Here is a 288,358-nt window from a genome sequence, read left to right on the forward strand (position 1 = left end):
TGGTGACAAAATCGTCTGAAATCAGGCTCAGATGCAAATTGCTTGTTTACTGTCTTTTCATTGTCGCCGACAACATCCTTCACGTCATCCACGTCATCCTGACCCGGATCTACTGGTGTATATGTTGTCGATAATGTAGCTGGCAGTAGCTCGGGATCGGCAGGTCTCGAGAAACATCTACACAAGGAACTCATTATTGAACTGTGCTTGGACCAGGCGCACAATCCAATGATGTTTGATGTCTCTTGTGATTGTTCTAATGAATTGAACCGGTACATACTGCTATATTGTGTCATTAGTGTCTATAATTTTAGATTATTTTTGGTGAAAAAAAAAATGAATTTTCAACTTTTTTCCTATCAAAAACGTAATTTTTACAGCAAATAACTAGTAAAGAATAAAATTCCATTTAGCTTTCGATAGAATTCAAAACTTATTTTTAATTTTGTCTGATTTTTTTTTCGCTTCAAATGGTTTTTTTTTTCCATTCAATTTAATTAATTCTCGACTTCTTATGTAAAAAAAAAAAAAATTCTGCGTGAAGTCAGGAAAATTCAAGAAATCATTGATAGTTTTTGAATGGTAAAAAAAAAAAAAGTTGGTTAAAAAAAAAAAAAGGAGATAAAACATTAAAAATTCAATAGATCGTAATCAGTTGATATGAAATGAAAAAAAAAAAAAAAAAATGAAATTTCATATTAAAAAAAAAGGCATAAAGCAATTTAAAGATACATATTATTGTGATATTTGAAAAAGAGCAAAGCGAAGGATAGTGCTTTCCTTTTAACATCACGTAACGTAAGTTAACGTAAGTATTTAGTACATGAAATGATTGAAACCCCAAAAAAAAGCTGATAGTGCTTTCCTTTTAACATCACGTAACGTAAGTTAACGTAAGTATTTAGTACATGAAATGATTGAAACCCCAAAAAAAAGCTGATAGTGCTTTCCTTTTAACATCACGTAACGTAAGTTAACGTAAGTATTTAGTACATGAAATGATTGAAACCCCAAAAAAAAGCTGATAGTGCTTTCCTTTTAACATCACGTAACGTAAGTTAACGTAAGTATTTGGTACATGAAATGATTAAAACCCCAAAAAAAAAAAAAAAAAAAGCGCTGAGGAAATATACGAAAAATATTTCAGAGTTACTTTTCAACAACAATACTTCAACTAATAATTGAAGTTTGCGAGATTTTAAAAATGAAAGAAAGAAAGTGAAAAGCACATATTCTCAAGAGGGAATAATTTTTTTGACTAACTAAAATTATTCGACAAGTATAAACGCTTGAATATTTAGCTTTTTTTTTTTTATCCTTTTTTGGTATATGTAAAAAAAACAAAAAAAAAAAAAAAAAGAGAAATATTCCTCCATTGTCCAACAATGGACGGTCATTCAGTTAACTAATCCCTAAATGAATTACTTTTTATTAAATTAAATTAATTCTAAATTAATCTAAAGTTCTATCTAATATTGAAATATAATTTTATAGAACATATAGTTTCATTTTTTTCTTTTTTAAATAGCTTAATAATAGGGAAGAAAGGGGTGAGAAGAAGTTATACATTCACGTATTTATGCTATATTTGCATAATTTTGTTTCAGTCAAGAAATTATCCCATAATTTCTTGCACAATTTCAACGTATTCGTTCGTTTTGTTTTTTTTTTTTTTCTTATTCTAATTTTTTCATATTTGTTATTTTTATGCGTAACAATATTTATATTTTGTTAAAATGAATAAAAGAAATGGAAGTATTCATCCCTCAGAATGTTATATTTTTATAAAATCTTCTTATGTTTCACAATGTGCAAATTATTTTTTATAAAGTGAAAAATTAAGAGAATCAAATCAATCCAAAAAAAAAAAAAAAAATTAAGTCAATAAATTCTTACTTTATTTCTGATATATCAACTGATTATGATCATATGTCAACTGATTATTCGTATCATTTACAGTTAATCACTTATGAATTTAATTGTAAAAGATACATTGGAATTTAATCTACGTGAATAGATAGAAATAATGAAAAGATTCATAGAAACGTAACATTTATTTCTGAATGACGTACATATGAAATAAAACGTGAAAACATTTTAAATATTTGTGAATATTTAAATAAGTGTAAATTATTGAAACTATGAGATGAATTTATTTATTTTGGAATATGAAAGAAAAATTTCTTCGCAAATGTCTTTCTTTTTTTTTTTTTTTTTTTTTTGTTAACACTAAAATTTGTCATTCAGAATCCTTGGGCAATGTTACAAGATGTCAATGAAAGTTGAAAAAAAATAAAAAAAATGGAAATGTATCAGTTGCTGTAGAATAAATTTTACAAATACATAAAGTTTTGTTTTTTTCTTATAGATCGATACTTTCTTATTTTTCATCTATTATTAATCAATTTATTTCGATGAATCAAATTCAATTTTTGATTTAAAATAATTTTTTTTTTTTAAACAAACTGCAAAAAAAAAAAACAATTCAACAATTATTTGTTTTCAAAAAAAATTCAAAAAAAACAATTATTTGTTTGTTTGCTTGTTTTTTTTTTTTTTGCTCAGTTAGCTAATTGGCTCTTATTGAAAAATAAATTAAAGATTAAACTCAACTTGATCACCATCCATGTGCATAATTTTTCGAAAATTTAAATTCCATTTCAGAAGTATTCAAACATACACACACACATACACATACACACACACACACACACACACATACACATACACACAAACACACACACACATACATATATACAATTTACTAATTAACAAAAAAAGCATTAAACTAATCGCTTCCGGACAGTACGAACAATATTTGATAATACAACAATTATTTCTGATTGTATTTGATGATAAAAAATAAATTTTGACTGAACTCTGTCCGACAATTTTCTCAAAGATTACAAAAAACAAAAAAACTTACTTTTAAAATATAGGTAACTACTCAATCAACCAGTAGTAAACATTTACAAGTGCTATTGCAATACTAAACTTTATTTTTCTCTTTTTCCTTCAAATAAAATGCTAATTTGTATTCTTAAGCATTATACATCTTTCATACTAATATTATTAATTAAACTGAGGATAAAATAACAAAAATCATTCTGCCAAAATAAATTCTCATTAAGCACTATGATTTTTAACTTTACTCTAAAGATAGTATCCGGTTTTTTTTTTCCTAGTTCAAAAAACAAATGATCCAAATAGCCGAAAACGGAACAGTTCTGGAAAGAAAAAACAAAAGATCCGGAAAGAAAACTAAGAATGAATCTGGAAAATTGACCAGGAATTCCGAAGAATTGCACAGTGTCCAATTCAAATGGAAACAAATCTATCATTTTGGTATTCGTCGTTTTGCTGTGTGACAGGATATACTACTTCTCTGTTCTCTTCTCCGTTTCTGCGTGATGGCATTTGTTAGGTTCCGGTAGATTTTTATAGTGAATGTATTTGTTTTTTTTTTTTTTTTTTTCCGGAAATGTATCACTTCTTTTAAGTGTTTGAATTTTTTCGAGAACAGTTTTTTCCATGTTTCTTTGCATATACAAAAATTATACTTTAAACTGTTTTTCAGTTTTCTTTTTTGATGCATAAAGTATATATGCTTGTTACCCAGTATTTTGTCATGAAAATTAGTGTGAAACATGGCAATTTTATTTAAAATGTATTTTCAAATAAATGCAGCGTTTTTTCTTTTTCTTTTTTTTTTTTAGAAGAAGGAAAGAACGAAAGCAGAGAGGAAGAAATCGAAATAACTGGGCCAATTAATTGAGAGAATTATTTGCAATAGTAAAGAAGCAGTTTAATAATATTTGAACTTAGGCGGTATTGTTTCAATGTGGGATGGAAGACTATAAATATTTATTTAAAGTGGTGCTTGTTGGTAATGCTGGCGTTGGTAAAACGTGTCTTGTACGTAAATTCACGCAGGTCGCGTTTTTTTTTTATTCCTTGTTTTTTCTTGTGTTTTTATTTAGAGTATTGAATTACGAACAACTTTGGACTGTTTTTTCCAAATAGTGACAAGATTTGACAGTTACATGTCTTTTATTTTTATTCATGCATATGATGTTACCTCGAAATTCTAATTTCTGATAACCATTTTTTATGAGAGGTTTTGACGCTGTAAAAATTGTTTGAAAAGTGGAATAACAGAAATAATGTTCACAAGCTTTAGGTTTGAAACTTGAGCTTTGTCATTTATGTGTTTTATATCAGCCATACTAATTGTTTACTACCTTGCTTTGTTGTAGGGCATTTTTCCACCTGGGCAGAGTGCTACAATCGGTGTTGATTTTATGATTAAAACTGTTAAAGTTGATGATGACAAAATAAAGGTATATTTGTTTAAAACAAAGGTCTATTTGTTTTTTCACTGATATTTCATCAGTTTATAAATCTGTAACCTCTACACAGGAATCACGAATCGATTTCCTTGTTGTATGAAGTGTTTTTGGATTGTTTTGTTAACTCCCATTACATGAAATTTCTATCCTTATGCACAGTATTATTTATAAATTTCAAATAATAATACATATTGTTATAGCTCCAAATATGGGATACAGCTGGACAAGAACGTTTCCGTTCAATTACTCAAAGTTATTACCGGTCTGCACATGCCATAGTGCTAGTTTATGATGTAGCTTGCCAACCAAGTTTTGATTGCTTACCAGAATGGCTTGGTGAAATCGAGCAATATGCCAATCGACGAGTGCTAAAAATACTAGTAGGTTAGTAATAAGTGAAATTGAACTGACTAGCTTTCTAAATTTAAACTAATAACTATTATAATTGTTTACTTTGTTATTTAACCGATTATTCATTATATTTGGAATTTAGTAACTGAATGCAATGTTAAAAAATGGAAAAACTGCTTTGACGTTTACACTGATGATCTTTCAGGGAATAAAATAGATAAAGAAGATGAACGTGAGGTACCGGAAAGGATAGGAAAGAATTTTGCAGATGCTAATGCTTTTGATTATTTCCTCGAAACTTCAGCGCTTGATGCAACCAACGTTGATACTTTATTTCATGAAGTTGCCACTCGATTAACAAATGATATGAAGAAAAATGATGGAAGGTATAGAGATTCCCAGAATAAATTATTGCTGGTTGACTGTTTGTAGTGTTGAAAGTTCAGTTTTTGACTATATGCCTTCTCCTGTTTGCGATTTTTGGTACACTTAGCTAGGCAAATAATATCGAATCGTTTGGCTGCTGGATCAGCATGCAATTTGTTTAATGAAGAAAGGAAAATAGAAAAGCTTTTAAATTAATTCTGTTGTAAAAATTTATGAGGCTCCTGGAAATTTATACTTGATTACTTGGTATACCATTTAACTAATGATGGCGCAGGTGTTATCAGATATATTTTAACAGTGTCATCCTGAAAAGCCACTGTATCATTCCATTTAATTTACAAACATATGAATGTTTGGAGAAAATTATTGGTAGAAATTTTTTTTGTTCGCACTTATAATTCATTTTAATGTGCACTAATGTTTGTTGTGTGGAATTGGGATTGGAATTTGATTATTTTATTTGCTTCCACCAATTTTTGCTTTATTCGGACTGTGTCTTAGACAATCAAATTTTGAACTTCATATTTCAGATACTTAGATTTGAAAAATGGAAAGGATTCCGGATCGATAAGTTTGTTGGGCCGAGTTACCATGCAGGCAAACTCTTGCTGTTCAAGAAATTGATGCCTGTGATGAACGGATTTTTTCCAACTGGACATATATTGGTGGTATCTGGATACCGTTTGTGTAGTTCATTTTATTGGTGCTGTTATTTTAAACAGCCGTTTTCGGCAGTGTGTATTTTTTAGTATTCGAACTAAAAAAAAACGAAGGAACAGCAAATAGAGAAAAAAAACTACATCAGGTTTGATACCGAATGTGCAGGTTATCTTGAAAATGAAATTACAGCTATAATTGTTGTTAAAAGTAATAATCAAAAAAAAAATTAGCATTATAGGGTACAGTCTTGATACTTCTTCTGTAGAGCAAATTATTTGTGAATATTAATGTCTTTCTTATAAGATAGCCGTATATAATCAATTTCAAATGGTAATGTCTATAAATATATAATCTATAAAATATAGGTCATATTTTGGAAAGGTTTTCACATATAACATTTGTAGATTGGAATGATTTTGTTTAAGTAAGCCATTGCTATCTGATAAAGGAAAAATCCTGGGAAAATTGACATGTTTGGGAGATAAATTTTAATTTTACAAGAGATTTTTATTTGTATTCGGAATTATTCCATAAAACCTTAAAATTTGGCTCGGAAGTCTATAGTTGACGTAACAAAATGTAACAATAATTAATAATAACCAATGATAGTAATAACAATTAATAAATAATTAATAATGTTATTAAATGATATTAGTAGTAACAGCAATAATAAGAGCAATAATAATAATAACTATCATTATTGTTATAAATAATGATAATGAATAATAATTAGTAGTAATATTAATAAAGTCATCTTCATTGGCATCGTCTCTGTTCTTCCCATCTCTGCAATTAACTATCTGTTTAGAAAATGCTAGCTGTCAGGACTTTGATCTTAGAGCAGAGCAGATTTTTTTTTCTTTTAATCCGAATTTAATAATGCAACGATCCACATAGAGGTGCTTATGTTACTACCATACTTCAGTGGAACTGTACAGTTGTAATTTTACTTTTAGTTAAAATTTTTGTCGGGATTAAATTAATCGCATTATACTGATCACGATACTTATTTTGCTACATATCTTTGTATAAAGAGTAAATTTAGGTTCTTCTACATACATAATAATTTTACATATAGTGTTCACTTATAAATACTTTGTAAATTATATTTTATGTGGATGTTGTAGAAACTTTGCTTTTCCCATCTTTCTGTCTGCCTACGTGTTTTTCGTCTCGTGACTTTTCCGAATTTCCTAATTTCTAGTCTTATTTATATTATATATATTTATTTATATACAAGTAATCTTCTTTTTTTTTGAGATGTATCTATCACTTTCAGCTTTTTTTGTTACATATTATATTTACTCTGCTGATATATTATTACATATTGAAATAAGAAAACGGTTATTTCAAGAAAATGAAATTGAATTTCAATGAATATCAAATTATTTTAAGAATATACATTCTGAAAAATACTGTAACACTGATTTCATAGCTGAAATAAATTTCGTCAAGTTCCACTGACCTTTTTTTGACTGCAAAGTTTTTTGTTGCTAAAAATTCAAAGTTTAACTAAGAAATAAGAATTCGGTCAGTGATCGACAATTTGTAATTTCGTTGGTTTAATTCCGAATTTTTCATATTGCTTCTAATGTCACTTTTCTACTCTTGCTGTATATTGGACAATAATAATTCCTTGTCATTTCATCAATTTTGTTTTATCATTAATTGTTCTTCATTGCTTTTTAAATCAATATCATTTGTCCAAGATTTTGGAGTTACATTTCCATCCATTTTGGTCTTGTACAGGACATTCTAGAGTAAAAGGAGGTTTCCTTTTTTTTGTTAATGGGAGCGGGCAGAATAATTTGAAAAGAATTAGCGTAATAAATTATATAGCTTACGAAAATATCGGCAGTCTCATGTTTTTTGATTTTCTGCAATTTTTTTCAAACAGATTGAAATGGAGTTATATGCTTATGAAAGTAGTAATTTATTGATCGACTAATTTATTGAAACTTCGTCTTTCCAATTGTTTGCTGATTTTTTTCACAAAAATGATGCTTTTGTGGTACGAATATAAATAGCAGCAATTTGCTAAATAATGTATATTACTAATGCTATTGCTTTTTCATGCAAATTATATCTGTGTAAGAAAAGTTCCATAAATTAATTTTTGTTTGTCTTTAATAATTGTTTAAGATCCATCATCCCTTTAAGTTGCATACAACGCTTTATAATTTTACACTTCCCGACAAAAGGGTTACAACTGATATGCATATCCTGAAGACGTTATTTCTTGTGATGATATAACGGAACTGTGCTATGTCACTCTTAAAACGTATAGTTCGATCAAATCCATTTTACAAAATTCTTTGGACCGGATTGATTGGTTCGGATATTTGAGGTGATTTGCCTTTTTCTTATTAGTATTATCAAATTTGCCTTTCTAATTCCTGCGTTCATTCATGTATTAATCATTTTATAATTGCCCAAGTTTGAGGTGCCGAGAAGAGTTGAGGATGTACAAGCAACTTTGTTGCTATCAGAAACTAATTGGATGTTAATAGTATAGGGTTGGACGGTCAAATGATCTAAATGAATAAATTCTGAGCCACTGTTATCTATCCCTCATCAGTATATGTTTTTTTTAACAAGATTTCAAATTCTGAGAAATTCGGAAACATTTCAAATAACACTTTAAGAAAAGCAAATGGCATGCAAAGTGATCCCTTAAGATTTGAGAGATTTTTTTACTGGCGCTTCTAGGCCACTTGTAGGTTTTTCGAGAATGATTTTAACTTATTAGCAGTGTGATAGATGCGTGGAATCACTTTATAATTATCGAGTGAATAAGGACAATACGTATACTTGTGTTCCTCAAAATGGTCATCTCATCTCATCTAAGCAATCATTACTCCAGCACCCATGTGGCTGAGCTTATCTACTTGTCTAGAAATTTTCAACTGTTAATAAAGATTATGTGCATTGTTTAAATATGCTAAAAATCACTCTTTTGTATCAAACTAAATTTGCTTGCAATGTTGAAATGTTGTAAAGGTTTTCTAAGCTAATAGTCATTCTTTAAGAAGCTACAATATTAGAACCCATCTCTTACTATATAAAGAGTAAAGAGCTAATAGCTCTTTCCTGAATGTAATTATGTGCTTATTTCAAAATCCTGTCCACAGTATAAGGATTTTATCAGCAAGTTGCAGTTCGATTGCTCTCTCACGCTCATTTAATTCAATTCATTTAAATGATTTACTTCATCTATTTATTATTCATCTTCTTCATAGATATTCTACCAAACTATCATTTTATTATTGCTATCAAATAAAATCGTTACAATAGACCTTTCCACTCAATGCATTCAACTGCAATAATAAACAAGAAAAGCTATTGAAACATATGAAAGTCTAACTCGATTCCATCTACTAGTGTTAGACTAATTTCACAACTATATTAGTATTTTTATTCTAAACTTTTATTCTACAACTAACACATTACGGAGAACAACAAATTATTGGCATGTGTCCGGTGCATTTGTCATGTGGTCACAAGCTTTGATTGCTTCATTAAAGAAAGTAGTCGCTGGACATTGCTTCACATACGCATTGTTATTTGAGCATTGAATAAACAGATGGCAATCGGTAGGATGCGGGAACAAACCGTCAGGTTCTGGACATTCCTGACCTGAAATGGATCTCAATACCCTAGCGGTCTGTTCATTCACTGTATGATTGATAACATTTTTGAGACAAAAAGGACAAATTACAGGTAAGAAAAAATATATACGTGTGGATTCCAAATGATTTAACTGTCACATATTTCCAATGCATTTGTAAACATTAAATTTGAACATAGCTTCAAATATATGTCTTCATCAGAAGCATACAAAAGGCTTCTTAGTTTTCATATTTCAAACTATTTTATATTTTAAATAGAATGCATAAGGAATAAAACAAGTGAACCAGGATTTTTGTTCTGCGAATAACCAACCTTCAGTTACATCAGTATCATACGTTGTCTCTTCAGTTTCGGAAGTTTCTGCAATGTTTAGTTCCGGTAATAGATAATTTTTTTGGGGAAAAAAAGGACAAATTATGGGTAGAAAGAAAAATATAAATATATGGAGATTCCAAATGACTTACCTGTCACATATTTCAAGTGTGTTGTTAAGTTTTAGCAAGCATTAAATTTAAATTTAGCCTTCAAATATAAATTAGAAGCATCAAAATGCTTCTTAAGTTTTGTCATCAAACCACTTCATATTTTAAATAGAATGCATAAGAAATAAATAAGTAGCGATCCAGCATTTTTATTCTTTGAATAACTAACCAACCTTCAGTTTCATCAGTATCATATGCTTCAGTTTCGGAAGTTTCTGCAATGTTTAGTTCCGTGATAGGTAATTTTTTTGGGGAAAAAAAGGACAAATTATGGTAGAAAGAAAAATATAAATGTATGGGAATTCTAAATGACTTACCTGTTACACATTTCAAGTATATTTATTAAGTCTTAGCAAGCATTAAATTTAAATTTAGCTTTCAAATGTTATTAAAAGCATCAAAATGCTTCGTCATCACACAATTTCATATTTTAAATAGAATGCATAAGGAATAAAACAAGTGATTCAGCATTTTTATTCTTCGAACAATTAACCAACCTTCAGTTTCATCAGTATCATATGCTTCAGTTTCTGTAATGCTTGGTTCTTCCGTCGTTATTTCAGGGTTTTCTGACTATAAATGTTTGATAAGTTTAGAACTCATTGGATAAGAAACGTTACATCGGTAAAACAATTTAACGATTGTAAAATAATCAATTTAAAATTTAAAAATATATACGAGTAATGGTAGATCTTACAATCAGTTAGTTAACATTCTCAGATAAAAATGATATCAGTCCTATCTTCGGTTTTCCCTAATCATCTTACTGGATGTTTATTTTCATCGATCTGTAAATTGACTTATTCGCTTCCTACTAATTATTTCTGCAATTTCATCCAGAATTTAGTTCAACATTTTTTAGAAGAGAAAAAGAAATTTTAATTATGTTCTACAGTGAAATTTCTTTGAAATATATTTCTCTCTATCCTACCTCGCCTTCAAGCTCACTGCTGATAGCATTTAACAATGGATAAGGGCCTTTGCCACAGCTTTTACCCGTGAAATCATCGAAATCAAGAGCCCATATGAAGGCACCACCATATCCTTTCTCTTTAAGCCATTTCATCTGGAAATATGTAACTTTGTTTCAAATGTACAGCATAACCTGATTTTGATTCTGAAATTGATTATTAGAACGAAATAGTCACACAGGCAAAAATTGTGAAATTATTTTGAAAGATATCTTCGCAGCTATACTTTTTAGATTATTCCTCCCTTGCTCTCAACAAACTATCCATAAATAGAATGACAACAATGTTAGGCGCAAAAGTTACGACAATAAGAGAAATAAATGATTACTTTAATTCTGATAGTTTCCTCGTTATCATAACCATACCATTGGTCTCCTTTTACCATGTATGCCCCGACACCTTCTTGATGAACCGTTTCCTTGCCACCTTCTTTCAGATATTTGCATATCTTAAAATAGCGCTTTTAATGTTTGTCAAAGATCGAGTTTGAAAATAATTAAGAAAAGTATTTGGAAATAATTTAATATTTTGTATTAAACCTCCCAGTAAGATGCAGTACCACCAGCAGGATTTGTTTTCGATGCTGACGACGGACGACTAGCCGCTGCTCCAATCGCTGTTTCCGAAGGATTATCTAATGTCCATCCCTGAGCGTACATCGGAATTCCAATGATAATTTTCTCTTTCGGCATACCCTTACTTGCCCAATAGTCCGCAGCAAATTCCTGGAGCAATGGTGAATTCATTTTCATACAAACGGGTAATAAGAAATTATATATAAGAAATTTTTTATAAAGATAAGAAAGATAAGAAATTTTTATGCACTTCACAAACTAACAGTATTAAATATGCCAATTCCGGAAACTTCTCCCTTTGTTGGATGCAATTTTCCGTGTAAATCGACGTTCTTCTCCCAACTACCGTGTAAATCGTATGACATTAGAAATAGGAGATCGAAATTTCTGCAAAGTTTAATGCTGAAGAAATATTCACATTTTTAGTACTCTAATTTTTATTATATCGCTAAATAAATGAAAGTCTGACATGAAAAATCGGCAAAGAGAGAAAGAAAAGTTTACTTTCCGAGAGACTCCACATTGTAACTTCCGTCAATAGTTCCCTTCCCGGCTGATACAGCAGCGGTTAAAAGTAATCGTTGCTTACCAGATGTTTTGGCTTCTTCCACAAACGCTGTTTTCATTGCCTGGAAATTTTATTTTCTTCTTTTTTTCCAGTAAAATCAACACACAACAACGAATGGAAATGAAATTTTCCCTTTGTGAACTGAAATTTGATATCAATGTCTGATTACAATGATAAATTGCTAAGAGATTGCGCTTACCTCAACAAGTTTAGCGTGTTCCTCAGCTACACCGACTGGATATTCCCAATCCAAATCGAATCCATCAAAATTATTCTTACGGAGAAATGCTATAGCTGATTTAATAAAACGTTCCGTTTTTTGCGCCGACTTCGCTATTCCCTTAATATATTGTCTATCACTAAATTTATATGGGTATTTTGGAAAAAAAACAATAGGACGTCCCGAGAGTGCCAACGAGAGCAGATGTCAACAAACTATTTCTGAAATTTTGTCGATATGTTTGACGAATGCTATCCTTTTGAAGAAAACAGAAACTAACAGTGAAAATTACTGATCCAAAGTTGTAGCCACCATAGGAAAGAAGGACTTTCAGTCCTGGGTTAGTCTCTCTCAGTTTCGTCACAGCTGAGTACATTCCTTTCGACCATTCAGTATCTTCATCGTTCCATTCAAAAGGTCTAAGAGAGGGAGAAGAAAAAGAAGAATCACAGAAATGGTATTTGGTGGGACAATTGCGCACTCATTGGAAAACAATATTGAGCAATAGCTCAAATTACTGAAGCACACATATAAACACTGCCGGAGTAACTGATAAAATTTTGAAAAAATTTTAGTTTCAGTTTGAGCAAAATATGAAAATGGCATTCATATTTACTATCACAAATATCATTTGCAACTTACTTTGAATCACCTAATTCATCGACTTTAGCAAATGCGTAAAGAATGTGGGTACATAGTCCATTTGGAATATTTCCAGGCAAGAATTTACCTTCTCCTTTAAAATGAAATGCATGTTAGATTGACAGATAGATATTATAATTAATATTGTGATAATAAGATTTACTTTGCTTAATTTCATTTATATAGTTTCGATTTGCATATTAGTTTGCATTGATGAAGGAAGGCACATATAGAAATGGATTTAAAAAATCCGTAATGAAAAGAATTTGCGCTCATGTTAGGAGTTGAATTACTAATTATAAATTGTTTCTTCTCATTTTATCATAGCCATTACAATCAATGGCTTCGAATTTTTATTCGAAAAACTGCGCATTTGTTTAGAAACTCTTTTTCTTGAAATTATTTAATCTCTCTAATAAAAATGAAATTATTTAAAGCATCACTGAACCATCTCGATACTGAGCCCAGTTAGTGTAGTAACATCCACGAACATAACCTGCAATAGGCTACAACTTAGAAGTATATTCAAAACTATGCCATTGCTAATTTTGTTCTATTTATTAAGCACTTTGTAATTTTTCAATAAAATGTAATATTTTATTTTACGTTTGAACTTCTTAAGTTCTTCGTGAATATTTATGATCTTCAATTTAGCCTTTTCATTTGCCAAATGTATGACAGTGTGTACAGTTTTGGATTGAATAACATATAAAGAAGTTATTATTATTATATTGATTAGAATGCGGTGTGATTAAAGAGTTTTTTTAATTGCTATACCTATTATAATATTAATCTGAGACTTCATTGTGTCTTTAGAAATGATATTTCTCCTCTGTTCACGTTACTAACGTGTCATTCTATTTAATAACTTACCGTGTATAACAGTAATTGTATTACTGAGTATAATGAAAAATAATATTAGCGTAGTCCGATTCATATCACTTTGCGAAAGCTGTTGTCCACTTCTGTATTTCAATATTTATTGCTATGAATAATTGATATTTATTTATATTAGTAGCATAATTTGTAAATATGAAGTAAATATATGTGTCATGAAGGAATTATTTTAGTGAATATTTGCATCGATAATTAATTAAAATTTAAATTATATTATTTTCTTTGGAATTAAGCAGTAAGGGATTATTGTATTGGGAGAATTACTACTGATGATTATCGGTACACACGGAAAACTAAAGAAAAAATTCACTGAGAAAAACGATGATGAAAATTTCCAACATGTTGATATCATTATGTCAAATGGCCAATTTCGTTCATTTTTATATGTTAATCACTGAAATATAAACATGGAAGTTAAAATCGTAATAAATTAGTTCAGATATACATGACATCGAGAGTTACATTGAAGTTAGGTAAACAAATTACTGTAAAAGATATCGGAAGCTTGACTTTGATAAAAATATTTATAGATGGAAAATGTTTGCACAGCTTGCAAACAGAACCAAAAAGCAACAAAATAAAATAAAAACAAATATTAGATTGTAACAGTTGAGCCAAAACAGAAATTAGCAATTTATTGGATACGATACTAGGACAAAATTAACAATTTGCTGGATAAACTGTCAGATATTTACACAACTTTGTAAACAGATAAAATCAAAATGCACAAAATATAAAAGCAAATTGAATGAAAAACAATCAGAAAAATAGGGAACTAGAATCAAAAAGAAGGATTTTTTTCAGAATTTCTCAAAAGGTGCATCAAATGAGGGGTATTTTTGATAGTTGGACTCCCCCACTAAAACTAAACAGAGTGATAATTCTGAAGTAATTCATTATAAAGTATACATGTTTCGTAATATACTGGTGTTTTGTGAAATGATAGTAGTATTTGTGGCATAAAAATGAAATGGTGATATTGAAAAAGTTGAAATGATGAAAATTTCCTTAATAGTCGAAGCTTCTTAATAAGTAAACGAGATGAAGGTTTTGAAAATTAAGGAGGCGAGAATGAGTTAAGTAATTTTAATTTGAAAATTTTAAAAAGAAAGCGAGATGAGAGTTAACTGAATTTCAGCAAAGCAAAAACCTTGAGAAAGGTTTTTAAAATTTTGCTGTTATTTGCAATATATTTAAATTGTATTACTTTAATGAACGTAAGGCTTTTCTTTCTCCCTTTTTTCTCTTTCCAGCTTTTTTATTCAAATATATTTACAAGAATTTCTCGTGAGATGTTAAGAATTTATCGGATCAGCACATATCATAAACTAGTAAATCAGGATCAAAGTTTTTGTATTTCAAAATGATCCTGTAAAAGCAAATTTAGGATTTCTTTTCTTACTCTCCTATTTCCTTGTGAAACAAAGTAGATTTCCTTTCTTGATAGTTCAGATCGTTGACTTCTTTGTCTTTGATACTGGTAGTTTCTCGAATTTGTACTGGTTCCGTTCTGTGTACGTGTACTGTGGGAGTCTTCGTGAAATACTTTATTATTCAAACCTCAAAGTTGGGTAATAAAACCACAAATTAACATTAAAAATTATACAACAGCACAATAATGAATTGATACATAACACACAAATACAAATTATAAACCATTTAAAAATATAAGCAAGCTAGACACCTCGCAACCGAGTCATACCAAACAAAGAACTGTAATGAATGGCTTTGTAAGGGAGAAAATTGAAAGGGATTTATGGTGTTAAGGTTACGAAGTGGATTAAAACAATAGCCTTTGTTCATTAGGTTATAGCTTCGCCATTGTGGTGACCTGTACCCATAGACTAAATAAAAGTTATTGATTCTGCAGGTAGGCAGTGACCTGTACCGGTAGACGAAATAAACAAATTGTTGATTCTGCATTGATGGCAAAAACCGAAAAAATATTTATTACACACTAAATGTACAGAATATTTCTAATGAATTCCTTTGTTATTTCCCATTTTTTGAAACAATGAATCCTTTATTTAAACCTCAAATAGTAAATGCACATTTGTCTTCATTGTAAATGTTAATCTGCTAAATCAAGTTCACTTTCAACATCTTTAAAAATCTTCTGTGAGAAGTTAATAAAAAAAAAAAACGATTGGCTTTCTCAACCTACTACTATTTAATCGTACCATTCATTCCTCCGATGTTTCGATTATTCGACTGTATATTTTGTGTCGATTCACATTTTAAAAGAAAATAAACGATATTTGCGTCAATCTTACTCGCGGAAATAAGCAGTGGGTTCAATTCAAATTCCACAAATTTAAAGTAAGTCTAGTGAACTTAACTAACCTAAATCATCTACTCTTCTGACCAAAACGACATTTCATTTTCACAACAGGCCAATGGTCTCTGAATACCTTTTACTGTTATCTTGTGTTGGTGTTTGGGATTCACTAAGTGAACAAGCAGTGTGGATTCTCGCATGTTGCCCAGTTTGTTTGTAAAAATTCACAAAAAAGTAAAGCCAACTTGTTTGCTTGGTACAAATTTCTGAACTTTAAGAATTAGCAATAACATTTCAGTCGTCTTTTTACAAAAACACTATATACAAAATAGTTATCTGAAAATGTAAAAACAAAAAGACTGTACTGATTAATTCAGATCTATCCCACTTACTTCTTTTTATCAAGATATAAATCTTAAACCATAAGCTAACAACTAATGTATAGTAATGAGAACTGTTATTCGTAAGAACAATAGAAATTTGCATCGAACACGGATTGCTTTTCTGTTTTTAGGAACTTACCATTAACCACCGGAAACAATTAGTTGTGAAAAAAAATATATATATTTTAACTACCTCTGATTATATCGTTATCATTTGTACTAAAAAAAGTGGAAAAATGTTAATTCCATTAAAAATCCCCTGTGATTTATCAGGCTAATGTAGCAGAAATAAGCGCAAAAATTAGCATTTTTTAAAAATTTTTCAGCAAGAAAAAAAAATTTGATCAATATTTATGTTTATTTCACTGTGAAATACATTGAATCAATGTTTATTACGTCTTTTGTACTTCGAATTATAATCAATGAAATTGCATAACTCATTGATTTAGCGGACTGCTTATATTCCACTATATTTTCCAGTATCAATATTTTAAACTTGGGAAAGGGAATGAAGTTTACTAAAAGCACTTCATTCAAATTTGGGATGAAGTATTACGGTATGTTAAATTAATGTTTAAAGATTTCGAATAATTGTTTTTAAAGATCCTTTGATAATCCAACTATTATAGCACCTGTAATAGTAATTACTATAGCTACGGATAAAATTTTCAAATTGCGTGTACCACAAATTTCCTTGAAATAGATGACACTCCAAAGAGCTCCAATGACACCTGGTACCATACTGTTGATAGGGAATGATATCGACTGAGCAATGTAATTGTTTGCAATGAACCTAAAATTTGTCAAACATTATTTTATTTGCTGCTTTATGAATATTAAATTAAATGGCAAAAGATTTCTTTGAATTCACCGACTTTTGACATAAATGTGAATGTCACCTTGAAGAGTTAAGACATACTCGCATTTTCATTTACTCAAATAACTTAAATGTAACATTACCATGAAGTTTGTGCAATAGCCCACATAATACCCGAAGTAAAGGCAGGTAAGATAATTTGATGATTGACTACTGGTCTATTAAGCTTGATAATGGCGTATCCCACCAGAATAATTGTACCAGTAACGAAAATGCCAGTGAAATGAGCAAAAACGTATGGTAATGCTTCCGATGGTGCCCCTGCGAACTGCAATGACAAAAATTAGATATTAAATGATACAATAAGACTACTGCTAAATTAAGTTTTCGAAGTATCAGCAATAAATTAGGTATTAAATTATTATTATTTTTTTTTTTTTTTTGATAACAGTGATGAATTTAATTTTTTTTTTAATCAAAAAAAAAAGAAAGAATGACCTGGTCAGGATGTTCTTGAACATAAATGACAGGAACAAATGTCAGCCCGTAGAATAGACCTGCAAACAGCGACAGTGCTATACCGCTGAAATTATTGCTTTGTTTACTTCAAAATTTCCAATTATTACTTTTACAAAAGTATTTCTTTTTGTTACACCAGCATTGGATCACTATTATCTAAGAATTATTTTTGTGACACAAAAGCCTAAGTCAGTTCATTTCATCGAAATATGATAATAATAATAATAATAACTTATGCCTATCAAAATATGAAGATCATAGGATGTTGCTATCATATATCATCATTATGATTATGCCAGATAAATCAAATGACACATCATCTGATGAAGATAATTTGATAATTAATCTTTTATCAATGAATAATACAATGTTCGTAATATTAGCGAAGAGTAGCATAGTAAACACAGTAACAGTTTTGATAAATTTAAAAAAGAAAATAACATACAACATTCGTTTTCTCATTGAATCTCCTTTCTCTTTTTCATCATTGCTAAATAATTTCGTTTCTTCATAACCGTTCTTTCGTGATTTTAATGGTAAAGCAGGCGATTCCACTTCTATAACCAATTCATTTTTTTGTTCACCGTCAATTTCCTTAGAATCATCAGACTTCATAGTTGGTTTTATGAGTGCAAATAGCACTCCACTGAAAATGTTTTTTATTTTTTTTTTTTATGCAACAAAAAAAAAGTTAAAAATTTCTAAAAAAATAAAAGTTGAATTTTCTGATGAGATATTAAAAAAAAAAAATCAATGTTTGAAATTTTTGAATGCAAAAATTCAGAAGGAATTATAAGAAAGCAATTTACCCGAAAAGAATAAGTAACAAGCCAACATAATTCAAAGTGATACTATTTGGAATATTTTCTTTTAGGCCAAATAAGCCAAAACGACTACTTGCCCAACCCATCAAACAGCTAGCAATACCCCATATTAATATTGCCATACCCATACCAATCAATTCGAAAATTATTATTGCCATTGCATTTCCTGAAATTAAAATCATTGAATTTTAAATAAGTCTTAAAAAAATATAAAAGTTAATTTTCCTAGAAAAAATTCTGCAATTAATATAAAACCTTAGGAGAATTCCAAAAATTTGTATCAATATTTTCGACATTCTCATGAAATTTGCGGAACGCATATGAATTTTACCATATTAAAAATTCTTGAAAATTTTAGGAACTTTGAATTTTTACACTTTCTATTATTCTATTAAAAATCTATTAACAATATTGATACTTAAATATTGGCTAGCTTACCAATTGCCCAAAGTATACCACCAAGCATCGCAAGCGGATAAAATTGCGGGAAACCTTCATAGGCGTTAATTATCATGCCAACCAGGAATATTGCCGCACACATTATCCATTGTGAAAAGAAACCTGAAATTATTTCATGTACAAATATATTTATTCATTATTCATAATATAATACAAATAATGAATTATATGAAATCATTATTTTAAGTTAAATGTAGTTACTATAAATATTGCTATTTCTTAAAATATACTTTCAAAAAATCTTCCTTTGGTAAAATTTAAATTAAATTCAACTCAGTTTTTTACAGAGATATCATCGGTTTATTGAAAGAGTTTTTTATCGATCTTTTTTATGTTCCTTTCAGTTATGCTATGATTTGCAGTATTTTTCTTACAATCTCATAAAGAGGAAACGATTTTTATTTCCAGTTTATCATCTTTTAACTGTTTTAGCAATCGTTACATTTGATGCTTTAGTTCAATTAAATTTTAAATTAAAATTTTTAAATTTATTCTATAAGAAAAAGAAAAAAACTGACCATCACCAGGATTAAATCGTTTAATGGGTACAAATAAAGATCCAAACAAACAAGTTGAAACACCACAAGCAGCTAATCCTGTGAGTGTATTGCTTAGCGACATTATGATCTAGAATGATGAATATAATTTTAGAATTAAATTTAAAATATACGTAAAGTCAGAAAAAAAAATAATAATGAATGAATATATTTAAAAAGAATGGTACTTTTAAACCTAGCATTTACAATATTTTAATATTTTTGAAATGAGATAAGACAGAATTAAAATTGAATTGCATTCTACGAATTTTAATGGAACACAGTTTGCATCCAAAATTCAAATTATTATTGCATATTAGGTAGCTGATAGTTTGTTAATTAAATTAAATTTGAATTAAATTGAATTAAACTTTTTTGAATTTTTTGAAATTTGAATTAAATTGAATTAAATTTTTTAAATTAAATTTGAATTAAAATTGATAAGCAGTATGAATTAAATTTCTAGCACATATAAAAAATGAAAGTCATACAATTATATAAGATGAAAAGATTTTGAACATGAAATGAAATAAAATTCATAAAAGATTCTCAAGTTATCAATTGAAACTTTGCTCCCAATAAATAAACACTTTTTTTTTTTGGTTAGAATTTTTTGTAAAATTTAAAACGGAATATTACTGCATCATTTCTTCACTAATTTAAATGGAAAAAAAAAAATTCAGTCCTAACGTATTCATTTTCCAATGAAATTATTGACATCTATTTTCTTTAAATGATAAACAGTGTTCGTTTGAAAGCGAAATAAAAGCAATAAGTTAATTTTATACTTTTAAAAAAGCAAAGCTTTTTTTTTTTTATGATCTAGAATAATTTAATTTGATTGGTCTTTTCATCATTAGAAACTGTTGAATGCTGTGACAATAAACCTGGTACAAATAATGTTCAATGATAACAAAAAAAAAAAAAACTAGTCATACTTCATCGAGGAAGAAAATTTTGAAGTTTATTACCACTATCTTATCGTTATCAATTTTGTGTGATAAGAAAAAGTAACTGTCTATTGAAAGCTTAGTCTAATTAAAGTCATTCTAGCTTTGTCAACATCTTTCTTCAGCTCATAACCCATTTATAACTTTAAAAAAATGTTAAACACAAATAAAATTCAATATGCAAAAAAAATTATAAGTTTGATAGAATTATTTAGATAGGGTATATTTTACAAAGAAAACAATCTTATCTCAGTTATCACATCTATTTTCTCTTTATAGTACATTTACATATAACTTCTTAGATAAAGAATATTCAGCTATTGTTAACTTTTTCTGCGATACTGAAAGTGATCTTTGAAATCATGATCTTTTAAGGTTTCAAATCATGATCTTTCAAGATTTGAGAACAATAAATCTTGATTTTGTTCAGAATAAGTTCATATTTTAGCAATAGATTTTGCTGAAAAACTTTATTATTGGTAATTTTGCAAGAATTATTAAACTAGGATGAATATGAAATTGCCTTTTATCAAAATGAGTAAATTAATGTTAAATGATTTTTCATATAGAAATGATAAGTTGAATGTTGAGAAAAATGAAGGTCAAAGCCATTTAATTATAATCGAACATTCTCTCTCATATAAGAGTGAGCAAAAATAGAGACAAATTAAACTTCAAGCAAAGCATTTAGCAGCACATATACTAAACTTAAACTGTCTCCAATTACCACAGAGATAAAGAAAACACAAAAGAACAAATAAAATAAAAAAAAAGAAAAATTAACGAAGAGTTATTTAGTATTAGTATGAGAGATGTGAGAGAATAAAATTTATCATCGAAATCTTTGATCTAATTGAAAATGACATTTGGAAAGCTTAAAAATTGCTGAAATAGTCACATAGGGAGTTAGTTGCCATAATATGAATGCAAGAAATTAATGATCAATAATGATACGATATCGAAAATGAATTGAAGAAATTTTATAGTTAATATTATTACTACCAATTTCCTAAGCAATTTTACAAATATTTTGGTTTAAAAAAACAAAAAAAAAAACAAAAAAATGCAGAATTTAAATAAGCAGTAATAACTTAGCATTTTTAAGTATCTTTTAGCATCACTAAATAATGAATCAATTTTCTTTTTCTCAAAATAAAACTGATTAGTTTTACGATAATCATCATGGATAATGTGTAATGCTATATTTTCTATCATTCTGTAAATGTTTGATATGTGATGATTGATGATTAAACAAACCAAATATTCATAAGCTGTGTAAATCGAAATGAAACTATGACTTATCATGACCGTCCGCTCAAGAAGTGCAATTTTTAGTAAAAAAAAAAAAATTTTGTTGTAATGAATACAAAAAACCTTGAATGATACTTCTACAAATCCTTTCGATATTTTTTAAGCATTGATGATAGTCGATTTCACTTCTGAGAAAATCCTAAATTATGTTGGGTAAGTTGATTAGTGAAAAAAAAAAAAAAAGACCAACAGGGCCTTTATTCATTATTCTTTATTTTTTGTGCATTGTTTGTTATAGTATGATGTCAAACACAGCTTGAAAATTTCGACAAAAATTTATTGGATTTCACCCATTTTGATGAAATATTATTGCTACAAATAATCAGCGCTAATAAATGATAATGCTTGAAATGGAAATAATAATTTTTTCCAATGTATGAAAGCAATTCATGAACCAATTTATCGTTGAGAAATTTATCGTTCAATTTATCTTAATAAAATAACGAATTGTAGCATACGGACAAAATGGTATAAGAATAGTTTAGAATGGAATGAGAAAAAAAAAAAAAAAACAACCATAAACTCCACGTATTTCAAACAAAACATATTGAATGTCACTGTTTAAGCTTTTTAGTTTTGAGTTTATTCGAACATTTAATCAATTGAAAAAATTTACTGACATGACCAGAGACCACTACTTATAATCGTCATTAAACAACGACCAAAGACCATTACTTTTCGCAATGGAAAGAAAGAACACGGAGATAAAGCTTCCACTTGAACATTCTTCTATCAGTTAATGGCAGTAAAGGAATTTGGTTTCAATAGATATTTGCTAAGACATTTATTGAACAATTATTTTTGTATGATTACAAAAAAAAAAAAAAAAAACCGTTAGGACTAAAAAAAAAAAAAAAAGAAATTTGCTTCAAAATAATAAAAATGACAAACGGCTGAGAAACGAATGAAAAAATATGCATATAAATATACTGAATAACAATCAAATATACCTTTTTTTAAACATATCCAACAGGAAATACGAAAGACAATCGATCAGTCCATTCCAATCCTTTGGCTCTTTCCAACTGAAAAAATATTTCCCAGGCAATGAGAGCTAATACCCATACTGATGCACCAATTATTGAATAGAGCACATCTAAAATGAGAAAATAATAAACTGAAGTAATCAGGCTCTAAAATTACTACTGGAAATATTTAATGGATAATATTCCCTAATTTTTTTCAACCATCCCTTTCATCTTTCTTATTTTCTCTGTTTAAAAAATATTACTTATTTAAATCCTGGATATATTCAACCTATAGTATTTGATGTGACATGTGAATAATCTTTGTGCATCCACAAATTAGGTATTCCAGTATATCACTTATTGTTAACACTTATGGCTTAACTAATTATCTTTTTCTAATTAGAATTTATTAATTAAATGGAAAACTTACATTTTTTGATTGTTTTTTGCACTTGTGAAGGTTTATCAAAAAATGCAGACTCGAAAAACCACACAGCATTAACAATCCAAACTAGTGGCAACAAAGCAAAACCGATATAAAAATAACGCTTACAAAGTATTACCTTCTCCGGATCAGACATTTTTCGCAAATCCATCTTCAACAAATCCTGGAAAACATCTTTTTTTTCTTTGCTACACCTAATAAAGTTTTTGGAAAATGGCTCACACAATACAAGTCTCATACACCTAGCTGCACTACCTAATTACACTCTAAAACGATTGATTCAGTCAAAGAAAAAAAAAAAAAAAAAATCCATCGAGACAAACGTTAGGAAGTCGCAGCATAAAGGTCAGTGAAATCTTTATCTACATTTTATAACAAAGAGACTTCCAAAGTTGAGCTTATTTCCCCTAAATTCTTTTAATCCGTAAAAAAATACTATCGAAGTTGAAAGCAAAAGATAGATAAAATGTTCGAACGATTTAAATACATTTTCAAAGTAAACTAGATTACAATAAATTGCAAAAACAATTAACATATGACATGTATTACAGTTGCAGTAATGTATAAAGGCTCTTAATTAATTAATCAACATTCTTAAACATGACTTACATATTCAAAGGAATGGTGATCTGCTCAGAAAACTTGGATGACGCAAAGTATAGTAACATTTCCAATCAATTTCAATCAACTATAAATTAATGATAAAGCCATGATACTAAATAAAAGTTATCCAGAGATAATAGGCTCTTTCTATCACTAATTGATGGTACATATTACTCGTAAATTTTTCGTAATCGCAGTCATGAATCACCAGTAGCACTTATTTTATCCAACAATTTATTTTCCGCATCCAAATCTACTAATGACGTATATCGTGACCAATACGATGTATTAGAATTCTTTGGATTGCCTACAGCTGACACTTTCTTCGTACCATCATGGATTATCTCTCGTAACAGTCTAAAAATTCATTTGCATTAAAAAAAAATCCCTCTCTTATCTGCCAACTCTATCATTTTAAAGTAAACAATTTCAATTATAATATTTCATTGCAATGCAATAAAAATTCTCGCTTATAGAAGGTTTAGTATACATTTACACTTTTTTTAACAAATGTTAAATATCACTAAAGATTTTTGTTACGAAAGAAATTCACCTTTGGAGTTTTTGCAAGCAAGAAAGAGGTTTGACTTCTAGTAATACAGTGAACATCTTATTTTATTAATAAATCAACTAAAAGAGCCAGGTGTCGTTCGACAAAAACACAACATAAATAAATAAATATTTATATATTCTTTGGAAAGCAGTGGTGTAGGCGCAGATAATATCAATGCACTGCAGTCTCCGTCCTTCTCAAAGACTCAAATGACAAGTGAAAAAGGGAGACATTTATTTTTTCCCGTTCATTTTTCGCATAATTCAAATTAAGAAAGAGCACTTATTCCTATTTTTTATTTAGCGATTTAAATTATGATTAAACACATTACCGATTTCGTTTCAGCATTTTCTGATAATACTCTTTACCACCTTTGCTATGTGCCAACGAAACCCGAGCAGCATCGGCATCGGCCGATTGATCGGTAGCATGCCTAAAAAATTTGGTACATTTCACTATGGGTGAACAAAAATAGGATCTAAGAAGCGTTTAAATGCTTATTTGAATAGACCTAAGTGTCACAGTGCCTAGCTCCATTGAAAAGTGAATAAATTCGAATCAGGTTAATATAAGGAAATTGGAACTTGGAAAAGATGAAGTGATAATGGCTGCTTCATAAACTCACCAATCAAGTTTGGCATTCTGTATACTGCCCCAGCATGCCGGAATATTTAGAATTAAGGACAATCCACAAAACCACAGTACACTGCTAGTAAAATAATAATGTACTATGATTTGAGATAACATAAAGGCAATACTTGTATAACAAAGCCAGTAAAATACAAATAACGCCGTTCTTTTTATAGCTTCATGTGCAGTCAAATCACGCAGTACCAGGAATCTTAAGGCCTGAAAAATTATAAAGCTATCGGTGAAATGAACAAACAAAAATTAATAACCATTATAAAAAATTATCATGAATTTACCAAATAAAACCTGTCTGTTCCCAATTCCCAAGCTTTAGTTGCTTCAAAAAGATAACGATGAAGATAGCTAATTACAAACAAAATACACCAACATCGTCGCTAAGAAGGAATGTCTCAATTATCTGTCGACCAACATTTGATTCCCAAATGACGCATGCTTGCTCACCCATGAACAACATTGGTTCCAGTTTTTTCTTGCAGTAATCATAAGCTTCATTGAACGTTTGGAATTGTGTATAAAATGGTAAAGCTGTCCGGGCTCCCCACGGACTGTTAAGGGCTCCGTGTGTTACTGAATCCAAATACACTGAAAATATTTGTTCATTTCGAAATCATAAGACAACAATAGTTGATTATACTATTAGATTATAATGAAGTAGGATAGGAGACGCTGTCTTCAAGCCTTCTTCATTCCAACTGTAAAGCATTATTTCCAGTACTCTTAACACTGGAAAAATAAGTTAAAAGCATAAAAATCATTCCAAAGCATCACTTAAAAAAATAGAATGTAAAGCACTAAAATGAAGCTTATTACTCAAAGATTTTCGATAATTCAAAGAAGGGAATTATCGAAAATTGACTGATTTTTATATATTAATATTAGATCATAACTTACTTTCTGAGGTTGAACAGTAAAAAGTGATTCGTTTTCTTTTTTGTACTCGGTTACCTGACATTAAGAAGTTTTCATATTCCTACAATATTTAATTCTTTATTGTGACATCAATCACTACAGTGAATATTTCTCATTAAATGAGTAAAATATATATATATATTTCATTCAAGGAAACTAAAGCCGAATAACTCTCACGCAATTAGTAGTGCGGCTAATAAGAACAGTAATCGACAGTAAATAGAGCCGCTAATAAATATTTCGTCAAAAGAATCACGTAAAATCAAAAGATAATGACGAAGAACAGAACAGTCAGTAAAATAAAATTTCAACAATCATGTAAAATACTTTAGATTTGAAAATGAATTATGGAAGTCGTCATAACTAAATTTAATTCAAATCTTTAACCGCTTACTGAATCAACAATTTGCTGAAGATGACTGGGTAATACATTAGACACATCATATCGTTTCTCAAAGTATTCTTTCAAATATGGTCCATTGGCTAACAAATATATGGACGGAACTGATAACACCGCTGAAGCAATTACACCAGTACGTATACGTCGTGCCCACTGCCTATTTATCTTCCATAAGAACTCTGTACTCATCGACTGAAATAGGAACCGTGTTCGAATTCACATATGCGAGAATTTCATTATCTCTAATTTACTATTTCAAAAATTCAAACCATGGACACAATGAAATGTAAATTATTGTAAAAATAGCTAATCAAAAGCCATTACAAACACACATAATTTTTTAGAAAAAATAATTTTTAAATTGATAAACAGTGGCATCAGTGCTTAATAATCATTTATATTTTATTAGCTTTTTATTTTGTACCCTAGCAAAGACTACAAAAACCGCAGAAGAGACAACTGTCTTAAATAACAAACTAACAACCAATAATAAGAAAACACTAAAAACTTCTTAAGTGGAAGTATATTCATGAATATACAAAAAAATAAATGAACACAGATATAGGATAAAGTGTTTATTCATACAGACGACGTTAACGAAAGAGGAGTAAGATGAACAAGAATCCATGTTGCTTGAAACGATACTGTCGCAATGAATACCTGAACCAGTACAAATTAAATGAGAATAATAAGGAAGAGTCATTGAAGTGCCGGAAAGGCAGTTCAAAATCTAACAAACATTAATTCCATTTGCAGAAACTGAAGTTATAATCTTCAAGATGTTATTAATTTCGCTAACCTTTCATCACCAATTGAAGGAGAAAAAATCGTTTGTAGATTAAATCTACTTATGCGAATTATTGGTAGTAGAATTATTTTTCTGAGACTGTTCTGCAGCTAATTTTTGAATAGCTTTCAATCGTTTCGAATAGGGCCATGAATCACCAACACTGTCACCATTTGCTGCAATAAATTCCGATTCCAAATCACCTAGAGCATTACGTATCCTTAAATTTGTTGCAGCTGATGAATTCAGGTACTGACGCGCACCCTCCACATATTCCGGAGAACTGAAACTGGAACGAAGTTTTCAAGGACTCAACGATAATTTAAAAATTTAAGCACTGGACTTGATTTATCTAATTTGAAGCATAATATAAAAAACCCAACATGCAGTGAAATTTTTTTTTTTTTTTGGATGTGTTTTCTTCGCTGAACTACCTTTTCGTTGCTGTGAGTATAACAACCTTTCGGAATCTGTGATGCAGTAAATGAAAATATGAAATGAGATTAATCACTTTAAATAGACTTGTCAATTTTGATCAATTGTTGTGTGTAAAAAGGAATAAAAAAAAAATTACTCAGCACAAGCATTATAGTCTAGCATCATTTCACTCTGTGAAAAGAAGTTTCTCATGGCATTCTGGAAAATAACGGCTGCCAACGGCATCAATACAGCCAAAGAACCATAAGAAACGATGCGACCATAACGCATTAAACACATGAAAGATAAACACACAACACTTGACAATAAAATCCACATGGAAACGGGTACCAAAATAAATTGGCGACTGAAAATGTGATCTGTGAGATCAGGTTTAATTATTTTGTTTATATAATTCAAAATAAAATTTCAAGGATTATTGAAAGTTTTGAAAGTTAACATGCTAAACTATGAAATATTAAACATTCTGACTTAGAAACACAAAATATTATCAGGAAGAGAACATAAATGCTGAATGACACGGAATTATTTATACTAATGATTTAATACCTATTAGCCCTGAGTAATTCACGTCGGATAAGAAAGCGACGAGCTGCTTCTGATAGAAAATAATCATCAAATATATGCTTTCCAATGTCCGTTGTAGTATCCAAAAATTTCCTTTTGCTGTAAATTGGAGCAATTAAAAATTCGAAAATATAAAGTCTTGAAATTTCCACATGGAAGAGGAAAAGTGGTAGATTGGACCATTATGAAACACAAAAGTTTTACAAAAAAGTATAACTTTTACAAAATAAGCCCCTTTATATATAATAACTTTAAACCTTGGTAGTCTGCTGATCTTTGTCTTATATTATAATCTGAAAGGGTTACATAATACAAAAAAGTTTCTCACATCATTTAGATTTAACAAAGAAAAGCTTTCATAGATTAAATATCAAAGAAAAGTTGTTATAGATTAAGGACAAACCCTAAAAGGAAACCGTTCGTTTTGACATTAACTATCTGTTTCATTTTGGGTAATTCGGACAAATTTTTTGCTACAGCACGCAAAGGCAATAATAGTTCGAAACCATTTCTAAAATAAAAACCTCCACGCCATTCTGGATCCAATGAATCGGTCACGGCAATATTGGTCTACAGAAAAATTAAGATTATTCTTATATAATTCTATCAATATGCATTCGGAAGTGATTGAATACATACTACTGACTTCGGAACTTATTTTTTCATATTAGGTACGGCATTAACTAAAATAACTGAATTATTGAATCATTACCTTTTCAGCTCACTGACCAGAAAGTCGGCAAAATCTAACAGGAATAGGGTTAAATTGTTGACATTTGGAGTTGAAAATAAGATAACTCACATGTCCACTGTTATGACTTAAATAAAAAAAATAATAAGTTGCTTACATTAACTTTCATTAACAAATTTTTCAATTTATCCAATTCACTTTCTACCATATCCACAATCTCGTCAGAGACATTGTAAACGATAGTTCTTTTTCCAAAGTCAATCCTTAATTTAAGGTTATCAACAGGAAGCAAGAAAAATAAATCAATTTTGCCTACAAATTTTTTCTTACAGAAGAAAATAATATTAGGGACAAATAATTTGACCTATTCCAAATCCAAGTTTCATAACGACTTTTATAAATAGTCATTCCAAGAGTGAAAAATCGACATAATATTAATCCTAAAGCTAATAAAGGACGTCTTAAATCATTCTATGCTATTAATACTCTTCGAGTAGTATAGAATAAAACAATATATATAAGGCCTATAAAATAGCACAAAAATTTTTTGTGCATAAAATTGAACTATATATTAAACTAAAGATATCAAAAATAGATATTTCGCTAAACGATATTTAGACTATCAAAATTGCCAAAGCTGTACTAGCATTAGTTTTAAACTTACAAGCCATTATGAAATGCAAGCAAAGCAGTAGGATATGTGCCCATACCAATAATAGCAGCCATTTGCAATGCTCTCTTCTCCCATTTCGACATCAATTTGACCTGAAATTAATCGAAAAATGAATTATGGTTCTCACCAACACAACAAAAACAAGCCAAACCTCTTCATATCTCCTTTCTATTTACTCATTATATTTCGAACCAAGCATTCAGAAAAGCTATCATCGTGATGAACTATTAATGGACCAAGTGGATACTGAAAGCAATGATATTATCACAGTTAGAGAGGATTGGCATTATAGTTAGTGGATTAAGTGGTATGTGGTGTAGCTATGGAGTAATGATATTTGCTACGTAAACGTGTGGATATAGTCATTATGAAATGCAAGCAAAGCAGTAGGATATGTGTCCATAGTGAGAATGGTAGCCTCAGCTACGAAATATAGGTTTTATTTCGTATATAATTCTCTCACACTGTTAATGTTTAATGGTTGATTCATAGAAACTTTATTATCATGAGCGATATCGAACGAGACGATATTTCATTGCAACATCAATTTGAGTTTTGTGAAGATATCATCAAAAAATTGGAGGATGGGAAGCAAAGTACGAAGGATTTGCAGGTAAAGTGACAGATTTAAGTTGAATCTGATATCATAGGTGAGATAGGCCTGATTTACTTTTGTTAGCCTAAGTGAAGCAGTAGGATTATATGCAAAACTGTGATAGTATTTACTTTTCCTTTTCGTTGAGGTCTTTGATAACATGGATAATTTTTGCAGGACCAGTTAAAACAGTGTGAGGAGAAATTAAAACTTTTGACAAAGGAAGTATCGGCTCGTTCGTTATTCAGTAGTAACGAAAGTGTTGACGAATTGTCGACTAGATCGTTGAATTATTTATTCTTACCTTATTATTTGGCTACCGTAACACAAAATCTTATTGTTGAACCGGAAGAGCGGCTTTCATCTTTGGACCGCGCTAAGGTTAGCCTTTTCTTTTAAACAGGAATGTGTAAGTTTTCTAAATCCGAAACAATGTTTAGATCAAGGGAAATGATAAACTTCTTATGCATTTAGATTTTCGATTGTACTGATGTAAGTACCAAGTGAAAGGATGTTAGGTTTCGAGTTCCACATTTTATTGCCTTTTCTAAATATTTAAAGGTTTTCTTTCGATGTTTAAGCGTCTTACGTATATGCTACCACTGAAAAAGTGGAAATGTTGGATGTCACTAAGTTATATTTAGATTATTTAAAAACATACTGTTTGTTTAAACAAGGCAAATTTTCAGATTTATTTGCGAGACTTTTTGAAAAGGTTGAGATCATACAGTATTATTGACTTTGATTTGTGGGGATTAAACGGAGACAATGGAGAAAAAGAAAAAGGAGAATCGAAGCATGATATTGATCTCTCTAAACAAAGGGAATTAAAATTGCGGCGATTCCAACAGGAAAAAGAGTTGGAAGAACTGGTGAAAAGTTTGGAGTCCGAATTATATACAAATACAGATGATGACGGATTGATGGTTAGTTTAATATAAGAGGTTCTCTAGTATTAATGAATTTGTTTCATGTACCGACTCAGGTCTGTAATTTATTGACGCATGAAAAAATATTAGGTAAAGGGAGAGGAAGTATGTCAACATTAACCGAATCGTTTACCTGTTCAAATGGGAAGTCATCGATGCAGAGCTGGAATTAGTTCGGAATATTACTGGAAATTAATTCGGAAAAGTTTGGATAGCATTTTTAGAAATAATGGTAAGAGGATGTTGGGACGGACTGTTTATCTTAATTTCATGTTCAGTAATTTGCGTCAATTTTTTATTTGTTGCACTTATAGCTTTTCTCCTTTTTTTTTGCTCTTTTAGCGCGAATTGATTCTAAATCGTTTGCACCTTGCTGCAATGAAAAGTATAGATGAAATGGGACAAATCGATCAAGAAAGGCCAATGGTGGAACACATGTTGAAAATCCAAGCAGGACAAGCTGAAATTTTACCAAAACAGCCAAGTATGTTTTCCTTTTTTTTTTATTTTTGCTTTTGAGTTCAAGTAAATGTAGGAGTCATTATAATTAGTTGTTAATGTTAAATGGGATATTTCATGCTTGCTACTTCACACAATGATACTGTTTGAGATACAGTCTTTTCCCAATTTATTGCATTATATCTCAAAATGCTAACTGAAATAGATCTTTCCTGTCAATGTTAGTAATAGAGTATTGAACCAGTGAAAAAAGGAAACATTTTAAATAATAATCATATCCATCAAATAACTGTTTTATTTATAATGGACTTGCAGTGAACCGGTTTACACCAACTCCATACATAATAACTCGGGATGAAGTGCAAAAGAAAGTTTTTGGTCTGGGATATCCAAGTATACCGACGATGACCGTAAACGAGTGGTATGATGACATGGTGAAAAATGGGAGGTATTGTATTATGTTCTCTACTCTGTCCCTCTAGTTTCGACTTTCAGAAATACGGCAAATCAAAGAAAGTACTACATTAAATTTGTAGTGTAGTTTGAAATAATCTTAAACTAGAATGCGAAGTTTTCCAGATTCAGTGCAATAAATCCAAGTTCATCTGAAAACAGCTCTAACTCAAATGCTGTGGATGAAGAAACAAGGGAAGAGCAGGAACGAGCTCGTCTCCAAAGATGGGATGAATATAAAGATCGTAAGTGGTATTACTTTTTAGTAAGTATGATAAACTTTTGCAGTTTATCCTACTGTTATCATGTGACGTTAGATCTCATTTGATGCTTTATTATATCGCAGTGATTTACATTCTAGGCACAACTACATGTGATGTTCGAACACCTAGTAAAAAAATCACATTAAAGAAGTGGAATTGATACAGTTTTATCAAAGTTTGTTTCAGATCATCGTCGTGGTTGGGGAAATATGCATAATAAGGGCTGAAAAGGATTTCTTAATTCGATGTTAAACTTGAATGCAGTTATAATGCTTCATTAATAAATTGGATTTCTTTGTGGGATTTGCAGTGAACTTTGGTTTGTAGTGAACCTCTTTGCTCATATTTTTAGATTGCCACTTTGTAGTATTTCCTTATTTTAGATTGTTCCTTATACAGCGTTCCTAATATTGTAGTCTGCAATGGTTTGTCTCAACTTTTGTTTATCGAAATTCTTGAAGAAGTAAAACTGTTTGCTTTATGCGCCATTTTAGTCCAATTTCATCTTCTTAAACACCATAATTTTGGATGTTTGCATGTAAGCTTTATTGAATGAAAAATCTTTTTCTTCTTATATATTCGTCATGTTATTTTTTTCCCCATTATCTTGTAAGGAAAATATTAATATTCTCCAAATGTTAATTCTATTTATTTCTTGAATTTGATCCCTTAATAAATTTTCATGACATTGTATTTCTGTGGTGCTATGTATAAAAAGATTTTAAAAATTGAAGGATGTGTTATATTTTTAAAGCGATTGCTTATATAATGCAATTCATTACTTCTCATTTTATTGTTACTGTTCTCCGTTCGCATTATTCATAATTATTTGGTGCAAGCGCCGCCTGTTTGAATTAAAGCTATGTTTCAGACGTCGCGGGATCTCTTTTTTCTTTTTTTTAGGCTGAATGTTGATTACAAGTAACGGAGCTCGTATAAATTAGTTAAATTAAAACATTGGATTAATCATTATATTATTTCGTATGTTAATGATGGTAGTTTTTATTGGATCTCGTAACAAGATATAATGACGTTTGCATTCATTGGTTTTCTACCATTTTTCAGTATAGAATATTTTTGTTTCGTAATGAAGCGTGTACATTTCTCCGTTTTTTATTTATTTATTTATTATTTTTTTTTTTTTTTGAAGATGTGAATTTCGTCGTTTATTGACGCTATTCCGCATGAGAATTCAGTATTTCAGGATATGTATCGTGTGAATAAAAGTTACGATGAATCATCGAGTGATGATGAGGGCCCCTCCTTACCCAAGGAACAGAGATTGGATGGTACTGGTTACAAAACAAAAGATTGTAAAGCTGGAAGGTAAATTTATATCAACTCAAATATCGGAGATGGTTTATAACAAAAAGTCTTAAAGTTTTTTGGGAAAACTAGATCACACAAATATTTTTAGCAAAGCCGCGCAAATGTGGACAGATTTATTAGTTGAACAAAGTCTTTCTGAAACGTTTTCTGATAAAGTTGGAGTATATCGAGGTGAAAATGACATGGTGAAGCGCGGTGTTGAAAGTTACATTCTTCCTGATCTGCGTTGCACAAGTAGTGATCAAAAAATACGATATCAGACGGTAGTGACACTTTTGTAATTTCTTTTGTTTTTGTGGTTTCTCATCAATTTCAAACTGCATTACTCATAACTGGAAAAGGAGAATTTGTTGCAAATGTGTAAAATATAGCTGAGTTGAATAGAAAGAGTTAAATTACTATGCTGAAATGTGTTTGGACTAAGTGAAGTATTCGGAAATTTATCTAGATGCCATTTACATAAGATGGGGAAGAAAAGATTGTACTTGATTCTATCTAGGGACCATAAATATTTCAGGAAATTTTCAAAATGTTTCATTTATAATATCATTATGAATGCTCTTTTGTAGAACCGTGAAATTTCACCAAATCCAAATAACAATGAACCGTTTGATTTCATCGCTGATGAAGAAAAAATCGAAAAGTTTTCAGACAAGGTGCGAATATTTTGTTCTAAGCTCTTTTTGTCAACATTTTCAGTTACAATGTTAATGAAAAGCGTAAATAGGTGTCTTAAATGAAAATAAACTAAAAGTTTTTCCAGTACGAAAAATGTCCACGTGCATATGGTGGCGATTATGACAGACAAAGACCAATAAGTTTCACTGGTCAGGAAAAAAACAATAGAGAATCATGGAAGCATTCTGCTTCCACATCAAGAAGTACCTCACGCGGTATTGGAAAACGGAGACGAAATAACTACGATCCAAATAGAAGTTTGTTTTCTTTATTATTATGAATGAAATTCACGTAAAATTGACACTGCTAGCTACCACTCGTTGAATGATATGTAGTAATAAATCTCATTAAATTGTGCTACTTGAACTAAGTCAACGAACAGGTTTTATATTTGTTATAGAAATTGTAATGAGCTAATATGCAAATTAGATACGCTTTAAAAGCTATAGTTTCTTTTAAACTTGATTTCAGGGAACGGCAATAGAATCACCAAGAACGTCGGAATCATAAATAATGCTTTGAAGCATCAGAAAGGCGAGCGAAATCCAAGTTTGCTGTCGAGTACTGATTACTCATTGGAGACACTGTTGACGACAGAATTCCCGGAAAATATTAGTATTAGCGAACTGGCTGAACGTATTGTAAGAGCATTAGGTGAACGGAATGAAAAGTTCTTGCGGAGGCTAGTATTTTGAAATTTTTGTATGAGAAATTATATATTTTAATTTTAATCCGGAACATAGTTCTGGTTATTTAGGACATCGAAGGAGCAAAAGGAAAGTAATTAGACCTTGCTGGAATTCCGTGACAAGCAGTCCTTTTTTCTTCATTTTTGCAAACACGTGAAGCTATGAAATAGCTGTAAATAATGGTTCAAGAGATTAGTTTGCCTATTTATTCTTTAACTGAGTTCTGATTTTGTTATGTGAGATTTATTTTTCTTTTTAATTTTTATGGATTTCATATACATTTAGCTTTTTGTTTGCTTTTTTAAAGTTGATCTCTGATTGGAAATTATTACAGCGTAATAATTGAAATAGGAGAAGAGAAAGCCCTGGAATTGTTTGAAGCAACGCGTGGAATAGAAGCATCTGGTGGTATGTTGATTGCTGACGGTACACGTCGACGCACTCCCGGTGGTGTCTTCATGACTTTGTTTAAGACAGATCCCGATATTCAGCCTCTACTGAAGGTCGAATCTTGACTTTATTTTCCTATTCTTTTTTTTATTATAGTGTATGGTAATTTAATGTATTTCATATCTAATTATAGAATAATTCCATATCTAATTGTAGGAATTTGGTAAGTAAGATATTGTGCTTCTTTTGTAATGAAATTAATTTCCTTTCTTGCTGAAACAAGCAAATAATTGGTACTGTAATGTTGATCGTATTCTGATAAACTGAACGAAACATATTACTAGAACTGGCTTGCTGATTTATCAATCAAAATTTCATGTAAAACTAGAAATTCGTTCGATCAAAACTTAGTTTTTATTTTCTATTTTTTGTATTGCAGGAAGTTGCACTGAATATGTAAGTTGAAATTTTTTACTTTTTAGAAAAAAGTATGTAATCTGCAGAAGACTGCTACTCGAGAAATAAGAATTGCAAAGCGACGAGGGGAGAGGGAAGCAGCAAAAGCATTTGATATTACGCCTGAAAAGGTAATTTATGTTGGAATTACAAAATTATCTTCAAGAAAGAAATGAAATACATCATTAAGAAATTGAGACGGGTTTTAAATATTGTAGTAAGATTACCATATTTTCAAAACACTTTTGCAAATAATGCAGTTGCTAGTTCTACGACGATTTGTGGCACTTATTTATTTTAAGGTCGAGATGCTAAAAAAATTATCGACAGCATCAGAAGTGTTACTTGAAAAATCAGTAAGTGAAAGAAAATCTCCTCCGATATAATGAATGATATCTAAAATCTTCGTTTTTTTTTTTCAGTAAAAGCAGTTGCCATTGTATTTCTGTATTTTACATATAGTTTTAATTATTTTAATGTTTTTCATTTTATTATTGCCACTTATTTAAGCCTATATGAGTATTGCTTGACACTGTGCATATTTCCGTCCTCACATTATGCTAAGAGAAAGAGAGAAATCACTTTAGTTTTGTGAAATTTCCATTTGGCGTTTTCAGAAATGAATGCTTTCTAAGAACCAAGTTAGCTTTCATAATTTCTCATTTCGATATGTGTACGAGCTATTATTAAGAACAAAATTTATTTTGCGGTTGTTTGTAGAAGTCGAGATATATTTTGAAATTTCGATGTGGATTGTATAAAATCTACTTGGATTTTAATAGCTAATTGATATGAGCAAAAATTTGCATCATTTAAAAATCAAGTATATTCATTGAAACGGAGAGTAACGATATGATAATGTGACCTTATTAGGTGGCATAGTAGTGTAAAAAAGAATTGTCATTTCTTGCTGGATTTAGAAAATGATGCAAATTAAGCTGCACAATTGCTAGTTCTTTGCTTCGACCAAGTGGTATTCACATTATTAGCTTCAATTCTTTATAAATTGGAGATTTTGTCCTTCACGATTCCAGTTGTTTAGTGCTTTCTTATTTGTCATTTTACTCTCGTTTTGTTTAAACTTTAATAGTGTTTAAAGTTATTCATTTTCCTAAAATTTATGCAAGAATTAAATATGTTGCAGTTTGAGAATTATTTCACATTTTTGTGCAGTGAAAGATAAACAAGTGGGAACAATTCAGTTGTGAAGATCAGGGTAAGGGTGAAAATGATGCGGGCATTTTATAAATTAGATTATTAATCGATTTATAAGACAGTACCATTCAAAATGCTGTTGCTTTCCACATCTCTTATGATCTGTATTACACGATTTCAATGATTGTTCATGATTTTGGTGAAAGGTTATCACGATTTCTAATTTTAGATTTTTCAAAGACATGAGTTTTACAAGCGATTGTGATAGAAATGATTATTTCAACAACTGCTGGACATCGAGTGATAGTGAACATTCTTTTCCAAAGGTGTCAAGTGAAGACTCTTTAGATCAAATAGATGGTAAAATGGATTTTAATAATGACATTGAGCTAAATGTTACCGGTGATACGAGATATGACCATAAGAAGAAGTCAATGTCTAGATCAGATTTTGAATTAGATTCTGCACCCAGCATTAACTCTACTGATTCCATAACCAGTTCAGTAACCTGTGACCAAGGTGGCGGTAAACTACAATTTAATAGCAAACTGGAATATGCAAGTAATGAAGAAGTTCCTAATTTGGTGGATGACGATTTTATGGGTGATGAAAAAATTTCTGATAATGATGAGTCTGTGGATGAATTATCGGATGAAGTGGATGACGAGTTTATAATGAAGCAACTTGAAAAATTGATTATTCGTCGAAATAAGAAAGACAATGAAGCTCGTTTGAGGTTATTTTGCTAAATTACATATATTATAAAACTTTTCAAGAATTAATTGCAAAAAGAATTAAAAAGAAAACATTTAAAAAAATTTTTTTATTGCTATTTATACAGCTAGCATACTTTACAAATAAAATATTTTGATTTTAGATATTAGTTTCAGTTACTGAGAACACTCAAAAGCAAACATAAGTAGTGTAATATTAATGAAATATTACAGTTCAGGCTCGTTTTATTTTTATTCCAATGTTTTTTTTTTTTTTTTTTTTAAATCTAAAACAATTATGTAATAAAAAAAAAAAAAAAACTGAAAATATTTATGTATGTTGCATCTGCACAATTTAATTAGTCTCGTGTAAAAACATTATGATAATTCCCGAAAATTTTTTCGCTAATAATTTGTTTAATTACACTTTTACTATTTATGCTCAATTTAGTCATATTTTAATTCAAATATTAATACGTAATGAACACAATGGTTGAGAAATTGGTATGATCTGGGATCGGGCAATCACGAATAATGATTTTTTCTCCATCTTATTTGTTAAGCGAAAGATATTTCTTGATAATCATAGCACTTTTGTCTTTTAAAAATCTTTCTGCACATTTAACTTTATTGCGAAGTAAGACTAAATACTAGATCTATTCATTTAATTATCTAATTATATTCAAATTTTCGCTGCAGATGGTTGACATTTTTACGTGAACAGAAAGAAGCGGAAGAAGAAGAAAAACAGTTTCAGGCATATTGGAAAAGAAGACATCAAGAAGACAAGGATTTATGGAGAGATAAAGTAAAATTTTCATCCTAATTTAAGCTATAAAACTCAGCCCATAATTTTCAACTTAATTTTCATATTCATACAATATTTAGTAATTATTAGACAATGAAAATATTCACATTTTTGCTAATTAACCTTTAAATATCACCAATCATAACTATGCGTTTTGTTTTCTCGATTTAGTATGGACATTTCCGGAAACAAATATCTCACTGTCCTATCCTGGAATAACACTCATTTCATTGTCAAATTATCAGCATACTAAATCTTATCAGTATTTATTTATACGACTACAATTTAAACTCATTTTTTTTTTTTAATTTGAATTTGATTTATCAAATTGATCAAGTATGCTATTTAATAGTATTATAAAACTTTTGATAATCAGCAAACTTTTAAGTATTTTATATGATTGCATTTCTTTTTTCCCTTTTTTTTTCTGTTCAAAAAGTTAATTTCTTTTGGAAAAAAAAAGTGTTACATGCGAGGAAAAAAAATTGCACATAAAAATGATTCTCCGAACACTTCATTACATTACTTTTTCATTTTACTTCACAACACTTCAATTGAAAATTAATACAAATAATTTGAGCAGAAATTTTCCAAAAAAAAAAGAAAGGAAAAAATTTTAACATCATGAAAAACGATCAGTTTTTTCAACATGAAATGCAATAAATTGTCACGTAAGAAAAGGAAAAAATTGTTTCATTATTTTTTTTTTTTTTTTTTTTTTGAAAGATGTAAAAAGTACGTTAATATAAATTTTTTTGTAGAGTATTTGAATTCTTCCTAAGAATGATTGATAGTTTGTCGTTTTTTTCCCCATTCTCTTATATAATTTAATTAAATTAATCCTAAAAAAAGCGTTCTAAAAAAAAAAAATTGATATTTCTACTTTGCTACCATACTCCTTGCACACAATTACCGTACTGATTTGACAAAACAGTATTAGTCAGTTAAAGTTTAGCATTACCCATTGATAGAGTAGAGTGTAAGAATCCAATTTTCTTATAAAATTTCATTTGTCTTAAATATTTCCATATTTGTGTAAGTTTTCTTGAATTCTGTAGCGAGATATGGTAGTATATCATTTATTTCATCGTAATTTCTTGAACTGTGAATACGGTAGTTTCTTGAGCATTTATAAAAGCAAAAAGATAGTTTTGACAAATGAACTAGCAGCAATATTCTTATATTGAAATATTTTTTACTGAAATACTTTATTTCTAGGATTTTGCAAATGCAATTTATAAAATGTGCCGAGCTGGCTACAAGGGAAAACGTGGCCATTTTGATGTACCCGAGCAAACTCTACAACAAATGAATGCCCTCTACATGCAGATTACTGTAGGCGATTACGGTAGTTTTTTTTTTTTCAGAATTACTGAATTACGTGAAAAATTCGATTTTAAAACAATGAAAAAAGAAGTTTCTAATTGTAATGTGACAACTGAAAATAATTGTGATGATGTACAGTAGTGAAAATGTAAAAATTTTAAATTAAACAAGTGAACTGCTTCGAGATGTTTCTTTTTCTTTCACAGAAATCATTTAATTTAATTTTTGTATGAATTCAAAGTGGTATTTTTTTTTTCTCATCAAAATTGCAAGACGATATGATGTAAATGAAGTAGTTTTGTAAGAGTGAAAACATAACTCAAAATTAGTTTGATAAATTTGTCATTATGCAAAATGGCATCACATATCCTTACAATCATCAAACTTGATTATCCGATTTGTCAACTAGGATGTTCAACTAATAGTTTATATGTCATATATATTTTCAGATGGAAACAAACATTTAAAATGTGCAAATGAATGGAAAAAACTTCGTGGTGATTATTTTTAAAATTAATTCTTTTCAAATTAATAAATATTTCAGATGAAGATGGCTTTTCTTTTATTTTTCATCCACTTTACACATTCATTTCATCGTTTTAGCAAAGATATCATGTCATTTTACTATCATTCATCTTTCTTATTTCACTACAAAAATATTTATAGATAAATGACAAAGAATAGTTGATCAAAGATAATATGATTACTATTCTTTTTCTCTGATCTTAACAGTTGCTTTAATTCAATCAATTCTTTTTTTTTTTTTTTCTTTTTTCGTTTCTAATTTTTTCTTCCTAATCCATCAGTTATTTATTATCATTAGGGATGATATTTTCTAAGCAGTAAGAAGTTTGTCCACAATGCAAATTATGACATTCAGTTAAAAAAAAATAAACATCAGGAATATCAAATTCTATCAGAGAAAAACTTTTTTTGAATTAAAAAAAAAAAAACTTTGATTCAATTTATCTAATTACTTTATTGGTAATTTGATATAAAAATTCAAATAATTTACTTCATATTTACTCATTTTTTTTTTTTTTTTTTTTTTGCATCTAAATATACTTTATAGGCAAAACAAAAATTGACTGTCAGAGAGAATTTATAAAAGTAACCAATCGGACAATTACTATGTATGGATGGAATCCACCGGATGGTTGGCTATAGAAGTATGAAAATGATAAATATTGTAATTTTTAAGAAAATTATTGTTTCTTTTAGATGATAATCTGAAATAAACGCCAAATATTTGATGCTTGATATTCAATAATATCATTTGTGCTTTTTTTTTTTAATAAAAGGCGTTAATTTCAACAAGAAATTTAGGCTCTGAAACATTCAAATTACTGATACAAACGATATATGATAGATATTTTATTCTATGAATAATTAATATTAAGTAAATATTATGTTAATATTTGTTGCTACTACTACTGCTATCGTATTTTATTTTGTTTAAATTATGTTATAAAATTCAATTCATTCATTTTTTTTTCATTAAATTTGAAAATGAAAATCAGGTGGAAATTATCGTTGTAGCAGCAATGATTTGAATGAAATTAGAAAAGAAATTTTCCTCCTCTTTTTCTACTCTAAAACTTAAATAATTTGAATTAATAGATGAACGATATAAATTATAAAAAATATTAAATTGGAAGGCAAAAGTTGAATTTCGTATAAAATGACGATTATTATTGAATAGAACAAAGAAAGAAATTAATAATGAAGAAAGCAAAAAAAAAATGAAATTGAAAATTATGCTACTAATTAATATTATTATAGTTTTTTTTTCTCCTTCTTCTCTTTTTTTTCCTTTTAATTTCTTGCATTTTTTTTTTTTATTTTATCATACACTTTCAAATAAATTAGTTCAGATTTAGTCGATAACAGTTTTTTTTTTTTTTTCAAAATAATAGATAAGAAATTTAATGTTTAAACAAAAATTAATAAAATTTTGCTTATCTTCTGAAAACTTGTTTTCAGAAGATAATTAATATTAACCAATAACTTATCATTCGTCATCAGTTATTGTAAATATTTTCAATTATAGTTTATTTTTAATGGTTTAAAATGATTTAATACTTAACATAAAATCAGAAATATACACAAGGTATGCAAGGTCATTTACATATCAAAATCCTGTAACGTTAGTTAATTGACCTAAAAATCATGCAAAATCGGTTACTTATGTTCTGATTTTTTAAAAAGATTTCAAAAAGATAACAGTAAATTAATTTTTTTTTTTTTTTTCATTAATGGAAAGATAAAGTGATAAGTGTATGTGTTATATTTTATAATTTATTCATTTTTTTATATAAAAGATTTAAAAGTTGTAAATGAAATCGATTGAATAAGTGATAGCAGAATGTAGCGAATGATAAGAATAGTAAGAAATATTATCAATTCATATATGACAAACATATTATTCATATCATTAATTAAAATCTGATTTTATAACTAATATCACAGCTTTTATTATTTTTTTAAAAATAACACTTATCATTTTAACTTTTTTTTTTTTCTGAATATTTTGTTTGTTCTTAAAATTTGAGCTTTCATTTATCAATTTCTTATTGATTCAAATTATTTCACGAGAAATACCAATGCAATAGCATTTGATAATTTAGCTAGGTAAAATTCATTTCATTTTTACTTATTGTCATATTGATTGTGCCAAATATACTTAACTTAACTTATAGCTTATTGATTACTTATGACAGGTATACTTTGCGCTATACAAAATGTTTTCCTTAATTTTATAACTTTTTTAATAAGTATTTAAAAAAGATAGTATTTCAGTTTAGTTAAATGATTACACCACATTATTAGTTAGTGAATTTTGTTCATTTCAAGAAAAGCGCAAAAGTCGCTTATCATTAATATAATTTATTCATTAAAAATTTTTGTGCTTATAGTTTTTTTTTTTTTTTTTTTCATTTCTTTCTTTTTGATAAAAAATTGTATATAATCTAAATTTCAAAAAGACATTATTTTTGTTATTTTTTTAAAAGAAATGTATAAGTTTTTAGATTAAAAGAGGAACATTTCATAATTATTAAATAATTGCAACTTTTTTTTCTTTTCATGCAAAGCTTTTTATTTAAAATTTAACTTTTGAAATGGTAAAGTTTATCATTTCATACTAAAAAAAAATCCCTGTAATTTATTGTATTAAAACAAATCGTATCATAATAATTAGGAATATATTTAAATGGTTTAAAAAGATAGATAAATAATAATTATTTTGAAAGTAATTTAGTGAAAGAAATTGGTAATGTATTAATTTTTATAAATCGAGAAAATTTGATAAAAAAAAAAATGCTTAAAAATAACAAAAAGTTATCTGTATTATAATTTAAAAAGTTCAATATTACAAAGTAAGATAGGAAGAAATGAGTGCCATTGAAAAAGTGTCACATTATTTTTAAAAATAAGTGAAGTATATACCAAAATCAATCATTTAAAACGTATCATTTTGTGCTGAAAATGGCAATTATTTTAAATTCATATATTTGTAAAAATTCTAATTTCATTTCAATTTCATATAATTTACAAATTTTATTTTCTTAATTCATTAGATATATTAAAATGAAATGTATTAATTATTGTGATAAATCAATATAATATAGAGAAATAATTATGCATTAAATCGTTCAAAATATATGTAAAATGTTTGAATTTTTCGTTATTCTCATAGATAAATGTAGCAGGTGGTAATTAATTTGTTTTCCTAAAAAAAATTTCGACAATTTCATAAAATATTTCTTCAATTGAAATTATACTTTTTTCTTATTAGAATAATAATAATAATAATAATGCGTTATAATATTTAAACTATAATAGTTGATAAAATTAATAAAAAGTGAAAAATTTGTTTTGTTTTGTTCAAAATGCTAAAAAACAAATCCATTCGATTGCTAATTTGTAGAGCTGTAAAAATTTTCAAATAAATTTTCAAAAATTTTGCTAACTTTTAATTACTGTCAATTAAATTGGTAAATTGATCAAAGTAAATTATCAAACAACTGATAATGATAATTTGATTGGATAAGCTGTGTAATTTGAAAATTACATTAACGAAATGAGTTACACTAAATGTTTTAATAGTTTTATCATTTTTTTTTTTTTTTTTTTGTTGTAAATTAATTTATGAAATGAATTTAGTTAGAAATTTTGGGAACATTTTTCTTGGAGTTACATTCTATAATTGTTCATTTGATAGCATTTTTGCAAAAAATTAATTAAAAATTTCAAAGCAAATTTTTAACTAAAATTTAAAAAAAAAGTCTTGAAGAACAAAAAAAAAAAAAAAAAAAAGATTTATAAGCTTTTTTCATTTCCTTCTACCAAAAAAAAAAAAAAAGGAATTTTCAATTAAACTTCTACGACAGATAGAAATCATTTCTCTTCATAAAATAGCTTAAATTTAAATATAGAAAATATTTTTTCTAGAACAGAAATTGGTAAGTAATTGCTTACATTTCACTTATTTGCATGTAATCTTCATTTTTTTGTAAATGTAAGCTGTGATTTTATTTCAATTTTCAATTAATTATTTTTGAATTTTAATCTTAATTAGACTTAATAAGCACTCCAAGAATGTTTACCAATTAAGCTGTTATTATTAATTTTAATAAAAATTTTTTAACAATAAACATTTCTTTCAGACATTTTCCGCCTTTTTTTTTCTTTCCTTCATTTGCATATTTCAAAATCAAATAAATTTCAAAATGTATTCATAAGCTAATTTGTGTAATTTTATTTCACTTTCATATTATCTTATTCCAAGATTTTATATGCATCAGAATTTATAGTTATCTATGTTTGATTACTATCTTCGCTTTTTAATTTTAACTTATCATTTTTTTCATTGCTTATCACTGATAAGACAAATGGTCATTTTTCTTCTCTGCTAACATTATTCAATATACTATTACCATATTCTAATGTATTAGCTGTTTTTTTTTTTTTTTTTTTTTGTTTTTTTAATAAAAATTACATAATCAATTCACAATCACTGATAATAGGCTCAAAAATTGTTATTAACATTTTCCAAATAATATTCCTCAAAAGAGAAAAGGAAAATTTTCATCGGATAATTAAATAATTACTATTGATAAGAAAAAAAAAAAAAAAAAAAGGCCAGTTAAAAGTATGGAAGTATCACTTGTTAACAAACAATTTCATAAATTAATTGACTATTGCACAAAACGATAGATAAAAATTGCACTGATTTCATTGGTACTTCATTGGAAACAAAACCTATTAATGATATGATAACATTGATAATAATAGCAATCATGAGACAAAACTAATCATTTGTTATCTTATCTATCTGATCTTTTTTGATTTGCCATAAAATGAATCTTAAGATTAGTTGAATTTATCAAATAAATTTAGCATTTCGTTCGAATTTACAAGCCAAAAAATTTTAAAATGGATGTCTTATTTGAATGAAAAAAAGAAAAACAACAAGGAGAAACATTTTTAATAATCTTTTCTAAATGTCGCACATTGCTACTATTATCAATAGAAAATACATTGTACAACCAAAATCATGATAATAATTATTGTGATAATGCACTGATGATAATGATGACAAATAAACTTCAAATCATATATTTAGCAAAAAAAAACAAAAAAACAAAAAACAAAAAACAAAAACAAAAGGAAGCAAAAGAACTTTAATTTCTAATTGTATCGCTAGCAATGATTTAATTATTTCATTGTGACAGCAACAAAAAAACAAAAAAAAAAAAAAATTATAATGAAATAATGAAAAACAAAGTACTGAAAGATCAAAGATTAACAGTGACAAATGGAATATTTCATGTAAACAAATGAATGAAAAAAAAAAAAACATTTTCACAATGAAAAGAAAGAAGCCTAAAATTAATTGAAATATATTTGCCAAATTTCTACTAAGCTAAACAGTAAACTATGCAGTGAAATGGAAAAGTCTGGTTATGCTTATTAAGCCATTCATTAAATTCGAATAAAATAACAAAATTGAAATTAAAATTTAATTCATTTCAGATTTAAAACATTGTAATTAACATTGATATCACATTTTAGTATGATTCGAATCTTATCAAATTAATCAAATAAATATTTTGCAAACGAAAAAAAAAAAAAAGTAGGAAACAAATTTATCAATAAAAATATATTGATAATTTGAGAAATTTTTTAAAAAAAAAAAATCTCTGATTTCTAGTAATAAATTTTACAAATTGTAATTATCATTTGATTTATTTTAAATTCATTAATGTTTGAAAAATTGTAAAATTCACCAGTCGTTTCCAAAAAAAATATATATATATATATATCTAACACCAAAATATTATATATATATAACAAGTACATATGGAAAGAATACAAATGAAATAAAAATTTTTTTTTCCAATATCACGCGGATACATTTAAGAATGGAATTAGCTCAATAGGAAAATTTTAAAAAATTTTTCACAATTTAATTTCATTAGCTGAGCTAATACCAATGAATCCTTGAAATTTTGGAATATTTCAAAAATGAAATGACGCAAAAAGAAATAAAGATATACCATATACTATTACTACTACACCAGGTAATAAGTAAATAATAATTAAAAAAAAAAGAAAAGAAAAGAAACTAAGGCCTAATCTGAGCATCAAAAAGAAGAATACTAGGTGAATTTAACTAGACCAAACAAAAAAAAAAGAAGAAAAAAGAAACCAAAACAATTTTGAAAATTTTCAAAAATATAAATATGCTTTTGAATTTAGCAATAGTGAGACTTTTTTTTTTTTTGATAGAACAATAAATAAACCAAAATTGAAAATTTTACAACATTTAAATTTTTAGAATTAAAAAATTAAATGAGTAAGTCGAAATTCAAATATATTTACCAGCATTTTAATAGAATAAACAAAATTTTTAATGATAAATTGAAGAGGAATGAAGATGACTGATAAGAAAGAACATTTTATACAGCACCGTGAAAGTTTTCTAAGAAATTAAAATAATAATAATAATAATAATATTTGTTATCAAGCATGCTGAAAAATAATTATAAATATTTGCCTTATCAGTCATGCTGATAAGATAATCAGTTATTAGTACCAGTAATATTGATTGATATCTATCGTTCAAGAATCAGAAAAAGATGAAAATTTAAAGTAGAAAAGTAAAAAATCACAAAATTTCTCATAATTATTTGAGATGTGTGTGTGTGTGTGTTTTATTGTTTAACATTTACTATTGCACATAAATTTTTAAAAATTCCTTGTAAAAATCATCGGTGAAAAATTCCGAATGAAAAATTGAATTAGCAGGAATGGACGATAGTTGACCATGACGATGATGTCGATTGAATGATCGTTTTGAATGAAGACGTCGCTGCTTTCGTCGCAAAGGAAATCGCAACGGTTGTGATAAGATTCTTAGATAATTGATCGATGTAACCTGTAAAGTTGCTTGATCAAACAATTTATCACTACCATCTCCATCCAATCGTTTTCGTAAGCCAGCCAGAAAGTTACACATCACATTGCCTAAAAAATATTTTAAAAAAATTTTTAAATTAAAATTTTTTTAACCTTTTTTTTTTTTTTTGAACATTTAAAATCTTTTCATAAATTATGACACACACACAAAAAAAAAAAAAAAAAAAAGGATGAAATCATATAAAATTTTAAAAAATAATCAAATTTTACCATATTCAGAAGCATGTCGAATAGAGAAATCAAGTTTCTTTTCTAAAAGACGTTCAAATTTTTCACGTACGTTATTATTATCATTACATAATGGTATACCGGATCCTGAAATATTTTTCATTAAAAAATGATTTACAATGCGAAATATTATTAATTATTAGATATAATTATAAATGAATAAATTTAAATCATATCTTTTACTATCGTTTTTTTATATTTATTCAATTTTAATTTATTATCATTTTTTTTTTTTTTTTTTTTTTGCTCTTTTTTTTCTCAAACAATTCAAAATTTTGTCCGAAAAAATCTTAGCAAATTTTTTAAAATTTAAATTGTTTCGTACTATTTTTATGTGCAAACCAGTCTTGGACAACAAACAAAAAACGCTTTATAAAAGTGATCCATCGATGTCATTAAAAGAATCTGTTCTTCTTCTTTTTTTTTTTTTTTTTTTTTTTCTTTTTCTTGTCGTTTAAAATGATGAAAAAGAGATTTATAGTATGATTATATAGACCATTCAATAGTGAAAGAATCGAGAACCGATAGTTTATTGAGAATTGTCAAATGATATTACCGCCCTTTGGTGACAGATGAATGGAGCAAATGACAAAAGATAGTTTGTAATGAGACTATTTTCAGGAAGTGAAAAGAATTTATGAGGAAGAGAATGAGAAAGGATTTGAAAAAAAAAAAAAAAAAAATATGAAATGAAAAATGAACAAAAAAAAGAAAAAGGAAAATTGAATGAAATATGATTGAAAATTTGTTTAATAATGACGAAAATTAAAGTAAAAGAAATTTAGAAATTCATATGATTGCTATATTCTTTTTTTTTTTTTATCAATCAATCAATCAATAAATCAATCAATTGATAATGAACTATTATTAGAGAGTTTATTAATAGTAGAGGAAAAAGAAAATATAGCAAAATTTACCTTGTAATTGCTCTTTAAGAGTAATTATTTTAGACTGCGAATCATCATCGTTAGTTGACCTTTGAATAACTGAAAAATATCTTATCATTAGATAATTAAAATATGATAAGAAATAAATTACACTATTTTTTAATAATTAATCAGAAAAAGAAAATAAAATATTTGCTTAACTTACTATTAAAATCTACTCCTGAAGTATAATCATTCATTTTATGTTCAATTTGTCTTGGTAGCACTTCAGACATTAACCATACAAATAAACATAAATTGGTAGGACCAACTGAAATATTTATTTCAAATTTTTTTGAAGTGTAATTTGAAGTAATGTAAATTACAAATAATCACAAATAACAATAACAACAACAACAACAACATCCCTCCTACAATAGCAATATTAATGTTTCAAAGTTTTTAATAAATAAACTTAATATAATATTAATTAAAGATAAAGCTCACAAAACTAATTTAGATAAGTTAAAATTCAATCAACAAGTTTTTACACTTTAAACTTTGAATAAACAAAATGCACAAAAAGTAATTCTGAATAAAATTTTCCTTTCAAAAAAAAAAAAAAAAGAAAGAAATCCTACTAATATAAAAGCAAAATAATTTTTCATCTATCACTCAACCACTAACTCACTGTAGTTCCAATTTAAAGCGCATTTGTCGTCTAAATCAAATGACGCATTATCGATCATATCCTTCTTATAAATTGGATACATAATAGCATCTGCGCGTTTACTATGACCCAATCCTAATGAATGACCAATTTCATGAATGAATACATTAGGAAATGAAGTACCATCACCTCGATTATCACTAATCCATTTTTCTGCATCATCTGAAATTATCATTTTATCATTTGTAAATTTTAACTTCTTTCTATTCTCTGATAAACTAATCATTAATTATGGATTATTTAATTGATAAGAAGAAAACATACATCAATTATACATCTTAATGAATCATAACAATTTGTAAGAAAACTCAAAATAATAAGTACATACATCAACGAAAGAATAGTTAAAAGTAAAAGTAATGCTTTTTTTTTTTTGATCGATTATTTGACATAAAATAAAACTAACAAATAATAATAATAATAATAAAAGAGCAAAAGAAAAAAGAAAAGAAAAAAATTTCTTTTTCTTGAAATAAACTAATTATATAATTGTTTAAATTTCAAAATTTAAAATTTTGAAATTTTAGATATGCTCCCTGTTTACCAATTTTACAGCAATATAAGTAAATGATGCAAATAAAATTGTTGTTTTCTAGTAGTGTGGCTTATAAATCTTCTATTTATGTTTGCATTAGCTCGAAAATGATTCGCACAAACATCCTTTCTAGAAGAATTATTAGATAGTATGCATCCTGTTACAAATCATTTGTGACATTTATGTACATTTAATGTTGTGACAAATTACCGCATTTTGAAATTAATTAAACAATTTTGCTACAAACTAAAATGTATATTGCAAACTTAAAATTGATAACTTAAAATTACCACAAAGTTTAATAGTAAATTAATTTAATAACAATAAAAATATAAAACTATTACATGAATAACTATCAATTATTCTTTATTGCATATATTCTGCGACATTATTAATAAATTTTCAAATAAAATTGCTCAACTCAATTTTACTATAAATTAATTTTTTTTTTTTGAAATTGTTATCAAAAAAAAAAATTGTATACTTTTTTGTTTGTGCAAAAAATTATTAAATATACTTGAATAAAATTATCAAAAATGAGTGATAAAAATTTATTAAAATTATTTTGAAAAAAGGAAAAATTTTAAATGCTAACCAAGATGTATGTCACCATTTAAATGACCATCTTCCTGATATGTTGGATAAAATGTATGAGCTAAAATATTGGTATGATTACCGGTACCGTCAAATTTATATGCATCACCATGATCACCTTCTGCCCAAAGGATCACAATATCAGCATCATCCTCATATAAAGCTTCCTCAAATTGAAGTTTTACGGATGGCATTGAATTAATAATTGTTTGAGTGGACCACATTGTAAATGATTTCCGGATTACTGATCTAAAAATTAATACAATTATCATATCATATCAGTTCGAATTAATAACTACTTGAATGCATCACATTATAAATCATTTCCGGATTACTGATCTAAGAATTAAAACATCAAATCATATCAGTTCGAATTAATAACTATTTGAGTACATCACATTGTAAATGATTTCCGGATTACTGATCTAAGAATTAAAACATTTATCATATTTTATCAGTTTCCTCTTATTTTCTTTTTTTTTTTTTAACTTTACTTTATAACTATTGTTAAATCAATTTATTAATATTACAACTATTAGTTATGCTCAAATATCTTTCCCGCATTTTCTACTTTAACATTCTACATTATATTACAAAATTTATTCATTTTAGAATAAAATCCTTTATTCATATCTATTAATATCAAATAAAAGAGAGAGAGAGAGAGAGGGTGAAAGGGAGAGAGAGAAAGAGAATGATTATGCATAAAATTATTTCTTTTATGAATTTTTTCACTTAGAAGAATGAGCGACGTATTATCGTAATCTATTATAATCGTTGTGTAAAGCGTATTTTTTCTTTTCTTTTTTTTTTTTTTTCAAAAAGTTATTTATGCAATTGCATAAGCGATAAAAAAAAAAAAAAAGATCTAAAGAAGCTTATCAGTGTGTGAATATTGATGATAGCTTTTATTGAATTGATGTCTATGATGGAGAAAGATTAGATTAATCGGTATATCATTTAAATTAAATATTATTTTTGGTTTAACATATGTTATAATAGATTTTCTGTTTGATAAAAATTAATTCTGCATGATATCTATTAATTTAATAATAATAATAATATCATATAAAAATTCAAATTCATACTAATCAGGCAAATAATGAATATACATGTATCATTTGTTTACTATAACATTTTATATTGCAAATAAAATTAAAGTTGATAATTTTGATTTATTTTTAGAAAAAAAAAGAAAAAAAAAACGATTTTGAAATATGCATAATTTGCTGATTTTTATCAAAATTTTATTAAAATTTAATTTGTTTAAAATCAGCATTAAAATAATCACATTAGACTATTTTAATTAATAAGTAATAACCTCAAACTGATTACTACTTAATACTTATAAAAAATTTCACCAATACAGTATGAAATGACACTGTATCAGTGAAAATAATTTTGTGATTACAAAGAAATTTTGTAATGTACGATATTATATTCTGATAATATATGCTAAAACTTTTTAAATGTTTCATTTTTGGTTAATTAATTATGATTTAGCATTCATTCCTCTTTTTACTTCTTAATTACTCAATTTGAGTTAATCATCATTACTTACTCGATATTTATTTATAATTTTTTTTTGCAAACTTAATCAAAAATTTTTAAAAATCTGTAGAGGTACTACTACTACTACTATTACTAATAATAATATTATCATTATTTTTCTTTTTTTTTTTTTTTTTTAAAATATCCCTTATGAGAAATTCCACTGACCACATATTATTTCGATGAGGTAATAGTGTCGAGGTCATACACATAATACAGCTCTTAATTTAAAATTAATTCAAATATTTGGCCTAATTTTCTAATTTTCGACTATTTAGAGTGTATATGTTTCATTGACCTAAATTAATACCAATAAAATGGTGGGAAAAAGTTGAATTTTTATTTCTGTCATTAACATTTTGAGGGATTGAATTTAAGGAAACAGAAAAAAGGAGTATGTATCAGAAAAAAACTGGTTTTATCTTTTTTTTTTTTTTTGAAAAGATAAAAAAAAAACGAGACTTTTTTTTTTAATGAAATTGATAAGTAAATCGTGTCAGGGTCTTTTCAAGCTCAAATTATCATTCATTTAAAAAAAAAAAAAAAAAGAACGACAAATGAAAAAATAGAAGAAATTTCTATGAATTATAATATGATTTCAATTAAAACAATGACCCTAGTAGATCATTTCAGCACCTCTGTTGACATCTTTTATTTAAAAAAAAAAAAAAAAAAAAAAAAAAAAAACAAAAAAACAAATCAATAATTTAATTTTTTAAATAAATGAAAATTTTTTTTTTTTTGCAATAACTCTTAAAGTACAATTAATAAAATGTAAATACCTGATTTCAGAACGAGGCATATCACGTGTGTACTTACTGATGAACCATTTTAATTTGAGTACATTGTCCGATGTCATCTTATCCCATCGTGATGTTTGAGCTGTAGCTAAAATTAAATTACAAAAAATTTACAAAAAAAAAAAAAAAAAAAAAAAAAAAAAACGAAAATTATTCATTACTCATGAATAATTTGAAATATTTATTAATTTTCTTTTTCTAAAAATTAATATATTTATTAGCAAAATATGATTAATAATGTGGTACACTTTTTTGTCCCTCTAACAAATAAATTTTACTCATTTAAAAAAAAAAAATTAATTAATTAACCCATAGAAAATATTATTATATGTTATATTTTCGTTGAAAAATGTTATAATTTAAACTAATCATTAATGATTATCATTTAGCAACATTCTAATCACATTTTCTAAATAATAATCTAAATGATATTAGATTTTATAAATAATATTTGTAATCATAATTGCTGTTAATTGCTTCATTTAATTTAACAAATTGATATTTTATTAGAAATTTGTAGGACTTCTTATCATATCCTGATAATTTTCTAAATCGTTATCATTTCATGACTAAAACCATGATATATGATTACATGTAGTAGTGTAAGTGATGAAAAATTATCAAAATAATTTGTACAAATTACCAAAACGTTTCCTTCTTTTGATAATTGGTATTGTTCTATAATTCCATTGCATATTAGTTAAATCATTATCGTTATCATCATTATCAATATCATCAATATTATCATTGTTAATATGATTATTATTGCTAGTAACATAAGCTAATGTATTCATATAATTAGTGGAATGATAATTTGATAACACTGGTATCAATTGCTGATCGTTGACAATATCAACTGCCATGTGCAAATCGTCATCATGCAACATTAACTGAAATATTTTTTCTTTACTTTATTTTCAAGATTTCATACATTAATTGATATTTAAATAATTTTAAGTAAATTATTTATTTTCACTAAATATTAAACGTTAACATTTACTTTTCACTTTTGTTTATTGTTATTGTAATTAATTTTCCCTCTGAATTGTTTATAAGTGTTGAAATTTTGCAATTATTTATTATTATTATTATTTCTTTTTTCTTTTTGAAAATAATAATGAATAATTCTCGAATATTTTATAATTAACAACAATCATTCAAAATGAACCAACTAAACATTTTAAATTATTGATTACAATCACATTTAACTGTACATTTCAACAAATAAATTAATTTTTATAAGCTCGTTTTTTTTTTTTTTTTTTCTTTTTTTTTAAAAAAATTTTGCTTGCAAATCTATTCATGCATAAATTAATGTATAAATTAATGAGAAAATTCCTTCAGTTCTAATTTGTTTAATGTGTAAAAAAATATTTCTTACACATAAATGAAAACAAAACAAAAAAAAAAAAAAAAAAAAAAAAAAAAAAACAAAACAAAAAAAAAAAAACAAAAAAATAAGCCAGTGAATAATATTTTAAATTTTGGATGTGTCCAATAGATCACCTTGATGGAATTTGAGAATCGTTTGGTGGTAATAAATTTGTGAGGAAAATACCAATTTGAAACCACATTTGCGGCGTTTTTGCGTTAAATTTTCTAAAAATTCAGAAGACCTTCAAAATTGCATACCCATTCCTTGAACATACAATTTCTCCAGTTCATCATTTTAAAATACTATTATCCAATAAAAGCATATAAATATTTCCTTTTTTTAAATAAAAAAATACTTATACTAGAATTAAACAAAATATATAAAATTATTATTAATATTTGAATTCAATTATAATTCCATATAAAAGTAATTGAAATACATGAATGATATATGTATTGGTAATGTTTTTCAATGTACTATAAAAAGAAAAAAAAAAGAAAAAAAAAATGAAAAATCCAAATTTAAATGTAAGTCAGTCACTCATTCATTATTTTTAGCATAAATTAATAAATATATGATGAATTAATTGATAAAATCATAATAAAATATCTATAAAAAAAAGGCGAAAATTATTATTTTTTTTTTTCTGAAGGTTATCTATTTGCTCGTTTCATATTTAAACAATTCATCATCAATATTTCATTTATTTAAGCAATTAATGAGATAATTAATTAGTATTTGAAATAGTACCCTACTGATCAAAATATAATTTAGCATTCTATGCTAATAGCGATTGTTTAAATTATTGCTATTAAATATAATCATATTCTAAAAATCAAGAATTAGTAAATGATAAGCTATTTAAAGCTCTTTATGCACTTATTTCAGTTATGAAATTATCATATTGCTAGGTCAAAGGTCGTAGGAAAAAACATTCGTAGATTTGCAGAAATGATGAATTAGTTGAAATTGTTTGATGGCAAAGTATTCAGATGTGAAAAATATGAATTTAACTTAATTAGGCAAAAAAAAAAAACTAAAGTGGAAAGTGGAAAATAGTTGAATATATATAATTTATGTTTGACTAATTTCAAATTTCAACAACTAAAATTTTTTCTTTTTCTTTTATTATAAATTTCAACTTATTGTGCACATTAGAAAAACGATGCATAATTTAAAATTGATAATAGTTTAAATAAGACTAATGAATAACATTTATCAATGAATTGCTAGTTATAATATCATCTATGAAAAAGACTCTAAATGTAAATTAATTATTTAGCATTTCAATTCAATTTCAATACTGCAAGTGAATAATCAATAAATTGAATTAAAATGATAAAAAATTTAATTTTTTTTTTTTTTTTTCGAATCCATTTTATATTATACACTTAAAATATTGAACAAATATTTTCATTTTTTTTTTTTTTTAGAATAAATTTTTAAATATTTTCTTTTTTTCTTTTGCTTTTTTGCTTTTTTTTTTTTTTTTTTTTTAAAGCATAATACTAAAACTTTTTGAAAATTGGTTATAATAGAGAAAATTTCAACGATTGTCAATTCTGTCGTAATAATTAGTGGTAGCACATTACCGGTTTAATTTTTATGTGCGGTATAGTTCTTAGTCTGATTTTTGCGCCATGCATTCAGTCAATCTATTGCTCTTAACAAATCTTTTTTTTTTTTGGACAGAAATAATAATATAACCATGCAATTAACTATTTGTGAAATTGATGATAAGACGAGAATTCATTTGAAATTTGCAAATGAAATGTCGTTGATTGAATGAAATGATATATTCTTGATGACACATACAAACATACACACACACACACACACACACACACACACACACACACACACACACACACACATACATACATACATATACAAATAGATATAGACATACAAGTAAGCTTTACTTGACATGATTTATAGCATTTTATTTTCTCCTACAGATGGTTTAATTAATAATTGTCTCACCAATTGTTGAGATATAGCAGAAAAAAAAAAAAAAAAAAAAAAAAACGAAAAACAAAAATGAAGAGAGAAATAACTTCCAGATGCTTAAAGTTTATCAATTTTAATAAAATAGCATAATTAATATGATATATGATAAAAGTTGATTATAATTATGATAATAGAATTTAAATTAAGTTTTAATATATTCAAATAATAATATTAAATTTAATTTGTATCATTTGAATCCCTGCTACCTGCTATACCTCTATTCAATTTTCATAATGCAATATAATTGATAAGACATATAAGAAAAGTTGATTATAATTATATTATAAATTAAAATTGTATTATTTAAAATAGTATTATTAAATCTAATTTGTATCATTTTAATTTGCTATATTTCTGTAAATATGCTAAAAAAAAAAATTTTTACTCATTTTTACTCATACTGATATACATCAAATTTCTGATTGATTTCCATGAAATTTGAGAAATTAAAAAATTTAACAAATCAAAAACATTTGCAAGAAGAAAAGCTGCTTAGTCTTATTTCTTGTTACCAAACAATTATCATTGTTTAGCTATTTTTTCTTATCATTACTATTACCTGAACTGATGATATGCTTATATTAATTGAATAAAATGCTATTTGATGTATTTTTGTTATCAGTGATTATGATAATATTACTAAATTAACGAATGATTACTGTTCATACATTCAAAACTTCAAAAATATTAGCAAAAAATTGACAAAAATCATGAAGAAAAATCATAAAAATGCAACTTAATCCTATATCACTTATTTTTTTTTTCATGATTTTATAATTGGATTCAAAAAAAAGAAAATTTCTTGCTCAAAATTATAATTCAAAATCAAAATAATCATCTTCTTTCTTTATCTATTACACACATTATCTTGTTATCAGTGATAAAAATCAATGTTTAAGTTAAACTATCAACTTATAACTTATCAGTTAATTGTTTTGTTTTGTCTTATTTTACCTACACTTTTAAATGTCATCATTTTAACTAGTGATATTCCATTTAACACAAAAGAACGATATATTTCATAAATTATTCCATAAATTTTTTTTTTTTTTTTTTTTTTTTTTGCATTCACTTTCTTTCTCTTTTTTTTTTCCTTTACATTTCCGATTAAAATAAAAGAATATAAATTTGTTGAGTGCAACTGAAAACAAGATTTCGTCAAAATTTTTTTTTTTTTTCTTTTCAAATTGAATAAACGAATGATAATGAAATGATATGATAATCTCTGTTTAAAATGATTTGATTAGAAAAAAAAATATTTTTTAAGATGTTTAAAATGATTAGAAAAAAAAAAAGAAAAAAACAATTTCTTGTTTTTTTTTTTTTTGACAACTCTAATCAATTCGAGTAATTCAACTAGATCTACAATTAATAATTAATGTTTAGTTCGTTTTTTTTTTTTTTTTCCTTAATTACAATAAATCATCATTGATTGGTGAATACAATGATTCTCGTACTATTAATAGAACTATTCTTGAACTTTTCTTTTCTCTTTTTTTTTTTTTAACTTTTTTTTCCTATCAATGATTTTTGTTCTTACAACAAAACAAAAACACAAACACATATTTTTTGTTTGTTTGTTTGTTTGCTTTTTTCAGCAATGATTTTTTTGATAATTTTATTAATCAATAATATAAAAAATTATTAAATTAGCAACTTTTTTTTTCTTTTTTTTTTTTTTGTTTGCAATTTTGAAACAAAAAAAAAAAAAAAAAAATTAGAATAAATAATAAAATGAAATGATATGATATGATAAGATAATAAATACATTGAGCATAAAAAATGTCACATCTGAATAAATTGTGCAAATTAATATGTTGGAAAAATGAGAAAAAATTAATGGAAAAAGATGAACTGACAAAAAAGACATTTGTACGAGAAACCAAACTTTATTACACAATGGTTTTGTTTGGCAGCGCAATGAAACAAAATGAATAAATCTAAAAAAAAAAAAATCCAACAAAAAAAAAAAAAGAATTTACTGTTTTTTTTTTTTTTTTGTATCAAATTATTACCAATCATATATTTTCATTAATAAATTTTTTTTTTTTTTTTTTAAAGTAAAATTAAATTTTGCATATGTTGGAAGAAAAAAAAAATAAATAAATAAAATGAGATGAGTGTGACGTACAATAAAATCTCGAGGACAGTAATTAATTATATTTCTTCATTTCTTAAAAAAAAAAATTTTTTTTATGTTATCAAAGTTTAAAAAAATAATCATTTTAAAAATAGTATTTTTTTTTAAATTCAAAAAAAAAAAAGTCATAAGACAACTTGAAAAGAAGGAAAAAAAAAACTATAAAATTTGCAAATTACAAAAAAAAAAAAGAAAGAAAGAAAAAGATTCTAACCGTAGTAGGCTTCGATATTGGATGCGATTTTGCGGTAGTAGCCAAGAAGAGTATAAATACAAGAGTGTATAAATGCAGATGATTGTAGTAATGTTGGCAGTAGTAACAGTAGCAATAATAATCATTTAATGCTTTAAAGTTATTTGGCCATAATTTAATTTCTGGCCAATAAAATTTGAGGCGTATTATGTGCGATACAGTAAAAATCCAACGATAATACAAAGAGATGCACAAAGTGGTTTGACTATCAGTATGGGATCGATAAAGAATTTGTCCCATTTCCATTAATACTTTAAGCATTAGGTATCAACGATAGATTAATATTTATATGGATTGGAATTAAAATTTCTTTCTTCTCTTTCTCTTTCTCGAATTTTCGAGAGATTCAGATAAAGTGAATTTTTCAATTTTATATATCTTTTTTTTTTTTAAATTTATTTATTTATTATTAAAAATAGACAGTTTTTGCTTGTTTTCCTTTCGCTCCTGCTTTTCACTTATCAGTAGCAAAAGCTTAAGGATAGCGATAAAAATTGAGATAAGATGAAGATAATTGTATTACTGCTGCCTTCGAGGTGCTTTTGGGATTAAAATGACCGTGGCGCTGTTGGTACTGGCGGTTGTATTAGGAAAGTTACCCCGCATTTTCTGTACAGGGAGCTCTCCGGTCTCCAGCACTCTGTAGTGACGACTTGACAAACTTCATCTCACACCCCCCCCCCGTCTTCCCTCCCGGCCCCTCCCCAAGTAAAACATCATGTCAAACCCCGACCCTATCTATCCTTCCTTCCTTGTGCCGCCTACTTTTTCACCATCTCCGCCTCGATACCCTTAGAAGGACGATTGAATATAGTAATAAAGACTGACCACGCCTTCAATCAAAAATTTTTCCAACGAGGAAAAAGACTCATTTTTCCATTCTTCATTGATAATTGTCTAACATTCACAGTAAACGAAGTATTATTGTCTTCCTTAGACAGTAACTAAAATTTACAAAAATATTTTATTAAAAGTTATCGCACATTGATAAATGATAACAATGCTTAAATAGGATGAAAAGAAGAATGAATTGGTAAATAATCAATTTATCATTCAGTAATTATTCAATGAATTTTGAATATTTTCATCATTTTTTCATGGATTTTGAAATACAATAACCATTTAATTAATTGATTAATTAATATGCTAATCAGCTACTACTTATATCGTTTAAAAGTGATACTAATTAAATGTGAGATTGTTTAAGAGCTAAATTTGCTTTAATATAATATTCAGTAACTGTGGCATCACTTAAAAGTATTGATATTTATTTGAATTTTGAAAAAAATTCACTGGAAATATTCTATGTGCAATTAAATTATGAGCTTTAAAAGGATAAAATTTGCTTCGACATTGATAAAAGAAATAATCTTTCACTATTGAAAATTATCACTAATCATTATTATCATAATTGTCAATCAACAAGTAAGATGTCACCCGTACTGTGACACTAAGGTATGATTAGCAAGCATATTAGAGTAAATTTAAATTAAGAGATAAATAAGGAAACTTTAAGAAATGAAGAATATTTCAAAGAATTCTGTAGACGATACGTAAAATTGTGACATTAATTTCGATAATGATGGTACAAAGTTCATCATGAAAATACATTTTAGACGGCGGAAATTTTCAATAAAAGCGCATTTATGTCAATAGAGAATAGGAAGAGAAGTAAGAAGCACTGAAAATGAAAAAAGGATTACAAATTCTTTCTTTCCGGTTAAGTACTTTTCAGGAATTTTGAGAAAGCGAAGCAGAAAAATGAGAGTAATTAGGTTAGAAGAGAAAAGAAAGTATGCATTTTCTTCAATTTATTATATATCATTGTTTCTTTTTGGAATGGTAGATTTGAACTTAATCGTTAAACATATAATTTGAAAAAGCTTGAAGTTTTAATAAAACTTAATGAGTGTAAAGAAAAATGAAAAGTTAAATTCAATTTCAAAGTTCAAAATATACATTTTATCTTCTGTAGAACCTAAATTATCGTTAAGTCAATGCTTTCTTCAAATTCTGATTGCAGCTACTATCAATTGAACGATTTCATTTCATCATATGATAATAATTTTCAAGAAATTAGAACAACACTTAATAATTTTTTAAAATTTCAATCTTATTTCTTATTTATTTGAAAGAAAAAATATACTTAGTCCTATATACAATCACTAACATTTATTCGTCTAAAAGTTAGAAAGAATAGAAAATTTAAATTTTCTTAAAAACAGTCATAAATAATTTTAATGTAATAGGATAACTTTAAAAAAAAAAAAAGAGAGAGAGAGGAAAATTAGAAAATAGACAATGTTTAAATAGACAGCTCTTAATTACTTTTTTCTTTTTTTTTTTTATTATTTTTACTCTAACTGATAACTGATAAGTTAGCAGTATATATACTTTATTATTTTTACTCTAACTGATAACTGATAAGTTAGCAGTATCATTTCATAGCATAAAGTTACAACTGAAAGTAGAACACACTTTATGCATAAAATTTTAATTTGTTATTTTCCGAAATCCTTTTTACGACTTTTTTCTTTTTTTTTTTTCATGAAAACTACACCAAATCTATCGATTAGACATTGATTCGGTAAAAAGAAAAAAGAAAAAGTTGGAATAAAAGTAGCATTTTTAAATAAAAATGAATCACTCTCAGATGGTTCTTGGAATTTTGAAAGAATTCAGCGCTTATGTATGTACATTTGCGCTTCAATAATCAAATATTATTGAAACATTTAATCATAATTGGTTATTGCTATATGCAACAAATTTATGATACTTAAAAAATTAATTAGATTAATTTTTGAAGAATATAAAATGAATTTAAGAATTCAATTCTGAATGTGAGGGTGGAGAGGCGTAGCGCAGTGGGAGGATGCTAGGTTCACATCACAGAGGTCGTTGGATCGAAACCACCCGTTGCTGCTACGGGTTAAACTTAAAATCAATGTCGGCTTTAAAATATAATTTGCTCTAAAATAAGTGCTGCCTTTCTAAGCAAAAAAAAAAAACTTAAATGTACCAAAAGTAAAAGTCACTTAGGCCATTTATTTGTAAAATTATTGTAAATTTCCTGTGCTTTACAATTTTAAAAATTTCAATCTATAAAATATCCTAATATTCTATCAGTCCAACAATTTATTAAATCTGTTTCAAATGAAAAGAAGATAAGATTTAAGCATTTAAAGTGGATTATGGATCATTTGACTGCAATTTTAGTAACACTTCAAAAATATTTAATTCTTTTTGATAGACAAATCAATTACTAAAATAAAAAATAAAAAAAAAAAAACGCTTAACTATTTATTTCATTGTGTTATTTAATTTAATGAAAACTCAAGGACTACAAGAAAGTCTCTTTCTAATAGGCGGATGAATTTTAAATTTTATGACATTGAATTTTAAAATTATGACATTGTTTTTTTTTCTTTTTTGTTTAATGTTGATGGTAATTTATCCAATTTAATTCAGTCAATTTAAATTTAAATCGTTTATTTCTTTCTAACTGCTCTATTCAAGAAAATGTTTTCATAAAATTTGACGTGTTCCAACGGACGATATAAATGAATAAGAACAAGTGTGTAACTTGTTATTAATCATTTTGTGTAACATTGTGCTGTAGACAGTTCGCTTACGATATCTGATATTACCATTTCATAAATTGTTTAAATTAAAACCACGAGGTTTCAAAAAAAAAAAAAAGAAAAAAATTCATGAGCCAAATTCTAGGAAATGCTAATTAGCTAATTATACTAGCAGAAATGTTTTATTAATGATTTGTCATAATTAGTAACTTTTTATGTCCTATTCAATTTTCACAATTAACAAAATAAAATGTGATGAAACTTAAATTTTAAAAAATGTCTAAATGTGTTTTTTTTTTTTTTTCATTTTTTTTTTTGCACTTATTTTTACTAAATAGAAAAAAATGACAGTAAAAGTGATGAAAAACTTGACAAAATTGATAAAATGAAAAAAAAAAATATAGTTTTGAATATTGAATATATGAAAAGATAATACATCCGTTAGTGTTATTTTAAATAATTTTAAAATAATTAAAGAAAGTACTTTATAAAAAAATTTTTTTTTTTTTTTTTTTGTTTTTGATTAAAAGAACCATTGAATGAGAAATTAATATAAAGAAAATTTAAGTTAAACATATGTTTTAATTGTATCAAACGCATTAATTTCGTAGAAATTTATTCAGTAATTTTTTGAGATAAATTATCACACATTAATCATAAAATTAACGAGAAATGCTTTCTTAATCTTATTTCAATTTTATTTTATATAGCAAACATATAATTTCAATTTAACTTGAAAATGAATTACAAGAATTATTTGAAATCTTCTGCTACTTTTTTTTTTTTTCAACTATCAAAATTTTTGATTTTTCTCGATAATAAAACTTTGAATGCAAGAATAATGAAGGAAACACTTATCAGATTGATGTTATCACTATATTTCATAACAGTGATGCGAATTTGTATAACTTCTAGCTTACTTACTGATAATATGCAAATGCAACTGATCAGTACTTATTAGATGCTTTTAGACAAATTAAATCTAATCAAACTAACATTTTTTTCTCAAAATTTCAACTTTTTATTCCAAAAAAAAAAAAAATTTCACTTCTAAAATTACATATCATTCTTGCATAATTTAGCATAATAATAATTTGCATAATTTAGTCAGAATAACTATTTTAGGATATAAATAATATTGCATAAATATATGTATCATAGAATTATTGCCAATATGTAATTCATTTAATAGAGAAATTTGAGAAAAGAATTTAAAATTCAATAAAAAAAGCAAAAAAACCATGAAGAATTTCGGAAAAAAAGTGATGTAATTTTATCAGTTTCATTCAAATATCCAATTAACGAATATAAATTATGAAAAAGGAGGTGAACACTTAAATAGCCATCAAATAGTTAATAATTGTATGAGAGAGAGAGAGAGAGAGGAAGAAATAGATTAGAAATATTTTTTCTTTTTTTAGATAGATTAAAAATAGATGATCAGCTTAGATAAATCTGAATAGCTATGTTTACTCGATGATGACAATTGCATTAACATCAATATAATACTGCAGAAGGATGTTCATGTCATCAGATATGAATTTAGAATCAATTGTTACAATAAAAAAAAAGAAAGAGAAAATGTTCAAATAATCAGTTATAATCTAAGCTGCAAATAAGAGTAATCAAAATAGTATAACATTTCAGATATATCTAAAAAGAAAGAAAAAAAAAAAACTCCGTGAAGGAGGAAAGAGATATAACAAAATTAATAAAAGCAAAAAAAAAAAAAAAAAAGATCAAAGAAAAAAACAAAGATTTGAAATAGGATCAAAAAGATAAAACAAAAAGAAAAAAAAGTTTAATTTCACCTTCCAATTCATTAAAGTTCGTATTCTGAAGCATATACTACAGTAATGCATAATGTATTGATAGTATTTTAATAATTAGTTTGGTTATTTGGATAATAATTTTAACACAATCAACTATCACTGTAATTAATAATTCACAGCTTATCATTCCTTGTATAAGCTCGCTGATAATGATTGTTTTAATGATGAATTCATACAAAAACAAAAATTATTGGAAATTAATATGAAAACGAATGAACGACTCCAAATGAAATAAATGCAAAAACCGATACAAATTGTAAATCGTATCAGCCAAATGATATGTGAATTAGTGTTGTCGAAAATAAACGACATTGAAAAACGAGGACTGCTAATTTCGCTTGTCATTATTTCTAATCAAACATAATTAAAATCACAAAAATACTACCACCATCTATGACTATTTATGCCAGTTGAAAATATGAAATGAGTTCCTGATCGAATAAGTGAAGACTGCAAAGCTTCGCATTTAAAATTTTGTACCAAAACACAATCCTACTGCTAAAATCCAATGCCTGCAACCAAAGCATATAATACGATATTTTTTCAGTGATTTTGCTACTAACAAATTAATGAGAATTGTTTATTTTTTTGTTTTTTGTAATGAACAAACATAGTTACAGCCACTTTATGTATATTTATGAGCATTTACAAGCAATTACTATTTTTTTTTGTGTGTGTGTAATAAAAACTTCTAATGAAGCAAGAATACTAAATAAAGAATGAGAAGAAAAACAATATATGCAAATTATGGAACTGATAGTCCTACTAACACAGTGGATTATAGACCCACAGCAGGAATTAAACAACGAACTAAAAAAAAAAAAAAATCAAACATAACCTTTCAAACAAGTTTTAAAACTCCATGATTCAAGCCAAATTAAGATTCATTATAAATAAATTCAAGAACTTTTATGCAGATGAAGTAGTCGTTTATCATAATTCATCCCAAAATAGTTGGCAATGTGAAGCTTCATAAAAAAAAAAATTCATTTCCGTTAAGGAAAGATGCAAAATTTTGTTAGCTCAAGATCAAAATCCGAAATTCTAAAAAAAAAAAAAAAAAAACGACTACTCTCTATCCTATTCGCTGATAATGTAAAGCTTTACAGCCGTAGGAAAATCACATAGATAATAAAAGGCTTTTAGGAATTCAGCTTATTAATCCGTTCTTCCAATCTAGCGATATCTGCGCCAAGCTTCTCTAAAGCAGCGTGCGTTTGCTGACGAAAATCAAATAACATCATTTCTTCTCTTTCCATCGTTTTGGCTAATTGTGAACGGATGCCCGTCAATTGACTCAATTTTTTACTGAAGTGTTCTGCTGAAAATTTATTAAGTCTTAATAAAACTAAAAAAAGCAAAAAGAAAAAACACTTACGTGTTTTTGTATAACGACGTATAACGACTAGACCCAAATATTCAAAATTGAATATTTGGGTGAATATTGACTCTATAAGTTCTTTTCTTCTTTATTTACTAAAAATACTTCTCATACACTCCGTTCCATAGTTGAGTACAGTGATTATGGGATTGATTATCACATAGTGTTAACATAATGATCGTAGAAAAATGATTTCGTTGCAATGATTAAAATTTTTTTTTTAATATTAATAACTGGAACCATTAGGAATAGAGAACTAAAAAGTAGCACCTCCCAAGCTTGCTTAAACTTTTGGAATATTGTCAGAAGAACTCTGATTTCCCAATTTCTATTCCAAAACTGTAACAAAAGATTGAATTTCGCAAAGAAATCATCTATATTTACAAAAATTAAACACTCAGTAACGAGACAAAAATTTTAAAATTTTCATAAAAACTGTGTACCTTGTTCATGAAGTTTTCTTAAATCATACATTCTTTTAACTGCGGAGGATAAGCCAGTGCAAGCTACATCCCATCGACTCATCATCTCATATAGTTTATCAACTTTATCCTCAAACTCTGAATCACATTTCTCCTTTTTTTTTTCTTCCACCTGCAATTTGCAGAACATTTGTATTAAATAAAATGGACGAAATAAAATAAATGCATTAAGACTACTTATTTCGAAATGATCAATCTATCAAACAGTCGATTATGATGGGCATAGCTTAAGCAGTCAAAATTCATTTTATTTGATTGCATTGTGCTATGAATATGTTTTGATTACAATGTTCTAAAATGCATCACTAAAAAAAAAAAACAGTAAAAAAGAAAAATCAAGAAAAAAACTATGATGGATAACAATATAAACATAAAGTAGTACTTGTTGAAGCTTAGAAAGAAGCTGCGTAATGCGTGAATGAAGACCATCAACATGAGCAGGATGTAATAATTGTACACGCATACGTAAATCTTCAATAGCTTCAGCAATTGGGATTTTGCAAATTTTCATGGATTCGTCATAACCAACACCATCAATCATCTGCTCCAAACGGTTGATTCGATTCTCCAAAACCGCTAGACGTCCGCTCATAATACTATTTTCAGCAGAACGAGTTGCACTTTCTGTTTTGTCATCTCTGTAAATTCTCCGTCAAAAAGCGAACTGTCACTGAATTATCTCTTTCTGTATTATAGATTTTTTTTTCAATTTTTGTAGCTTAGGTGTTTTATTGAAACTTCATTTATATTTCCAAAAAAAAAAAAAAAATCTAGAAATGGAGACCATTTAAATCCTGATGCTCCCCTCAAATATATCTGATGTGTAATGCAAAAAAAATTCGAGTTTTAAAAGCAGTTATTACAATATTATGCAAGAAGTTGTGAAATAATAGTGAGAATTAGCAGTGATTTTAAACTGCTAGCAATAAAAACACATACTTGAAATTCCGAGTTTTTCAATTTGCCTTAAAACAATCGCTTACTTCTTTTCACTTTGAACGCAAGTTGTAATGTCATCTTTATTCATTTGCAAAGCCTTCAACGTTTCCAGCATAGCAATCAAATCTTCTTCATGGACAACGCATGAGTCCGGTTTCTCAGATACTTTCTGAAAAAGACAAAAAAGAGATTTTACATTTAACCATCATGTCGAATAGGATCGTAATTTAGAAGAACAGAAGTTATTACCATTTTACTAAAAAATGAGTATTTTCATCTGACATGGCTGTTAAAACAACTGAAAGAATTCATAAACAAGAAAAACTAGTGATTATATCAAACCTGTTCTCGCAGAGATTCCGCTAGATCATTTATCTCACAATTTAAGCGAGTAAACTTCTGCTCCAACGTTTCTGTTTCATCTGCATAAGGTCCAATCACTTCAAGTACATACGAACCGCCACCATATCCACATCGTTTTCTGCGTACAATAGAATCCGAGAAATCTACACCGACCAAATTGTTATTGTATATCTTTTTTATAGTGCAGAAAAAAATATTCTTATACAAAGAGATCTGATAAAATATTTTCTACTACTGAAATTCTGTAAAACAACTAATATGAAATAATCAAAAATGATCATACATCTTTATAAAGGTGTTATGCAAGTTTAATGTCAAAAATCAAATAGATAATAGCTGAAAAAAAAAAAAAAAAAATGCGAAATATGCCGAACGCTCACCAACATTTTCTGTGCTCAATAAACGACCTTTGAATCGTTTCATAGCGTTGTCAACGTCGATGTGCACCCGCTCTATTTCTAAAATATAACTAACACCGCTGATAAAAGTAAATTTCGAAAAATTTTTTTCATTCAAATTATACTGATGTACTTCACTCATCCATTCAGATAAGTAAATGAAAAGCAAATGTGTCCGTATTGCAAAAGCGCCTTTGCTAATTAAAAGCAGTATGTGAGGTTAGTGAAAGAAAATTTCGGCTGTAAAATCTCAATCATTATTCTTTTACCGGGATAAATTTTGTTTATAACCTCTCTTTGACACAACGAATTTCATATGATTGATTATCACACTATAAATAGCAAAAGTTCAGAATTACAGAAATTTTCAATAATAAGTGGACAATGGAATAACCTTCCGATTCGTTCATTTCATCTTCAATCATTTGTTGATCATCTTCTGGTAAATCTTCTGTCTCGTAAACATCTTCCTTTCGTAATGACATCTTTTTCAGGTATTATTTGAAAAATATAATCTGAAAAAAAAAGAAACTTTCAGAAGAGTAACTCTTACGCTTTTGCATTCCTCAATTTAAACGCATTTTTAAATAAACTGATCTTTAAATGAGGAAATGCAGAAGTTAACAGATCACGTAGCTACACACGAGTCATACGTCACGCTTAAAGAAACACCTGCTTTCATATATCATCCGTTCTAACTCTTCCAGAACAATCGTCATCTTTCACTAACACCAATCCCTCCCATTGCTTTGCATAACGTCACCTATTGTCCGGCCATGAAATTTAACAGTACTACAATTGCATAGTTTCCGGATGATGTGACAATTTTAGAATTGGGATGAATGATTGGTGGCATTCTAACCGGAACCGGTTGAGTGGAATTTTTCGGGTGAGAATATCTATTCGTATAGTTTTGAAATATTGCAGCAAGTTTGATGAGATATAAAATGAATGTTAAAGTTTGAAATAATGTTACACCATTCTTTCTTTACTTATTTGAAATAGCATTTAATAATGTGAGAGAAAAGGTGAGAAAGAGAGAGAGGAAGTGTTTTATATAGTGAGGAGAAGAGAAAAGAATGAATGACATGTCCACTCTTTTTACTTATTGTAGAGTGACATCTCCGCTCTTTTGACTCGTTGTGAAATGATATGTCAACCCTTCTTACTTATTATAGAGTGACATGTCCACTCTTCTTACTTGTTTGTCAAGTGACATTGTTCAGTTTTTACTCACTGATTCATCAAGCAACACAACGGATAGTTTACTCCTTTATTCCATTATCCTTACAATCTTCTCATCCTTATCATTCATATTTCTCAGATCTTTGTTAACTTTATTCATTATTCTTATCAAATATCTTCCACTTATCATTATATTCATTCATCTTTACATATCTGTTTCATTCTTTTTATCTGTTCATTTACTGTTTTTATATTTCATTAATTTCGCCATTTGTAACCATTGGCTCCAAATTTTAATAAATCTCATTTTACAAATTTCATAATTGAAATCATTAAAATGTCCTACAATAGCTAGAAGTATTCAAACTTATTGTTTCTTCTCTATGCAGTGTGTATATAAATTAATCATCACTGCACTTTTAATGAATTGAAATATATTTTAATGTATGCGTGTGTGTGTGTGTGTGTGTGTATGCCTATGTGAATGTGTGCATCTGTCAATTCAAATGGGTTTTGTCCATGTAAAAAATTAATTCATCTAAAAAAAGAAAAAAAAAACTATGTACAGAAATATAACTACTTAAAAATTAAAATATTTCAATTAATTAAACATGCAATGACCATGTTTAATAATTAATTTAAAGAATTTTTATTTCTAGCCATAGTTTATATATATATATATATTAGAAACCATGGCATTGATCGAATCGTGAAGAAAAATGAATGTACACACTGTGATTTATATAGAGTACATTATGTGTTATAAGCCATTACTACAAAGCCAAAGTCACTGCGCCTTTATTGAATTGAAATATTTTTATTAAATGATTACAAATGACATATTATAATTGTTGGCTAAAAATTGAAAGGAAATATGTGATTTATTTGCATAAAGTAAATATACAAAAAGATTGGTGAGTAAACGAGTAAGCTGTTTTGTTGTGTCTGTGATCACTTTGACGAGTAGAATTTCATTTTGTCACTTTGACGAGTAGAATTTCATTTTGTAATTAATTTCGTTTTTGTTTTTTGTCTGGTTCCGAGAAGGTCATTTCGGATGCGTCTCTTTAACTATAGATTATCCTTCATCTGTTCGATTATCATGAAGTTTGTTCCATCTTCTTCACTTTTTTGACAATCATGTTTAATTAATTATACCGATTGTATTCATTGCTGAACTTTAAGTTTTACTATCATTTTGCATCCTAAATTTTAACTCTTTCCGTTTAAACACAATGAATTTTGTCTGAAAAAAATTTTGTCTGGTAATAATAGGGGAGACAGGATCATTCCGTTTTTAGCTGAATAATTACTTATCGATAGTATAAAATATCGAATATCTAGAAAAAAATGGTAGGTTAAATAAGAAATAAAAGATATATTGTTACAGCTGACTGTCGTTTCGAACTTTTACTTCCAGTTATTACTTCAATTCCAAATTAGTTCTTTATTTTGGTCATGTTTTGCTAACCGAAATATATCTCATTTTCTATCTTTTTATCGATCAAATTAATTTCAGGAAGTAAAAACGGCGGCTGCTGTTAGCTGACGTCTTCGGGGATTGCAACCTGAGCATTAATCAACTGCTGCAAATCCGCTGGTAATATGAGTGCTATGATAGTTCCAAGAAGACGGTCGCTTATATTTAGATTACTGCTTTTGATATCAGCAGTTTGGTTATGTGCTATAATGTATTTTTCCATTTCTACAAAAGTATCAGACAAGGTAAAATAACTTGTGTCCTCGGTAGATTTTGATAGATAGTAACTGCCTTTTTATTAGACAGTAATTACCTTTTTAATAGATAATCAATACACAGCTGAATAATTTAAAATTTGATTGGTGGATATGTTAACACCATTATACTGCTATCAGTGATTTATCAAAAAGCGCAGTTAACTTCTAATCTGCACCTCTTGAATAGAAGTGGTAATGGCTTTTTTGTGCATTTGTGTAATGTTTTTCACTTTTGTATAACAGTTTAGCGCTATTCTGAAAATCCAAAAGTATATATTTCGTTTGTTTTTCACTTTTTGCACTAGTTATTTCATTTTAGGGGGATTCGGTTTTTATAATCAAAATTTACATAAATGTAATTAAAAATTCAGTGGTGGGAAAGAACTGGAATATAAAAGGATACAAAATTTTAGGTCTCTTCTGTGAGGCATCCTAGAGTTGAATTACCAAAAATACATAAATTAGAAGGGTTCGGTCCTCCTGTGGTAATGAAACCTGCCATTGATGTCGAGGAGAAATTTCCCGATGAAGATTTCGATGTGAGGATTGAAAAGGTATATTCCTAATTTTATTTTTATATCAATAGGGAATTTTTTTGCAGCGTTTTGGTGACTGCAGAAAAAACAAAAAAAAAAAGTCAGTAAATGTAGAAGTAATTTTGGTACTTTATTTGCTAGCAAGTTGTTATGGTGTGCGCTGCACTATTACAATATTTTAATTTGTTAATCTGCGTGAAGTGTAACAAACAGAACGCTTAATTCATGAAGCAGAAATTCTGCAATTAAAAACTCATTTATAGGGGAATATTCCTAAGCCAAACAAAGCTCTATTCAATCCAGATTCTCCAATCTACAAATCGGGTGATGAAAACCAGCCGGGTGAAGGTGGGAAGGCAGTAGTAATCGATAGAAATGTTAGTGTTTATAGTTTTATTATTTTTTTTTTAAATTTTGCTACAAATTTAGTTGAGTACAGACTTGCATATGAATATATGTTATTTTCCAGAAACTGAGTCTAGATGAAAGAAAAATTTATGATGACGGATTCACCAAGAATGCTTTTAATCAATACATCTCAGATATGATTTCGATACACAGGAGTCTGCCTAGCTATATTGACGAAGAGTGAGTTATCTTCGACAATTTTGTTTTTCTGTTGAGAAATTTGTATCTTGTGATTTTTTATCTTCGTTGAAGATAAAAATTATCCACGTTTGTGTCTATTTTTATGCAGTTCTTTATTTTTTTATTTTTCTTTATTTTCTTGTAAATGAGATTGATTAGAGTTTCTTTCGTACCGATAGCATTTTGATGAGTTTACCAGAGACACTGTATTTACTCAATGAATTTTTGATTATAACTTAATGGTTAGATTTATCAATAGGAAGGAAAAACAAAACAAAAAAAATTGATCTAAAATCACTTTTTTCTTGTTGGACTAATTTTTATTTGTTCCTGTATCTACATTTCTTCAAATAGCATTATCATGATCAATATTTATTTGCTTGACTTTTGTGTAGTTCTAGATGTAAAAACGAAAAATACACAAGCGACCTTCCAAACACCTCGGTTATTATATGTTTTCATAACGAAGCTTGGTCAGTTTTACTCCGAACTGTACATAGTGTACTTGAAAGGACACCGGAAAACTTACTTGCTGAACTTATCTTGGTTGATGATTTTTCGGACATGGCACACCTCAAGGTTTTTTTTTTCTTAAGTTCAGAAAGTTATATTGATAAGTCTAGAAAACTTATGAATACATTTTTGAGAAGTACATCTTGAACTTCTGGTAAAACTTTTCTCGATTTGCTTTTGTATTGAAATTCAGTAGATCCAGTGATTTGGATATATTGAAAGTAATACGAGGTTGCTTGTGTTTTTCCGTTCAAAATATATGCATAAAATATAACCTGTATATAGGCAGATTTGGAAATTTATATGCGGCAATTTTCGAAAGTTCGTATTTTGCGCCTGGAAAAGCGCGAAGGTTTAATAAGAGCTCGCATAAGAGGAGCTGCTATTTCAAAAGGCTCTGTGATCACATATCTCGATTCTCATTGCGAATGTTTGGAAGGTGAATTTATTTTTTTGTTGTTGAATAAAGCTTTTAACTTTCCTTTATTTCGTATGCATTATGAACCCAGAATGTTGTATTAAAAAAAAAAATTAAGTGATGGAGAAAAGTCTTTTTTGATGGTGAATAATTTAGTGTCAGATGTCATTATGTTATATCTTAAAAAATTTTCAATATTGGTTCAAAATGTTTTACAGTGTTTCGAAGTTCTGTTTCGTTTTAGGTTGGGTAGAACCTCTTTTGGACCGAATCAAAAGGAATCCGAAAACAGTGGTATGCCCTGTTATTGATGTGATTGATGATAATACCTTTGAGTACCACTACTCGAAGGCTTACTTCACGAATGTGGGTGGTTTCGATTGGTCATTACAGTTTAATTGGCATGCCATTCCTGAGAAGGACCGTAAAGGTAGAAGGGACATTGATCCCGTCAAGTACGAGTTTTGACTTTAAAAGTTTTGTATGTTGAATAATTTAGCGTCAGGATTCATTACATTTGTCTCGGAAGATATGCAGTTCAACTTATTTGAAAATTTTGATTACCACTAAAAGAAGAGGTGAAAGAGAGCAATGTTAAGGTTTTGTAATGTTAATTAGCATAGATGTATGATATGGAAATATTTGAAATTCCTTGTTTTTTTCAGGTCTCCAACTATGGCCGGTGGCCTTTTTTCCATCGACCGTACTTTTTTTGAAGAATTAGGTTCATATGACCCTGGTCTCGATATTTGGGGTGGGGAAAATTTGGAACTTTCATTCAAAGTTAGTTGCTTTTGATTCTATTATTGAAAATTATTTCTAGAGTCATTAAGTTTGGGTGCAAAAAATTTTTTTTAAGTTTCTAAGGTACTTTAACTAATAAGAAAAAAGTTTTCATGTACTTTGGTTAATGGAGACTATTTTAATGATATGGGAATGATTTTCAATCATTATCTTTTTTCCTTTTCACTTTTTTTCCAATGAAATAAATATTTGCTCTAGATATGGATGTGTGGTGGAATACTAGAAATTGTTCCATGTAGTCATGTTGGTCATATATTTCGCAAACGATCACCTTATAAATGGCGTTCTGGTGTGAATGTTTTGAAGAGAAATTCTGTTCGGTTAGCTGAGGTGAGTTTACGAATTTTTTTGATTTTGTACATTTTTGAATTGAATATGGCAGCAATTTTTATAAATTTTTGAAAATTTTGAGGACAGTTTCTTAAGATTATGTTGTTGTCTGCCTAATGGAAGGGTAAAGAAATGTATTTTAGGTATGGATGGACGAATACAAGAAGTACTACTACGAAAGAATTAATAACAACCTGGTAAAGTTTTTCATTATTCAAAATACAGGAAGGAAATGTAGGAAAAGCAAACGTTTTTTGTGTCATTGATTAATTTCCTTGTTCTGGTATGACGTATGGAAATGGATCCGTATTTTTGCTGATATTTTCTCTTTGTGAATTTTTTTTTTTTTTTTGCTTTCTTATTCTCTGATACTTACATCTTTTAAGTTTGGGAAGGAAAGCTATTTAATCCATTTATATTATCATCGAAAAAATAACTGATAAATATAAATTACCATTCATTAATGATCAGGGTGATTTTGGTGATGTAAGCAGCAGGAAGGCACTACGTAAGAAACTACAATGCAAATCTTTCAAGTGGTATTTGGATAATGTGTATCCAGAATTATTTGTTCCAGGAGATGCCATTGGAAAGGGAGAGGTACTTTTCTTCACCATAAAGATATTACTTATTAAATTATTTACTGATATTCTTAGCTTTTTGCTTCGGCATTTAGAATTTAAGTTTTTTTATTCGAATATTCCTCCATTGCTGTTTTTTGAGCACTGCAATTTTTGATGCTTCGTTTCTATTTTGGTTCTGGTGATGTTTCTCTTGTTTTGGCGTTGTCCATCAGATTCGTAATAACGTGTGTTTGTATGAACAGTTTGAGTACTAATCCATTAATTTTTTTAACCGATGAAGGATGATGGATGATGGATGCACTTTATTTTACATGCACTTTTTAATTTCTAGTAGTTAAATCTTTTGTTTATATTACATTAATACTTTACATTTTGTCATTCTGAGTTAATCCAAAATGATGAAATACAATCAACTTCGATTATGGAGTTTTGCTGCTGATACTGGCCTGACTTTAAAATATTTTCACGTGAAATCTTTAGTCTCAAGAAGTACTGAGTGAACGATGGATTTATGTATCTCTTCTGTCTGTACAACATTATTTGCTGCTGCAGTGGCAAGATCTTAATTTAGGTGTTTATATGACAAATATATGTATGTATCAGCAGGTAACTCGAGCAGATATTTATTAATTTCTGCATAACTTCTGCAGTGGTTTAAAGTTTTCAGTATTCATTAACACAAAGGGAGTATATGGGAGGATCACTTTCAGATTCGTAATAAAGGCGAAGTGGCAGGGGATGTTGTCCAACACTGCCTGGATAGTGAGGTGGGCGAAGATATTCAAAAAGTCGTGATTGCGTATCCATGTCACAAAAGTGGTGGTAACCAGGTTCCTTAATTCAAGCACTGAATATTTTTTTTTTATCACTAAAAGTATTTGGTGGATTTTTATTTCCCTTCTTTTGATTATAAATACTACTCAAAAATGACTCACAAAAGAGCAGCCGAAACGAGACTCACATTATTAGAGCTAATCTACTCAGTGACAGGCTTTCTCCGTAGTAATTTTTTTTGTCTTTAACGACCAGTTTGCTGCATATTTTGTTCTTGTTTGAGCAATACAGCTGTAAACTATTCGTTAACACTGTCTTAGAAAGACCTTATTAAGGTAGCACGTGCTTATTGGAATCTGCGCATGGTCTGTTTTGCATATAGGAAATGAATTTTTTGATGTGGTTTATTGTTGCTTGCAGCTTCTGTTTCTCAATATTTGATGTTTCATTTTTTGTCCGTGTTTTGTTATTTCTTTTATGTCAAGCAGTACTGCAGCAGCAGCACTGAAAACTATCGCTCTTTTTTTTTTTTTTTTTTTATTTATTTCTTTGGATAGGAAATTGTCGTGCGAAAAATTCATGAAGTATTTGCTTCATGAAAGGAATAACGTGCATCTCTATAGATTCGCAACAGAGGAGGCAGATCGAAGAATTGTTTAGATTGGGCATCACATGGAAGGCAAAGATCGGCAAATGTGGGTCTGTACTGGTGTCATAAAAAGGGCGGTAATCAGGTATATTTCATCGCTTTGATATGGTTTGCAATGTATATTACACTTTGTTTACTTTTTTGTTGAGAACCTGATGAGTTACTACTTTCAAAATATTATACGTGTAATAGTAGTATTCTGGAAAGGAGTTATTTCTTGTTTGTTCTCACTTATTAGGAGGATGCAACAGTACTTGCTAAAAGCAAAAGCAATGAGTGTATCTGTTTGAATTCTTTACGATTTTTGACGCATAGTGTAAAGATATGTATATACTAAAATAAGACTATTAAATTTGTCTGCTCACTTTGTTAAAAGCTATTCTTTTCAAATAATTAAGAATTAGAAAAGACTTTTTATTCTTTCAATTCTTATAATATGTGGTAGCTACTTTTAAGAACTAAGTGCACTTTTACTTATATCCGATATTTTCTTTCTCTCTCATTTTTTGACTCTTATGAGCTGTTTCTACATGTACAGTGACGCCAAGCTTCCTGATTAGCTTTCCGTCACCAGGAATGCTGCAAGCAAAACAAATTTTTATGGCACAAGAGAAAAAAAAAAGTTGAAAAGGATTGAAGCTTAGCATTCTGATTCTACAAATCTAATATTTAAGAAGCTCTCATTTGCGCAGATTCCGAGAAAAGCAATTTCACAGTTATCAAACTATGCTTATTTTTTTATGTTGAAATATTTTTTTATAAACTTATTTATGCAGTATTGGATGCTAAGTAAGGATGGTGAAATACGGAGAGATGAGTCATGTATTGACTATGCTGGTGCCGATGTTATGGTTTATCCTTGTCATGGAATGAAAGGTAATCAAGAATGGAAATATCTTCCTGATGTGAGTTCATCTTTTTATATGTAAAACTTTTGACCAAATAAGTAACAGTACTGCTAATGGGAACATGATTAGTTACTCATTCGATTTTTCTCTATTATACTTTAAATTTTTTCTTCGTCGAGGAAGGATCAGAGCTGTCTAAATCCCATATTCTGTAGGAAAGTCAAATTCTTCATGTCATTACGAGCAAATGTTTGGAAATGTCGAGAGATGGTAGCAAATTAATGATGAATGTTTGTGATCAAGCAAATCCATATCAGCATTGGTTGATTCAAGAATTCAATCGAACATTAGCTAGACAGTACAAATTATTGTAAGCCAAAGTAAAGATTAGTTAAGTAAAGGAGAAGAAGAAAAGTCATAGGAAAAGTTATTGTTTAATATTGGACAAATTTTAGTTTCCCATCAATTTAAATCATTATATTATTATTATTTGAAGAATGCTGTTACAGTATCTTACTTATTATTTCAATACATTTTAGTGTGTTTTAGAGCAAAGAAAAGCTTCTTCTCTTTCCACCTTCACAAACAAATGAGCTCATAATGTTTCATTCTACATAATTCACTTATTTTTACCAGCTTTTTTTTTATTAAATAACTATGCAACTGTAGTTTGTTCATGGAAAATAGAACGATGAATCCTATTAACCCTAGAGGAACAAAATTATCAAATTACTTCTTGTTCTATCACTGAATCAGAATTGTTTTCTATGGGATATAAGATAATCATTATTTATATGCTTTTTGGTTTCTTTTCTTTTTTTGTATTTTTATATATTTTCGGAGAGAAATGTTCCTTTATGCTTATTTCATGTCTTTCGAATGATTGCATATTATTTTTTCTCATCTTGATATATTACAATTCTTTTTCACTTTTTTTTTTCTTTCCTTCCATTCATAGCATTACTGAAATTTTTTATAGTCTAACATTATTGAAAAATTCACTGATTTGTTTATCCATTTTCTTCTGATATAAGATGATTTCTACATTCTGATAGTTTATCAATTGAATTTTTTTTGCGGAAACATTGCAGACAACAGAAAGAAAAATGACATAAAATTTTGTAACAGAATGTGAAAATGATAATTAACCAATCATAGAAAAAAGAAGAATGTTCCATTCGCATTATAGTTGAACAAGCAGAGTCACATATATCTCTTATTACTTGCTGTACGTTCCTTTTGACAGCTGTGATATCATACTTTCACTATCTTTTTATCACTTATTTCTATTTCCGGTGTTTTCACTTCTTTGTAACCAAGCTTTATTCATTTCGTTTTTTGATGCTAATCGTTCTAAATATTCCATCTCACTTATTTATCTCTTCCTGGTACTTCACATTAAAAAAAAATAGAGAAGTGGAGAGCTTTCTGAACATTTCAAAGGAGTCACAAAAGTCAATTATTTTTTGGAGTAGCAATTAGTTGGGTGTTATTCTTAACTAATAGCGAGCTTGAGAAAGTTTTTAATGTTTAAGTGAAAATAGTATATTTAGTAAAATAGTACTTTTTGCTTTTTTTTTTTTTCACTTTTTGCAAATGTTCCTTATTTCAATGTCAAAGCCTTTCATATACATGCAGTAAATGAAGGTTAATACTGCATATATGATGTATTGATATTGCTGTGGTGCATCACTTCAATGTTTCATGTTCTGTTATATTTATTTTTGATGATATTTTTGATAGTTTATTTATGATTTCGGCATTGCATTCATTTAAATTGTTTTGGATAACATTCAACTTTTTTTTTTTTTTTTGGTCTACAAAAAAAGGTGAAAAAGCAAAAAGTTACTTTTCAAAAACATTTAACTTCTATACAACGAAAATTCAGAATTAACACTTAATTCTTTGGTTTTCGGAAAGATTATTGGTAATTTCAGTCATTACTGAAGTGGAACAAATTTATGTGGTATTTCATTCCCAAAATTTCCTTAAAATTCTTTTTTCGTCACAGAAAACCTCTTTCGATATTGAAGAAATTGTTTTTGAAAGGTCTTTTTATATTTATCCATTAATTAATTTATTGTATATTTATTTGTTAATTAATTTAAAACGAGTGATTTTTCTTATATGCATCTTATTTATTGCCTTTAATTTTGTATTCCATTCCTTAATTTTTCCTCTGTTGTCATAGCATGTATGTGCCTTTTCCATTCCCTTTTTTCTATTTTTATTGGTAATAAAAACTTCTGAAAAAATCTCAGTTTTCTTTGAAGAGGCAATTCACCTGTTGATTATTTTGATTTTCACTGCAGTGCAACAACTATGGCATTAAATGCATTTGACAGTTTTCAGTACTGTATCAAAGACAAAGCTCTTTCAATAATAAATAACATTTTTTTTTTTTTTTTTTTTGCATCGACATGAACTGTTCAGTGTGAAATCAACTCATGATTTACAATTTGTCGTGTTGTTATGGATTGGTTTGGTCGACCGCTCTTTTGTGGTGCTACTGCTGGATTGGTTGTAGACTTAACATTATATCCACTGGATACTATAAAGACTAGATTGCAAAGTTCTGAGGTAATAATATAAACATTTATTATATCATATATTCTACCATCTATTTATGTCTGTACGATAAGACTTTGAACATAATAGAATTCAAATGTGTTTTACTTTTCGCATTTTAACTTGTCATACTGACTGGTGGATTTTTTGCATTTGCAGTGTGATTTAGGAATATACGATGCAAAAGATATTCTTGTAAAGTCTTTAACTCGCTATAATATTTCAGGGATTTGCTGCTGCAGGTGGACTGCGAAATATCTATCGCGGTATGGGATCGGTGGTTATTGGTTCTGCGCCGAGTGCAGCACTGTTCTTTTCTACATATAATACGCTAAAGCGATTAGGCGGCAAAGAATGCAAGTAAATAATTGTGATTAAAATAGCATTTAATGGATACTACTATTGTTTTATTGTATGACAGTAGTTAGAACTATAAGCTAATTGAGATAAGCCGTTGGGATCTAATAAACGCTGCGAAAGCTTACTTTTTTCAAACTGTAAGTGTTAACAGTATAAATTGAGTGTCTTCCATTTTTTTGCCAAGTTATTAAGTCTCTTATCGTTCTCTTCAACTGTGACAAAATGATATCAAATAATATTTTTGACAGATAAAATACTGATCAGTATGTTTTCCGGCTGCATACTTTATGTTTCAAATATTAGATCCATTTCATTGTACTGGTTTTGGTAAAGTGGAAATTTTTTTCAGCAGTAGCTGTGAACGCAAGTGCAGCTAGTTTCTCAGAAGTTATTGCTTGCATTGTACGCGTACCTACCGAACTAGTGAAACAACGTGCGCAGGCAAAGCATGTCCATCATTTGGGCACAATTTGTCGAATGATTTATAATCGAAGTGGTATATTTTCTTGTATATTACAGTAGTCGATTTAAAATTCGTGATTCAAATAATTCTTTTGCAATTGACCAAAGTTATGTATATATTTTGCAATTTTATAGGATCACATGATATTTATGAAATTAATAGTTGAAATTGTTAAGATTTTGGGACCTTATATTTGATATACTGGTGGAATCTTCAAGATTTCTTGATTTGCACTCTTCCATGATAGCTTGCTCACTAAAGAATCTCTTAAAACTTTTGAATCTTTCTTTACTCTTTTATTAATCAGCAGATTAGTGCTAAATTTCTATTATTTTTCCATTATTAGAAGTCCAGGAGTTTTTGTTTTTAGTTGATTGACCCTTTGTTCAATGAGTTGCTGATGATATTCTGTACGAATTATCTGAGGCTTAGATATTACTTTTGTTAGAAATAATTTCTAATTTTTCATACAATTTGCTTTCTCTAGACTTAGCTATTTCTAATTGAGTAATGCTTTTTCAATTTTTTTCCAGGATTCATTGGATTCTATCAGGGTTTCTTCAGTACTGTGTTCCGGGAAATCCCATTTTCGCTCATCGAATTCCCTCTTTGGGAATTTTTAAAGCAAGAAGTAGCAAGGTTTGTTTCACTCACTTGTTTAATGTGTATCTTTAAAATTTTCAAATTATTTTAACACTGTTCGCAAAATCACAAAGTCCCTGGTGACCAGTAAATGTTACTCCAATTAATAGCAACTAAATTATCACATTGATTGAGAATGATAGGTTCTGTGAAATACGATTACGTTGACATGAAAAAATTCAGAAAATACAACTGATGAAACGAAGTCTTCATTAAAACGGAAGTAGCAGTAGTGCACCTACTAGTAAAAGTTTGATATTTCGTAATCAAAAAGATGTATTACCACAGCTCAAATAAACTGGATTAAATTTTATCTTCCAACCATTCAACCATCCATTTCCCTCTTAATAAATTTCCCACAACTTCTTTTTAATGACTAACGTGTCCATCACAACAACTACCTGATCGAGTTATGTTACTTGCATACTCGAATAAGATCATTCCTTCCTGGTGCAATGGTATATGTTCTTGACTGATTCCCAATTCCGTTATTGATTTATTTTTTTTATTTTACTATACATTACTACAGGTTTTAGGATGGACTTATTTGTGACATTTGCGAGTCCTACGTATTTTGTGCCATGGTAAAAGCGTTAGCTAAATTATCCACTAACATATAACAATTTAATCACTATCAACATCCCTTAATTATTTGCTCCCCTACAGAAGAAATGTTAAATTGAATCCTATATGAACGATCTATACAATAAAATGAACTGTTTAACTCAAGTTGCTAAAGTAAGTATTGTGTTGGACAAAATATTGTTAAGGATGGTATTTTTGAAGCTTTTGTCAATAAAACCTGTCTTAAAAGATACGTATATCTTCCTCGTTATTAATGCTATTTTAGCTTCAGCCTAATATTGAACACGTTGTGAAGAGCTTGTGTTAAAATTAGATACTTAGTTTTTCATCGTATCTTTCGTCATTTGCTTCCAGCAAAAACAAATTAGATATTTGAATTGCAATAGCCTTCGTATTTGCTCAGTTTCGTTTGCACCGTTCTGTCCGCATACTCACTTTCATTCACTCATCACTTTCAGTTTACATATTCCTGCAATTTATGTATTGCTTGAGCTAATAAATTGTTACCAACTAATGCTCTCATTACTAACACACATAATTTCAAGACTTTATATTTTGTCAGATTATTCTTCGAAATTTAAAATTGTTGGTTTTGAATAAGTAAAATTAAGTGTTTGCATACGTAGCACAGTGTTAAACTAGCACAGAACGGTCAAAGAGAAAGTGTCCACTGTTCATTTTTCTCCTAAAACTATTGTGAGAATGAACCTATTCTGTCCTGAACTATTAACCTAAATTTTTGATTGGTTCTGATAGCTAGGACATTTTATCTTCATCACTACACTTAAATATTTTAGGATTCGAAGAAGGCAGTGCACACCATTAGAATCAGCAGCATGTGGTAGTGTATCGGGAAGTATAGCTGCAGCTATGACAACACCTTTTGATGTGGTGAAAACACGGATAATGTTGAGTGAAAACTCTTCACGACCAGGGATAGCGACAACATTGGCAAAAATATGGACAACTTCTGGATACCGAGGACTCTATGCTGGTGTCTTACCTCGTTCCGTTTGGATGGGTATCGGCGGCTTCGTTTTTTTTGGTGCTTATGAGGCGGCTATGCTGCTTACCGGAAACTTATTTTTCTAACTTGTTCTGGAATTTTCTTATCATTATGTCGCATTTTAGATGGGAAACGAAGAAGAAAGTTTGAGCAATTAGTTCTGAGATTTTTAATACGTTAAAATTGAACGAATTTATAAACAATTCAATAACAATTATTACACGAGAAATATTTATATTACACTTAAACATATGTATTAATGGTTATATCAGTATACCTCTTTCATTACTTGTTTAGATCAATCACAGTGTTGCAAAAATCGTCCTCATCCACAAAATCTGCCAGAATCACATTAATATTAGATCGATAACTATGTCCATTCTGAAAAAGCTCATTAGACAGCTCTAACTCATGATCTGAATTTAAGCTTCAAAAGTAAAACAACCGAAGCTAATCGATTTCAAAATTCAGATTTTTATTGTAACTGAGATATCTTTTATTTATTGTATAAAATATACTTGTTTTTATATAGTTTTCTACATTTGAATATGTAAAGGAGGAAAACAACCACCTGTCAGTACGAAAGGCAAATGGTAACATACAAAAAAACGTAATAAATTGTTTTGTTACTGTGAAAGTAAGCTATCAGTTTGTCAATTGAACACTTGAATAAAACAGTTCAACAGTTGAACACAATGGTTTTTTTTTTTTGTGTGGAAGGATAGGATACGGTATGCCGAATCCGTGTTCAGTCTTAAAACGATCTTCTTTTAGTTCTATTGGAATATTCTCGAGTTAGACCAATTTAAACAATAAATATGAGAAGCTGTCAAATACCTGTCGCAGCCAATCGACCAATGCTCTAGTTGCGCGTCGTCCGAACCGTGCTTCAAATGTTCCAGTTGGTTGACGAATGATCGAATTTACTGTTAGCGTTACTATTGCTTGACATACCTTGAAAGATGAGTAATTAGAAGTTTTAAAAAGTAAAGATTTCGAAATTATGACAATACTCAGCAAACAAAGTATTTGATATGATTTGAGCGATTATAGCAATGCATTATTATTATCCGAAACACATGATTTCGAAGTGTATATCTTTCGCAGTTCGAAGTATATAAAGTAAGATAACAAAACAGATTACAGTATTAGTTTAATGGGACAACAAATTAGGTGGTGCATTTACCTGAAAACCGTCCTCAAGTACCCGAGTCTGTAGAATATTTCCCACGTCATCAACCATACGCTTGGCATCATCAGTTTTTGGCCATGGACTTCTAATGAACTGCCGACTCCATACATGATTAGGTAATTTAATGATATCTGATGGTCCAGCATGTCCATTGATATCACTTGCTCTCAACGAAGGTAACGGTGGCTGATAGAAGATTATCACCTGTATCGAAGTTAAGTCAATTGCAGAAATTCTAGAATTGTCTCCAGGTATTTCTGTCTCTAAGCATCTCTAACCATAAATGTTAAGTCTTTACAACAGCGAAGAGTTAGACTTCTAAATTATAATTTATTACTACAAAATTAACTATTAAGAAATCATTGTTTATCTGAAAAAGAAAAACATTTTAAGAATGATAAAACAATGTCAGATAAACTATATATGAATAGCTTCGTTAATTTACGAAATAAACTAACTCTTTAAAAGAAAAATATAAAAATACATAAAAACAAACTCTTCCAGTGCCGTTCCAAATTTTGTTCAATGTATAGCTCATCGCTGTTCGTGTTGTTGTCGGTCGACTAATTAAACGATCACCGAATAAATTACTGATCATATCAAGAAGTTTGTCATGATGTTGCTCACGAAATTCATAGAAATGATTGATATCAATTAGCACTATCTCCTTTGGATGAACTGATAAGAAATCATCCACTCGTTTGAATAGTTCTACAATCAAATGAACAAAAAATATCAATCAAAAATGAATATAATCATTGAAAAAATTAAGATCTCTCTTCTGATATTTCATTTAGTTATATGTCATATCAGTTCTGTCAAAAGAGCAATGACTAGAACACTACTGAAAACTGAAACGTCTAATGAATGGAATGATATTTAAATGACATATCCGAGAGAGTCTTTTATTCAATCTATCTGAATGGCATAAATAATTCATTGAGTAAGAAATAATTGGACAAAACTTATTTATTTTAATAATTAAACAAAAAAAAAAAAAATTACAAAATAATAAATATATATATGTTACCTCTGATTTCCATAGATCGAAGTCCATGCACAACATAAATATCCTCGTTTATATAAGCTACCTGAACATCCAAAAATCGAATACCTGCTTCTAGCTGAAAGTAATTTTGAATTTTAAATAATATTTATTGGAAATAGTTTAAAATTTCTTTTCTTTTTTTTTTTTTTTTTTCAATTAATTATCATATCAAAAAGGATAGCTTAAAATAGTAACGCTTGCTTGCATTGGAAATATCATCAAACTATATGTGATGATAATACTTGTTGCTTAATTGATATTGTTTGAACTTTTGACCAATTATAGACCGCTTTTCGGATCATATCGTTGGAATCAAGAACTCGAACACACCAGGTTTGATCAGGTGTTATTTCGCTATCTTCTTTCAGATTACAAGTACCGCTTAGATGAGATCCTAATGAAAATATTACAAATTTTGGAACAAAATTTTTTTCTTATTCTTTCTCTCAAAATGACAATCATTAATAGTTGATTGAAAAAATTCATTGCAATTTTTAGTCGTTTCATGCAGAATTGCATTTAATAATGAATATAGAAAAATATCATATAAAATTGAATTGAAATTATAATTATAAAAAAGTAATATTGAAAAACCTGGAATAGCAAGTGTCATGATTGGTTTATCTCGGGCAGCAGCTGGTAGTTCAGACATCCAATCGGTCATTTTTTGAAAATGCTCAAAAAAAAAAAAAAAAATTTCTCGACCTTTCAACTTTTGCCATTTTAATTAATTTTAATGAAAATTCACCAATTTACAAGAAATAAAAATTTTGACTGAATATAATTGAGAACACTAGAAGGAATCATCATTCTTCATTTATTCTTTTTCAATTATCAAACATTTAAATAATAAATAAGAAAAAATTTTGCAAAATGATACAAATAACTTTGAAAGAGAGAGAGAGAGAGGGAGAGAGAAAGAGAGAGGGAGAGAGAAGAAGAAAAGACATTTTGTAGTAAAAATCAATCTTTCTATGAAAGATAAATGTGTACATTTAATAACAAATAATCAATATGGTAGTGAATCATCTGGCAATACGAATTCTCATTTCTTGTTTTTCTATTTTGCAAAAAAAAAAAATTAAATAATCGATTACCAGTACTTTCTTCACAAGTACATTACAATTATTAAATTGTAAATACTAAATCTAATTATTTAGTACTATTTCTCTCCTTTTTCACTAAATATTATTACATCACTAATTTACAGATAAATTTTGGACAAATGCGCCAAAAATTAAACTATTATTAATTCTATAACTTAATTATACCATTTATTATTTCTAAATCGTTCCATTTCTTCATAAAATTTTCTTACATATTTCTTAAATAATTATATAAAACTAGCAACAATTCTTGTTGGAATTCTATCGATAAATTGATCGTTTCAAATGAGCCATAATAAAAATGCGCACAGCATCATACCCACAGCATTTCTCATGTCTGTGTATGTATGTGTATGTGTATGTGTGTGTTATGTGTTGTGTGTGTGTGTGTGTGTGTGTGTCTGTGTATGTGTGAAAACAACAAAAGAGAGTTTATCTTGTACTTTAAAACATTTCAGAATTAAATGGAAATGAGAAGGAGGAGGAGAGGAAAAAGGAGGAATGAGAAAGAGTAGTTTAGTTTATTGTTGCAATTGTTGTTGTTGTTGTTGTTGTTGTTGTTGTTGTTGTTGTTGTTGTTGTTGTTGTTGTTGTTGTTGTTGTTGTTGTCAAATAATTTCTAGGTTTTATTATCGGTTGCTTTCGTTGTTTTGTTTTTTTTTTTTTTTGACTTTTCTTTGTAAATTACTTTCTTTGCATATTTTTAATTGTAATTGTTTTCTGAAGAGAGATAGAATTATTGTTGTGGGATCAGTTAATTGTAGCAATAAAATAGAAGCGAAATAATTGAATGTTTTGAAGTAATTTGTATAAGAATGGAAATAAATTTTGAGAGAGAATTTATCAAGTTTACACTATAAAAATGAATTATAATTTGAAATTAGCAATTGAAAATGAAGTGCAAATGATAAATGCAAAAATGATAAATGCAAAAATACGAAACCAAAGTAATTTAAAAGAAAAAAAAGTTGTAATAAGTAAAGAAAAGTAAGTCACGATCGATACATGTAACTAAAGTATATCTTGCAATGAAATGTATTATTTGTATTTTAGCATTCATAATAGCTTACATGTAGAAATTAGCGCCATATTATGCGCAAATTGATCTAGGCTTCTAAAATATATATCTATTCGAGCCAAATTTGGCGCTAAAGTATTATTTTTTTTTTTTGCCTTTGAAGAATGCCATAAATATGGCACATGGTAATTTAATGTAAAAATGATAGTTTTTAAAATATTTTACTTTTCTTTTCTCGCAAAAAAACAATTTATCATTATTTGTTCTTCTTTTCTATTCTATTCAGAAAGTTTTTAAAAAAGTAACAATTAAGTTGAATTTTTTTTTTTTTTTTTCGTGAGATAATATTTGGAAGAAATAAATAAATTTTTAACAGATTGAATAACTCTTAACAAAAAAATTTTATTTGCTTTTTATTATTTATTTGTTTATTTTTATTTTTTTGCTGAATTGATAAAAAAAGTTGAAAAACAATTTCATTAATTAAGATAAATTAAACGATCAAATACAAAATGAATATAATCAAACGCATATTCATTCCAATAACAATGAAATTCTCCATCATTTAGACGTCAGCTGTTAATATTTTAGTTTATGAAATTTGTAAACGTGGACAAACATTTTGTAAATCTCTGAAAATAAAACTTTTACATATAGTAATATATTTTAATTCATATCAAAATTATCAATTTAAATTAAATTAAATTACAAAATGAAAAAGAAGAAAGCAAAATTATATTTATTTATTATACCTAATACCAGCAGATGCTGCACATGAGCACATCTGTTGTACAGCAACATTATCAAAGCCACTTGTTATAGCACATTGTTTAGCTTTTTGTATTATTTCCAAATTAGCTGGTAAATTAAGACCACATCTTAAATTTAAATTTTAAAAATAATAAATTTAATAACAAAATCAATTAACATTTTATATTTTTAGCTAAAAATTTCTTATCATAGTTATTTTAATTAACATATTATCATAGCTAACTAATTTTTCACATTTAATTTAATTCAACAAAAATGATTTTTATGAGTCAAAAAAAAAAAAAAAAAACAAACTCAAGTTTATCATAGCAATATTTGCTTGATCGATCTATGCATTCTCTTGCACATCGCAAAAAACGTCGTCCAACTGATATTAATGGTTGCAATGGTCGCGCGAAATCTAAAAATCATTCGCAAAAAAATTATTCCACTAATCTATAATTAAGTAATTAATTGTTAATCTAAAATTTATTACTAATTAATTTAGTTTTAATTATGAAAATATCATTCAAAATAAAACACAAAATATGCGATATTTGACAAAATTTTGTAGCAAAAAAAATCATGATTTAAAAAAAAAGAAAAAAAAAAAATTGTGACTAATTAATATTTAAGTTTATTTAAAATGAGAGAAAAAAAAAAGAGTGACTAAATTAAAATTTAAATGAAACTTTATAAATTATACTTCCAAGCATTCGGTTGATTTCAGTAAGTCCAGCAATTTCCAATGATTCAAAATATGTTTTTTGAACATAATTTCCTGATTGTGCTGCACATCTACAATTTATAAATTATTTTGAATAAATGTTTTTTTTTTTTTTTTTTTTTTTTTTTCTCATATATCTTTTTAATATTATAAAATAATTTCAGAAATTCTTTTTTTTTTCTTTCTCTCTTTTTTTGCTTTCTAAATTATAAAAGTGTTAAAAAAAAAAAAAAAAAAAAATTATAATTTAAAAATATTACGCATTATAGAAAACATTTTGTGTACAATTGATTGTTCGTGAAATTTTCTCTTCATTTTGTAAAACACAATTTTTGAGCGTTTCATAGTCTGCTTTTACCTTATATGCATATCGCTGTAATATAACATTAGATTTAATTTAATTTCATTTTATTTAATAAATTTATCCAATATATTTAGCTAATATTTATATTACAATAAGTAAATAAAAATATATAAATAAATAGTTTTTTTTTTAAAAAATATATAAATAAATATTTTTCTAGTGATATAAACAAAATTAGACATCGATAAATTAGCTATTATAGCTTTAAGGGTGGTTGAATTTTTCTAAAAAATTTGATTTCATTTAAGTTTTGATTTAAATTTATTTCACTCTAAATTATTTATTATACCTGGCATCGATCAGCACATGGTTTTACAAGATTTAACATTCGTTCACGACATTTCTGTATTTCATTACATGTACATTGACGAATAAGTTCACATTGAACATTATATCCAAGGAATATTATTAGAAATGGAAAACAAATACACATCAATTGCATAATTTTAATATTTTGCCTAAATGAAATTTCGTTAAAATGAAAAATAACTGCAAAAAAAAAGCAAAAGAAAAAAGAAAAACTCTTAGTGATATTTAATAAATAATAAAAAAAAAAATGAAATAAATCATAATTATCCATTACATCGATCAAATACATTATATTATTAAATAGTTGAAATTTTCTATAACATTTGGTTCAATTCAAATTTTAATTTAAATTTCTAAATTATCCAATTATTAAATAAATATGTCATAGATATCACAGAATGACAAAAAAAAAGCGATAAATATCAGAGAAAATAATTATCATAAAATGAAATTATTTTATAATCAAAATTTAAGCGATAAAATATTCAATGTTAATCATAACGTAAATCTTTTAAATTCACTCAGTTCTGTGAAAAAAAAAAAAAAAAAAAATCAAAATAACCACTTACTAATGAAACAAAAGTAGAGATTTCTACTAGTTACACTTTTTCTCTTTTTTTTTTTTTAAATTTAAAAAAAAAAAAAATTTATTGTTATAGGAGTGGAACGACTATTCTCATCAAAATTACTGATTAAAAAAAAAAAAAAAAGAAAAAAATGAATTTACAAAAAGGATGGAAAAACAAAAGAATGAAAAATCCTTCAGGGTACTTTTAATTTTCATTTTTTTTTTTTTTTTTTTTCATCTACAATGACATTCGTTTTAAAGATTGATGAAATATTTATTTACTTATTTATCCTTCATTATTTCTGTTTTAAATATTATTTCAGTATTTGTGGCTGAATTTGGAAATGATTAGCAATAATTTTGACATCAAACAAGTAGCAAAAAGTAATGTATTAATATTAGAAAGAAAGAGATGAAATTATTATTTTGAGAAATTTTTTTTATTTTTGAGATGAAATTATTTAAGAAAACATTCAAAAAATTAAATCATTAACAAATTTTTTGTCTAATTATTAATTCTATTCTTTATTTACAATAACTTTTCATTTATATTAAAATTTTATAAATCTATGAAATGAGCTATTGATAATGAAATGTAATCAATCACTTCTTATACTATCTAATATACAATAGAACAATTAAAAATGGGTTGTAATAATGACTTTTCATCATATTTCAATATCTCAATTATTGTTGAACAATTTATAAATATTAGTTAATATAATTGATTTACAATTATAATAAAAAGATAAGTGAAATAATTTATCATTTAGTTTGCAAATCTGTAAAAAAAAAAAAAAAAAAAAAAATTAGTTGAAATATATTATTGGAACTAATTTTCTTCCTATTCCATATTCTAATTTTTTTTTTTTTTACTTTCTGTTTTTATTTTGAATTCAACAAATTAAACGAATATAACAAAGGAAAAAAAGTTTAAAATAATAATCTCATCACAGTTAAAAATTTCAACATTCAAATTAATTTAATTCTATTAGAAATTTTATCACTATATCTAAGAGAAACTTTGAGTAAATACTTTTAAAATTTATTTCAGAAATGAACCACTAACATTTCCATACATTTAATAAGAAATATATTTACTCAGCAAGTAAAAAAGTAAAAAAGATGAAATTTGAAAATTTAGCCTTAAATTAAATTTTCTTTTAATGAGCAAATTAAAATGAAAGTAATTATTTAATAATCTTTAAAAAGGAAAGAAAAAAAAAAAAGAAGATAACCGGTTAATTAATGCAGATAATACATCAGTATGTAAGCGAATCTAACAAGTTTGAGAAAATTTCAAGTTTGATCTGTCATAAATATCACACTGCAACGACTAAATCTTTGTTGTCCATAATAATAATTGCTGTAATATACTACAAACTTTTATTGTTATCAATCAAACCATTTTCAAAAAAGATCAGATTAATTTCATGATAATTTTGTATACAAACAAAAAAATAAATAAATAAAAATATTACATTAAAATTTATATATGTTTGTAAAGAATAAAGGAAGAAAGTGATATATTTGATGGAAATAATTGGAGTAACAATTAAAAAATTTAGATCTTTGGAGAAAATGAAATGTTCAATGTCGGAAACATGAAAAGATGTTGACAGAAAGTGTTGACTGTCTCATCTATTTCATATTTCATCAATTTGAATAGGAACTGATGCACTTTTATATCACATATCAGTGGTAATTTTATTTTATATAAAAAAAAAAAAAAAACTTTTTGTTTAAATTTATGAATATTTATTCAAATGTTAAACTTTTTTCAAATGCATAATAAATTTCTTCGTTCCTAATATAATGAAGTAACTTTGATATAAGTAATAGGAAAAAAATGCATACACAATAGGCTGTCACTTTTTTTTTTTTTCAAGCAAATATGTAAAATTTTGTGCTGAAAAGAAAAAAAAAAATTCAATAATATTGTAATTTTTATGAAATAAGCTTTTAATCATTTCATTTTTACTTTTATTTCTCTACATCCTATGATAGATGATAGTAGGGAATGTTTATTTTTAATAAGTCATAAACAATTATTGAATTGAAATGTTAGAATTTTTGAAATTATCACTAGGATATGTGAACGAAATTGTCATGAAAATAGATATTTCAAAAAAAAAAAAAATTTTTTTTTTTTGTTTGATTTCAACTAAATAAAAAGTCTGAAACCGGTCGGTGACATTATAATTGTAAAACTAACATAATTAAATAGCGAATTTTGCCCTATGAAAGTGAGATATTTATAAAAATTGAAAATTGCTCTTAATTGAATAAAGTAAGGATGAAATTGAAATCTTTTTTCAATATCAGTATTGCTTTTCTGATTGCTATTTCTTCATTTCTTGTCTGCTGAACAAACTTTTTTCTTTAAAAAAAAAAAAGAAAAACTCGAAATCATTTCAGGAATGTATAATTAATTGAAAGAAAAATTAATTAATTAATTAAATTTCAGTACTTAAAAAAATTTTATTTTTAATGATTTAAAGAGGTGTAGTATCGACGACAAAAACAAAAACACATTTTAAAGATTTTAGCAACAAATTATAAGTTGCAAAGCAGTAGAAAGACTGTTTCATCCAGCAAAACTTATTAATCACTCAATGAATGACAATAAAATTCATTAATACAACTATATTCAATGATACAATTCATTCTGAATACGATATGTTATGCTTAATTTATCTCACAACTAAAAATTCAGCTGTTCAATTTGACTTTCTCAGCATTTGTTTATATTCCTACGTAAGTCCACGTTCAATCATTTATACGCTTCAATCCACGTTCAATCATTTATACGCTTCAGCCCACGTTCAATCATTTATACGCTTCAATCCACGTTCAATCATTTATACGCTTCAATCCACGTTCAATCATTTATACGCTTCAATCCACGTTCAATCATTTATACGCTTCAATCCACGTTCAATCATTTATACGCTTCAATCCACGTTCAATCATTTATACGCTTCAATCCACGTTCAATCATTTATTCTTGTATTCGTTGCTAAATTATTTGTTTGAGTTATTACTTTACACTGTTTAAGTTATTACTTGAAATAGCGAGTATCGCAAATGAGTACATAATGAATATCGTAACTTTTCCATAAGGAACGCTTGCAATTTGTACACTTTGCCTCAAATCATCATAGATACATCATTTAGCTACATGAATCCATCTATCGAGTTCAAAGGTCAGCAGATGACAAACCTCGCAGTACCACCAAACTACGAGACTCTCAACCTTACTGACATCATCGGTAACAAAGTAGTTTAGACCAACTTCAATCTATTTCGATGTGCACTTTTGACTAGTAATGTGGTTTTGAAACCAAATGGTAAAAAGTGTTAGGTGCATGTTTACGTGTTTGTGATTAGCTAGCTGGAAATATTATGTGGGAGCTACGTGATCGTCCGTAAAGCTTCTCTACGTGTCCTTATTCCGAAAACGACGAATTTCGACTAAACAATGGGTAATTTTGGAATTGGACTCGATTTTGGTGGAGGGAAACATTTCGAATACTTTGCATGGAACCAAACACTTCGATCTTCTAAAAGAAGTCAAAATGACGAATGCACAATTGTTTAGTAACAAAATATGTAGGTAACTGGATCTCTCTTACATAGCAGATATCGATAGTTAGATCATTCTTGAGAGTATAACAAATTGAAAGTTTCTTTTTAGTTAATATTTAGCTTAAGAGAATAAATGTAGCAGAATTCATTATGTGGTAGTAATATAGGCTGAAATATATAGTAAAGTAACGTTATATGAGATATCTCAATAACAGAGAAAGTATAAATTCTTCGGAAGAGAAGGATGTGCAGGCATAATTAACTCGTTCATTCGTATTCAAAGCGTTTCTTTTTTACCGACGGGAACTTGAATGTTTGTCAGTTTATATTGTTATGTAGGCATGTGTTAGTGTATACAAAGTGATAATTGTTCTTAATGTTAAACTCGAAGAATAACTAGTTTCAGTCAAGAAAATCGAGTGTTAAAGAATAAAATATTGGATGAGTTCAACATCAGAAATACTTACTCCACAGGTGGAACTACTTCAGATATGTCGACGAGTTACGGAGGGACAGCTAGCTCCAGATGCTGCATGCAACATGATTCGGATACTTATGGTATGGTTATTTCCAGTTTATTTAGATATATCATACTTTCCCTGTCTATGCAGTATTCATATCATTGTTTACATCATGTCTCTCAGAAATTGTTACATGGTGTTGCTTTGCGTGATAAATAGTACAGTCAGTCTTCAAGCATTTATAATATCGAGAAGACAAATTTAAATGAAGAGTATTCGGTTCAGTGCTTCACGTTTGCAGAAAACGATTGATAATATTCCTAGTTTGCTGGTGGATGTTTTGGCAATTGTGGATCTGGAATTGAGCACGGAAAAGAAGAGTGAAGAATTTCGTAAATGTTTCGTGGAATTGTTGTCACATCTTTCTGACCGGGCAAGTGAACACATTGAATTGATACATCACTTCCGCATAATATAACTTAATTGTATATTAGGTTAAATAACTTAAAGATTATAATACTAGAAATGAACCAGAATTATATAATTAAACAGTGTAATCTTTTTGGATAAAATTCACTATATGACGGTAGTGTTCACCTCATTTTTTTTGCTCCATTTTTCTATTCTATAAATTTGCAGATTGTTGCTGATGATGTATTAAAATGTGAGTTGGATATACTGGGTGCCAACGAGCAAGCAACACGATCACGAGTTGTAAAAACAAAAACTAGGCTTTTGTTAGTCGTTTTAATATTGTTTTGTCAGCAATGTCGGTCATTCTCGTTTTACTTTCCGTTTTGCTTTTCTTTATAATTTACTTCGCACCAAGCATTATGGAGGAGGTCACCAATGACAATTATCAAACTGTAAGAAAAAAAAAGACATATATGCATGCTGATAATTTTTTTCAGTTTCAAGCAAGTGAAATTCAATTTACTACGTGAGGAAAGCGAAGGTTATGCGAAGCTTATAGCAGAGCTTCTTGATAATCCTTCCCTCAGTGTATCAAAGGCCTTAAGTCGACTTTATCATTTAATTGGTACTGATTTTTTGTTTTTATTCTATACATCACCAAAACAAAAAACCAGATTTTTGCCTATTGTAAAAAATTTAGATTTCAGTTTTATTTTCTTTTTTATTACAGGACAATTTAATTTGGATCCGAACCGAGTGATTGACATCATTCTTGAGTGTTTTGAATCAGCACTGGAGCGTCGCAAATTTTTTATCGATTTGTTAACTGAATTCAAAGCGACTGGTGATGATATATGCAGCATTCTAGGATTCAAATTTACTTTTTATCAGGTTCTATTCTTATCCTATCATGTTCTTTTCATATGTCTTTGACTTCATGTTGTTTCATACTGGTTAAGTCTAAAAAATTTAAAAATTAGGTAATTGGATGAACCCATTAAATTCAGATGTTTATATATTTGAAGTTTCAGCGTTCCGGTAGTACTCCTGCATCACTTTACAGAGTAGCAGCTGCTTTGTGTGATGAAAGAGTTATCGATTTGTTGTCGCTATGCACATTTGTAGGTATTTTATCATACTTGAAAATTAACATTTCATAATCATGTACTGGTTTTTTCCTTAAGGAATTCTAAGTTTATTTGTTTATTGAAATGTGGTATTTTAACATAATCTTATTATTGTAAATGCTTTGAACTAAAATGTACCTTTTAGTTGTCTCCAAAACTGGAAGATATGATGAACGATCACAAAAGTCGTGTTGAGCGAGATGGAAAACGAGCTAAAAAGAATGAAACCATCTCTACTGGTATGGTATCAGTAGATTCACGAGTTCCTTCGGCAGCGACAGCTGGATATGTGGACGATAATGCTACCATTGCGGGCGTATCATTTGCTTCCGTATTGGCGGTACAGAATGCCGATGATATAAAACAAATCGATGAAAAAGACAATGATGTTTGTTTTTTCTCAAATTTTCTGTACCATTACATGTGCATATGAAATGAATTTTAAATTTCTAAAAATTTATACTTCTTATTTGACGTAATGCTTTAAAAAGAAAATTTTCTTAATAAATTTCTTGAAAATTAGCTTAGCTTATTAAAAAAGAGAAAAAAAAGACAACTGTAAATTGCAATTATAATTTATCTATAGAAGCTTCTACATTACTCTTTACTTATTTTACAATATTAAAATTCAGGATGCTATACTTGCAAAAAATCAGAAGCTTGGTTTGACGTTTGCCTTGCTAGAAGGAGGTGCTTGGCAATTTGCGAAACAGATGCTCGACAGATTCCCTGAATTCTATGCTGTCAATGCCTCGTATTTTTTATTTTTTTTATTTTGTCAAGTTTTTGGCTTTTATTTTACTCATACTTATACTTATTTATACTTAGTAATTGTTTCTTATGTGGTTAATGTGTCTTTCTGATTTTTAAGTAAATTTTATAAAATCGAACTGAAGTGTATTCTAATGTTCTATCAGTCTGTTGGGATGGAAAGCAGTTTTAACTTAGCGCAATTCTGTTAAAATGTAGTATAACTTCAAAAGTTTCTTTTTTCTCACCTTCACACTATTACAGTTTGATTTTAACTCATAATACATCCTATTTTAGGCGTTCTATAGCTCTTTCTATTGCGGATCTATTGGAACGATCTACTGATGACTTCTACCAAGAGTTCGTTATTCTTAGTTTCAAGTGAAATAATAGGATATATATTGAAGTTGTTCTGTTAGAAATTAGTAACAATATGACAAACTCCAAAGCACAGACATCGCATGCATTAAAGAAATTATTGAAAGAGGTTAGAGGAATTATTTGCATTCAGTGTTAATGAGTAATTTATTTGCAGAAAGTCCAGATTTGCTTTGGGTGACATCGGTACATTCAATCTAAGTTCATCATTAGCCCAAACTCATTCTCTCGAGATCGTACGTCTTGCATTTTTTTTTTTTTTTTTAATTTCTTTGGTTTTGTTAGACACGAAAAAATGTTATGATTTCTCAGTGAACAAGAGTATTGCTTTTAGTCATCAGAAAAGTACAAAAAGATTTATTTTAAAAACCTCTCCATATAAGTGTTCTTAATACATTCACCGTTAAGTTTAGGTTGGTAGCTGGTCAGAGTTGGTCTCTGTTGTTCTTCCTGTTTTGGCATATGTTGGTCCGCATATTGCTTATCGGCCCAAAGCAGCTATAAAACTGGTGCGGTTGATGGCATTATTTTTTGAAGAAAGAGAAAAAGATCCTACTTGGGCGCAAACTTTCCAAAACGACAGTGGTTTGTGAAATTTTCTCATTCACTATCTTCTAATATTTTTTGAATCATAAACATTTCTTCACTGCTGCTTAAGATTCAGTATGCAATGCGCTCATTGATGCAATCGATGAAACTCTAGTACCAGCATTATCCTTAGCAAATGGCAATTTCGCATATTCACAAGAGTTGTGGAAATTACTCAGCCATTTACCATATACAGTACGATATCGATCATATGCACGATGGAAAACAGTGCATACCATGCGTCATCCTCAAATTAACATTTCTCGAGGAAGTACTTTTGGCATGACGAGATATGTACTAAAGTTTGTCTTTCTTTTTACGAAAATGGTTGTTCAATTTATGATAATTTATTTCATGGGCGCTCTAAAAAGTGATTATTTATTTCTTTAGTTTATTTGAAGTGCTTTTTCACAATTTGTTACAGACGTTTATCAAAGGAAACGGTACGCATGATGGGCCGTCAGTTAGGAAAGTTATGCCACGTACATCCTGCAGTTGTTTTCGATTATATTTTGGATCAGGTAATATAGTATTTATTGTGTTTTGGTGAGACTCTTGCATTAGGACAACTCTAGCTTATTGGATTAAGTATTGCTCTTCCGCAACTAAAATTATGAGTTTGAATGCGTATTTAATGTATTCAAAAATTCTAGTGTTCAATTCATTATGTAGGAACTACTGTTTCTTTCCTGTTTGCAAAAAAAAAAAAAAATAGAAAAATTGTCATAAAGAATTTATCTGTTTGCAAAGAATTGAGCGAAATCATTCGAACTTGAATTTGTATAAATGTACGTGATGTACTGCAGATTCAAACATTCGAAAATCTTATTGATCCGGTAGTTGAATCAATACGTTTCCTCAGTGATCTGGAATTTGATGTGCTCTCCTTTTGTATCATCGAACATTTGGCAGCTCCGGATAAGCAGCAACTTAAGGTCAGTAATCTTAAAATTTAAGGTCAATAAAAAAAAAAATGGCTAATAAAGCATTCAGTGCCTCATAAGCAATTTACAAAATATCACTGAGATAGTTGGTCTTAAGATATTAATGAGATGTGCATTAACATTCATTAATACAGGATTGAATATTTTCCTTCCATATACAGTGGCTTCTCCACTGCCTTTCTCATTGCCGTAACACTGATGTAATTAATATAATACAATGCGTGTAATGTTCCTACCACAAGAAATAACTTTTATATACATCACAATCTCGTCTTTTTAATGATTTTCTTAGCATTTAATTTTCAGGCATCAGATGGATCTCTTTCTCCGTGGTTACAATCGCTTGCCACTTTTGTTGGAAATGTATTTCTGAAATACAACATCGAGTTAACAGGAGTTTTACAATACGTAGCAAATCAGCTGAAAAACAACAAAAGGTATGAATATTCTTTAAATTTGAACTGCAATATTGTTATTAATTAATTCTAATTTTGGTGGTAACATGTAAGAGATTCTGTGCTTTTGAAGCTTCGACTTACTGGTCCTGCGTGAAATTATACAGAATATGTCCGGCATTGAATCTACGACAGGATTAACAGCAGATCAATTGGAAGCACTTGCTGGTGGTGATACTCTGAGGCAGGAGGTAAATTTCTGTTCGTTTGTTTATTGATTTTATGTCAAAGGAAACAGTTTTCTCATAACGAAGTATTTTATCAGTTTTATGCATTCCAATTTTGTAGATTTATGAAATAATCTAAATTTTCTATTTTTTTTTATATTAGGCAGGTTCATTTTCAACGGTTCGTACAAACAGACGTGCTATATTACGTCTTCGTGATGCACTGTTCAAGGAACATCTCATCGTAGGTCTATCTATACTAACTGCTCAGCAACGTCAATGTATAGTGTATTCCGAATCACCAGATATACCTCTAAAGCTTGCTGGTCAAATGCTCGATCAGGTATTTTCAAGCTTTTTTTAATGATCTTAAGTGATTTATATCTTTTTTTGAGTTTCAAATTAATTTCTGGATTTTTAGTGTCAAGAAACTTTGATCCAATTTGGTTCCTTTCTGCGTACAAATGTACGACAAGAAGATTACTGCAATCGGATGCCCTTTGTTTGGGAACTCGTCGGTCGCTTTCATCTTCCCGTGGATGCAGCTTTTTTCATCTCAAGACCAACCTTCATGCACCGTGTCTATGTTTGTTTTACGTTTTTATGACGGCTAGATGAATATTATCAGTCTCAACAATTATGTTACTTGCAAAATGGATCTAAATTTCTTTTATAGCGATTTTTTTGAAAAATTCTTGACAATCATAACATTATTTATTGAATGAATGTTGTAGTAGCATTTGCTACAGGTTGAAACCAACTGCTGAGTCCTTCTGGTTGTCGTCTCTCTTTAGATTTAAATTTGTGCAAAGGTTACAGAATAATTTCGATAAAAGTCGCAAGTCGCTTCGTGAGTCGGACGGAAGCAAAATGAAATTGGACTCTAATCGCAAGTCAGCTTTGTTTCGAACCGCTTTCGATGAAATGATTGGAGAATTAGAATCAAACCTTCGACCTCTGTTGCCTGACTTCATTTGGGCAGACATTTCATCCAAGTACTTCCATTATTTTTTTAATCATACTCTTTTTATAAAATTAATGTTCGTAAAATAACATATTGGAACGAAACAAATATAACAGGAGTATATGAAGGTGTCAGTTAATTGATGAATAATGTTAAAATTCAGTGTGATATGCTTCATTGCATATCCCAGAGTTCTTGAAGGAATTTTTTTTTATTGAACTTGAAAGAGTATTAATGAAGAAATTAAATCCTTGAGGTTACTTATTAATGTTTCTTACAAGTGAAAAGAACTGGATTTCCAGGATATTTACAATATTTTGGGTTCTATCCATGTATGATATTTCTGTCCCGAAAAGCACCTACGAACGAGAATTGCAGCGTGTTCGCAGATCCTTGTCTCTTGTTGCTGAAAATGCTGAGATTGTAAGGAATTAAAATTTGATGATGATCCAACCAACTTTATTGTTACATGAGGACATTTAGTAAATAGTAGTTTGTATTAGTTTGCTATTAATATGAGATCCAATTAGTAGTTTGCTATTAACATTAGATCCAGTTATTTATTTTAAGTCGAGGAAATGAATTCAATTAATTTTTTCCTGTAATTTCGTATTTGAGTTTGCTTAGACGTGTTCCTTTGTCAAGTTTTAAAGTTATTTCCAAGATTGAATCGTAATCAATGTTTTATACATTTAGAGTAAAACAAAAAGAGCAAAAGAAGAAGAACAATTGCGTAACGTGGAAAAGAAACTAACCGATGAATTAAAAAAACAGAATGATCATGTGGAACGCATCTTAAATATTTTGAGACATGACAAGGAGTTATTGTTTGCTGATTGTAGCCCAAGTAAGTGGCTAGTGTTCTGTTCCGTTAAACTGATTTTTATTTGCCTGTGAAATCTGACTTGATTGTTTTATTGCGATATAGAATTAGAGTGTAATTTCAAGGCATAACTAGAAGCATTGATTCCCGAAGAATGATGTACGGTAGGCCTAATAGATTCACAGGTTTTTCAGATTGCTTTGGAGGAAAAGCCTGATCATGTATAATTGCATCACATTGAAGATATATAACATACTAGTGATATAGACCAGTATATTCTAATTGAAGTTTGAAACTTCCAAGCTTTTAATCTTTAAATTCTAGAGCTTCGCGGTACACAAATGGCACGCTTTTTACAGCACTGTATTTTACCGCGTGCGGTCTTTACTGATATGGATGCTGCATTCTGCGCTCACTTCATTCTTTTACTTCATCAGCAACGAACTGGTTTCTTCCAGACTGTCTTTTTCTTTGATAAGGTTTTATCTTTTTCTTTGATAAAGATACAAATACATGCGTGCATTTAATTGAATTCCATTGTTTAGAATTTCTTGCTTCCTGTAGTTTCATATATTTTTAGTTATTCAACGACATTGGTGCTATATTGGCTACGCTAACCGAGAATGAAGCGAATTGTTTCGGACGATTTCTAGCACTTGTGCTTGAAACTGTGCAACATTGGCATGGTGACAAGACGGTTTTCGATAAGGTGTGTTCATTGAATGAAAAATAAAAGAGTAAAGAGAATGCTGCATCCTTTGAACTACGGATGAAGTAGATCAGGAATTTTTAAGAAATACAATCTTAGGAATGTTATCGCTTCCCCGGCTTCATGACTAAATTGCACGTGAGAAACCCAGAAGCGACGAATACCGAAAGTGTTAGTGATGGGATGAATTACGAATCGTACAGGTATTGTTCATTGGTTTTAGTAAGGTCTGTTTTACGTATGAGGTTGAATAAAAATCATATTTCATTGCAGTTGTTAAAATTTAGGGTTCTTAAATTGCTGTTTTTAGAACTCTCTGTCACAAATGGCAGTACAGGATGACTCGGTCATGTCTCGGGATTTTGGACAGTTCAAACTATGTAATGATGAGGAATTGTTTAATTGTCATGATTAAGGTGAGAAGATTCTCCTTAGTTACCTGTCACACTTTCTGGGTGAGCAGTCTTGAAGACAGTAGTTTTTTGTAGTTTATCCTGATTCACCAAATTTTTACTTGACGAACACTTATGAATCTTTTAGATGTTAGCATATTTCCCGTTAATTGAAAACCATATTGCAAATATTGAGAAGACTGTAAACAAAGTGCATGATATGGAAAAAGGTCGCAGAGATGATCTCTCTCTGATGGCTGCCTCCTACGCAGGTCATTTACGAATGCGCAAAGCACATACATATACCGAATCACAGTTCCATAATGTTATCGTTTTTATTCTTTTTTTTTTTCTTTTTTCAATCTCTAAATTAAACGTTCCAAGAACTTGGTTTAGAACATAAAACTCGAAAAATATTTTGTTATTCATTAACAATTAATTTATTGGATAAATATAAATTCGTCTGCTCAAGTTTAGATAAAGTTGTAACTATCAGTTTCTAACAAATGTTTCATTAAACTTTATTTACACAATCCTGTTTTCACTTAAGTATGGCATCATATGATCATGATGCTTTGTTTGCAAAAAAAAATAGATACTAGAATCTAAGGTTTTTTATGAATCAGTATTTTTTGAAGGATTTTTTTGTTCATGTTGTCATCTTTATAAATATGTCAGTTTTGCAGCGGCTAACTGATGTAACAAAGAAGACTACACGTGTAGGTGCAACACGAAGTGCAAATGCAAATACAAATGTAAAAGCTGCAGCAAAAAGTTCAACGATGGAAATTACTGAGTTAAGCAAACAGAAAAATCTGGCAGAGGGAAATGCTGCTGAACTTCGAAAACCAACAAACGGAGCAGCAGAACTGCGTAAAACTCTAGTTACAGTAGATGAAAAACGAAAACCTTTGGAGCCGCTGCCTGCTGAACTCATAGCGAAAAAAAAACTAAGTAATTGCTGATTTATTGTAGTTCTTTTACCGTTATTTTTTGCATTTTTTCATTTGCATTTGTACTATATATAAAAGCTTCAAATTATTTCAGAAGTTTCCGATGGAGAGGATCGGCCGCAAATTCAAGCCCAGAGGGGTAATGAAGAATCGCAATTACGTCGTAACGAAATTAGAAAAGAAGGACACCGGGAAAAAGAAGAGTTAAAAATGGAAGAAGGTGAAGTGGGTTCACCACCACCAAATTCCGAAGCTCTTCTATCTCACAAAAAAGTGAGTACTACTGTAACTTCTAAGGAGTACTACTGTAACTTCTAAGGATTCTGTTATAATTCTCCTAGTGGTTTTGATTTTTTTTCTTTGCATAAAGTGCTCAGGTAACGTTCAGGCTGATTATCATAAAATTATTTGTCAAAACGAAGTAATGATAATTATCTAATTCTTTGTGTATTTCGTTTCTTCTTTATCCAATCTTCACAACTAATATATTGCTTGATTAAATGATTTACTTGTCTTCCTTGTTTCTCATTGCTTTGTTCCTTTTACCAGCACTTATTAATTTGAATCTTTCTTCAGTCAATTTTTTTTTTCTTTTATTTTTCTTTTTTTTTTTGCAGACCAGAAGTAATAAAGGAGTGGAAGACGAAGCACCGAGAAGGGAGAAAGAGAGAATGAGAACAGAAGACAAAAGGGAACGTAAACGGGAGTCTATTACATCAACACTGGTATTTCTTGTTTTAACTTATATGATTATTAATTGCAGATATGAATACGATTAATAATTCTCATGCTTTATAGACCCGTGGAAAAGTAAAGACTCCAGACGATCATCTAAAAACGCGAGAGAGAACATGGAAGCGACCTGCGGAACTGACTGACAGGTAGGTGTTTCGTCGACAACTTTAAATTTTAAAAGTAAATGTTTCACATTTAATGGAAATTATTTTCAGTGACGTAAATGTAAAAATAGCACGGAATGAGGGTAGCAGTGGCTCGGATAGAAGCGCGGAATCGAAAGGTATGGCATTAATTCTATTTATGAGTTCCATTTACATATGGTAGTACACCTTTTTCGCGTTGCTGGTTGATTGAAAATGTGTCCTCAAGAACAGTTATGGGAGATATTTGTATACGAAAAAGAAATTAGCAATTTAATATTCTTTTTTTCATGTAATTTCATTTAATTTCCAGGCACGAAGTCCTCTGAAGCATCACCATCCACTCGTACAACGCGACACAGACGTGATCCACATCGGACGTAAGTCGTTCAAGTGTGTGGGTTCAGTTATTGTATTTTTGCTTCATGACTAGAACATTATGTCTAACTTTTACACGAGCTTATTTTGCAATAGTTTAAACCACTATTTTTAGAACAGCGGCAAGCCATGATCGTTCGAGATAGTACAACAGATCAATTCTAGTGATTCATTAACATTGTTTTGCACTGATTTGATTTAAATTTGTTCAGTTGTCACAACGAAGAATGAAATATTAGTTGATTCTGTTGGGTAAGATGAGAGCTTAACCGCTACTAATTTATCATAGTTTGGTGCTGAGGTGTCTAAATCATGTGTTACAGTAGAAATCACAGTGTTCACACATCGTATGTCAACCCCTTCAAGTGTATGACAGGCCAATTTTTACTGTTAATGTTATTGTTTACAGTGATAATACTTCGCTGTATGATTTATTAATCTCAAATTCCTGTATAAAGTTTTTATGTACAATTCTTAAATCAAAGGCAGGTCATGAATTTGTTTGAAAACACTCACCAGAATACAAAGGATAGCAGTTAGACAAAATTTGCTGGACATTTGTATACCATTTTTGGCTCTTTCCCACTCTTCCCTACTTCCTTTCACTTTTAATTTCCCGCAGAGAATCACTTCACCGGTACTTGTCTCCGCTACAGTAACTGTTTTATTGAGAACTGAATCGTTGAGTATGTCAAATTCAATTTCGGTCCATGGCTTTAATTCAATTAAATTTTTGAAAATATTTCAATGAAATTTTGAAAATGATGGAAAGGAAATAGTCATTGAACTTGTTAAGTTCAGATTCTTCACTCATGATTCTTTTTAACTTTAATTTGAACTAGATATATCTATAATCCCATCAGTTTAGGAATCTTTTCAAAACATCAACTAAGAAATTACCTGAACAGCCATTCCTGCACCATCAGAATCCAAAGTTAGCAGTTTCTTTCCATTTTTTCTCTCATCCGTAGTCATTTTAAAGCAGTCCTTGATTTCTTCGTTGTAGTAAGTGATGTCAAAATCCTGAAGAAAAATATTTTAGATTAGTAAGAAACAGTCCAAATGTTGAACAATCTCCATTATCTTTTACATATATAAAAATATATATTTAGTATGATCAAAAGCAAAGTACAAAATTAGAAGTGAAACCTTTTTCTCATGAACACCATCCAGAATTATAAGTGCAAACGAGTTAGAACCTTGAATTTGTGTTAGTTTAATCATGCCATTTCCACCTCGGAAACCTCTCAACATTCCTTCAACAACGCCACCTGCAACTTCTTATCATCATTACCGACTCTTTTCAAACGTTTCCTCTTTTCTTTTTGGAGACATAATAATAGTCTATCTCATTTATGTATCTTTAAAATAAAACTTGCATTATTGCAATCTGGGTATATCTAGAATGTAATTTTAAAAATTATAAGTTAGATTAACCTTGTACTGGAAGTTTGGCACATAAATTCTCATAGAAATTCACAGGTATGTGAGATGGTTTTTGTTCTATACGAACAGCTTTTTGTCCATCAAGTGCAGTGAGTACACAGTCCTGAAAATTTTTTTTTAATTTAATCTTCACATACCCATAAATTTATTAATTAAGAAATCAAATTAACTCCTTGAATCATCGAATTTTTTTTTTTTTTTGAAAATAAATGCATTTCAATATTCAATCAAATATGAATGTTATGTTTAGATTTTAAAACTGAAAAGTAATCTGAAAATAGATCGTTTATTTGATTCACCGAGTATTATCAAAATAATCATTAATCAATTTTTGCTTGAATAATCAAATGTAAATTTTATCTTAATTATTAGAATAAATACTAAAATTTCTTCTCTCATTTCATCTCATCTTTTCTTAATTTCTTTATTCTCTTTTCGTTCACATTTTAAATTGATCGATTTAAGGCAGAAAACATTTTACTTCATCTTTTGGCATATGCATCAATGAACGACACATGAATCCACCGGAAAGTAATGATCGAAGACATGATCTAAGACAATCATCCTTAAATTCCACACTTTCCGTACTTTCAATATCATTTGCGCTCAGTTCCAATCGATAACCTTTCTTGTAAACAAAACATGAATTCAGATCTGTATGATCTGCGACAACACCGCTCACTAAAAATTGAGTATGATAAATTGCAAGATTGAAAAGAAAAAAAAAGTCAATAAAAATTTAATGAATTACTGAAATTCTTTAAAATCTCACAATTTACAGTATTACAAATAGATAATATCTCAAATTCTGGAAGCGATAATGTATCGTTGAAGAAAATATATTAGATTAAAGTAATAATTCTTTCGTTCATTAATTACATTAGTATAATCATTGATTATCATTCAAAATTAGTCTTCAAAAAAGAAAAAAAAACAGATTTCAGTTTAATTTAAAAGCAATTTTTTTTTTTTATAATTTTAACTAAGGTTAAAATTATAAATGAGTAAGTCAGCATTACATTTAAATTTAAAATTTAATGGAATAGTTTCATCAAAAGGATTAATGAAAAAATTTTCATCTACAACATTATCACATAAAATAATTATTATATGATTATTATAATGTTTCATTAATAAAAATTTCAATGATAATTTCAAATATTTAATTATCAGTGCGTATAAAAAAAAGACAAAAAACAATACAATATCATCAAGATAAAAATAAAATTAATGATAAAAGTAATTAAATAAAAAAAAATTTTTTTCTTTCTTTATAAAAAATAACATTAATCTAATAAATTAAGTAGTTTTTGACAAAAAAAAGAATAATAATAATAATAATAATAGTAATAATAATAATAATAATAGTAATAATAATAATAATAATAATAGTAATAATAATAATAATAGTAATAATAATAATAACAATAATAATAATAGTAATAATAATAATAATAATAATAACAATAATAATAATAGTAATAGTAATAATAATAATAATAATAGCAATAGTAATAGTAATAACAATAATAATAATCATAATATATAAGTAATGCTTACATTGCAGTATCGTTGCTACTGTAAATACATTGACGAATAATAACAAACTGATAATCGTTGTCATTTGACAAACTGCGCTTCGTCGTTAGTCCTTTTTGGGTTATCGTTGTTCCTCTCAATTTCACACACATTTAACAATTTCAATTTTTCTCTTCTTCTATTCTGTATATATATATATGTGTGTACATCATATATACATACATCTTCTACAAATTTCTCCAATGAAAATAAAGAGGACATTTTGAAATATCACAGAATGAGATGAATGCATCAATACAATTAACAAAAGCAATGATTGAACAATTTTGGTATGTATGTATCTATCAATCATTATAATATTTTTGTTATTTTAATGATTTATTACAATAATTGTTTATATTTTATTGATTATTTATGTCATTTTAAAATTAATTTGTTGTATTAATGTTACAAATAATAGAATGCATTGTATCAATAATTATTATAGAATGCATTGTATCAGTAATTATTATTACTATCTTATTGACATCATCTGTTTCTAAGGAAGATGAATATTTATAAATTGATAAATGGCTAGAATATTTGAATAATAAATTTGAAAAATCTCTTAGTATTTTATTGATATTATAGATATTACATTAGAAAGATTAAATTATCTAAAAATCAGATATTACATTAGAAAGATTAAATTATCTAAAAATTAATTATGCTTGTGTAGCAATCATAAGCTACCGTTGTATCAGCTACCATTCATTTAACTTTTTTCTTTTTTTTTTTTTTTTTAATATTTCTTTTCTTCACCATTCATTTAGTTTTAAATTTTAAAATTCATTACAACAAGTCTTGTTCTCGCACTTGTAAATCGTGTATTGGAGGAATTTTGGTAAGAAGTGAATTACGAACAAGAGAAGTGATTTAAAAAAAAAAAAAACCAAACCGACTAAAGTTTAATTGAACTTTGCGCTTTACGAATATTCTTCAAATGGTTGAAATAACAAACAAACAAACAAACACAAGCACCAACCCATTCATACAGTTGAGTTCTTTGTTATTTAAACTTTTCGATAGCATATTACCAATAGAGTAACGAGGATTACGAGAATGTTGAGCTATGATACTAATATAAAAAAATTCAAAGCTCGGTCGAGAACAAAAATCTCATCTCATATTTATTGAATATTATCAAATAGAATATCAACAAATTTCAAAATGAGGAATGAGAGCAATGAAAATAGCAAATTTACAGAAAATGAATAATGTTGCACTGTACAGAGTTTAAAAATCACAGAACGGAAAGAGCATTTTAAGGTAATTGAATAGAGGACATGACAAAGCAGACTCAGTATGCAAGAAATAAATGTAAAAGTGCTAATCAATTTCAGAAAATCATATGAATAACACATATTTATTCCATTGATGATAATTTTACACATAAAACTTACAAATGAATCAAAATATCTTACTGAGAATATGCTTGCATTCTTGTGTTTTCGATATAATGTAAGCATGAATAAATATGAAAAAAACAGAAATATTCCATAAAGAAGATAACTGATTAACAAACGAAAAGGAAAAGAAATCATCAGTAGTAACGAATTATTGAATACAACTAGAAAAAAAAAAATATGCAAAATGATTTAAAAAAAGAAAAAAGTTTTAAAGGTTGAAAAAAGAAAGATGAGTACTGCTTAAGTGTTATCGAAAAGGATGGTAAAAAAAAAAAAAATGATCCAAGCTGAATCATTGCATAGGAAAGGAATTTTGGAACAGAAATATCTAGTCGAAATTATATTACTCAATAAATTAATAACTTGCGTACACAAAAAGGGAAAATTTTTTAATGGAAGACAGAGAATGGGTACAGATAGAGTAGACAAAACGAACTCTGAAAAAGAAATGAGCAAACGAATGACTACTTCTATTTTTAAAATCAATTTATAATTGACTTCTTAAACCAATCATAAATACTAGTCATTAAAGGAGAAAAAAAAAAAAAAAAACTAACCACAAATACTCAACTACAGAACTTTTATAGCAATACATTCCAGGCCCATAACAACATTCTGTGTAATATATGAAGGACTAGTAAATGAAATATCACATTTTGAGTCAAAAGTTCTTTAGAAAAAATGGAATTTTAGATGAAAGGACTGGAAATCTTTCAATTGTTCATAATAGACTGACGTAATTAGCGGGAAACAGTCCATATTTACCATCTGGAGCTCGACCATGCCACCAACCTTCATCAATTTGATCCACATCCGTAATAATATCATCCGGATTGAATGAAATCTCAGTTTCGTCAGCTAAAAGCCAAAAATTAGTTCACAGTTTATTTATTTATTTATTTAAATTTCAACTTTATAAGTTTACAACTAATGAGATTTGATCATTATATGACAGTATTTGCCAAATTAAAAACGAAAAAAATACATGGGCTGCTGATTCCCCATAACACAAGTTTTTATTTATATTAAGCAAACTTCATCTGCTCAATACTTATCAAAAAATTTAAACTTACCAGCCTGATAATCCCACAGAGCTATAGCACTCCTTCCATGTGACGATTTTGTGTCTTCCATTACTCCGATTACTTCACTTTCAGTTTTCTGCAATGTATCTTCTCGGATGAAATTTTCATCCGTTTGATAAATAACAGAACTTTTTAATCCAACTTCCTGCTCACTCCTCCTTTGCTGTGATTTGTTCTCCAGAACATCATTTTCTTCGATAATATCAGCATTCCCTTCATTAGTTGAAGTGCATCCTGAAGCTTTTTCTGCTGTCTGCTCCCTAATCACTTGTAATGTTTTAGGAGATTCTACAATAAATAGTTGTGATTCATTGGATACCTTCTCGCACAAAGTTCCTTTAACCTGTACTAAATCATTCGCTCGAATTATATCTTTTTCATCTGAAACAAGCAATTTTGAAATCAAACAATAATGAATGTTAATCATTTACTCTTCACTGTAGATATAAAATCACATTTCTGCAGTATTTCTCTCACACACCCTAATGCAATGAAATGTGAAATAACACTTCAAGTTCCAAATTTAAAATGAATAACGATGGCGTTATGAGATCTGAATAATTTGCAAATAAAAATTTCATTATGTTTGCACCTAAATTATCTCAAAAAAATTTTTAGCAACTAAAATATTTGAAATTTTCCTGAACTAAACTAACATATAGTTGAGCTTGAAGTTTCATCGACTTTTTTAGCTTTTTCTTCTGAACAAAGTTGGGCATGTATCCTTTCATTTAGCTCACTTCTTTCACGAAGAGCCATTTCATTCTTTTCCCTTTCTCGTTTCCTTTCTTCCGCAATTCGATCATTCTCCTGAGCCCTTACTTCTTTCCAGAATTTTTCTCGGCTGACTGTATCGATTTCACTGCAAGAAGAAAGACCATGTGAATCACACTGTGTGAACAAAGTTCAAACTATATGGAATAATGTGAGATATTAAGATAGCACTAAAGAGTATGGATAAGAATAGAAGTCACTGTAACAAGTCAGCAAGTAAAATCATAATTTTTTTTTAAAAGAAACCGATAATCAAACTAGTTTATCACTTAAGCAGTAGTACCAAGAAAAACAAAAAGTGGAAATTTTGGTGCCTATTAAAATAGTTTTCTTTTTCTGATAGATCTTTTACACGAAATTTTCATATCAAAATGTTATAAATTTGGAAAAAAGATAATATGCAGGAGAAATGAGGATGGACTTTTTCGGTTTCACAGGTTGATAGGTAGTCCCAACTGCCTTTGGTTGTGTGAACTCCGAAATTTCAGTCAAAGTTGGCACAGTTTCATTCACACCTGGCAATCTGCTAACTACACGCAATATGCTTTCCATATCAACATCTTCTTCGTTTCGAGCAATTAGAATCTAAAGTACTCTCAACAAAACAACGAAGGAGATAATTAAAATGTTGGCAATGAACTAATTTGAGTGCTTCTAAGTATCGCTTAATCTGCTGTAAAAACTATAAGAATCAAAAAAGTAGCTAATCCTCGGCAGTTGCATTCATAAAAAGCTTAAGTAAGGATAATTCATAATAAAATACCACAAATACCTACAGACGTTCGTATCCATTTTCATTTTAAGAACATACCACATGTATGCCACGCAAGAATCGCTTCAATTCACTGCCATGATTAGCGGTTGTAACTAAACGCGACGATGGTACACCTTCGCCCTGCTGAAGCATACTAATGTCTTACATTTTCATCGGTACGCATAAACATTAAAATTAAAAAACTAAATATGCTGAAACTTGGGAATATATTTCACAGAAATTTGCTACCAAACCTCAACTTTTTAAATTTAGAAATCCGTTTTTTTTTTTTTTTTTTTTGACATTATAGAAATTACGGATGAAGCATTCCAGAAGTCAAATTAACCAGATGAAAAATCTTACCCACTGAATAAGGACAATTTTTGCACTTGCTGAAGCACCCCATCTAACAGCTCCGATGCCATACTGCAATCTTCCGGCCGTAAAGCTCGTCGACAATTCTTCCATACCGCCATCTGTTCAAAGAATTATTTACAAAAAAAAAAAAAAAAAAAAGATTTGATACATAAACCTATATATAGACAGACCTGCTCAATCACATTCAAAGGATCACTATATAGCAAACTGTCAAACAATTATTACTATTAATCAATATTCAAAATGTACCACCAGTATCTGCCACTTTAATGATATTCGAATTGTTTTCGTATTCCAGAATCACCCTGAAATCACAACTCCTAAAAATAAAACAAAAAAAAAAAATATCTCCGTGGATTTTTTTTTTCCGTTATATATTTTCAAAGATTATCAAAATAATTAATTAGTTAACCTTTCAGGTAACGTCAAAAACGTTAACACTATCTACAAGAGCTATAATGAAAACAAAATGCTAATGCGTGAAAAAAATAAAAAAGTGTAATACAATATTACAATGTACGACAAGCAGTATTACACTTCATATGCACATAAAAATTTAGAATTTCATGCAAAAATTTCAAATGAATTCCAAATTCGAACATGACTTTAGAGAGTTTAAATATATAACACATAATCAATAAAGTTCAAAAGTATCCAAATTGCCATTCGAAGTTGAACACCTATGTAAATAAGCGAACGAAATGAATTAAACTGACCAATGGTTACAGCTTGTTGATTTCAATATAACATCATAAGCAGATAAAATATCTTTTTGATGTGTTAGCACATTTAGCGTCATACCGCTGACTAATGAATGCTTAAGTCACACAGCACACATTACTTTATTATCTGAAAAAAAAGAAAAAAATACCCAATCCAATTACTGAGTAAAACTACTTCCTTATCATAATGTATCACATTAATTACTATTAAATTAATTACTACTATCTTATCTCAGAGTTGACAAAATTACCGTTATAAAATTAATGTAATCGCATAAAAGTATCACTTCAAAATAATACTCTTAACTGTAGCGCCAATATCGCAATTTAAGAAAGCGTAAATGAGCATGATACCACTCGTATTAATGCATTAATCGTGTCACATATTAAACCAGTTTGTGAAAATAAGGATGTTACACGTCATGCGACACTTCGTTAAATCCTAGCTAGAAAATGTATGTATGATAGGACCTAAAAAGAGAATGAGTGGAATTAAAGAGAGTGACGTGACTGAACAGAATCAATCATTGTGAGAATATTCTCTTATGCAGTGCTTAAAATTTAGTAACGTATAATCAGTCTGTGATAATAATAATTTGATATACATAAAATAGGCGATGATTCATACTTAACAGAGAGATTGAACAAAGCTAATCTGTAGGATTTGAGATATTTCTATGACTAAAAAAAAATAAATCTTTTTACCTAGAGTCATGAGACTGCATGATAGTTAATAAATATCACTTTATGTAGAATTGTTATATTTTTTAATTATCAGTATTACTGTATTCTTTTATAAAAAGTATCCTTTCCTTTATCAAATTTTGCACTCCGAAACCTGTAATAGATACCTTAAAAAGTTTTCGTTAAAAAAAGGAAAAAAAAAATTAAGATCTGTTATAAGTTTGCATAACTTTGTATGATATCTATGAAATCTTTCTAATTTTAACTGCAGTATGACATTGAAAAGGTCAGCAATTACTACCTGTGTGATATGTTAGCCGCTATATTATGTAACGAAGCGAAATCACCAATTTACAAACAGTATAAATTAAAATGTATCATGTAATGTACTCACTCATAATAAACATAATGCACCCAATTCAAAAGAAAAAAAAAAAAAAAAACCTATTACATATCAGCTGTGCGGCTGTATTTCCAAAAAAAAGAAAAAAAAAGTATACAAAAACAAACAATGTTTAAATTTCAAGGTCATATCACAGCATATAGAAAAAGCGATAGAGAAAGTAAAAGAAAACAGCTGGATATGTCTCTATTCGGACATTTTCACAAATGTGTCGTCATAAGTAGACTTAACAATAATCATAAATCTCACCAAATAAATGATTTGATATATTCAATCTAAGAGGTAAACGAGTAGGAGCCAGTAATGTCACAACTTTTTAAAAGATGTGAAAAATGCAAACAAAAGAATATCATTAAATATCTCAAACTACATTTGTAGGAAACTTCATGCATGTACTAATTCCCTTAAGAGAAATACAATAACAATAACAGGACAGATTATGGACCTATTCTGGTCTAGGTGGTTGTTCACCCCAATTGTAACCTCCAGGTCGTTCATCTATATCAACGGGTTCAACAGGAACTGGATCTAGTAGCCATTTTAATATGTTAGGTGTTTGGAGAACACGAAAACCGTTCTGTTGCAACGGAAACACATCTTCCAGAAAGAAATAGAAATGACCACATGCTATTCCTGAAAATATGAAAATATCCGACCAGTAAAATAACGACGAAGTTTACTATCATAAATTGACTGAATTGAGTAAATGTAGTAAAACAAGCATAAGGTTATATCAGTCCTTTAGTCATAAGACCGCTAAAAATCCGTTTCAAAGATGACTGGTAAGACCTGGTGAGTGATCAAAACGATTATTTTATATTAAAATTTTTGGTCTAATTTGTATATGATGAACAATTCATTTTGTGGTAAAGAAATTGGTAAAGAAACAAATGAGCTGATATTCCAAAGTGATCATAAAACTGATTGAAGTTAAGAATCAAAAACAAAACACTAAAATTTGCAGGCAATTTCCCAAAAGAATTTTTAAATTTAACGACAAAATGTACCAAATTATTTGAATTTAACTCACCCATGAAATCAACGATAGCATTGTTACCGAGAAGCAGTGAGAATAAAAGCAGAACCCATGGCAAATAGGGAGCATTAAAGCTGAGAACACCGAAAAAATTCATGCGTACGTATGGATTCCGTCTACTCCAGACATAAACAAGCATAATGGTAAAAGCTTGTCCGAGAAATACCATATGTACAAAAGTACCGCAAATAATCTAAAACATAATAAACAGATTCGGATTCATAAAAAAATAAATACTTAAAATATGTACTTAAAAGAAGAGATAGGAAACACTGTTCTGTCTTTCCTAACACGAATGCCTAGATTAATAAGATCCGAACTAGTAAGAAAATGATTTTCAGAACGTAGTACTTCCTAAGTAACTGGCTATTCTAAACTTTTAAGACAAACCATTAAAACAGTCAATTTCAAACTGACTAAATGGGCAAAGACGGCATGGAAAACTGCACTTACTTATAATAGATAATTCTATAAGAAACAATACCAATTGATTACTAAATGATGTCAATTACCTGAGCTAAACATCCACTACAAATAATACACTCTGAAATTTCACTCAAACATTTGTACTATTTGAAAGTTCCCAAACTATGGTAATGCGAGATACAGAAAACCATAAAAATCTTCATGAATCTAACCAGAAGAATAATATGTTCTTACTTGTTTAATATATTTAAAAACAAAATATATTAAAAACATGCTATACTTTCAGGAGATATTGTAATAAAAATAGACCCAAGCTTAAAGAGGCAAATGTATAAAATGTATTACCATAAAAGTTGCGCCAAAGATGAACATAAAGGCAAAGTCAGCACGTCGTCCACGAAATGAACCTTCTTCGAGCATCATACAATATCGATATGTAAAAATCATATTGAACAAGAAACTAAACCCAAACGAACCAAAAAAACAAAACGATGTCAACAATCGCCAAAACTGGAAGAAATTTTATAAGCGAAAAAAGTTGAAAATTCAGTCAAATACTTTACTAAGTTTAGACATTAGATACAATGGCAAGTAATAATCTGTCAATGAATTCACACTTACTGGTCGATAACAAATAATTTCTGCTCCTTTTTTAACCGTACTATTAAAAACAAAGAGTACTTAAGAAACTTGTGGATATAAGTAAATCATATTACATTATTACTCACCTGATAATCGTAAATAATTAAATTCCAATTAAAATATAAGTGAAATGGCGTAACGAAATCCAACTGCTGAAAAAAAAAAAAAAAAAAGCAACTATAATTTACTGCATAGCCGTACAGTATAAGAGATAAACTTTGAGTTAAGCTATTGAAATTTTGTAATGTCTTTTTTTGCAGTTAAAGTCAAAAGTGATATGTATGATTAAAAAATGCAACATTACAAGTTAAAGCGAAAGAAAACCATAAAAGAAAGAATAGAGAATATCACAATATAATTAGAATTATTGACAAGAAGTAATATGTCAATTTAGTAATAAATGAACCAACTTAAAGTGACAAAATTTGAATGGATTTTAACATGAGTAAGATAAATTGTCAGATAATGTTTCGGCTAATAAAAGCTGCAATCAGTAAACCGTACACTTACCACTGCAAGTGTAGTTAAGACACATGAGGTCGTATAAATCCTCGTTACAGGAGGCATATCCTCGTATGCTTGCAGAAGTGCCTGCATCTTTCCAGCAATCTATATCGGTAATGTGGATTAGATTACTAGATATAAAGGGAGCTGATAAATGCCTTAGAAAGAATGTAACAGAATACTATCTGGAATCTGAATCCCCTACATAATGCAAAACTTTCTATTTTCGGCAATTTTTATTCAGTTAACAGGTGACACAAGACATCAATATGAATAGCACAGATAAAGAATTTATTGCAATCAACTTCACAGCATTTAACAAAAAAAAAAAAAATCTCATTCTAACAAATACTCTCTATTTTAGCTAGAATTTCATATGCATTGAGAAGCAAACTCATCATGTTCCTATTTTGGCTTTTTAAACTTTCAAAATTGAGAATATCTCACTTCAAAAAATGTTACTTATCAAACCTTCCCAGTCATTCAGTGCAGGGTATTGTCCGTGTGACTCAAATAAACCGAAGTAACAAAAATAACTATAACAGAAAAAAAGAAATCAGGGCGTAAGTATCGATGACTTAGGCTTCAACAGCTCACTTAGCAGTCGATTAACTCGGTCGATCATTTTTGATGAATCTTTCAACAATCCGCAAGTTATCAATGCATTGTCATAGATCTGCAAATCGGAAAAACATGTTTTTATTTTATTCTGGAAATTTGGAAAAATCTCTATCAAACTTAATATTTACAGATTATAAATCACTACAAAATAAAAATTTAGAATATGAGACATAAGATATTCCTTGCATCATGTTTCCTACTGGCACCGCAGCTGCGTACTACATGGTAAGCATCTAATTCCGGTAAGAAAGATATTTGTTGCAGAATATTTTTTCCGAAGAAATTATGAGATGGCTTTGCTGATAACTTGGAAGTTATGCATCTAGACAAGATTGAACGGGTACTAGACATCCGTAGCTGACGGAGATACATAATAGCAAAAAATCAAGCACGTAATTGCTGCCAAATTGCAAAATTCAAAACTAGTTTATTACCAACAGCATCACACTTACGTCTTTAAAATATTTCAATTTCAAAAAATTCAAAAGCAATTTTTACTGCCAATACAATAAAAAAAAAAAACACATTAGTACCTGTTCAGCGACAAGACCAGCTAATGCCGGTTCTGATTTATGTAGCTTGATTAGTGCACTGATAATTGGATGATTTAAGTTAATATGAAGAGTTGGCTTCAAGAAAGCCAAATGCTCAATATCTTTCACCTGTCCAACACGAAGAAAATGACGAGCAGCACCCATTTCTGCACCAATTGTGATCATACATGGATGTTCACTTGTTATATTCGAGCTCTGCAATGCAGGAATAAAAATTTTGTTCGTTATATTAAAAAAGAAACTTTTCTTCTCTAAATACTTTCCGATCTATTTGGATAATAAAAAAAAAAAAAAAATAATAAATAAAATAAGGTAAACTTTTTGACTATCATAATGATAGTCACCATAAGTTTAACAATGAAATTTTATTTGAGTTCTTATTTGACACTTCAAATTATAACTAATCTAGTCATAGTTTTATTATATTGCTACGGCGAGATTAACTACTACATTCAGTCCAGCATTCATTCTAGTAGAGAAGTGGTAACCAATTATGCCTACATACTAGTCACAAGAAAGTAATTTAGTACAATCATTCAATTTAATCCATATTTATTCCACCGACAAATTTATTAACGATTTGAAACATGGATACCTTTATTTCATCGACTTTCATGCTTCCCAAAGTAGTTTTTAACCATTCAAGCAATTCTTTCTTGTCAGCATCGCGTATTGTTATTGCTACAAAAAAATTTCAATTAATTTGTAGAGCTTTTGATTACCATTAATCACCATAATTCAGTTCTTATTTGACGCTTCAAATTATGAATAACAAAAAACATCGGCATACTTAATTGGAAAAAGAAACTGTTTCAGGAATAAATTGAAATTTCATTACAAACTTAAAATTTATTGAAGAAAATATAGAGTGAATTTTACTGATTAGTAATACAAAGTACATAGAACTAAGCAAACCATTAAAGGATAAAGAAACATTTTGGTCCTCAATTTTTTGAAATACAGTTAAAATTATATTATTTACTTGCAGTCTGAGTGTCACCATCGGTTTCGGCACGAGTCCAATTTTCCGCTGACTTAACTGATTTCATACGGAACTGCTGCATAGCCAATAAACAAACTTCATCGGCAGCATCATATGCAAAAAGAACTTCCTTGTTTGCTGATTTGAACATTTCATAGTAGGGAGAATGTTCCGCAAGATGACGACTGATAAAAAAAGGTAATTATGACTGTATGGATTTCACTCCCTATGAACTTATGATAGTGAATTTATCTGAAAATCACTGGAAAATACCATTTCCTTCGCATATTCTAGCTTGCAACGAAATGTTTTTGTAGAAATCATCTCTTCAAATTTTCTGAATACTTCAAAAAAAAAAAAAAAAAAGACTGAATAAAGAAAAACCAGCGGCAAAACTAAAAAATTCACCTCGGAGCAAATAAGTAATAAATTTCATTCTGATCCTTTTGCATTCGGTCTACATATTCATCTAAGCTAGTTAAAGTTCCAGCTTTGAGAGCTGATGACTCAAACAACAACAGCGAACCAATCTGTTCCTAAAACTGCATTTAATTAACTCAAACTATTTGGAGACATATGAAATGAGCACTTTATGAGAGTTGACATAATTTCATTGTATTTTTTAGCAACGCATTTTTCTTTATAGAAAAACCCAAAATGTTTAGAAATTTAAAATACATAACATAAAGTAATTTAATCCTGAAAGTTTCCTTATGAAACAAGTTAATATTCCGCAGAAAGCAAGAATCCTATTCAAATGCAAAATTAACATTTCGACAAAACTAATTAATTTAATCTGTTTTTTTTTTTATAAGAAAAAATGTAATACCACGCCACAACTTTCAAAGGAAACCAAATCAAAAATACAATGGAGATAAACTGTAGTGTGTGTTAATTAAAATGGACTAACCTTAATGTTTTGGTCAGTTTCGGTACAAATACCCTCCTTAAAATATAAAGAATAACCACTGTAAAATTCCTTGTATTTTATTCGATCTTTTTTCATTTCACTTACAAAATATGACACCACTTTGTCGGTTAAAATTTGGCGCAACTTCCTGAATAATTTATAATTAACAATAATTTCAAAGGCTATTTTCAAATGTTATCTAAAGCAATATCACTTATTCAAATGAAACTGATAAAGTAAAGTACGTCGATAATAATATATTTCTCAAATTATTCCATCAGTTTAGCTGCATCTATTTGTCCCATAGTTATTCTCTGTTGAAAACAACAGAGAATTTCTAACAAGTTCACTATATAGATGCATTGTACATAGCATTTTTTTGGTTTTATATGTCAACTTCTGCAAAGGTCAGCAATTTTGAGAAATAAACAATAAAGGCTACATATAAATCTTTACATTGCTTTTTTTCTTTTCCATATTACTAAGACAATTATCTGCAAAATTTAGACATCGCGATAAATGAAAAAAAGATATTACACAAGAACAGCATCCATCTGCAACATTTCACGACTTAAATTCAATGGAATATCTTCCGAATCGACTACACCAACTAGAAAACGTAAATATCGCGGTAAAAGATCTTTGGCGTTTGACTGAAATGAAAAACATATGATAAATTGATAAAGCTTATTCAATTAGTAAATTTTTCCATTATTTCTTTTCAGAATAAAATAGTTTTTTTATTTACTGCTAAAATTGCTGAAAATTTTAAACTTTTTATATTGATTTTTTGGTAAATACATAACACAACTGCAGAGCATTGTCACTTGCAAATGCACATAAAAAATAAACTGCTTATTCAATCATAAGTAATCAAAAAGAAACCTTTATAAGGACTCTTCGTGCATAAAGAGACACTCCTGACTGATCGGCAGAATTGGCAAACTCAAGTTGCGACACATTGTGAGATGGAACATACAGCAAAGATCTGATGTTTATCGGAGCATCTGCCTACAACATGTATGTGCTTCGATTTTGAACCCAAAATTAACAATAAGAATTTTTCAAATTGCTGGAATTTCTGAACTAGCCATGTTGATTTGTTTGGTAGGTAATCGAAAAAAAGAAAAAAAAAAACCTTTATAGGGACCTTTGTGCATACAGCTTATAGTTAATTGTGCCATCAGTACCTATGGCCAATGGATTGGTGTTTTTATATCACCATAGTGACGAAGCAAACATTTAGCATACAGCATAATTACAAAAAAAAAAAACTTGTCTATCTAGATATGATTCAACCATTAATTAAATCTGACTAAATAAATTTAGTAACCTTATAATGAATAGTATATTGTGGTCGATCATTTACTAGATGAGGTAAATGTGTTTTGGCGAGTTGTCGAAAAAAGGTATCATGCATTTCCGAAGTTACTTCCTTCGGATTCATTGTCCAAATTGCGTCCACGGTATTCACCCGTTCTCCATTCACCGTGATCGGTAGAGTGATAAAATAGGAATATTTGCTGATTATCTCCACAACCTTATCTTTTTTTGCAAATTCCGCTGCATTATCCGGACGAAGGGTAACTTCAATACGTGAACCAACAGGTAACGAATCGATTTCTTCCACTGAATACGCATCACCTCTAGAAGATTTACTGTTATCTATTTTTAAATTCGTCAATATATGAAGAGAAGATTCATATTACGAAAGAATCAGCAAGATAACTCAAATTATATTTTATCCCAGAAAAGAAATGAGCTTTTGAATGCTCTGTAAGGAGCCGGTGCAAAATGGGTTATTCAAACATACCCATTCCACTTCCACAAATAACCTTTGTCGCTATCTTCTTTGCGTGTTTTCACTACAACATTAGTTGCAACCATGAATGCTGAGTAAAAACCGACGCCGAACTGTCCAATAATACTTTCAGTAGATGCACGGTTCAGCGAAGATTGCTCTTCCATGAATTTTTTTGAGCCTGAATAGAAAAAATATAGTGGAAAAGGATAGACTGCTCCATCTAATATAAATTAATTTAATTACAAGACAGCACCACTGAATAGAAAATGTGGCTTGGAAAGCTTAATTTGTGCTGATTTTACACTCCAATAATATCACCTTGTCTTCTACTCAAAATTACAAACAAAAAAAAAAAAAAAGGAATTTCTCAGTTCCTTTTCAAACTATGTCATTTACAACAAATATAAAGAACTGTTAGTTGAAAATTTGTATGTTTTTAACAAAATCCAAATTTTTCATGAGGTGTCAACGCCTTTGATACGTTTTCAGGGACTAAAAAAATTTTCCGAACCATATAACACCATAGAAAGATATTAATAGGAAGATAAAAAGGAAAGAAAGCAGGGCATCAAGTAAACAGAACAGCATTCGGAGGAAACAAAAGAACCCTAACGAAAATTGCACCTGATTTAGCTATGGTACCCAAGCAGTTCACTAAATCTTCCTTATCCATTCCAATCCCATTATCTTCGAAAATAATCAACCGTGCATCTTCATCCGTGGTTATTTTAATTTCATAAGCAATATTTGTATCTTTATTGGTTTCCAAATGTTTGCATCGCCTCTTCTCCAGAGCGTCGCTTGCATTTGATATTAATTCCCGAATAAAAACCTTGAAAATCGATATATATATATGAAATTTTGGTCGCATTGAAGAGAGGACAGATCCCAAAGACTATTCAATCCGAAATACAGAGCAAGAAGGTTCAACTATTTACAAAAATTACAAAAATACCGCTCACTCAAGGTTTTTTAATGACTCATTCAAACCTCTTGGTCCGAGTAGAGTGATTTTGCAACAATATCCAACAAATTCTTTGTTTCTGCCTGAAATTCAAAAGTTTCAGCTGCTGTCTGCTTAGCGATTGATCGAGTTGTGTGAAATAGATGACCCGTAGATGCAATACTGCATGATGGTGACACAAAATATGGACGACGATGCAAAGAACGAAGTAACACTATAACACCTCGTCTAGATGCCATTAACCTGAAAATTATGTCAAATCTACGTTTCGAAAAATAATCCATTAAATAAAACGGTATTGAACTTTCTACAATGGGAAAAACTCTTTCCAACTGAACCTCTCAGGTAATCTTGAACAATAGTGAAACGTGATGTAATTACATGCTTGATAAGATGTATCAGTTGTCTGGATAACAGTTACCAGATCATACTTCGGAGAGTATTTGTACATGATAGTAGTAATTGTAATTCTTATTACTTGATACAATACAATGTTTAACCGTTTTGACTGAAATTTTTAGGAATATCCTATTGGCAGTTTATTTTCTAAAATAACTTCGATGGACTTTATCCCAATCGACAGAATACAATCATCTAACAAAATTTTTCAACAAATTTTATTGATATAATACAAAAATTCCATACATGAAAATAAAAACAAAAACAAACAAGCTTTACACTATAACTTTACAAATCATTTACACGGCTTTTTTTTTAAAAACCTTTCCCAAATGTTTCACAATAACTCAGACGCGAAAGAACTAAATGCATAAGTGATCAGATGTAGAAAAACTTTTTGTCAGGAACAATAATAGATTAAATTGAAATTTTCGAATTAGATTTTGTGCGATTTTGTTCTCAGTTGTCATGTCATTGTTACTAAAATTTCTTAAGAACAATGAGCGTTAAAACATTGTGGTATTAAACTTTTTAGAAGCAAGAAATAAAATTTTGGCAGTTTAATGAAGAAATGGAACGAAATGTCTTCAAAATTGCAAAACAAACCACAAAAACAACCAAAACTTTTTTGAGGAATGTTCTCTGAAAGAATTTTAGTCAAAAATTCATCTTTTCCTTCAATGAGTATAAACAATATACGGAACAAGGGTATAATTTTTAAAGATAATTATTTAAGATTCCTAATATCTCACTGAGTTCTTTCAACAGCTCAATTGGGTAAAACACCAAGATAATATAAAAATAACAAAGCAATTACAGATTTTCCACACTGAACTACTACAACTACTGCTCAGCACATCTAAAATTTCATTGAATCCTATTAAAAATCTCTGGAATTCTTCCAGAAGATCCAACCTCGATATCGAAAAAAATATATTAAGTTGAGAGCAATGCGGCATATTCCACCCTGCTTTTTTTAAAAAAACAAAGTAACAAGAAAAAAAATATCAAAATAAGAAATGAAAACAGAAACAAGATGAGCAGAACGTGAAGAAAGCTCAAAGAATTCAAACTTCTACAAAGTAATGAAAAAGTAAAATTCAGGTTTGTTGCACCTTCCCTATTCTAAAAACTATTTTAAGCAAATAAAAATTGAAAACCAAAACAATAGAGAACATCAAAGTCTTTGCATTTCTTCTTTATGATTACAGGACTTAATTTTGAGAGTATTATTTTTGGATGATTTAGTCACATTCGTAGTACCAACAGAAATAACTGAACCATTATCATCATCAGACCTCACTCTACTATTACTATTACCACTACTACTACTACTGCTACTACTATCGATGGATCTGAGTGCATCTCCTGCAGACTGAGCAAGCTGTTGTGCGATACGAGTTATCTCGCTTTCCGCATTAATTGAATTGCTAACAACATTTGATCGAGAATTCATAGTTGAAGCAAACTGTTCAACAAAACGATAACATTCAGTACTATTCTCTTGTAACATCACTTCTATCGACTTATCCATTGACGGAGCACTGTGCAATTCTCTTAGAAGGCTGCTCTCCTTCAGTGGTGACGAAGGTATGCTGCTACGATCACAGTCTTCACTTGATTCGATAGTATTTACTGTCGGTGTTAAAATCTTCTGAACCACATTGCTCTCTTGAATGAAGTGTTCATTTTCGGAATTAACTGTATTGGAAACAGGAAGAACAAATTGTCCTGATGTTGAATGAGTATTTTCGGGAATAAATACAGACCCAGCTATCTGATATTGTACTGTTGTCATTTCTTGCGCAGGACACACCAGAATATTGGTGTCTTGCATGAAATTATTATTATTGTGCTCAACTCCACGAACATTACTGCCGGACGAAGGAACAAATTGCACTGACGATGTTGTTGTTGCTACTTTGTGAGCCAGAAATACAGGATTAACCAACTGGTATCTTCCATCCGTCACATGATGAACTTGTGTTGGATGCGATGAAACATTAGTTTCCTGCAGTAGGTATTCATTTCCTGACCTAATTCCATCGGAATTATCGTCAGACTTGAATCCACCAGAAATTCCCACATCAGACCAGATCCTACTAGTACCATCGCGAGATCTTGTTTTACCAGCAACACTATTTGATCCCGCTGTATCACTAGCAGAAAAAGCAAATTGATCAGACTGCGCTGTACCTGATCGTTCACTCTGAGACCCCAAAACAGGATCAGCCAACTGATAACCTGCATTTGCTATAGGATGAACTGATGGCGGATTCAATGCAACCGACTGTATGATCCCATTGTTCTGCAAAAAAAGGAAAGTAAAAAATATTTAGATAGATCACGCCGCTTTTTCACAATTTAATAATTTGTGCGAGTGTACCCTAGACTGCAGAACATTTACAATTAATAACAGGCAGTCTAAACAAAAATTCAGAACAAAAACTGAAACTAGTAAACATCAATCACCTCTCCAGTATTTCAAATAACTATTTGAATTGGAATTATATAAATTACAGAAAACTCACTTTGCCAGGAAAACGCTGATGAAATGGACGAGCACGTTTTTTCACCCTCAAACTTTCAAGCTGTTGCATAAAAGCACTATTCTCTGCTTCTACTATTTCATGTGCAGCAGCTTCAGTTGTTTCCATCATCTCAGCCGATGCAGTTGGACCGCCAGATGATTGCTCCGAAAAAGTATTTGCTGATTTACATCTTTTTCTAATCCTTTCTTGCCATTTTTGTTCTATAAATTCATTCGATTCTGTTATCCTTTGAGGGTCAGCAAGAGACTGCAAAAATATTAGTAAAACAATGTGACATTCATGTTTCTCACTTTATTTTTGCAATACTCTCAAACATTAGTAATTATGTAAATATAATTATCAAACTAAGAAATCCAGCAAAATGTTAGAATTCTTTTGAGAGAGGTGGATACACCTCAGTTCGGAAGAAGCACCTATTTCTGATTGGCAAAGAACAGTTTGCAATGTTAAACTTTACTATTTATTTTCAGTACATCATTTTGAGACATTACGTTAAAATTTTGTTTTCATAGTGAAAATCAAGGCTGACTACACGAAATGATGAAGAAATTTTAAATTAACTAGTTGAGAGTTATTATTTATTCACAAATCAGATCCAAAAATCAAAAGCAGTAGCCTACCTTACAAAGATTATCACCATAACCACGATCTAAAAGATGAAGAAAAATACGCCACGGCTCAGGATCGCCCATTCGCTTCATTCCCGTCGAATAAACAAGCTTGATTTCAGACTCTTTCCCACACTCAAATTGCAAGAATCATATTTAATCGTCACAAAGTTTATGAATAAGTAACTAAAAGGAAAATTGCTCATTATTCCTGTGAATCATTTAGCGTTAAGTAGAAGCAATTGGTTGAATTTTCTTAAAAAATGAAACGAATTAATAACTACATACCAAATAATATAATTCAGTCACAGTAGCTTTGCAAACGTTTTTTTCAGTAAGTCCACCACGCAGTTTGTTCCCGTTGATTGTAAACGGTCCATCATCATCATCATCTTCTGTCGCATTTGGCATGTCTACATCTGCAGATGTTTCTTCGCCAACATTTGCATTCCTACGTTTAGACAATTCATTGCATTGCTCAATGGTCCCTGTTCGTTGAAGTTCTTTTATTAACCTAAAAATATATCTAACCTTGGCATAAAAAAATATTAGTGGAAATATAAGCAATAAAGATTGTTCTAAGAAAAAATAACTTAAAACTGAAATTTTAAAATAAAGCTAAGCTTATTCCCCACTGAAAAAATTTGAGTACTATATATATTCAACCTATCATCCAAAGAAAGATGAAGTTATAAATCTGTCTTAGAATAATAAAAGTCACGAATGAAACTAAAAGGAGTCTACTTTCCAAATGCAATTATTAATTGGTCTGAGACTAAATTTAGGGAAATTTTTTCTTCCAATCATGTTCTTTATGCTCTAATTTATATAGTACGAATATAAAAGGATTTACCTATTTATTGAAAATATCGTTGGCGTAGCCTCATACAGATTCACAATTATCTTCCCCACACGGGTTGTCTTATCCGGATATAATACCACCTTCACTTGCTCTTCTTCCTTTGACATGTTTCCAAGCTAAATAAATTTTATCACAATGTGTCTAAAGAAAATATGAAGAAAGCACATTTCTCGAATTTTATAAGAAATAATTGTAAGTCAAACATCAAGTCACCGTGAACTCATGGCAGGAAGTGGTGCATTTCACAATTATTTTCAAAAGTAATTGAAATGTGAAAAAAAAAAAAAAATGTAAATAATTTGAAAGTGGATGTTACCAATTTTTGCATCCTCAAATTCCATTTTATCTTAAGAAATGAGAAAATACGACTAAGCTGATCGCCAATAGCAACCCTGATCCTAATCAAAGGATTTTGTCCACGTTGTTCCACAAAATAACGATCAGCTTCAGTTCTTGGTGTGAGGCATATAAAAATATGCGATGGTAATGGTGATGAACTGCAGCCTGGAAAGAGATAAGATACATCTACACTAAAAATAATAAACAATGGAGCAGTACACATTTTCAAAAACAATAAAATAAAAGTCGGCTGAAAAGCTAAAACTCAATTTCAGGTTCAGAGAAATTCCACTAAGAGATTTGACTTTCCGACTGGCTTCCATTTAAATAATATCAATGATCATAAAAAAACTTCGACCTACTTGGAAAAAATTTTTGCAGAGAAGGACAAACTGGTGTGCGTACCAACACTAGTTGTTTTTTCTTTCTTTTCTTCTCATACGTTGATCTATAACGAAGCAATTTAACCAACAAAATTCTTCATAGTGTTAGGTAATTTATAATGTTATATTTTGTTTAACAAATTACAATAATTTTTTTTTTTTTAATAGAAAGAAATTTAATAATAATCTCAAAATGAATAATGAATAATGCAGCAAAAGTAGCCAAAGCAGTATTTCAACTCCATCTTTTTAGAAAGAGTTGTAAGGGCTACATGGTTTATACACATATGAAATTATTAGAGCTCAACACAGTATATGAGGGAGAATGGACCATTAATAGAGACAAGACTTGAAAGTTCGGATTTCAACCATTAGAAATCTGAAAATTAAAATAAAGTACACCAACCCTTCCATGACAAGCTGTTGAAATTTGACTTGATCAAACTTGCCACAAACTCTTCTTTTCCATTCAAATCCATTAATCAAAATAAACAACTCCTTAACATCTCGTGGTATGCCTGCCATCAAAGCTGAAGTTTCCAAAATATTAAAGATGTGGAAGGGATCTCTTATTATTTGCTGACTTCTCGGCATTTTGGAAGATGTCAATATAGCTATACCAGTATTCTTTTTCATAGTATTTGACACCGAACACAATAAACCTGCTGAGAATTTCGCAGTGGTATAATCTAATTTGTGAAAATGCAAGAGAAATTTAAATTAAGAAAAAACCAACTTTCATCAATGCGTGTTGAAGATCTCAGCAATTTGAGCGAATTGAAATAGTAATTACGGACTTGATCTTTGTCTTTGTTTAACTTCCTTCGTGCCATCAATTTTGCCATTTGTTCGAAATCTTTTCCGTACTACAAATTTGAAACATCTACCATAAATATTATCCAACGTTGGTCACTGCTTCAGAAGTTGTTGTGTTCTGGCAGGGCCACGACATTTTAGTATCGGAAATGGATTCTTTTGATTCATGAGTACCTTTCTGAGATAGCCATGAATCAAAAAATAATACCAAATAGTAGATCTTTCTTACCCAAATAAAGTAAAAAAATCATATTGTTCAAATATTATTATTTAAACATAAAAAATTTATAAAATCCATCCGAAGTGTTTCCACACGATAACAGACCGCAACGGTTAAGATTGTGTAACACGATGAAAAGTATTAATGTGTTCCAAAAATTTTAAGGCAGATTGGTAAAATATTGCTCCCTGTTAAGCGTTTCAAATCATTAAACCTTCTAGATGGAAAAGCTTTATATCTTGAGATCGATTAAGCTCATATGCATTGGCAAAAAGCGCTTTGTGCTGAAAGACCCCGACAATTTTTGAAACCCTAAATAATTCAAACAGATTATAGATGAAAACTTCTTCTCATAAAACTACTAACCATTTTGATACCTTCGAAAAATGCGTTAATTTCTGAGCTGTTCCACTGCTCCCATCGACGGGGTACTTTGTTAATAGCACTAATGGTAGGTGTAGTTACGTTCGTTTCTGGATTGGTCGAACAAACTGTATGTTGTTGTGAAACATTAGAAGTAGAAGTAGTAGAAGAGTGAATATTTATGGACGCTGTTTCAGCATTACTAGTAGATATTCTTGGAAGAGTGGATGAGGAAGTAGTCATGATAGACGCAGCAACTGCATCTCGAACAGCTATTAGAGTATCCCTTATGGTTGCTGTAACAGTGGTTGTTGAAGTTTGTGGATTTATTGAAAATGGTCGATAGATGATCCGTCGCCGAGAAACTGCTGTAGCAGAAGTGCTAACTCCTGGATCTGATCTAATTTCCTCATCCACTTTCGATCCTGTCTGTGCCGACATCCAGAAACCCGTAATGATGAACTTTCTTCGGTGTTTAACTGTTACTTATATTCGCTTCTTCTTTTGATAAATTGAGTAAAATATTTCGTCAGTGAAGCTACAAATACTTTTAAAGCACATCTTCAAATGATCAATTTACCAGTGAAAAATAGAATAGGAAAGTACGTGGAGCTATACGTATGCACTTATTTGTTAAATTCTAACATTATTGATACAATTAACTAGTTCAAATATGTGCTGGATTTATCAATGAAAAAATGACTCAAGATATTGTTGTTGCATAAAACACAGATTAAATTATCTAGCAAATGCTTTTAGTAACAAAGACGAGTTACTGTATTTGTTATAATTATAGTTATATCAAATTTAACAAATTCAAAAAATTCTCCAACAAACTTACGGATACAAAACATTGAAGAGAAAATTAATGCTTATGTATGACCAATAAATGCATACAAAACTGATGAAAATTTGTTCAAATGCAATTGAAGATTTAATGAATAAACAATAACAATATCATAAATTGGTGAAATTTCTTGTCATATTACTATTCTAACTTTCTATCCTATTATCCACATCTGTTATTTGAATATGAACAAAGATTTAAATGATTAATAAAACGTTATCATTAAAGACCAAACAAAAACTCGGTTAAATTAATTATTCAAACTTTTTTAATCTAAAAGATAATCCTATCATCTGAATAAGTGATTAGTTTCATCCGAATAGTGATTAGAGTTTCCTTTCCCAATACATCCATAAAGCATAAAATTATGCAGAATATTTGTATACTCTTTTAATAGGTAAAAGATCATAAAAATACTATAACAGTTAATTTACACACTGATATACTTAATGAAATTGTAATATTAAAATATTTAAGTCTCAATCTCCCTTTTCCAATTCTACTTTCCAACGATTTGGATCACTAACATTACACATTTTTTTTTTTATTTCTTTTAACTACCTATTTTTTTTGATACAAACAAAATATTTAATAAGAAGACAAGCAGTTGAAACAATGACGACTCGAGTAGTTTTAACTTTACAGTTTGATCCATTTATCAATTTTTAGCTGAGTGAAGTTATTCCTTTGAACATGCATTCCCAGTCAGGATGGAACAGTGATAATGATAGAAAAGAGATGTAATAAAAATCTATTATTTTAATAAACTAGAATGTTGAGTACTATTCAGAGAAAAGCACTTCAATATAATAAGAATTGAACACAGACAGAATTATACCTCAACCTCAAAATACATATTACATATATTTTTAAGTTTAGCACTGAAATCAATTATTGACGAGAAATGCTCACTAACTTAATGAATTATGTCGTAGTATTAAGGTACAATTCCATAACAATAAATCAGTCTTTAAATCATTTCTTTCAACAATATTGCTGATGATTTGTACAATCTAATCTTAACTACTCTACTGTTAAAGTTGAACTTTTAAAAATATATCTCAATATGCTTCAGATTTAAGCAGCAACTATATTATCACATTTTGATTACAAGTTTCGTTCCAATTTGTGAAAGATATAAACGCAGGGTTAGCACCAAATAAAGCATTTTGGAAAACTTAATACAAGAAAACTTAAAGAGAGAAGCTACTTAACAAATAATAGTCCATAAGATTAAAGTTAAAACAAATTGACACATAAAAAAAATAAAGATGTAAAAAGTTCTCGAAATATCAAGTACTGTTGAGCAATACAAAACAATTTAATTCATTGAATTAAATCTCGAAATTCTCTAAAATCAAAATGAGCAAATTTGTTAGGATTTTCATAAATGTTCAATTTGATTGTCTATTCTTCTTACCAAAAATGTCCAAATTACCCAATGCTTACCCTTGCCCATTCTTATTACCCAGAATACCCTAACTTCACAACCACTCAATCACGCATCGCAACCGTCATTAAAAGCTTCACAAACCAAATTTCACAGACCATCGGACCGCAATACACATTAAGTGATTGTTGGCTTAGGGTTCTGCTCAGGTTGGTATCATTGGGTGATATTTTCGAGAAAATAGTGATTGGGAAAAAGTTATGGGAACCCGAGGATTCCTAAATAGCGCAGGGAACTCGAGAATTTCCAAATAGTTGAGAAATTTGTCATACCATAACATACCATTGTTGTAAAGACTAAAATACAATGTAATACTAGCAATTAATCTTCTAAGGAATTGATAAGAATCATGAATTAGTTTTAGGTGGTCACATAAAGAACTGAATTATAGCAAATTTTGTATATTTCAAGAAAATATTTTATGCAAACTATTTCTATTTTTATTGATTAATTGTGTTTTTTTTTAGTTTAATTTTTCTTAGTTTAGTTTAATCGTTTTAGGCAAAATCATAATTGTAATATTTGTGGATAATGTTGAAGATGATTGAGTGGTATTTTCGGAAGCTTAAAATAGTTTGAGAAATAATTTCGCAAGAGATAGTTTGGAGAGATTTGATAGTTGTTGTTATAATGAGAATACTTTAGCTATTATACTTTTTGATCAAGTTTGTAAAGCATTTTTTTTTTTTTTTTTTTGAGGGACATGCGCAGAGGATTTGCATATTCCAAGCCTTCCGATTTCGAACCAACCATTCGTTTTCCAACTGCCTCAGGATTTATGGGTGCTGTACCTCCACCAGCTCAGTTGACAATTCCAAACGCTGCTGCTGTTGCGAGTGATGCTATGACCAAAGATCTTGAACGCAAGAAGGAAGAACAGGTATATTGTTGAAGTATTTCAATTTTTATTATTTAAGTTACATTAAAATATTCGAGATTTTCGTAAAATTACTTTCAATTTATTAGGTAGTTAGGTTTCCATTGAGCATTTTGATTTGTATTTTTGTTGTTAGTACGATGCTTTGATGTCGAACGGTGGGAAATCCACAACTGGCAAGCCTGAACCGCGTAAGAAGAAAATCTACGATGACGAGTAAGTTGGCACTAAGCAAATTGATGGTGCAGCGTTTTTTATTTAGAAAAAAAAAAAAAAAAAAAAAAAAACAAACTCAAATAATATGTGGTCACTTTGAAGCATTTCGGTCTAGATATAACCTTGATTGCGAATTTTTTTTTTTCGTCTTCGCGTCTATACGACTTTGTGTTATTCTTATCTACTCATCGGCACTTTCTGCATAACCTTTGCCATCTCCAAATTAAATCGGTCAGCTCGCTGTATATGGGAACTTCAATTTAATTTTCATAATTCCGATGAGATTATGAAAAGAATTTAAATCTAAATTTGGTTGCAATCGCACTACACATCTAATAGTCAGATAGCAATACGTCCTGGCGTGAAGCTGATATATGCTTTCATCATTAAGTTTCCAGATTTATTGCTTCGTATACTTTAGGTATTTGGAGAAGGATTCAGATGATGAATTAGAATATCAGCCTGTGCCCGGAAGTCCTGGAGCAAATGCAATATCCGCTAGTGATGATGTTAACGATGACGAAGAGGAAGATCCATTAGATGCTTTTATGGCGGGAGTTGATAAACAGGTCTCATTCCCCAACTATTTTTACTTCCTTCATTTTGCTCTTAACAGAAAATTCTTTATCTTAAGTTAATTAATTATTTATTAATCCATCATACCGAAAAAGCAAAAGACGAAAGTTGTTTGACTTTCTGTTAGCTCTGGTTTTTAAAGCTTGTCTCTGCTTTTATTATGTTAACAGGTTTTTTCTTTTTTTTTTTTTTTTGAAGTCACAGTTATTAAATAATTTTGCAGTTCTCACAACATTCCAAGTTGACTTCAAAAACTGTACTTTGTTTTGTTGCAGGCAAAACAAGATAAGGCGGAAAGTGAAAGAAAGGATAAAGAACGGTGTGTAAAAATAGAGAAAGGTGCCACTTTAGAGGAAGATAAAGACAAAGGGCTTGGGCGAGCTGATATTGATGAGGAGGATATGCAAGAATCGTATTTCAAGTGAATAGTTGATTTTATTTTTGTTTTTTTTTATTTTTTATAGTTAGGATTTAATGAAAATCTGATTTTATGAAAATTTATCGAGGTCTTGACAGTCAAGGTTTTTACAACAATTAATTTGACAACTCAGAGGTTTAACTTATCTAGAAATGCGATAATCTGGATTTTCATTCGTTCATCTTTATTAATTTTATGGATCGATTACGAAAACGAGAAAATAATGTTCCAGATTTATGGAAGAACATAAAACAAATACACTTGAAGATGAAATATATGAATACGATGAAGATGGTAATATTATTTGGACATGGAAGAAAGTGATCGATCCGCTTCAATCGATTGACCATACAACAGTGGAATATGCGCCATTCAACAAAAATTTTTATCATGAACATGAACAAATAAAGTAAGGTTAATTCTTTAATTAGTGTTAGTAAATCTCATAATATGTAAAAACATTTTGTGTTTCAGTTTTTAATATTTCATCAAAATCCGAAAGTTCCAGATCGATGACATCGATAAAAGTTTTTGAATTACGAAACAGTCTGAACCTGAAAGTAGCTGGTTTTAATCCACCAAAGCCGGTCACTGCATTTGCACATTTTGGCTTCGATGAGGCACTCATGAATGTAATTCGGAAATCAGAATATGAACATCCCACTCCTATACAAGCTCAGGTGCATTTGTTGTTATGGCTGCAGAACATTATGATAGTAGAATTCTGCTTCTTTTTTCATTCTGAAAGTATCATGGCAGATTAATATAGCGATTTTATTGCAATTGCCATATTTGTAGTTAAACACAGTGTAGATGGTAAAGAAATTATTTTGCAGTGTGGCAGAAATCACAGATTGATTCTCTTTCTCTGTTGATCTTGATGCACTGCTAAAAAATTTATTTTCCATTCCTTCTTTTTGGATTGGTAAACAAATAAGGATATAGTTAAAGGGCACTTAATTTGTTTAGTAATTAAATTAAAATACAAACATTTCAGTCTATACCGGCAGCATTAAGTGGACGGGACGTTTTGGGAATTGCCAAGACAGGTAGTGGCAAAACAGTGGCTTATTTATGGCCAGCTATCATTCACATTATGGATCAGCCCGATTTGAAGGAGGGTGATGGGCCAATTTCCCTGGTTATTGTGCCAACTCGAGAATTAGCACTGCAGGTGAAATATTCCGTGATTACTTGTGCTGGGCTGCAGTAAGCTACAATAAAGTCTTGAGCTATTTGATTTTATGTTTTAATCAGTGAATTTAATATGGATAGTTTCATTATTTTGTATTTTTTTGAGTTGTATGCTTTTTCTTAATGTTTTTGTTTGTAGGTATACCAAGAAGCTAAACGCTACTGCAAAGTGTACAACATTAATGTTGTTTGTGCTTATGGTGGTGGAAACAAATGGGAGCAACAGAATGCACTTACCGAAGGAGCTGAATTAGTCATTGCAACACCGGTAGTTTTTAAACTAATTGATTCCATATTCATAACAATTTATAGATTATTTCTCTTCTCTTTGTGCATTTTTTTTTTACTTTGGTTGTTTTCGGCCGATCCCATCTCTGTTCAGAAATCATATTTCAAACTACAGATAAATAAATAATGTGTAGTTTTAAATGATAATATTCATACCTTATTTTGGAATATTATAATATACGACAAAGAGACGCTGGAATGATTTTTTGAAATGTTTTTAGGGAAAAGTATGATGCTCAGGAAGAATGCAACTTTTAATTTAAGCTTGTCATGAAAATATTTTTCTTTGATTCGCGAGTATTGCGAATTTTTTATAGGGTCGTATAATCGATTTAGTGAAAATTAATGCAACAAATTTTACTCGTGTGACTTTTCTGGTGTTTGATGAAGCTGATCGAATGTTTGATATGGGCTTTGGTCAGTTATCACCAATTTAATATGCTGTTTTTTTCTGTAAAATTTTTATGCTACATCACTTTAGGTAGATCGTAAAAGTAGCCCGATAGTGATAAATTCCGTGATATGCAAATTTTATTGGACTATTGACCAGCTACTTTTTTTTAGATTTTAATTGTTAATGTGCTGTAACAAAAGAAAACTTTGTTTGTAGAAATTTTACGATTGATGCAACATAGGTTAACTTGATCCAATGTATTTTTTCAGAAGCGCAAGTGCAATCTATATCGGATCACATACGTCCCGACCGGCAATGTCTGATGTTTAGTGCGACATTCAAAAGTAAAGTAGAGAAATTGGCCCGAGAAGCACTGACTGATCCTGTTCGCATTGTGCAAGGAGAAGTTGGAGAGGTAAAAATTATAGCAAAATAAAGGTTGTGAAGTGCACTTAGGCAACTTATAAAGATACAAGTCCTGAGATGAGAATTCAGTTTCACATCCACTACAGTTGACTGCTCGTTATGGTTACCTCTACAATGGCTAGTTTTTTGAGAAGGCCTGTAATTATGTTCTGTATATTTTATTCTTAATCAGAATATCTAATTTACTCTAGCTATCACAGCTCATCAAGGGTTTTAACATATTGGGGAGTTTAGGCAAATTCTGACGTTATACAAACGGTTGAAGTATTAGAAAATGCGGATGCGAAATGGCAGTGGTTGTTAAATCATCTTGTAAAATTTTCATCCAGTAAGTTCTTGTTGAATCTATCTTATATTTTTGAAACAATTTCAAATAAAACCATGTATTCAGTCTTTTCACTAATTTATGATTGCAAATGGAGATAGTATCACTTCCCTTCAGAAAATTTGGCTAACATAAAAATATTTACTCCTTCTAATTAATTTGATTACAGTGGGAAAAGTTCTCATTTTTGTGACAAAGAAGATACACGCCGAGGATGTAGCGAATCGTTTGCGTACCAAAGATTTTAAGCCTATATTATTGCATGGTGACATGTTGCAAGCAGAGCGTAATGAGAAATTGCAAGCTTTTCGGAAAGATGCAAATATCTTAGTTGCTACAGATGTAGCTGGTAAGAAAAAGTTCTCTATTGGGTTTTAAACGAAAATGTATTAAATTAGGAGCTTAGACAATCTTACAATTTTTAAATTCAGTCTATGTGCATTTTCTCGCTTTTGGTTTTGTAATCAAAAACATTTTGTTAAACCTGAAGTATTTTGCAAATAATCAGTTGTTCATTTCTGTTCTTTTTTTTTTTCAGCCCGTGGTCTTGATATTCCAGAAATTAAAACAGTAATCAATTTCGACTTAGCGCGTGATATTGACACTCACGTGCATCGAATTGGTAGGACGGGACGTGCAGGTATATTGTTGTTTTTTTGTAGCATTGTTTTTTTTTTTTTTCGATTCATTTTAGTTCAGCCAATTGCTTTTATGTCACTGATTTAGTTTGTGAGTGGATGATAATCTTTAAACTCATTTTGTAGGCCAGAGAGGTTGGGCATATACTTTGGTGCAGGAGAGCGACAAAGAAATGGCTGGACATTTAGTGAGAAATCTAGAGAGTGTCAATCAGATTGTACCCGAGCCGTTACTCCAGTTGGCGATGAAGTCATCCTGGTTTCGTAATTCTCGGGAAAGAGGAGCAAGCCGACCGCAACAGAGGCTTGGATTAGGATATAAACCAAAAGCAAAGAGTTAGTAGTTTTTCTCTAATAATTTATATATATAAAGTTGAAAGTATTTTTATGTTCCTATGAAAGAATGAAATTAACTAAATGTTAACTTAGGAAAACTAGGTATTTTGAAATCAGAGATGTTTCAAATGCGAACTAGTTTAAAAAGCATAAAATTATGTAGCTAATATATTATGTTTGTAGATCCACGGACTGATACAGGTACTACTAGCATAGCTAGAGCATTAAACTTTGAGGAAGGTCAGAAAAAGGCGAAGAATGTGCTGGATATGGCAAAAGCTACTGATGGATCCACAAATCGTTTGCAAGCCATGAAAGCCGCTTTCAAAGTTAGTATTAATATAAGCTTCCAGTAATAATATATCTTATTTCTTTATGTATGTTACCAAAGTTCATGGAAAAGTGGAAGGCGAAGAGAAATAATTTGGTTTTTAATGATCATTTGCAGTTTGTTTTCGAATTGTAACAGTTAAGAGCTGAATAGTGTTAAAGCAAGATAGTACATCTCTGAAGTTTTCGTTTTCTATAGTTAATAATGATTAGTCATAACCGGCTCGAATCGAATATTTTCAACAATTAGATTAGATTTGGTAGTTCATTAGTTGGCAGAGCCATGTCCGGTATCATAATACATCTGGGAAATGATTATATTAAATAAGCTGGTAATTTCTATTTATCCGATTTATTTGAGCTACTCAACTTTTGTATTTAAAAGCGTTTGTTTTGAAAAGATAAAAATTTCAGTGGAAAATTTTGAATTATGAATAATAAAAATGATATTGCAGTCTTCGTTTAGTAGTACGTTTCGTCCATCATCTAGCGATGAATGGGCAGCAAGTAGAGCTCCAGCAACTGATCCAACTCCAGAATGGAAAAGAAAACTTGAAGAAGCGGCCGAAGCTGTGAATCGACAAGTTGTAGCTTCAATTAATAGTGGTTTTGCTACTCGCGAAGGTATTTTACTTAGCAATGAAAGAAAATAAAAATAATGATTTTGAGCGTAGTGCATAACTTCGACCAATGAGAAATGTACTTTTTGATTTGCTGCATGTAGAAGAATAATGAAGTGTTTTAAACTATTTTTTCTTTTTTCTTAAATATAAGACAAAAATCATTTTTTGTAGCAAAAAGAAAAAAAAAAAGAAACTTAGATCCGATGGTATTATTTTAATCATTTTACTTTCATGATTTTATTACCATTCTTCTCCTTTTATGAGTCATTGTTGTGGGATGAATTCGTTTCAACATCTTTGATGAGTGGCATTTAACAGTGTACTATTTCATTCTGTTTATTTATTGCCAGTGGTTTTCAAGCTTCAACTGATTTTAATTTTTTATTTCATACTTTTTTAGAAAGCTGTAAGAAAAATACTAGCACTGATGATTGTCCAACTTTTGGCAGCAAGAAGAGATCACGATGGCACTAACTTTTGAATTATAAGTTCGGTAATTGCTCTCCATTGTATTTTGTACATTGATAATAAAACTGTTATTCTTGCTATTTGTAAGTGGAAACGGCAATATTGCTTAATTTTAGGTCTTATCTTTTTATTGAAGTCAAAAGATTAAAAATTTTATATTTCTTCATATTTTTAATTAAAAGCTGTCAATTAACTAAAACGCACTGTTTCTATTATGTTTATTTTTTGAAAATTTTTATGAATACAATGAACCTCATATTTTGGAGAAAACTTTTACTTACCGTTTCTTTTTTTTAGATAAACCGTTTCCGTTTTTATCATATGTCACTGCTGATCTCTAATTTATTCTCACTGTTTAAGATAATTAAATGACATGACTAGTGTGGTTTTAGAACTTTGGCAAGTGAATAACAAACATATTAGTGAAGAAATCTCTGGTTGAATTACTCTATTTTTTTTTTTTTGTTGAATTCAGCAATATTTATAATTTTGATTAGTGAATGCTCGATCTGTTAAGTTGGTTTCATATGATTTAGGGTTAATGTTAGTTGCCTTCCGAATTAGTTTCATCCATTCTTTGTTGTCCGAAAATTCTCAGGGAGAAAAAGGAATGAAACGATAAAGGAATGGGAGTTAAATTTTTCTTTGAAAAATGGTTGCTAACGTTAACAGTGTGATAGATAAGCTATTTTTTTTTGCGGTAGATTTTATCATTAAAAATTGTCACATGGAAGAAATTGACTTTAAAATTTTATTTTTTACTTTGTAGCTATGAATGAGATAAAGAAGTGTTCATTTATTGTTCATGGTAACCATTGTTATATAAAATAATTAGAATTTGATCTTTTTTTTTTTTTGGATTCTTTTAAATTAGTAAGAAGTTCATGGTATCAACATAAAATGTAGATTAATATGTGGTTCTGATGAAATAATTAAGGTTAATGTGAACATAGTTTTTGGAACACGCTTCATTTCATAAATTTACATGAAGGAGATCAAATTTCAGATTTCTGGATTCTAATTTTCCTAAATTTTGATCGATATGGTCAAAAGGAACCACGACATTTACTCCTAGTTGATAGTTATGAAAGGAATAAGTACGTTTCAAGTGATGGAATTGCATTTTAATTACCTGATAACTTTAAAGCAATATGATTATTCATTCCAAATATACAAAACATATAAAATAGGAGTTGGAGTGAATATGAAAAGATAAAAAATAGTCTGCTTAGGATAATTTAAATAAATTTAATACTCTAACCTAATACTTTTTGAAATAGAAGGCATGTAACTTCTACATGATTTGTTATTCATGCAAGCAAATATTTGATGCACTGCTTGCCATGATTTATAGAGTTTTCCGATAAGATTTGGTAGTTGTACAATTTCTTGACTTGCAGTAAACAATGTAATTACACTCCTGTAAAAAATTCACCATTTTCAGTGCGATTAACTTATGATTGAGTAGATAACAGTATTGAAATTGCTACTACTTTACAATTTCATTAATACAGATGAAATTTTTAGGATTAAATTTGAATAAAAAAAATATTACATACATAAATGCTTGTGTTTGATGTTTGTACTGATGATAGCAGATAAATGCAGTCAATGCATAACATAGTGCTTTTAAAGCAAATCCAAATGTTTGCACAATTGAAAAATTCACTGCTCGAAGTACAGAATCTTTGCATGATTTTAGTAGTTTGGCATTTTTCTATAAGAAAGCTTAAATTTTATTTTCTCATCAAATATCATTCATACAATAAATACGTGTTAGTATTTAATTGAAATAAATTTATCATAGCATTACAATAATAATAATAATTATTATCATTTAATAATAATGATATTATTATTATTAGCATATTATTACTATTTATTACTGTAACTATTATTGTTGTTATTATTAGTATTAAATTATTATTACTATTATTTTTATGATAAATATATAATAAAACAAATTTTAATGCTTATACAAAAATATATAAACTAACCGGAATACGTCGATTACCTGTACATTTGTAACAATAAGTCAATAATTCGAATTCCAATTCAATTTGTATGGAAAAGCACAAAAGAATAAAAATAAATCCAAGCAAAGTTATCTGTCAATGAAATTGTAAATAATTTTTTAAATAAAAAAATAAATGAAAGAAAAAAAAAAAAGTTTTTTTTTTTACTCTATGAAATAGCACAAATTTACTTACTTCCCAACTATAAATGAAGCCAAGAATGATATTTGTTGATATGGATGTTATGCGTGTCATTAATTCTGATAAATATGGATGATAAAACTATAATATATAAAATATTATTTATTATTTTTCCTGTGAACATTTTATCATAGCAAAATGATTAGCATTAAAAAAGTATAACATAAGATAATTGAAAAATTTTTTAAACATACTTCTGATATATCTTAATTGGATGAAATAATAATCTAAAAAACGTTAATAATCTAAATCTAAAAAGTAAAATATTTTCATAAATAAATTATTTTGCTATAATTCTAATCGAATCATTTTATCAAATAATTATAGAAAATTATTATAATTTTTACTATCAATGTAAATATAGTAAATAATATAAGAAAATAGTAAATAATATAAAAAAGTAGTAAATAATATAAAAAATAGTAAATAATATAAAAAATATAGTATATATAAATATAGGTATTTTTTTTTTTTTTTTAATATATAAATATAGGTAGCAAAGATAAGTAAATATATAAATAAATATATATATATATATATATATATATATTTACCTAAATTTTTTTACCTATTTATTATTTTTATTATTTTTAAAATTTTCTTTTTTTTTACCTATTTAAATAAGCAACGAAAAAAAAAAAGAAAATTAGCTATACATTTACCTAAAATTTACCTATTTATTATTTATTTATATTTAATTTATTTATATTTGTGCCAAAAATACCTTACCGATTTTGCTTCAGATGTTAATGAAACATTTTCATCCACTAAAGTGTTAATTTTTGATTTATTAAATAATTCTTTATCAGCCATTTTTAACAGATGACGAGATAAGATGACATGAAATGACACAGCCATATGTTCCGATGCTATAGCAATCAATATAGTCTAGAACTTTTTTTTTTTTTTTTTTTATTTTATTTAGTCTAAATTTGAGAGAAAAAAAATTTTTTACTTGATTTAATCAAAATTAATTCTAAGTATTAATAAGATAATTTATGCTTACATTATATTTTATAAATGAATAACTGAAGATTAATTAATATAAAATTCATTTTTTTTTCTTTCATTTTTCTAAAATCTATTTTTATAATTATTAAAATAATATTATCTATAAGATTTAAATTACTTTTAATTGATATATTAGCAAAATATTTCCCTTTCATAGACTATAGACAGTATTTACAATACTAATCATAGTTTTATAAATAAAAATTTTTGAAAAGAATGTAAGCATTTAAGTGATATTTTGCTTAAGGTTATTTTTTTTTTATTACAAATTAAAATTAATTATTTGATTTAGTGATATATATATATATATGTGTATTTTTTTTTTTTTTTTTAGAATAAATTTATTTTTATTTATTCGATACAAATATTTGTTATTTCGATTTTGTTTTTTTTCTTTTAAATTATTAAAAAAAAACTATTAACCGATACGGTTTGTGATATAAATACAGCAAAACCAATAGCAGATAATTGGATAGCACAAAGAGTTAAAATATGAATATTTGGTGTGTCACCAAGCATTGCTGTAAAAATTTCACCCATAACTATATTATATGCCACCTGTTCAAGTCCATAAATAATAGCCAAGATGAAACCAACAAGCTTAAAATGATAATTTTATCATTTTACAATTACAATTTCTTGTTTTTATTTCATGTAATTTCATTAAAATGTATCAATCAAATTGATCAATTAATTAATTCTATTTGAATATCTAATAAAATTGACGAAATTTCAGTGTATAAATTATTTGTATAACCAATTTGTAATTTTCTAAAATTTCTAATTTCTAAAATTAATCGATATTAAAAGAATTAATAAGTTTGAGTTGACATATTATTTGTTAATTGATAATAAACATTGAATTTTACATAGATTTATCATAGATATGTTTAATTTAAATAAATGAATATGAAAATTAATTTAAATTAAATAATTTTAGATAAATGAATTTAAATGTTAATCAAATATACTTCATAAATATAATAATGTAAAACATACAAATGTAATAACTGATAAACTTACAAGAAATAATTTATGATTATGATAATTACATAAAATATTTCTGGTACCATTGATAAATCGAATAATGGAATTTCCGCTTGGTGAAACAATTGAATTCTTAAATTCTGGGACTGTGATTAATGTTAGGGTTATTTCATCCACTGAACAACGTCGATTGCAATATCGTGTTAACTTGAAACAATTTTAATTTAAAAAAAAAAAATGAAAGAAAAAAAGAAAAGAAAAAAAGAAAAGAATGAAAAAGATTACGATTAAAAAAAAAAAAAAAATTATCTTTTAATCAATTATCAGATAACAAATAGAATTTTTTTTTTTTTTACCATAAATCGATAATCAAATTTCTGAAGATTTTTGATATACAATGCAGCGTAGACACCTTTCTTGATAAGATAATGATAAGTGATAGTAGTTGAAATACTATCAGCAATAAGTGCCATTGATAATACTATGATAAATATATCACCTTTTTTTATCAATGGATTTGTATCAAGAAGATAACCACCATAACTGAAATTTCATTTAAATATGATTAAATTTTTTTTCGATGATAAAAAGATTTAAATAAGAATAACAATTTTTTTTTTTTTTTTTTTTTGAAAGATTGGAATTTGTTTAGTAAACACAATAAATAAACATTGAAGATAGTTCTATTAATTTGATTAATTTTTGATAAATTAATCAAAAAATTGAAAAATTAACAGCAAAATAATTATTGAAAATGCTAACAGCATTCCGCATCCGACAAATGTAAATAATGTAAATGACAGAATTCCGGAATGTGAACTTTTCCAGATTTGATGTAGAATTGCATATTTGGTGCAATTTCTCATTTCTGATGATAATTTTATCAAATGTTCATCATTTGCAATATTATCAATGGAATTTTTCCGCAGCAATAATTCTTTTTCCATTTGAATTGTTTGAGAAATTTTGCCAGATAAAATGTTATCTGATTTCTTTGAAAGCTTAAAAAAAAATTTTTTGAATAAAAAATATTTGCTATACTAGTGCTAAAATTAAATGATATATGATTAATTTTTTGAATATTAATTTAATTTTCGTTTTTTTTTTTCAAATAAAATTTAATATTAGTAAAAAAAATGAAAAACAAATAATAGAAAAAAAAAATTTTTTTTTTTTTCATAACTAAATAAATTGCTATATTTTTCTACATTCTTTTGATACAATTTTTTTTTTTTTTGTTTTTCCTTTCAATTTCTTAAAATTAAAAAAATTTTTTTTTTACTCTAAAGTTTATATTTAATAAAATTTTCCATCAAATCATTCATTCATTTAAAAAAGAAAAGAAAAGGAGAAAATACCTTTTTTGAAAGTATATTCAATGTTATAGCTAATGGTATAACAGTTAATAAAACAAATGCTAAATGAATTTCATGATAAAAACAAATTATCAGTGATGATATGATCATTGCAACATTTCGACATTGCATTCCAAAAATTTCCCATCCTTTTTCCATCAAATTAACATTGCTGTAAATTTCTTTTAAAATTTTCAAACATTTTTATATGTTTTACTACTGTAAAAATTATTGCAGCATTCTCTTTCGTTTGAAGGACATTGAAATTTATGAGAAAATATTAATTTAAATTTTTTTTTTTTTCAATTTTTATTAATTGTTAAAGAAAAGCAAAAAAAAAAAAAAAAAATTCTCAACTATTGAATTTTTTTTTTTTACATCATAAATTTAATGAAAAAAAGAAAAAATTTGATTTCACTTTTTTTTTTTTTTTTTTTTTTTAAAGATATAATTTGAAATATTAATGTTATTTGATTATTGACAAAAGAAAAGTAAACTTACTCAATTATTTTTGTAATAATTTCTTCATTTAAATATCTGTGCTTATGCATTCCATCATAATATCGTTTCAAACGAATTCTTATTCTATCGTTCAGAACTGTGGTTGATAAATGCTTAATTTAAACTTATATTATTAAAATATATATATATTTATCTAAACTAAAACTAAAAATTTGTAAATTAAATTAAAGAAAAAAAAAATAAAGTACAAACTAAAGGTAAAAATTTTTTTTAAAAATAAAAAATATGAAAAAAAATTTCAAATTCATAAAATATTTCTTTCAAAATTGATTATATAAGCCTATGATTTGAAATAGTTTGAAATAAATTAGGTCAAGGATTGTAATAAATAAACCTTAAAAAAAAAAAAAAAAAAAAAAATTTAGAAATTTATATTGCATTTTATATTGGAAATAAAATAATCATATAAAGAAAAACTATCGTAACTAAGGTGTCAAATTTTCTAAAATATAAGTTAATAACAAATTAATAACATTAATATATATTATAAGTATAACATAATCTATAATAATAATTGTAAGTATAACAAAAAAAAATATTTCAAAAATTTTCTAAAAGCTTATTTATAACATAGAATTCTATTTTTTTTTTTCATTCTCATCAAAAAAATGTCAACTTAAACAATTTCATTTTTAATTTAAGTAAACAAAAAAAAAAAAAAGAAAGTATTAGTAATTTAAATTTTGTTAAAGTAAAAAATAAAAAAAAGAATAAAAAAATAAGAATAATTACCATTCCAAAATGTGTAATAACAATTAAAAGAATAATAAATGCAAGAATAATTATTTGTTCATAAATTGCTTTAAGGAATGATTCAGTTGTTGACTCATTTGTCAACTCATTTGTCAACTTATTTGTCAACTCATTTGTCAACAGAATATGCTTAATTCGACCAAAAAATATTATTGCTGATGAAATGCTGCAACCGCTAACTAATGCAAATAGTATACCAATGAGGAAAATATTACTGCTTGATTTTGTATCACAAATCTGAAATTTTTTTTTTTTTTTTTGAAAAGAACCTTATTCATTTTAATAGATCAAAAGAATTATAATTTATCCATTTTAATAGATCAAAAAAGAAATCACAATTTATCCATTTTAATAGATCAAAAAAGAAATCACAATTTATCCATTTTAATAGATCAAAAAAGAAATCACAATTTATCCATTTTAATAGATCAAAAAAGAAATCATAATTTATCCATTTAAATAGATCAAAAAAAGAAATCATAATTTATCCATTTAAATAGATCAAAAAAAGAAATCATAATTTATCCATTTTAATAGATCTAATTCTTGTATAATATCCAAAAACCTATAAATGATGTATTATTATCAAAAGTTATACTTTACATGAAATAACTATCTTACTTTTTTTTTGTCATTTATTTACATTTACTTACTTATACTTACTGACTTACTGTACTTATAATACTTGTACTTATGATATTTGTAATTATAATACGTCTAATTATTTGTAGATACTAAAAATATTGAACTTATTTGCATCAAAAATTTCAAATAATTTTATTATTTGAAATTTTTGATGCAATTTTTTTTTATTTGAAAATCGTTTAAAATATTTTTATAAGCAAAAACAAAAAAAAAGCAGTGAAACATACCATTTCAAAAAATATTTTCTGCTTTTGAAACCATGATATTGCTTTTTGTTTTTTGCTAAAATTTTACATACTTATTATTAAATATTCCCATGTCAGCAGATATTCTATTAAATTGAAAATTAAAAAATGAAATTTACAAAAAAAAAAAACAAATAAATATTTCTGAAGAAGAGGAAAAGAAAAAAAAAAAAAATTAACCTTTCAGAATTTGTTGTAAAATTATCCGCAACGATTATTTTATTTTTATTTTTCATATTTGCAACAATTATTTGTTGCTTTTCATTTATTTCATTTATACTTTCAATAAATATTTTTTGTTTTAGATTTAATTGATCGTTGCTATTTTGTTGACCATTTTGTGTCATTTTTCTTTCACTTTTCTTCCATACAATAAATTTTTTTTTTTTTTTTTTTTTATTGAAATTGCTAATTATTCCAATTTCTTTAAAATTACATTACTAATTAAAATTTTATAATATTCTTTAAAAAAAAAAAAATGAAATTCCATTAAAGAAACTTGTTGAATTCATTAAAAACAAACAAACAAACAAACGAAAATTAAAATTTGCATCTTTTTATAATTTGTTTAAAATTTATGTCGAATGTTAGTTTAATTTTTAATTTATTTCAAATATTACATTCTTACTTCTAAATTTGCATTTTTAGATGGAAATAATAAATGCGAAAAATTTTCTCACTTAAAATATCATTTCTTCTATGAATCATTTGAATTTTAATTATTTTTTTTTTTTTTTTTAATCAAATTTATTTTATTTTTTTTTTTTTTTTAGGAAAAATGTTTCTTTTCATAAATTTAAGAATTCAATTACAAATTTTTGAGAATTAATTCTTTCAAAACAGTGACAAAATAGCAAATATTTTCATTTCTAAAATTTATTTAAAAAAAAAAAAATTAACAGATCGTATCATTTCTTTCTTTTCAAAATATAACCATTCAAAAATGAGATATTTATCATCTAAATAATAGTTCAGAAATATTTATTTCACAATTTTTTTTTTTTAAAAAACTTAAATTTAAAATTAACAATTTCAAATTTGTTTTAGGTATTGTTTTCATTTTTTTTTTAAAAAAAAAAAAAAAACTCTTTTCTAGATGTAAAATATCATTTCAATATTTGAATAATTTTACAAGTTTTAGCATTATTTTAGAAAAATTTCAATCATTGAAATATATTTGATCGTATTTTGAAGTAAAAATTTATATTTAAACTTGATTAATTCTATTAAATATTAGCAGTTTAATTTTAATTATTAAAATGAATGATTATTTGGTCTTCCACATTATGATTTATTCCAAAATATTAGGAAAGCATTTTTTAGAGAGAGAGAGAGAGAGAGGGAGAGAGAAAAGGAGAGAGAGAGAAAGAGAAAAGATGAAATAAAATTGTAAAAAATTGAATTGAAGAATTGATAAAAGGAGGAAAAAAAAAGGAACATCAAAGACATATTTTTTTTTTTCCATTTTCTGAAAATGAAAAAATAATTTATAAATTTTAGTTCATCTTTTCTCTTTCTCCCTTTCTCTCTCTCTCTCTCTCTCTCCCTCTCTAAAAAAAAATGCTAAAATATCAGTAAAAAGAAAAAAGAAAAAAAAATCTATTGGAAATTAATTTCCGTGAGAAATTGAATTTGTTGGAAAAAAAAAAGAAGATAGAAAACAGAGAAAAAATTGAAAAGTAAAAAAGTTTATTATTATTATGAAAAAAAAAAAAAAAAAAATGAAGATACTAAATTAATAAAATAATCTTTTAATAAATTCATAAACACAAAAAAAAAAAACATTCAATAAATTCTTTTTTCTCTTTTTTTTTTTTTTTTTTGAAAATTTAATTAATTTATTTCAAGTTGTTTTTGATAATTCTCTAAAATGATTGATGAAAAATTTTTTAGTAACAATTTTGAAATAAATTCAAAATTAAAAAAAAAAAAAAATAAATAAATAAACAAAATAAACTCAAAAAAAAATATATTGTTGATAAGTTGAAAAATTTTTCATCTTCTAATTTTTATTTCTCTATAAATCAGTAAATTAAACATTGTTATAATTTCTGAAGTTCTTTGAATTTGTGGATTTTAATTGAGCAAATATTGCTACGCTAATTTGAAAAGGTCAAATGTCAGCAATAATTCGAAACTTTCAGGTTTGACATTTACAAAAATTTCAAATTTCACACATTAAAGGTTAAAAGGTTTAAAATAAAGATAGGTTAAATAAACAATCAAATTACTGCTGGAAAGATAAATGGAAACTTCAAAGAGATTATTACTAATAAGTTGAAATAGTAAAATAAACCGAAAGAGAGGGAGAGAGAGAGAGAGAGAGAAAGAGACAAAGGGAAAAAAAGAAAGAATGAAAGAGAAAATTTTGTAAAATATTCAAGATGAGTTTGATGGAAAAAATAGAATTGGCTATTGAATTTAAATTAGCACAAATAACCGGATGAAATGATAGCTATTTCTCAAACTATAAATTCGGTTATCGCTAAAAAACCGGATGAAATGATAGCTATTTCTCAAACTATAAATTCGGTTATCGCTAAGAAATCGGATGAAATGATGGCTATTTCTCAAACTATAAATTCGATTATCCGCTAAAAAACCGGATGAAATGATAGCTATTTCTCAAACTATAAATTCGGTTATCGCTAAAAAACCGGATGAAATGATAGCTATTTCTCAAACTATAAATTCGGTTATCGCTAAAAAACCGGATGAAATGATAGCTATTTCTCAAACTATAAATTCGGTTATCGCTAAGAAATCGGATGAAATGATAGCTATTTCTCAAACTATAAATTCGGTTATCGCTAAAAAACCGGATGACTAAACGAAGATATTAACAATGATGAAAATTTTCCAGTTTCTCGTCACAATTATTGCTTTTGTTCGACATGGTGATGAAAAAGGATGCTGATTTTAATACAAATCACTAACAATTTTTGAAATGATCACATAAAATTGTGTCACAATGAAGCGATTTCAAATCGGATTGTACTATTACTAATAACCGTTATTATATAGAAATTAAACGTTTATAAATTTTCAATCATTCAATAAAAATATTATGCAAAAAGAAGGAAAGAAAAAAAAAAAGAAAAAAAGAACAGAAGAATGTAAGAATAAGCTAAAATTGGAATAATTAATATATTTTAATGAATTAAGAAAAAAAAAAAAAAGGACATAGCTTATAGATGATTAATTGTCACAGATAAATTTTTACAAGAAAGATAGATGTAGCAATGAGACAAGAAAAGATTGTATGGAATTAGCACAAGGAAATTTTTGATGACTGATGATGACCTCTTGAAAATGAACAATTAATCTAAACAAAAAAGAAAAATAAATACTAATTGAGAGCACTTTGAAATAAGATGACATTTTTCAAATTAACATTTATCATCATAGAAATGTTAGATAGTAGGTATATAATGTTAAAATTGTATGTGCGCAAATAAATGTAAACGTGTAAATGACAGATAAAAATGAAAAAAAAGATAAAAGCTGTAGAAAAGATAAAGATTTTGTAAATTTTGTAAAAAAATAAATTGAAATTGTTGAAATTAAACTATTGAAATTAGCTAATATAGAAATAAATATAAAATGAATAGATATGTATATTCAATGATCATTCTTCTTCTTCTTTTTTTTTTTTTTTTTTTTTTAAAAAATAAATGGAGTTGAATTGAAATCATTAAATGCAATGATGGAATGATGAAGCGTGAATTGAATTTTAATTTGAATTAAAAAATGATGCATAGAAAGTTTAGTGAAATTTTCAATCGTTATTATTTGATATAAATATATATATATATATCCCTGTGAATGAAACTGATAAGCATTGATAAATTTTATTAAAACTTTAAAATAGTAATGATTGGAGAGAAATGAAAAGTGAAAAGTGATTAGAAGAAAGAAATGTCAAATGTCGCAATGAGATGGAAATCTTTAGTGATTCGACCGGATAATGATAAGATCAAATTGAGAGAGAGAGGGAGAGAGAGAGAGAGAGAGATAATATAATGAATTTATTGTTGATAACCTTGATAAAATTATTATGGAATGAAAAAATTATAAATTACAGATGCGTCTTTTTTTTTTTTTTTTTTTTTAGCAGATATGATTATAAAATAGGTGATAATAAGATAGATTTTTATTTAATTTTAATTTTTGAAAATGATTAAATTTTGCTTGGACTGATATTATAGGTTAAAATATAATATGTTTAAGTAAGAAATTGAAAGTAAATTCTATATATGATAAAAAAAAAATTTAGTACTAATTTTTGTCAAAAAATTTTCAATTTTTTTTTTTGAAAATCTCAATAAAATAAATTTTAATATTCTTTCCATAAAAATTTTTCAAAAAAAAATTCTTTTTCACTCAATTAAAAAAAGTATATACATATATATATGCAAATTGTAACAAAGCAAATGAAATTTGACCCAAATGTGACTCATTTTTTTTTAAAAAAAAAAAAAAAAAAATAAAAAAAACCTTGAACTTTTTTATGGCACATTGGAGGTCAGAGCATAGATGACAATCTTCAAATATTGTCATCCACTTCTGTTGATAAATGAAAATTTTGATCAAAATTTAGTAAATTAAATTTTTTTTTTGTGCATTCTTTCATGTTCAAACAAAAAAAAAAAAAAAAAAAAAACAAAATTTATGAAAAATAATTTATGACAAATTTTTTTTAAAAAAGATTAATTTATTTATGAAACATTAAAAAAAAAAGGCTCTCTAATTTAATGAGTCAAATATTCCTTTTAAATTAGTAATGAATGGATAATATGGTAGTAAAATGTTAAAAAGATTTTTAAACTAACTTATTTCGATTGATTTTTTTTTTTTTTTTCATTCTTAAAAAGTTTAAGTAAATTGATGAATTTGATAGGATAAGAATTTGTACTTTTGTATTAAATTTATCTAAAAATTACATTAATAAAATAACAAACTTAATTTATTTCTTATGAAAAAGAAATTGAGGAAAAAATTTGAAAAATTATTTTTATAAATAAATATTTCAGAATAGTATTTATTGTTATTTAAAATAGTATTTTAAATTTTATTTTTAGCATAAATGTATTTTAATCTTTAGTTGTAAGAGTTTGGCATTTTTTTATGGATTTTTTTATTCCTTAGCTAAAAGTTTTATTGTTTATTCATTTTTTTTTTTTAGATGAATTATTTGAAAACAGTTTAGATTTAAAAAAATTTCATCTGATTTTAATATCATAATTGTCATTAATTAATTAATTTAAAGTTTTATTTTTATAAGATCAAATGTTTTAAGCATTCTTTAGAAGTAATTTAATCAATAAAATACATAATATTTGGAACATTTGAATAATGAAAAAATTATATATGTTCCATAATTTAAGTATTATAACTAGAAAAAAGCTTAATAATAACTTTTATTAGCTTCACAACTTCAATTTTTTAAATTTTTGAACAAGATTTAAAAAAAAAAAACACACACACACAAGTAAATACTCTATTATTGAATTGTTTTTTTTTTTTTTAAACTAAATTTAAAACTGAAATACAACAATGATTCGATAAAAGTGGAATAAACTTTTTTAAAATATAAAAGTAAAAGTTTCATTTCTTAAAAAAAAAAAAAAAGAGATGGAATTAATGCAATATTTAAATCTAAAAGGAATTCACTTTTTTTATTCATTTTTTTTGAATTTTTTTCTGTATTATTTATATCTTCCATAAAAAAAAAAAAAAAAAAATCTTATCTAAATTGTTTTTCATACAATTCTTTTCAAAACTTTTTCAAATAATTAATTGTAAAATTTTTTTTTAAATGATTTTACTCAAATCAAATATTGCACAAATTTAATGCAATTTTAATGATTAAATACATCAGAGATAATTTATTTTCTTTTAATTTGATTCTGAATTTTTAAAATAATAGTCAAAATTTGCAAAGATTTATTGAAAATCATTCCTGCTGCAAATGCGTGTGAGAAATTTCTCATTAGATGGTGTTAACAAGATACAGTTTTCAATTCTCGATACATTTGTCTTATCTTCTCGAGCGAGATTCTACAGTCTTCTCGAAGAATGATAAGGAATGATAGCAGTCCATGTCTTCCTATCACAAGCTAGAATGGATCACTGATAATGGTTGATGTGTTCAAAACTCGAAAGTTGTTGCATTCTCTTTTTTAAGGTACAACGACTCTCTCTGGTAGATAGGTGAGCGAGTTCACCATGAAGTAAAATCTTCTATCCTGAAGAGATTACCTGTTAGTACAGGTATAACAGGTATGCTTTTTGTTTATTGGAGGATAGTAATATCAATCATGTGATAAGCTTAATGAATGCTTAAGATATGAAGTGATAACATCAGTAGAAGGTTGCAGGTGCTATAATCAATGATTGAAGAATAGGTAGCACAATGCCTCTGTAGACACATCTGTTATCGTTTATAGAGTTTATCGAATGCTCCGTGTGTCTTTGCTATTGTCAACCTCTTTGTCAATTTTGACATTCAAGGAAAACTACCCGTGGTAAAGGCTTATATAGAAATTTAGTCAACATAACGTTCAATCCAAAGAGATGTGCAGTTTCTGTATGGCACAAAGTTATGAGTTTAAAGGAACTTCTGCATGGCAGTGAGGATGACATGGCCTGCAATGAGGTGAAATGACCTGCAATGAGGTGAAATGACCTGCAATGAGGTGAAATGACCTGCAATGAGGTGAAATGAACTACAATGTTGTTGACATGACCTGCAATGTTGTTGACATGACCAGCAATGAGGTGAAATGACCTGCAATGGTGGTGATATGACCTTCAATGGTGGTGACATGACTTGCAGTGAGGATGACATGACCTGCAATGGTGGTGACATGACCAGCAATGAGGTGAAATGACCTGCAATGAGGTGAAATGACCTGCAATGAGGTGAAATGACCTGCAATGAGGTGAAATGAACTACAATGTTGTTGACATGACCTGCAATGAGGTGAAATGACCTGCAATGAGGTGAAATGACCTGCAATGAGGTGAAATGACCTGCAATGAGGTGAAATGACCTGCAATGAGGTGAAATGAACTACAATGTTGTTGACATGACCTGCAATGTTGTTGACATGACCAGCAATGAGGTGAAATGACCTGCAATGAGGTGAAATGACCTGCAATGAGGTGAAATGACCTGCAATGAGGTGAAATGAACTACAATGTTGTTGACATGACCTGCAATGTTGTTGACATGACCAGCAATGAGGTGAAATGACCTGCAATGGTGGTGATATGACCTTCAATGGTGGTGACATGACTTGCAGTGAGGGTGAAATGACCTGCAATGGTGGTGACATGACCAGCAATGAGGTGAAATGACCTGCAATGGTGGTGACATGACCAGCAATGAGGTGAAATGACCTGCAATGGTGGTGATATGACCTTCAATGGTGGTGACATGACTTGCAGTGAGGGTGACATGACCTGCAATGGTGGTGACATGACCAGCAATGAGGTGAAATGACCTGCAATGGTGGTCAAATGACCTGCAATGGTGGTGATATGACCTGCAATGATGGTGACGTGACCTGCAATAAGGATGACATGATATGCAAAAACTAGTTCTCGGATAAGGTAATGTACGGTTTTGGCTTGAACCTTCACTCATCTAATATTAAACAGACTCCCATCCAAACGATCTCGAATATAATTATAAAAATATATAAAGTCTAATACGATCATACTTGGAAGAAATTATCATACAGAACTCAGACAATGTGTCACCATAGATGACTTGACCTTGCTAGTTACGTAGAGTTCTCTAAACTTTTCTCTTTGCTATTTTATGAGAACAAATATCACATCGACGGTGTTTCTGTTAGCTCTAAAACTACATTAACATTCAGATAGAAATGCTTCTTCAATTGTTTATAAAAATTTAATTTATTTTTTATCGATAATAAAAGAGCAAAGTAAATACTTTGATAGTTTCAGTAAGTCAAACTTTTCTCTTCAGAATAATGATAAATTACATCGATGATGGAAAGATTCTGATGAAAGTTTGCCTTTTTTGACAAATAATTCATAGCAAGAAATTTACTTTCAAATATTTAATTTGTTATTTTCAATTTCAGATTGGATTTCATTAAAGCTGAAATGCTTTGACAAATTTCATCTATTCAATAGCTTTAAAAAAAAACTTTCATCCAAAATAAAAATTATATTCAGTTCAATTTTCAGCTAATTATTGATTAAATGATGTGCTGATTGTACATACTGAAAAGAGATTAAAAGATTTAGCGAGTGCATCGGTTGACAATTAAGGATTTGTCTGTGTCATTTGAACTGATCGGATCTGATCGAATCATTTCTAAATAGTTCATCTATCATTTGTTCTAGATATTTTAAATTTTCTGCCAAATTACTTCAAGCAAAATAGCTTAAACAATAATCTTTTTAATAACAATTTCTGCATTTTTAGATTGTTTTCATTGAATTAGTCATTGATTTCTATTGTTTTTCTGTTTTTTTTTTTTTTTTTTTTTTTTTGTTAATTTTTTGTTAATTTTTTTTTTTTATTAAAAATGCTATTGAAGATTGCAAGATGCTATTTATATTATTAATAAATATAGCTTGAAAGTTAGCCTAAAAAAATTGTTAACTTTAAATTTCTTTACTGAAATATATCTATGTTAGCCTCGTTTAGGTTTAACTTAAAAATGTGAAAGTTAAATTTGCATTTATTTGATTTATTTGACATTCTGTATTTAGGTATCATTCAAATATGCTTCTCTGATGCAAGTTGTGATCTATTTTCTACTAAAAAATGCAATTTATGGTTGGTTGTAAAAAAACTGCTATCCCTATGATAGAACATCAAATTAATTTTTTATTTCAATTTAACAAATTTAGAGGCAATTCAATTTTTGATCAATTCAGATCAACTCTTCATTGGAACCTTTCAATTTTGAATTTGCTTGATGCATAACCAAGCGGCTCTATTCTTTGATCTATCTTCTTTATGATGATGAATTTCAATAAATGCAACAAATTGCTATTAGAGCTGAACAATGCTTAGAATATTCATTATTCACTGTATCAAGTATGATTTGCATATTTTGATTATCAATCTGAACACTTTGATAGCTATTTACTCGTAGCACTTTTCTTCTGTTCAATAATAGCAAAAGATGTCCGTTGATCGTAATCAGCCGACCGTGATAAGTATAAGTATTGATAAGATAATTTTTGAGTTATCACTGAATCATCAAATGTTTATCTCATTAGCTAATCAAGGTTAGCTAATCACTTTTTCTAGTTTCTTTCTGGGTTTTTGTCATATTTGACGTCATTTTTCATTAGCATTAGTGCTACTTTTCATCGGTTTGTAAAATGCAAATATTATCACTTTGCAGTGACTTTTTTTTTTTTTTTTTTTAAATGTAACACATTCATCTTTTATATCTGAAATTTATTTATTAAATTTGACACAGTTAAACGATAATAATAAAAATACTCAAATCGTACATTTGTTTTTGCATATTTCTTTGCAAAATTGATAGATTCCATCTGCAGTTGCTCTGCTAGGATATTTTCTCACTTTAAAAATAATGAGCCTAGCTCTCCGATCTTTCAGTTAAGGCTTATTTAGCTTTAAAGGCACTACCGTAAGTATATGCCACCTATAGCTTGGCTTACTTACGTCAAAAGAATTGCAAGCTCCATCCTTCATAATAAGAAGTTGTACGTCACAAAGAGATACAAATTTCAAAGTATTAACTTAAATTAATTAAATGTCTTCTGACGTATGATTACTTTGTGTTAAGCCTTCAGCATAAAGTTATATAAATTAACGATTTGACTTGTAATATTATCAAAATGATATTAAATCATTCATAGGAAGTCGTATCTGATCCTAGCATATACTTAGTGACAAACTGATGACAAATTTTGAATTTACAATGAGCAAAATAACTTTTTGGGGAAATTTTAAAGGCTTAAATCGAATTGCTTCTCATCCGTAATCTCAATTACTTTCAGGGTAAATCAGTTCAATGGTTTTTATTTTGCAAATCATTTCATATCATTGATTTGGAAAAAAGAAAGAATTGATGAGAAAGAAATTAACAGGTACATTCAGGTATATTATTTTGAATATTTTTCTATTAAAAAATAAACTAAGTGAGTGAAATTTGAAATATACAAAACTGTAATCTTAGATAGAAAATTATATGTTTATGAGAGAAAAAAAAAAAAAAAAGCGTAACTAAAGATTAGCATGTTACACTTCTTGAAATGCATTCTCGACAAAAAGATTACAAAAATTTCAAAAAAAAAAAAAATCATTTGAAGTTTTTTTTTTTAAGAAATGAGAATTTAACTTTTTTTTTTTTTTAGCAATAAAATTATCAATTCACATTAAATCGTTCATAGGAAATCATATCAATACTCAAAGAGAAATTGATGGTAACAAAATTATCTGCTGCTGTATTATCATAGCAGATAGTATCAGTGCACTTGATTGATTATTATCAAAATTATCACTTTTGTAATTTTAAGAGATATTCAAGATTGTAATCTTCAGAATATGAAATATTCATTTCATATTAATTAAATTGTTTATCATTTATTATAATACTTCAGATTTATGCGATCTATGAATGTCAATCTTCAAGTGAAAAAAAAAAAAAACAAAAAAAAAAAAAAAAAAAAAAAATTAAACTAAAATGCATATTTAAATAGCATTGAAACAGTAAATAGTACGACAATTTGTGGTCATTATATACTTAACGGTATGTGAATTCAATTTAAAAGTTTTGAAATAAATTTTTTTTTTTTGAAATTGAAATTAAAATTATTACTATTATTATTAATATATTATTAACATATTTTTTTTTTTTTTTAATATTACAATGAAAAAAATGAACTAATTAAAATAGTTCATGGCATTAAATTAATTTTTTTTTTTTTTTAATTTTGATGTTCAAATTGGTCGGTCTATTTGAAGCTGATAATATGGAATTTGTTTTGTTTTTTTTTTTTTTTTTTTTTTTTTCATGCATATAAAAGATTTATGAAGGATGCAATGAGAACAACAAATAAATAATTGTATGATTTCACTGTGTTTAATTATTATTTTTCATTCTTCTTTTATGCTATTACAATTTTAATTAAACTTATTATATTCTTATGTAAAGTTTTCATTTTTGAAATAAATTTCAAATTGTGCTCGAAATAAAAAAAAAAAAAGTTTTGCAGTTTTATTGCAGCATTTTGTTGAATAAAGTTATAACAACACTAGTAAATAAACCATTAACTTTATAATTTATGAAATCATAAGTAAATAATTTCCACTACAAATTAGTCATCGATTAATTTGCAATTGATATGTTTTACTTGAATAAACTTTTATTGTCCATAAAGTACTTTAATTCTTTTTTTTTCAGTAGCTTTAATTATCAAATTTCCATGTAGTTATTTGTCAATTAATAATATTTCTGCTAAAATTTATTAAATAACATAATTCTATTTAAAAGATTTCGAGAATTTCATTGCTTGATTGAGTTGAGTTAAATATGTTTGTTTACTTGAGTAAAATATAAACCACAAATATATGCATAAATTTTTTTTTTATGTTTTACTAGCTATAATTATGATTATGACATTTAAGTTTGGACATATCAACAGCTTTTGTCATGAAATTTTTTTTTTATTTTAGTCAAACTTATAATTTACAAATTTCTAAAATTTTCCAGTAACATTCATTAAAAGAGTAATCACTTATGTTATTAAGAAGACAAAATGATGTATGAGCAAAAAAAAATAGCAAACACTAAAGCTCAACGATGACATCATTCTAAATAGATGTCGTCAGAAAAAGGCAATAATTAATAATATGATAATAATAATAAGATGGTGATAATAACAACAGTAATAATTATAATTGATAATGATTATAATTAATAGTAATGATTTATAAAAATAATAATAATAATAATAGTAATAAAATATTAATAACAGTAATAATTAATAACAGAAACAATTTATAATAAAAATAATAAATAATTAAAATAATGATAATTAATAATAAAAACAATAAATAATAATTAATTAAAATAATAATAATTAATAATAAAAATAGTAAATAATAATTAATTAAAATAATGATAATTGATAATAAAAATAATAAACAATAATTAATTAAAATAATGATAATTAATAATAAAAATAATAAATAATAATTAATTAAAATAATGATAATTAATAATAACAATAACAATGATAGTGATAATAATAACAATTAATAACAATAATAATAATAATAATAGTTAATAACATGAATAATAATTAATAACAGTAATTCTGATTATTTTATTGATAGATTCTTAACAGAAGAAATATTTGAAATCTTTTATTAACATTCACATACACATAACGCATAAACAACGCAAATGTCTATTTCATGTTAATTTCCGGATAGAGATTCAGGTTCAGGAATGAGATAATCTATGGAACGATTTGTTATTTCGCAGTTATCACCTTAATTGGTATTTTTTTGTTGAAAACAATTACAGTCAAAAGCTCAAATGATGAATTCCACATGACAATCAATTAATTGTCTTCAATATGCTTTGAAATGTCTTTCCGTAAAAATGAAAAAAATTTCATTTCAGATTTTAAATTTTCTTTTTTTCTTTTTTTTTTTTTTTAGAGGATAATGGATCAGCTGAAAATGCTATCACTGAAAATCAGTGATAATATCACAGTTTGGCAAACTGAACAAAACAGATATGAATATTGTACTCAATAAATTTCACATCATTCAACTCTCACTACAAATTTGTAATAAAATTTTTGAAAATTTAAAAATTTAACTTATCACATTATCTAAGGATGAACAAAATTTATCACAAATGTCATAATGACATCATCTGTTTGTCACAATCAACAAAATAATCTAATTATAATTTCTTAAATAATTGTAAAATCTAGATAATTCCAGAAGTTGCATTTATTATGGAGTTGGAGAATACTATAAAATGAAAGGAAATTTTGAAAATGAAAAACACTGCATAAAGAATAAAAATGTATATTATTTAGCTAAGAAAAAATTTTAAATTAAACTTTAACATTTTGGTATTGAAATTTAATTCTTGCAAAAAGTTTTGAAATTTTATTCCATAATTCTTTTATCAAATAATTTTAAAACATTTTTCTCGTGCACAATTGGAAATGATTATATCATTGGACAATGATTATTATTATTATTATTATTATTATTATTACTATTATTCCGCTATGATTGATTGATTGATTTGGTTGATCTTCTCTAATATGCTTAGCAGAAATTATCGATATTTCTCAGTATCAGCTCAACAATTTTTGATCTATAAGAGAAAATGAATCTTTTATATTTTACGTATTAATGCATACTATTTTAACAGTATGAATGCTTTTTTTTTTTATTTAATCATTCATTTTAATCATTTAGTTTTAATTATTCATTAAAATGATATGAAATTTAACATTAAAAAAAGAAAGAAAAAAATATATTTTAATAATAATATGAATTGTTAAATTAGTCAAATTTATTTGCCATAATTGTAATTAAAGTAATCAACAATTTTTAAATATCATAAATTACTCAAAAAAAAAAAATTATTTTAGATATTTTTACCTGTAATAATGTTGATTTATCGTTATATTAACACACCTGCTGGAGAATTCAGGTCTGAAACAACATCTGAAATGTCTTTGAATTATTTAAGAGATCAAGCAAATTTCATATATCGTGAAGAACGAGCATTTTATCGTAAGCAATTTTTTTTTTTTTGTAGGATTAAAACAAATATTTGAATATTTCAAAATAAAATAGCTTATTCTTTTTGTTTTTTTTTTTTTTTTTTTTTTGTTAGCTTTTTTATATTTGTTTAAAATGAATGCAACATGTTTAATTTTAAATTTGAAATGCTGCTAAACTTAAGTTTTACTGCATTTTCATTCATTTTGCACTGATAAAATCTTAAAAAAAAAATCAAGAAATTTGAATGAATTGAACTTAATAATTAATTGATAATTAATAAAATCGTTAATTTTAATATAAAATATTCATTTTCTTTATGATACTATAAATTATTTATTTCAGGTAATCCAATACTCATGCAACTGTATGCAGATCGTGATAGATTTTGTTTTCCTACATCATCATTTGTATATTATTTTAATAATATAATTACTTTTTCACCGGAGAGATACAATGAAACACGTATACCGTTAAATACTACTTCCCGTTATCCTATCACGTTAACAACGGAAACGTTCTGTTACACGCGACCTATATCTTCTACGATTCAATTTACAATGCAACAATCTCAAAGTATAAGTAATACTGAATATGTTGAAGCAACATCTACGCCACTTTCATCACCATCACCTTCTTTATTTTTTACTCCACCTGATATGTCTCAGGTAAGTTATCAATAATCATATCTATTCATTATTATTGGGTTTCTTTTTGTTCTTTATAGTTGTAGCAATAGTTTGTTAATGAAGAAAAATTTATAAAATTAGTTGTAAAATTATCTTCTTTAATTTTTAAATTGATATCGTTAAATTATTATTCCTAAACTGTCGTGTATTTTTTTTTTTTTTTCAAGTCATTCAAAACATTCAAGAAGGAAGGGCATTTGTCCTGCTATGTTGTAATATCAGTAAACGTTATCACTCAAATGTTCTGTTAAGATGTTCAAATGAAAATCTTAGGAATATATCTCTAGAGGAATAGAAACAATAGCATATCTTAAGTTTACATAATTTATAATAGTGGAGAAATAGTTGACAGTTGACAGCTACAATTGACAGTCTTGAATGATCTCGTTGCTATTTTTTTTTTTCTGTTAAATACTTAGAATATATATCAAAAATTTCAATTTGATCTATTATATCTTATATTCTTATTTCATATTACATCCCAAACATACTATCATTTCATAATTTATTCTAGTATTTACAGCAAGAAGTGTAAACTAAAATAGATTGTGAAAAATTGATAGTGTGACATGGACAAATCAATGAATGACATCAATATGAAGGTAAAAATAAATGGTAAATAATACTGGTTCATTAAAGCAAAGGAAGCATTAAGTGATTAAACCGAGATGTATTGCTTAGCAAATGATTACTATTAAAAAAGAAAAAAAAAAAAATAGAATAGCTAAAAATAGATAGTAATAAAAAACATATGAAAATATTAATTTTAATTTTTTAAAATGTCATTACTGTAAAGTGAGCGCAAATATATAGGCGTTAGTATTACTTGATATTTTGTAAAAAAAAAAACAAAATATTCTAAGCAAATGTTTATGCATCACAATGAAAAAAATTGAATAGCGAAGTAATGTAAGTTCAAGAATATAAATTGTTTAGCATATTTTGCATATGTATTAGCTACAGTGAAATAGATAGATAATAATCATTTTCCTAAAAGGATAATACAATTGAGAGATTATTTACATTATCTTTACAAATTAAGTCTGGTATGAAATTTAATCACGAATTTCATCATGTGTAAAAATTATGATGACAAGATGTAATGGAACGTACATTTCAAAGAACAAGTAAACTGGGAAAACAATGATATGAGTTCAGATGGTATCAAATATCATGATGAGATTAATTAACTAGACAAAGATTTGAGTAACTGGTGAAGAATGTCGCTGAATTTTCGAGTATATTTGTATATCACATTCATTCACATAATGAAGAATCAGGTATTTCAGAATATCATCATACATCAGGCATAGATTCTATGATGGATATCAAAGTTGTTCAATAGTGAATGTATGATAGCGTCAAGTTTTTTTTTTTTTTTTTTTTTGGACAAATGTTATGTTGTTAGACAGACCACTAGGATATTTCAATTTATTCAGAAGAAAACGATCAAATTTTGTTTCATTGTAGATCTTTTATGAGAAAAATTGAATACAATCATACAAAGTAATCAGTATGCTTGGTTCACAAAATAGCAATATTATGGAATTTCAGGGAAGCGATTGAAGTAATATCTGCACAAGCTCATTCTTCGATATCAACAGTAACTGAAAATTTCCCTACCTGTGATTTCTATAAACCTATATGGAGAAAAATGAACAGTAAAATAGAAGAAGCGAACTTATTTGTATGATCAGAAGTATGGAGTCAACAGTAATCAATGAAAATTCATACAGTATTGCAACTAAATTTTGCAGTTTGAAAAGAATAAATAAATTTGTGGCACAAATCTCAAAGACAAGCACTTCAAGAAAGGTCAGCTCAAAAGCTTAAAAATCTATTTACCATACATAGAAGACACACTTTAAACAATACTTCGGGACATGTGTGGTAAAGCAAAAAATCTATATTAAATGTCTGAATTGAAATACAGGACACAGAAAATTTAATTCCAAATACACAAATAACATACCGAATTTCTAAGTAAAATGGAAGTTGAAAGCAGAATTCTAGCTTTGAATTAAATGTTCCAAAAAATCTGATTACAACAACTTTCATTTCTTCTTTAGTGTACTTAAACTTTTGGTGATTCGTGTGACAATCGCTCCACGTCATTGAAACGCACTGCCGTGCCTCCTCCAGCAGTTGGGATACACTCACCCTAAAAGGAAGAACTTCATTAATAAGTTTTCATTATTATTATTATGATTTGAAAACAATGATAGAGAATACCGAAACAAAAATTCTTTTTATTATTTAGAGGAATAATTAATATACATCTGGTAACAAATCGCTGAATCAGTAGAAATGTATTGAAATCAGTACTAAACAATAAATGAACAATCTCAGCGAATAAATTTCATGTTTCAAATTCTGAACCACTTGCTTTGTACTTGTAAATCTTTGAGACATTTGTTATCATTTATTATAACTTTTTACCTTTCAAGTCGCTATATTTTCAAAGGGAGGTTAAAAAAGAACACCTTAACAACTTGTGTAGTGAGACAACCCTCTTTATCAATCTCCTGATGTGTCAGCACATAATTAGAGCATTTTTTCAGTTCTTCCGCACTCAATTTATTTCTAGTTTTAGAAAATTTCGGCATTCGTGGCTGCAAGATCGTCCCTTCCGGAATACGATTTCGAGGTTGATGATCAATCACTCTACTGTTCGCACTTTTAGATCGTCTGTGAAATCGTGCATTGTAATAACCGGTGCGAGTTTTTGCTAAAGCCTAGAAACAGACCATTTGGTTATTCGACAGATTCTAGTAAATGTTATAAATATTTTATTTCAAATTTGCTCCATCTATTAAAATCATTTTTGTAATCCCAATCAAAACTTGCATTTTGATTCGCAGTTCGTGCTTCCCACTTCTGTCTTGCAAGTGCAACACGGTGAGGTGTCGACAATTCTTCATTTTGCACGATCTTAAAAATACAACTTACATAACATTATTACTTTAAATGGTGACAATGTTCTCAATTCGATTAGCTGATTATTCATCCATAGTAATTAGCATAAATCTTTTTCCTCACAAAATTTTTAGAAAAGAATTCCTCTACATATCCAATTAACAGATTTAATTTTAGAAAATCATTACAATCTGTCGCTAAAGTAATGCAATAAGAATTGTAATAAAAAGCTAACCGTGGCATCAACGACCAAATTATCACCATCTACTGTGGCCGCATTATGAATATTTTCAATGCTTTTGAAACGCCTAGTTGATGAAACAAGCGGTCTTTCACATATTTCACGTACCTTAAATTTCAACAACATATAAAACTGAAGATCGACACAAAATTTCAATCAGCACATCATTCCACTTCCTTGTAAAATCATTTACCTGGTGAAGTGTTTTTTCCTTTTTACGAAGCTGTTCCTGATACAATTTTTCACGTCGTCTATGTTCCTCCTCTTGATTTAACTTCTCGTTCTCTTCCGATTCACAACGATCCAAACGTTGACGTAAATTCAAGTTTTCATGCTACAAGTGAACAGTTTTTTTTTTTTTTCTTTTTATGCTGAAGCATTAATTCCAAAAAAAAAAATTAAGCAAAATGAGTTACCCGCATTTGTTTCATCTTATATGTCAATGTTGATAAAAGTCGTTCCGTTTCATCCCTCTCCGCTTCAAGTTGTTGAATACGCACTTCTTGTAAATCAACAGTACACAAGGCTCGTTGCAAGTGTTGCTCCATTTCAGCCGCTGTAGCATATAAGCATTTATCTCTGATATTTTTTTAAATTAAATTGCAAAAAAAAAAAAAAAACAAATTTTCTTAAGTGAATAAAAATATGGAGTTATCTAAGCAGCATATCAATAGCACTGACAACAGTATTGTTTAATACGACTGTAAATAAATCTGTTACAATGTCATCTCAGATTAAATCTTCTGAAAGAAAGAAAAGTAAGAAACAATTGAATGCATGTAAAGCACGGCAAGAAATTACCTCTACGTTCAAATACTGCATGCAAAGAACTATATTCCTGTGCACTGTGTTGATAATACTCGCGTAACCGAGCAATTGATTCTGCATCCTCTGGGCCGGAAACACTGAACGGTGGTGGTGATGGGAAGGATAACACTGGTTTTTTCTAAAGACAGAAGATGAAACACACATTTCGAAAACTTGCTATCAAATAATTTAGAAATAGAAATAATAACAATTAAGCTAACCGAGGCATGTATAGGTCCTAATTCGTTCAACCATTTTAGGAAATCACGACGACTAACTGGGAAACCGGATTCAGACGGTGGCATGATTTCGTTCCCTTCCAAAACTGCAATATCCTTCGATAGCTGTGCAAAATTTAACACACCCTAAAATGCAAACTGTAGAATAAACAAAGCAGATCTTGTAATCCGAAACTGAAATAGTTTTTAAAGTTATCGAAGACGATAACAATGTATAAAGCAAAAGAATAAGGTGTAGTAAGCTGCTTACCTGATTCTCATTGAAATCTTCCGGTTTTGGATTCAGACAAATGATCATGCGCACTTTTCCAGTTCCTTCGAAAAAATTTTTAAATAGATGTGTTATTTTCGATTCTCTGTACGAAATTGCAACTGCCTTATCACGCAACTGATTGTCTCTATAATCTTAATTTTTTTTTTTCCTCATCCGAAATATGCTCATAGTTCTGCTTTGGCTTCTTATTTTAGCCAAGATATGATTCTCAAACACTACTATTATCAATAGTATTACGATGAAAGTTTAATATTATGATATATTATCAAGGACTTCGTTGTTGAATTCATGCAAAAATTTTGGAATGTACATTCGGGTAGCTTTACCCACACAACTGAGTACAGTATTTAGATTTTCTAATATGCTTAAGACAATGAATATTTAAGTAATAACATCTTTCTGTAAAAGTTTGTCACTTACCGCAATTTCTCAAAGCACTGACGAAGAACTGAAAGTCCTTGATTTATTTTGCCGCTTTCAATAAGGCGTGCTCCTTCATTTCCTGTCCTTTTTGTTCGTTCTGACCCAGCCAGGTCAACTAGTGATAACTGGCTAACATGTATCTATGAAAAACATTTTATCTACTCCGATAACATTCAAGATGTCTTATATATATATATATAGGTTTCTATACTATATGAATTAAATACCTTAGTAGGATCCGTATCAGGATAACACGTATTTAGAAGACAAGGAGCCATTACCACACGAATGTTAAATATAGAGTGTGATCGACTACTCTGTTTATTCAATAACGTATCACCAACACGACGTCTTTCTTGTCCTGAAAAATGAGAATCAATATTATCAAAATTATTCATCGTTCAATGCGATACATCTTTAGCTATTAACACCATTAAATTTCGGGCAAGTTGACAGAATTAGATGAAGTACAGAATTATATACTAATAATAAATTTTTGTAATATACTACCAAAAAACCTTTTTACTTAATTCACAGAATGATAAAATTATCTACAAATTAAATGTAAAGGTAAGAAGCAAGAGAAAAAATGAGAAAAAGTTTCGGAAGATTATGCTTTTTGAACTTTGATTTTGCTTAAATGTCACAATTCTACTAGCAACAAAAAGTGTTTCGAAGCGAAGAATTGAATTCGATTGAGAGATCTGTATATTAGGTTGAACAATGGCTTACATATGCAGCATAAAAATATGCAAATATATGATCTAATTAAAACCATTTACCTCGGTAAAACTGTTCTAATGCTTCATCACTTGAATCCACTTCAACTTCAGTTGTATTACCCACGTAAAACATGTTATTGGCACCCAGTTTGATATCCTTACCAGACAGTGTCCTAGAAACTGATGATTTGAAATTTATCAATAATTGATAAGCCAAAAAGAAAAAAACAATACCTAGTCAAGTTGTGATGAGCGACTTCATTTTCATATCTATACATAAAACGTTTCTTTCTTTTCTCCCTTTCAGTATAGTAAATGATAAGGACAATAGAAGTTCATCCTTCCTCAATTGTCAGTGACACACTATAAAAAATTAAAGCAAAATTTACCTAGTACCATCTGCTTTGAGTAGCGGTTCTTCAAGAAGATCGTAACAAACTTCATTATAAATTTCAATATATGAAACGAATACTGCACAAGCCAAATCTGGATTAGCACCGCTAACCTAAATCTTTCTTATATGATTTGAACAAAAAGCATATCGGAATATTTTAGAGATATTATCAGGATAATAACACTAAAACCATCTTTTGACTAAAACATATCTTTTTTTAAAGATCATTGTTTAAAAATCGTTGATGTAATAGAATTAGAAACTTCGTCAAAAGAGTGTTGTATGAAATCAAAAATCACCCTTCGACGTTCAACATAGCGATTTGCTAATTCAATTCCATTATCGGAATGTTCGAGTTCTAAGCGTCGTCGTGCAAGTGCTGATTCAAACTCATCACGCACATTAAAACCATTACGCCCATCTGGTTTGAAAACACATTTATCTACGCGGTTGATCAAAGAATTGAATATGACATCGAGAGTACGTGGAAGAATTCCAATCGACTCTTCCTATAAAAGCTACTTTGAAACATTTCAATGAGCAGTTAGATTTCTAAACACTGAAATGAAAAGAAACCGATGTTTTTCAAGGAGCTAATCGACGAACATTTGAAACACCATTGAAGTTAAGTACAGCACTAAGATATCAGAGCTCAACATGTGCTAATCTCATAGTAACATAAGAAATAATACAGTAAGAATTTGGTTTTTATACTGGAATGAAAAGTTAAAGCAATCACTTCAGTATTTCCGGTCATTGTGTAAGTTTTACCACTTCCAGTTACTCCATAAGTGAAAAGTAGTGAATTCTTTCCGCGGATCAGATTTTCGATCAAATCCAAAGCAGTACGTTCAAACACGACCCGCTGACTATCACTGTCGTCAAAGACATATGAAAATTCGTAAGTAGCTTCCAACTGCAAATTATTTGGCTAAAGTTCATGTGATGCATCTAAATACTTGTGAACAGAAAGCAGCTAGATAGCTATCGAACTACAACTTACTGTGCAAACAAAAGTTTGATTAAAAAATCAGTTTTGCTGCTACAGATTAAGAAAAACGTCAACAGCCTAGACACATAATACAGCTCAGAACATAGAAACCCACATATCATATTCCTTTCATTTTAACAACAGCTGGTCTAATTAAAAACAGAGATTAGGAAAAAGAAAATCTTTTTGTTACCGGCACACCGTTCCTGGACTGTATAGAAGCAGGTTGAACAAATCGAACATGCTCATCATCGATTGGTATCACGCAAGGATCATTTCCTTTATATGGACATAAACGACAAACTACTTCCACATTTTCTTTATGATCCGTCCGTTTACCTCCTCGCCGTGAAGGTGTTCCAGGACGTCTAAAATATTTAACCAATTGCTTTTAATAAACAAATAACTCATGAGAAGACTTCCTCTTCTTACACATTTCTAGTTTCTCCTCCCTACCAAATAAACTTTTCCGAAAACAACCCATCTCGAAGAATTTCAAATACATATACCTACGAAAACCTACCCTACCTTTTTTTAAAACTTCTTTAGTTGAAGTGAAATTAAAATATGCATCTTCAATAAATAAATCAAGAAAACATACTTCCGTGAATTCACCATTCAGTCTAAGAACTTTCGGCAAATTGTTAGAATGTTTTTACTGAAAAAATACCTAAAAAGAGGTATAACTGAATAATACTTGTCCATTATTAATAAAGACAAAAAATCTCAGATCCAATTACTTTATTATTCCATTATTCCTCATAAATTTTATTCTACTATTCCATGTTTGCATTTCACATCTCACAATTATGCAATAATTTTTCATTGCAAATGATGATATAATAGCCTGATCATTATCGAATATTAAAAAAGTCTTTAACCGATAACAATAACATATTCTCTCGCATCACACCAATCATCACGATAGTCATATGAGGATTATTCGTTTAAAAAGATATAAGTACAGAAGCTATCATTAATACCTATACATATATGACTACTTCTTTTGCTTTTCATGTAAAAGCAAACGAAGAAAAAGCCAAGGCGTACGTGGGATACATCACGTAAAACCTCACGTATCCATCTCTCTCCCTTTCTGTTTCCACGCAAATTAAACAAATCACCGTATCATATAAATTTGAATCTCATCTTCTAGCGCTTAATATCGTAATCGTTCGATTACAAATCAGAATTTCGTTGCGAAACCAATCAAAGGGTTAATTAGTATGAATTAAACTAAACGAACAGATGGATGGATGGCGATTATTTGTTTGTTTACTTGGCAGAATTGATGTTTTTTTTTTTTTTTTTCTTTCTTCATTTATATAAATTTCAGGAAATCCCGGGATTTCCTGAAATAATTTTTTCTTTTTATTTCTCTTTTTACAATTTTGTTTGAAAGTATATTCTGAAATAATTGCTAAAAAAATTAGATTATAAGAAAAATGATTTATCTAAACCAAAAATTAAATATATTGAAATGAAAGATAGCAATTATCTCATATTGTCACATAATTTTTGATATTTTGTAATTTTACATTTTGTAAGATTTCGAAAAAAAAAAAAAGTAACCAATAAATTTTGATTTGAATTTGTTACAATAATTCAATGATAGACAAATGCTTCAAGTATTGCATTCTCTATGAAAAGATATTTTGAAAAAAAAACTTAAAATTTTTCAAATTTTTGAAAAAAATCAAAAAAAAAGTTTCCAAACAAAATTTGCAATTATATTTATTACATATTGCTAAAAAAAAAAACAAATATTATCAATTGTTTTTTAGATTTATTTTCATTTTCATTTTCTTTTTTCATAAATTAAACGCAATGAAATAATTAAAAAATTTTTTACATTTCTAAAAATAATTATTTAATATTCAATTATTTCAAATATTTCATTTTATATAATCATTTCCTTAATGTATGTGCAATATTTGCGTATTCATCAAAATTTTTGACTTCTATAAGAAATGCACAAAAAATTTAATTATTACTTTTGATTAGATAATTTTGATAAATCATTTTTTTTTTTTTGTTTTCATTTGAAAACAACATAAATTATATAAATGAAATTTCAATTTGGAATGAATTATTGAAAAAGTGCACCTATCATTGGATATTAAATTCCTAGTGGATTAATCCAAAATTGCAATTATATTTCAGTTCTCAGTTAAACATTTTACAATACTCTTAGAGAAAGAACAGATTGAATTGATTAAATTAATATTTGAATATGTAAAGTAATCAAAATTCAATTGTACGATTTTATTGATAAAACTGTGAAATAATGTTTAAATGATACATTTAAATGAAACTTATTTTGACATGCATATAAATTGCTGCTTTCTAAAAAAATTACAATTCATCCAATTGAAATTTGATATCTTATTTTCATTTTTTTTTTTACAAAATATTGTTTTAATTCTTGACAAATAATTTTTAATTAATTGCAATTGTTGATCACAATTTGAAAATTTGCAAACACAATAACAATTAGAGTTACAAAATTTAATTAAAAATTTTTTATGATAAAAGAAGTTAACTGATTTTTTTTTTTTTTTTTTTTTGCATTTATTATTTTTATCTTTTGTTATAAAATGATTTAAAAAATAAAAATAAATAATTAATTCAAGAAAGAATAAATGTTTTTTTCTTATTAGAATTTCAAAAATATTCTAAAAGATAAACGATAATATCTAACATTAAAATGCACCATATGTTTAAATTTATTTAAACATATGATAAACAGAATTAGTAAATTGGCAAAATGAAATTAATGAATTATTATTATATTATATATCAAATGCAATGATATAATAACTACACACATAAATATTTATGAAAAAGATTTGATAATTATTTGATAATTTTAGTTTTCATTTTTTATAATCATTTCAAAAAAAAGGAAAGAATATTTTAATAATAGATGCAAATTTCTCTTGCTAATCAATTACTGATATTTAAATATAATTAATTACTGATATTTAAATATAACTTCCTAAATTAATATTTCAAGTAGTTATTATTAGGAAAATTTGAAAAACATCTTTTTATTGAATGATTATTAAACTAAAGAAAAAAGAAATGCAGTTAAAAATATTTGTTTTTGATTATATTTCCTCAATAAGTGTTAATTAAGGAATTTCATTTGTTGAGAAAATTTTTTTCACAACAATTAAAATTGATACAAATCGATTTTTTCTTTTTTTTTTTTTTTTTAATTTGTAATTCTGAAGCAACTTAATTGAATAAAAATATTTTTGTTGCAGAATAACTCAGAAATATCATAAAAGTAAAAGTGAATTGATATAACAATTTTTTTTTTTTTTTGTAAGTTTACTTAAAGTAAGTAAATGTTTAGAGACGGAACTGATCAGCTTAAACTATTTATGGATGGATATGATGATAAGATGATCAGAAATGTTATATGATAAGATAAGATAATGAAAAATATCAATTAGTCAAATGAATTAGTCAGAAACTGATAAGATTGAATGATCAATCATTCGTTGTTTAACACTGTCTGATCAATCAATCAAACAATCAATCATTTTGATGATTTAGATCAAAGCTGATTATGATCACTGATTGACAAGATAAAATAAAGATGGAAAAAGAAAATAATTCAGTATAATCAATGTTAACCTAAAAAATACAACAAATATTTGAATAAAAATTTAGTTTATTTATTATTTGGTGTTTATTATTATTATTTATTATTTGGTGTTTATTATTATTTATTATTTGGTGTTTATTATTATTTATTATTTTTTTTTTTTTTTTTTTTTTTATTTTTTTTTTTTTTTTTTTTTTTTTTTTTTTTTTTTTTTTTGTTTTGTTTATTATTATTTATTATTTGGTGTTTATTATTATTTATTATTTGGTGTTTATTATTATTTATTATTTGGTGTTTATTATTTATTATTTGGTGTTTATTATTATTTATTATTATTAATTATTTGGGTTTATTATTATTTATTATTGGTGTTTATTATTATTTATTATTTGGTGTTTATTATTATTTATTATTTGTGTTTATTATTATTTATTATTTGGTTTATTATTATTTATTATTTTTATTATTATTTATTATTTGGTGTTTATTATTATTTATTATTTGGTGTTTATTATTATTTATTATTTGGCGTTTATTATTATTTATTATTTGGTGTTTATTATTATTTATTATTTGGCGTTTATTATTATTTATTTTTTGGTGTTTATTATTATTTATTATTTGGCGAATCAGTGACATTCAATATTCTGCGACATTATATTTTAGCGTTAATATTTTATGCAAATGCTTGTTTTTTACAAACAAAATGTGACACAGTGTTACTTTTACAATCTTCTGAAATCCATGAACCATTTGTTAGTAGTATAGCACAGTGCTGGGATGGATTACGAAGTGAAAGTTTTGAAAATGACAGAGTTGTACCATCGGTCCAATGCCATGTTGTATGGACATCATCGTAAGCAAGACCAATCCATGCAGATTGCCAGCCAAAAAATGCTAATGTACCTGGGAATAATGTTGGTAAATTTTTGAAGATAAATCATTTAATTAATATTTGTTAAGAAAAATTTTCTTTTTTTTTTTTTTTTTTTTCCATTGTAAAATATTCAAATAGGAAAAAATTAATCGAACAGAAATAAAAAGTTGAAAAAGTAGCAAAAAAAAAAAAAAAAAAAAAAAAAAAGGAATGAAAATGTATTTATTATTTTAGAATATAAAAAGTGCAAAAGTTTATTTAGTATTTAAATGTAATTTTTTGTAAAATTTTCTTTTTTTTATTTACTAAATTTAAAAATAAATTTAATTTTTTAAATTATACTTTGTAAATCATAATTTTCATCATTCGAATGAATGGATACTAAATCAGATGAACCACCATTTATATCACTGTACGAACGACATTTTTCACGTGCGCTTTTTTGTGTCAACATGGTTAATTCATCAGTGTCATCGTCAATGCTTGCAACGTACTGAAAAAATAATTAGTAATTAGTACCTAAAATATTTTTTTTTAATTAAAATAAACAGTAGATAGTAATTAATTAATTAATTAAAATATTAAATAGCAATTAAAATAAGTAGTAATTAATATCTATAAAAATTCTATTACATTGCTCATTATTTCTCATACTAATAATTGATTGCATACAAATATTGTAAATAAATTTCCTAAAATTAAAAAAAAAAGGAGGAAATATCATACCTTATAGCAATATGGTACTTTTATTTTCAATGATTGATTATAAAGATAAATTGGTCCATCCCATTCAAAATCTCGACATACTTCAAAAAAAAAAAAAAAAAAAGAGCAAAAATATTTTTAAAAGTAAATTTTGGCTTAAATGATTTAGTTTTTATTAAATTAACTAAAATATTAACACTAACATTTTTCAGTTTGATGTTGTGATGATAACAGTTGATGATTATCACTGTTATCATTGATAGTGTGATGTTCAATAGCAATTGCTGGATGTTTTGAGATGGTTGATGGAAAAAGTGAGCTTTCCTCTAATTTATGTTCAAAATTAAATGAATCACTCTGCTGCACTAGACCTGCTTTCATTTCAGCCATTGCTGTTTTTAAATAATCTATTGGTAAACAATTTGCTGGCAAATTGTTTACCAATAGATTATTTGATGCTGATGAGGTTGATGATAGAGAATTACGCTTCTGCCTATAAAATTTTGTATAAAATGGTAAATGATAATTAGTTGAAATAAATATTTGCATAATATTTATTTTATAACTAATATTTATACAATCTTATCAATAATTAGATGAATTAAGACAAAATATATTAAAATTTAATGGAAATTAAATTTAAATTAGATTAGTAAAACAATTAAATAATATCAATAATTTATCAATTAAAAAAAAAAAAAAAAACCTCAATATTCTTATTATTATTATGAAAAAAAAAAATTATTATAAACTAATATTTATACAATTTTATCATTTAATAATTTACAGATTATAAACTTGGCTCATTAATCTAATATTCTTAATGAATTATATTTGAAAAAATGCTAGAATATTTCACCTTGCAACTGGAAAACATTGAATATTTGGTGCAATGGTTGTTGTCGGTGTACGAGGATTATAGGTGCTTGGATGTGATTTTGGTTTTGTCACCGCACTGGTTGCTAAACATCCATTACAGCGTTGTATTAATTCGAGAATATGAAACCAAATGGTTGATAGTAAAATATGCAACCAAATAGATGATAGTTGATAAAACATTTTTTAATTTCTTTCTCTGTTTTTCTTTTTTTTCCCTTTCAAATCAATAATCTAAATTAAATATTTTAAAAAAAACAAATTTCATACTACCATATTTTTATAAAAATTACATTTAACATTGCGATAATCATACGATGCTAATACTTATATAATATTACAATCAGTTTTTCTTTTTTTTTTTCGATCTTAATTTAAATCTAACACTTTTATATTATTCGACAAATTCTGTTAATATGAAAATATTCATCATAAAAGTAAACATTTATTAAATTAATATATGAAATAAATAGTTATTCTAATTAATCATATAAATTAAAATTCATTTTTAAATTAATTTTTTTTTGTTGATTATAGCTCAATTACTCAAAAGTGTAATTACTAATATCTAATAGGATATATAATAGCAAAAATGACCAGATAAATCATGATATTTAAATTAATCATAATACTTAAGATAATCATGATACTTAAAATAATCATAATATTTAAACTAATCATGATAGTTGAAATAATTATGATATTTAAAATAATTGCAATATTTAAAAGATAAAAAATGATTGTTGGCTATAAACGATGATGGCATTAATGAGAAACTAGCAAATGAACAAATATTGTTGGCATTTTAAGTGATCAAAAAATACAAACAAAAATAAATTCAATTGACCGGGAAGTAAATCAAACATTCTTAAATATTCTTTCAAAGACGAATAATCATGCATAACCTATTTTTGCAAATACTAATATTTTTAAATTTGAATTGAATCAATTTATTTTGCTAGAAAATTTTCTAAATTTTTCTAATTTATTCATTCATAATTCCTTTCTGTATTATTTTATTATTTATGCAACTGTCACATATTTATGTCACTTAAAATAATAAAAAAGAATTTTTTTTTTTTTTTGAATTCTATAAAATATCTTTATCGAATCATCACTTCTTTATGTCTACTTACTTTGTATGATAAATGATTTTTTTATTATTTTTATTATTATTATTTAGATTAAATAAAGTAATACAATTTGATTCTCATTTAATCATTTGTAATTTCAATTAAATAAAAATTTAAAATCTAATTTAAATTTTTAGATAAAGAGTCAATTTATATAATTATTTTTCAATTTCTATACAAAAAAATTTAAAATCATCATGACAAAATGCACATACATTTTTTCAATCATTTTAATCTTCATACTTCATCCTTCTTTTTTAATTATTTACCAAATTCCATTATCTTAAATTGTGGTGATTAGTTTAGATTGCAAATCAATAATTTTAAAGCTAATTTGACAACTAATAATTTTAAAATTATATAAATTGATTCTTTATTTAAAAATTTAAAATTACATCATTAGATTTAGGGAAATTTTTCTAATCGCTTTAATTTTACAAAAATGCGAAAAATTTGTAATCAATTCATCTTTTGCGGTGCAAAAATCATCTGTTCTCTGCGATATAACTTTATTACACAATTACATCAAACAGAAAAAAAAAAAAGAAAAAATTTGAGTTTCGAAAATGTCATAAAGGTCAGCTCACGATTGATGTAAATGATTGATGCATAAACTTGAAATTATGATATTATCAAAATTATTCTCCTATTCAAAATTGTTATCAAAATTATGTCACGAGCTATATTTTTGCTTTAATTCATCTCTTTAAAGTACTCTCAATCATTTGACATCTGCAGAACAGTATTTATGACTGTAAATATTTTAACTGCCAAAAAATACACTACTTTTTGACAAGAAAACAAAGACAATTTGTGATAAGACAACAAAAACGATTCAGTGATAGGACAACAAAAACGATTCAGTGATAGGACAACAAAAACGATTCAGTGATAGGACAACAAAAAAGAGAAACAAAAGCGATTCAGTGATAGGACAACAAAAACGATTCAGTGATAGGACAACAAAAGCGATTCAGTGATAAGACAACAAAAACGATTCAGTGATAAGACAACAAAAACGATTCAGTGATAAGACAACACAAACGATTTTTGTGTTTTTCTATTATTAGCGCACTTATTCATTTTTTACATGAAAAAAAAAGAAAAAAAAAACACTATTCTTATAAGGATTACACAAAATATGTAGGATAAAAAATAGTACTATAAATATATGATGATAATGATGATGATGATAACTTATTAATATACAAATTCAGTGTTTAATAACAAAAACAAAATGATGCATTTATTTATCTGACTTCCAATGGCAGCGTATCCACACTTCATTAATAAGTATTCATTTCTAAGTAGTCAAAACAGATACAATCATAACTCAGAAGTATAATAAAAATAGCTAACTATTGATAATACATCAACAAATTTAATACATAGTAAACAAGAAAATAAGAAATCTCAGTCTAATATATAGTAGAATTTTACTCAAGAAAAGAGTTTCTCTAATTAAGCTGTTCCTAGTAGCTTCTCATTGCAGAAATCTTTCACATTTTGTAAAATTTCCATTTCTGATAATTTCAACCTTTCAACCATAGATTTTCGAATTGCATTATATTTGATAAATTCAGATGATTCTGAATGCGCCACTTTAATCGGGTCGGCTACTCTATCATATGCTCTAAGGAGAAGAGCAAAACGATCATGAAGAAAATTCCAAGCTTTTCGAACATTATCTGATGAGTTCAGTGCTTCTTCCACTTGTTCAGTTGTTGAAAATACTTCATCCAAAACATAAATTTGAGCAAAACGAAACAATAAATCGTGGAAATATGGCTTTGATATGTTTATTTCAAAAGCGAAAATTGTCGATTCAGCAACAAAACCAAGGTCATGAAATAAACGCATGCGTGCAACTTCACGTTTCGATTTTGGAAGTCCTGAAAGCAGTACCTTTTAAGAGAAAACAACTATGATTTTTGGCTTATCGTTTATTATCTTCTTTTTTCCAGTTGATTTTGCTTCTGAAACTTTGATGTCAATTTTACAACAGAAATATCCATCTTTCAATATTCGGCATAAATTAACGAATAAAATGCATCAACCATAAGTTTACTTAAAAAAATTTTGTTTTTTTCTTTTCACTAATAAAATTTTGTTTCTCATAAACAGCAGCAAAAACAAATGAAAAATTGTCGAACACTCGTAACATTTCAATGAGGTAAACAAGTAGAGTATTTTGCATTTTGCAGATTATGTTTTTGCTTGAGAAGGATGAGAACGGGAGAGCAGCCTTACTGATGGTCACCAAAAATTGATTTCAATATTCTTTTGAAAATTTTTGTGTAAATATACCCTAAATAATTTGCAACCTACCAATTTTCAACTTATAAATATCTCGAGTGTTTTTCTCGGAAGGTACAAAACCATTATGCAGCAGGAAATCACGATTGCTTCGCCAACCGTAGAAAATATTCACAGATTCTAAAGGTTTGTAATCTCGAACAGCAATAATTTCGGCACAGTCAAATTCAACCGAAAAATGTACTGATTCATGAAAAGTTCCCTCAATGTAACTATGATTTGCCATATCCAGAAATGGTATCAATCCAGGTATCTGAATTTAAAAAAGATGCAATTAAACAAAAAAAAAAAAATGTACGAACGACTATCAGACAAAAAATAATGAGAAATAATGCTATTTGAATCACTATGTCTTATTTAAAATTTCAAAAATTTGAAACTAAGACACCACCAATAATTCTCGACATTTATAATAATAAATATAACAGCATATTTTGCATAGAAATTCTTACTGAGAAAAAATTCATTGGAAAGAAAAAAAAAAAAAAAAAAACTCAAACTTAACTGACATGTCCTAAGTAAAGTAGCATAACAATAGAATGAATAAATTCACACATATGATTAAAGCCTTCTATCTAAAAAGTGAATTTTCAATAATTTAAGAAACGCACCAGTCGTGGTTGACCTACATCATCTTTTGACATTTCACTTGGTATCATATTAATACGCGTTGAAATGCATGCAACGGACCATCGATATAAATTGAATGTGAAATTTGTTGCGGTGAGAGGAGAATTAACATATATTGGCTCCAGCTTTTCTTTTGATTTCTAAAACATCCTATTGAACCAATTTACTAATGCAATGAAATGGTATCTATGTTTACATACTTATGAACTATCCAGATTAACAAACTTCGAGATCAAAACTTAAAATAAAACTTATTTCAACCATTGTAAACCAAAGTTCATCTGATTTAGTCTGAGTATTATTCTTGCCTGCGGAGAAAACAACAATTTTCTTGAGGATAAGGGTTATGGACTGAATAAATAAACAAATAAAGTGTTTCTCTAAAATTCAGAAAGATAAGATAAAACAAAGTTTTTTCATGATAGCAAGTAACAATAGTGAGTATGTAATGAAGTATCCATTAAAAATTGTTTCATCAAATAATATTACTTTTTTTCTATGACGAAATTCATCGCTGCGTATAATTTCCAGTAAGAAGTGAATAAATTGCCTCGAAACATTTCTGTATAGCAATAACGATTCTTCAAATAACGGTGATGGACGCAAAAACTAAAAAAATAAAAGCAGTTAAAATGAAAGTATGCTATATTGCATATTAATGCAACGATATTAATATTAAACATTTTTTCGTTAAAGATATAAATAATCCTAGAAAAGGCTTTCTGGAAAAAGATCCATATACCAATTAAGGTAAACAGAACAGAGGTCTTTTACGCTGATAAATTATGTAAGCTTGACTTGGAGAGTGTGAATGAAAAAGGTGCTGGATAGAATAAACAAACGGCTGAAAAATAAAGACTTGCCGCAACCTTATATCTTTTTAGGTGATAATAATTATAAAGGTGATTTATCAAAATACGGTTATATTGAAAGAGAAGCATGGGAAGGTGATGAAGCAGGTCATGTAAAAAATACAGCTCACTCTATGGAAAGTAGACTAGGAATGCCAGGAGATTATATCAAAATTCAATTAAAAATTGATCCTGAATATCCTATAATTAGAGCTCAAGCTACAGAGGGGGGTGGTGGACTCACAAGTCATATATCCAATAAGGATGGTGGATCAACTTTCATAAAAATGTGCAAAGACTCTTCAGAAGCAAACTGTAAAGATTTAATTACTGTTGCAGGTAGTGACAAATATAGGACGTACGGCGGAAAGGAGTATAAGAAGACGAAGATCCATAATAATTTAGGTAATTTAAAGATATTAGGAAATTAAACAATAGTAACAAATAAGAATTTTACTGAAGACAATCAAGTAGCATATGTAAATATACAAAGGCCCAGGAAATTATAAGCAATAGTTAACTGAATTGTACCTTTCAATATATTGAAATAGCGTGTTATATCTGGAAAGCTAGGTATAGAAATATCAATTTCAATGAACTGGGCAATCAGAGACAGAATCAACAGAAAGGGTAGTAACATTTAAAATTTTTAACTAATGGATAAAGGTAGCACATTAAAAGAGCTTAGCAAAGAATATTTTTATTATTACAAAAATGGCCCCCAAGCGGGAAAGGCTAGTGGTTTAAGCATAAGAATTAGAAAACTCTGGAAAGAGTAACCATAGAAGGTGATAGTCCTGCATAAGTAGAAAGTTTTTAAATCCTCGAGTAGAGCGGGACACGTGAAATCTTGTTTGAACATGGGGGATCATCCTCAAAGCCTAAATACTCCTTGACGACCGATAGTGAACAAGTACCGTGAGGGAGAGGTGAAAAGAACCCCGGGAGGAGAGTGAAATAGAATCTGAAATCGAGTGCTTACAAACAGTTGGAGTTTTATGTTTTTGCTATGGGAGCGATGTTGTAGCTAATTTACATTAGAGTGACAGCGTACCTTTTGCATAATGGGTCAGCGAGTTAAATCTATAAAGCAAGCTTAAGTCGTTAGGTATAGGAATCAATCGATAAGTATTCTTTTTGATTGACCAATAAGATTGCAGATAGTTCATATCACTCAACTTCTGAATAAATGGAACTATTGCATCGATTTGTGCGACACATGCAGAAATAGATCACATTTACCTTTCATATAAGGGATTTATAAGTTAGTGATTAATAATTCCGATAGAAATATGCGATCAATCAGATTTTAAGAGGAAAGCAACATAAAGAATGTTGAACAGCAAAGGAATAGAATCTTTTTATAAGCAAAAAATTTTAGTTTACTGACATGAGTTAATAAGCAGAAAAGATTACTGCTGCCAAATTCAATCTTTTCAATTGAAAGAGAGCAGAATTTTAGGATACTTCAGATCTCTATTTAAATATATAGTTGAACAATTAACTTAGTAACTCTATTTATACAAAGATATTTGTTACCAACCTGTAACTGTTCAACAGTGAAGAATAGAGGAGTATTGAAATTCTCAGGAAGCACTTTAATATATGGCTGCCAATATGAATCCGGAACTAGTTTCTGGCAACATAGCATCATTGCCAAAGCAACATTTTCCATTGAACGTATTATTATATCTCGGTCAAATGCACGTCGAAAATTTTATTGTCATGAATGAAGTTGAAAAGATATGATTAATATGAAACCAAAGTCACTTTTGAGTATCTTACAGCTTATTACTAAAAAATGAAAATCTTACAGCTTATCAATAAAAATGAAAATTTTACTTTAAGAAAGATGATCGTCGAGCATGGTCCAATGAAAAGATTGCTTTTCGAGGAACTCTTAACAAATCTGATCCAACCGTAACATAATCTGAGCTTACCAAACCAAATCCATCCACATCTTCGTCATATGCAATTTTTACAAAGCAATGAGAAATTCCAACTATATCGGCCCACTGTAGAAAATTTGCTAGAGCTGCTTTACGCCGTTCCAAATATCTACAACAAAATTAACATATTTTAAGAATTTGATATCTAAAGAGAGAAAAAACTTCAGTATATAAATATTAAATACAACTCAGCACTAGTAAATTATATGTAGAAATTAACAAATTACATATATTGAAATATTCATTTCTTCATTTAGTCTTCACACTTTCATTTTGTAAGGAACAACTTTTTCCAAATAATAAATATCAGTAAACAAGTTCACTTGCAATTAACCTTCAAGCTTAACTAACAGAATAAGTAGGGGAATTAAGCAAATCCTCAATCAATGTGTAATCTCGATGCCAATTCTAAATCTAACTGAGAAGAACAACTTCATCACTAACATCTCTATTCAGATAGACCATTCATTTCAATAATTTATTAATGAAACAAGAAGCATTCTAACTGCAACGAACTCACGTTAAAGCAGTTTCTGATTTTCGTGAAAAATTTTTTTGCATAGTTTCGATTTCTAGTAAGGATTCTCGAATCACCATATGCTCTTTTAGCAGTTCGACTGTATTCGAAGTAGGAGTATGACACAGTGTCATTTCCCATAATTCGCTTGCATGTCTTTGTAATTCATCCAAAAACTTTCGGTACTGCGAAACGTCAAAACTTTCACACGACGATGATCCACTGAATGACCCACTATTTGAACTCATTGCTAAACAACTTTTATGAAAGATCAATTTATTGAAGTAACATTTACGAAATTTCATGAATGATTGATAAAAAAAAAAAACTTTCATGTCAATAGGAAAATCTGTTTTAATAGGATATCTTAGGCAGTGATAAATGTCCCATTTTCGATGTGATTTAAAAACGAAACGATAAGTGATTTAACACTTTTATTTTCAAATACATTAAAATGCATAAACCTTTTTTTTTCTACTTGCTAAGAAAAAAAAAAAAAAAAACAAATGTTAAAGTATGAAGTGATAATAAAAATAAGCCACTGTCCCTTCTCATTTCAGACTAAAGCAACAATGAAAGTAGCCAATATCATTTCACACTTCAGACACTTAATAATAATCAAATAGTTAAGAGAAAGAAAAATGAAAGAAATACGAGACAAAGAAGTAGAAAACCTAGAAAAGTAGAAAACAAATTACTGAAGTGGAAAATATGCTATAAAATGTTAATAAAATCCATCACATTCTTCCACTAATACATTTCTTAGTGTTTCAATAAGTTCTTTAAATTAAATTAATTGACTTGAAAACTATATAACTTAGATTTGGAAATGGAAATGTTCACAAATTAAAACAAATGAATGAGTTACACTTTTTTGATGATTTAAACCATTTATTTAGTCCAACTTAACGATCAATGTTACATAAGATCGAAATGAAAAAATAACGGTTCACTTACATTTCTCAATGTTCGATTAATTTTGATAATGGATTATAGAATTGCTAAACAATGAAATTAAGTGGAGTAATTATAACTCTCTCAGAGGGAGACTCTCTCTCCCTCTCTCTCTCTCTTTGAATTATATTAGTTAAAAAATGCTATTATGATACAATCTTAACTAATCAATATTTTGTCATCTAAAATGTCATCAAATTGATTGTTGAAAACATTATGTTGGATGATTTAATTTCTGAAAAATCATTTTTTTTTATTAATATAACTCTTTTATTTCATATTAATATAATTGAGAGAGATAGAGGGAGAAAGAAAGAGAGAGAGGGAGAGGGAGAGAGAGAGAGAGATAATTATTCCATTTAATTTCATTGCTTATATTTGACTAAATTCATCATATTGTTATTAAATTATTATTATCAAAAACTTAGAGATCAAAAATTACTAAAATTTTAACAATTTTTTCTTTTCAAATTAATATTTTTAAGAATTTTAGATGCAATATTGTTTGACTAAATAATATATATTCGAGAAAATATTTGAAATAATATATTCGAGAAGAAATGATAAAATTTTTTTGTTTTCTTTTTTAAAAAAAAAAACATGATGAAAGATGAAAATGATCAATGATTTTCTGATCGATCTATTGTATGGTAAGCAAAAAATTTACTTGAAGGGAATTGATTATATGAATATTGATAAGATGATAAGCATGATAAGAATAATCATTAATTTCATTTGAGGAATTTATTTCATATTTAATTAACTATTTGAGCATGGCGTTATTGACTTAAGCAATCAGTGAAATGTATGGAAGAATATGACAATAATATAAATACTGATAAAATGATAAACATAATGAAAATATTCATTAATTTCTTTTAAGGAATTTAATTATAATGTAAATTCTAGTATAATTAAATTTTATTTCATAAATTTTCTTATATTTTTAAATATAAGAAACTTTTTTTTAACTTCTTTTTTACTTAAAAAAAAAAAAAAAAATTCCTTTTGGTTTGTATTTTTTCAATGATTTATTAATAAAACAATAAAATCTGTTGCAAAATATTTTAGCAAATAAACTAATCGATAAGGTTAATTAAATTAATTACTTTTAATTTTATTAAAATTTTTTACTATTCGTTAGGTTCATATTCGGTTTGCATACAAATGAGAAGATGTTAAGTTATAAATAATTTATTTATTGAAAAATTTTTTTCAATTATAACAAATTTTTAATTATTAATAATAAAATCAATTAAAAATAGTATTTGAATAAATGATTGAAATAATTATTAATTGTTGCAAAAAAATTAAAAAAAAAAATAATAAAAATAAATTCATATATTAGATGAAATTTATCCTAATTATAACTGTTGTTACTAAATTTTTATAATCAAATAAATTTTATTCAATGAAATATTTTAACTTTTCTTATATCATATTTTTTTTTTTTGCTTTTTCATTTTATTCAATAAAATATTTTAATTTTTAAAAAATAATTTAATGGTAGTACGAGTTGAAAGTTTAATAGCATTGATGAAAAAAAGATTTAAGAATCAGTCTGAATACTTTGCTATCAAATATTTATTTAAAATGATAGTAACAATCATTTCAATATATTCTAGTATCATACTTTTCAAATTTATCTTTTATCATTTAAATTTATCAGTGTAGCAGAATGTTTCATTTATATCATTAAAAAGTATTTTTGATAAATTACAATATCATTTGCTTTGCAATTATTAATTTTTTTTTTTTTTTTTTGACTATTTCAAAATTTTCCAAGAAAATATAATTAATTTTGTAAATTAAATTTTTATCTTTTGAGTTAGCAATAATAAAAACTCGATGATTTAATCCAAATTATTATATCATTTTCTGAAATTGATCATGTAATAATTAGACAAAGTGATAATCACTGATTAAATGACAATCATTAATTGTACTAATCAATGATAAGCGATGATTGATCATTGATTATTTGATAATTTGAATATTCTGTGCTTTTGCTTATTGGTTTTTTTTTTTTGTCGCAATGTCACATTTAAACCATTTCGTATTTTTTTTTTTTTTTTAATTAGAAAAATGACTATTTATTGATTATTTAATTTTCAATATTCTTCCAAAGCATAAAAATTGAATTAAAAATATTTTGCTGACAAATTTTTTTTTGTTTGTTTTTTTTTTTTTTTTTAAATACAAACAGATATTATTGTTAGAAAATTCAAGATTACTTAAATAAAATTTTATTTTGTGCTAAAATAAATTATTCTTTGATCTTTTCATTTTGTTAAAAATTATAATTGAAAAAAATTAGTAACAAATTTTATTCATTATACATTGATATAATCAAAACTTATCAAAACATTTCTTAATAATTTCATTCTTTTTTTTTTTGCACAATTGATAATAGACTATTTAATTTGATTTTTAAATAGCTAAGAAATGTTTGATTTAAATTTGAATGTTTGCAAAGAAACTAAGTAATTAAAATTAAATAAATAATCCTAAATGATAAATTTTTTTTTTTTTTTAAATCATTTTAATCTACTTCAATTTAGACTAATTTTAAATTTGTTTTTTTTTTTTTTTTTAATAAATTTTTACAAATATTTTTCACTTCTCTATTATTTCCAAAAATATTTCAAATTATCAAAAAATTATCAAATAAAAATAAAACCTTTTATAATTTCTGTCAAATATCAATAAAAAAAAAAAAAAATAATAAATAAATAAATTAGTTAATTAATTGTTTAGAATTTCTATGAATTCAATAAAATTTTCATATTGAAGAAATAATATCACTGTGTTAAGAGAAAAAAAAAAAAAAAAAAAGAAGAAAAATTGAATCCTACACAAATGGCAAATCATACAAATTTGATTTTTGTTATTTGTTTTTTGTAGAAATTAATTTTTCTGAATTATACAAAAAAATTAAAATATTATTTATAATTAAAGTGCTATCTATTAATGTTTATATTTTTCATAATATATTTATATTTATATATTTTATTTATATATATTATATATTTTATACTCATAATATATTTATATTTATATATTTTATCATTAAAATTTCAAAAAAAGAAAAATTAAAAATTTGTTATTTTAACAAAATAAATTACATTTATATTTGATATCTTATGCTAAGTATTATTATTATTATTATTACTATCATTATTATTGCTATTATTGTTATTGTTATTACCATTATTATTATTATCATTATTATTATTACTCTTATTATTATTACCATTACTATTATTATTGTTATTGCTATTATTATTATTAATCTTATTATTATTACCATTACTATTATTATTGTTACTATCATTATTATTGTTTTATTATTATTATTAATATTAATATCATTATTACTAGTAGTCATAATTATTTATGCTACGGAAATCTATCCAAAAGCATTTAATTAGCATCAAAAAAGACTACAAAAATGCAAATACCTTTCGATATTAGTAATTCAAATGATTGATTTGCTCATTAAACTTAAAAATGTTAACAATAGACTTAAATAATAAATGATAATAACATAGATTTGAAAGGCTTTTTACGTTGTTATGGTGACAACTGCAACAGCAAATGGTTGAGAATTTATTATTGAATTTCAATATTCAATTGTTATCTTTTATGTTAGCTATTTTCAGTTCTATAAAATTTAATTGGAATTTATAAACAAATAGAAATTAATTATCGATCATTCTTTTATTTCAGTTCTATTTTCACTTTCTTTTTTTATCATTATCAACTATATTGTAATATGAACAATGCTATACAAATTATCCAAAATATATTTCATCAAATATCTTTGAAAAAAAAAAAAAAAATTATAATATTATTCATTGTTCATTTGCTAAAATATAGGATAAAAAATTCTGAAAATTATTATCATTATTATATCTCATTAATATCACATAAATTATTAAAATTAAATATAAAATAAATATAATAAAATTTGTTTAAAAGTATTCTCTTACAATTTTTTTTTTAATCGTAATTTGTTGTATTTTACTTTCTCATTTTCAAAATTTTTAAATTAATAATTTGAATAAAAAAAAAAAAAGAAGAAAGTAGGATATTTTCAATTTCAGTACTCAAATTTTATTTTATATTTCATACTAATAAGACAAAATTTATCTGTCTATCTATGCTATCTATCTGATTCGATATTTTTTTTTTGTTTCAAATTTCAAATTTCAATTTCAATTCTGTGATGTTTACCGATTCACCGCCAACTATTAGAAATGAATGTTATACAACAACTGCAATAATATGCACATTTTTTGCATGTCTGTGTATTTTTCTACTGATTTTTGCACTCTTTTATTTAGCATATTTTAAACCATTTTTTAACGATCATAAATATTGCATAAAACAACAACAACAACAACAACAGAATGGTTAGTTTTTTTTAATTTTAAATTTTTTTTTTTTTTTTAGTCTTTTTGTAAATCAAAAATTATTTCAAAAATCATTGCTAATGAAGACAAATATAATAGTAAAATCATTTTCATCTTAAATAAATTTATTAAAATTAAATTAATCGGATTAAATTTGAAAATATTTCATTGTTTACCTTTTGTTTATTTATTTATTCATTTTTTGTTTGTAGTTATTTTAAGAATAAAATTAATTCCATTACATTCATCATTATATTAATAAAATTTTGGATTAATTAATCTTTGAAGAAAAAAAAAAAAAAAATTTCTTTTTTCACTTTTATTAGAACTAATTGAATAAATTATTAAAAGATACTAAGAATTTTGTTGGATTATTTTAATAATTCAAAAATTTAATTACAAAACATTTGAAAAATGTATTCAAATTTTTAAACTTTAATCGATCTATTAAAATTGATAAATGTTGGTTTTTGTTTTAAAAGCTAAAAAAAAAAAAAAAATAGATAAAAGTTTTGAAGATGAAAAATTCATTTTTAGAAAAGGAACAGCAAATATCGGCAATAACACTTCTCGAACAATACGACACCCAAGTAATAACTTATACTTTTTATAAGTTTTTTTTTTTTTTTTGAAACAACTGAATATTAATTATATCTATTAATAGAATAAAATTTTAATTTAAAAATTTGTAATTGTATAAAATTTGACGGATTATTCTTAACTGTAAGTTTTAGCTAAAGTTTTTTTTTTTTTTTTTGATCCAACATAATTTTTCTATTTAAATCACTATTGATGATAATATCAATTTGTATTACATAATAATATTACAGTTCCGTTTTTTTTTTAATTTCAGAACAAATTTTCATATCCAAAATATATTTGCGATATGCAAATATCACCTAAAGAAAGTTGTAAACAACAAAATTGTAAACAAAGTTATATAAAGCATCGTGAATATAGACGACGTCGAAAGAAACGTCAACCAATTTCACTTTCAACAATTAATGAGAATTATGTGACAGATTCTTTTCCAAGTAATTTTTTTTTTTTTATTTTCTCACATATTGTAAATATTGCGTAAACATTTTCACGTCGATTTTTTTTTTTTTTTTTTCAAATTGAATTTATTATTTCCTTTTTATCGCTATTTATTATTTTCATCTGCTTGTTTATTTACTTGTCTAATTAAAAGAAACAAATATATTTTGAAATTTTACTATTTAAGAACTTTTGTAATATTTACAATAATTCTTCATAACTATTAATAAATTTCATCGTTATTCCTATTCCTTTTTTAATTTTTACTAATATTAAAATAAAAAAAAAAAAAGTTTTCTTTTCATTTTCAGAATCAACCATAATCGATGATAAATGGATTGTTGGAAAGGAAATGTACGCTTACGATAATCGATTATTTAATAATTGCAAATGTCGAAATTGTACATTTAGTAAAATTATGAATAGTAATGCTAGAACAATAAGGCAATCAGTGTTACCTGAATGTCATAGTACACCTGTATAATAGTTTTATACACTTAGTAAAATTATGAATAATAATGCTAAAACATTAAGGCAATCAGTGTTACCTGAATGTCATAGTACACCTGTATAATAGTTTTATACACTTAGTAAAATTATGAATAGTAATGCTAGAACAATAAGGCAATCAGTGTTACCTGAATGTCATAGTACACCTGTATAATAGTTTTATACACTTAGTAAAATTATGAATAGTAATGCTAGAACAATAAGGCAATCAGTGTTACCTGAATGTCATAGTACACCTGTATAATAGTTTTATACACTTAGTAAAATTATGAATAGTAATGCTAGAACAATAAGGCAATCAGTGTTACCTGAATGTCATAGTACACCTGTATAATAGTTTTATACACTTAGTAAAATTATGAATAGTAATGCTAGAACAATAAGGCAATCAGTGTTACCTGAATGTCATAGTACACCTGTATAATAGTTTTATAATGTTAACTGTTATTAATATGTATGATATAATAACAAGAATTCCAATTGCTAAATGAATTTTATAAATTTTTTAAATGAATTAATCTGTTATTTATATTTTCTGTCTTTTTTTCTTCTTTACAAATTTTCAATAAATTTGAAAAATTCAACAAATTGTCAATTTTCAAAATAAACAATACCTTATGTTAATATCCAATAGAAGAAAAGAAAAAATAATTTGAAAAGAAAAATTTGTCATTTTTAAAAATGAAATAAAATATTTTATTTATCAAATTTTATGCTTTTATATTGGTATTTGCCGAATGATCATAATATTATCTCATATGCATTGCTGAATTCTTTTAAATTAGTTAAATCATTTATAACATCTAATAATATCTGTTCAAATTTTGAATTAGAATTTAATCTAATATTATTAGATTAGATATGAAAATTAATTTTTCAATTTATTCAATAGATCAAAACTTTTTACAAAAAATAAAAATTTTAATAAAATTAAAATTGAAATGATGCTGTAAATATTTGCTCTGTTTGCTATTGGAATAATTTAGTTTAATAAAAATTTCAAAAAAAAAAAAAAAAAGGCTAATTTTTATTCGAATTAAATTTTTTATAATTAAAATCATACATTTGAGCAAATAAAAATTTCATTTAATGTTTTTTTCTCTTTTTCTCTCTTTCATTAAAGTTATAAATAATGTGAAAATTTTTTTGAAATACGACAATAAAATTTATTGTTTAGTTTAATCTTTCCTTTAATATTTATCATTTCATTGATAATCAATAACAAATTATTCCACTTATAATTTCAAGCAACAAATATTGAAATGGTTTTTTTTTTTTTTTTTTAACACTTTAAATTTTGTTGGCAATATTGTAATTCTTTTTTTTTTCAAAATTTTTAAATTATTTCTAATTTTCAGAATTTATAATAATATTTTGTAGGGGAAAAAAAAAATTTGTCTTTTTTTTTTTAGTTTTATAAACGCAAACATTTGAAAAATAAGATATGAATCAACAATGTATTTATGATTCAATCTAAGAACAAATAATAAAATTTTTCTACCATAAAAATATTATTGTCACATCAAAAAAAAAAAATTTAAATGTAGCAGTTTTATTCTATAATCATTTTAAAATATTCCTTCAATAAGATTAAACTTTATTCATTTTTCAAATATTTCATTCATATTTTATAAAAAAATTTCAAGTATTATTGAATAATAAGACTAATAGTTACAAATATTTGCATAATTAATGCTTAAATTTTAAATTTGATAAATAAAAAAAAAGGAAAAAAAGAAAAGAAAATTGAGAGTTATATTTTTTATTCTTGATTAATAATGTAGCAAATTAAATTTTTGAAATTTTTATTAATGAATATTGATTATTTGTTATAGCAAAAAAAAAAAAAAAAAAATTTGATCAATTAATTTTGTCATTGTTAAACCATTCAAAATAACAAACAATCATTGAAAGCACATTTTAATTTAAAATGCTAACAATCATATGCTAATAAATTTGCTTGTTTTTTTGTTTTTTCTCTTTTTTTTTTTTAGATTAGTAATACTCAAAAATGCAAATAAATGAGAATATTAATAAACAATAAAATATTTAAAAATGAAATAAATAAAAATTAATACTTTAAGATAATTTCAACTATACAATTTATTATGCATAAACTTTCAATAATTTAAAAAAAATTCAAATTAAGTTATTAGGTAAGAACTAAGAACTAACAGCTGTTATATAAATATTTTTTGAAAATGGAAAGTAAATTTTTCGATTTGCTTACGAAATTATTTTTAACATTAATTAATTATTGATGAAATTTAAAAAATTTTCATCAACTTTGCAATTTTTTTTTTACAATTTGATAATTTCTTTTAGCAATTGTAATAGAAAAAAAAAAAACGAATAAATTTGAAATTTATTTTAGGTATGGAAATTCATTTATATGACAGTAATTATTTGTAACTTTACTTTGATTAATCATAAAATTTTAAATTCTTGTTTGTTGCTTTTTTTTTTAAAAAAAAAAAAGAAAAACGTTTGGATAAATTGCTATTTAATAGCTAATTAAGTTAATTAGAATAAATTTGAAATCTATTTTAGATATGTAAATTTATTTATATGACAATAATTATTTGTAACTTTACTTTGGCTAATCATAAAATTTTAAATTCTTTTTTGTTGCTTTTTTTTTAAAAAAAAAAAGAAAAACGTTTGGATAAATTCCTATTTAATAGCTAACTAATTTAATTAAAATAATTAATAAAATATTTTAAGGATAAGTGCAATATATATATTTATATGAGTGATGAATAAATATTTCAATCAAATATCAGAAGGAAATAACTCAAAAGTTAATATAGTAACAAATCGAAATGATGTACAGAATAAGGAAGAAATGATTAAATTGTGCGCAAAAAATGGCGCAATGATGCGACGAGTGAAACGCGGAAAAATTGGACAAGCAAAATTGATATTTCTTGTTAATGAGAATAAACAACTTCGATATCATACACTTGGCTATTCGAGAATTATTTCATCAAAACAAAAAACAGGTATGTTAAAATTTCAGGTTAATAAATGAGTATAATGTGAGAATTAAAAATATTATGAATAGCTTAAGAAATTTCATATATGAAATTTTTATCAGTTTGAATTGAATTTTATTTCAAAATAATCTAATGAACAATGATTGTGTGATAATTTAATCAGATATTACTAAAATAATTAATAAATAATATTATAATACTATTGAATGTTTTTAGTAATTTTAATTTTAATAATATTTTAATTTTTATTTTTTTTTGGAAATTCTTTTTGATAAATACAAATATCTTTTTTTTTTTTTTGTAATCTAGCAATTAATTCTAATTACAGTAAAAATTGATCAATTAATTGAGATACGTCATGGATTTGGTACTGATCAGTTGCAAAAAGCAGCAAAGAAAATATCATTTCAACAAATTGCACCTGTAATTTTAATATTAATTTACCTTTCTCTTTCTTCTTTTTTTTTTCTCTCTCTCTCACTCTCTCTTTCTTCATTTCATTAAAATATTAAAGAATAAATTTTGTTAATGTCAAAAATTATTTAGTAAAGAAATTTCATTAGAAATTTTATTTACTTATTTATTTTTTTTTTTTTTTTTTGTTAATTTAATGCTTTTTTATAGGAAGAAAATTGTGTTTCGTTGATCGTTCGACAAAATGGAAAAAATAAGCAAAAGACAATCGATTTTATTGCTGCAACTTTAAGTGATAAAAGAATATTTGTGGATGCTTTACAGTATATTATTGATAAGGAAGATGCTAAATTGATTGATTTTAATGAGAAACAATGGATCATTGATAAGTTTCATGCATTGGATACAAATCAAACAGGTATGATCGTAAGGTAATATTGATTATTGAACAGGTATGATCGTAAGGTAATATTGATTATTGAACAGGTATGATCGTAAGGTAATATTGATTATTGAACAGGTATGATCGTAAGGTAATATTGATTATTGAACAGGTATGATCGTAAGGTAATATTGATTATTGAACAGGTATGATCGTAAGATAATATTGATTATTGAACAGGTATGATCGTAAGGTAATATTGATTATTGAACAGGTATGATCGTAAGGTAATATTGATTATTGAACAGGTATGATCGTAAGATGATATTGATTATTGAACAGGTATGATCGTAAGGTAATATTGATTATTGAACAGGTATGATCGTAAGGTAATATTGATTATTGAACAGGTATGATCGTAAGGTAATATTGATTATTGAACAGGTATGATCGTAAGGTAATATTGATTATTGAACAGGTATGATCGTAAGATGATATTGATTATTGAACAGGTATGATCGTAAGGTAATATTGATTATTGAACAGGTATGATCGTAAGGTAATATTGATTATTGAACAGGTATGATCGTAAGGTAATATTGATTATTGAACAGGTATGATCGTAAGGTAATATTGATTATTGAACAGGTATGATCGTAAGGTAATATTGATTATTGAACAGGTATGATCGTAAGATGATATTGATTATTGAACAGGTATGATCGTAAGGTAATATTGATTATTGAACAGGTATGATCGTAAGGTAATATTGATTATTGAACAGGTATGATCGTAAGGTAATATTGATTATTGAACAGGTATGATCGTAAGGTAATATTGATTATTGAACAGGTATGATCGTAAGGTAATATTGATTATTGAACAGGTATGATCGTAAGGTAATATTGATTATTGAACAGGTATGATCGTAAGGTAATATTGATTATTGAACAGGTATGATCGTAAGGTAATATTGATTATTGAACAGGTATGATCGTAAGGTAATATTGATTATTGAACAGGTATGATCGTAAGGTAATATTGATTATTGAACAGGTATGATCGTAAGTAATATTGATTATTGAACAGGTATGATCGTAAGGTAATATTGATTATTGAACAGGTATGATCGTAAGGTAATATTGATTATTGAACAGGTATGATCGTAAGGTAATATTGATTATTGAACAGGTATGATCGTAAGGTAATATTGATTATTGAACAGGTATGATCGTAAGGTAATATTGATTATTGAACAGGTATGATCGTAAGTAATATTGATTATTGAACAGGTATGATCGTAAGTATATTGATTATTGAACAGGTATGATCGTAAGGTAATATTGATTATTGAACAGGTATGATCGTAAGGTAATATTGATTATTGAACAGGTATGATCGTAAGGTAATATTGATTATTGAACAGGTATGATCGTAAGGTAATATTGATTATTGAACAGGTATGATCGTAAGATAATATTGGTTGATCTTCTTAATCAAATAGGTATGATCATGAGACAATATTGATTGATCGTTTTAATTGAACAGGTATGATCATAAGATAATATTGATTGATCGTTTTAATTGAACAGGTATGATCATAAGGCAATATTGATTAGTCTTTTTAATTGAACAGGTATGATTACATATTGATAAAACGATTAATCTCTTTCTTCAAATTTTCTTTTTCAAACAATTAAAATAAATAAATAATTATTTATTTAATAAAATGAAATTTAGAAATAAAAATGAAAAAAAAAAAATTGTATGTCTTGTATGATTTTATTCATAATATTATCATCTTTTGATAATATGATAAGATGACTTGATGATAATAATTGTCATTTTTAAATACAACACATTTTGATATGCTAAAAAATTTAGGTAAATTAAGCTTTAACAAAATTTGGAATCTTTTGAAAGAAATGAATTTGACAATTAGCTATGATTATGCAAAAGCTTTATTTCAGGTAAGTCAATTTTTTTTTTTTAAATTTTAGTTAATAATATTGTACATATTAATAATTAAATTATTTGGTATAAAATGAAAAAAAAAAAGAAAGAAAAGAAACAAAGTAGAATATTGTTTAATGAATTTATTAAAATCAAAAAAAAAAAAAATGAAATGATTGAAATAAAAATCAAATATTTTTTAAAACACTTTTTTTTACTGAGTGTTTTAAAAAAGCTATTTAAACACAAATATTTTCGTATTATTTCATTAAATATTATTTTTTTTTTTAATTTCTAAACTTTTTTTTTAAATTTATCGTAATGCTATGAAAATTTTATGAAAATATCTATAAAAATATTTCTAGAATGAAAGTATTGATGAATATAATTATGGTTCAAAATTGAATGCTTGCATCGATGTGGAAGGTTTTGTGAGATTTTTCTTCAAATTAACTTATAATTTTGAAGAAGGTAAAATTATGCGTCAATATAGCTCACAAAATGATGGAAATCTATCAGTGAATGATTTAAAGAATTTCTTGATCAATGTACAAAAGGTCATATGTCATATGTTTTTTATAATAATTTCCATTTTATTAAATGCATTTATAATTTTAAATTAGCTGTAAAACCATTATAATATATTAAATTTCAAATTTTAAAATTCATTAATCTCTATCAAAATTGCACATATTTTTTTTTTCGATTAATTTTATCTAATTAGCAATATTAATACTAAAAATGCTAACTAATGATAAGAAAGAAAGAAAAAAAAAAATAAAAACAGAAACAATATTTTACAAATAAAAATTTCAGTTTGAAAATATTGATAACAATATCGCAGCTTCGATCATAAATGAAATTACCATGAAGTTAGGCACTTATCAAATTGAGAAACGTACGAATTTATTAGGACCATTTGGTAAAAAAATTAAATTCGATTATTTATGATTTGTATGATAAATTTGAAATAAATTATAAGTAGAAATTATTTTTATTTTTATTATCGAAAATGATTCAATTTGCAATAATTCATCGCTTTAAGTATTTAAGTATTTGAGTCATTTTAATCTAAATATATTCTAATTTGTAGGTTTTCGTACTTTATTACGTTCACGTTTGGGTAACATTATGAAATATGGACATGAAAATATTTTTCAAAATATGGATCAACCATTATCACATTACTTTATTAATTCAAGTCATAATACTTACTTAATTGGTAATCAGGTAAAAGGTGAAGCAACTGTAGAAGGATATATTAATGCTATTCGAAAAGGAGCTCGATTACTTGAGTGTAAATTTTATTTAATATATTTCACAATAATTTAATTGGTTAACACATTTTATCACTTTCTTATCATAAGCTAAAAATGATAATGATTAATTGATCAATGATAAATGTAATTATTTGATTAGCTAATGAATAAAATTGAAAACATTATGAAAAAAAAAAAAAAAAATTATTCTTTGATAAGCTAAATTAACTTTAATAAAAAATAAATTTATACTCAAAGTAATTAATTTAGTAATTATAAGAAGTAAGTAATTAGTAATCAAATATTATTAATGCAAATATATTTTAACTATACAATCAAATTATGTAATGGTAAAGTAATTATTAACAAAGATATATGTTATAAAATGACGTATTTAGTAGACGTTTTTGACGGAAATGACGGAGAGCCGTGTATCAGACATCGTGGTACACTGATATCATCGATATATTTGAAGGATGCTCTAATGGCAATCCGTAATTATGCATTCAAATATACACCGTTTCCACTTATTTTAACAATTGAAAATCATTGTAGCTTAAAGCAACAACGTGTTATGGCTAAAAATTTTATTAAGGTTTTTTACATTTAAATTAAAATAATTATATTTGTTTTACAAATTTATTAAATTTAAGTTTAATTATTACCGATATTTAGCAACAATTTCATTTTAATTAATTAATTAATTAATTTTTTTTTTTAAGATTCTTGGTAACAGTATTTATTTGACACCTAAAAATAAACCTTTAATACAATTACCATCACCTAATCAACTCAAATACAAATATCTTTTACGTGGCAAAGTACGATCAATCACATATAAACGATATGCAAATGATAAATGTGATGAGGATGATGAAGTAGCCGGATCAGTATTACTTATAGATCCGGAATTATCAAGATTAATATCGCTTTTTCAAGTTAAACTATCGAATAATTTGCATGATGATATTGAAAAACGTACGTCTTCTAGATTTCTAATTAAATTTTTGGGATTTTATTACGATTTTAATTTAATTAATTGTGATGAAAATAGATGAAGAAATTTGAAGGTTAAATCATATAATAATACTTTTGAAATTTATAATTATTGATGTTAAATATTAATTCTAGGTTAGAAGAATTGAGTATTATTTTTGAAAAAGTTAATTGGTACCAGGGATCAATTTTTCATCATCAAAAGTAGTTCAAATATCAAAATGAAAAAAAAAAAAAAAGAGAAGAAAAGGATTTCTACATTATCAAATTTAATTTTCAATTAAAAATTAAACTACTATGCTTAAGTTAATAATCTCTCGTAATACCAACACTATTAGCATTGAGCGGTATTGTCACACCTACAACACGGGCGATGTTGTCGCTTTTTAATAACAAAAATTTAATGCTATTTTTCATTTAAATTATTTAAAAATTTTTCTCCACAAGACAGAACTAGCAGGAGTAGTAGAGAGAAGGTAAAAAGAATAAGTATTTATTGATCAACCTGTTTTCATCTCTATCATAATTTATAGATCCGGCAAATTGTTCAGTGTATCATAATTTATAGATCCGGCAAATTGTTCGGTGTATCATAATTTATAGATCCGGCAAATTGTTTAGTGTATCATAATTTACAGATCCGGCAAATTGTTTAGTGTATCATAATTTACAGATCCGGCAAATTGTTTAGTGTATCATAATTTACAGATCCGGCAAATTGTTCAGTGTCAATATCGGAAACAAAAATAGGAAAACTGATGGAAATTAGTGAATCATTTGCTGCTTACAGTGCAAAACATTTTGTTAAATCATATCCGAAAGGTTTACGACAAAATTCGAGCAATTTTTGTCCAATGCAATCATGGATTTATGGTATACAATCAGTTTCACTTAATATGCAAACAAATGGTAAAGATATGGATGTTAATTCAGGATTATTTCGAATAAATGGAAATTGTGGTTATATCCTGAAACCATCTAGTTTAATTAAAGGTTTAGGTGAGTTATATTAATTTAACAAAAAATAAATAAATAAATAAATAAAAAAAAAAAAAAAAATGGCAAAATTATTGCGATATTATTAATCAATTTGATTAAGTAATAAAAAATATTTTTTTGTTAATTTCCTATCAAAATATTGGCGCAAATTGACAGTATTATGAATTTAATTTTTTCTTAAAGCAGAAAATGCATTAATTAATTGATTGATTGATTAAAAATTTTGATCACTTAAGCAAAAAAAAAAAAAAAAAAGATTCCTATATTTTACATATTTTTACTTGATTACTTTCATATCATTCAATTTATATTTGATATTTAGTGATTTTCATTCTCAGTGCCAAATTTTAGATCTTTCGAGATTTGCCAATACAATCAAAGTGATTATGAATCTTTCGGTATATCTTTCCTTTTTTTCTTTTTTTTTTTCTCAACAAAAATAAACTTTTATGTATTTAATTGAATTATAGGAATCATTTATAGATTATGCATAATTATTGTTAAAATTTAGATTTTCGAAATGAATTCACATCCTGCAAAAGTTTAATATGTTACTAAAAAATTGAAGTCATTAAATTTAATTTGATTATGAATTTAATTAAATAACAAAAATTGAAAAATTACGAAAACACACAAAAAAAAAAAGTTAGTGATAATTTTAAGGTGATAAGTGGTGAATATTTACCAAAGCCATTTTCAAAAGAAGGTGAAATTATTGATCCATATGTTATAGTGGAAATTCTTGGTGTACCAGCTGATTGTAATAAATTTCAAACAAAAATTATTAATAATAATGGGTAAAAATTAATTGATTAAAAACAAATTTTTTGTTTTTTTTTTTTTTTTTTATATTTTTTAAATTTTTTCTTATACAAATGGTTAATGATTATTGTTTTAAGCAAATTGATTAAAAAAAAAAATAAAAAAAATAAAATATTTAATTTTAATAGAATTAATTTCATTCACAGTAATTATTGTATTGTTTAATTAAAGATTTCAACCAGTTTGGAAAGAATATTTCAAAATTGAATTACATTGTCCAGAAATAGCAATGCTTCGATTATGTGTCAAAGATTATGATAAAGTTTCCATGGATGATTTTATTGGAGAATTTAGCATTCCAATAAATAGCATTCGACAAGGTTTATTATTTTTGTCAATATAATTCATAAAAATATTTAAGCATTTTTTTTTTTTTTTTAATTAGAAAGAAAAAGAAACTTTTTAATTTGTTTTATTCACTTTTTTTTTTTTGAAATTCGAAACATAAATTCTTTTGTTGAACTAATTTTAAAAATTATAAATAATCATAATTCTCTAATCAATTCATGTGTTCTTGTTTTTTTGGTAGTTTCACAAAAATTATTTAATTAGCTTGATTAATCGTTGTCACTTATCATTACTTTCATTTACCTTATCATATATTTCTTTTAATTTCAGGTTATCATTACTTATCATTTACCTTATCATATATTTCTTTTAATTTCAGGTTATTCACTTGTCAATCTTTTTACTGGCTGCGATCGAATTTCTAATTCACTTGCTGCTATATTTATACATGTTGATTTTATTGATACAAATGTTGAACGAACACATTTATGAAAGAAAACTTTATTATGAATTTCAATACTATCAGTAGTTAAAATAAAATTAATAGAAAATTTTGAATTGAATTGCATTAGAAATTGAAATAGTACTGAAATTAAGTAAATTGATTTATAAAATTTCTGATACAATCATTTTCAATGGGCGCAATATCATCATAATGCGCCATTTTATTCAATATATTTTTTTATTTATAATATTTTCATTTAATTAGTAATGAAAATAATTTCATTTTCACTATTTGGCACATTTCAAACAATTTTTATAAAATGTTATTTAATGGAAATTATATTAATGGAAAATGATTAACGAATAAATTTTATTTATTTTCCCTCTCAAATAAAGCTTTATTTTACAACTGGAATTGATTAAACTGGAATATATTTTATTGACAATTTTGTTTGATAATAGATTTTAATTTTTAATGGATAGGTCTGTTCAAATTATAACTTATTTTCTTAACATTAAAAATTTGAGAGAAATTTAAATTGAGCTTAATAATTGTTTCTTAAAGTTATGTATTATTTTAGTTTTAAATTTTTTTCAATCATTTTTTGTATTCGATTCAAAAATAATACATTTACAATCTTTGATCTCATTTTTAGTAGTATGAATCAAATATATGCATATATGAAATGATAAGATGAGATGAAAATGCAAGAATTGTGAATAATAAAAAGCAAAATATGCTTTTACATGTGAATATGATAGCGTGCTGGCGCTATTGGACGAGAAATTTAGCGCCCATTTGTTCATTTGCTACATTCTTTGCTTTTGCTAGAAGCAAAATCTATTGAAAAATATTTTTTGAAGTGTAATAGAGGAAAGAAAAAGCCTTTCTAACACAAAATTTATTGTTGAAATTTTTGCCTACGAATTTTTTTTTTTTTTTTTTTTTTTTTTTTTTTTCTGTTCGTATAATTCATTTCTTAGAATTATTTTTAAATTATAAAATTGAAATATTGAAATGATTGAATGTGGTGGATTTTATTGAAAATATTGAAGAAATAATATAATGCAAAAAGTTTTAGTGAAATAGATGAGAAGGAGAGAATTTTTCAAAAAATTTCTAAATTTTTTATAAAAAAAGAATTAAATAAAACTGTTTGTAATGATAGATAGATATATGCAAAGAAAAAGAAAGAGAGAGAGAGAGAGAGAAAAAAAAATGTTAGAAAAATATTATTGAGAAAGCGAAAGGGGAGGGAAAAAAAAAGTTAAATCTAAGCTTTAAAGTTTATACTTTTGATTTTGCTTGCAGTGAAGCAGCATTCTATTCCAATAACTAAAAGAATTTATCATAAAATTTAAACAAAAAAAAAAGAAAATTGTACAATTGCACTGTCTGTTATCTATGACTCTTTCATTTTACTTTTATTTTTCTCATTCTAATCCTTCGTTTATTTTAGTGAAATTAGTAAGTAGTAGTTTAGTTGAATGTTTGAAATGTTAAAAATAAGCATAGAATCGAACCACCTGACATTTCTGTTATCTGCTTAACTACAAATGTTGTTATACTAAAGAGAGAGAGAGAGAGAGAGGGAGAGGGGGAGAGAGAGAGGGAGAGAGAATTAAATGATAGAAAGATAGATCGATCGATTGATTGATTGATAGATAGATAGATAGATAGAATGAGGCGGAGATGTGCTATCATAGTAAAATAATATCTCAAACTTTTGAAACGAACAATTTGTGCTTAGTTATACATAGACAAGTAGTAGTAATACATAAGAATAAATAAAAAAATCTATCGTTTAACTATGTTCTAAGCTAACTTAGCTCTATCACAACTAGAATGCTTCTATTTCTTTATCTAATTCTTCTCAAAAGTATTTAGCATTTTAGCTAACTCTAAATTACCCTAAAACTCATTAATTCATTTCATTTCATTTCATTTCATATCGCATATTTATCGTTCATCAACAATTCTCTTCAATTGTATACATCAAAATAAGAAATGCCTTCACAAGCTGGTAAATTTTTATTTTTGTTAATTTAAATTTTTCATTGTTAATTAAAATTTTTCACTTTTTCAGTTTTCTTTTTTTTTTTTCTAATTTAAATTTTATTGGATTATTTTGATTATTAATTTTTAATAAAATAATGATAATTTTCTATTATAGTTAATTTGAGAGAGAGAGAGAGAGAGAGAGAGAGAGAGGAAAAAAAAAGCCAAAAGAGTAAAATAATAAAGTAACATTTGACTAATCAGTTCAAATGATAATAAATGCCGTTTTATAGAATATTTCTAACTAGGATATTTGATACAAATAAAGAGAAATAGTATGATGGAAAAATTTAGAATTATTGAAATCATTAAAACAAATATTACTGTCGTCGATAAGTTCTACCATAAGTAAGTAATGCAATTTATTGTGTGTTACAAATACATAAAATTATATGACTGATCAGTGAAGTGAATTACAATAATATAAGCGAAAATTTTATTATCTACAGTAATCCTATATAATGATAAGTTACTTATGAAGTTTGTGATAATTATTTGAAAAGTAATAAACTCATTTGTATAAAATGTTAGCAAATTGATAACGCTAACTATTTGATAACAATAAAACTTTTGATAACAAAAATTGGTAATGCTAATTACTTGATAACAATAAAACTTTTGATAACAAAAATTGGTAATGCTAATTACTTGATAACAATAAAACTATAATAATGCTAATTACTTGATAACAATAAAACTTTTGATAACAAAAATTGGTAATGCTAATTACTTGATAACAATAAAACTATAAATAACTCGATAAGTTCGTAAGATACAGTATCAAACTGTAACGTACAGTATACTGCATTAATAAGCATGATACAGTATACTTTGAGAAGATATTCGTTGATAATTTTGTTTAAACTAAAACTGTCATAATTTTGCTCATTTATTTTATGAATTAATAGTAATAGGTAATCGATATTTACAACTGTAATCTTTACTTAATCATAAAATTTGTTACTGTAAAAAAAAAAAAAAATGAGAAAAGAAATAATCAAATTTTTGCTTTGATACTTTGCAAAATCATATATATATGATATCAAAAAATGATTTTTCATTGTCAATGTAGCATTAATCTGTAAATTAGTGATTTTTATTAAATAACATAATAAAATTAAATTTTATACCATTTCCGTTTGACTTTATAAGCTTCGTAAAACTAAAGAATATTTATGATAAAAAAGAAAAAATTTAATCGATTCATAATTTTACAAAAAACAATTTTCCTTTCTTCTAAATTAGAATTTCACAAGTAGATTTTATAAAAAATTAAATTTTATTTTAGTGATTGAATAAAAAAAAAAGGAAAAAATTCCAATTTTTAGGTCATAAATTTCATTTAATATTTAATCCATGCAACATTATCATTATTAGCAATTCTTCTATTTTCTATCATTTTCATAAATTCATTAACCCGATTTTTTTTTTTTTCGCTTCATTTCTATTAATTTATGCTAATGTAGTTTGAAATAATGAAAGATAGTTTGTAAAAATTTAATCATGTATTAAAATTTTAAACAAAATTTTTTACTTTTGCTAATTTATTATTTCTAGAATTATTCTGAAACTGAATGACAAATCCTAAAAGAAACTTAAAACGAATGTTTACTTTTATTGTTTTACTTTAAATACAACTGCTGCTGTTTATTTAACCTGATGAGAGATACTGGTATGCACTTATATCCGGAAATCTAAAAAATATCAAAGTTTTCAGACTTTCTTAAGCTATTAATTGATGGATTTTTTTTTTTATTCAAAAATTTTATCCTTTCTATTTATTTCAATTTCTTATTTGAAGTAAAATATAAAATATGATTATAAAAATATAAACAATTTAATTTTTGATAAAAGTAAACAGCTAGTCGTCCAGTAGCTATAAAATTCGAAATACTGATGTGATATAAATTGCAACAATAATTCTATAAAGAATTCAAGAATTCATATTAAGCATATTTTTAAAATGTTATATTATTTTATCACATTTTCACTTGCATTAGCTATTTTTTCTATGATTATTTTATAGGTTATTACTTTTTTTTTAACTAATACTGTAATCTAAGAAATTACTAATGTATTCTGGACAATGGTCATTTCTCAATTCATAAATTATTCCGAATATTTTTGAAATATTAAATTGTATGCTTGAATAAGAAATTGATTACTCAATTAGATTCAAGTCCTATTCATATTTATTAGTAAAAACTATTCCAGTAACCTATTATAATCATTGGGATAATTTGCTATTCCAATAAGTATAAGAAATATTAAAAATCGAAATTAATCAATCATCGAAATTAATAATCATCTATTTAAATTAAAAAATTACAGATGAATTTCAGTATCAGATAGATAAAATTGATATTTTTGCATTTCTTTCTATTATTTAATACAACAATTTTATATCCTCTTTACTAGGTTTATTATTATAATATGTTTCGGTAAATAATACATTTCCGATATTTAAAAAAAAAAAAAAAAAAAACGGAAAAAAAAAATAACGAATGATTTTTATTTCTGATTTGGAAAAAACGATTGATTTTTTTATTTCCGTTTTTATTTCAATTTTATTTTTTCTTTATTATTACATATAATTTAGCATATTTTATACATTTAATCTCTATTGAATTGTAATTATTTTAAATTTTCAATTTATGTTAGAACTTTTTTTTTTTTTTTTTGAGAACTTTTCAATTTTTTAATGAATATTTTACTAATTTATTTTCAAATAATATATTTTCCTCATCAAATATCACAAATATTTGTTTGCATGATTTAAAGCAACAAAAGCATTCTTAGATTTCCGATATTTATCAAAAAAAAAAAAAGAGTCAATATTTCAAATAATAATAATAAGTTCAAGAGAGGGAAAAGGAGAGAGAGAGAGAGAGAGAGAGAGAGAGAAAAAAAAACACCAACAAATTATTGTGTTTTATTTTAAATAATTAATGAATTAATTTATAATTAATGATAAAGTTTAATTAAAGTTTTAATTGAATATCTGAAAGGAAACAATTATGCTGGAAAATAATTATCAAATATTAAAATTATCGGTTTTTTTTTTTTAATTTTTCATTTCAAATTCAATTCATTAAAAAAAAAAAAAAAAAAGTGTTAGCAATAAAATTAGTAGTAATTATAGAATTAAAAGAGATATTTCTCTTATATGACGAAGAATTGGATGGTAAAATTGATGGTACACAAATTGGTGATGTTGTCCGAGCTGCTGGTCTTAAGCCAACAAATGCTATGGTTGTCAAAGCAAGTGGAACTGAGTATAAACGAAAAGGTGAAAAACGTTTGACATTCGAAGAATGGATGCCAATTTATGAACAATTAAGCAAAGAAAAGGTTTTCATTTTTTTATTTGTTTTTTTTTTAAAAAAAAAAAAAATTGTTGTTTACTTAAACTTTTCCAATCTTTTTAAATTTGCATTTGTGCACATTTATTGAAGTATTATAACATTCATTATTCATAGATACTAGTAATTTAGAAATTAAATTGTTGCAATAGCATTTAGTTTTAAAAATTTCAATTTTTTAATTTATAAATTAGAAATTATTTTATTTCAGATATGTTAAATTGTTAGTTAGTGATCATTGTAAAAAAAAAAAATTACTCACAATTCCATTTGATAGTTTAATTATTTTTTTAAAAATTTTTTTTTTTTTTTTTTTTTTTAGGAACAAGGGACGTTCCAGGATTTTGTTGAAGGATTGAAAGTTTTTGATAAAGAAGAATCAGGAAAGGTATTGTGCTTTTTTTTTTTTTTTAATTTTATTTTCTAAATTTTTGATCTTTTTTTTTTGATTAAAATTTGTTAAAGTGTTATAAAAAAAAAATTTCTTAAGATTTCTATTAACAAATGACACTTAAATTAATAAACAAATTAATGAAGAAAAAATAATTTAACTTATAATTAATGATAAATTTTATATGTAAAATTAAGAATACATATAAATTAACAGAAAATTTATAGATGAAAAAATAATAATTAAAAAAAAAAAATCATTAATCCAAGGAATGGTTGCTTATGAAGGTATTAATTAATTAATTAATTAATCAACTTAATTAGCTTTAAATTTAAGTAATTGATTATCATTTTACAGATTATGGCAGCAGAATTAAGGCATGTACTGATGGCTTTAGGTGAGCGTTTGTCAGCTGAAGAAGCAGATGAAATAATGAAAGGTACGGAAGATGCAGAAGGAATGGTTGCTTATGAAGGTATTAATTAATTAATTAATTGATCAACTTAATTAGCTTTAAATTTAAGTAATTGATTATCATTCATTTAATTAATTGACATTGAAATAAATAATGATGATGAATAATCATTTTAGCATTCGTCAAGAAGGTTCTAGCTGGACCATTTCCGGATGACTAAAGATACTAGCTGGACCATTTCCGGATGACTGAATGAATGATCAATGCAATGCAATTACAGCAAACAGAAGAAATATTAATTCTTCAATTTTTCTTTTAAAAATTTCTTTTTGAATTGAATGAAATTACAAAAAAAAAAAAAAAAAAAAAAAATGTTACTGTAATAGCGGAATGGAATTAAAAGTATGTTTAGAAATTGAAAAGTTTAAAAAAATTTAAATACTTAAGGAAAAAAAAAAAGAAGAAATTTATTGATAAATTCTTTTTGCATGAAGAAATTTAATTGATATATTTAGATTATCATTTTTAACTCTATCATTATCATATGTCTCATAGTATTACTAATTCTATAAGTTATGCTCAATTTAGCTAAATATTTTTATCTTCTTGTAGCATAAAGAATATTTAAGAAATAAAACTTTTATGCATTTAATATATTACAGCATTGTCTATTGCTTTGTGATCAAATGTAGTAAATTGTTTCGGTGATTTTTTTTTTTTTTTTTTTTTTTTTTTATTTCTTCTTTTTTGTTCGATAAAATTTGGCTAAATATTTTTGAAAGTTGAAATATTAATATAAGTTAATAGTATTTGAACATATTTGTTCATAATATTCTCATATGCTTATGTTTTTTTTTTTTTTTTTTTTTTTTTTTTCCCCGCCGCAATATAACAACAATATGCTACATTATTATTCAGAACACACAAATAAATGGAATACTTATTCCATTTTATATTTTTTTATTGGTAGAATTTTGACTAGCTGAATTTGAAAGTGAAATAATATAATTAATAATTAAAACAGTGCAAATGATTTAACGATTTTTAAGGCTATCCAATTAGAATCGCATATTGAATAATAGCACATTAGCATTTTAGTGATGTGATAAGAGAGAAAAAATGAAAAAGCACAACTAAATCTTTTATAATTCGATTGCTTGTTTCTTTCAGATAGACCAAGACTATTAGCAAAGTTATCTTCAAACGTACGAAACACAAATTCAAGCTTAAAGTTGTTCAGCTATAAAGTGATTTAATGATTTACTAAAGATTAATTGTGAAGTGGACATTACCTATTCATTAAATAAAAAGCAGAATATGAAGAGTAGATAATGGCAGCAACCTATAAAAGCAATGGTATTCCGAGTTGAACATAAGAAATCAGGGAGCAAATTGATTTGATCAATATTCACTTAAAACGAGGTCCGCACAAACAATGCAAATTTCTTTTTTGGTAAAATAACCTTATCATATATTTCCGTTTTGCTTCTCAATAAAATACATAACTTTGCTCCAAAACTAGCATAACTAATTTTAAATGTATAATCTAATAACAAGATTCAAAAGTTCCCAACAAACACTAACATTGATAAATTTTATTTTCTTCTTAAAGTTCCTCGTTAGAGAAAAAATGGAAATAGGATTTTTAAAAAATGTTCTTTGAAAAAAACTTGTTGTTGTAAAATTCGATGAGTCCAGCAATTCTAAGGCGATTAATTTCATGCATTTAATGATTCCATCACTTTTATTCATAAGCGGCTTACAAAGATATTTTATTCCAATTATAATAAAGATTCAGCTTATACTAGCATACAATCAAAAAGTTAATCACCTAAAGAATATCTACCAACAAACAGGAACAAAACACTCATTAAGATTGTGCGCTAATCCGTAAAGCTGTCGCAATGATTTGCTCCTTGCTCTGCACTTTCAGCGCTTCAGCTTCAGCTTTATTTTTTGCGCTTCGCGATCGAATAAACAAGAATAACAACAGATACGTGTACAACCTTGCACGACCACGGTTTAAATAACCTGAAATCAGATGTGAAAATTTTCTCGACCAGAATGAAAAATGTATGATGACGTACGCTTATACAAAATGCATTCCCCGAAATTTTACTGGACAGCAAATAAAATATGGCTGCAGCTTCATAAAACTGGAAGAAATGCTTTGTTGGAAAAGACAGAAGAAAAACCTTAGGCAGAATAAACGATAGGAAGTTTCATCAATAACAACGTTAAAACTGACTAAGCTGCGACAAAATAAATCGAACGCATAGTAAAATAAATTAATATATAGCCATAACTTCTCTACTAATTTTCTTTCAATCTCTCTTCTCTACCACTCCTCCAAAATTTGGAAGTTTGATTAAAAGCAATTATCAATCAAAATATAATGAAATAAGGGTAAAAGTTAGTGTTAGCGACTTCTTCTAACATATATGGTTGCTTCTGTAACATATAATCGTTTCACTTATACATATACTCGGTTTTTATGAATAAAACTAAAGTATAAAACTCACCCACAACCTTAAAAATGTCCTAAACTTTGGCTTAAAAAAATCCACGGTGCTACGGTCGCATCATCTGGATAACCTCATTCCTTTTGAAAGTTATTGAGAAACGCTCCTTCCTAATAGTATTTTAAATATGATCACAACACCAGTAAATCATCTGTAACAGTTACAATACTCATTCAACAAATACGGAACTTACACGATTGTTCTTTAAGCCAAAATCTTCCTTCCCACCACTTGTACATCGGTCGTAAGATTACATTAGTCTTCATTGTATGTACCACTTGACCATACAAATGAGCTGCCTGCCCAGCAACTTGCTTTATCAATGTAAATCCTTGCTTCACAACTGCTCCCTGAGCCATCTTCACTGAAATTTCAATTAAATGACCCGACTGAAATTGAAATTTTTAGCTTAATCTAACTGTCCTCCTTTATTTTACAAGCATTAAAAGACAAATATTCTCACAAAATTAATTTCAAGTAAGCATTAGATTTTTGAGTTAATTTAAATGGTTAAAACATAATTAATACAATAAATATATACAAGTGAGCAGTTTTTTAATGACAAAATTGAAAGGACCACTTAGAAGAGAGACGTTATGTGTCTACCAGGGCTATCCGGAAGAGACGTTATGTTTCTGCCACGGCCATTCGGGAGATGTTATGTCTCTATCAGGGCCATCCGGAAGAAGCATAATGTGGCAAGCTCATCTCATCCGGAAGAGACGTAATGTGGAACATAGGTAAAAACAATCAGATCACGTGGTACCTGTCACCAATGCTGGGATTAACTTATCACCCACAAATCAAAGCAAAGAAAACACACAACTAACAATCAACCCAATACAAGAAATAGAGTTGCAATAGTGACGAAACTCTTGCAGTTGGTTCTTCTTCATCACTTCAAATTTCAAATTTCCCTTTCATTGTTTACGCTTTCGTTACGTGAGGAGGGGAGCGTACGTGGCCTGCGTAATTTTGTTGTATTGTTGTAATTGACTTAGAGCTCATTTAGCTTTTATCTTTATGAGTTCTCGTGAATTGGACGATAAATTATTGAGCTAACTTATAAAGGTTATTTTAACTGTTGCCAAATTAATCTTCTTAATTCACAGTAGAAATGTGCCTTACAAAAATCGTAGAAAGTAACAAATAATCCTAATGAAACGCAAAATTCATCAATGTTTTATTTTTAACGTTGCAACAATGTTTTTATGATTGGATTGATTGAATGAATCAACAGTGCAGTACTGTAGATAGTGATAGTCCTATTAGGAAGAAATGAATTCTTATTGGTTAAGAAAAAAAATTAGTACTAGTTAAAAGCGTTCAAATTAGCCTTTAACAACGCTAGTTTTTTTTTTTTTCTGATTATTATTATGCTTTCAGTTCTTACTCTCTGTACACATATGTCAACTTAGCAATATGATTAATATTTTAAATGTTTTATCTTGCTAATATTTCTTTATTATTAATAAACTATTTCTACTTAATATAACTCAGTGCAAATCTGCACAAATAGGAAAGTTAGTTTTCAAGAGAAGTGTTCTCACTTACTGTTCAAACTTACTTCCAACAAAAATTTCAGGATGATTCGAGAAGGTAAACCTCAGTTAGATTCTATGAAAAAAGAATTATTATTGCACATGAAAAATCATATCGTTGCAACGATGAGCACGAGAAGAGAGGTATATTTCTTCAAATTACAAAAAAAAAAAAAAAATTTATTGTACATTTTAAAATTTTATTTTTTTTTAATGTTCGAAATTGTTCGGCGTTTATATCAATTTCTAAGTAATTTTTTTATTGTAATTCAATTTCCAAATAAATTTAAGCATTAGTTCAGATTGAGTTATAGCCATGGCCTGCAAAATGAATTCGCTAATTAAAAAATTGTCTCACAGAGTTTCATGATAATTGTTGTACTGAGTATCCACCAGATTCTTTGGATGTAAAAGCATGGTTTCTTCAAGTTCTATCATGTATCTGTCATGTGTTGTATCATGTAAGTTACTGAAAGTTACATGAAGCCAATAATGTATTAACTGACAATTTAATTTTAAGGTCTACGATGCACTGAAAGAGTCATTTGACACCAGTTCTACAGATTTTTACAATCTTTCCTCAACTGTGAAGCACGTAAGGATAATTCAGTTGTTAATAACGTGTTTGGAAAAATATAAACCTCATCAGCATTTACAAGTATGTTACAAACAGTAAAATTTTTATGAAAGATACTAGAGAATATTATTGTATTATTTTTAATTAACTTTTTATCCATCAGGATGATGTGGAATGATAAAGCAGTCGTGAAATAAAGCGATTATTATCCATACTTATGTTCTTAGGTGCTTAACTGTAATTAATTTATTTTGATTTAAGAAGATAGAGATCCTTGCTTTCTTGATAACTATTGAATTGCTTCAACTATAATTTTTTGAGTTTCAAGGATGCTTTCTCTGTATGGAATTGCCGTTTAGCTCCTGCAGTGTTCGCACTTTCTGATCCAGTGGAACGACAGAAATTCAGCAAACATGCAAAACTGCTTGCTGCTTGTTTACTTGATTCTGATGAGGTTTGTTCTTTTTCATTTTTGGATCCGAAGGAATTTTTTTTTGCTGAAAGAATTAAGTTGACATATTTGATTTGGGTAACTTTGTTGTAGTGTTATGCATATCAAATATATAAACTATGATCATCTAAACAGTAGTTTGGTCATTGCAATTTTATTCTGATTTCAAGCTTTTTTCTTTCATTTTATTTTTTTTTTGTGAAATTGGAAAACGTAAAACGTTCAAAAAAAAAAAAGAAAAATATCCTTGATTGTATTATAAATGTTAACAGGATTATTTCCAGTATACAAAAGCCATTATCTGCTTGGGACATGTCGTGCGATTACATGATGGCGACGTGCATTCACGATTATTGCTTACATACTGGCTCTGCTTTCTAGGATACTGGTCATTAGCCAAAACTCAGGTGCTTGACGAAGATGAAGTGAAACGAATGTACTCTATTCACAAAGAAATCATTAATGAAGTTATTAACGATATTATTTATCTACATACGGGAAAAGCAGCGGTATGATTATGTTCTGCTATTTTACTTGATGTTAAATCAACTATATTAAATGTTTCATGGAATAGATTTGAACTTATTGTGATGCTCTAAAGTCTCTTGTTTATTTATTTAGAGAGTAATTACAATTAGGCTCAGTTAAAACGAGATTCTAAATAACATTAATTAATTGATGTGATTTCATCTAGGGACATCATTCCGGCGATTCATTACCAGCACATAATCGTATTCTTAAAACTATGCAGAGTTTCGAGTCCATCCTCACAAAATCGAAAGCAAAAACCTTCCAACAGTACGAAGCACAAATTCTTGTTAAACGGGTATTGATAGCTGCTAACCATTTCTCATCTGCTGATTTAACATTGGTAAGTGCAGTTCTTTGAGTTCTGTCAAATGACGTTCGAGTATGAGTTGATAAATGATGAAATAATTAACTCTTGGTTATGAATACGTTTAACAATAGTCTTAGATTTCAATCAAAAACAATTGAAAACAATCTTCAATGATGTAAATTTAAATGAAACATGAGACTCTCCAATAAAGTAACCACGGTTTCTGATGGCTGCACATTATATATGATTAAACATGGCGTTTATAAAAAAATTTTAAATTCTAGTTATTGAACTGTTTCTTTCTTCTTTTCTTTTCTCTTCAATTATTTTGATTATTTTTGATTGGCATCTCCGTTTTCCATTGATAGTGTTTCATGTATTTCAAAAGAAATCAGTAATTAGCTGTATAAGCTCTGCTATAGATTGGTGATCCACTACAAAATATGGATTTTATAAAAGCACGTTACGAAACGTTAGTGAAATCTCGAAGTAGCGTATATTATGGTAGCGATATGAAAGAAGAGGATGGCGGTTGTGCTACATTTGCTGGTGGTGAATTTCAAGAAACAAAAATTGATGAGTACCGTAAGTTCAAAAAACTTCGACCTCATTTCTTTTGGCACTTCAGTCAGCTATCATCTAAAATAGGAAACTTGAAAGTCGTTATTTCCTTGGTAAAAATAGAAATGATAGTTTATGGTCAATGATTATTATTATTATATCGAGGTTTAAAAGTAACCTCTAGTTCAAAGATAGTTTAGTTCAATGCATTGGTAAGATGGTGTAATGTTTTAGAAATATTTCATTTTTCAGTGAAGTTAAGTGCAGCTGTGGCGGAGCATTTCAAAATAGTATTGCAGCTATGTTTTAAATATATTGAACTGGGAATCCTTCGAGAGAGTGAAAGTGAAGGATTGAAATTGTTACATCAGGTTCTAAAAACATCAAATTTGCAAAGGTTTGTGTTTATTGTAATCGTTGTTATCTAATTAATATATGAAAATCAAGTTTTTTTTTTTTTTTTTGTACCAAAATTACTTAATCTTTAATTGTATCTTCTCAAATGTTTTGAATTCTACTTGTAATTGGTGGTTATGCCTTATATAGCTATTGCAACATTTCTTAGTTTTCAATTTTTGGTTAGGTGTCTGGCAGTGTTGAACGTCTTATTTCTAACATCGACACTTGCTCGCGGTGATATTACAAACGTTCGTCCAGATCCATTTCGACCAATGATTGCTTCTTTGTGGAATGTTAGTTATATTTTTAGGTTAAATTTTTAATATAAATTTTCTATTTATTTCCTGTCTTTTACAAATCTGCTGAATATCGTTCTTATCAATAGCATTATCCCAGTTTTATAAATAACGCTTCTTAAGAGGTCGAAAAATGGAATTTATGTTCGTACAGACAATGAAAGACTGAACAAAAAGCTGAATTTATCTTCTGGAAGTCAAGAAATAATAGATCTCAGTGAAGATGAACCAAGCGGGTAAGTTATATTCTCTACATTCGACTTTAAATATAAAATCAGGGAATAATTTTTAGCATTACTTGTTGGTAATAGTAAATAGGTTCATGGATCTTCTTAATTTGAATATCTGATTCTGCAATGATTCAGTTCACAAATATTTCTACCTTGTATAAACAGCTAAATTTAGTTATAGTGGGCACTTCCATTCGTTCACTAATTTTTGAGTGCCATCTTTTTTGTTGTATGTCTTGTCCTCAATATAAATGCAAGGAACGAGCATTGTTTCCAGAAACGTTCATAGTATAGCTAATGTTTAAAATAGGACTAATATTGCGAGCTATATCGCTCTCCATTAGTAACTGTTTCCAAATATGACTGAGGGATCTCCATCTAGTTTTGCCAGTCTAAAATTTAGCTGGATCACCAAATTAATAGTTCTCTTAAATTTCCTCATATGGTTAATATCAAGCGAAGGTTGATATCATTTTTCAAATTTCAGTTTACCAGAAGCAAATAAAAAAAATATGGAGAGTAAATTAATATTGGAAGAACATGTTGAATATTGCGATTGTGTGATATGTACACTTTGTGGCATGAATCCACAGATGCACATTGAAGCTATTTTTTCAAAGATGTTATTTTATCGTTATTCGTCAAGAATGTTTCGCATGTTTTCTGAACGGTAGTATTTCATGTTTTCGTTCAGATTCTATTTCACTGGTTTTATTAACTTACCATTATAAACTATGTTTTCTTTCGTTTTGTAAAAGTTATCAGTTAGTACCATGATTATTATACGTATTGTAGGATTCTGAAACTGTCTCAGGAAACTTCATTAGACGTTATTGATATTTGTTCAGCACTTCAGAAGGAAGCAACGGATAAGGTGATTTTTTTTTGCTTATCAATTAAATTTTCTGCCAAGGTTTACTTCTATATTTTCTTTTATTCAGTCTTGCGAGTTTGTACAAATGTTTGAATATATCTTAGGCAATCGAAGAACGAAAATATCCACTGGAAGCACTAGATCGATTTTTGCATGCAGCAATTCGATGGCTCCGAAGAGTTAGTGAAGAGGAAAAACCGGAAATTATCCAGGATGTAATAAAGGAATCGTTGAAAGTATACCTACAAATTTTTTAATAGAACATGCTGGTTTTGATAGTCATTAATATGTTCACTACAATGTCTTAGGGTTTTTTGAAGGTTTTTTCTGTATTATTTTCAATTTACGACAATTAGAATTTATAGATATGCTTAACGGATCCCATACACTTTCGTTGGCAGTGGTTAACAATACGACAGTTAGCGCGTACGCCACTTAAAATTCCGAAATTGGAATGGCTGCGTTTACATGTTTCGCCAGTCAAAGCAGGATTGCGTTCACCGTTAAAATCTATTGTAATCAACCTTGCGTCAGAGTTAAATAGTTTGTACGTACGGAAATCCTCTTGACCCTCAATTAGAAATGATGCAGTATTAGTAGAAGTAGCCTCATGATCCAGAACTGTCCAAAAATAACCTCAAATACAGCATCTCACAAACAATTTATTTATACAGCTTCAATTGTATTGTGATTTGTTATACCACCACTATTAAAACACTCCATTTTTGCAGGACACTTTGCTCACCAAGGCCATGTCCCACTGTGAACATCGAGAAATATACACCGACCGCAAAAACGAATCGCAACACTGTTACTAACGTTATTAACAATTACGTAGACACGGAAATGGAGGAAGCTCGCAAAGATTTTGATTCTTTTTCCCATCTTTTCTACAGGTTTAAGTTATTTGATGTTACCTACATACATTTTACGAAAATAGAGGAAATTGTGTCTTATTGTTCACACTAGAGTTGCAATTGTGATGTACAGTAAATTGAGTTACTTTTTTCATTCATTTAGAGAGTGGCGATTTCAAATATGTTCTTATTTGGGACAAGTTTGTGCTTTCCAATATAAAGCTAATTGGATTGAGTCAGGATGGAGTGCAGCTTATTATTTTAATGAAGCGATGTTTATCAGTACTCGCCAACTTGCTCGCATGATTTCCAAGAAGTCGGAAGAGAGTCAGAATTTTCACTTCAAAAATATCAAAAAGTTCAAGAAAGCCGTTCAATGTTTGCCACCCGGTATGTTTTTAAACTTTTTCCTATAGTTGGATATAATGACTCAAAATCTTCGAATCATTCTGTAATTGTAATTTTCAGTATTCACTCCTTTTTGACCAATTTCATTTTTTATTTAGTATCACTTATTATTTACGTAATTTTTATTTGATAAAAAATCATTTCCGGGATACAAGATTTTGTTTAGCATCATGATTATTTATAGATGATAGGATACGTCAAATCAGGCATTCACATTTTTTATGGACTTAGTGACGCTATTCCTTGATAATATTTTCTATAGATTGCAAAGACTTATAGATTCTGTGATATTTTTTAAGCATTGTTTTCAGATTTGACAGTGGTGCAACTTTTTCTGGATTCTAGACGAATACTTTGGTTAATCAAATTATATAGTGGTCAGCCACCATTAGTCGTGCCTGTTGCATTCCTTCCACAGGTGATTATCATGAACTATTTGTTAATGGTTACAACTCTGACGAAAATATAGGCCATTCTCATAAAGACCATTCAAGGATTCGTTTCAGTATTTATTTTAAATTTAGATAATGTAATAACTTTAAGATTGTTTTCAATCGATTGACTTACTCAAATATTTTTTGTCTTAATTCGAATCAATGTACTGCAACGGTGTCTCTAATTTGTCTACAGGGAAAAAAAATCCTACCGTAATTGGATTTACGTCATAATGTAATGGGACTTGAAGTGAAATCAAATTTATTATTTAACATATTTAATAAGTATAGTATTGAAGGCATAGCTTATACTGTTCCAATAAATAAATTTTGAATTCCAGGAAAAAAAATTTGACTTAAGTGAAAAAAACATGTATAATGAATAATATTTAAAGAATGTCCTGTTGTTGTTTTGTTTGTCTTTTCAAATCAAATCTTGAAAAATTGCCCTCAGGATGACGTCCTTCTGAAACGTTTTGTAACCTTGTTGGCGGAGAATGATGCATCAGGAAATCTTAGTAAAACATGCACAGATCCCAAAGAATATTGGCAGATAAGAAGGAAGTTGGACAAAAAGCTGAAGGTTAAGTTTCTTGGCTTATTATGCAGCTGTTGAATTTTGAGCGTTTTGTCTCTTTTTTTTTTTTTTTTTGATTGTGAAGTTTTATACCATTATCTAAATGGAAGATGCATTATAAATAGAGAAAAAAGATGAATTTTTGATAAAAATGGTAGAATTTTTTGGTAGCAAAAGTGGGAAATTGTGAACGTTGTCAAATTTTTGCAGATTTTGGTTAATGAGGTGCAAGCAGAATGGTTTGGAATTTTCTCCGTTCTACTTTTGCCTTCTGTCAGTGTAAATGCTGCGCGCATTTCAGCTATCAGCGAATTAATGAGCAGTGGACTTTCAAGAAGTTTTGCAAGTGTATGTATAACTAGATTTTATTTTTTATTGTTGCTTAAGCGGAGCTATTTTTCCATTTTGTTACAAAAACGCTGTACAATTTTGAAGTAGAGAAAACATGGATATGAGAAAAAAGCTTACCAAACATGGCACTGATAATTCGATCAAGATAATATTTCACTCTGAATATCCTTGCATGACGGCTACAAGAGTAATGTAGCTCTTTTTAAATTTATTTTAGCTTTTTTCTAGGCATTAGTCGAGAATTTGGATCTGTCGACAACAAACTGGCGAAAGTTAGTGCAGAGGTTTTCAAGTTTAGAAAATTTCGATGAAACTATTGTCACGCATATTGCTGATCATCGAAATCATTGGATATCGAAATTTGGAAAGCAACCATTCGTTCGTGATTTCTCAAGCAGTTATGTTTTGTTTTGCGTCTCACCGGTAAGTCCAACTTTTTAACTCTTTTTCAAGTAGTTTATCTAGGACATAACAGAAACTTTTTTGATTTAATTTCTTCAAGTTTTCTGTTCTAATTGTCCAAATGTAAAAGATTTTCTGATTCCATTAAAGAAATCAGTCTTACTGAGCCAAGAGAGATTCGTCACAACCGCAACCGCAGAACTTTGCAATGATATTGTTTGACAGTAACATTCTCACTGCTTTGATTCCAGGAATTAGCTTCATTTCCTTTCGAGCTTTTGCCGGTGATAGAGTCGCACAAGCGTGTCTGCAGGATATCATCATTTCATATGTTCGAGAAACTATTATCTCTTTCCGAAAAGGTTTTTTCCTTTTTAACTGTTTTCTCTCTCTGTTAAGACTTCTGAAATTTCTTCCTTATGATGCAGTTTTAGATACCAAAGACAGTTAATGGGATGAATTCTTTCTATGTGCTCGATCCTGGAGGTGATTTAACTGATACACAGAAAAGGCTTTCCAAAGAACTAGAGAAGTATACTTGTTGGAAAGGAACAATTGGAGCTGCACCAAAGCCGGAAGAATTACGTAACTCGTTAGAAACTAATGATCTATTCTTGTAAGCTTAACTTGTAATTTTTTTATTTTAATGTTTTCATGTATATGAAGGAAAACTCAGCAATTTTAAATAATTGTTCTACATTGTGCTGTTGTTTTTATCCTCCCTACAAATTCTTATAACATTTCAGTTTCTTTCCATTATTCAGGCTTTTTCTTTTTTAAGTTATATGGGTCACGGAAGTGGTGGTAGATATTTCGGAAGGTCAACAGTATTGCGGAGTAATATTCGCGCCGTATCACTGCTTATGGGTTGCTCCAGGTTTAATATCCTTTTTTGCATGATCTCACGAAATTGAAATTTCAATCAGACAAAATGATAAGGGATATGTTAATATCTAATGTTTTATTATTTAAAATTCAATTGAATTTTTAGTGTTCGAATAACTTACGAAGGCGAAGGATTCGACGGGAGAGGTGCGATTTACGATTATGTTATAGCAAAGTGTCCTTGTGTTGTTGGTTGTCTTTGGATGGTGAGTTATGCTTAAATGACTCGGAATTAGATTTGAAATCACGGAATGAGATGGTTTGTAAAGAACAGATACTTGTACATAAACTGATGTTCGAGATATATTATTTGATTAATTGATGTAACTAATACAAAACTTGAAGGCATACTCTAATTCGGAAATTTTAATATCTCTTTGCCTAAGGTCACAGATGGTGAAATTGACAGAGTACTCTTAGCTCTTCTGGATTTCTGTTTCTCGGGAATTCGAAAAGCGAATGGTGATAAAATTGAGCCAAAGTAAGTTTTTAAGAAATATTTTATAAAGTTTAACATCAACAGTTAAAACTGTTTCATTTTTACAGTTCATAAATTTTATTTTATTTATGTACTGTTTATCAAGTCATATTTTAGTTAGAAAGAAAACATAGTGGGCAGTATATTAAATTTCTTTGCTGAAAATAAAGCTCTTGATTGAAAGATATTTCAGTTCATCATATCGATTACTGATAGATGGAATCGCATACGCTCGTACGGCATGTAAGTTAAAGTACATGACTGGTGGTGCTGTTGTTGCATATGGATTACCCATTGTAACCTATCTGTCGGAGGATATGATGGAGATGAAGCAACAATCCAAAACAACGCAACTTTTTAACAAAGATACTACTTTGTTACCGAAATCGAGGGAATTATTAGTTACTCGACTTATTGAGAAAGGCAGTCTTTACTGAAGAAGCTGTTAAAAAGTATTTGAATTTGCAAATGATGTTTTCATAAGTTTCCTGACCGAATTTTTTTTTTATTAAAATTGTGTGCTGTCATTACGAAATTCCACTTTGGTCTTCATCATAAGAATTTCATAGCTCTTATCTTTATTATACAACATTTGCACATAAAATGCATTATTTCCAGTTAAATTAATTATATTCCTGCTCATATTCTAATAATGGTGGTAGGTGCTTCCCGAGAGTATATAAATTTTTTTTTGGATGAATCCAAAATTTAAAAAATATGCGAAACTTCAGCAAATCTAGAAATAGATATCGCCAGTATGCGCGACTTTTTTGGTTCATTGTCGCTGTATAGGCGTTTGCACCTGTAAATATATATTAGTCCAAAAATAGCTAGTGCTTTTACTTCAACACTTTGCGAAAATTTAAAATGTGTATAAACTTGAAAAGTGAAAAATTTTTCAGAAGTGTTTGACAGTATAAGAAGTGCAAACTGTTCTCCACATTGTTCTTCAGGTACTTTTTGCCTCATGTGATTGAATCACATACTGTCTCTTTTTTCTCTGTGTGCTTGTTCTTTCATTTTTATTCAATTCTTTTTTTTTTTTTTTTTTTTGAATTTTATCTTTATCTGTATACGTGCCGCATGTATTCTGTGTAGAACAATTTTATAAAATGTCTCTTTAAATAGCTGAATTTTAAGATTCTACATTGTTTAGTACTTGTAAGGATGAAATATCAACACACTGCTATAGCAATAAATATCGTACTTTCAATGTTTTATATGAGATGACGGGTATGTCTAACCGACGATGTTTTGATTCATTTGTTTGTAAACTAAGAGTGATTGGAAGTGCAGTTAACAACGGCTTACATTCATTCTTTTCCTTACATTAAATTAGATTTCATCTCACGTATCATTTACGTATTATGAAAATGGCTATTATGACAAATAGATAAATACATAAATATCTGTTCGTGTTTTTAGAATGATACTTTCTTTCATCGTTGTTCTTTTTATGCAGACAAAATATGCGATGATACCATCGATTTGAATATGTTAATCGCTGCATATATTCAGTGAAGATGATGGAGTATTCATTCGAACATCCCATAAACAGAAAAGTGTCCTTCATTTTTTATTTTTTGATCAAACAAAAGAAAAAAAAAAAAAAAAGTTAAATTGACTGTAAAGTCTAAACTTGCTGAGAATGAGTTAATATCATTTTCATATATTATGAATCACATTGTTTATACAGAATAATTCATAGTAATGAATGATGATAATGATGATGATCACTCTTATTATTAACCAAATAATGCTTATCACAATAACCATAACCATCTCTGTACAGTAAGTAGCATTTACTACTTCAGGAATGTTTGAAGAGAAGAGGTGAGCAAATCGTGCACTGTTGTTAGCATTGTTATGTATTGAATAATGGTGCTGAATATATGTATGTGTATGTATAGGTGTGTGTCTGTCTGTTGCTTGTGAATGATTTTGATGAAATTTTCAAGGATAAATCAGAATTTAGGACTATTTTCGCAACGATAATTATTGATTTCAAGGTTACTAAGCAGCAATTTTGGCGATACACTAATTCATCCTTATACATCGATTGGATGATTTAAAAGAGCTGGTTACATTTGCAAATTTAAGGTCTTTTTTTTTTTTTAAATTTTACTTCATTTATGATTTATTTTTTTTTTACGCCAAATGTAAATTCTAAATGTAGCAAAATGAAATTAATTAATAATAGCTCTATTAATAGATCTAATTTTATCAGATACTAATTTTATGTCTATTAATGCAATTACTCCATCATTCATTTTAACATTTTTTGTAGATTTAAAAGCAATCTATAGCTTAGTTTTAAACATTAAATAGATTTGTATGAAGTGAAAGCTTAAACTGGGCTGCACATGAAGAACGATTTAAGTTGTTTTCGGAGCTGAAACAATAAATTTCAATCACAGAAGCATACTGCTGAAGCTTATTTTTTTAATTATTATAAATTATAATTGTTTTTTTTTTTTTGATTTGATGAAGTGTGTTGTTTTTAATATTTTAATATGCGCCATATTGTATGTTTTCTTTGTTTTAAAATATTCCAATAATTGGAAAGAAAGCAATTATTACAATGTAAAAAAAAAAAAAAAAAATAACTCTTAGTTATTTACAATTTCACAAAAAAAAAAAATTTTCAATTTTTTTTTTGTAAATTCACGAAATTTTTTTTTTTTTCGGAAACTTTTTTCTAGTTAATTCATCGAAAATTTCAATTGTATAAAATTTCTAAACATCAGTTAACATCAATAATTTCCAAAATTTTATTGTATGAATTGGTAACATTTGTATCATACATTCATTAATGATAGATGATAATATCCCAGAAATTGTCATCAGTAATTGTTGCATTAGGAATTAATTCATTTATATCCGGAACAATGTATATAACCATCGTATTTAGAAGAGTACAGTAGACTAATGAGATAAATCATTAACCCAAATATTAGGCACAATACATTAGTGATTGTATAAGTCAACGTGTCCTAAAATTATTTCCTTTTATCGTTTTTTCTCTTTGTTTTTTTCTCTCTCTCTCCCTCTCTTCTCTCTCCCTCTCTCCTATCTATCTCCTCAAAAGAAAAAGAAAAAAAAAATGAATGAAAATATTTTGTTTTGTTGAAATTTTTCCATTTTAACATTAAATGATAAAAGCAAAAGCAAAAGAAAAAAAAAAGAACGCATAGGATGAGAATTGATTGTGTTCGTTTTATTCTTTTAAAAGTAATCTTTGATCGATCAAGGACTGACTATTTTGAATTAAAGAGAAAAAAAATTTTGTTGATATAGTAGTAGTATGAAATGATTTCCTTGAGAGAGAGAGAGAGAGAGAGAGGGAGAGAGAGAATGACTTGTCTAATACTATCTATAACTGCTAGAGATTTAGACTACTGCAATTTTGCAATAATATGTGCTATTTTTGGAAACTAGTAGCATGCTAAGAGTATTTCGAGACAATTTTAATTTATCATCGAGAGTAGACATATTGCAAAAGAATGAGTGATAGAACGATAGAGAATGAATAATCATAGCAAATTAATCAGGAAGAGATGAAAACTAAAAGAGCGAAAGGAGAAGGGAAAAAAAAAAGAAAAAAAGTAGATGCTAAGAGAATTGTTGGTTAATTTTCAGATATATGATATTATTTGAGAGAAAAGAGATTAGAAGGGAAATATTCTTTAAAAAAGATCGAGACAGAATATATAGGAGGAGAGAGAGAGAGGGAGAGAGAGAGAGAGAGAGGTTGACAATTGAAGTGTGATACATATAGCCTGCAGTGCAACTGACTGGTACCGGATGGTACCAATGCGCGGATCTGCAACGATTCTTGCTGGTGAGCATTTCCTCTGGGATAGTGGTAGTTGGTTACCGTGCTGTCAATTCATTGAAATTTAACTTTCTCTCTCTCTCCCTCTCTCTCTCTCTCTCTCTCTCTCTCTTTATTTTTCTGTTTTTTTCCTCGTTATCATTTAGTAACACATCAGTGTTCCCATCGATAGAATGAATATTTGATGAATCGTAGAGCAATCATTTCTTATTCTTCTACCGCGGTTGCTTATCTCAGGAGAAATATACCAGCTGAAATTGGAGTGTCCTCTTTCTCTCCCTCTCCCTCTCTCTCTCCCTCTCCCTCTCTCTCTCTCTCTTATATTTTCGTTTCCTAATCAAAGTACATCATTTTACTCTTTGCAATTTTCTTTTCCACATTGCTACTAGCTATTTATCTGAAGAAAAAGCCGCTTATTTGATAAAAAATTAATTTTTTTATAATGCCTAAATTTTTTTTTTCTTTTTTTTTTTTTTACATGAAAATAAAAAAAAAACATGAAGAGAGAAAGAGAGAGAGAGAGAGGTGGGAGAAAGAGGACAGCAAAAAAAAAAAAAGAGAAAGAGAAAGGATGATGAAAAAGATTGGATAATTTAATGATAAGAAATGAAATGAGCATTATTATAAGATCAGTCAATGAAATCGATCTATGCTAACTGATAATTGTTATCAAGTGTTCAACTTGAGATAAGATAAGATAAGATAAGATAAGGAAGAAAGGCATATCATTGTAAATTTTTATATTTCATAATGGCACTATTGCATATTATTGTTTGAATTTGAATTTTTTTTTTTTTTTGTTTTTGATATACATATATGAATGTAACAGTTGATTACATTGATAAATTTAATGAAATGTAGTGAAGTAATCATTTCAGATTGTCTAAGAAAAAAGGAAAGGAGAATTCCTCTCAGTATGTAATAATTATTATCAGTAATCATCGGATAAGATTTGTCTAAATAGTTAAGATTATATCATTAAGCATTTATTTACTACTATTACATCGATATCATATTTCAAATCTTTTTTTTTTTTTTTTGAATTAGGATAATTATCCTTTGTTAATCGTTAGGATGTCTTGTATTATTAAGTTGGATTTCATTAAATTTAATTAAATTAAACTAAAATAGCATGTATATTCTCTGTGTAAACTAATATAATTGAAGACATTATTTTTCTAATTCTAAAATATGAATTATTTCTTGTGTATTACTCTTCATTCATTCGATGATAATGCTATATTTGTGAATGAATTTTTCAGCAATTATGATAAGTGTGATTTGATTACGTTGATTAGATAGGTAATTGTATCTGAAATTATGCTAAATGCACGTTACTTGTTATCATTTATTATATCTATCTTATCATGATATCTATTATCACCTTGTTAGTGAATGTTGGTTGATAAGGTAGTAGTGTGGTGTGGGAATGGAAGGAAGAGATCATGCATGTCTGTTTGATTGTTATGGTGATAATTATCATTTCAAATGCTCTTCATAATTTTGCTATGAAGAAAGGAATGCTAGAGAGGAGACAGTTTAAGGATTGAAAGAAAGGATGGAAGAGAAATTGGAAAGATGAAATTCATGGTGAAGAAGGTTATCTCGAGAGATAAAGGATATCAATCAGTTCAGTTGGAACAACAATCCATTTGGTCAATTTGTCATTTTATCTTTTTGACTCTTTAAGACTAAAGATTTCTTATAAATGTTAACATTATTATTAGCTTTATGTAAACTAATCTTGTTGAAGTAAATTTCATGATTAACAATTTAACTCTGATGAAGAAGCAGTGAATTTTTGATTGGAAAATATAGACTTTAAAATATAACTGATAATATTTATAAAATGAAGAATATTACTTTAGATAAACCTAACAAAGTAAGGAAGCTATAAGAAGTAGCAGAGAATTTTTGTTTCTTTTTTTTTTTTTTTTTTCTCATTTTATTTTCTTTTTTCTCTTAATTACTTTCAATTTATGATCTTTATCATCTTATTCTGAATTTTCATTTCAAAAACTGTCTTCTTCATAGCTTATTCAACTTTTCGTTTGTCAAACAAGCAAAAGAAGTATAATAAATAAACAAAATGGTATTGGTTGGTACGATGAGGAAGATGAGGACAGTGTATTATATTTTTTTCTGACTGTTTCTCCTTTGAACTCGACATAATTTTCAAACTCGTTTCAACTTCCTATGTTTCTTTTAGATATTGAAGGTGAGAGGGAACGCTTTGATTGTTTTTTTTTTTTTTTTTTTTTTTTAAAAAAAAAAAAGTTTGAAGTGAACAGGCACTGTTTCTTTCAGTAAATCATAGTGTCACGATAATATTGTATGCACGAAACTACGTTTATTTTCACTTTTACTTCATTTTGTCAACAACATTTGGCATTTTTTTTTTTTTTTCCCTAAGCTTAGCGAATTATTTTCACATTGTTTAATTTTGCCTCATTTATTTTAATTTCTAACCATTTAATCTCTTAAAAGTTACTTATTACATTTTTTTTTTTTTTTTTTTTTTTTTTTGCTTTTATTATCAATTCTTTTATAAACTTGTTATTTTGTTATCAAACTTATTAGACATTAATTTTGGTTAATAATAATACCATTGAATTTGTTTTATTTTCAATGATTTGCATTCAAATTTGATTTAATTGAATAATTTCATCTGCAATTTGCAACAGAAAACGGATAAACTTTGTTAATTTCTCTTAGTATATTGTTGAATCTTTGTTATATCTGTCAATAATTACAGGTTTTTTTTTTTTTTTTTGATAGGTCTTAAGAAAATGGGACAAATGGGATAACTGTTGATTATTTTATTTGTTTCACTTTTTGATGTTTATTTCGATCAAGAAATGACAACAAACACATAGTTAAAACAAGGAAATTTGATAAAAATTTTATACTATCACACAATAATTTATAATTTGAAAACCACGAAAAGAAAAAATGAAAAAAATTTCAAAATATTTCAATAGCCTTGACCCAAACCCAATGAATTTCTATCCTTCTCTCATTTCTTATTGTCATTTTTTCCATTAATTCATTTTGCTTTCGGAATTTTTCATTATATCTGTCTATTATTTAAGATTATTGCTTACTTCCTGTAGTTATTCTCATTGATTTTTTCAAAGTGATAACTTTATCAGATAATTGTTTTCATTTTCTTTTCAAACAAAAAAAGAAAGAAAGGAAATAAGCATTCTTTTATGAAGAAATATGCATCAAATATTTAGTAAAGTATGATTTAATAATGTCAGAATTGTTGTACACAAAAAACAAACAATAATATCTTTGCTTGACCTCAATTTTAAAAAGGTTATTAACATCGATGTGAAGAGTCGATTAAAAAAAAAAAACATATATATTGGAATGCTTGTAATGATGCCACACCTGTGGACACATTCGAACAACAATTTAATGATCTACTGACTCATCAATTGCCTTTTTAAAAAAAAAAAAAAAATATTGAGGAGGAGAAATTCCTCATTGCACACTTCTAATTATCTCTATTTATTTATTTAACAAAACAAATCTATCCTTATGTTTTTTTTTTTTTTTTTTTTTTTGTTCTTTTAATGAAAAGTTAGCTATTTTCAAATTTAGTGAGAATAAAAAAAAAAAAATTCATGTCATATTTATGATTTAATGTAATATCAATTTTCTAAAAATTTTACTAACTTTTTGCAAAGTTTTATTCCATTTGTTTGTTAAATTTCTCATTAAAGTTTTCTTTTTTTTTTTTTTTTTTTTTTTTTAACAAGAAAATTATTTGAGTGAAATTTATGTGAATGTTTAGTTTTATTTATAGTAATATATGGCATAATTTATTTATTGATTGATCTAAATTAATACGAATGTTTTATATTATCTGTTTTGTTTCTAATTAATCAATTAATTTCGTCGAGAACAAGTTTTTTTTTTTTTTTTTTTTTAAAAATAACGCAGCGAAAATGTATATTTCATTTTTATATATACGAATAAAACAATCAAATATTTTCTTTTTTCAGATTTCTTCTTCTATTTCTCAACATTTGATAATACAAACAATAAACAACGTTACTACAAATAAGGAGAGAAAGAGAAAAAGAAGAAAAGAAAGGGAGAGAGAGAGAGAGAGAGGGCAAGGGTGTATATGGTGAAAGGAATTAACGAAGGATCAAGTGATAAATAGTTCGAAAATCTTTACTGCTATTACTATTTTTGCTAATTATTAAAGTACTATTCAAATTTATTCTTATTACTATATAATTATTATTATTATTATTATTAGTGATAATGCAATTATTACTATTATTATATTCATCAACATATTCATTCGTCTTCTTCTTCCTTACAACATTATTATATTTATCTGTTGTACAAACTGTTACTGTACCATCAACTACTGCTATCAATAATTTGCATTGTAATGCAGCATTTAAACAAGCAGCTGAAATTAATGAACCAGTAAGTTTTGTGTTTTTATTTTGTTGATTTTATATTTATATAAAATAATTTTTCTTTCATTAATTAAATCATTTAATAGATTTATTGTTATAGCTAAATTATTTTAATAATTATTAGATATTTATTATCATCATCAATATTTCATGTTAACTTATATAATAATTGTTAGATTATTATTATTATTAATTAATGAATTGAATTATATTCAGTTAGTATTTTTTTCAGTTCATTTTCTACTATCAATATGAATTTGAATTCATAATTTTCAAAAATTTAGTTGAATAATTTTATTGAAGTTATTTAAAATGTAGAAAGTAAATGCAGACGAATTTTGAGAATTTATTTGCTCATCCCATGTTTTTTAAATGTTTTTTTTTAAATGGTTTAAAAAAAAAAAAAAATTGAATTAAACGTAACTAATCAAAACTTTTGTAACAATTAAAATAAAGTAAAAAATTAAAGATATAATTTTGATGTATTTGAGTTTTTTTTTTTTGATTTATCTTTTTCTATTCATGAAGCAGAGTATACTTTCTTTTATTATATTGAATTCTTTTTTTCCCCTTGTGGAAGTTTAAGAATTTGTTTAATATTATTTTAGTTAAACTCTAAGGTTTTTGGTTCCAACTTTTTACCATTTTTTTTTTTTTTTTTACAGCATTTGAGGTAACGAAAAAGGTAATATTTATATGATTACGATTGATTACTCTTTCTTACTGCAATGATTGATTGATTGTTTAAACTCATCTATTATCAGATATTTTATCAGTCCTATTGTAATATTTTGTTACTTTTATAGAAATTACATTCAAATTTGATTTTAGATTAGATATGAATTTGATAGAAAGAAATTCAAATTTTAATTTTATTTGTTGAAAAAAAAAAAAAAAAAAAAGGATAGCATAAGCTGTTATTTGCTATACGATGAAAAATCAATAATAAATAATTATTACCAATGAAATATTCTGCATTCCAAATTCTTCTAATAAGTAGTAATTTTTCTATAAAAGTGAAAAATGAATAGTGAAATTTGTGAAATATATTATACTTTTGTATGAAGAGGATATCTTTCTTTGTATTTATTCATTAAAAGATAGCCGAAATATAAAACTTAAAAAATACATTTTTTTTTAGGAAATTCTGAACTTTTTTAGAAGGAAACATTTAGAATGAGTTTTTTTAATTTTTGTATATTTTATATATATATGTATGTTGCATTTTTTTTTTTTTCTTGGAATTAATAATAATAAAATAAATTATTTTTAAATGAATATTTCAAAATTTTCTTGAAAACTATTAACAGTATTTTTGTCTGAAATGTTTAATTAATTAAGATAAAAGGTTTCAGTATTCGTAATAGCTTATAGTAGAGATTCATAAATAAAGTTTATGGATAAAATTCAATGAATTTGAAAATTATTTGATAGCTATCAACAAAGATGCATTTATGATTCTCTTAGATTATTAGAAGACGTATGATATAGTTATCTTCATTTCTAATTATTTTTAAATAACAAAAAAGGTAGTAAATTAACTATAATTATATGCTTGATTTAGTTAGCTGTATATAGCTGAATAGCTTAAAAAAAAAAAAAGCCACAAAGCTATAATTTATCTATACAGCTAAAAATAAATCTCGAGAAAAATGAAAGGATAATATATGTAATTGGCATATAGGAAAATAGAACTCCTCAATGCTTCCAAAGAACATAAATTTTATACGTTCCATCAATTTTTTTTTTTTTTTTTTCTCATTATCAAGAGAAATAATAGTTCTTTTTATGAATTTATTTATATAACTAATAGCTTACAAGAACGATTGCTGAAAGATATTCAGAGGATGTTTGAAATTTATTGCTTTTAAAAATTATTACCTTCCATTTTTTTTTTATTAGTTTTCAAAATTCTTTTTTGCTTTTGTTTTTTTTTTTTTTTTTTTTTTTTTCCATCTTATATTCATAAAAATTTTTAAAATATTGCTTCTATCATTTGAATAAATTTTTGAGCTAAGCATTTTTATGTAAATAGAAAAAAGCATTCATATAATGTAATAAAATATATTTATCAATTGTTACTTTTACTGTTAAACTTTTATAGTTTAAGATATTGAAAGAGGAGGAAGTGAGAAAGATTTTTTAGTAAAGAAATATTTGAAAATAAAATTGTTATTCCTAATTAGTAATTTCTCATTTTCTTATTTCAGGAAGCATGCCATTGTTTTCCGGAAGTGGTATCTTCAAAAGAGCACGAATCATTGTTATCAAACAGAGAAGGTCTCTGGATTGGTTGTACAAGACAGAAAATGCCACAGGTGTTCAGCGCTTTAAATGCACTTAATGAAACAATGGTATCTAAATTATGGATTTGGGATTCATTGGTTAATATTATACCAGCTGATATGTTTGCTCAGGTAACATTCAGGTGTCTTGATGTTTTGTTTAGCAAATGAAATCATCTCAGTTACGTTCAGATTCAGAATTTCATGATTTTTTTTATAGTTCAAATTATTACTTTTTAAACATGATTTAGTTGCTGAATAACATTGTTGTTATAATTGCTAAAGAAAAAAAAAAAAAAAAAAATGTTAGAGACTAATTGAAATGTGTAAGGAAACATATGATTGATTATGTGAAATGATATTATAAAATAGATATTCGTTATATTTTTAAGTGATATTTTAAGTAAATCATATTTTATCATTCTTTTCCTGTATAAATTTTCATCGCTAATTTCAGTAAACGGAGAGTATTGTTAATATTAACAATTATTAGGAATTTATACATAAAAAATTCAATCCAGATGTAACTTTGCAAATTTTATTAAGTGGTATAATTATGGGTTCTTCTTTATGTAACCATAAAATGCATTTAGTTCTATTCGAAAGATACGATGGTTTCAGGTTCGTCCTCGAATTTTATCTATAGAAAGATCAGGATTAAGCCTATTTCGTCCCGGTGCATTTAGTAAAATAGGACGACGATTACAAGTGCTACAGTTGAGGAATAATATTATCAAACGAATAGAGCCTATTATGTTCAAAGATTTGGATCGTCTTGAAGTGCTGGACCTAGGAGGCAACAAAATTTCCTCAATTGTTGCAGGTTCAAATACTAATTATTATTCGAAACCTTTTTTTCGAAATTATATTTATTCTATAAAGTGATGTTCATCTTGCACTGAGTTTTTCATGAAGTTATAATTTAGTAATGAAAAGAAGACTGAGGAACATTTGAAGTACTTGAGTGTTTGGCAGTGAAAAAGTGCCGATTATTTTTATTTTTTTTTTTTTTTTTTTTGCTGAAGTCGTTGTAATCTTTGTTAGTAAATGCTATTGTAAATAAGAAAGAGGAAAAAGTGATAGCGAAAATTTTCAGAGAAAAATCATTTAATTGTAATACAAACAGTTTAATACTAGAATGAGAATATCTGAATAGAGAATGAAAGAAATAACTGTTTGTGAATGAATATAGAATTATTAATGTTGTTTTCGTTTGCAGATTCTTATGCTTTTGGAAGATGATTTTCTTTTTAAGGTGAATTGGATCGGCTAAAAGATTTGGATACGCTAATCTTAAGTGATAATCAAATATCTAATATTGAAGATGGAGCTTTTGCATCTTTGAGTAATCTAAGAACACTAAATCTAGCGAACAACAAACTGATGAATATATCTGCGTAAGTTGTTTTTTTTTTTTTTTTTTCGTAAAAACGATGAAAATAAAAAACTTTTTAGGTTAAATCTCTTCATCCAATTACTTCTGGTGAATAAAAAGCATCATCTGTAATCATAGCTATAAAATTTATATGTAAAGAAGATAAAGCATTTTGTTTAATTGCATTGTTAAGAAGTTCTAATCTATTTTCAGTGGCACTTTCCGTGGTCTTAACAACCTGGAAACGCTGAATTTGCAAAGCAACAACATTTTATATGTTAATTGGAATGCTTTCGCGCAATTGAAGAATTTGAAATATTTAAATCTTGGTAGGCTTTTGTGAATTTTTCGTAAAAGGTAAAAGGGATATTGAAAAAAGAGCTTCCTTTAAATTCTTTAATAGATGGTAAGAGTGATCAGGACTTAGTGTATAAATTATTTCATCTTTAGGATCAGCAAATTGATAGGAATCATTGAGATTGCAGATTTTGATAAATAGAAATATTTGAAATTTGATTAAAATTTTTGACTGGTTAAGAAATGTAAATTCAAAAAAAAATTTTTTTTTACACATTTTTTCTATTAGAATCTTAATTGCTAATTGTTAAATCAAAACTAAATGATTGTAAGGAAATTATATGTGTCAATTATAGGAAATAATCATATTTCACGGATAGATCTTCGTGGATTGAAATCGTTAGAAAAATTATTTGTTAACAACAATAGCATCCAATCAATGAAAAATATTACGTTACGTGATCTACGCAATCTCGCTTTGTTAAGTCTAGATAGAAATTCGATCACGGAAGTACTAAATGGTGATTTGCATTCGTTAGGTGAAAGCGGCAGGTACGAATTTGTTTTAACATATTTGCATCATATTTTAAAAATGCATCCTGGATTTCTCTTTTGATTATGCATTGAAGCACTTTTTTTTTTTTACATGATAGCATTTTTTATTGTATAAAAGATAATAAATTAATATTTGAGGATATGATTGTAGTGATAATTAAATATGATAAATAGAATGAATTTTTTCCCAAATTATTTTTAACCAGCATTTTTCAGACTCAGCACATTTTCGATTGCAGCGAATAATATTGGTAAGATTGAAGCTCGTGCATTAGAGCCAATACATCAAATTACTGCACTATCGCTACAAAACAATCAACTCACTTCACTGACAAGTAGTGATGGGACAGGTATTCTTTCTTAATATTTTGAATGATCCAGAAAAATCGGGATGGTAAACTACTTCGTCTTATATTTTAGAATACATCAATAAATTTCAATATTTTATAAAAATATGATAATTAGGATTATAATAATGGCTTTTTCTATAATTTATTATAATTTCTATTCAAGTTCCTTACCGTTTAATTTTATTGCAGCGGATATATCTTTTTTGCGACCATTAAAGAAGCTTACTAAGCTATATTTATCGAATAATAATTTGGTACGCGTAGGAGAACATGATTTCAGCACACTGAACTCGTTGAAGTTATTAGCGCTTGATAATAATCAAATTGAAGAGGTCAGTTATTTTTTTTTTATCACTTTTACTGAAGAATTAGGAATGATTATGTATTTGTTCACAACATATTAAAATGTGAAGTGAGCTGGACTACATATTGTCATTGTCTACCAGAGCTCTTGGTACCGCTGTTTCAGTTTCTATCGAAAGCTACCTACTTTTGCAGAAATTATATATATATATATATATATATATATATATATATATATTCCATTTAAAAAAAAAAAGAGCTTCAGATACACGGGAAGGCATTCATTGGTTTGCCTTTAAAACGTTTGTACCTCAATCGTAATCGCCTTTTGTATTTGCCCAAACAGTTACTCGATAATCTCAATGTTGAACAACTTAGTGTCGTCGATTTCTCAGGTTTGTCGTCCTTTCTTTTCTTCTCTTTATTTTGTCATTTAGAAAAAGAAAAATGCGAATACAAAATTTTCCGCAGTTGTCCTCTGCCTTTTGTTGAACCCTTAGGTAGTCTCGGATGCTTCATTAATAATATCATCGATTTTCATTTTTTGACTTTTTCTGCACTTTTTATGATATGCTTTCTTATTACACCTTTTTTTTTTTCTTTTTTTTTTTTTTTTTTTTTTACTGCAAATTTCTCCTTCTTTCCTTTCCTAATTTTCATTGCATTTTCTAATTTTCTTTATGCATACTCCATTTTTGCATTTTTTTTTTTTTCAAATAAAAACAGACAGTTTCATTTTGTAGATAATCTCTGGCAATGCATTTGCGGTGAAGAATGGCTGGCGGACTGGCTGTCATCAATTGGCGATCGAAACGTGGTTGATGGCAATATGGGATGTATTGGATCACGAGTATGTGCTACAGAGCATACAAATGAAGAACATAGTATCTGGATAACGGTTGTTGCCAGCGTGCTTGCAGTTGTTTCATTGCTTATTCTGATTGCAATAGCATTGTTGTACGTCGAAGATGGTAGGTTTTAATTTATCGCATAGTATATGCATAGTTTATGTAATTTTAAGAATTTTGAAAATATAATTATCTTCCTTATTTATTATCAGTGTAGTTTAATTTTGTTGTCGTTTAATTGCAATAGCTCTGCTATAAATATTTTCCTTTATCATAATTTTCACTTTTTTTTTTTTTTTCAGGAAAACGTGTGAAAAAACTATCATATCCATTAAGACGAGTACCTTTAGATCTTCTACAGCTTATTCCAAACGGTTCAACTACTTCATTGCCATATGAAAGTGGTATAGAACCGTTGCTTACATGTAGCATACCAAAGGAACCATTGTTAAACGATGATAAACTTCGATTGTCTACTTGCATCAAAAGTGCATTAATCGTACCGAATCATAATAACAAGAGTGATATTGCAAATAGTAATAATGGTTGTATAAATGGTAATGGAAAGAAACGAGTTCGTTTCAACAATGCATAGTTATTAAATGTAACGATTCAGGTACTTTTCCTATGCAAATGTTACAAAAAATATAATTTCTTTCTTTAATTTTTATTTTTCAAAATATAAGAATTGTGAGAATTTGCTGGTTTTTTGACCTCTTTAGAGGGACATTTTTAAAATGATTTTAGAGAATTCTTTCTCTGCAGTTAAATGTAAAGTTTTTAAACACTTTTAAATAGCATGTATGAAATTCATAGCATAAGAAGCATAATTTCGTTTAATCTTTATCTACTTTACCAACATTCTACCACTGTTATATTTAGGTAACATTGTTGATATTTCCTTTCCTGTTTTCTTCTTGTTTTATTTCTCATGATATTAAGTTTGTCGCTACAATGTTCGCTACTGATTCTTCATAAAGCATTCCATTATGATATATTATGATGCTGATGCATTGAATTAGGAAAAGTAATTGATTTTCAATAATAATAATAATAATTTCAATAATTTTCGTAATTTGTCACAGATGTTCATTAAGGAAGAAACATTGCAAGCATAAATTCATTTTTGATGTAGTCTCATAACGGGTACTTATAACTGATATTCCAGAACATCTATAATCCAAACGCCAATCTTATTTCTGTTATAGTGACATTTTGTTCTTATTTTCATTAGAAAAATCATTTTCATCGATTTAGGTGTCATAAAAATTATTGTAGCATACTTCAATGCATCAGCATAATTCTTTAAGAGTTAAAATTCTAAAATCTATATGTCAGATTTTCGGGGCTATAGCTCTTGAAAGAAGAAATAGGCAAGTTTTTATAACTCTGTCGAAGTGCAGTTAATGATTTTTTATCGGTTTCTTTCATTTTTGAAACGCTTAATGTTTATGGTCGCAGGTACGGCATCTTTTTTTTTTTTTTGAATCATTTTTAGCCTTTTATTATTTTGAATTATTACCTTGTTTCGTACAAATCACTATTTTATTTTTGGCCTTCTCGTGTAAATTATATGTTGGTTTCTCAGAGCAGTTTATGTGTATAATATTGTAAATATTAAGTTTGGAAAGGCTTATTTCAGAATACTCAGTTGTTCTTATAATCTGCTTCTTGGTGCTACTAAAGATTCAGCCATGATCTGTTCAAATGACATATTGCCATATTTGAAATGCGAAATTTAAAATGGACAAAAAAAAAAAAAAAAAAAACATAGAAGTGCGAAATTTCTAGATAAAAATAAAATTAATTATTCATCAAGAAGTGGTACTTGCGATTCTTTACAGGTATGCAGTTCTTTTGATCATCTCAATAATACGAAGTTAGAGGAGCAGTACATGCATTAATAATTCTATTAATCAGGTGAAATGATTAATCGAATCAGATCCCTTAAAAATTTTGGTTTCTGTTTTGTGTTTTTTGATGTTACTGATGACCTTTCTCCATGGATTCTCATTGTTACCTTGATGTGTCCTTCGTACTTCCTCCTGCTTCTCAACAATATAATATAATGTTTTGTCACAGTGCGCACCCAAAATTTCACACTATTTATTGATTTTAAAAATTGCTTGACTCGTCCGACTCAAAAGCTGGAAAACTTGAGTCTCGATTTCAGCCATTGCAAAATCAGATTATCTGCTAACCTTTAATCATTCGAATTTAACTGATTTAGTAATCTCAGATTAAATGTATTTGATTCTGATTTCAACTGTTTATTTGGCTGATTTCACTAGACTCATTTGTTCAAAAATTTCTATTCCCTGTATTGTGATCTGCTGAAAGAAATTATTTTTTGTTTAGCACATTTTTTTTACGTAATTTTCACAGCATAACTAATCAGCGGTATTTCTCAAGGACACAAGCGTTTGAGTTTTGTCAGTGTATTTGATTATAAATTCATTCATCTTTATTTTTTTCATTTCACATTGTTATATTCGGTGTATGTGTTTACGATTATAATTTCTGCATATATTTTTATTGCACGACTGTCCACGAACATAATCTCAGTTTTCTACTCTTTGTTTTCTACCTTCTATGATATTCATATTTAATTTTAAGTAAAATCTACACAATTTGTTAATTCATTACCATTATATTGCAATGGTATTCATTCATCCAATAAGGGCTCACATGGTTTAAATCTTGATATGCATTTGACATTCAGAGAGTAAACATCTCGCTGTAACACGTGTTAGAAAAAATTTCGTCGTGGATAACGACTGAAATTCCCGCACTTCCAAACTACGTAATGGATATCATTACAAGAAATGAATATTCGACGGCATCTAACTGATAATAGCAAGCTTTCCCAATTCAGTGGTTTTAACATTTGGAATTTTTTATCGCCATTTTTTGAAGGAGGGAAATTAAAAAAACGGAAAAAAGTCAACTAATGATTCGTTTTTGGTTCCTTGAAACCTACGGAAATCTTTCATGTTCTCACACTAGATTTTTCACCTGCCTATGTTGGCTTGGTGAAGTTATTGCATGTAAAAGCTATGGAAATACAAATAAAAATATAAAAATGTACATTAAAAGTTGACAAATCTTCACAATAATCACATAGAGAAATATTAACAAATCTTCACAATATTCAGAATCATGCCCACAAAAATTATTTCTGAAACTCGATTTATTATCAGTCTGTTTGTCTTCATTTCAATTCATATTACTCTCAGGAAAAGCCCAGGGACAATCTTGTTTCGCTAAAAAAAAGACACGATTATAGTCGATCCTTCCCAAATCCCTAGAATGTAAGCTTTCTTAATTATGAAGTGAATTCGGTTCAAGGAGTATTAAAACCAGTAAAAGCATTCCATTACTGGAGAAAGCTACAACCATTATTAAATTTAATTTTGACTTCATTCAGTCATAATTAGTAAGTCAAGAAGCCAACTAATCCATCTTACTTGCTCTTCACACCTCAATTAACATGGAAAAAATGAAAACTTTTCAACTTTACAAATATGCAATTGTTTTGCCTTCAGATTTCTCTCTTCCGAGATAAAACTTTCATTTCAAATATTCAGTGATTTCAAATCTTCCATTGATAAGACATGAAAACTTTGAAAATATTTTCCCTTCTGCCATACCACCAGAATAACAGTCCAAAATGCTCTATAGATTCGAATACTATATTGAGATACACGAGAGTTGGACAGATTTTATTCACTTCACTATATGCCAGCTAACCCTACCATACGTCAACCCATTCCGTTACACGTCAACCAAACCATTTCACTGTTACAATAACAAGGCTGCCATCTCTAGCTGCTGCTAAAGCGAATCCAACGGCAAAAATTTCTAATTAGAAATTGTCAGCGTAGCAAAACACGAATCCGGTTGTGGTGTACAACTATGACTATGCATTGTGAAATTTACTTAGACCATAGTATGTGATAAGTATTGTGTAGGAGCTGATTTCGTGTTTTTATGAATTATGTGAGAAGCGTTATAAGCTGTAGCGAGGAGGTCAAAAGATAAGATAGAAATGTGATTTAGACTGAATAAGAGAACACTTCAGATATTTACTTCTAAATTATATGATTTCGAAAGCAATAAGGCCTCTCTGCTTATCTTGATAAAATTTTATTTGCTTATCTTGATAACATGACTCAACACAAGCATGCACAACGGCTTCATACCGTGGATAATAACTTTTGATTGGAGTTGAATATGTAAAGAATGCTTAACAATAATTCGGTACCACTGGTGGTTAGCATCCCTTTCAAGTTTAATTCATTGAAAGAGTAAAGGGAAAATAGTATTGAAATCCATATTTAAAAGAGGAAGGTAGGTGTTACAGTAAGTGTTACAGGTGATATGGATCTGAACCTGGGCGGAAGCAAGAAGAAACAACATCATGTCCGGAAGAAATACAGCATCATTACGTTGGATTTATTTAAGCCTACGAAAAAATCATATCCTGAATTTGATTATGAAAAAATTTGCAAGGAATATCTGGTAATCAGATTACTAATATTTTGTAAATTTTTCTTTTTTTAACGCGATTTCTTCAATCACATGTTTTCTAAGGAAGACACTTCTTAGGAAAATTAACTTTGGAAATCAGAATCACTGAGAGTTAATAGTAGTGGTTGATTTTCGCAAGAGGATCGCATATTTTGTTAGGGAACTTCTGCAAATGAAATGTTCAGTTATTGTCATCCTTAAGTTTTATTTCTTGAAGTGTTCAGTTAATCTTGTGCCATGATTTCACCGATCAACATACCATGTTTGCTTCTATTAAATTCTAAAAATTTTTGATAACTTTTATGTTTAACGGAATAAAAATGTGCAATTCTAGAAAGAAGATGAATCAAGTGGTGAGGATGAACGTTTCCATGATCGTGAAGCTGAGGAAATAGTGAGAAGGTTGGAACGAAAATATGTGAGTTGAATGCCTTTACTGAATTAATCGATGGATAGTTTTATTTTAATTTCCGAATATACAGGTCTCGTAATAGTTGCTTGGGACTTGTAAACATATGTAAAAAATGCTATTAAACAATGGTATTTAGTCGGAATCTGAATCAGTTATATGTTTTCAGGGCGGCAAGAGAGACAAGCATGGTCATAAGATTCGTTTTGGTTGTGCTGATGATTATATGGACAAGACAGCCGGTTATGACCTCACTGATCCATTTATTGATGACACGGAAGCTGTAATTTTTTAAAAACTTATTTGATATTAGTTCTGGATAATTTCATTCATCTTATTTGTATGCTTATAATTATGTGATAATTATTTCAGTATGATGAACACGTTCCTTCAGCTTTGGATACTGCACGCGGAGGTTTTTATGTTAACAAAGGAAAATTGGAGTTTAAATCAAAGTTTGCTGAAAGTGACGGAGATAGTGATATTGAAGATACAGTAGTCAAGAAGAAAGCGGTGGAAAAAGTAAGAATCAGCACTTATTGATAACACTGACTTCTTTATCAGCAACTGAGCTTTAAAAAAAATAATGTAGTTCTAATTCTTATTCTACCTTTTGTATTACCTTACGCTGTAGTTAAATCTGAAAAGTTTGGGAATTTTTTATGCTGCAATTATCTAAATTATTTTTCATCCTTATCTCACGGTTTATTATTAACTGAGGTTCTTGCAATAGATGTTATTAGCTAGTCTTGATGAAATATCCAGATGATTATCATTTCAGAAACGGAGAATCTCCAGCGATGAAGAAACAAGCGATAGCAAGCGTACATGCATTTTCCCTCCTACAAAATCACCTGTCGATAATAGCTCATCATTAATGGAATCTGTAAAAGCATCAAATCCTCAGTCACCAGTTAGATTGTCTTCATCCGGTGCTGCTCCTACGGTAAAACCAAGAGACCCATCTCGCAATCGTCTGCTCACACAACAGTATATTAAAAAGCGACGTCTTTTGGGGCAACCACCAATGGCAAAAATTCAATCAGCAGCTGTAAAAGCTGCTCTTGGTGTAAAAAAGAAGTAAGTATTTTGATTGAAAATGCAGATTTTGTTAAAATACATTTTTGTATTAGCGTCATGGATAGTTTTTGTGTTTTTTAACTTCATTCTGATTGTTATTGTCAAATGAAATATGATCAGTTGATTGGATTTTACATGTCGATACGCTGATGTGATAATTAATTTTAGTCATCCTGCTTTTTTGATTTTAAGATAGTTTTATCTGTTTAGGAATTAGTATTTATTATTTCAGACTGAAACCACAAGCAAAGAGAGCAACTATTGGAATGAACGATGAGGATTTAGCTGGATTTTTAAAAGACATGACAGGTGGTGAAATAGAAATCGTGGAAGGAATAGAAGATGTAATTTCTGGGACGAAAGAAGTGCGGTTTTCTCAGATTCAAATTTAATTTTTGATAATTAGTGGCATAATTTAGCCAAAATGTAGTCTGTGATGACTTCTCCAGTGAAAACTACTTTTTACATGTTTTTTCAGCAGGTCTGTCAAAAAACAACAAGCACACCCATCGAACATGACACTGATGTTGTTGATAAACCGGTAACACCTCCTACTGAGAAAGTATCACAATCACAGGTAGCTTCTAGTTCAGGTTTATCTGCGCCTTCATTCACTGTAGCCATCCCGAAACGCTCACCTGGGCGGCCTACTGGTTCAACAATGCAGGTTAGATTAATAACTAGAGTGTCAGTTACACATTAAATCTTGATTATCGAAATCATCTCGTCCATTGGAATATCTGCAGAATCAAGTTCAGCGTACTATTATCTTTATCTTTAGATTTCCAATTCTTATTATTTTTATGCATTTTAGCACAAACAAATGCCAATAATGTCGGATAAATTGCGAACAATGATCGATACATATAAACAGAAGACAAAGGAATTTGGTGCACCAAATAAAAAAATCCGTCTTCCACCGAGTTTGGTTGATCTTTGCATAAGGTTTGGGTCTATATTGTTCGATGAACACTAATGTCGTTTAAGTAACCGTTAAAAAGAAACCACTCGTTGCAAAGTTTGTCAAAAGAAGGGAAAGTGAGATTCACTGTAGGTGACGTAATGCTAATAATGCACTAAAATAAATGAAATGAGTAGCTTCGTATGTCTTTAAAAAAATTTTTTTATTGGAAAGTTTGCTCTTAGTAGACCCTCTATTATTTTCAAAATTTTAACACATTAATTTACTAATTTATAGAATTGAAGAGCAATGTACGTTGGAACACTTTAATCATCAGCAAAAGACGCGAATTTTTGATTTGCTGGCTAACTGGGTCTGTGTGCAACGAAATTCTCTGTATATCCGTATGAAAGCTCATCGAGATCGTCATGAAGTTAGTTGAAATAGGCTGACAGTTTTTGGTAATAACTATGTAATTTTATGAGTGTTCCGATTACTTGATGAGGTACAGCATAAAGTAAGTGCAGTTTTGATTCTCATTTAAATACTTCATGATACGATTGGGCTTTGTACAAAACAGATAGATTTAGAAAAATAGAAATGTATTTCAACCAAGTGTTTGGTGGTGATAGACTTATGAATGGAAAATTGCATATGTGCAAAAAATTATCATGCTAGTGATATATCTTAATCCACTGCGAAAATTTTGATAATCATACAAAGGTTTTATTTTTTAACAAATTCGTGTTATTTTTTTTTAATGGATTTTTTTTTTTTCAGTCGATCGCTACGTCGGATTCAGACATTAATGCAGATGAACCAGTGAATGAAGTGAAAGAAGCATCCCGCTCAATGAACAGTGAAAGACTGTTTGGTTCTAATGATTCATCTTCTTCCGTCATTACAATTTCATCATCTGTTTCGGATTCACCTAAATCTCCTCATGAGACAATAACGTCGGAAAAGAAGGAACAGCTTATTGGTGTTAAACATACGACAAGCAGCGATGCTGCCAGATCATTAGATAAACATATTGCAGCAGCAAAGGAAGGCACTGAAAAAGTGGGAACCACATCATCAGATGCTACCGCTCCATCCATATCTGTTAAAAAATGTTGGGATTGTTCGATCCCTTCAAAAACTGTAAATTTTATGTCAAAAAATTTCTTATCTACATTTATTTATTTATTGCACCAGTAGATGCGTTTGCAAATCTTAGGCAATATGTTCTTGATTAGATGCCTAATGTAATTTTATAATGTAAATGATGTCTTTGTATAGAACTTATTAGTGATTTGGATTTTGAGCGATTATCAATGGTGATAAGGATAAGAAATGATCTCAATCGCTAGTGAAACACCACTTTTTTTTGTAGGCTTCCGATTCATCAAAAGCTTCAATTACGACGAATGTCACTAATGCACTGAATAACACTCAGCTGTTATCTGTGTTTGCAACAATGATGCAACAAACTCGTGGTGATTCTCTTCGTCAGCAACAACCTGTTGTTGATAATTTAACAACTCAAATGAATGCTCATCTCCTAAGCAGTAAACAGCAATCCGAACTTTTGTCGCAATACCAGTTAACTCTCAATAACATTGCAAAGTGAGTCTTGTATATTTCATTTAGCTTTCTGGATTAACAATTTTTTCTTTGTTGCTTATTCCTATTGCATTTAATCGAATTAGACATTTGAATCTACATTTACTCGATGAGAGCTTCACTTTGAACTTGCTCATGAAATAACTGTAGCTGTTTTATGTTATGTGATCTATATGTTGCGTGATTTATCCATCGTTAAATTACTAAGTAATCTTTTTTAGACCATTCATTGGCATAACTATTAAGTAGAATTCTATAGTGTGGGTTATACAATAATTTATTGTACTACAAAGTTTAGGAAATTAACCTCCCTCTGTTTTTACTGATATCTCATTCTTATAAATTTCTATTTGAAATTCTCATTAAGCCTTACTGTTGGATGAACAATGCATAGTAATGGGAGTCTGTGACTTTTTTTACATGTGCCAATGAATGGTCTAAAAAAAAAAATAAGTTGGTTTATATGGGAACAGAATAAGTGTGCTTAACGCATACATAGCGGATGATATCGAAATTGCTATAATGAATTGGTTTTAGTGATTTTTTTTTAAAAAAACTAAAAGAAGTCAGTTTTTTCTCATGGGAATATTAACTGACTCTTAATTTTTCTTAAATGGCATCAAAAAACTCTTCTACAAGATACACACAATATATTTTAACCTGTTTGTAGGATGACTACCATAACACCAACTAGCTCTGGGAAAACTTCTGTGCCATCAAAACCTATTGCTTCCAAAAGCGATCCACAGCCATCGAAACCTCAAACGAAAACAAATCGAGCGCTTCCCAGTAACAGTTCCAATTCAACTTTAATAAAAGTAAGTCTTTGAAAATCACAAAACGCAAACGTCTACTGCTATCACTACAGTAAGTATCACCATTTATTAAGCATGATGTTAATTCTAGTATGTCAGTGTCCATAATTTGGAGCACTTTATGTTGTGCTCGCAGTTCTCTTTTCAAATATTAATGTTTAGGGATTGAAACAACCTACAAATGAGAAAACTTCACGTGCACTGAAAGAAATCAACAATGGATTGGCTCAGGTTGTTTCAGGTAATGATATGTGAAAGGTCACAGTACAGAACTTCATAGCAAAGAGTGAAATTTGTAGCAACTGATTAATTTAATTTTCAGAAGTGGAAAAAGCTGTTATTTGTACTGAAAACGAATATCTAAAGGAGAAAGCGAGGTAAATGTGTAATTTATAGCGGAAGTTATGAATATGAAAAAATGTTAAAGGTCTTTGTGTTTTTTGAAATTGCCAATTCGAAAAAAGTTATGAATGAATAATTTAGGGCTGAAAGAGAAGGTAAAATTGAGCCATCGAAACGGTTTGTTTGGACTGAACCATTGAGGTACTTTTTTGATTGACTTCTATGATAATTTGTTTTTATTCCATTTGGTTGCGATTTTTCCAAAATTAAAAATATTATATAAGATTCGAGTCTTACTGTATTAGGTTATTTCATATTCAATCGTTACTTTTAAGAATTGCTAAATTTGCCAAGCTTCCTTTCATTTTAAACTAAATTATTTGCTAATGTTCTTTTTTGTATAAATATTAATATTCTTTTCAGAGCAACGTTGAAAAAACAAGTGACTTTGCTGTTTACTAATCTCGAGCAACATGGTGATTCTACCCATATTACTAATACGACAGTTGTGCAGTATTTGTACTACACTATTAGACCGCTTTTCAAGGATTACGTTAAATTTAGGTGATTTACAGTGTTTTTTTTTTTATATTTACTTGGGTTGTTCTCCTTGATACATATCAAATATATGATATAACAGAAAAGAAGAGCACAGCTGCAGAAATATTAGTGCCCAAGAAAATTTTGGTAAAATTTGAGTCTTGATTTTGGAAAGCTGTTGTTGTCATGCTAAATGAATAGAAAAACATGCCAAACAAAATTGTTCTTATTCTTGCAGAGACTTGATCTTGGAGATATTGCGATTGTGTCCAGAAAGACGGCAGCTGGTTCTTATTCCTGAGATGAAAGCATTCATTGAACTAAATGATGATTCTAAAATACAGTCGTAAGTTATTCATTTCATTGTTTTGATTTCCTTAAAGTTTTTTTGTGACCTTTGAAACCTTAATTGAATTTTTGATTCCAATTTTAAATTCAAATGGAATTGGCAATGACTGGGTAAGAGTAAAGAATAAATTTTATGCTTTTAGATATATTTTCGGTAGTTGTTGCTTATTTCCTTAGTTCAAGTGAATTGTATGATCATATATATATGTATATATATATGCTTGTCAGGCAGAAATTTGATATTAGTAATTCGCCATTTTTTCATCGTCATTTCCATTTCCATCAGTATTAAGTTTACTGATGTGATGGTTATTTCATAAAAACAAAAAACGGACAATAAAGTTGACAATGTTGACTAAATCAGTAGTCGACTTAAAGCATCGACTTAAATTTGATTTAGTTTTTAATTAATCAAAATAATTCAATTTTTTAGTGGAGCATCTCAAGTAACACCGAAGGGATTGAAAACTTCGAGAGCCGACATACTATCTGCTAAAATTTCTCGGAATAAAAATGCATCAAATACTGAATTGCGACAAGCATCAACTGCTAATGCTGTGGATTTTCGTTCATCGAATACTTTTGACAAGAAAGAGAACTATTCCGTGAAATGTAACAGTGGAGTAGAAGTTGAGATTCTGGTTAGTTGAGTTGTTGATAACATAGTTTTCTGTTAATCATTTCTGTACACGAAGCAATGATCTGAGGATTTCAGTTTTTTATTTAGTTTGACTATAAAAGAACATATATTGGTATATGTAAACGAAATATTTCATACATTGGTTTTAAAAAGCTGAGCTTCATTTTACTCTCAGTATCAGTCATTTTTATAACTATAGTGAAAGGGAGTTTGGGTTACCGGACGGAATGATCGCTTAAAAATAAAAAATTTTCGATTGGAAAACATGCAGTGCAAGGTAGTTTAGATTATAAACCAATATGATATCAAACTGAATATTTGGTCCTAATTCCTTAACTCATATAAATATTTTAACCGTTGGTAATCATTGGGTTGTTTTAGGCTAGTTCAAATCGAACATCTGCACTCCTAACGCCTAAGTTAACTTCTGGACAGAAAGTCATGTTAGCTCGGGAGAACAAGGAACGAGAAAAATTATTGGCTGAAAAAGCAGCAGCTGAGGTAAGATTGTTTTCTATTGTTTTAGGTGATTGAAGTTTTGGACCGTGAGTCATTATTTTAAAAGACCAGTTTTTTTGTATCGCGGTTTGGAGGTAAGTGAGGGGTCGAAAAAAGTTTCTCCTGGTATAGAAGATTAAATTCTGGATATTTTTTAAGTTCTCATTTCAGAAAGCACTCAGAGAGCGTAAAGAAATTGAGCGGAAATTGCAGGTATATGCCTCATTTTCGAATGAATAGCGTAACAAGAAACAATTTTTCTGTAGTTAAAAGTAATAAGCAAGCGAAATTAACTTTTGAAATTGTTTCTTATTTATTTTGCATTTCAAAGACAACTTTCTCGTTTACACTTTCTCTGTTTCTTATAACAAATTTCGCATTTCAGGAGCAGAAAGAACGTGAAGCAGCTGAAAATAGAAAGCGCGATGAAGAAGCTATTAAGAAATGGGAACGAGAGGCAAGTAGAGAGAAAAAAAAATTATTTCAAAAAAACCTTACTAATAAAATGCGGGTTTATTTTAAATGATTTTTTTGATCCTTATTTTTTAGGAAGCTGAACGGCTGGAAGCAAGTAGAGATGAAGATGAAGATTTGGTTGCTGTCGAATCAGTGGGTTTCGCTGTACGGCCAAAAGTATCTTTTTCCAGTTTAGGCACTTCTCGTTCGAAGGAAAAAATGCCAAAATAAATGCTTGTTGTATATTGGAATATAAGAAGGAGAGCAGTTTAAAATGAATACCGCATTTAAAGATTTCAATATCTTATTGATTTTCTGCTTGGTATTCCACTTGTTATTATGGATGCAGAAAAAGAAATTCATTTAATATTTCAACATCTTGTGGAAATATCAAATGAAGTTGTGCATCTGAAAACGTTTCATTACTCATCAAACGAGATCATCAACATCATTAGCGATAAAGCATCGTTCCATAAAACAACTTGACGTAACAGCGATATCGAGACAGTTTTTTCAGTCTTCAATAGATTGCATTTCAGGTGTCCACGTTAATTTTCAGCTGTTGTGGAGTTTCGTGTGTATGTTTTTTTTTTTTTTAGCTTGATGATAATCATATTTTAAAATGATGTATTTTCTTGCTCTGCACTATATTTTTGTATCAGTTACAGGATTCGGATTTGCAAGAAATTGAAGAAGTGGAGTTAGGCGCTGATACTGAAGTTGACATGAACACTGAAGAAGATGTATGTTAATCCGATTGTTTATCACATTCTCAACTTAATAAATCTGTCATTACTAACTTGGATGAATTTTGCTAATTTCTGCCAAAAGCAATGAATTGCAGTACTTTACCCGTTCCATATATTTTAGGTGATTGTAGATCAAAAGAGTGGAAGTCAAATGTGCAATTCGGAGAGTGAGCAGGCATGTAGTAGTACTGAAGCGGAACGGTCTTTAGTAAAGGTAGTTTTATTTTTTAAATCACAATTTTTTGAAATAGTAATTGCTTTGAATTGGAGATAATCAAATTTTCATATATTGAATTACTGAAAATATGAAAAAATCCGAAGAGATTTCGGAAGATTTTTTTTGGTTAGTGTGCCAGTTATGTCTTGACAAAAAGTGTAGTTTGAGAATTTCATTTATATATATATCCCAGCTAGAAAGCTATTTTTGTAATCATTTTGATCGGCAAAACAATTAGCAAGGGAGTTGATGTTAGATAATGCAAAACTTGTGCGAATTGATGATTGAGGTATTTTTTTGTTGTGAATTTGCAATTTAAACTTTTTTAATTCTTACTTTTTTAAATTATTAACTCTAGAAAACCGAGTCGTGCAGTAATAATGGTCTATCGGAGCAAAGTTCACCTAAAGATTCTGTAAGCAGCGCGCAGTCAGTTCATGCATCATCCGTGTCACGAATTATTCATTCACAAAATAACCGGCAAACAAACATTGTGCATTTCACACCTTTATCTTCATGCAAACAGTCGCCGCCGGTAACAAAAACTCAGAAGCTTCCAGGCGCATCTTTGTCTTCTGTTACTGCTAACTTTTCATCGTAAGTTGTTTTTCTTTCAAAAAAATTGATAGTTGAAATTTAATTCAAGTTCCTTCTAAAAATGGTTATTCCAGGAATAGATTTTCGGAGACATGCAAATATTCAAATTCTTCTCAACGGAAATCTTCACCTCTCGAACAAGCGATGCGGGAAATTACGTCTGGAACAAGCAAAGATTCTCAGGTCAGCAACACTTATCAGTCATCGTGTATACAGCAGCAATCTTCTTGGGGTGTCAAGCAACTTCCTAATTCTTCTTCTTTATCTAACGGCAGTCAACTATCAACATTACATTCCATTTCATCATATCCTCTATCTTCGACTTGCGTAAATGATACTTTTACTAAATCACAAATAACTCAACAACAACCTGTTTTTTCCTCTTGTTCTGTTCAGCAGCGTCAAATCTCCTGTAAGAATCTTCAGTCCCAACATTCTCCGACAATACGTCATGCTTCTCAAGTTTCTCAACAGTCCATTCAGGAACAAGTACATCAACATCAACATAATCCCACACAACATCCCTACAGTTATTCCTCCTCTACTATGACCCTTCCAACTTGCAATATTCCTCAAAATGCTTCGCGAGCTTACAGCAGTGTACTTTCATCACAAAAGGTCATGTATCCGCAGCATTCTGTATCTTCAGCAGGTTGCTCTTCAGCTTTTTCACCTTTACCACAACCGCCTACTCAGCAGCAACAACTAATGACTCATCAATCAGCCTACAGTTATCAACAGGAGCAATTTTTGTTGCATCAGCAGCAACAACAACGACAAAAGCAATTATACGGTGAACAACAGCATCAAATGAATGCTTCACGCAATCATCAAATGTATAATAATTGGCGATGAGCATTTCCTCTTTCTCTGTAAATCTTCTTACTGATTGTATTTTGACAAATTTTTGTGATTTGCTATGGATCATAGGTACCTTTCGGTAATTTAATTTCCTTATCTGATTTCCATTTATTGAACTAAATGCAAAGAACATTGTGTGAAGAAACTCTGATTAGGCAATTTTTCTATATTTTTATCATTTTCTTTTTATTATATGTTGAAAGGATAATTATTGATTTAATTGTATGTTTATATACTTCCTATTTTTACTGAACTTTTAGTTATGGATTTGAGATGATGTGAATGATGAATAATGATAAAATAGTTGCTTGGTTCTATGGTGAAACTCATTCGATTGGGAAATTTTCATACGCTCTGATTCTATCGGAATTGAGGGCGTAATAGGCGAATACTCCAGAATCTTAAGGGATATTCTCTTTTCTGACTTTTTTCAACTCTTGAAAAGCGAAGATGTTATAAAATAAGGACAAGGATTTTATATGTATTTGTGTTAAAGCAAAAAGAATGTAAGATCCAATTATTGTTTAAGAAATTACTGATAACAGGACTCAGAGTATAAATCCTAGAGACGTGTCTTGTTTGTTAATTGGATAGCTGTTTTGATAAGTAAGATAGTCATGGATATATTGTATCTGATCCAATATATAAGTTTATGGCTCATTGTCAATATTAGGCCTCTTATTCTATATGCATTTTTTATTTAAATTATGTTAAAATGGAAATTATACAAAATCATACTAAATAAATTGGTTAGTTTATCGACATTTTTGAATCTAGGAGTGAGGTTTTCTTCAATTTGATTAATTTTTTATGTTGCAGTATTTTCTTTTAAAATTCATTTTCTGTATCTCTTGAGTTTCACCATCAATTTTTGAAAATATCAAATTTCCATATCCAATGAGTTTTGGTTTAAAATTCGTTTCTACATAAAATTAGCAAATAGCAATTATTTTCATACTATTTATTGTGTAGAACTATTATTCTAAGAGTAGGTGGAGAATATGAACAGATGTTTGTGATTGAAGTCAAGCTAATGAATTGTATTTTAAACTTAACAGATTGATTTAATGTTTTAGTCTAACTACAGTTAAGTTCATATAAGATAATGTATTAATTTATATATGTCATTATCACAAAGTGTCAATTTATCACTCAATTGGTATCTATCATATTTTCAGTAATTATGTTTGGAATTGCTACATTTCAATAACTTATTCGATGTTAATTTTCTATATTTGCAATATCGGATATTTTCTTTCTCACTTGCGCTTTATCATAAACATATTTTCGTTACTTTTTTGAGATAACATTCTCTAATTGCTTCCATAAATGAAATTTTATCCTGTTTTTTGTTTTGTATCAGATATATTTTGCCATTTGTATGTGTCATTTTGTTATAATTCGAAATCTTGGAAATTTTAATGAAATTTTATGTTTTAATTTCGGGATTTTTTTTTTTTTTTTTGAGATTGTTATCATTTTTTGTGTTAGTATTTTTTAAGAACTGTGCCAGTTGGTTGATACATTGATGAGTAAAATTATTTTCTAAACATATATATATATATATAGGCTCAAAGGTCCTCTAAATCTAAATAGCTGATTGATCACTTTTCATACTTTATGCTTAAAATCTTATCTGATTATAATACTAAAATATTTAAGTGGACTTAAGGGTGGGATCAAAAAGTTTGAATTTTTCTATTTGTAAACAAAATTTTAGTTCTTGTGTTCGAGCTAATCCATTGCTTTTAAGTCAGCTGAATTAGTAATGATAGTACATTTAGATAATTGTGAGCTAATAGAAGTTATCGATGAAGGTGCTGAGAAGGTACCACTTAAGAATTTGATAATTTTCGAAGGAATAAACGAAAAAATTATTACAATCTGTTGAATTGTATATAAACCTTAATCAGATCAAATCGGTGATGTTTAAATTTAGACTAGAATTAGTTCAGTATTATCTTTAATTTTTCAATTTGAATTATAAATTTAGCCATTACTATTACTGAACACTAAGCAAATTTGTTTTGCATACTGCTTCATGAATATTGAATCTATTTAAAATATGAGGAAGTAATTTACCTGTAAATTCGATTTACGTTTACGTAAAATTTGTTTCAGTTGTAAAATTACATTCATAAAAGTTATGTAAATTTTACAAAATTTTGCGCTTTTCTATCGAAATTTTTAAAAAAAAAAACAAAAATAAGAAGCAGTATGAATGTATGATATACTTTTTGCGTGTCTTTTTTAGAGGAACGGTTGTAATTGAAGAATTATAAATTGATTCATTTAGATGAGGAAGAAAAAGATGGTTAAACGATGTATGATAATGATTTTATTACTTGATGGTATTTTAGGTTTCGAATGTTAGTTTATCATAATAATTTCATTTTTAATATCAACGATATTTTTATTTCACCAAGAGTAACACATTGTATATTCGAGATTTTTTTAAATTTCCAGATGATTCGAATAAAAAGCATTTAATTCATCTTTTGTTTTGTTTTTTTCTTTAAACATCTGTCTATCAGAGTATTACTAAATCCAACACTTAAACTATAGACAAAAAAAAAAAAAAAAGGATTGAAGTTATTTTAGGCGAATTTTAGGTTTACGAATTTTAGGCGAATATTTCAGCTCTCAAACATATATTGAATCCAGTGGACAAATATTATGGTTTGAATTATCCATTTCTTCACTTTTTCTTTTCTTTTTTCTTTTTTTATAAATTCAAATCAAATTAATTTAAAATTTAACTAGTTTTGCAAAAATTTGGAATGTAATTCGAATATAATTGTGAATTTATTCTAACAAAGAACTTATGCATGATGCTTATTAAGAATGCACTGATATCAATTAACAAAATTATGAATAATTACAGATCCAGAGAAATGTGGCACTACTAATCTAACAAATGGGAAAATTCAATTTAAAATAATGGGCGGAGAAAATGCATCACCTGGAGAAATGCCATGGGCTGTAGCATTATTTCATGGCCGTAGTTTGTGTTTTTTTTTTTTGCTACAAAAAAAATTTTAACATATTCTACTTTCTTATAAAATAGTAGTTTCCTTCCTTTTTTTTTTTTTTTTGATTATTAAAATTTCAATTAGCTAATGAATAAAATGAATGAAATATATTCATTAATTAATGATGCTGTAGCAAATTATTCTCTGTTGACTGAAGCAATTTTCACATATCATCATTACACTAATTCATGTATATTTATTAAAATACCATTTAACTACGAATAAACAACGTTCATTAAAACTATTTTCCGAATTGCATCACTATTAAAAAAAATAAATCTTTCTTATGATTATAGTATATGTGTGTACTGGAACACTGATATCACAAAAGCATGTTATCACAGCTGCGCATTGCTTTAAAAGAATTTTTGCCACAAAGCCCTGCAAGTTTGTTTGTTTTTTTTTTCCAATTAAATATTATAGACAATTTTCAATGCTTTCATAAAAAAAAAAAATGATACAGAACAAAAAACAAAATATTAGCATTTATCAGTTGAGTTTTATCAAATAGCCTAGTAATAATTAGCTATAACAAAAGAATTTAAGGTATATAAACTTATGAATCGGTTTTTTTTTTTGAAAATGCAAAACCATTTTATTCACTAAATGACATCATCAGGGTACATTTATTATTAACAACACTTACCCATTTTATCCATTTCATCAAAACAATGATGAAAAAGTTACTCATAAACTGTAAATTTGAAGCATAATGAATAATTATTAGTAGAGGCAGAGAGATCAGAAGAAATTATTAGATTCTAATTCTGAAATAGTTTCATCTTCTTGTTCTACTTGTTTAGCTCGTTTATATTTAAACGACAAAAATAGTTGCTTTTTCTTTTCTTTTTTTGTCACATAATTGCTTTTTTTTTTGTGGTCGCTAACTTTAGATGCTTAAAATTTCATTTTAGGCTTATAGCTTATATCTAAGAAATATTTTGGAAACAGTTGATTTTATAATAACACCCATATAATGTGTACTTACTTTTAAGATCCTTTAATTTTAATTGCATAATATTAACTAACAATTGCTTTACTTAATCTTTCAAAACTTAGAATTGTAATTTAAGATTAGAATATAAGATTGATTAGTGATTACGCTTAATTAAGATGACAGATACCAAAGATGATGAGAAAGGCTTTGAGACGATAAAAACAAGGAAAAATTAGTGCTGCTACTAGCTGAGCTCTAAAATGAATACATAAATTATACATATACTTTAATTTCATTTTAGAATTTAATAATATAGGTAAATTTTTAAATTGACCAATAATAATTTTCAGTGTATCTTTTGGTTATTACCAAGAAGAATCTCTTAAAAAGTATACCGTTTTATATGGTAGTAATTGCATACAACAACGAAATGGAAATTTATGCAATAATGCACCAGAAATGAAATTGAGCGGAATTATTAGGTTAAATTATATAATTATTACTTTTGACATTTTATTTATGATTGATGTTTTCTAATTTTGCAAATTACTATATATGAAGATATTCGTCCCGAAACAACTAATTAACCTAATCAATCGGTAGTCAATCAATTAAGTTCGATCAAACGGAATAATTTAATAACTCTTATGGCTCATGTGATATGTTATCGATATGATGACATGCTGAAAATCTCAATATACTAAATAATTGAGATACATTCTCATTAAAAAAGAAAAAAAAAAAAGTTTCTTATGATTTGTTCTTGTTGCTTATATGACACATTAAGACACTAATATTTTAAAAGTTGAAATCATCTTATTTACTGAATAAACTGATTGATATTTCATATTCTATTATCATTAAATCACTGTAAATAATTACTATTAATATTGTAGATTGCATTATATTGCATATTTTAGGGCGCAATATGGACGATTTTTTAATGAGAAATGTCTAATGGCAGATTTTGCATTGCTAGAATTGGAGGACACAATTGAAGGGCCATTAACTAATTATATTTGCTTAGGACATCGAAATATTATCAGAAAAGAAGATCAAATACGATTAACTGGTTATGGTTGGGGTTCTATTCGTAAGTTCTTTAGCTTTTTAAATTTAGCTAGAAAAAATCTCGTAATGATTTTACGTCGAAAGCTTGTAATTTCAGCATCTTCTGATGGTGAAGAGCTAGCGAATAATTTACAACTGGTCAATTTTCCAAAGACAATGAATCGACTAAAATGTTTGAAAATATCGAAAACAGAGGATGCAATTTGCGCAATAGAAAGTAGGGTGGCAAGTACATGTCGGGTTAATTAATTTTGCTTGTTTAAATTTTGAATATTTCAAATTGCAGTTAGGACATTTACTTACATCGTAATTATTACATATATGGACGCTCTTCTAATTATTGTTTTAAATAAGGAAAAAACTACTTTCAAGTATTCTGGAACAGTAAAGCATGAAATGACTCTGATAGCACTATTGAAATTATTCTCAACTTAAAATTTCATATTGTAAACCTTAAAAATTCCTAGAATTAACTGTTTTTTATTTTTCTTTACTTAAGATAACTTTCATCTTTGTTTAAAAAATTTGAAAGTTTCAAACTGTTTAATTTGTTTCTGACTCATTCGTTGCTTTATTACTGTTGCCAAAATGAAATAAATGTGAAATGAAAAGTTCACAATACCTTAATATTCACTTATCATCAGCGATTGATTTTCTGATCTGGCTGCTTTTTAAAATCTTAATTTGCTTTTGGATCATTCTTTGCCTACGAATTGATCTATCGATGAGATGTGCTATTATTTTCTCAGTCACCTGTAATTGCTATTTTTGAGACATTCTTTTCAATCGAAAAAGTAAGTAATATTAAAAGTAATGATTTATTCATTAGCTTTTCTAATCATTGGGTTGGTGTAATTGATAAATTATTAATTATACCGTTCCTTCGTTGCATAATGTTTGCAATATTTGCTGAACAAAATTGCATTTGGGATAAGAATCCAATAAAATTTGTATATGCTCCATTAAATCCACTTCATCTTCACACAAACATTTGTCCTCATTGCATGACAATAACTATAACTTATTATAATTACTGTAAAATTACTTCAACATCACTCAAGCATTTAAAGCACTTAGGAATAAATGATTCAATAATTGGAAAATTCAAAAATATTAGTTTCAAGATTGCACCTATAAATTTGTGCATTAATTAATTACTCCATTTAGAATATTGAAAAAAAAAAAAAAAAAAAGAAAAGAAAGGAAAAAAAAAATTTTTTTAACATACCTGATTGTTGTTTTCAGTCTTTTCCTTATCGTTGCTATATATTAAATTCATAGATTGATGATTTATTGTTTGTGATGTTTGCTTACAATACTTTTTATTATCTGGCAAATTTTTTCGTTTTTTTACAGATCGTTTTTTAGATTTTTTAATTTGACGTTTATTTTGGTTTGAATTATTATGACCCATGGAAATTTTCACCTTTTTTAACACTCCACTTAATGATAACAACCGTTCAAAGCACTTTTACAGAGGAAATAATAAAAAATTATGACAATTACGAATTTCAATTCATCCAGTTCAATTATGCAAATTATCAAATTTAAATGTTATCATTAAAATTATTAGCAAGAAACCTGTATTATTCTCGTAATATTTTCAATTCAGATAAGAGAAATTATAATTTTAATTTTAAATGTATACCAATTCAGTTTTCAGGGCGACAGTGGAGGTGGTTTAGTTGTACTTGGATCAACTGGTCAGTGGTCATTACTTGGTGTTCTGTCTTATGGAACAGAATGCAAGGAATTACGACGAGGTAATCCACCACGAGCTCAAGTGTACACTGATATTTCATTATATGCTATGGATATTGATATATTCACTGGTTATGATACCGTTCTTCGAGATTTATATCTTAAACATTTGTCATGAGAATAAAGTACTTATCAAATTTTGAATTTACATTATTATTAATTTTCCTTTCTAATACTATAAAAGATATCTGAACAAATTTTAATCAAAAAAAAAGTTAGAAATTTTAAAAAAATAAAATTAAGGATTTTTATTTTAAATAAGAGATTTTTTAATTAAAAAAAAAAAAAGAAAGAAAGAACGGATTCAATCTACTTCTAGCCCTATAAATTAAATTCATTAATTAAAGATGATTAATTGCTTTGACTTTTCCATTCCAGTCTAAGACGTTTTACCTCTTTGTTTGATCCTCGGATACATTCGTCATGCATTGTCGTGGAAATGGATTTTTGCATAGAGTCCGTGTCAAAGATAATTTGTGACAGTACATAGCCGGACGCGTTGGTCGGAAAATGAAGTAGACCAAGAAAGTGAAGTGGAAGCGTAAGGTTTGACGTGAGGGGGCGGTATTTGGTGTAGGTGGTAGGTTGTTAAATTAATGTTATTCAGTGTCATCATCTTTACTAGATATGTTGCTGGCTGTGAAAGCGTTGGTTTATGTGATTTTTAATTACTCATTTAGTTGCAGGTAGAGTCATCGCTTAGAAATCAACGATAACATCGCTTAAGTTATGGTAACTTTTGTTTTAATTAAAAATTACTAAAAATGTAATATTCTTATCCTTGTACAGCGTTTGAGACGTAAGTCGTCATCATTTCTTATTTTATGAATACATATTAAAAATAATGCATAACATTATCTAATTGGTCTGTTTTGGCAATTACTGCAAATATTTTCGATGATTAAGTAAACAGTTAATATTGTATGGGATTTTGTTCTCGATTTTTCGTAGTTTGCTTTTGTAGAAGTAATCCAAGTTAGTTATTTGTAATTGCTCTATCTCCAAAAACTCTTTTCTTCTGCAAGAAAAAACATCCCGAGTAATGTTGTTTCCATTATAAAAAATAGGATATTCCAATAAACCAACTTCTTATACTGCTTTATACAAAATCCATAATATAATTCACGCGTTATGTAGATATAGACAACATAATGAGGGATTAAAATTCTCAAAAGCATAAGTATGACGTACTAGTCATCCGTAATTTGCGTATTATACGTTCCACGTTATTGAATACATGATCGGTATGTATTATACAATGCAGAGAATGAAATATGCCTATATAAATATGTTTAATTCTTGGCGAGAGTATCGTTACTAGAGAGAGTTAGTATAACCCAATTTAGGCTCGACGTTATGATACTCGCACAACAATTTTCTCACCAGAAGGTCGACTTTACCAAGTGGAATATGCAATGGAGGCTATATCCCATGCGGGTACTTGTCTTGGTATTTTAGCCTCTGATGGTATCCTTATTGCTGCCGAGAAACGGAACGTACATAAGTTGCTTGACGATGAAGTATGGATTTTTAATATCCTGCAGTAGTTACTAGTTTTATTAATTACTTGCTAAAGATTAAACTATAAATGAATTTGATAAAAAATGTGGAAGTCAGTCTTTTAATGTTAGGAAATAAAAGGAGGAAAGTAAGTGTTAGAAGAATGGTGAACTGCTTTATTTTTCATTAAAGTCTGTGTTTGAAAACAGTGGTTTCCTTCTAAAAATTTGACTAATTGCTTTTCATCAAAACAGAAAGATCTACTGAGAAGTAGTTATTACGTACTGCATCAAACAACTATATAAATTGTGGTTAGTATTATTCTTCACTTTCTATCTTATATCGAATTTCAGGTTTTAACTGAAAAAATTTATCGGTTGGCAGATAATATTGCGTGTACGGTTGCGGGAATCACAGCCGATGCTAACATTTTGATAAATCATCTAAGATTTTGGGCAGCAGATTACAAGTATAGCTATGGTGAGCATATTCCTGTTGAGCAATTAGTGCAGACGCTTTGTAATGAGAAGCAGCGCTATACACAAGTTGGAGGTTTGTTTCATGTTTTACAGTTCTTTATAAAGAATAGTAACAAAATTGTGATGTAGTTCTGCATTCTAGTTGAAACATCATTTTGCCGTTAGGAGTTTGACTGTAGTATTTTAATAATAGCTAATGAACGCTTTCTGATTGATTAGGCTTCTGCAAGCGTGAAGTGATAAAAATTTAAGTTGTCCATGCCCACTTTGTAAAAATATGGACTTTTCAAATGTTTCTAATCGATGATTTCTATAGGAAAACGACCGTTTGGCGTTTCACTTCTCTATATGGGTTGGGACCAGCATTTTGGATACCAGCTTTATCAATCCGATCCGAGTGGCAATTATACCGGTTGGAAAGCAACATGCATAGGAAATAATCATCAGGTAATATAGATACCTTTAATACATAAGTATTTATTACTGTGGCAGTCTTGACCCTTTGCTTCTATTTTTTTTTTTTTTTTTTCTTAATAATGATTTACTTAACATTTCGAAAAATGGGTGATTCATTAGAATTATTGTTGACATTGATGTTATTAAAATCTAAAAACATTGAACTACTACATAAACTACAAAACATATTACGTATGCTAATTTGATCATATCTGTAATCAGCTTATTAGATGATTTTTCAGGCTGCCGTATCGCTTCTAAAGCAGGAATACAAATCACCCGACTTGGTTGAAGCTAAGAAATTGGCCATGAAGGTCTTGTCAAAAACTTTAGACGTGAAATTATCGGCAGAAAAAAGTATAATTTTTTTCTTTCTACAAAACTTTAAATTTTAATTCAGTGGTTAAAAGCTCTGTATCATATTTTTGTGATTTTTTTTTCTTTTTTTTCTTTTTTTGTGGTGCTAACAATAAATTAGCAGGTGGAATAGTTGAATACAACCTGAAACAAGGGCAAGGGATTTACCATGTATTTTTTTTTAATTTGGCATCCAATTTCCAACCTTTCTTCCATCGTTATATGTGCTGCTGTGATTTGCTAGTTATTTCTGTCAGTCCTAACTGATTTTTCTCATGTCATCATTTTTTAATCTCATAATTTTCAGTTGAAATGGCAACACTAACACGACGCAACGACAAAACAGTGGTGGAGAATTTGACAAGTGCTGAGGTCTCACAGTTGATTAAAGAGCATGAAGAGAAAGAAAAAGAGCAGGAGGCGCAGCAGTCTGCTTAATTTTGAATTAAGAGCTGCAGATTCTTATAGTTTTGATGATAAAATGAAATCCATCAGTGGTACGGGTGGGATACATTTTTTAGTTTGTAAAATCAGCGTGAACCTCAATTTTAGTTTCATCGTTTAAACTATATCAGATTAACATATAAAAATTAACGTGATGGCACTCTCTGTTTGTTATGTTTTCATGATAGCAGTTTTGAATTATATGAGAATATTGGAAGAGGCGAACAGAATTATTGCTATTCATTCGACACATATATCGGGCTGAGACATATGCTAAATCAATAGCAATAATTTCTGCACCATTTTTAATGTGGATGTATTGTCAAAAAAAATTTTTTTGGAAGTGTATAAGATAATCCTATGAAATCTAAGCGTAATGTTATAAGTTCTCAAATTTTTCCATACAGTTGAGATATATAGGATACTTTTTGCTGGTATGTTAATTTATGTGTTTGGACTATATTATATAATTATTATTTCCAATAAACTGTTGTTACTTCACATACACTGCTGGTTTTTTTTAAAGAAAATTCCCGTCATTGTAATCGCAGAGTTATCATTTCCATAGTTACTATTTCCCTATTTCTCCTAAAATTTAGTATTGCTATAAGTTTCCAGTCCACGTAGGAGAAGTATTTCTCCTTTATCTTCCTCAAATCTTTCTATTTGGAATATATATTGATAGGAAAGATTATTAGGTGGTATTGTGATGGTCATTTTGGGTTTGTATTATCTAAAGAGGGTTTTCAGGGAAATGTTGCATCATATTAGTTACCTGTAATGCAATCAATGATTTCAGTGTTGGGCATAGGATGATGCTGAAATCCTTAACTTTCGCATTTCTTTTTTTCAGCAGCCGTGATGGGAACCATTACAGCTGATGAAGTTAACTTCCAACATCTGTTAGGTCGAACTGAGAGGCTTTGTGCAGAGAGTATCTCTTTTAATATAATCAAACTTAATGCTGCTTTGGAAGAAATGGAAGAATTATACGACAGATTACAAAAAAATAGGTAAGCATTTTAGTTTCATTGCATTTTGAAATGCACAATTTTGTGATTATCGTACTGTCGCCTATGGTTTGTTCTTATTTCAGTGACTGTTATTTATCAATTGTATTCATTGTCATTAAAAGAGAAAATGTAGTTTAAGGTGTCATCCTCACCTTAAAAAACAAGATTAAATCAGTAGTTTTATGTTAATTTTCGTTTTATCTTGTCCAGAAATGCTATTTTTCAGGAATATTGATAGTGAAGTGTTAAAACATTATGGAGAAGACTTGCAAACACTACGTCTTCAAATTGAAGCAGAACAAAAAGTAAGGTCTTTTTTAATCTAATAATCTATGAAGATCCTTTAAAGTATTTGCACTGTGTAAAAATTTTTAATCTGTTTCAGAGATCTGCCCCAATTATTGATGAGCAAGACTTACCAGCAGATTCTGAAATTACTACTGAAGATTCGACTGAAAACAGTGTTTTAATGAAAGCTAAAAAGAAGGCCGCATATCAGGCTAATTTGCGCATGCAGTTATTTGATGGACCAGAGAGGTTTAAATAAATCATATGTTTCGCTGTATTTTACAGTCTCATGTTTCCCATTTTTTTTTTTTTTTTTTTCATTAATATATTTTGCTATTTTTGCAACATTTAATTTTTGATCAGGTCATCATCGCTTGATCCTAACTTGGACATGGAACAAATTGCCCGACGTGAAGCTGAAAAGCAGGAGAATTTGATGGATGAATTATTTGGTATGGTACGTTTAATGAAACAAACATATTCAACAGCCAGTTCAGTCATCAAAGAAGATAACGCGGTTTGTTTTTTGGATTTCTGTTTTAAAAATATATTTGACAGAATGGGATGAGGAACCAGTCTGACATTTTTGATGAAGATCGATAGGTTCCAGAATAATGTAAAATTCTTTTTATATTTTCAATTAGGAATATACAGAAATTATTTGGGAAATTTGGATTTATATGAATAAAACGGATTTTAGCTCAAATTTAATTTTAGAAATTTTAAATATTTTATGTTTTAGACACTGTCTCGGTTACAGAAGGCAACAAACAGTCATAAAGGAAGTTTGTTAAGGGAAAGCAAGCGACTTGAAGAGCGTGCATATCGTTCATGGTGTGATTGTTTATATATTATAGGTATTTGTGCTGTTATTATGTCATTTATAGCTATGGTAATTGTCATGAGGTTTTTCACTAAAAAATCTTCGTGAAATATGTAATTTTGCTTATAGAACTCACTGAAAATTTTCACATATTTTGTTAGTAGTCGTCCGAAAAATTGCATTAAGCAAAGGAATTGATAGGTTTCTCAGATATATAAGGAGAATTTGTCCTATTATGGATAGCCTTTTGTTAGCTTTCAAATCGCAAATTGTGTTACTTTTTTAAGTTAAAGAATTCTTTAGTTTTCTTTAAAAATGTTTTATAATCCAGTACTTCATAGTCGAGAGTTACAATATTTTTTGTATCGATTATGAATGATGGAAATAATGACAGAAATCAGGACAAGTTAAAGTTACGCAACTGAAGGAAGCTGAAATAGATCAATTTTTTGTATTTTTTATTTATAGAATTAAAATTACAGTGAACGAGGAATACTACCGTATCTAAAATCCGTAAAGGAAGTGTAAAAATTTGGATAACTTTGTCGTACAAATGTTTGATGTAGTGTACTGGTCAGTTCGTTGTCACAGTATTTTTCGTACACATTAGGGTGATAAGATTGATGATCCCAGTATGATTGCAATGTGATAATATCGAGATGTGATACTATCTTAAAATGAAAATGATTCATTACTTTTTATTTTGAGATTTAAATGAATTGTGACAAAATGTGATATTTTCTTATTGTTTTTTTTTTTTTTTTTTTCTTTTAAATTCAGAATTACTTTGGAGATTTGAAGTAAAATTTATAACTTATAACTTTTTATATTACAAATGTAAAAAAAAAAAAAATAAAAAAGAACTTACTGGATTTCTACAAGTATGAATGTATTTAGGAGTAGTATCTATTGCAGTTATAGTAGACGAATCATACCATGCAGAAAAAGAGGAGGTTAATGTTAATTTTGATACTTTTTTCATCGTTCTTACATTTAATTTATCCTTTCGTGACGTAGCATAACTGTAAAACATTTAACTGTAATTCCTAATTTCCTTTTTTTTTTTAATCGTTTTCTTTTTCCATATTTCAAGTACTCAATAATTTTTTTGGCAGTAATATCTAGAGATTCAGGATTATTTTCCAGATTATTTATTTCTTTAGCACTTATATTAATTCCATCCGCTTTTAACTTTAAGTATAATTTTTAAAAGAGAGTCTATTCAAGAGAGTCTTTTTGATATGAGAATTTTATAAATTATTACTATTATTATTATTTGAGGGGATACTAAATGATCATCTTACGCCTATTTTTCATAGCTATTTAATTGTCATTTGAAAGAGGAAAAACAAACTATCCAAAAATGAATGAAAAAAGCAACAATTTTAGGTAAAATTTGAAAAGTACAAAACAACATACGTAGTTTTGTTATCACAATTGAATAATGTAAGTAAGATAGGAAGTATTAGTAAACCATGTAGTGCACCAAGTGTTATCACTAAGATAATCATTTTTAAGAATGAACGAAATATATAGCTATCAATAGATGCTAGAAATGAAATTCCTATAAATGAGAATATTATAAATTAAATGACAGCTATAAAATGTTCAAATATTATCATTTTATTTTATCATTTACAACATTTTTTTTTTTTTTTTGCTCATTATTCTGTTGTATTCAGAATATTTTCAAAAAATTTTAATACTTACCAATAATTGTGCTACTGGCTGATTGTATTATTGGAACACCAACATTATATAAAGCATTACGCATTCGCTCAGAAGTGCTTATTCCTTCATCCTAAAAAGAATTCAATTTTTTTTTTGAAATTATCAAATAATTTCAAAATTATCATTTTGATAAATTATGTAATATTGATGATTAGGAGTGAATGAAAGGAATATTGCTTACAATGAATAGCAATTCTTAATTTTAATTTTTCATTCATTAAATTACTATTTTAACAAGCATCATTTTATTGTATCTCAAAAAAAAAAAAAAAAAAGGAAAAGGAAAAGGAAAAAAGAAATTAATCCTAATACTATTTCAAATCAAACATTATCATTCATTAGGCTAAAAATAACATTTAAAATATGATTGTTAATTGAATGTAAAATTTAAAATATGATTATTAATTAAATGTAAAATTTAAAATATGATTGTTAATTAAATGTAAAATTTAAAATATGATTATTAATTAAATGTAAAATTTAAAATATGATTATTAATTAAATGTAAAATTTAAAATATGATTATTAATTAAATGTAAAATTTAAAATATGATTGTTAATTGAATGTAAAATTTAAAATATGATTGTTAATTGAATGTAAAATTTAAAATATGATTATTAATTAAATGTAAAATTTAAAATATGATTATTAATTAAATGTAAAATTTAAAATATGATTGTTAATTGAATGTAAAATTTCTTCATTAAGTTTAAATAAAATGCAAAAAAAAAAAAAAAAAAAAAGATTAGAAAATTTGACAAACCTTAGCAAAATTAAATGCCAAATGTGAAGCAAAATCAATGCAAAAGCCAACACTCATAACAATTGTTATCATAGAGATAAAATCAAGTCGAACATTCCAAAATGTCATAAAACCAAGAATACCCACATTTACCGTAATGATACTTAATGATACCCAAAATGTTGTCACTTTTTTTGGTATTAATAATAATGAAACAATGATAACAGCAAAACTAGCAATTGCTATTGTTGATAACGTACCCGGAAGCATTGCATCATATTGTTCCGCAAACTAAAAAATTAATGATAATTTGTATAGATTCAAAAATTTATAAATTCTAAAATTAAATCATTGTTGTTAAAAAAAAAAAAAAAAAAAAAAGAATTTGTATATGATAACCTGAAAGAAATCAGCATATACTCCAGTCTTAATGGTACGTGATTTTGCAATATTTCTTAAAATTCGCATAGCACGAGATTGATTACTTGCTCCAACGTAACGTAATTGAACGAGAACACGTGAAACGTCAAGTAAATTACCCGTAGAATCAAATAAAATATCACTGAAATGAAACATTCAATAGAATAAATTGAAATTTTAAATCTAAGACAACAGATCTACACTATTAGAATCTAATTAATACTTCGTAGAGTTTCAAAAAAAAAAAAAAAAAAGTAAATAAATAAATAGTTAAGTATACCGTTTGTAACGAGCAAATTGTGGTTGAGAAAGAAAAATATTTTTTAAAATATATACAAAATTATCGGATGTTATTGCAATATTATTTTTTTCAAAGTATTGTATCATTGTTCGTAACCTAAAATTGCATCAGTTTTTTTTTTTGAAATTATCAAACAATCTTATAAGTTCTTTTTTTTTTTTTTTTTTTTTTTTGTAGTTATTCTCAACAATTATCACTTTTATCATAATAGAAATTAAAAAATTAAATTTGTTAGAAATGCAAAAAATTTTTAAGATCATTGATAAAATTGCATATGTAAAGATAATAGTTTTTTTTTTTTTTTTTAATGATAATTTACATTTAAAATATTTGATTACTAAAAGATTTGAATTAAATGAATAAATAAGTTGGTAGATTTATCATATAAGAGAAATATTTTTTTTTTTTTTAGCTATATCCGAAAAGAAAATTAGAACTTATAAGAATAATTTTAGAATTGAATAAAAAAGCAAAAAAAAAAAAAAATCTAACAATTATAAATATGAAAGGAAAATTTTTAAAACAATTATGGAATAGATATATTCTAAAATTAATTAATAACCATGAATCACTAAGTCCAGTATATTCGGTATATTCATACAATGCTATTTCATCTTCTAATACCGTCCAGATTTGACGATTTGAAAAATTGATCTGTGACAAATTATACATCCATACATGTAGATATGATCCATAATCTAATAAGATTTCATCAGCAGATGCATTTAATTCATTTTTTAAAATTTTTAATTTAACAATGCTAAGATGAAAATGAAAGATAGCTAAATCTAAGAGTAAACAATTTTAAGCATAGATTAGCTTAATTTTACTAATTAAGCTAGTTGAGCTAAGTCCGAGAAATCATAGTAGCTGAAAGAATTGTAATTGTAAGTTAAATTTAAACAAAATTCTCAAATAGACGAGAAAAATTATTTTTGGAGAAAAAAAATTTAATTTCGTGATAATTAATCAAGATACTTTTTTCTTTTTTTAAATTTATTTAATATCATAAGTGATTAATGATAATGGCAAATGAAATATCTCAAAAAAGTACTAAAAATGAATGAATAAATTTAAAAAATTATTTTTTTAAAGTAAAAAAAAAAAAAAAATAAAATGGTTTACTATGAAAAATTTAGCAAATAGATGGGATCAGTAAACTTTTTAATTAACATTTTTTAATTAATTTACACATCGCATTTGTAATTTGTTCATTTTGTAAATAAAATAAAACTGACCAGAAAAGTATTTTTCCATAACAGATAAACCTTCATGACCATATGAATCGATTGAAAGTAATTTATTTGGTTCAAGGCCTATTTTTACATGTAAACAACCCCAAATTGATACTATCTGTAGTGAAAAATTAAATCAAAAATTTTAATTTTTAACGAAAATTTCTTAAATACTAATTGATGTGATAAAATTTTTAAATAGATGTAATTAAAAAGAAGGATTAATATTTGAAGAGATGAAATATTTTAAAGTTCATTTATATAACTTACAAGATAAAGGATGAAAAGTAGAAGTACAATTAATCGTACAAACGGTTTCAATAGCCAATCGGAATAAGTTGTACGGAAAAAGTTTGCAATTAAATGATTATTTCGATAAGTTATTGTTTTCTTTTCCTCTTTAATTGTTGACAAATAAATTGTGTGACTTTTATATGGTACAACTAAAAATTGAAATTTCATCTTTTTAACTTTTTTTTTTTTAAACTTCTTTGTTATACAGAATAGAATAAATAAATTTGTTTTGGTTTTTTTTTTTTTTTTTTTCGTTTGTTACTTTCAAATTTTATTTTCTATATTTCATTTTTAATTATTTTCGCTTACAACATTATTCCATTGTTTGATTACAATTCGTATATTATTTAATACTAAAATTCAAAATTTATATGCTAATTTTAATTTCGAATATTTGATTTAAAAATGAAAGAAATTTATGTTTTTTTTTTTTTTTGAAAAAATATAAATAAAAGAAATTATTTTAACAAAAAATGAGATCAATTAATAATCAATTTTATTTCCTCAATCTTTTTTTTTTTGCTTATAAAAAGCATGATAGCAAAAAAAAAAATTATGTAAGGAATATATTCAATCTTATTGATAAATTTGATCTTATGAGCAATTTCAAACAAACCTTGAAAATGTGATCCGGAATATTTCCGTTTTCTTGACGTTATCATTTTTTGAAATGTTAAGCAATGTTGTTTAGCAATTTCACGCTTACTTGTTAAAACTAATATAGCTGAAAAGTCTATCATATCTATATGGTTGACAATCAAGAAATAAATTGTCATTATTGATTTAACTTAAACTATTACTCAAAGTGTCAATCCTTTCTGATTCCCGAAGTGTCATCCTTTCTGATTCCCGAATTAGAAGCAGTGTTTTCTTTCTCTTTTTTTTTTTTTTTTTTTTTGTCATTTGTCCTACTTTACTTACTTTTAAAAAAAAAATGGAAAACTTATGCAACTTACCCGAGAAAAAAGTTAACTGATAAATATATGTGAATGAAATAGCCGTTGCAGCATACAAACAAAATGACTAAAAAGAAACAAAAAATAAATTTAAACGCACTTCAAATTCTTTCTTCACGATTAGATTAATGAATTAGGTAATCAAAATAATTCTTTTTGCGAGAATTCTAATTTAAATACTATAAATGTTTATTTAAGTTTTTCATTTACATTAAATTTTGTACAAACATAAATTACTTTTATGACATTTATTTTCTCTCATATTTACACTTTCATTTAATTTTTTATAAAAATATAAATTGATAGAAATCAAATGAGAAATGATCACATATGAATAACAATAATATAAAATGTCAATTTCATTGTTATCGTTTAGATATGAAATTCATCTAATTACTTCTATATAAAGCAAATTTTGTTTAAATTTTATTTTTTTAACTATGAAATAAAATTAATATATATAAAGTAAAATTTTTAAATGTATATAAAAAAAATTTTTTTAAAAATTTTATTTTTTATAAAAATTTAATAAAAATGTATGCTTACTTGAACAGATTTAAATGGTGCAAAGCAACCAACAATAAAAGAAATAAAATCAGTAAGCGATGTTATTGTAATTGATAGTGATGCATCTGTGAATGCTTTTTTCATACGTAACTCAAATGAATCAGTAAGTGAAGTTGAACGCCACGCTGATAAGGTGATAAATACATTATCAACTCCAACTGCTATAAATTAAAACAGTGAATTTTTTTTTTTTTGAAAATATATTTATTAAAATAAAATAAAATAAACATAGATTTTTTTTTATTAGCATTAAAATATCAAACACCAGCAGAAGAATATTGAACAACTATACCAATGCTTGAGTACGTCAGAGTTTTTGAAAATTTTTATGGCATACCGAAAAGTTTTATAGAACAAAATCTGAACAGTGGAATAAGCGTTTTACTAAGTATAGATTGGCAAAGAGCATTTAGACTATATATTTTTGCAAATTAGCTAAGTAATGAAGGAATAGAATATATGATTTGATTATTGATAAATAGAATTTATTTTAAATTTATAATTTTATTCTAAAAGTAGAATTTAAAAAATACAGTAGTAAAACTTACAGAATATAACAAATGGCATTAAATATGCAACACTTGTAATATGATAATCCAATAGTAGTAATAAACCGATAGCGCTAATAATAGCACCTGCTACACTGACAACACCGCCAGCAGCTAACCATGGTCGAGAATAAATCCAAGATGGTAGACAGCAACATAAAATTGTATACAGTAATAATGTTAGGAAACTTGGAAGTAACATTCTGAAAATAATTATTAGCTATGCTAATTTATTTTAATTTCTATAATATAGCATTAATATAAGTTAGTTACAAATAATATAAATTAATATAAGTTAGTAATTACTAAAATTAGTTATGATGTAATTTTATTAAAAAAAAATTGTTATTTTTATTTAAACTTTTAGCTTGAAAGAAGAATTTTTCATTTAAAATTAATAATTTTAGTAGAAGTAAATACAATGAATTTTTGTTTTTAATTTTAGCATAAGTATTACTAATAAGTATTACTTACTTAATTAATTGCTCACGACCATTAGCGCTTTCAATAGCTATCGTTTCATAAGTCCATAAGGAAGTTTTGATAATATTTGAAGCATATTGCAATAAGAAATCAGCTAATTTTAGCTCCCATTTTTCAGCTAAATTATCCTGGAAGACTGTTGAATGTCGCAATGCATAAGGTAACATAATTGCTTTTGCACCTGTAAATCTTTCTTTTCAAATTGCATTTTGTTTTTACTTTTAATTTAATAAAAAATATTTCATTTTTTATCTTATTTGCATATTGTGCTTTTTATTTCACTTCTGAAATATTGTAAATATTCAATTCAACAAATAAAAATATTTGGAGAAAAGTTATGTTTTATTTTCAGTGATAAAATGCCAACTCTCATATTTAAATTATTAATTGAAATAAGCCAAAATTTTAAAATGTAATAAATTCAAAAGTTTTAATGAAAGTTAAACGATTAGAAACAAAAATGAAAGAAAGTGGTAAAAAGTTTGATAAGCATAATGGCTTTGTAGGACCAGAAATTCGATGCTTCTCGTCAAATGTAATACCACCCAAAAAGTTGCAAATACTAGTTAATAAGTCCAATGAGATTGAATCTGCCACTAATTTCAAAACTCTCTGATCGATAGTGTCATTTTTTGGATTTAAATCACCATTTAAAAACATTTTGAATGCAGTTATTAATGGATTTGACACGCATTCTTCTTGTAGTCTAAAAATTTTTCAAAAAAAAAAAAAAAATGTTTCTTAAATCTTTAAAAAATTTATAGTTAAAATAGAGAATAATAGGAAAAAAAATAATAATAAATTACTGCATGATAAGCAATCAATGAAATTTTCCAAGTAGGAATGCTATTTTTAAATAACATAAAAAAATTTGCAAAAGCAATTATAAGCAAAAAAATAAAAGAATCATAAAAAATTTGCTTTCACTTAATAAAATTTTTTAAAATCAAAAAAAAAAAAAGAAAAAAAAAAAGTTAGATCTTTTAAGTAATCAGTTCGGACAAATAAATTTCAAAATGAAAACAATCAAATTGAAAGTAATAAAAATTTTACTTATTTTTTTTTAATGGAATGGAAAGTTTTATTAAAATTTGTTACCTGGATGATTTATGCATTAAAATATTTGCAATAATTTCATCAAATTCAGGTGAAATTGGAAATTTTACACAAATTGATGGATAATCAAAAGTCGTATCATTTGGTCCTTCAACTCGAATACTCTGTATTACATTCCATAATTTTAATACTGCATCTAAAATAGTTGGCTTCAGTACATCTTCATCATTTACAATACTTCGTACGATAATATATCCAGTTCGTTTGATATCATATCTGAAATGAATGAATGAATTGAAATGAATTGAATTGAAATGAAATGAATTAAACTGAATTGAATTAAATGAATGAATGAATGAGTGAATTAATTGAATGAAATGAATGGAATAAATGAATGAATGAACGAATGAATGAATGAATTAAGATAAATAATTTAGAAAAAATATAAATGAAATGAATGATAGTTAGAATTAAAATAAATAATTTAGAAAAAATATAAATGAAATGAATGATAGTTAGAATTAAAATAAATAATTTAGAAAAAATATAAATGAAATGAATGATAGTTAGAATTAAAATAAATAATTTAGAAAAAATATAAATGAAATGAATGATAGTTAGAATTAAAATAAATAATTTAGAAAAAATATAAATGAAATGAATGATAGTTAGAATTAAGATAAATAATTTAGAAAAAAATATAAATGAAATGAATGATAGTTAGAATTAAGATAAATAATTTAGAAAAAATATAAATGAATGAATAACGAACCTTCTTGTAGCATAGAATGGATCATAATCATCAATATGAAATAACTCATCAAGTTGTTGTAATTCATTTCCGGCTTGTGCATTAATCGGAATATACTGACTAAGTTCATCTTTAACAAAAGCATTCTGTTGGTACTGTAAGCCAATACTCAGTGTAACTGTTAGCAGTATTGGAATTGAAATAAAGAACCATGGATGATGAATAATTAGTAGAATATAATACTCGAAGAATTGAGAAATATATTTTTGTACAAAATTGAAATGCATTGTACAAAAAAAAAAAAAAAAAAAAACCCAAAAAGCATTGAACTAATAAATTTTGATATTTTCTTTGCTTTTCGTCTCCCTCTCTCTCTCTTTTTTTTTTCTTCCAATTCTGTAATTTATAATTGATCATTCACAATTCACAAATAAAATCAATGAGAAAAATTAATTAATTAAATGAAAAGGAAATTTCAAATGAAAAAAAAAAAAGTCGACAAAATGGATTTAATTATCAAAAATTTATTCCATTTTTATATATTTCATTATTATTTTACCATATACCAATATTTTTTTTTTTTTGATTAAATGATTAATTATAATTTTTAGAAAGCAAAAGATTATGAACGAAACTCTTTAATATATTAATTAAATGTTAAGTTGAAAGATTGATTTCTTTCATGCAGGATGTGAATTACCAATATGAAGAGAGAAAATTGATTACAAAATTGACATTGACCTTATTTGAAATTGATAAATTGATGAAAGACAACAAATATAAGTGCTTTAAAATTTAAAGTTACATCTATTTAAGAGAGAACTAAAATATACTTTAAAATTAATTATCTTCATAAATTGAGATTAATTAGCTTCTAAAATAATTTAGCAATAATCTGTTACAGTTTGCTAATATTATCACAAAAAAAAAAAAAAAAATTCAGGTTAACAACACAATAACCTAAATTTTTTGAATAAAATTCTTTTTCCTTTTTTAGAATTTAACATTTTAGTTTTATTTATGATAATAAAAATAGAAACATCTATTATTAATAATAATAATAAATAGAAGCAAATTAAAAAAAAAAAAAGAAAAGTTTGAATGCAATTGAAAATTGTTGAAATTTTTTTTTTTTCAAAATAATATTAATATTGTTAAAAAAGCTAAAATTTATCATTACTTTTTTTTTTGAATTATTCACAAATTATGCATTTGAAACTATAAATTCTCAATTAGCAATAAAATTTCAACAAGTATTTTTTGTTTTTTTCATCTTAAAATCTTAAAAATTAAAAAATAAAATCTTAAAAATTTGAAAAATAAAATTAATTTCTATTTTCATTGAAATATGAATAATAAATGAATAATTGATTAATTGTAAAATGCAACATTGTCAGTTGAGAAAAGGAATGAAAATGAAATGAAAAGGTATTGAAATTTGTTTACTGCAAAATTCATTGAAACTATTAAGTATGAAAATTTGTGTTGACCATAGGTAATAATACTAAATAGCACCAAGCACTGAACAAAGTAAAATGATCAATGTACCGGGAAGTGTTAGGCTACACAATTCGTTTACTTAAATGATTATCGAGAGTTTGGCTTGCATTCCACGCATAATTTTTTTTTTTTTTTTTTTTTTTCCCATCCATTAAACAATTTCATTGTTAAATGCGACAGTGATATTTATATAATTAAATGATAAAAAAAAACAAAATGCAAAATATTTTATTTGAAAATATAAAAGAAAAAAAAAAGCACTGAAATTTTTTAGATTAATGATATTTTGTTAAATTTAATATTTTAAATGATATTAAATGAATTATTAATAAAAATGAATAATATTTATATGAAAATTTATTTTAAAAGATTTTTCGTGTTTTTTTTTTTGAAAATATTTTTAAGATTTATTTTATTTGTTTGTTTATTATTCAGAAAAAAAAAGAAATTATGAACTGAGTTTCATCGTTTTTTTTTTTTTTTTTAGTTAAAAATTTTTCCTTTTTTCTTTTGAGATTTTAGAATTCTATAAAAAAAAAAATCTACCATATTTTGTTTAATAATATTTTTGAAATTTATTTCATTCTTTTCTTTATATTTATTTGGCTGATTTTTGTTTTTTTTTTTTTTTAAAACTTCACTTTAAAAAAAAAAAAAAAAGATTATTTTTATATTTTATTTTTTACTTGCCTTAAATTTTTGCATTTCTAATTGTTTAAACTATTATAATTTCAAAATTTCAATTATTCCCTCTTTTTTCTTTTTTCTTCTGTAAGAATCTATAGCAATGGTCAAATATGAAATATTGTGGCTATTTTCAATTTAAATTTAAATCTTTTAGCAATAAATAATAATTTTGAAAAATTATAAAACATACAAAATCATAAAAAATAGTCAATTCTTGAAATGCTAAGAAAATGCAAATTTATTATGCATTAATTGTTAATTAATGGTTATTGGACAAATGTCAGCTTGTCCATCCTGGCCAAAGTAATTATACAAATCATAATCATAACCTTGTCTCCTTTCCGCCTTCCTTTTTTTTTTTTAATAAAGTCAAAAAAATTATTGTCCTACAATTAACATTGCTTTCTAATTGTTCAAGCAACATCAATACCAAAATCGATCAGTCAAATCTCGAATTTATTTCCTGAACAGTCAATTCTGATTAACAATGCTAAATTGCAACATTGCAAAAATTTTGATAAATGATATTTTCTATTTATTAATTTTGAATATATATATAATCGAATCAGTTGAGCAGATTGCTGAAGATAAAATTACAATTTACAAATACATTTTAACACCTCTAATCATGTTTTTTTTCTTTGTTGTTGTTAATTTTATTTCATTGATAATTTAAATTTGAAATAAAAACATTGTCAATTTAATCTAATATTTGAATATTTTAGGCACAACATAAGAAATCTCAAGTACTTTCATATTTGATAACTTTGAATTGTAAAACTTTCAATGATAATTTTAAATATTTAAATCGATTAGTAATCATGTGCATTCCGATTTGCTTTGTTGCATTCCCTAATAAATGATTGTCCATCTGTCCATGCATGCTATTTATGTTTCAGCCATAAGAATGACCTTTGAACCATAGTCGAATTATTTAGCCATAAAAGAAAGACGTAGAAAAGGAAAGAGGCAGATGAGGCATCACGATAACTGCCCACTGTCCACTGTCCACTGTCCACTACGACCTTTTTCGCCTTTTTTGATTGTTATTACCTCCTTTTCACTTATCGAGCCAATAATCCTTTTCTTCCTTTCTTTGTTCCCCTTTTTGTCATTTCATTTCTCTACAAATTTTCAACTTCACTTCTTTTCAAAGGTCATTACTTTCATCTTTCCATCTATCCACTTCTGATATTATCATTTTGTGGCACCAAACATTTCAAACAAAAAAAAAAAAAATAAAATAAAATAAAATAAATAAATAAACAAATAAAAAATTATCTTTCAATTTAGAACAAAAATTTTCTATTTGATTCATTTTTATTTATCAAAATTTTTTCATCAATCTATACTTAATATGAAATCCTTATTTTTCATAAAATTTAAGAGAAAAAAAAAATTTTTTTTTTTTTCTTAACATAAATTTTTTAAGCTTTAGTCTGTGCTAACTAATCCCATTGAATTTTTTGACTAATGATGCATTTTTGAATTGAAGATAATACTTATGAGTCATCCTTATCTAAATTCAATATCACATTTTCATAGCAAATAACTAGATTAGTTAAGGCTTCTATATCATCATATTGGCCAAGTTTAATTTGTATCAAAAAGAATGAATGAATGGAACAAAATGGCTAAATTCGTTTTGTTTAGTTTTTTTTTTCTTTTTTGATTGAGAAAATTTTATGTGATAATAAAAGTATCATTTCTTCATGTTATTAGCTTCATTAAAATTTCAAAATAAACAACAACTATTAGGTATTTTTTTTTTTAAAACAATTTTTTGAAAATTATAACTTTAAGATAATTTAGTTCTTTTTTCGGAATGTTTCAAAAAAAAATTTTTTTTAATATTCTCAAATATCAATAAGTAATTTTTCATAAGCTATAGTTTATTTTTAAAAGTTTGTATTATACTTTCATTTAATAATTTTAAAATGTGGTCAAATTCATAATTTATTTAGATTTTGCTCTTAAATTGCATCTTCTGATGAATCTCAATTTGTTCACATGCAAGAAAAATTGATTCACAAATTGGATATGAAATTCCGGAAAATTGATTGATCTAATGAAACAAGCTAAATGATTATCACTCTACTCCTAATTACTTTATTGTTATTATCAGTAAGTTCAATTTTGGGTCTTTGTCCACCGAATTGCACTTGTGATGAGTACCAGTTATCTGTAAATTGCAATAATATTAAATTACCATATCTTCCACCTTTGTTAAATCCTGGCATTCAAACTTTGAAATTATCAAAATGTCACATCGAACAGGTTGATCCCGACATTATGGAATTATATCCAGGTTTGTCTTATTATTAATTTGTTAATTCAGAAAAAAAAAAAGCTATATGTAGTTGAATTAGTTAAGCTAATATTGTTTGAATAATTTAAATAGCAATAATCGAAACTTTATAACCCATATGTTTTGATCTGATTAATCATTCCATCTACTAACATTTCCTTTTGATATTTCAGTTTTTCCGGGTTTTAGAATCTAGCTCATTTTACAGATATCATACATTTGGATTTGTCTGATAATAATATTTCTACGTTTGAAAAAAACATTTTTCGATATCAAAACAAAATGGAACTTTTAAATTTGAGCAATAATAATTTTTCGATTATATTCCCTAATAATTTCCGTGGTTTACATCGACTACAGGTAAAGTTTTAGAAAATTTATCAACAATTTAAAAAAAAAAAACATTTCATTTTCTGTAACAATTATTTTTCATCATATTTAATCACACTAATCGACTTATTTTCTTATTTAACTTTTTTTTTTTTTTTTTGGCTAAATTTTCACATTTTTAAACTAACCACTTAAATAGATTAAATATTTTTATTACTCGAAAAGTTTTAAATTCTTCATTCTATCAACAATTTCAGTATCTTGATTTGTCTTTCGGTAAATTGCAAACAATTGAGTCAAATGCTTTCGAACATTTAACAGAATTGCTGGAACTTAACCTATCGTACAATGCACTTCAAAATTTATCATTTCTAAAATTTACTGATCTAACAAAGCTACAAAAATTATCAGTTGCCGGAAATCAAATTATTTATCTGGAAGATTTCATATTCAAAACATTGCCTAATTTAAGAGCTATTGATTTGAGCCAAAATATGATTAAAACGGTATGAATTTACCATAATTTTGTTATTTCATAAATTACATTTCTAAATTATAAGTATTTTTTTGAAAAAAAAAAAAAAGAATTATATTTTATATAATATTTGTATTTTTATATTTAATATTAAAAAAAAAAAAAAATATTTTATACAATTTTCAAATTTCATATTGTTTGTATTAATTCGTTTACTTTCAACAGATTTGAAAAAAAAAAAAGTAAAAAAACTTCTACATAATGAATATTTGAAATATCTTAGTGTAAGACAAAAATTTAAATTATAAAAAAAAAAAACAGTTAAATTAATTTAATTTATATTTTATGTAATATTTGTTTATTATATAAAATTATTAAGACAAATCCTTAAATTTCATTAAGAAATGAAGTGATCTGCCTGAAATATATTTGATCTGAATATTTTATCAGCTCATTTTACATAATTATTTTCCAACTGATCTCTTAATACCTTTCATATGATAATTATTCAAGGTGTTATCATTTGATAACCATCAATAGATATGATATGAAGAATTATGAATGCAGCAATGATAACAGCACAACAGATGGAAAATGATTAATAATAAATAAATTAGCATTTTTCATTTTTCATGGCTAATTAGCTAATTAGTGAAAGATTTCGTATGAATGATAATTCAATGGTTTACTATTGCAAATGACAATTTGTTAACAAAACAAAATTGGCTAATTTCAGGTTGCATCTGATACATTTCTTGGATTAAATATGATAAGCTTAATTGATTTATCAGAAAATTTCTTACAAGAAATTCCAATTTTTGGTCAAAATAATCTTATAAACCTGGAATATTTAAACATTGGTTTTAATAAGGTAAAAAAAAAAAAATATATGTATATATAACAGAAAATTTTTTTAAATTTTTATTATTTTGATATTATTTAGCAATTTTTGGTATTCATTCATCAATTTCATAACTAAATTTATTTTCTAATTTTTATATCAATTTAGCTTAAAAAAATTGAACCATATAATTTCCGACAACTTTCATCCATACTGGAATTGGATTTAACAAGAAATGAATTTTCTCTCTTACCTGCATCAGCATTTGATGGATTATTTCGATTAAAAAAACTCAAATTAAGCGAACAACGATATCTAAAACAAATTCAGGTCATTTTCAAAAAAAAAAAAAAAAAAAAAAAAGAGAAAATCCACAAATATAAACAAAATTGATAATATCTGAAATGTGAAAAAAACTTTTTTTGTCTTTCGTTTTTTTTTTTTCGAAGAAGGAATTAGCTATATTATCAAAAAAAAAAAAAAAAAAAAGGAAGAATGGAAATTAAATTTTAAAAATCATAAATAAATTCATTTTAGAATGGTGCATTTTCTGGATTAGCATCATTGGAAATGCTAAATCTAAGTTATAGCTATCTCTTAGAATGCATTGATGAAAATGCTTTTGAAGTAAGCAATGCTTTACACACCTTTGATGTTAGCTTCTGTGCTTTAAAAACTTTCCCATCCAATTTACTTGATTGGAAAAGGTAAGTAATCTATTGAGTAACTTACTGTTTGTTTATTTGATATTAACATAAATGTAAATAGAAATAAACAAAGTAAACATATATATTTCGAAAAAAAAAAACAAACATAAATTGATTTATTTCATGGCGCAATTGTCATGAGTTATAAGTTAGCGATTAAATTTTACTGCTTTCTGAAAAAATAATACTTAAGAATTTGATAATATTTCAGGGTGGCTGAATTACAGCTAAATGGTAATCCAATTCATTGTGATCATAAATTATTAGCATTCTTACCGGATATTTTACGCCTACGATCCATTCATAATGTTATTTGCGCCACGCCGGATGAACTGTACAATATTAGTATTTCATCGCTGGTAATTTTTTTTTCACGAAAAAACTGAAAAATGAAAATTTTTTTTTTGTTTTTTCAAATCATTGGCTGATTTAGCATAAACTGATTTAATACTTTAAATGTTTCTAAATTAAAAAAAGTTTCACTGCTTTTTTAAAAGTGTATAAACGAAAAAAAAAGCCGTCAAAAAATAAAATAGACTTAAAAAAACTATAAGTAATATATTTAAAAAAAAAAAAATGAATTTCAGGATACTGTAGAGATAACATTGGAAGATGCAAAACGAACGCTTATCATTCTTTGTCCAATATTAATTATCTTTACCATACTTATCATATTGATACTATTTTTATATTCAAAAATAACTCCAACTTATGATCAAATTAAAAAATCAAAATCATCAATTGTTAAACAACGTTTTTGTCAAAATTTGTCTGATAAGATAGAATGCTTCTCTCCGGAATACTATAATTCGATTAATGAATTCAATAGTTTTTCAGTATGTAAAAGTCAAAATACATTTATGAATTTAATACAATCTAAAAGCTTCTATGATGGAATATCAATTCAGATACCGGTGAACGAAATTTGTACTGATAATGATATCTTCCTGAAACAAACTGATTTCATTTATTTATCTACCAAGTGAATTTTGATATTAAATTCATACAGATAATGTTTTGATATTAAATTCGTGTTGAAAATGTTTTGATATTAAATTCTTGTTGATAATGTTTTGATATTAAATTCATACTGATAACGCCTTGATATTAAATTCGTACTGATAATGATGTCTTCTTGAAACAAACTGATTTCATCTACTTATCTATTAAGAGAATTTTAATGTTGTATTTATCATTGCTGCTTCTGTTCCTTATGCTAATTGAATTAAGTATTACAAAAAGTATCTTTAATCATGATAAATATTGAACAAACAATTGTTGTTCAGTAATTTTCAAATCATTTTCTTCTCTTGAAAAAATAATACAGAAAATAAAATTGAAAGCAAAACTATTAATGAATTCATTTAATTATTTCTCATGTTAAATTATTATCCATCAACGTATATTGTATTATGTTAATATTTCTTTCATTGATAATTTTTAATTAATTAAATTATTTAATGTCAAAGATGTATGTGCTTACCAATTCCAAATGCTTCTTTTCTTTTTTTTTTTTAAACATTCATCAAGAAAAATCAACAAATTAGAGCAGAAAAAAAAAATTCTATTTAACACTTTTATGATTTTTTACTTTTAAATAATTAAAACGTAATTTCATTTTTGCTATTATATGTCTCATGTCGCATACATCAATTAGAGTTAAAGAAATGATAAATTAAATCACTTAGATCAATAAATAAATTCGCCAAAATTCCTACTTGGCCATAAAAAATATTATCTTAATTATAATAACTAATGAATTTGATTTAATCGTGAATTAATCGTGTCTTAATCGTGATAAATATTAATCATAATAGATATGAATTTATCGCAATCGTGGTGAAAGTGTCATAATCACGATAAGTATTAATCATAATAAGTACTGAATTTGTCGTATTCATGAGAAAGTATCTTAATCATGATTAATATTAATCATAATAGATATTGAATTTGTCCTAATCGTGGGAAGGTGTCTTAATCATGATATTGTCCTGTTCTGATGTGCGCAATAATCAATGTGCGGTAAAAGTTTAAGAAGGACGCATGTTTACCTTGTGATGACGCACTTCATAATTTGTTAATTAGTATGCTAAATATTTCAAAAATTTGCACCAAATCTGAACCATCATGGCTTAAATGATAATTTGCTTAACTAAATTGATAAATAATTCAAATTAGATTGTGATCAAATAACTTATAAATGGTACTTAGATTTAATGGCGTAGGACAGTCTTTTTATTTGCGCCAATTTTAAAACTGTTATAATTTAATGAATACATTGCAAAAGCTTCAAAATTTTAATAATACATAAATTTAACAATTAATAATATACGATGTGGTTAGCAAAATTATCTTGATAACTTTATTCTTGCATAAAATTTTACTCTTAAATTTTGAAATTATTTCATATCATCAAGTTTCAATTTTTTGATAACATCAAGTTTGAATTATTATTATGATAACAGTTCTAAGTAATTCTAGTCTGATACTTATCCTTAAAAATGCAGTACTGTAGTTTAAAACTTAAACTTTTATTCTATTACAACAAATAAATTTGCAAGAAAATACATCAATTGTTGAACGATTTGAAACAGAAATTATTCAATTCATACTAATCAATCATTTCAAACAATTTGTTAAAGCATTTCAATACATTGCATCTTCGCCATCATTATCATCATTACTATCAAAACCAACCTGTAATATATATACAGAAATGAAATGATTGACAAATGAGAGAAATTTTTTTAAACAACAAAATTATATGGAAATCATTATAAATTAAATAAACATAAGCATTATAAATTAAATAAACATAAGTTTTTATAGTACTAACAAAAAAAAAAGGCCAAAGTAACTAAAATATTATTAACTTATGCTTATTAATTTAGCATGAATCATTCTTAATGAAGCATTATTGATGCTAATTTAACAAACACTATAATTAGTCATTTGCATAGAGATTACAAAAATAATTGTATTATTTTTGTGCTCTAAATTAATTACATTCTATATTTCTTCTAATTATAAAAATAAAATGATGTTTGACCTCATCATAATCTCTTTCCAAAGCAGCCAAATCTTCACGTGCTTCCGTGAATTCGCCTTCTTCCATACCCTCTCCAACGTACCAATGTACAAAGGCACGTTTTGCATACATTAAATCAAACTTATAATCAAGTCTAGCCCAAGCTTCTGCAATAGCTGTTGTATTAGCTAGCATACTTACAGCGCGTGGTGCTTTTGCGACATCACCGCCTGGTACAACTGTTGGTGGTTGATAATTGATACCTATCTAAAATTATCATTCTTTACATTTATTATATCTCATAAAAAACGAACAAACAAACAAAAAAACAAACACAATTATTGAAATAAATGAGTAAAAATAAAATTTTATTTATTAAAATTACTTTGAAACCTGTTGGACACCAATCAACAAATTGTATTGTACGTTTTGTTTTAATACTATTAATTGCTGCATTAACATCTTTAGATGTCACATCACCACGATATAAAAGACAAACTGCCATGTATTTTCCAAGACGTGGATCACACTACAAAATTAGTAATTCATTATCAAACATAAAAGTTATACTTTTTTTTTTCTTTTTTAATTAATTAAAATTAACTTATAACTTACTTTAACCATTTGATTAGCTGGTTCAAAGCATGAATTAGTGATATCCATTACAGATAACGATTCATGATAAGCTTTTTCAGCAGAAATTATTGGAGCATAAGTAGCTAATGGAAAATGTATACGTGGATATGGTACTAAATTTGTTTGAAATTCTGTCAAATCTACATTTAATGCACCATCAAAACGTAATGAAGCTGTAATTGATGAAACAACCTAAAAATACTATTATTCACTTCTTTTTTTTTTTTCTCTCTCTCTCTCTCTCTCTCTTTTTGTTCGACAAATAGTACAATTAATAAATATTCATTAAGTATGAGGGAAAAAAAAAATAAAATTTAATAATACGTTTTATGTAATTAAATAAATTAATCTTTCTGTATGTGAATATGATATTAAATTTTTTTTTTTTTTTTAGAGTTCTTTTTTATTCAAAAAAGAAAAAAAAAATGAATTCATTTTTATTCTAATTAATTAACTATTTATAAAGATAATAATTCAAAAGAAAAAAAAATCACTATAAAATTATACTTATTTATTTTTCAAATTTATCAAAAATACCTGTGAAATTAAACGATTAAGATTGAGATATGATGGTCGTTCTACATCTAAATTACGACGACAGATATCATAAATTGCTTCATTATCAACCATAAATGAGCAATCAGAATGCTCTAAAGTTGTATGTGTGGTTAAAATTGAATTATATGGTTCGACAACAGCTGTAGATACTTGTGGTGCTGGATAGATTGAAAATTCCAATTTACTTTTTTTATCATAATCAGTTGTTAATCGTTCCATTAATAATGATGTAAAACCGGAACCTGTACCACCACCAAATGAATGAAATATAAGAAAACCTGAAAAAAAAGATTTTTTTTTTTCTAAATTTTTATTTATAATTTCTATTAAATAATATATTTATTTACTTATGAAAATTATTTTATAATAAATTAATTAATCTAAAATTAAAAATATACCCTGTAAACCGGTACAATTTTCGGCAAGTCGTCTTATTCGATCCAGAACAACATCAATTAATTCTCTACCAACTGTATAATGTCCACGTGCATAATTATTTGCTGCATCTTCTTTACCGGTAACCATTTGTTCAGGATGAAATAAACGTTTATATGGTCCTGTTCGAATTTCATCCAAAAAAAAAAAAAAAAAAAAAGAAAAAAATTAAATGAAAAATTTTTATAGCGTAATTTAAGATGAATTAAGTTTAAAATTAACAAAATTAAAATTTTAAAAATCAATCATTAAAATTTTTAAAAGATATGTTAATATCCAGTGATTACCAACCGATAACAGATGGTTCAAGATCAATTAAAATGGCTCGTGGTACATGTCGTCCGGTACCGGTTTCTAGGAAGAATGTTGAAAATGAATTATCAGCATGTTGTTTATTCTGGATTTTGCATGTTGTTCCATCCGGTTGTATTCCATGTTCCAAACAAAATAATTCCCACGCAGCATTACCAATTTGTACACCAGCTTGTCCAACATGAACTGAGATTACTTCACGCTGTAGATTACTTTTAAATTATTATTTGAAAATTTCAAAAAAAAAAAAACTTTAAAAAAAGTAATTTGTAAAAAATCCATAGTTTATCCAGAAAAAAACCTCGTAATTCTTTCATAGAAAAAAGGTATAAACCCCTCCCCATCTCTCCCCGTAGTTCTTCCAAAAATCCAAAATGTAAGTACCATATTTTTTTTTTCAGTGATTTTTCCGTTGTTGTTGTTGCTAAATGAGTGTCAAAATTTCGTACTAAAAAAATTTCAGCAATTAATATCTGAAATTCTATCTCTAAACACTATCCATTTTGATCTTGATCTATCAAAACATTCTGATCTATCATTTGACTCATTTTAAATGATCTTCTAATAACAATGATCCTAATCTAATCTAATCTAATCTAAATATTTCACTTTGATATTAAAAAGAATTTGCTTAAATCATTTATGATAAAGTAAGTAACAGTATAAATTATCTTTCTCACTGATAAAACTATCAATAAATATTCATTTTATATTATACATGCTTTAACAACATAAACAATACGAAAATTTTATCAATTTCATTCTAAAATTATTACCATAGAGAATCTAATTAACTTTGAGTCATAGTTTATCTTTTTAAATCACTTTAATTGTACATCAAATTACCTAATCACTTATCAATTTAATTATCATTCACACATGTGATCATAATATTACTTCTATTTTACTAATTAGGCACAATGACAGCTCCAAACATAGGCAAGAAATCCATTACTACCTAACCGCTACCTATCGATACCAAAAGCGCCCCATCTAATGAATAATAGGAGCAATAAGAGCTATTTATAGTGTTTTTGACAAGGTAGATTGTCTAGATAGGTAGATAGGTAGGTAGATAGGTTAATTATGCAGTGATAGCTGTTATCAGGCTTATCATATTCCAACCAATGCATAGTAGTATAATTACGTTGATAGTGATAATCGATCACTAATGAATAATTTTTGTATTCGCATTTACACTATTTTGATAAATTGCTTCATTTAAATTAAAAATGATTGAAGAATAATTTAATTATCAGTCTTAATGAAAGATAAAATTTGCTAGATTTGATAAAAGTTTTTATAAAATTTCATTTTTGTTTTTCTTCATTTTCTGAAAGACTTTTCTTCCATTTGTTAACTTATCAAATTGAAAATATTTTTGCAGTAACACAAAATGCAACGTATCGGCAAATTATTTATGATATCATTTTGAGCAAAACAAAATAAAAATAAAAAATAAAAAACGATTGGAATGTCATTTTCATTCAATAAGGCTATCATATGCTATTCTTCTTCTTCCTGTGAGTTTCTTTGGGTTTTTTTTCTCATCCATTTTCATTATAACTTTTTTTTTTTTAAATAAAGAAAAGAAAATAAGTCGAAAGTATTTAAATGGAAAAATTTGCTTTCAATATTTTTAAAATCACTAAAAAAAAATTATTCAAAAGAGATCGAAGAAAGCATTTTAAATGGAATAAATCAATTCACAGGAAATAAAATATATAAATGAATCCATTCAAAAAAAGAAAAAAACAATTTTTAAATTAAATAAAAAAACAAAAAGATTATGGCAGGAAAGACACAAATTTAATGATAATATTATTTTAAAAAAATGAGAAAAGTATACAATGAATACTAATACATATACTAATTAATTAACCTCACTAATTAATTTTCATTGTGCAAAAAGATATTGATAACAAATACTTTTTGGTATTAATTATTTATTTTATTAAATTAATTTATTCATCGATTCTTTAGTAATTATAAAAAATTATGTGTCTGAGCGAGTTAAAAAATTCTATCATTCATCCTTTTATAACAAATTATTGTTAATGGAAGAAACAAAAAATTAGTTGAAAATTCTTCAAAAAAAAAGGAAAAAAATGGTTGAAAAACCTTTGTCGTTTTTTTTTTTTTTTTTTTTTTGACAGTGTGACAATTAATAATTCAGAAAAAAAGCATAATTTCATAAATTAATGATATGTAAAAGTAATGAAAAATTTCCTTTTAACATTTTGATTGAAATCAAAAAATAAATTCTAAAAAAAAGACAAAAAAAAAAAAAAATAATACACTTATAAAAAAAGGAAAATATATATTAAAATAGAAATTGTTTTATCAAATTTTCAATTAATTTTAAGCAAAATTTACATTAAGCATTTCAAATTTGCACAGCAAAATTTATATAATATTTTTATGATACATACAAACTATTAATTAATTTAAAAAGATACAACGAAACATATAAGAAATAATAATAATAATAATTTAATCCAACTTAGTGTCACCTTTTGTCATCTTTCTTTTTCCATTATATTATAATTTTCTTTATTTTTTTAAAAAAAAAAAAAATAAAAAAGAAAAAACAATTGTGCCAGTGTTTAGAACAAAAAAGAAAGGTGTGAAAAATGAAATGAATGTTAAATTATACAACAAGTAAACATTTAGAAAACTAATGCACTATAAGTGATACTTATATATATATTTCTATATGACATATTTATAGAATTAATAAAAAAAAAAAAAAATTATATATTATTTTATAGTTTATTAATTTAAGTGATAATAATAATCATAAAAATTCTCAAAAATTACAACAATTTGCAATGAAAATGAATAAGAAAAAACTTTTATTTCTCCAAATTTATACTTAATTGTTTTCTTACAAAAATTTCCTAAATTTTTGTAAAATATTAGATAATTTAAAAATTTTAATTTATATAATTTTTAACTCAATGTTAAACTGCTTGTGCAGCTAATGTTTCATTGAAATGTTGAAACCTCCATCGTTGTCGTCCATTCTTATCATCACAATCTCGCATCACTAACATCTTATCATCATCACTTAATGTTAAGCAATAACGTGATATTGGATGATACAATCGACCAGTCTAAAAAAAACAAAATAAAAAAATAAAATTTATTAAATGAGATAAATTTATACATTATTTATTAGCATAGCTTACATTAGTCGAAGTATCAAATAAAACCTAATAATTTCAACAAACTGCCAAAACTTCAAAAAAAAAAGTGACATTTTTTAAAATTATATTTAAATTAATTTTTATATAAAATTTAAATTCAAAAAAAAAAAAAAAAATGAAAATTGATAAACCTCATGATTATATTCCCAAAGTTGATTGCCTTTAGAATTATGACATTCATAAGTTACCGGTGAACCACGACCCGTATAATCAATGCAGAATTCATCCCGTCGTATTTCACCTGTTTTACTTAACATCCAAAACTAAAATGATAATTAGTGATCAAAAAATAATTTGAAAATTTTAATCATTAATAAAAATTATACGAAAAGAATTATATATAAATAAATTATTAAATACAATGATAAGTTAATTAGAAATGATCGTTTACGGGATTAAATTTTTTGCTAAAAACGAATGTTATATGCAAAATAATCATTAATTATACCTTCCTTTTATAAATATTTATTCATAAAATATATAATTTTCCATTTTTAAAAAAGAAAAAAAAAAATTAAATACCTGATTACCACCTTGCAAATGACATGGATATGGTATAACACTATCATTTACAACATTTCGACCAACATCATGATCCACGCAATACTTTCGATTACCAAGATTACGAATCTTAAAAGTTATATTTTAAAATTAAATGAAAAAAAAATTTTTTTTAATAAAAATATATACTTTTTTATATATTTGTCACATTTATAAAGTTCAATGTTACCAAAAAAGAAAAATCTTACAATTTTCAATGCTACTTTACTAATTTATTGCTTATTCTAGAAATATAATATTAATATTAAAATCAGTGGCACTTCAACAATACAATTTTTTCTTCTTTCGAACATTTATCATCGAAGTGTAATTTATGATAAATAATAAAGTTAAAAGAAGAAGAAAAAGAGTGAAAATATTAAGTAAAATAAGTAAAATCATACTTCACCACTAGCAATTGCTTCTGATGGTAGAAATAAATCTGGAAATACATTATCCAAGTACCATTTAAATGAGTGACACTTTAAACGTTCACGTAATTTTTTACGTTCTGATATATCACCATAGTCTATCTTAAAATTATTATCATTTATTGCTTTATGTAAAAGTATTAACATTGTTACATTTTTTGCTAAGTATACAAATTTAATTAAATTTAATTAGAGGAGAAATTAAAATGCAGAAAAACATTTAAGCTTATTGTAGTAATTTTAAAAGTTATTAATAAGTAATTATTACTGGCAAATTATTTCGATTATTTCTTTCTTTCCATATGAAATTTAGAGTTATTCCTTCTCAAAAAAAAAAAAAAAAAGACTTAGAAATAAGAGGATCATTTGATCAAGGTATGTTAATATACTTTACTTTATTATACTTTACTAATAAACAACAACAACAACAGCAGCAAAAAAAGTACCAGCTTATGATTGATTCGATTGTAATAAATTTCTTTATATTCATCTAACCATACCTTAAATAATTCCTTAAAGTTAAAAAATTTAATGTGATTGTGAATTTTTTTTAAATAATAGTAAAAATTTGGTATTTTTAATCTTTTTTTTCTTGCAATAATCATCACTAAATTACAATTGTAATTTTAAAAAAAAAAAAAAAAAAAAAAAAACGGTAAATAGTTGATTGCAGTTAAATTCAGTAAAATTCCAGATAAAAATTTTTAAAAATTTAAATAAATCAGTCAATGAAAAAAAAAAAAAAATTTACAAATTATATTACAAATTCTAATATCTAAAGTGCCAGACAATAATTTAATTATAACTTTAACAAATTGAAAAAATACCTCTGCTAATCGTATATTATTCCTTTGTAGTACATTAACACCTCTTCTCCACTTGTAAGGTGATTTTTTACGAAAAATATGACCAACATGACTACATGGTACAACTTCTAAACGTCCTCCACACATCCATATCTAAAATAAAATGTATAAATATTTTTAGATTATTTCAATGTTTTCAAAATCCATTTTAAATTGGGATAAAGTAATCATTTACTTTAGTAATTAGAGCACTTTAAGCTATTATTGCTTTAATTAGCATAGAAATAGAAAATTTTAGTGTAAATTTAAACTCAAAACAACAAAACAAACCATTTGGAGATTAGTAATAAAGAAAAAAAAAATCCTAAAAAAGGAAAATTTTCTCACTTTAAATGATATTTCAAGATTTTCACTACCCCAAATATCAAAACCAGGATCGTAACCACCAAGTTTCTCAAAATATTCTCGATCAATCGAGAACAATCCACCAGCCATTGTTGGTGATCTGATAATAATTTTACAATGAAGAAAAAATTATAGTATCATTTTTTTTTAAAAAAAAAAAAAGAATTAATTAATTTAGTATCATTTAGTAGTTATATCAAGAAAATTATAAAAACATCGAGAATAACTAACGGTATCGGATCAATCCGTGATTTCATCGCATGATAATCACGATCAGGCAATAAATGCCAATTAAAAACAAGACCCCAATTAAATCCACCAACACTTAATCGATGATGACTTGATAAATGATATTGTAATGTTTCCAAATTAATTGTATCAATTACAGGTGTTACAACATTTGTGGAATTTTGCGCTATTCGATCTAGCAATGGTTCAAGCCATCCTTAAAATATGCAACAACAAGTAAAATAAGTAAAAAAAAAATGTGATAAGTAATTAAGAAAAAATGTAATTAATAAATATAAAACTAAGTAAATAATATAAATTTATTAAATTCAACTTAACTTTATCTTCAACTTAACTTAACTTTAAAAATTCAACTTAACTTTAAATTTATTAAATTCAACTTAACTTTATCTTAAATTTTCAATTTCAAAAATTATTCAAAACAAAATAAAAAATAATTGAAGCAAAAATTTTGCATACTATTCATGCATTCACAGTGTGAATCCAAATAAGTTAATACTTTGCCGGTTGCTACCGATGCACCTCTAAGACGAGCACGAATCAAACCCATCCGATTTTCCAACCTTATAATTCGAACTTTACCAAATTGACTCATATAATCTTCTAATGGCTTCTGCAAATTAAATCAAAATTATACTAAATTCGATTTTCCTTTTTTCTCAAATGAATATATAATTTCATGTATAATTTTTAGCTTTTTTAATAATAAATAAATTTTTTCATCATTAATATGATTTCTTATATTATTAAGTATCATAGAAAAAAAAAAATTAAAACTTATGCACTAAATCTTAGTATTACTTTAAATTAAATTAAATCTTCTTCACGATATGCCACTATATGTGCAAATAATAGTATTTAAATTTGATTTAAAAAAATGAAGATTAATTCATTATGAAATGAACCAATGGTTATCGATTATCAAAGATGAGAATATAAATTAATGAAATTTAACAAGTAGTATTTATCATAAATGAACTATCAAAATATGTGTCAGAAAAAGTAGTTAAAAATGATTAATGAGGTATATTTCATTAGAAATTATAAACTCATAAACTACCAGTAAGAAAGATGTAGATTTAGATTGTCACCACGGTGACATCCTATCATCAATTATTTGTCAAACACTTATAACTGTTATCTAGATGATAAGCATCTACATTTTAATATTTAAATGAAGAAATCAAAATTATAATTTACACTTTCTTCTTATCACCTTTAGATGATCAAAATCGGAGAAATCATCGACTAGGATAATTTCCTTAAGTAGATGAACAGGTGTTCGCTCCAATACACTATGTACTGTGCGCAAAAGTACTGACCAAGCTTCATTATGAAAACAAATAATCACCGATGTATCTGGTAAATCATCTCGATAAGATGCTTTTTGACATCTAAAATATACAAAATTTTTTCCTCTAGAATTGTAAAATTTTAATTTTAGATGTATGAAATTTTTCATAAACTTAAAAGTTTAAATTTGTTAAGTTTAAACTTTTTTTTTTAAAAAATTTTCATACAGAATGATAATTTATCAAATGGATAAATACACTAAATTGATAAAATGAATCTTTTGATGGAGAATTTTTCATTGTCATAAATTTAAGAATTCTCAGTAATTCCTACTATCATTTCCGTTTTCATGTACCAATATTGTTTTAAAAGATCAATCAAAAATACTTCAGGTAACTTCTCTCTCCCTTTCTCTCTCTCTCTCCTTTTGTCATCGTTTTTTTTATTATTTAAATTAGTTAAAAGATGTGAAAAAAAAGAAGATAAAGAAAATAGTCAATTTTGAAAGAAATTAATTAAAGAATTCAAATTTGTAAGTATTATAAAAATAGATTAAATGAAATATTTTAGTATTCTTTCTTAATTAAAAAACTAACAATTCATCAGTATTATTTGGAAGTGATCGATGTATCGAAATCATATTTGATGCATATTCATTAAAAGAATTTCGTTTAAATCCTTCGTCAAATAATTTACGCTCTTCTGGTGATAATTTCTGTAAAATATAGCCAAAAAATAGTTTTTTATTATATCAATGAAATATGTAATAAAGATTTAAAAAGAAAACTTTTAAAGTCTTAAAGTAAAATTTTTTTTTAGTCAAAATTGAAAAAAAAAAATAATAATAATAAAAGTGCTAATATTACTACAAAACTTTACTTCCATAGTAGTAATTTCTTTACCCATTCAACTAATTCATTCATTTTTACCCATCTGATTCAACCATTCTTTACCCATCCGATTCAATCATTTTTTACCCATCTGTTTCAATCATTTTTTAAATATCTAACTGAAATTTCCCATTCTTCTGGTATATAAGTTCATACATGAAATAGATAATATTCTTTCTCTATCTCCCTCTCTCTCTTTCTCTTTCTCCCTTTCACCCCCTTTTTTCAAAAAAAAAAAAAATTACCTTTCTATCAATTTTTACACCAGCACCAAGTTCACCAGGTTGATTTGGATCACCTTGTTTATAAATTGGACTACCTTCCATATAAACGAAACGTTTTGGTTGTGGAATATTAGGCTAAAAAAGAGAAAAAAAGACAAACAAAAACTTTCTGATAATTGATAATTTTGATAACTTGACAATCGATAATTTATCATACAAAAATTTGAAAAAAAAAATTTTTTTTCTTACAAATTAAAAAGAAAACAGTGCATTTTCATACCTTTTCTAATCCATTATTATCTTCCTCAATAATTTCATCTTCTCGTTTTAATTTCTTTAATTTCTCATTTGCCATCAATTCCGGAAGATTTCCATAAATTCGAAGTATTTGTAAATTTTCATTTCTACTTTTGTTATTACTAATTTGTCGTTGTTGTTGTTGTTGTTGTTTAGAATCGTCCACTGCAATATAACCTTCTTCTTGCAATTGTAACTCTCGACCAACCGGTTCTTTTAACAGTAGTCCGCGTTTCTGTACATAACCACCCTATGAAATATTAAAAGATTAATTTATAAGCTCTTACCTATATTTCATTTCAAAAGTTTTCATTTAATAGTGCTAATCATTGTCCATCATAAATTCTCGAATATATCAATATTATCACTACAATAATCATATTTCCATTGTTAACTCAATTATTAATAAACCAATACTTTTAACTAAACTTTTTATCTAAACTTAACCAATTATGTAGCTATATCTTTCTCTATTTAAAATTTTTTTTTTTTTAAAATACTTATATCCTACTATAAATTTTAATTAATTGAGAAAATTTATTAAATATTATTGCAATTTTTAACTGTTCAATGATAGAAATATCATTGATATTAGAGTAAAAACAAAATAACATACAATATTTTGATTAGAAAGTGAGATCAATGTTGTGATAATCCAATATGCTCCAATTAATGATAAAATATTAAGAAAAATATTACGTCTTTGATTAGAACGTATGTGAAACATTCGATACAGTACTGAAGTGAGTGATGAAAATAACGAACTTTGTGAGAAGACACCTGATGAACGTTTCAATGTCATCTTGTCAACAACAACAACAAAAAGAACAGAAAAAGAAAAAGAAAGAAAGAAAAAAAATTTTTTTTTTTTCTATGCGTTAAAAAAAAAGAGAAAAATGAAATAAGAATTATGTAAATTTATTTTTCGTGAATTCCTGACAAAAATGTCACTTTTTCTCTTTTTTTTTTTTTTTTCTTTCTTTTTTCCGTTCTTTTTTTTTTTTTTTTCCGCTGCAATCCGGTTGATCACTTCCTGCAATAAAAAGAAAAGAAAAGAAAAGAAAAGATTTTTATCATTTTTGTAACACTTCAAAAATATTTTCATTTTATTTTAGCAGAAATAAGTGATAGAATGAAAGTGAAGTTGACACAGGAAAGAGTACTTCAAAATGTAAAATATCTGATAAGTAAACATTAAAATTATTACTTTACAATAAAATAATAAATTGAAAAAAAAAAAAAAAAAGACGAAGGTCAACAAATTCTTTTATTTTATTTTTTTGTTTTTTTTTTTAAGAAAAAAAGCGATATTTTTTGGAGAAAATTATTTTATAAGTTACATATTTTTATTGTCACTTTTTTTCTTAAAAAAAAAAAAAAAAAAAAATCAAAAATTATAAATGAATTTTTCTTCCTATTATTTTTATCATTTCTTATCCACATTTTAATTTAATTGAAATATGAATAGAAATAAATGAAATGACTGCAAATTTAGATTTTAAATTTACATACAAAAATATAAGCAGCGAATTTTTTGTTTATTTAAAAATTTGAATAATTATATTTTTTCTTAATTTGCTATTTATAGCTATTTTTTGAGAAATGATGTAAATTAAATTGGGTTAAGTTTCAAAGATTAATAAAATATTTTGAAATATTTTGTAAAATTTCTAACTTTTTCAAAGTGATCGAATAGACCTAAACGGAAAACATGAATGTTTCCGAATATTTCCGATATGATAGAATTTCTGCTCTGTATTTGGTAAACTGATTCGTTAAAACCGGAAACAATTCTATTTTCTACCAGTAAAAAATCTGAAAATACTTTACTTAAAAGATATAGTTAGAAAAATCAATTACATATGAATATTTTATACATTATGCAAATTTATTACAACATTTGAGAAAATAAATAAAGTAGTCAATATTTTTTGTATTCCGGAAATTTTCAACAGTGCTTTTTTATTCATTAATAAATGAAGATCATAATATACTTAGTTATATAATCTTACTTAATGAGATCATTATCAACTGGCTTCTCGAAATGATACGATTACTAAAACTTTTCTCGAAATGATACGATTACTAAAACTTTTCTCGAAATTATACGATCACTAAAACTTTTCTCGAAAAATTTTTTTTTCCTGAGATATATAATATTACTAAAACTTTTCTTGGAATGACACGATTACTAAAACTTTACTTCTCAACATTTATCGACTAACTTTTTAAAGTTTATTATATATCTCAGGAAAATTTTTTCTTTATCAGATCTAATAATAGAGCATTCTTAAATCATAAAGATTACTTAGAAAGAATTAAAAAAAAATTTTTTTTTCTGATAAAGTTTTCGATTTGTAGGCAAAATTTACGAGTAATTTTGTGTCAAAATAATTTAATAACTAGCTATTTTAGTTATTAATCCTTTTTTTTTTTTTAAAGAAAATGATAATATCTAATTGAACAT

General features: G+C 27.1%; 44 protein-coding genes, 3 non-coding genes, 1 pseudogene and 1 further gene across 64 annotated transcripts in view; 24 read left to right on the forward strand and 25 right to left on the reverse strand.

Annotated features, from left to right (window-relative positions):
• The window catches only part of Bm9491 (kinesin family member 12, putative), a gene marked incomplete at both ends in the record, with an annotated part of 4,006 nt that extends 3,728 nt beyond the window's left edge, over nt 1-278 (reverse strand). The window contains one exon of the mRNA XM_001892783.2: nt 1-278. This exon is cut by the window's left edge and continues 11 nt beyond it. Coding sequence (XP_001892818.2) covers nt 1-278 — 278 coding nt within the window.
• Nucleotides 279-3,846: 3,568 nt separating this feature from the next.
• On the forward strand, nt 3,847-5,711 carry Bma-rab-30 (Ras-related protein Rab-30, putative; the record flags this gene model as incomplete). Its single annotated transcript, XM_043076213.1, has 5 exons — nt 3,847-3,933; nt 4,257-4,340; nt 4,550-4,733; nt 4,906-5,086; nt 5,618-5,711. 5 exons carry the CDS (start codon nt 3,847-3,849, stop codon nt 5,709-5,711), a joined length of 630 nt encoding a protein of 209 aa, XP_042932147.1.
• Nucleotides 5,712-9,210: 3,499 nt separating this feature from the next.
• Bma-cht-1.3 (Uncharacterized protein) lies at nt 9,211-13,772 on the reverse strand (the record flags this gene model as incomplete). 2 transcript variants are annotated; one of them, XM_001892786.2, is made up of 14 exons in its annotated part: nt 9,211-9,383; nt 9,690-9,737; nt 10,033-10,074; nt 10,357-10,432; nt 10,791-10,925; nt 11,159-11,278; nt 11,370-11,555; nt 11,669-11,792; nt 11,910-12,034; nt 12,173-12,313; nt 12,474-12,612; nt 12,836-12,929; nt 13,284-13,331; nt 13,709-13,772. In XM_001892786.2, the coding sequence occupies 14 exons, from the start codon at nt 13,770-13,772 to the stop codon at nt 9,211-9,213; spliced, it is 1,515 nt and encodes a 504-aa protein (XP_001892821.2). The 2 variants fall into 2 exon arrangements, with proteins under 2 accessions (XP_001892821.2, XP_042932148.1); XM_043076214.1 differs by lacking the exon at nt 10,033-10,074.
• A 3,218-nt stretch (nt 13,773-16,990) lies between these two features.
• Nucleotides 16,991-19,633, reverse strand: Bm5422 (zgc:100814 protein, putative; the record flags this gene model as incomplete). Its single annotated transcript, XM_001892787.2, has 7 exons — nt 16,991-17,186; nt 17,354-17,538; nt 17,709-17,793; nt 18,175-18,375; nt 18,539-18,719; nt 18,992-19,114; nt 19,531-19,633. 7 exons carry the CDS (start codon nt 19,631-19,633, stop codon nt 16,991-16,993), a joined length of 1,074 nt encoding a protein of 357 aa, XP_001892822.2.
• Nucleotides 19,634-22,765: 3,132 nt separating this feature from the next.
• Nucleotides 22,766-23,373, reverse strand: Bma-pen-2 (gamma-secretase subunit pen-2, putative; the record flags this gene model as incomplete). The annotated part of the gene is made up of 2 exons (XM_001892788.1): nt 22,766-22,905; nt 23,208-23,373. 2 exons carry the CDS (start codon nt 23,371-23,373, stop codon nt 22,766-22,768), a joined length of 306 nt encoding a protein of 101 aa, XP_001892823.1.
• Nucleotides 23,374-24,022: 649 nt separating this feature from the next.
• On the reverse strand, nt 24,023-26,527 carry Bm5425 (Uncharacterized protein; the record flags this gene model as incomplete). The annotated part of the gene is made up of 6 exons (XM_043076215.1): nt 24,023-24,182; nt 24,710-24,811; nt 25,004-25,227; nt 25,397-25,611; nt 25,921-25,999; nt 26,333-26,527. The coding sequence occupies 6 exons, from the start codon at nt 26,525-26,527 to the stop codon at nt 24,023-24,025; spliced, it is 975 nt and encodes a 324-aa protein (XP_042932149.1).
• A 655-nt stretch (nt 26,528-27,182) lies between these two features.
• Nucleotides 27,183-29,577, reverse strand: Bm9337 (Uncharacterized protein; the record flags this gene model as incomplete). Of its 2 annotated transcripts, XM_001892790.2 has the most annotated exons (6): nt 27,183-27,408; nt 27,700-27,909; nt 28,113-28,229; nt 28,534-28,700; nt 28,979-29,084; nt 29,486-29,577. In XM_001892790.2, 6 exons carry the CDS (start codon nt 29,575-29,577, stop codon nt 27,183-27,185), a joined length of 918 nt encoding a protein of 305 aa, XP_001892825.2. The 2 variants fall into 2 exon arrangements, with proteins under 2 accessions (XP_001892825.2, XP_042932150.1); XM_043076216.1 differs by lacking the exons at nt 28,979-29,084; nt 29,486-29,577 and having other exon boundaries at nt 28,534-28,577.
• A 422-nt stretch (nt 29,578-29,999) lies between these two features.
• Nucleotides 30,000-32,420, forward strand: Bma-ppfr-4 (TAP42-like family protein; the record flags this gene model as incomplete). The annotated part of the gene is made up of 7 exons (XM_001892791.2): nt 30,000-30,107; nt 30,267-30,470; nt 30,779-31,015; nt 31,361-31,502; nt 31,793-31,925; nt 32,057-32,175; nt 32,380-32,420. 7 exons carry the CDS (start codon nt 30,000-30,002, stop codon nt 32,418-32,420), a joined length of 984 nt encoding a protein of 327 aa, XP_001892826.1.
• A 980-nt stretch (nt 32,421-33,400) lies between these two features.
• Nucleotides 33,401-36,121, forward strand: Bm7083 (uncharacterized protein; the record flags this gene model as incomplete). Its single annotated transcript, XM_043076217.1, has 8 exons — nt 33,401-33,519; nt 33,611-33,785; nt 34,092-34,178; nt 34,286-34,457; nt 34,672-34,882; nt 35,224-35,392; nt 35,762-35,866; nt 36,038-36,121. The coding sequence occupies 8 exons, from the start codon at nt 33,401-33,403 to the stop codon at nt 36,119-36,121; spliced, it is 1,122 nt and encodes a 373-aa protein (XP_042932151.1).
• A 1,011-nt stretch (nt 36,122-37,132) lies between these two features.
• Nucleotides 37,133-40,904, forward strand: Bm7082 (Uncharacterized protein; the record flags this gene model as incomplete). Its single annotated transcript, XM_043076218.1, has 5 exons — nt 37,133-37,626; nt 38,303-38,411; nt 39,630-39,759; nt 40,187-40,234; nt 40,810-40,904. 5 exons carry the CDS (start codon nt 37,133-37,135, stop codon nt 40,902-40,904), a joined length of 876 nt encoding a protein of 291 aa, XP_042932152.1.
• A 6,067-nt stretch (nt 40,905-46,971) lies between these two features.
• On the reverse strand, nt 46,972-53,410 carry Bma-zmp-2 (Uncharacterized protein; the record flags this gene model as incomplete). Of its 2 annotated transcripts, none has more annotated exons than XM_043076219.1 (8): nt 46,972-47,267; nt 47,430-47,534; nt 48,365-48,433; nt 48,540-48,644; nt 49,005-49,205; nt 50,174-50,421; nt 52,506-52,611; nt 53,167-53,410. In XM_043076219.1, 8 exons carry the CDS (start codon nt 53,408-53,410, stop codon nt 46,972-46,974), a joined length of 1,374 nt encoding a protein of 457 aa, XP_042932153.1. The 2 variants fall into 2 exon arrangements, with proteins under 2 accessions (XP_042932153.1, XP_042932154.1); XM_043076220.1 differs by having other exon boundaries at nt 47,042-47,178; nt 52,506-52,605.
• Nucleotides 53,411-61,151: 7,741 nt separating this feature from the next.
• Nucleotides 61,152-61,223, forward strand: Bm14576. The gene has a single exon. It is a non-coding gene; the product is annotated as a tRNA-Val (tRNA).
• A 3,633-nt stretch (nt 61,224-64,856) lies between these two features.
• Bma-dnc-2 (uncharacterized protein) lies at nt 64,857-67,762 on the reverse strand (the record flags this gene model as incomplete). The annotated part of the gene is made up of 7 exons (XM_001892028.2): nt 64,857-65,035; nt 65,539-65,689; nt 65,960-66,215; nt 66,561-66,685; nt 66,859-67,022; nt 67,260-67,337; nt 67,672-67,762. The coding sequence occupies 7 exons, from the start codon at nt 67,760-67,762 to the stop codon at nt 64,857-64,859; spliced, it is 1,044 nt and encodes a 347-aa protein (XP_001892063.1).
• Nucleotides 67,763-70,067: 2,305 nt separating this feature from the next.
• On the forward strand, nt 70,068-76,617 carry Bma-gly-5 (the record flags this gene model as incomplete). Of its 2 annotated transcripts, none has more annotated exons than XM_043076221.1 (14): nt 70,068-70,187; nt 70,613-70,753; nt 70,999-71,112; nt 71,205-71,323; nt 71,725-71,902; nt 72,122-72,275; nt 72,499-72,709; nt 72,920-73,037; nt 73,257-73,388; nt 73,532-73,585; nt 73,860-73,988; nt 74,683-74,802; nt 76,172-76,300; nt 76,459-76,617. In XM_043076221.1, the coding sequence occupies 14 exons, from the start codon at nt 70,068-70,070 to the stop codon at nt 76,615-76,617; spliced, it is 1,878 nt and encodes a 625-aa protein (XP_042932155.1). The 2 variants fall into 2 exon arrangements, with proteins under 2 accessions (XP_042932155.1, XP_042932156.1); XM_043076222.1 differs by lacking the exon at nt 74,683-74,802 and adding an exon at nt 75,370-75,480.
• Nucleotides 76,618-78,715: 2,098 nt separating this feature from the next.
• Nucleotides 78,716-81,953, forward strand: Bma-slc-25A26 (Mitochondrial carrier protein; the record flags this gene model as incomplete). The annotated part of the gene is made up of 5 exons (XM_043076223.1): nt 78,716-78,823; nt 79,038-79,167; nt 79,521-79,667; nt 80,168-80,273; nt 81,659-81,953. 5 exons carry the CDS (start codon nt 78,716-78,718, stop codon nt 81,951-81,953), a joined length of 786 nt encoding a protein of 261 aa, XP_042932157.1.
• A 199-nt stretch (nt 81,954-82,152) lies between these two features.
• On the reverse strand, nt 82,153-84,771 carry Bm9338 (Phosphatidylinositol-specific phospholipase C, X domain containing protein; the record flags this gene model as incomplete). The annotated part of the gene is made up of 7 exons (XM_001902850.2): nt 82,153-82,248; nt 82,705-82,821; nt 83,054-83,263; nt 83,556-83,770; nt 84,090-84,183; nt 84,350-84,501; nt 84,702-84,771. The coding sequence occupies 7 exons, from the start codon at nt 84,769-84,771 to the stop codon at nt 82,153-82,155; spliced, it is 954 nt and encodes a 317-aa protein (XP_001902885.2).
• A 2,052-nt stretch (nt 84,772-86,823) lies between these two features.
• Nucleotides 86,824-88,505, reverse strand: Bm4446 (P22U, putative; the record flags this gene model as incomplete). The annotated part of the gene is made up of 6 exons (XM_001892521.2): nt 86,824-86,863; nt 86,984-87,109; nt 87,297-87,402; nt 87,688-87,779; nt 87,969-88,081; nt 88,362-88,505. The coding sequence occupies 6 exons, from the start codon at nt 88,503-88,505 to the stop codon at nt 86,824-86,826; spliced, it is 621 nt and encodes a 206-aa protein (XP_001892556.2).
• A 4,473-nt stretch (nt 88,506-92,978) lies between these two features.
• Nucleotides 92,979-103,064, forward strand: Bma-thoc-2 (the record flags this gene model as incomplete). 2 transcript variants are annotated; one of them, XM_043076225.1, is made up of 33 exons in its annotated part: nt 92,979-93,095; nt 93,300-93,431; nt 93,638-93,735; nt 93,910-94,037; nt 94,143-94,303; nt 94,444-94,533; nt 94,685-94,927; nt 95,172-95,293; nt 95,587-95,649; nt 95,825-95,903; nt 96,081-96,252; nt 96,326-96,557; nt 96,680-96,776; nt 97,062-97,190; nt 97,506-97,636; nt 97,728-97,845; nt 97,985-98,164; nt 98,243-98,407; nt 98,641-98,816; nt 99,088-99,208; nt 99,482-99,632; nt 99,933-100,087; nt 100,189-100,317; nt 100,417-100,520; nt 100,628-100,733; nt 100,858-101,034; nt 101,396-101,663; nt 101,757-101,935; nt 102,280-102,387; nt 102,461-102,543; nt 102,613-102,680; nt 102,854-102,920; nt 103,034-103,064. In XM_043076225.1, 33 exons carry the CDS (start codon nt 92,979-92,981, stop codon nt 103,062-103,064), a joined length of 4,380 nt encoding a protein of 1,459 aa, XP_042932159.1. The 2 variants fall into 2 exon arrangements, with proteins under 2 accessions (XP_042932159.1, XP_042932158.1); XM_043076224.1 differs by having other exon boundaries at nt 96,332-96,557.
• A 328-nt stretch (nt 103,065-103,392) lies between these two features.
• Nucleotides 103,393-105,988, reverse strand: Bm2565 (PAN domain containing protein; the record flags this gene model as incomplete). The annotated part of the gene is made up of 6 exons (XM_001895466.2): nt 103,393-103,632; nt 103,819-103,941; nt 104,068-104,189; nt 104,356-104,467; nt 104,846-105,045; nt 105,925-105,988. 6 exons carry the CDS (start codon nt 105,986-105,988, stop codon nt 103,393-103,395), a joined length of 861 nt encoding a protein of 286 aa, XP_001895501.1.
• Nucleotides 105,989-108,072: 2,084 nt separating this feature from the next.
• On the reverse strand, nt 108,073-111,141 carry Bma-dbn-1 (the record flags this gene model as incomplete). 2 transcript variants are annotated; one of them, XM_043076226.1, is made up of 8 exons in its annotated part: nt 108,073-108,209; nt 108,425-108,817; nt 109,093-109,298; nt 109,632-109,795; nt 110,022-110,108; nt 110,328-110,440; nt 110,592-110,647; nt 111,059-111,141. In XM_043076226.1, 8 exons carry the CDS (start codon nt 111,139-111,141, stop codon nt 108,073-108,075), a joined length of 1,239 nt encoding a protein of 412 aa, XP_042932160.1. The 2 variants fall into 2 exon arrangements, with proteins under 2 accessions (XP_042932160.1, XP_042932161.1); XM_043076227.1 differs by lacking the exons at nt 110,592-110,647; nt 111,059-111,141 and having other exon boundaries at nt 110,328-110,432.
• A 1,455-nt stretch (nt 111,142-112,596) lies between these two features.
• Nucleotides 112,597-114,852, reverse strand: Bm5433 (NADH oxidoreductase complex I subunit, putative; the record flags this gene model as incomplete). The annotated part of the gene is made up of 5 exons (XM_001895464.2): nt 112,597-112,784; nt 113,182-113,380; nt 113,959-114,123; nt 114,342-114,407; nt 114,766-114,852. The coding sequence occupies 5 exons, from the start codon at nt 114,850-114,852 to the stop codon at nt 112,597-112,599; spliced, it is 705 nt and encodes a 234-aa protein (XP_001895499.2).
• Nucleotides 114,853-115,315: 463 nt separating this feature from the next.
• Nucleotides 115,316-120,878, reverse strand: Bma-hsp-75 (the record flags this gene model as incomplete). 2 transcript variants are annotated; one of them, XM_043076228.1, is made up of 12 exons in its annotated part: nt 115,316-115,435; nt 115,914-116,129; nt 116,530-116,615; nt 116,917-117,101; nt 117,325-117,452; nt 117,827-117,974; nt 118,364-118,479; nt 118,712-118,837; nt 119,160-119,472; nt 119,640-119,808; nt 120,255-120,462; nt 120,621-120,878. In XM_043076228.1, the coding sequence occupies 12 exons, from the start codon at nt 120,876-120,878 to the stop codon at nt 115,316-115,318; spliced, it is 2,073 nt and encodes a 690-aa protein (XP_042932162.1). The 2 variants fall into 2 exon arrangements, with proteins under 2 accessions (XP_042932162.1, XP_001895498.2); XM_001895463.2 differs by having other exon boundaries at nt 120,621-120,833.
• A 1,292-nt stretch (nt 120,879-122,170) lies between these two features.
• Nucleotides 122,171-127,577, reverse strand: Bm5435 (the record flags this gene model as incomplete). Of its 2 annotated transcripts, none has more annotated exons than XM_043076229.1 (10): nt 122,171-123,301; nt 123,525-123,791; nt 124,166-124,288; nt 124,442-124,667; nt 125,007-125,131; nt 125,332-125,519; nt 125,717-125,802; nt 126,144-126,267; nt 126,474-126,603; nt 127,140-127,577. In XM_043076229.1, the coding sequence occupies 10 exons, from the start codon at nt 127,575-127,577 to the stop codon at nt 122,171-122,173; spliced, it is 2,838 nt and encodes a 945-aa protein (XP_042932163.1). The 2 variants fall into 2 exon arrangements, with proteins under 2 accessions (XP_042932163.1, XP_042932164.1); XM_043076230.1 differs by having other exon boundaries at nt 127,140-127,379.
• A 2,559-nt stretch (nt 127,578-130,136) lies between these two features.
• Bm2795 (DEAD/DEAH box helicase family protein) lies at nt 130,137-136,548 on the forward strand (the record flags this gene model as incomplete). The annotated part of the gene is made up of 17 exons (XM_043076231.1): nt 130,137-130,313; nt 130,447-130,526; nt 130,948-131,095; nt 131,378-131,523; nt 131,753-131,929; nt 132,029-132,200; nt 132,518-132,694; nt 132,854-132,982; nt 133,320-133,419; nt 133,666-133,811; nt 134,057-134,150; nt 134,317-134,496; nt 134,686-134,787; nt 134,912-135,121; nt 135,305-135,450; nt 135,907-136,075; nt 136,475-136,548. The coding sequence occupies 17 exons, from the start codon at nt 130,137-130,139 to the stop codon at nt 136,546-136,548; spliced, it is 2,427 nt and encodes an 808-aa protein (XP_042932165.1).
• Nucleotides 136,549-137,790: 1,242 nt separating this feature from the next.
• Bm360 (Uncharacterized protein) lies at nt 137,791-144,512 on the reverse strand (the record flags this gene model as incomplete). 3 transcript variants are annotated; one of them, XM_043076232.1, is made up of 14 exons in its annotated part: nt 137,791-137,962; nt 138,102-138,259; nt 138,540-138,650; nt 138,753-138,839; nt 139,488-139,646; nt 140,193-140,369; nt 140,793-140,963; nt 141,113-141,299; nt 141,519-141,757; nt 142,115-142,283; nt 142,613-142,725; nt 143,366-143,623; nt 144,259-144,313; nt 144,457-144,512. In XM_043076232.1, 14 exons carry the CDS (start codon nt 144,510-144,512, stop codon nt 137,791-137,793), a joined length of 2,112 nt encoding a protein of 703 aa, XP_042932166.1. The 3 variants fall into 3 exon arrangements, with proteins under 3 accessions (XP_042932166.1, XP_042932167.1, XP_042932168.1); XM_043076233.1 differs by lacking the exons at nt 141,519-141,757; nt 142,115-142,283; nt 142,613-142,725; ... (1 more) ...; nt 144,259-144,313; nt 144,457-144,512 and having other exon boundaries at nt 141,113-141,229; XM_043076234.1 differs by lacking the exons at nt 139,488-139,646; nt 140,193-140,369; nt 140,793-140,963; ... (5 more) ...; nt 144,259-144,313; nt 144,457-144,512 and having other exon boundaries at nt 138,753-138,812.
• A 6,259-nt stretch (nt 144,513-150,771) lies between these two features.
• Bm17329 (Uncharacterized protein) lies at nt 150,772-151,761 on the reverse strand (the record flags this gene model as incomplete). Its single annotated transcript, XM_043076235.1, has 4 exons — nt 150,772-150,984; nt 151,067-151,170; nt 151,454-151,598; nt 151,681-151,761. The coding sequence occupies 4 exons, from the start codon at nt 151,759-151,761 to the stop codon at nt 150,772-150,774; spliced, it is 543 nt and encodes a 180-aa protein (XP_042932169.1).
• Nucleotides 151,762-159,233: 7,472 nt separating this feature from the next.
• Nucleotides 159,234-159,316, forward strand: Bma-mir-5854. The gene has a single exon (XR_006228205.1). It is a non-coding gene; the product is annotated as a pre-microRNA Bma-mir-5854 (primary transcript).
• A 1,506-nt stretch (nt 159,317-160,822) lies between these two features.
• Nucleotides 160,823-166,373, reverse strand: Bma-zen-4 (Kinesin motor domain containing protein; the record flags this gene model as incomplete). The annotated part of the gene is made up of 17 exons (XM_043076236.1): nt 160,823-160,909; nt 161,232-161,483; nt 161,596-161,679; nt 161,900-162,013; nt 162,099-162,239; nt 162,322-162,461; nt 162,707-162,851; nt 162,934-163,077; nt 163,202-163,349; nt 163,646-163,788; nt 163,876-164,009; nt 164,431-164,543; nt 164,760-164,875; nt 165,064-165,273; nt 165,504-165,680; nt 165,949-166,123; nt 166,357-166,373. 17 exons carry the CDS (start codon nt 166,371-166,373, stop codon nt 160,823-160,825), a joined length of 2,340 nt encoding a protein of 779 aa, XP_042932170.1.
• Nucleotides 166,374-170,047: 3,674 nt separating this feature from the next.
• Nucleotides 170,048-172,012, reverse strand: Bm2925 (Lectin C-type domain containing protein; the record flags this gene model as incomplete). Its single annotated transcript, XM_001896759.1, has 5 exons — nt 170,048-170,277; nt 170,591-170,741; nt 170,975-171,054; nt 171,157-171,446; nt 171,813-172,012. The coding sequence occupies 5 exons, from the start codon at nt 172,010-172,012 to the stop codon at nt 170,048-170,050; spliced, it is 951 nt and encodes a 316-aa protein (XP_001896794.1).
• Nucleotides 172,013-174,423: 2,411 nt separating this feature from the next.
• Nucleotides 174,424-179,473, reverse strand: Bma-set-27 (Uncharacterized protein; the record flags this gene model as incomplete). Its single annotated transcript, XM_043076237.1, has 7 exons — nt 174,424-174,854; nt 175,291-175,531; nt 175,890-176,048; nt 176,398-176,517; nt 178,303-178,471; nt 178,602-178,817; nt 179,229-179,473. 7 exons carry the CDS (start codon nt 179,471-179,473, stop codon nt 174,424-174,426), a joined length of 1,581 nt encoding a protein of 526 aa, XP_042932171.1.
• Bm18523 lies at nt 176,650-176,727 on the forward strand (annotated as a pseudogene). Its single transcript has one exon. A coding segment is annotated over exon 1 (78 nt).
• A 4,934-nt stretch (nt 179,474-184,407) lies between the features above and the next one.
• On the forward strand, nt 184,408-186,116 carry Bm17330 (Uncharacterized protein; the record flags this gene model as incomplete). The annotated part of the gene is made up of 4 exons (XM_043076238.1): nt 184,408-184,594; nt 185,132-185,184; nt 185,448-185,628; nt 185,944-186,116. The coding sequence occupies 4 exons, from the start codon at nt 184,408-184,410 to the stop codon at nt 186,114-186,116; spliced, it is 594 nt and encodes a 197-aa protein (XP_042932172.1).
• Nucleotides 186,117-188,987: 2,871 nt separating this feature from the next.
• Nucleotides 188,988-189,987, forward strand: Bm17331 (Uncharacterized protein; the record flags this gene model as incomplete). Its single annotated transcript, XM_043076239.1, has 3 exons — nt 188,988-189,144; nt 189,467-189,561; nt 189,763-189,987. The coding sequence occupies 3 exons, from the start codon at nt 188,988-188,990 to the stop codon at nt 189,985-189,987; spliced, it is 477 nt and encodes a 158-aa protein (XP_042932173.1).
• A 1,872-nt stretch (nt 189,988-191,859) lies between these two features.
• Bma-plc-4.1 (Uncharacterized protein) lies at nt 191,860-196,743 on the forward strand (the record flags this gene model as incomplete). The annotated part of the gene is made up of 11 exons (XM_043076240.1): nt 191,860-191,904; nt 192,253-192,444; nt 192,704-192,809; nt 192,981-193,184; nt 193,545-193,741; nt 193,869-194,124; nt 194,851-195,141; nt 195,493-195,539; nt 195,805-195,938; nt 196,135-196,283; nt 196,631-196,743. The coding sequence occupies 11 exons, from the start codon at nt 191,860-191,862 to the stop codon at nt 196,741-196,743; spliced, it is 1,734 nt and encodes a 577-aa protein (XP_042932174.1).
• On the forward strand, nt 196,698-196,762 carry Bm15582. The gene has a single exon (XR_006227967.1). It is a non-coding gene; the product is annotated as a small nucleolar RNA Bm15582 (small nucleolar RNA).
• A 1,941-nt stretch (nt 196,763-198,703) lies between these two features.
• Nucleotides 198,704-203,142, forward strand: Bma-mlc-3 (Uncharacterized protein; the record flags this gene model as incomplete). Its single annotated transcript, XM_043076241.1, has 5 exons — nt 198,704-198,719; nt 201,897-202,105; nt 202,439-202,504; nt 202,865-202,982; nt 203,099-203,142. 5 exons carry the CDS (start codon nt 198,704-198,706, stop codon nt 203,140-203,142), a joined length of 453 nt encoding a protein of 150 aa, XP_042932175.1.
• Nucleotides 203,143-204,792: 1,650 nt separating this feature from the next.
• On the reverse strand, nt 204,793-205,803 carry Bm8718 (Uncharacterized protein; the record flags this gene model as incomplete). Its single annotated transcript, XM_001894834.2, has 2 exons — nt 204,793-204,953; nt 205,638-205,803. 2 exons carry the CDS (start codon nt 205,801-205,803, stop codon nt 204,793-204,795), a joined length of 327 nt encoding a protein of 108 aa, XP_001894869.1.
• Nucleotides 205,804-207,030: 1,227 nt separating this feature from the next.
• Nucleotides 207,031-216,040, forward strand: Bm6621 (uncharacterized protein; the record flags this gene model as incomplete). The annotated part of the gene is made up of 25 exons (XM_001894835.2): nt 207,031-207,129; nt 207,506-207,643; nt 207,891-208,016; nt 208,298-208,522; nt 208,708-208,884; nt 209,274-209,436; nt 209,665-209,809; nt 209,996-210,104; nt 210,231-210,343; nt 210,825-211,007; nt 211,133-211,211; nt 211,316-211,447; nt 211,577-211,758; nt 211,943-212,107; nt 212,232-212,458; nt 212,788-212,894; nt 213,365-213,493; nt 213,698-213,835; nt 214,067-214,261; nt 214,492-214,602; nt 214,675-214,856; nt 215,022-215,117; nt 215,232-215,331; nt 215,512-215,606; nt 215,797-216,040. The coding sequence occupies 25 exons, from the start codon at nt 207,031-207,033 to the stop codon at nt 216,038-216,040; spliced, it is 3,660 nt and encodes a 1,219-aa protein (XP_001894870.2).
• Nucleotides 216,041-219,312: 3,272 nt separating this feature from the next.
• On the forward strand, nt 219,313-219,564 carry Bm15581. Its single transcript, XR_006227966.1, has one exon. The product of XR_006227966.1 is annotated as a pre-microRNA Bm15581 (primary transcript).
• A 4,155-nt stretch (nt 219,565-223,719) lies between these two features.
• Nucleotides 223,720-230,491, forward strand: Bma-pan-1 (Leucine Rich Repeat family protein; the record flags this gene model as incomplete). The annotated part of the gene is made up of 11 exons (XM_043076242.1): nt 223,720-223,890; nt 226,094-226,300; nt 226,790-226,991; nt 227,424-227,565; nt 227,757-227,872; nt 228,197-228,392; nt 228,612-228,745; nt 228,935-229,077; nt 229,314-229,443; nt 229,792-230,019; nt 230,199-230,491. The coding sequence occupies 11 exons, from the start codon at nt 223,720-223,722 to the stop codon at nt 230,489-230,491; spliced, it is 1,962 nt and encodes a 653-aa protein (XP_042932176.1).
• A 3,785-nt stretch (nt 230,492-234,276) lies between these two features.
• Bm8716 (Uncharacterized protein) lies at nt 234,277-244,478 on the forward strand (the record flags this gene model as incomplete). Of its 4 annotated transcripts, none has more annotated exons than XM_043076243.1 (27): nt 234,277-234,417; nt 234,761-234,844; nt 235,005-235,118; nt 235,208-235,357; nt 235,617-235,915; nt 236,148-236,280; nt 236,394-236,582; nt 236,730-236,860; nt 237,114-237,249; nt 237,597-237,959; nt 238,192-238,424; nt 239,092-239,239; nt 239,399-239,477; nt 239,559-239,613; nt 239,720-239,779; nt 240,002-240,142; nt 240,357-240,464; nt 240,900-241,107; nt 241,488-241,607; nt 241,776-241,817; nt 241,990-242,065; nt 242,158-242,237; nt 242,723-242,803; nt 242,931-243,023; nt 243,385-243,623; nt 243,698-243,806; nt 244,020-244,478. In XM_043076243.1, the coding sequence occupies 27 exons, from the start codon at nt 234,277-234,279 to the stop codon at nt 244,476-244,478; spliced, it is 4,071 nt and encodes a 1,356-aa protein (XP_042932177.1). The 4 variants fall into 4 exon arrangements, with proteins under 4 accessions (XP_042932177.1, XP_042932178.1, XP_042932180.1 ...); XM_043076244.1 differs by having other exon boundaries at nt 242,729-242,803; XM_043076246.1 differs by having other exon boundaries at nt 236,394-236,492.
• Nucleotides 244,479-246,780: 2,302 nt separating this feature from the next.
• Nucleotides 246,781-251,403, forward strand: Bma-try-5.1 (Chymotrypsin-like protease CTRL-1 precursor, putative; the record flags this gene model as incomplete). The annotated part of the gene is made up of 8 exons (XM_043076247.1): nt 246,781-246,853; nt 247,125-247,163; nt 247,369-247,488; nt 247,813-247,903; nt 248,804-248,935; nt 249,374-249,546; nt 249,622-249,764; nt 251,188-251,403. 8 exons carry the CDS (start codon nt 246,781-246,783, stop codon nt 251,401-251,403), a joined length of 987 nt encoding a protein of 328 aa, XP_042932181.1.
• Bm1154 (Uncharacterized protein) lies at nt 250,155-250,803 on the reverse strand (the record flags this gene model as incomplete). The annotated part of the gene is made up of 3 exons (XM_043076248.1): nt 250,155-250,277; nt 250,401-250,538; nt 250,753-250,803. 3 exons carry the CDS (start codon nt 250,801-250,803, stop codon nt 250,155-250,157), a joined length of 312 nt encoding a protein of 103 aa, XP_042932182.1.
• Nucleotides 251,404-252,014: 611 nt separating the features above from the next.
• Bma-pas-3 (proteasome subunit alpha type 4, putative) lies at nt 252,015-254,515 on the forward strand (the record flags this gene model as incomplete). Of its 2 annotated transcripts, XM_043076249.1 has the most annotated exons (6): nt 252,015-252,017; nt 252,632-252,805; nt 253,139-253,337; nt 253,581-253,711; nt 253,963-254,077; nt 254,385-254,515. In XM_043076249.1, 6 exons carry the CDS (start codon nt 252,015-252,017, stop codon nt 254,513-254,515), a joined length of 753 nt encoding a protein of 250 aa, XP_042932183.1. The 2 variants fall into 2 exon arrangements, with proteins under 2 accessions (XP_042932183.1, XP_001894874.2); XM_001894839.2 differs by lacking the exon at nt 252,015-252,017 and having other exon boundaries at nt 252,701-252,805.
• Nucleotides 254,516-255,382: 867 nt separating this feature from the next.
• On the forward strand, nt 255,383-256,753 carry Bma-use-1 (uncharacterized protein; the record flags this gene model as incomplete). Its single annotated transcript, XM_001894840.1, has 5 exons — nt 255,383-255,534; nt 255,761-255,839; nt 255,920-256,071; nt 256,186-256,339; nt 256,565-256,753. 5 exons carry the CDS (start codon nt 255,383-255,385, stop codon nt 256,751-256,753), a joined length of 726 nt encoding a protein of 241 aa, XP_001894875.1.
• Nucleotides 256,754-257,121: 368 nt separating this feature from the next.
• On the reverse strand, nt 257,122-266,017 carry Bma-ptr-19 (Patched related family protein 10, putative; the record flags this gene model as incomplete). The annotated part of the gene is made up of 18 exons (XM_043076250.1): nt 257,122-257,316; nt 257,514-257,667; nt 258,065-258,194; nt 258,356-258,446; nt 259,141-259,410; nt 259,519-259,681; nt 259,820-259,936; nt 260,403-260,538; nt 261,079-261,193; nt 261,346-261,518; nt 261,986-262,093; nt 262,326-262,392; nt 262,872-263,053; nt 263,441-263,643; nt 263,915-264,104; nt 264,433-264,629; nt 265,022-265,255; nt 265,752-266,017. The coding sequence occupies 18 exons, from the start codon at nt 266,015-266,017 to the stop codon at nt 257,122-257,124; spliced, it is 2,991 nt and encodes a 996-aa protein (XP_042932184.1).
• A 3,982-nt stretch (nt 266,018-269,999) lies between these two features.
• On the forward strand, nt 270,000-273,564 carry Bma-lron-11.2 (Uncharacterized protein; the record flags this gene model as incomplete). The annotated part of the gene is made up of 8 exons (XM_043076251.1): nt 270,000-270,225; nt 270,434-270,585; nt 270,813-271,061; nt 271,767-271,901; nt 272,040-272,201; nt 272,409-272,578; nt 272,790-272,937; nt 273,166-273,564. The coding sequence occupies 8 exons, from the start codon at nt 270,000-270,002 to the stop codon at nt 273,562-273,564; spliced, it is 1,641 nt and encodes a 546-aa protein (XP_042932185.1).
• A 1,660-nt stretch (nt 273,565-275,224) lies between these two features.
• Bm8306 (Tubulin alpha-2 chain, putative) lies at nt 275,225-277,934 on the reverse strand (the record flags this gene model as incomplete). Its single annotated transcript, XM_043076252.1, has 8 exons — nt 275,225-275,275; nt 275,628-275,873; nt 275,992-276,135; nt 276,222-276,434; nt 276,780-277,078; nt 277,199-277,357; nt 277,527-277,749; nt 277,932-277,934. The coding sequence occupies 8 exons, from the start codon at nt 277,932-277,934 to the stop codon at nt 275,225-275,227; spliced, it is 1,338 nt and encodes a 445-aa protein (XP_042932186.1).
• Nucleotides 277,935-280,510: 2,576 nt separating this feature from the next.
• On the reverse strand, nt 280,511-286,693 carry Bm8305 (Uncharacterized protein; the record flags this gene model as incomplete). Of its 2 annotated transcripts, none has more annotated exons than XM_043076253.1 (14): nt 280,511-280,663; nt 280,888-281,019; nt 281,279-281,386; nt 281,701-281,829; nt 282,174-282,227; nt 282,555-282,686; nt 282,921-283,038; nt 283,170-283,383; nt 283,647-283,800; nt 284,404-284,581; nt 285,077-285,195; nt 285,616-285,729; nt 285,875-286,141; nt 286,508-286,693. In XM_043076253.1, 14 exons carry the CDS (start codon nt 286,691-286,693, stop codon nt 280,511-280,513), a joined length of 2,058 nt encoding a protein of 685 aa, XP_042932187.1. The 2 variants fall into 2 exon arrangements, with proteins under 2 accessions (XP_042932187.1, XP_042932188.1); XM_043076254.1 differs by having other exon boundaries at nt 286,508-286,618.
• Nucleotides 286,694-288,358: the final 1,665 nt, after the last annotated feature.

Source organism: Brugia malayi (assembly GCF_000002995.4).
Source record: "Brugia malayi strain FR3 genome assembly, contig: Bm_v4_Chr1_scaffold_001, whole genome shotgun sequence".
In the NCBI taxonomy this organism is placed as follows: domain Eukaryota; kingdom Metazoa; phylum Nematoda; class Chromadorea; order Rhabditida; family Onchocercidae; genus Brugia; species Brugia malayi.